Here is a 288,358-nt window from a genome sequence, read left to right as displayed (position 1 = left end):
TCATGCCTGAATATTCAATGACAAAGGATGATATTTATTTTGTTGAATGAAGAGAGTAAGGGTTAAACTAGTTATATATTTATATATGCATATATAATCAAACTTTTTTTTTAAAATATATTTTATTGATTTTTTACTGCGAGGAAGGGAGAGGGATAGAAAGCTAGAAACATCGATGAGAGAGGAACATCGATCAGCTGCCTCCTGCACACCCTCCACTGGGGATATGCCCGCAACCAAGGTACATGCCCTTGACTGGAATCGAACCCGGGACCCTTGAGTCCGCAGGCTGACGCTCTATCCACTGAGCCAAACCGGTCAGGGCAATCAAACTTTTTTAAGAAGCACATATAACTGTTTGTAAATACATATAGTAAATGAAAAGTAGAAGAAATATACCAAAATTTAGCAGCTATTATTGTCTCTGGGTGGTGAGATTTGACTTTTCTTCTTTGTGTTTAATGAAATTTAAAGTCTCTTTTCACCCCCATTTATACTCCCTTTTACCACCTCTACCTACCCTCACCCCCCTTTCCCTCTGGCTATAGCCACACTGTTTTCTGTGCCTATGTGTTATATAAATGTATGTGTGGGTGTTTTTGCTTAATCCCTTCACCTTCTTTCATCCAGATCCCTAAACCCCACACCTCTGAAAGTTGGTCTGTTCCCTGTATCCATTTCTTTGTTTCTATTTTGTTCCTCGGTTTATTTTCTTCATTAGATTCCACATATAAGTGAGATCATATGGTATTTGTCTTTCTCTGACCGGCTTATTTCACTTAGTATAAAAATCTCCAGTTCTGTCCATGCTGTTGCAAAAGGTAAGATTTCTTTTTCTTTCTTTCTTTTCTTTTTTTTTTTTTACAGGCTAAGAAGTTATTGTGTAAATGTACCATGGCTTTCTTATCTACTCATCTACTGATGCGCACTTGGGCAGCTTTCAAATTTTGACTATTGTGAATAACACTGCAATGAACATACGAGTGCACATATTCATTCAAATTAGCATTTCTGGATTCTTAGGTTATATTTCCTGAAGGGAAATCGCTGGGTCAAAAAGCAGTTCCATTTTTAATTTTTTGAGGAAACTCCATACTGGTTTCCACAGTGGTTGCCCCAGTCTGCACTCTTACCAATAGTACACTAGGGTTCCCTTTTCTCCACATCTTTGCCAGCACTTGTTATTTGTTGATTTTTTTTTATGACAGCCATTCTGATAAGTGTAAGGTGATACCTATTGTCATTTGAATTTGCATCTCTTGGATGATTAGTGACTTTATCTCACCCCCAACTATCACTACTGTCTCTTTGAGGACTCTAGTATTTCCATGATTAACATGAAGTCTGACTAACGCTGCTTTCTGTGACTGTAATGCATATTGATATGTGCACAAAAACCTTACATGCTTAGAAATTTAGGTCATTTATGTTCTTTCACTATTAAAATTACACCTTCTGGGGACATCTGCAAAATCTACAAATGTAAAACAAAGAGAACTTTTTCAATGATTGTTTGACAGAACATCAAAATAAACAACTAATTCTACATTAACTGGGTATAGGTTACCCTTAGCATCTTTTAAATCTCAATCTGGTTTTCCCTTGCCCTCTATCCCCTCTCCCTTGCCACTGTAAACCTAAAATGCAATTAGAAAGTTAAAATCACCATGCCCACTCAAAAAATAGTTTCATGATATATTATGTAACATATAACCAAGTTGGTTAAATATACACAATTTACAAATATCCATACCACTTTAAAACCACATTCTTGTAAATAATCGAGAACTGCCCAAGTTTTAAGTCATCCCTAGTATGTCATTCAGTAAAGCAAAGTTTCGCTCATTTAAAGGAGGAATCAGCCAGCATCAGCTAATAGCTCATCTATATTGAGGGTGTTTTCCAGCATCTGACTGCTATCTTCTTGCTACTTACATGTTTCTCATTTTTTTATATTTCTTAACTTTTGAAAAATTTATTTTTCAGTAATGACCATATATTTCAGCAGTTTATATTAGAAATTTCTTTTTAAACTCTCGTTATTTAGATGTGGATGAAGAAAACGGAGAGGGATTCAAATACACCTGCTGCTGGCAGTTCCACATAATCTTACACATATCCAAAACTGTTTTACAGTTCATCAGGGTAAACACCATTGATGGCATATAGAAGCTTACTTAACCTCTTTACTGGACTGCTAGAGGCTCTGTCTTAAATGGTAATGTCTATTTCATTTGTATCCTACTAAACTTCCCCAACTGAAAAATTAATATTCAATTAAAGCCCTTTGCCTTTCAAATCTTATAGTAGTTGTAAAACTCATTCAGGGTTTTATACAGTAGTAAAATCCTCCATACTATCTGCTTTTCTTTTTGTTTCTTCATTGAGAAAGGGTCTCTAGTCACTTTTGAAATTAGAACAAAAATATTGATGCCTTCTTTTATGTATCCTTAGGTTGTATTTTGATATTATAGTCAACTTATAGGTAGCCATTATACCAATGTATAATAAGCATGGATAATTGAAATCAACTCACAGATCATCTCCAGTTTCTTTTTTTTAAAATATATTTTATTGATTTTTTACAGAAAGGGAGGGAGAGAGATAGAGAGCTAGAAACATCGATGAGAGAGAAACGTTGATCAGCTGCCTCCTGCACACCCCCCACTGGGGATGTGCCCACAACCAAGGTACATGCCCTTGACCGGAATTGAACCCGGGACCCCTCATTCCGCTTTATCCACTGAGCCAAACGGGTCAGGGCCGGTTTCTTATTTTAACTTCTTCTTCCATCAAAACTTTTCCCATGGGGACTAATAAGTAGTAAAATTGAATGTATAAACTAATGTTTGTCCAGACTTCAGGGAAGAAAAAAAGGATCAAAAGACAGGAAGATGATTTGTATACTTCAGAAACTATATCATCAAGCCCTATCCAAACTTTACTGTTGTTTACAACATTTTTAAATCTTCTAACTGATTATTAAATACATTGCTTATTATTATAGGTACATTATAATCAGTGTGTAAAAATTGCTTGACCACATATAGCCAATGCTTCTTAGCATAAATGTACCAGCTTCTAAATAGGCTTAGCATTTAGCTGTAGCCTTTACTTAAACAATTAATTTATAATTTTTCTACATGTTCCTGACACACAAAAAGCACTTAATAAATACCTGGTGATTTATTGAGTCATTGTGGTGAATTAGCAATGGAACATGATGTATTTTGCTAATACTTTTTTTATTAACCCTCCTTAATGAAGGATGAAGCCTTCATCACTTTAGCTCTTATTTCCATCATCATTAAACAGATATAACATTTGACTCTTATAAAATGTTATTAAATCCCTTAAATATGTCTATATCCAAATTATAATTTTATTCATAGAAAATAAAGAAGATAGATCTCAGTACCATCAGTGCTAGGGCAACCTAATTATAATAATCAAATAACTGACTAAATGCCAGAGTTTATCAGCTTTAAATTTATAATTGCATTTCTTGTTATATATTTATTATATTCTGGAAATGGCTGACTTTTCACAGTTACATTGTAGATCTTAAATAAATATAATTAACCCAAAGGAGCTGTCAGAATACACCAGGAAACAAAAGATGTTTTCTAATCAATCTTTGGCATTGAAATATATTTATAACATATATTCCAACCTGTGGATGAGCCTGAGGCAATTCTAAGGAGACAGTAAATATCACTTGAATACCCGTATTATTCTAGAGTTTATCTTGATTAGTAATGAAATAGCCATCTGCCAAATGCAGGCAGTAAAGTGGCACTAATCAGGAAAATGGCAGGAAAGTTACGTCTGAACTAATTGTCCTTCTGCTAAAAGACTAAAGCACCATGATACTGCTTAAGCCTTTAAATGACTTTTTTTTGCAATGAAAATGCACAACAAAAAATATTTTAAAAAATAGTTTAATGACATATTTTCTGAGTTGGAAAATATGTTTCGGACTGCATGTAGAGCCAGTACCTACAAGATAGTCTCAAAAATTGGCATATAAATTTAGTAAAAATGTATTGTCAGTTTACATATGCTTTCACTCATATTTACACACTTTCTAGGGTTCTATAGTAAGATGATCTCAAATTGTCTTATTTAGTAAGTGACTTGCAGAGGGCATGTTAGAACATTGGAAAACCCAGGAGTCTTAGACTGATAACTGTTTTTTTTTCATCATTTACATTAACAAAATCTTAAGAACAATAAGATTAAAAGTTTGATTAGATATTAAGAAACACAATTTTTTATGTGGAGATAGCAAAATAAATACAAAGAAATATATAGTTAGTTGCCAATAACAGGCAAATGCATTAACAAAGATGTAATTAAATTTGCTACAAAGGTGTCAGTGCAGGTTTGAAAAATAGCAACAAGTGTTATTTAATTTGTTAACTAGATTTTATCACTCTAGACTTTGTCTCATCTTATACTGTCAATACAAATTCTCTTTTTGCTTACCTACCTCTACAGTTTAGAAAATAACTTGTATTGACAATTTTTTTTTGGCACTTAACACATCTCATCTTTCAACGGAAGGCTTGTTTCTTTCTCAGTGTATATATACAGGTATCTACCAGCTATGTAGTCACACCAGAAATCAGAGTGGATGAAACACTTAGGGCAATTAGCATTTCCATTAGTCTGAGTTGACAGCCACAGTGCTCTAGAAAAAACTCTTAACAAGCTGGCCATTGATAATAGGAATATGTGGGCTTTGTAAAGGAAAGTGTTAATAAGCAAAACCAATGTATGTCTGAACTAACATTTAATAAAAAAGCAAAATTAACATCAAAATAGCTAATTTACTCATGCATCATGAATTCTGAGAAGTCACAATCTTTGAGTGAAAGTTGAATTATTTCCTTCCACAAGGACAAATGTCTTTGAAAAAATTCACAGTGTAAAATGGATAAAATACTTAAATGTTAGTCATGAAACTATAATAATCTTAAAAGAAGACATAGGAAGTAAAATCTCAGAAATCCCTCATGGCAATATGTTTGCCTATATATCTCCTCAAGCAAGGGAAACAAAAGAAAAATAAACAAATGGGACTACATCAAACTAAAAAGTTTCTGCACAGCAAAAGAAACCATCAACAAAATGAAAAGGGAGCCCACTTCATGGGAGAACATATTTGCCAATGATACATCTGATAAGGGGTTAATTTCCAAAATATATAAAGTACTCATAACAACTCAACAAATGGAAGACAAAGAATCCAATTAAAAATGGACAAATGACCTGAATAGGCACTTCTCCAAAGAGGACATATTGATGGCCAATAGACATATGAAAAAAAATGTTCAGTTGCTAATCATCAGGAAAATTAAAATCAGAAAACATATCACTTACAGCCTGTCAGAATGACTATCAGCAATAAATCAACAAACAAGAAGTACTGGCGAGGATGTGGAGAAAAGGGGACCCTTATGAACTGTTTATAAGAACGCACACTGGTGCAAGCATGTGGAAAACAGTAAAATAAAAAATGGATTTGCCTTAAGTTCCAGTGATCCAATTTCTGGGAATATATCGAAGAATCCCAAAACATAAATCAGAAATAACATATGCACCCCTATATTCATAGCAGAATTATTTGCAATAGCTAAGACCTGGAAACATCCCAAATGCCCTTCAGTAGATGAGTGGATATAAAAGTTGCGGTACATTTACACAACAGAATACTATGCAGAATACTATGGTAAGTGAAATAAACCAGTCAGAGAAAGACAAATACCATATGATCTCATTTATATGTGGAATCTAATTAACAAAATAAACTGACAAAATAGAACCAGAATCATAGATTCATGGTACAGACTGACAGGTGTCAGAGAGAAGGTACGGGGAGAAGGTGGACAGAATGAAGGGAGGTGAAGAGAATAGCCAAAATCATATATGCATACCCTATTTACACAGACAATGGTGTGGTGATGTCCAGAGAGAGGGAGAGGCAGGTCTGGGTAGAGGGGGGCAAAAATAGGAAATAGAGGACAATAGTAATTGTGTCAACAATAAAATAAAATAAGCTATTGGATCATATTGAAGTTCCAAATTCTTCTATAACCTACAATTTCATTATTTTGAACAGTAAGGAACAATGGACAGTGTAGCTTGGCAGATACTGAGGGCATCAGCTTCAGGATGAAAACTGAAATATTCTGATTTGGGACTCAGAGCTCCTGCTTCTCCTGGTGGTTGTTAGACTTGGTTCTTGCTCTTCAAAGATGTCCTGGCATCTGGATTCTGTTAATATACTTCAGTCTAATCTGTTTTAAGTAAAAAATAAAGAATAAAATAGCAGAAAACCAATAATACCACTAATATTAAAGGAACTGTGAATCTTACAAGTCACAAAGAGCTGAGACCACCATGGCTGTTTCCTGCAAATGGTTAATCACTATCTGGAGCAGGTGTTCTTACTGCTTGAGAACCAATACATATTCACTGGTGTATCCTTTGGAGTTTAGAGTTTTTAATATGAATGAAAATACAGTAGGACTGATGATTTTTACTGTGTTTCCCCCCTCCATTCTTCATTCCAAAGAGTTTTATATAGGTGACTGATAACTCAAATAAATGTTTGTTCACATTTAAGTTCCGTTTCAATTGGATATACTTAAACCCTTTAGAATTCTTAAAATGTCTCACTGTAGCTGATCACATAGTTTCATATTTTAGAAAAGAATAATTAAGAAGTACTATTAATATAAATACCAAAATCTTAAATACCAATTAGAAGTTTATGTTTTCTATTCTACACATACAAAGAACAGAAATTTTAATACTTTTATAAAATAAATTTTAAGTACATTGTTATAATAAAACAATAATAATAATCGCTTACTTCAGGCTATTGTAGCAAAGTACCATAGAATAGGTGACTTAAACAACAAGCCTTTACTTGTCACAGTTCTGGAGGCTGTAGGTTCAAGATGAAGGTCCTTGCACATCAGTGTCTGCCAACTTTCTGATTCTCAGACAGCTCTGTCTTCTTGATGTCCTCACATGGTGATAGGGAGGAGAGAATTCTCTTGTCTCTCTTATAAGGATACTAGAGGCCTGATGCATGAAAATTCGGGAAAGAGTAGGCCTTCCTTCCCCCAGCTGCTGGCATCGGCTTCCCTCTGGCACCTATGACCGGGACTGGCTTCCCTTGGGCCGCCCGCAGGCACCCAGGACCTTGGCTGGCTTCCCTCCAGCCCCAGCTTCTTCAGGAAGGACATCCAGAATGACGTCTAGAGGGATGTCTGGTCTAATTAGCATATTACCCTTTTATTATTATAGATTAATCCCATTCATGATGTTAGAGCCCTCATGACCTAATCATCCCCAAGGCCCTACCTCCTAATATTATCACATTGGGGGTTAGCATTTAAACATATGAATTTTGAGCAGAGGGATTAGGGGGACACAAACATTCAGTCTAGAACAATAATTAGCACTTATTACTTTATTGCCAAGGTAATATTCTAAATACTTTATAACAAATTTACTCTTGACAACAAGATTGAATTTGCCAATAATGGTATTATTATTGCCATTATTGAAATAGAAAACTGAATCCCAGACATGTTACATGATTGACAAAAGTGGTTCAGCTAGTAAGTGATGGAACTAGGAATCAAGCCCGGATGGATGGCTCTAGAGTTCTAAATATTGGGAGTCGCTGTGCCCACATTACCCTATCTACCATCAAGCTGACCTGTGCTCTTTGGATTAATATGCTTCAGTATCTGGGCATATTTTCATCTTTAAAGTGACAATTTTGGATTCCATGGCATACTCTTTAAGGTCTTTTCCAGCTCCTAAAGTATAAATTCTGTGTAGTTTAAAATTAACCATGTATTAGCCACCAGTTGGAGACTGGTTAAATAAATTTGGGGGGTGGTCATACAGTGAAATTTTATGCTGACATTTAAAATAATGATGTAGAATTTTTTGTTATGGTACTGAAGATTATGATAAATCAGAAAATGAGTTAGTTGTGTAACTATGTATACAGTGATCCCACTTTTTTATGATAGAGAGAAAATGTATATACACCTGTAAATGCATAAAAAAAGTTGAAGAATCAAACACCAATAATCTCTAGGAGGTTAGAATATAGAGGGATTTCTACTTTCTCCCTTATACATTTTATTTGTCAAACATTTTTTACAAGTATTACTTTAAATATCATAAAAATAGAGAAAAAATAGAAAAAATAAATCTACATCTATACATATTATACATACATATACACAACTGGACTACAGATAACAAAACGGTTTTCTGAAATTTCAGGGTTTGGGCAAACTTTCAAATGAGTGGAGATGGCAAATTATTTCCTTATCTAGTAACGAACTATAGAAATGATCCCTGAAAGTATAGTCTTATATTTCCTTATCTAGTTTGTGAAATGATTATGTTGCCTTCAGTTGTTTTGGTGTGGGTTTTTTTGTATACTTTTAAAAGTTTTATGAGTGAAAACAAGATTAGGGTTAGATTTATTTTATTCCACATTTTCATTGATGATTGTCTGAGTACAGAGATTGATTCCCCTTTTGGTTGATCATGACCTTCACTTGGGCATTTTTGCCCAGGTATATATTGACTACAGGTTGTTTGCTTTTGAGAGGTACATCCCAGTTATAAGAATGGGGATTGTTATAAGGTCTGTACAGCTAACTCAAAACTCATGGTTCCAGAAGCTTACAAGCAGCTTTATCTTTCTTTTTTATATAAATTGAATAATTCAGACAATTAATGTATTTTATGTTTACTCCTAAAGAGCAGTCAGTATATACATATCTACTTTAAAGTTTTATTTGGTTTTAAAATATATTTTTAAATGAACTTTGCATTTCTGTTATTTTTACAAGATGCTTTTCAATGTCTAAGATAATGAATATCCCTTTCAGATCTTTCTAAAACACATAAGTGAATTACTGATTAGAATATGGGCAGTCAAATAGAGCATCTACCTAAAAAAAAATAGACTAAAACCCTCATATTTTATATTGATATAATCTAATCTTTTATACATCTATTCAGTTTGCTTGAGACCAAACATGATTGATTTTATCCATTGATTTACATATTTCACAAAAATAGTATATGCCAGGCATGATGATACAGAATTGAATAAAGAATGATTTAGAATTAAACCATTGATGTAATGGGGGAGACACATGCAGTACATATTTTGTCTCTAGTACAATGTAGTAAATAGTACATTAGCAACATTAACTCTTCTGTGGTATGAGTTAAATAAGAGATAATTCAGTTCGTGTGTATGATTTTGTCAGGAATGCTGAAATAGATTCTTTGCAGGTTTTTGCCTTCTAGATAGTATCTAACATAGAAATATCAGTGTTTAAATATACAAAACTATGCAACATAGAAAATGCATTCAATAATAATGTAATAACTACATATGGTGCCAGGTGGGTACTAGAAATATCAGGGAGAACACTTTGTAAAGTAAATGATTATCTAATCACAATGCTGTACACGTGAAATGAACACAAATTTATATTAAGTATAAACTGTAATTAAAAAATTAATTTAAAATAAAACATCCCCAGTGTAACAGGTATGCAGTCTATTTGTGCTTTGTTCCAAATAGCAACAACTCAACTCTCAACCGCAAAAAAGATAAATATGCACTTAATTACATTAGAATAGTATAAAATCATGCATATGAAAATAGATCCTTCTCCCGTGTCTCTTTTTTGCCTCTAATTTTTAAACACTGACTTCATTCATGTTCAGTAAAAGACTGTAATCATTTTTATCCACCTTAAAAACCTTGCATCTAGTTCTCTTGTGTATCAAAAATATTTTCTACTTATATATTATGAACCATAGATATACAGCCAGATGAAGATTCCTAAAGTATTTCCCTACTGACTTTGTACTCACGGAAAAGGCAATCTCTGTAATTTTCTATCACAGTTCCTACACTGAAAAGACCGTACTTTCTCCCATACTAGTGATTGTACTAAAGCATAAGCATTTTCAAAACAAATACACACAAAACAAGGAAGAAGCTGGACAATTAACTGGGGTCACTGACATTAGCCAAATCTTTTATCCCAGACCTCATCAGCATTCCCGGGAACCTGCTGGACAACTCTCCACACGTGCTGCATACACACATGATTTCTGACTGCACGACATCATCTAATTTTAAAGGAGAAAAAGCATCTGATCCGAGAGATTGAAAGCCACGCAAAATATAAAACCAGTATATTAGCAAGTATATAAAGAAGTATATAGACTCGCCTGTGTTTGTCTACTGAAGCATTCAATTTCAATTGCACTTCTTGCTAAGCAGATTCCGGCAGCATGCTTACTGTGAAGCTCAATCAGCCTCATTTAATCCGGCTTAACAGAAACTACTGTATGACATAGTACATGAATACATTCAAAGTGAACGAACAACTAACTAAACCCAACAGGATTCACCATCCCTACCTCAAAACCAGACCAAAAATTACATTAGAAGCAGAACATGCATGCCAAGTGTTAGAAATATTACCTTCTGTCCAAGATATGCTGGGGTATCTTCTTTGCCTAACAGTTTTGATAATACTTTCTCACTGCTACTAAAGAATTAGAGAGGAGAAGACAGAAGAGGAGAGAGTAGAAGAGAGAAAAGGAAAATGAGAGGGAAAGGGGAGAGGAAGGGAGGGGAGAAATATTTTCCCCTCAAAGCAGTGCAGAGAAGGAATGCTCTACCAGTTTAGAATGTAGCCCCAAAATAATCCATGATTCTCTCTCTCTCTCTCTCTCTCTCTCTCTCTCTCTCTCTCTCTCTCTCTCATATATGTGTGCTTATTATTTATTTTTAGTGTGGTGAAAAAATAATTCTCTCTCTCTCTCTCTCTCTCTCTCTCTCTCTCTCTCATATATATGTGCTTATTATTTATTTTTAGTGTGGTGAAAAAATAATTCTCTCTCTCTCTCTCTCTCTCTCTCTCTCTCTCTCTCTCTCTCTCTCTCTCTTTCACCACACTAAAAATAAATAATAAGCACATATATTCCTAATGGTTACCTATTACACTTCTCCTGCTGCACAGCACCCTCAACCAACTCAGAGCAGCAATATATAGGATCAGAAACTAATCTAATTTATATGCCCTTACAATTAGTTTCAATCCCAAGAACTACTTATTAGACTCTCAGAAGTATAAAAGTAAAGGTCCTTTGGAAAAAGTCAGGCTTATGAGTCTCTAGACTAAAAATTGTCTGAAGCATTCTTTCCTCAATCAATTATAGAATATGTCGCTTCAATATAAGAGAAAATTAGCACAACTATAACTTGTTAACTGATTGTCTTATCTATGCTAGAAATAGGCTGTTATTCAAACTTAAAGAGACATATAAATATAATCATTTATTTGGCATCAGCAATAAAGCTGCACAGTTGAATCTAATAATTCAGAAAAGATACATGAAGCTTAGGATATATGGCCCTAATTTTAATTTTAGAATATAATTTTCAGAATTTAGAGACTGATAGGATGAAACACAATATTTGAAGAATCATAATTTTGTCAGTGTTGAATAAATGTTTTCTCTCTCCCAAAATCTTCATTGCACATTGACTCAACATGGAGGTTTTTATTTCTCTTTCTCTTCCAAAGGTAATTATTACCTATACTAAACTTTTAAAATACTAAATTTATAGATCTCTTGTACTTATCCTCGCATTATTTGCCACAGGTAGATAAAAGTACCCACCCAGAATAACAAGAAGATACATTAAAGCATTCCCAGCTACCTTTTCATAGGATGAAAGGATAAATATGTTTTTTCTAATATATTAGGGAATGAAGTTTTGGAAAGAGGCCACATATTATAAAAATAAATATCATTTTCATGTTTACAAAGTATGTATATAATTTAAGTAGAAAACATTGATTCTAACAATGTAGGACTGGTGTCTTTTACACCTTTATTGTTGTGATCCCAAACATTATCGTTTTGCTCAAAGGGATTTGCAGCCAGTTTAGCATTTAGTAGCTCATTGCCTAAAGAGCTCTGTGACTTTACCATGCCCAGAAATGAATTAATTGAGGGTCAATTTAGCAGATATTTCAGTGTAGGCAATTTTCTGTCTGTGATGGACAAGTTAGGGAAAAAATCACTCATGCTGACTAACTTGCTATATAAAGTTCAAGAAACCATCTATGAAGAACCTTCAGTAATGAGTCATTCCAATCAGCTCAGCTTTCAAGGTAGCTGAGATTTATTAACCACTCTCCTTTGGAATAAAACAAGCCTGCCTCTATCTTCATTTTGATTAAAGCTAATATATACTGAAGTAAAAAGAAATTAAAATTAAAATAAGACTTAATTAATAGGTGTCTTTATTTTCATATTTCACACAAGTTAAAGGTGGGCACTTGAGAAGACTGTTGCTTCTTAGAATATCTTCCTGTTTCTCTAATCAGAGAAAAAATGTTTTATTAAAGTATAGTTGGCATACAACATCATATTTATTGCCAGAGAGCAGAGGGAGGGGTGTAGTTGAAAAATATATGTATTTTTTAACCTTTTTTTTGGATAATGTTTTAATTAGTTAGAGACATTATTTGGAATCTAAATAGTACATTATGTTTTTTATTTATTTTAGAGAGAGAGAAGAGAGAGATGGATAGAAAGATAAACATCAATGTTAGAGAGAGACATCTACCATTTGCCTCCCATACACCTCAACCAGGCATCGAATCCACAACCCAGGTATGTGACCTGACCAGAATCAAACCTGAGACCCTTTGATGCACAGAAACATGTTCCAACCAACCAGCCAGGGGAAATAGTATATTATGTTATTATGCATGATGCCCTTGAGGTCTGATTCTTCCCTTGCAAAATTAACCTAGATTGCTGTTATTTTTTAGTTATTTTCTAGGGCTTTATTGCTTTCCTGTCTCTTCCCCATCTCTTGTAAGACTGCCAGCTGTCAATTTTACTGTCAGTGTGCCTGCTTTTTGTAGCTCCTCTTCTTACTTGTAATATGCAAAGGATTTAGAAATCAGATACCCAGCCTCATGAGAAGTGTGGAGAAATAAAGGGGTTCTTCTTTTAATAATGCACATTGGCTTTTAACAATAATTTTTTTCCACTAAGTAAACATTTTTTTTATTTATTGTTGACACTATTACACGTGTCCCCCATTTCACGTCCTTTGTTCACTTCCTCCCAGTCCCCACACCTCCTACCCTGGCCTTCACCCTACTGTTGTTTGTGCCCAGGGATATGTATGTATGTTCTTTGGCTAATCTCTTCACCTTCTTTTATCCAGTCCCCACCATCCTCTCCCCTCTATTCCATGTATCCATGACTCTGGTTCTATTTTGTTTGTCAGTTTATTTTGTTCATTATATTACACATATAAGTGAAATCATGTGGAATTTATCTTTCTCTGGCTTCTTTTGCTTAGCATAATAATCTTCAGGTCTATCCATGCTGTGACCTGACCAGAAATCAAACCTGAGTTCCTTCCTTTTTACAGCTGAATAGTATTCCCTTGTGAAATGTACAACAGTTTTTTTTATCCACTCATCTGATGGGCACTTGGACTGTTTCCATATCTTGGATATTGTAAATAATGCTGATATGAACATATTCCTTATGAAGATTGGATTTTCATATGTTTTATCACCATGTGCTGTTATATCTATAAAATTCTTCATCTTTGATCCCCACACTGGAAATTGAGATCCATGAGTACAGGCTCCTTAGTTGTTTTTTTTTTGTTTGTTTGTGTGTCTTTAATCTATCTTTATTGTTGAAAGATTTACTGATGTGGCCTTTTTCTTTCCACATTGACCCCCTCCACCCCCCATCCACCCCTCCCAAGCTTTCACCACACTAGTGTCTGTGTTCATGGGCTGTGCATATATGCTTATATGTTTCCCAGTTAATCTCTCCCAATGCTCCTCTCCACCCCACTGAGAGTCCTCATTTTGCACCATTCATTCTATTTCTGGATCTATTTTGTTCATCAGTTTATTTTGTTCATTAGATTCCACATATGAGTGAGATCATATGATACTTACCTCTCTCTGACTGGATTATTTCATTTAGCATAATACTCTCCAGGTATATTCATACTGTCTCAAAGGGTGAGAGATCCTTGTTTTTTATAGCTGCATAGTATTCCATGGGATAAATGTATCACAGCTTTTTTATGCACTCATCTATTGATGGGCACTTGGGCTTTTTCCAGAGCTTAGCTATTGCAAATTTCACTGCTGTGAACATAGGGGTGCATGTATTATTTCTGATTGGTGTTTCAGGATTCTTAGGATATATTCCCAGAAGTGGGATAATGGTTAAATGGAAGTTCCATATTTAATTTTTTGAAGAAACTCTACACTGTTCTTCATGGTGGCTGCAACAGTCTGCATTGCCAAGAGCAGTATATTAAGGTTCAATTTTTTCCACATCCTGGCCAGCACTTGTTATTTGTTTATTTGTTAATGATAGCCATTCTGATAGATGTGAGATGAAACCTCATTGTTTTGTTAATGTGCATCTCTCTGATGATTAGTGACTTTGATCATTTTTTCATATATCTCTTGGCCTTCTGTATGTCCCCTTTGGAGAAGTGTCTATTTAGTCCTTGGCTCATTTTTTATTTGGAGTGTTTGTCTTCCTTTTGTTAAGTTGTAAGAGTTCCTTATATATTTTGGAAATTAACCCCTTGTCATATGTATCATTGGCAAATATATACTCTCATAGAATGGGATCCCTTTTCATTTTGTTGGTGGTTTCTTTTGCTGTGCAGAAGATTTTTATTTTGATATAGGCCCATTTATTTTCTCCTTAGTTTGCATTGCCCTAGGACCGTGGTTGGCAGACTGCGGCTCGCAAGCCACATGCCGCTTTTTGGCCCCTTGAGTGTGGGCTCTTCCTAAGCCTTAGGAGTACCCTAATTAAGTTAATAACAATGTGCCTACCTATATAGTTTAAGTTTAAAAAAATTGGCTCTCAAAAGAAATTTAAATCGTTGTACTGTTGATATTTGACTCTGTTGACTAATGAGTTTGCCGACCACTGCCCTAGGTGATGTATCGGCAAACGTATTACTATGAGAAATGTCTGAGATTTTGCTGCCTATGGCTTCTTCTAGGATTATTATAGTTTCACAATTTACATCTAAGTGTTTTATAGATTTTTAAAAAATATATTTTATTGACTTTTTACAGAGAGGAAGGGAGAGGAATAGAGTCAGAAACATCAATGGGAGAGAAAAATCCATCAGCTACCTCCTGCACACCCCCCACTGGGGATGTAGCCACAACCAAAGTACATGCCCTTGACTGGAATTGAACCCAGGACCCTTCAGTCCGCAGGCCGACCCTCTATACACTGAGCCAAACTGGTTACGGCTAGATTTTGAGTTTATTCTTGTGTATGGTGTAAGTTTGTGGTCCAGTTTCATTTTTTACATGTACCAGTCCAATTTTCTGAACACCATTTATAGAAGAGACTATCTGTAATCCATTGTATGCTCTTGCCTTCTTTGCAAATATTAATTGAGCATAATGGCTTGGGTCAATTTCTGGGTTCTCTATTCTATTCTATTGATCTATATGCCTTTTCTTGTGCCAGTACATTTTTCTTGATTACAGTTGCTTTGTAGTGTAACTTGATATCTGGTATTGTGATCCCTCCAACTTTGTTTCTTTTTCTCAATACTGCTATGGCTATTCGGGGTCTTTTTTGGTTTCATATAAATTATTGGAGTATTTGTTCTAGATCTGTGAAATATGCCATCAGTAGTTTAATGGGGATTACATTGAATCTATAGATTGTTTTGGACAGTATGTACCTTTTCATGATGTTGATTCTTCCAATCTATGAATACAGTATATTCTTCCATTTATTTATATCTTTTTCTTATTTCTTTTTTCAACATCCCATAGTTTCCTGAGCACAGGTCTTTTACCACCTAATTTTCTTAATTATCTTAATTTTTTGTTGTAATGGTAAATATGATTTTTTTTTAGTTTCTCTTTCTGAGAACTCATTATCCTATCTAATAAAATAGTAATATGCAAATTAACCATTGCACCCTCACTCCCTCCGTCTGTCACAAAGATGGAGTGACCAGGAGACTTAGGTTGCCCCCTGCGATGGAGAAAGTCAAGCTTCCCGCCTGCCCTGGCTGGCCCTGAGCTCTGCTCAAGGCTACAAAGTTTCAATTATAGAAGATAAATGAATCCCAGATACCTGCTTCTAGCCCGGCCGTCAGCCCCTCACCCAAGCTGGCCAGGCACCCCAGTAGGGCCCCCCACCCTGAAGGGGGTGTAGCCAGCCTGAAAACAACCCTCAGCCCTTCACCCAGGCTGGCCACACTCCCATGGGGTGAGGGTCCCCACTGTGGGGCTTGACCAGCCTGCAAACAGCCATCAGCCCCTCACCCATGCTGGCCAGGCACCCCAGTAGGGACCCCCACCCTGAAGGGGGTGTGGCCAGCCTGAAAACAGCCCTCATCCCCTCACCCAGACTGGCCAGGCACCCTAGCGGGACCCTCACCCTGATCCGGGACACCCTTCAGGGCAAACCAGCCGGACCCCACCCATGCACCAGGCCTCTATCCTATATAATAAAAGGGTGATATGCAAATTGGCCCTAACAGCAGAATGACTGGGAATGACTGATCACTGTGACACCCACTGACCACCAGGGGGCAGACTCTCAATGCAGGAGATGCCCCCTGGTGGTCAGTGTACTCCCACAGGGGGAGCTCTGCTCAGCCACAAGCCAGGCTGATGGCTGCCAGCACAGCGGTGGTGGCGGCAGCCTCTCCCGCCTCCTCAGCACACTAAGGATGTCCAACTGCAGCTTAGACCTGCTCCCCACTGGTAAGTGGGCATCCCCCGAGTGCTCCCAGGCTGCCAGAGGGATGCCTGACTGCCAGCTTAGGCCCGATCCCCTGGGGAGCAGGCCTAAGCCAGCAGGTGGACATCCCCTGAGGGATCCCAGACTGTGAGAGGGCACAGGCCGAGCTGAGGGACCCCCCCTCAGTGCACAAATTTTTGTGCACCAGGCCTCTAGTTGTTGTATAAAAATGACATTGATTTCTGAGTGTTAATTGTGTATCTTGCCACACTGATGAATTCATTTATTAAATCTAATAATATTTTTATGGAGTCTTTAGGGTTTTTTATGTACACTATCATGTCATCTGTGAATAATGACAGTTTTTCTTCCTCCTTTCCAATTTGCATGCCTTTTGCTTTTTTCTTCTTGTCTCTTCACTGTGTCTAAGACATCTAGTACTATGTTGAATGAGCGGTGAAGGTAGACATCCCTGTCTTGTTGCTGTTCTCAAGAGAAATGGTTTTAGTTTTCCCCACTGAGTATGATTTGATTGTCAGTTTGTTATATATGGCCTTTTTTTATGTTGAGGTGTGATCCCTCTATTCCCACTTTACTGAGAGTTTTTCTCAAAAACTGTTTTGGATTTTGTCAAGTGTTTTTTCCTGCATCAATTGATATGATAATGTGATTTTTTTCTTCCAGTTTGTTTATGTGATGTATCACATTTATTGATTTGTGAATACTGTACCAGCTTTGCATCCCCAGAATAAATCCCACTTAGTCATGTTGTACGATCTTTTTAATGTATTGCTGGATCTGATTTGCTAATATTTTGTTGAGGATTTTAGTATCTATGTTCATCGGGGTATTGGCCTGTAGTTCTCTTTCTTTGTGGTGTCTTTATCTGGTTTTGAATTTGGCTAATTCTGGCTTCTTAAAACGAGTTTGGAAGTTTTCCTTTCTCTTGGATTTTTTGGAATAGTTTGAGGAGGATGGGTATTAGTTCTTCTTTGAAAGTTTGGTTAAACTGCCCTGTGTAGCCATCCAGACCAGGACTTAAATTTGATGGAATTTTTTTTTAATATATTTTATTGATTTTTTACAGAGAGGATGGGAGAGAGATAGAGAGATAGAAACATCAATGAGAGAGAAACATCGATCAGCTGCCTCCTGCACATACCCCACCGGGGATATGCCCGCAACCCAGGTACATGCCCTTGACTGGAATCGAACCTGGGACCTTTCAGTCCGCAGGCCGACACTCTATCCACTGAGCCAAACAGGTTTCAGCGGAATTTTTTTAATTACAGCTTCGATTTCATCAGTTGTTATTGGCCTATTCAGTTTTTCTGTTTCTTCCTGATTGAGTTTTGGCAGATTATATTTTTCCAGGAATATATACATTGCATTCAGGTTGTCCTGGTTATTGGAATATAGTTGTTCACATTATTTTTTATGCTTTGTATTTCTCTGAGTTCAGATGTTACTTCGCCTCTTTCATTTCTGATTTTATTTATTTGGGTTCTCTTTTTTTGTTTCTTGATGAGTCTGGCTAAAGCTTCATCAATCTTTTTATCTTTTCACAGAATCAGCTCTTGGTTTCATTGATCTTTTTTATTGTTTTTTTAAACTCTATGCCATTTATTTCTGCTCCTGATCTTTATTATTTCATTGTTTTCTACTTACTCTTGACTTCTTTTGTTCTTTTTCTAAATCGTTAAGTTATAAGGTTATATATTTTATCAGAAGTTTGACTCGATTGTTGAGGTAGGCCTGTAATGCTATGTATTTTCTTCTCAAGACTGCTTTCACTGTGTACCATTTATTTTGGGTTGTTGTATGTAACATTGTCATTGGTTTCCAGGAAACTTTTTTATTTCTTTATTGATCTCTTTGGTAACCCATTCATTCTTTAATAACACAGTATTTAGCCACCATGAGTTATATTGTGGTTTTTTTTTTTGAGTTTTGTTTATATAGTTGATTTCTAAATTCATGCCATTGTGATTTGAGAAGATGCTTGATATGATTACAATCTTCTTGAACTTGTAGAGACTTATTTTGTGTCCAAATATGTGCTCTATCTTTGGAAATGTTCTGGGTGCACTTGAGAAGAATGTATATTATATAGTTTTGAGGTGAAATGTTCTCAAAATGTAAAACAATTCCATGTGATCTAATGTGTCCTTTAGGATTGCTGTTTCCTTATTAATTATTTGAGTAGAAGATCTATCCAGTGATATCAGTAGGGTGTGAAAGTCATCTACTATGATTGTATTTCTCTCTATCGCTCCCTTAAAATCCTCCAGATTTTTTTTATATGTTTGGGCGCTCTTATATTGGGTGCATATATGTTTACAAGAGTTATACCCTCTTGTTATATTGATCCCTTTAGTATTATGAAGTGGCCTTCTTTGTCTCTTGTTAAGGCCTTCCTTTTGAAGTCTATTTTGTCAGATATGAGTATTGCTTCCTCAGCTTCTTATTTTTCATTTTCATTTTTCTGGAAAACGTTTTTTCCATCCCTTCACTTTCATTCTGTGTGAGTCATTTGCTCTGAGGTGGGTATCTTGTAGAGAGCATATATTTGAGACATGTTTTCTTATCCATTCAGCTACCCTATGTCTTTTGATTTGAGCATTTAATCCATTTACATTCAAGTTTATTATTGATAGATACTTATTGTTGCCATTCTTATTGTTTATGTCTGTGTTCTTCTCTTTCTCTCTATTTCTTCTAGTTACAATGGCCCCTTTAAAATTTCTTGCAGTGCTAGTTTTGTAGTAATGAACTCTTTTAGTTTTTGTTTGTTTGTTTGTTTGTTTGCTTGCTTGCTTGTTTTTTGCCTGTAAGGCTGCTTTCTTTCACCTTCGATTTTGAATTATACCCTTGCTGGATAGAGTAGTCTTGGGTTCAGTCCCTTGGTTTTCATTATTTTGTATACTTCATGCCAGTCCCTTCTGGCCTGTAGTGTTTATGTTGAGAAATATGCTGATAGTCTAATGGTATCTCCCTTGTAGGTAACTGTGTCTCTCTCTTGCAGCCTTTATGATTCTTTTTTTTGGGGTCTTTAATGTTTTCCATTTTAATTATGATGTGCTTGGATGTGGGTTTTTTCAGGTCCATCTTGATTGGAGCTCTCTGTGTTTCCTGAATTTGAGTGACTTTTTCCTTCACCAAGTTAGGGAATTTTTCTGCCATTATTTCTTCAAACAGGTTTTCTATTTATTTCTCAGATTATTCTTTTTCTGGGACCCCAATGATGTGAATGTTGTAAAAGTTTCACATTGTCCTAAAGCTCCCTTAGATTCTTCTCTTGCTTTTTAATTTTTTTTTTCATTTGCTGCTCTGACTGGGTGTTGTTTTTCTACCTTGTCTTACAATTCACTCATTCAGTCCTAAGCTTCTTCTAGCCTCCTGTTGATTCCCTCCAGCGTATTTCTTTATTTCAGCTATGTCATTTTTCATTTCCCATTGATTCTTATTTATTGTTCCAACCTCTCCTTTCATGTTGGTATAGTTCTCATTAAGTATCATAATTTTTTACTAAGTTGCTTGTATTTTTCACTGAGTTGTTTGAGCACCATCATTACCATTGCTCTCAATTCTGTATCTGACAAATTGCTTGTCTCCAATTCATTTAGTTCCTTTTTGGGTGATTCTTCCTTTCATTTCATTTAGGGGTTGTTTCTTTATCTTCCCAATTTTCTGTCCCTTTGTATTTGTTTCTATGTATTAGATAAAACTACTATGCCTCCAAGACTTTGTGAGGTAGTCTTATGTAGTAGGTGTTTTGCATGATACAGTTGTGTGATCTCTTATATATCTTTACCTGTATGCTCAAGGAATGCCCCTTATTTGAGTTATTTTGGTTTTCTTGTTGTAACTGGGTCTTGAATGTTGTTGTCCTCTTCATGGATGGAATCTCTTCTCAGGCTGGCTGACTATGTGGCTCAGCTCTGACCATGTCCTGCAAACTGTTGTTGAGGTGCAGTTTCCAGGTGTTTTCTGGCTTTTCTTGATATAAGTCTCCTACTCAGCTTGACTTCAGTTGGTAATTCTGGGTATATGTTCCTCACTTTAGTTTTACTTTCAGCTTAGCCCTGGAAGGAGGTACAAGAAAGTTTACCTATTTGACTGCAATTTTCTCTCCTCTTTAACAATCATTTTTATTGCTCTGATATTTTTTACTTCTTCATTGGATCCAAATGTTATTCTAAAAGTGTGAGGTTGTTGAATTGCTAAGTCTAGTTAAGTAGAATTATTGTAGATAACTCTGGACACACTTGTCTTGGAGTCATCCCCATTTAAATATCTTCAGCTACTTATTAGCCAATTTTCATAAATTTTGTGGGGGTAAAATAACTTCACAGCATGTGTATCATTTTGTTACATTCACTGAGAAAAACACCCAACTCTTGGAAGATTATTATCCATTATGATGATTACCAGACAATGCTTATTGTTCTATGTTGTGTATAGGAAGTTTTGTACTCAGGAATAAATACTTGAAGAAAGTGATATCTATATCCTCTTAAAAATAATGAAGATAAATCACCTGAAAAGTAATAAAGTTACAGGTGATACAATTTTTTAAATGGAGTTTCTTCCAGCACACAGGAATATTAGAGTAATTCATCTTTCTCTGTAGTAACACAACATTAGGATTCAGGAGAACTTGGGTCCTATCCTGGTTCTAACACTAATATGCTGTATGGCCACGGGAAAGTCATTTTACCTGTATGTGCTATGTTCAAGTTTCTTGGTATTGTATGTACCATACAAGATGATTGTGAGGATAATGTGAGATTATCTCTGTAGAATACTTTTCATAAAAAAGGTAAAATACTTTTGAAAATGTGAGGCATTATAACTTTCAAATCAATTGTACAAGAAAAAGAACCCAAATCACATAGAAACATAAACATCAAAACTATAAATTATCCAAGGGACACCTACATTTCATAGCTGGGGAAACTGAGATCTAGAAATTAGAAGTGATTTACAGTAATCTAATACCAAAACAAACAGAAATGAAGCAACCTACTAATTCTGTGATGACTGTTGTGTGTCATTCTTTATTCAATCAGTGGGCACCGGGACACAACTATGGACAGCTAAGCAAGGTGTTCTAAAAACCCAAAATGAAAGGATCAGTGAAATACTGTTATATAGGCTCATTTATGTCAATCATGAGTCACAGTTGTTTCTTACCAAGGAAACCATGCAGAGGACTGACTAGCTAAGATGATTTATCTTTCATCCCTAAGTCACTAAATATGATGGAGCCAAATCATCAGAGAATAAACATTTTCAATGGCCTCTGGTTCAGCAGTGAAAGTACCATTGGAAAACTAATATTTTGGGAGAGGGTTGTGGATCTCACAGCACAGACAATAACCAGGAAATGAACAGAAGGCAAAGGTGGACATGGAGAATGAGTTATTATTGCCAGGATTTCTGAATTTATCTGTCCAAAGTCAGCACTTGAGTACTTGGGCTCTGAGGATAGTGAGGAAAAAGGAAAAGAAAGTAGGTACTATGAAGGAAGTTAGGGGAGAGTAGGTGAGCTATATGTCTGGCAAGTTACATGCACCCTATGATGTATTTTCTATATCTATTTGGGAGATATAGTAATAATAACACTACTAATATGTCAAGCATTGTGGTAAGAATGTCATATATATTTAGTCTTTAAAACTGCTTTAGAGTTGTATTACCAATCTCATTACTTTATATTGCTATATAATTATCTCATATGATATGAATAATCCCATTTTAAAGATGAAGATACAAGGTTAGAGATATTAAACCACCTTAAAAGTAACATGTCATACAGATGGCCAAAAGACATAGGAAAAGATGCTCAATGTCACTAATCATCAGAGAAATGCAAATTAAAACCACAAGGAGGTATCATCTCACACACTCCACAATGTCTATCATCAAATCAACAAACACCAAGTGTTGGGGAGGAAGTGGAGAAAGGGAACCATCGTGCACTGTTAGTGGGAATGCAGATTGGTACAGTCACTTTGAAAAAAAAGTATGGAGTTTCCTCAAAAAAGTATAACTGGAACTGCCTTATGACCCAGAGATTCCACTTCTAAGAGTATATCCAAAGAAATCAAAATACTAATTTGAAAGAATATATGCATACTTAAGTTCATTGAAGTGGTATTTATAATAGCCAAGATTTGGAAGCAGCCCAAGTGCCCATCAGTAGATGAGTGGATAAAAAAGCTGTGATACATTTACATAATGGAATACTACTTAGTCATAAAAAATGAAGAAATCTTGCTTTTGTGAAAGCATGGGGTTGATTTGGAGATTATTATGCTAAGTGAAATAAGCTTGTCAGAGAAAGACAAATACCACATGATTTCACTAATATGTGGAATCTAATGAACAAAATAAACCAACAAACAAAATAGAAATAAAGTCAGGAAAGGGGTGTCAGGTGAAAAAAAGTGAAGGGATTAGTCAAAGAACATATATGCATGACACACAGACAACAGTGTGGTTATAGCCAGAGGGGATGGGGGCTGGATGGAAGTCAGCAATGTGGTGGGAGGAGAGAATGGGGACTTCTATAATAGTGTCAATAATAAAAGGAAAAAACCCTCAAAGGTAGCAACCATATGGTGATTACCAGAGGGAAAATGTGGTGCGGGGAGTTAGTAGAGGGTAAAAGGTGGATAATGGTGATAGAAGGTGACTTAACCTGGGACGGTGAACACACAATACAAGGTACAGATGATGTGTTGTGGAAATGTGCACCTTAAACCTGTACAATTTTCTTATCCAGTGTTATTCCAATAAATTCAATAAAAGGGGAAAAAACTTTTAAAAAAGTAATTTGTCAAATCCCATAGGGCTAGAAAGTAGCCTAACATTATACAATAATACCTCTCAAGCTAATTTTACAATAATATATTATAGAAGACTCTATATGGAGTTAAGCAGGGTCTTTGACAGACTTTTTAATGATATTCATATAAATCATACATTGAATATAGGCTAATGCAATCAGGTGAATTGAATCTGATCAGTAGTAATTCAATATAAGTCAGTAATGTGATATGTTTTTCTAAATGCCAGTCAACTTTTAGACTCTTAATAAAAATGTAATTCCCTGAACAAGGAATATTTAATGAATGATATAATGAATGAAGGGTAAAATAAAAATGAGTCATTCATTTACTATTAGCAAGGTTAATGGTGAGCCTGCTATGAACCAAGCTCAATGTCAAAAGACTCTTGGTTCAAATTCCTGATTCACCACTTAATTGCTAGATGTACTTGAACTAGTTACTTAATTACTTAATAAGCCTTTATAAAAGGCTTTGTACTCCTGTACAAAACTTAATGGCTCATATCTTAATATTAGAGGCAACCTCATGTGTTGTTACCAAAAACAATGCAAATACAAATAGTGAGATCTAAGGGGAGGGAAATGGGAAATATATTTAATACTATTAACAATAAAAAAATATATTTAAAAAAACAGCAAATATTTAGATCTGGAGCAAAACATACACTGGATGCTGTTTGAGATTTTAAGAGGTTCCTTTCTAGGTTACAGCATGTGAATAACAGTTAACCTTTTTACTATGCACTAGCCACTATTCCAAGTGCAATATATGTATTATCTTCTTTAGTCCTCACTACATCCCTCAAAGTTAGCTAATGATATTATCTTTGGTTTATAGTATGAAGAAACTGAGGTTCATAGAAGTAAAATTAGTTATTATTTGTCGAAAGAGCATTGGGTTGAAAAATTAAGATGTCTAGATTGAAGTCTTAACTTTGCTGATCATATGAAAAGTTCAGATGGTACTTTACCCTTTAGCCTTGCATTGTTAAAAAACAGGAAAGTAGCACTCTAAAACCAGGTCAGAACAATGCCTATCACTCGCTCTTCAGCTCTGGTTTCATACGCACTTAACTAAAGAGTAACTTGATCCAGGCTCATGTTCCTATCTGAAGGAAGGAGCTTTAAACTCATTCAAAGATAAGTATTTTGTATATTTTTGTACACTAGTCATTATTGGCTTGTTTCCAAGGCAAATACCTGCCAGAGTAATAAGTTTTATTTATTCGCTATTCTGAAACTCAATTTGTCCTTTCATTCCCTGTACCCTACCCTACCATCAGCCCCTTCCTGGAACATAGCCAGCTGCAACTTAATGGATATACTCACAGAAGACCAGCTTTAAATGTTCTTGGTGAAGTTACCATTGCTGTCTTGATGTCCACAGTACTATAGATAGTGGAACATGTAGCTAATAGATTCCTTCGCTACTTACAACATTTCAATTAAGGATTATGAGTGAGCATATTCTATTTAATAAAAGCATAATATACAAATCAACGGAATGGTGGAAGAACTGGTCTGCAGGGGGCGGGGCTGGTGAGCAGGCAGAGGGAGGGGAAGGCAATGGGGTGGGGTGGGGGTTCAGTGACCAGTGGCATCCCCTGATCGCCTGCCAGGTCACCTCTCGCAGAGGGAGGCCACAAGTGGCGGCAGTGATGGGGCGATTTGGGGCAGGGCCGCCTGGCACTGTCCCCACTCAATTGGCCCACCAGGGTCGCCTTCCACAAAGGGAGGCCAATGGTGACCCCAGAGGGGTGACTCAGGGTAAGGCCAGCTGCTCACTGTCCCCAGATAGACCTGCCGGGGTTGTCTCCAGCAGAGGGAGCCCAGACTGTGGCTTCACAATATTGCCTCCTTCCTACCCTATTATTTTAAAAAAACACAAGTATTTGTTCTACCTTGAATAGGGTAGAAAGTAATAGTGCTGCAATGAACATAGGGGTGCATATATCCTTTCTGATTGGTGTTTCTAGTTTTTTAGGATATATTCCTAGAAGTGGGATTACTGGGTCAAATGAGAGTTCCATTATTAGTTTTTTTTGTTTGTTTGTTTTGTTTTTGGTTGTTTTTTGTTGTTGTTGTTTTCGGAAATGCCATACTGTTCTCCACAGTGGATGCACCAGTCTGCATTCCCACCAGCAGTGCACGAGGGTTCCTTTTTCTCTGCATCCTTGCCAGCACTTGTCATTTGTTGATTTGTTGATGCTAGGCATTCTGGCAGGTGTGAGATGGTACATCATTATCTTTTTGATTTGCATCTCTCAGATGACTAGTGACTTTGAGCATGTTTTCATATGTCTCTTGGCCTTACTTATGTCTTCTTTTAAAAAGTATCTGTTTAGGTCCATTGCCCATTTTTTTTATTGGGTTGTTTATCTTCCTTTTGTTAAGTTGTATGAGTTCCCTCTAAATGTTGGAAATTAAACCTTTATCGGTAATAACATTGGCAAATATGTTCTCCCATGCAGTGGGCTTTCTTGTTGTTTTGTTGATGGTTTCTTGTGCTGTACAAAAACTTTTTTTTTTTTTTAATTTTGATTTAGTCCGATTTGTTTATTTTCTCTCTAGTTTCCATTGCCCCAGGAGCTGTATTGGTGAAGAAATTGCTTCTGCATATGTCTGAGATTTTGCTGCCGGTGGATTCCTCTAGTATTTTTATGGTTTCCCATCTTATGTTTAAGTCCTTTAATCATTTTGAATTTATTTTTGTGTATGGTGTAAGTTGGTGGTCTAGTTCCATTTTTTTGCATGTTTCTGCCCAATTTTCCCAAAACCATTTATTGAAGAGTCTGTCTTGGCTCCTGCATTGGGTGCATATATGTTTATCAGGGTTATATTTTCTTGTTGTATTGATCCCTTTAGTATTATGAAGTGGCCTTCCTTATCTCTTGTTATGGCCTTCACTTTGAGGTCTATTTTTTCCGATATAAGTATTGATACCCCAGATTTTTTTTTTTTCATTTCCGTTTGCCTGAAAGATATTTTTCCATCCCTTCACTTTCAGTCTGTGTGAGTTCCTTGTTCTGAGGTGGGTCTCTTGTAGACAGCATATGTATGGGTCATTTTTTTTCCCCCATTCAACCAGTCAATGTATTTTGATTGGAGCATTTAGTTTGTTTACATTTAAAGTTATTATTGATAGGTACTTGTTTGTAGCCATTTTCATTTTTTGTGCCTCTGTTCCTTCTTCTTTTTTAATTTCTTCTTTTTATACCAGTCCCAATAGCATTTCTTGCATTGCTGGCTTGGTAGTGATAAACCTCCTTAGTTGTTTTTTTTTTTTTTTTTTTTTTTTTTTTTTTTGTCAGTGAAGCTTCTTATTTCCCCTTCAATTTTGATTGATAGCCTTTCTGTATAGAGTATTCATGGATCCAGTCCCTTGTTTTGTATCACTCTGTAAATTTCCTTCCATTCTTTTCTGGCCTGATGTGTTTCTGTTGAGAAATCACTTGATAATCTAATGGGAGATTCCTTGTATGTAACTTTCTGTCTCTGTCTTGCAGCCTTTAAGATTCTCTCTTTGTCCTGAACACTTGCCAACATAATTATGATGTGTCTTGGTGTGGGTCTTTCGGGTTCATCTTGTTTGGGACTCTCTGTGCTTGTATGACTTTTTTCTTCCCCACATCAGGGAAGTTTTCTGACATTATATCTTCAAATAGGTTTTCTAACCCATGTTCCTCTTCTTTTTATTCTAGCACCCCTATTATTCCTATGTTTCTTTGTTTCATGTTGTCCCAAAGCTCTGTCAGGCTCTCCTCCTGTCTTTTAACTTTTGTCTCCAATTGCAGTTCAGTTTCTCTGTCTTCTAATTCGCTAATTCAGTCCTCCACTTCTCCTAGTATATTGTTGAAACTTTCCAGGTGTTCTTTATTATAGCTATTTTACTCTTCATTTCTTCTTGATTCTTGCATACGTTGTTGATTTTTTTCATCCATCCAGTTTATGAACTGTATGACCCTTATTCTGAATTATTTTTCTCACATATTGCATGCCTCCATTTCACTTAGCTGCTTTTCTGGGAATCCTTTTCTTTCCTTTGAGGCTTTGTTTGACTACCCATTTTTGCTCTCGCCAAAGAATCTAGGTGTCGACTTGTGCAGGGTTCACACTTTGGGTGGCAGTGGCTTCTTGGATGGCAGCTGCTCCTTGTGCAGTCACAGCAGCAATTGCTCCTTAGTTGGTGACTGCTCCTCTGGTGGGCACTGTTTGAAGCAGTGGTGGATCCCCTGGTTGGCGGGGGCAGGCTGCTTGCGCAGCTGCTGCTCCTGGGATGGGGCGGACTGCTCGTGGGGTCTGTCACTCCTAGGACAGGGGTGGGTTGCTCATGAGGCTGCTGCTCCTCAGACAGGGGCAGGTTCCTTGCAGGGCTGCTGCCTCTCCTACAGGGATGGGTTGCTCGCATGGCTGCTGCTCCCCGTATGGGGGCAGGCTGCTTGCAGGGCTGCTGCTCCTCGGATGGGGACAAGCTGCTTGCACAGCTCTTGCTCCTCGAATGGGTGCGGGCCACTCACAGAGCTGCTGCTCCTTGGATAAGGGTGAGCTACACGTGAGTTTACTACTCCTCGTATGGTGGGGGCTGCTTGCACAGCTGCTGCTACTTGAATAAGGGTGGGCTGCTCACGTGGTTGCTAAAATACTCAAGGTTGTTGTCTTCTTTATTATGCCTGTTTCCTGGCTTCTCTTTTGCTTGTTAGCAGCTGCAGAGATTATCCAATTTGGGGCTACAGGCTTGGAAACACACCCTAAACAGGAAAATGTAGAGGAGAACATTTCTCTCTATTTCCTTTTATCTCACCATTATGCTTTTCTCCATTCATACACTCACTGACCTTCCTAAGAAATACTCCTTTCCATAGCCGTTGTCAGCCACCATGCCTTTTCTAACAGGAACATTGTATTTTAAGTGAAATTGCTCAATAGTGAATAAAAGGTTCTAACTCCAAAATAAATGCTTAAGCAATAGGAGCAGGTAAAGAGAATATTTTGTATTCTGAAATTTTATTGTATTTATTTATTATTTCTAGTTTTTTTTTAATTTATTGGGTTGACATTGGTCAACATGAACATGTATGTTTCAGGTGTGTGTTCCTATGTTACAATGTTTGTATAGTGTACCATGTGCCCACCACAGAAAAGCACATCTCCTGTCACTATATTTTAGAATCCCCTTCTTCCCCACAAGCCTTTTCCTCTGGCAACCACCACACTGCTGTTTGTGTTCATGAGTTTCAGTTTTACTAGTATATTCCACATATGAGTGGAATCATATGATTCTTAGCTTTTATGACTGACTTATTTCACTTAGCATAATGCTATCAAGGTTCACCCATATTGTTGCAAATGGTGCTATTTCATCCTTTCTTACGGCTGAGTAGTATTCCATTGTGTATATGTACCACATCTTGCTTATCTAGTTCTCTATTATGGGACACTTTGTTTGTTTCCATGTCTTGAACACTGTAAATAATGCTGCAATGAACATTGAGGGTATATATCTTTGCAAATACATGATTTCAAGCTTTTTGGATATGTATGCAGGAGAGGAATTACTGGATCATATCATAGCTCTACTCTTAATTTTTGGAGAAATTACCAGACTGCTTTCCATATTGGTTGCATTCTTAGGGAAAAATTCCCACCAGCAGTGAATGAGTGTTTTCTTTTTTCCACAACCCTTCCAACACTTTTTATGCTTGTCTTATTGATCATAGTCACTCTAACAGGTGTGAGGTGGCATCTCATTGTAGTTTTGATTTGCATTTTCCTAATTATTAGTAATGTTGGACATCTTTTCATATATCTATTGGCTGTTTGTATGTCTTCTTGGGAGAGGTGTACTTTCAGGTCCTCTGCCTACGTTTTGATTAGGTTGTTTGTTTGGTGTTGAGTTTTATGAGTTCTTTATAGATTTTGGAAATTAAACCTTTGTCAGAGCTACTGTTATAAATATCATCTACCATCTGGTTGGCTGTCACTTTGCTTTTTTGGTGGCTTCTTTTACTGTACAGAAGCTTTTTACTTTGATATAGTCCCATTCATTTATTGTTTTCCCTTACTTCCCTTGCCTTTGGGGTCAAGTTCATAAAATGTTCTCTATTACCAAGGTTCATAAGTTTGATACATACATTTTCTTCTATGTAACTTGCTCTTTTCGGTCTTATATTTAGGTCTTGGATACATTTTTAATTACTTTTTGTACATGGGGACAAACTGTAATCCAGTTTCATTTGTTCACAGGTAACTTTCAAGTTTTCCTAGCACCATTTATTGAAGAAACTCTCTTTACTCCATTGTGTGTTTCTGGCTCTTTTGTAGAAAATGATCTGGCCTATATACATATGGTTTTACAGCTGGGCTCTCTATTCTATTCCATTGATCCTTGTATCTGTTTCTCTGCCAATACCAGTACTAGAGGCCCAGTGCACGAATTCGTGCACCAGTGGGGTCCTTGGGCCTGGCCTGTGGGATCGGGCCAAACCCAACTCTCTGACATCTCCTAAGGGGTGCGGGATTGCGAAAGGTGCAGGCCAGGCTGAGGGACCCCACCGGTGCATGATCAGGGCCAGGGAGGGATGTGGGAGGTTGACCAGCCATGGAGGGACCGCAGGAGGGCTCCAGGGCATGTCTGGCCGATCTTGCTCAGTCTTGATAGGCTGGACCCCAGCAGCAAGCTAACCTACTGGTCAGAGCATCTTCCCCCTGGTGGTCAGTGCAAGTCATAGTGAGCAGTTGAGTGGCCTTAGTATATCATTAGCATATTATGCTTTGATTGGTTAAACGGATGACTGGATGACTGGATGACTGGACACTTAGCACATTAGGTTTTTCTTATATAGTATGTTTTCATTATTGTAGCTGTGTAGTATAATTTGAAGTCAGGTAGCATGCTACCTCCAGCTTCATTCTTTTTTCTCAAGATTGCTTTGGCTATTTGGTGTCTTTTGTGGTTCCATACATATCTGATGATTTCTCATTCTATTTCTTTTAAAAAATGACATTGGGATTTTGATGAGGATTACATTAAATCTTTATATTGCTTTATGTAATATGGCCATTTTAATTATGTTGATTATTTCAATCCATTAACTAACTCTGTTATTTTCCCCTATATCCCTGTCCTGTTATTTCTCTCTATTCCTCAACACAATGTCTTACCCCTCAATCAAATGTCCTATAATTTTCTGAACATAACTTAATTTTTTTAAAAAAAATTTTCAACATGATTTTTAAATATTCCACATCTTTTTAGAGTTAGTGAAATACTACCTTGAGTTTATACTATGTTTCCAGTACTATAATTCCTGAATTCACTCTGTCTTTGATATGTTTGGCTCTTCCAGACATACCACTAAGCTTTTCATCATTAAATTATATTTACTAGTATAAATTTTACACTCTAGCCTACTTTCTTTTAAAAAATACTTAATAAACTTTTAAATTTAGATTAAGGAAGAGTTTAAATAATATTAGAGATAGTTACTTATACCTCACACTCATGTCCCCTTATCATTAACATTATTATATTATGTATGTCACAACTAATGAACCAATCCTGACACATTTTTATTGTTTAAAGTCCATGTTTTCTTCACATTTCCTTAGTTTTTACCTAGTACTCTTTTTTATGAGCTTCCTGCAGGCTGTGATTTTTTTCTCAAACCCATTTTGTTTCGTTTGCTTTTGTATTAAATAACTAGTGGTATGTTCATAGAATGTAAATATACAGAGCTGTAAAAATGGACAAACTACAGAAACATTCAACAATGTGAATTTCACAAACTTACTTTTAAACAAAAGAAGCTATCCCAAAGTACTATGTACAACAATTCCATGTAAAGTATAAAGCAAGCAAAACTAAATGCTTTTGTTTAGGAATGTATACTTAGTTATTAAAAGAAAGAAAATAATAATTGGAGGAACAGATAGGCAGAAGATAATGATTGGAATGAAGCATGAGGGGAGATCTTAGGGGTATTCTATTTCTTTTTCAAAATTTATTTTTTATTTTTCTGTTACAGTTTAATTCAATATTATTCTATGAGTTTCAGGTTGTGAGAAAATAATGTTCTTTACAGAGTGGTCCCCTGGAAATATTGTTTTTCATGACAGAGTTTTAAGCAGCACTGTGTGGTTATTTCGCAGAATGTCTTTCAATGTTTTTACTTTTATTGCTAACAATATTACAGATGTTTCCATTTCCTCCCCCCTTTGCCCACCTCCACCAAGATCCCACCCCCCTTCTTTCTGCCCATTACCACATTGTTGTCTGTGTCTATGGTTTATGCAATTTGAGTTAGTCTGAATATTTTCTCATGCTTAGACTAGAATTATGGATTTGGAGGAAGAAGACTAAAATGGTAAAATGCAATCTGTATCACATCATATCAAGTGTATATATTATCAACATGCATTATCACTGAAATAGTGTTTGTTAGGTTTTACCACTGTAAAAGTTACTGTTTTTTCCCTTTTTTATATTACACTTTGTGGAGAAAGTCACTATATGTAATCCACACTTGAGTAGTGAATACTATGCTCTACTTCCTTGAGGGTGGAATATCCACAAAAATTATTTGAAATTCTGAATGGAGTATTTTTCTAGTTTTTTTCATTTATTTACCTATCCAACCATTTATTTAAATTAGTATTCATTCATGGGTATTTATTTTATATTCTGGGTTGTAATCTAATTCCATTTTATTCATTTTGTTGCTCAAATTGTTCTAGCTTTGTCAATTGGAAACTCATTCATTTGGCTGCTATTATTTGACATCTTGTCTCTCTCCCTCTCTCTCTCTGTCTCTATGTTTCTCTCAATATCTCTCAAACTCTTTTTCTACCTATATGTTTGAGTAGTTCTTTATTTTCAAGCACTAAAAGATGTTCCAGGCTCATATTGTATATTCCCTGCTCCAGCTCTCTAATCTGTCATCTTTCCAAGGAGCCTTGAGGTCTTAGATGTGTTCATTGCTACTGTAGTGTTATTATTTCTAGACAACGTCAGGTGACAGAACGTTAGCTTATATACTAAACATGCATATATGCATATCCTATCTAATAAAAGGGTAATATGCAAAGTAACCTTCACTCCATCATAAATATGGTGGGGCCCATAGTCACAAGATGGCAGCACCCAGTCCTCTCGGCCCTCCTGGAGTCTCCCAGTCCTAGGGTGGTGGCCACTGAGAGTGGGTAGAGTGAGCGGCCTGAAGGAATGCTTGCTTCATCACTGTGGTGACAGATGGGCCTCTGGCCAGGCCGGGGCACGGAATACTTGTGTAAAAGGAGAAGGAACCGGTGAGCTGAGCAGAGTCAAGTGACCCCTGACTCCCAGGCAAGGTCAAGTCTGGAGGCCAGAGGGTGGGAGGGATGGAGAATAGTGTGACAGGAAAGGCTGGTGGCTGAGCACAGGGGTGAAAGCTGGCCGAGAAAGAGGAAGGAAGTCCTTTATTGGAGTTCCTGAGAACAGGGAGAGAATTTGTTTGCATTTTCCAGCCGTGGATGGGCCCCTGGGCCACAGAGAGCCTCTGGGAAGTGGGCACAGAGCAGCCAGGCCCTGCAGACAGCTACTTGCACATGAATTCGTGTGCAGGATCTACTAGTCTATAATATTTCTGTATGTATTCATTTGTAAGTACATGAAGCTAAATATGAGTTTATTCTAATGATTTCAACACTGATCCATTATCATATGGATCATTCTAGCCTTTTCCCATTGCTTGATTTTAACCTCCCACTTCAGCAATGAGTAGCTAGGCTTCCACTATCTGGCATCATTTACTTAACCATTCCACTCAAGTATGCGTGTATAGTGATTTTGGACTTAACTTATTCCCTGTGGGAAACAACTACCAACAAAGGTATACTGTTTATGTACAGTCTTTATTGCTGTTAGTCTTAACATTTTTATTCATTTCCAGAGTTACTTAGGTCAGTCTCTTAACCCCACCATTCCCTTAAGTGAGTTTCTTTTATGTTTGTACCCATTTAGAATATTTTTTACAAACAGCATTATATGCTGAGATCCCCCTACCTCCTAACTGATTGGATTTGATTTGAATATATTAAGGTTTACTCTTTGTGCGATAAATGTCTATGGACTTCCACAAATGTATTGTATAATGTATCCACCACTACAGTATCATATAATGCAGTTTCACCACCCTAAAATAATCATTATTTCATCTAGTCTATCCTCCTCAAATGCCTGACAAGTATTTACCTGTTTACTGTTTCTATAGTTTTGCTTTTTCCAGGATGTCATATAAATAGAATTATACCTTATGTAAGTTTTGAGAATAATTCCTTTCACTTAGAAATATGCATCAAAGAATCCACGTTATTAGATGGATTGATAATTCATTAGTTTTTGTCACTGAATAGTGATTCCATTGTGTGAATGTACTACTTTGTTAATCCACTCACTGAATGAAGGACATTTGAGTTGCTTCCAGTTTGGGGAAATTAAGAATAAAGCTTTTATAAACATTTGTGTTAAAGTTTCATGTGAACATGAGTTTTGAAATCATTAGGAAAAATACCAAGGGACAGGATGGCTAAGTTGTCTGGTTAAGACTATGTTTAGCATTGTAAGAAACGTCCAAGATTGCTTCTGAAAGGACTGGGCCATTTTGTATTCTCACCAGCAATAAATAGTGTTCCCATTGCTCCACATTTTCTCCAATAATTTTTATTGTTTGTTATTTTCTAGCTTTGTCTAGATATTATTAGCATTATAACTAAGACTATACTGTATTTCATTGTTTTTTTCTAATTTGCATCTCCCTATTGAGAAATGTTTTTGAGCATATTTTAAATTTTTGACAAGCATATATCTTCTTTGTTAAGGTGTCTTTATATTTCTTTTCCTCATTTTAATCAGATTGTTTGTTTTATTATTGTTCAGTTTTAAGAATCCTTTAAATGTTTTGAATTTGAAAATATTCTCTCTCATTCTCCAGCTTACCATTTCCTTCTATGAACAGTGTTTCACAGAGCAAAATTATTTAATTTGAATAAAGTCCAATTTATCATTTTTAAATTTCTTATATTGTGCTTTAGATGTTGTAACTAAAAACTCCTAACAAAACCAAAGGCCATGTAGATTTTTTCTCTATGTTTTATTCTGTAAGTCATAGTTGTATATTTATATTTATGTCCATGATTCATTTTCAGCTAAATTTTCTGTAAGGTATAAGATCTGTTTCTATGTTCAAATTTTTTCATTGAGGGATCCAATTTTTCTAGTACCATGTGTTGAAAAGATTATCATTTTTTTTTTTATTGAAGAGTATTTGTACCTTTGTTAAAATTCAGTTTATTATATATTTTTGAATATATTTCTAGGCACTTTATTCTATTTCACTTACAAATGTGAAAGGCACAGGCTAGGCTGAGGGACCCCACTGGTGCACTATCAGAGCTGGGGAAGGACATGGGAGGTTGGCCAGCCTGGGAGGAACCTTGAGAGGGCTCCAAGGTGTGTCCAGCCCATCTTGCTCAGTCCCAATCAGCTGGACCTCAACAGCAAGCTAACCTACTGATTGGAGCATCTTCCCCCTGGTGGTCAATGCATGTCATAGCGATTGGCCAACCTGTCGACTTCTCCCTGGTGGTCAGTGCACATCATAACAAGCTGTTGAGTGGCCTTAGAATATCATTAGCATAATATGTGTTGCTTGGTTGAAGGGACAACCAGACAAATGGACACAGCATAGTAGGCTCTTATTATATAGAAATTATTACAAATGTCTCCTTTTTCCCCTATTGACCACCCCACCCCTGTTACTTCCACCTCTCAGAACAAGCCCCCCCCACCACAGTGTCTGTGTCCATTATTATGCTAATATGCATGTATACAAGTCCTTTGGTTGATCTCTTACCTCCCACTTCCCCTGCCTTCTCTCTGAGATTGGACGGTCTGTTCAGAGCTACCTTATCTCTGGATCTAATTTTATTCATCATTTTATGTTGATCATTATATCCCACATATGAGTGAGATCATGTGATATTTATCTTTCTCCCACTGGCTTATTTTGCTTAGTGTAATGCTCTCCAGGTCCATCCATGCCGTTGCAAATGTTAAAAATTCCTTTTTTATAGCAGCATAGTATTCCATTGTGTAGATGCACCACAGGTTTTTTTTGTTTGTTTGTTTTGTTTTGTTTCTTAAATATATTTTATTGATTTTTTTACTGAGAGGAAGGGAGAGGAATAGAGAGTTAAAAACATTGATGAGAGAGAAACGTCGATCAGCTGCCTTCTGCACACCTCCCACTGGGGATGTGCCCACAACCAAGGAACATGCCCTTGACCAGAATCGAACCCGGGGCCCTTCAGTCCGCCGGCCGACGCTCTATCCACTGAGCTGTAACCGGTCAGGGTTGTACCACATTTTTTTTTATTCAACTCATCTGCTGATGGGCACTTAGGCTGTTTCCAAATCTTAACTATTGTAAATTGTGATGCTATGAACATAGGGTGCATATATTCTTTCTGATTGGTGTTTCTAGTTTATTGGGATATACTGTATTACTAGAAGTGGGATTACTGGGTTAAATGGAAGTTACATTTTTAACTTTTGAGGAAACTCCATACTGTTTCCACAGTGGCTTCACCAGTCTGCAATCCCACCAGCAGTGCAGGAGGGTTCCTTGTACTCCATAGCCTCACAAGCACCTGTCGTTTGTTGATTTGTTGATGATAGCCATTCTGACAGGTGTGAGATGGTACCACATTGTAGTTTTGATTTGCATCTCTCATATGTTAAGTGAGTTTGACAATGTTTTCATATGTCTCTCAGTCTTCTTTATGTCCTCTTTGAAAAAGTGTCTATTTAGGTGCTGGAGTCCATTCATTATCTTCACTAGCTGAGCTTAGACAGAGACCCCCCAAAAGCTAGTAGCCCTTGAAAGTCCTAGTAAAGGTCAGAGCTTGAAAGTCCTAGTAAAGGTCAGTGCTTGAAAGTCCTAGCAAAGGTCAGGGCTGTGCACCACCCAGTTAATCTAGGAACCACTCAGTTAATTTAGGTAATAATAGTTGAAGCATCCCCACCTTAGTTCCCTTAATTCCTTAGATACTTATGTAGATCCTTGTTGATTATTGTTAATCAGATACTCCCGGAAATTTATTGATGAGCTAATCAGATACTCTGCCTACACTGGGAAATCTATTGATGAGCTAATCAGATACTTTGTCTATTCCTGGAAATTGTCTGCTGATCTGTGTCATTGAAACCTCCTTACCCTAAGGGCTACTCCAGATCAATAAAAGATTGGAGCGGCCTGATCATCTAGGGAAGTCCTTCGGGACTTGACAGCCTGGTCTCCCAATATTGCAAAATTATCTCGTGTCTTTTTCTCTCATTTGTTGTGCGGCTCCTCTTTCAGATACCGAACCCTACTCCACACAGAAGGTGGAGGGAGTCTTACTCAACATTTAGGTCCTTTGCCCAATTTTTATTCGATTGTTCATCTTCCTTTTGTTAAGTTGTATGAGTTCCCTGTAAATTTTTGAGATTAAACCCTTATCTGAGATAGCATTGGAAAACATGTTCTCCCATTTAGTGGGCTTTCTTGTTGTTTTGTTGATGGTTTCTTTTGCTGTGGAGAAGCTCTTCATTTTGATGTAGTCTCTTTGGTTATTTTCTCCTTAATTTCCACTTCCTAGGAGCTGTATCGATAAAGACATTGCTACAACATATGCCTGATATTTTGCTGCCTATGGAGTCTTGTAGGATTTTTATGGTTTCCTGCCTTACATTTAAGTTCTTTATCAATTTTGCGTTTATTTTTGTGTATGGTGTAAGTTGGTGATCTAGTTTCATTTTTTGCATGTATCTGACCAATTTTCCTAACACCATTTATTGAAGAGACTGTCTTGACTCCATTGTATGCTCTTGCCTCCTTTGCCAAATATTAATTGAGCATAATGACTTGGGTCAATTTTTGGGTTCTCTGTTCTGTTCCATTGGTCTATATGTCTGTTCTTGTGTCAGTACCAGGCAGTTTTGAGAACAAGGGCTTTTTAATATAGCTTGATACCTGGTATTGTGATCCCTCCAACTTTGTTCTTTCTCAGGATTAACATGGCTATTCAATGTCTTATTTTTCCCTAGATGAATTTTTGGAGCGTTTTTTCTAGGTTTGTGAAATATGTCTTTGGTATTTTAATAGGGATGACATTGAACCTATAAATTGCTTAGGGTTGTATGGACATTTTAATGATTTGATTCTACCAATCCATGAACATGGTATGTTCTTCCATTTATTTATGTCTTCCTCTATCTGTTTTTTTTTTTTTTCAATGTCCTGCAGTTTTCTGAATACAGGTCTTTTACCTCCTTAGTTAAGTTTATTCCTAAGTATCTTAATTTTTTGGTACAATGGTAAATGGGATTGTTTATTTGTTTTTATTTCTGTGAATTCATTATTGATGTATAAAAAAGCCATGGATTTCTGAGTGTTAATTTTGTATCCTGCTACATTGCTGAATTCATTTATTAAGTCTAATAGGTTTTTGATAGAGTTTTTGGGGTTTTCTATGTACAATGTCATGTCATCTGCAAATAATGAGTTTTATGTCTTCTTTTCCAATTTGGATGCCTTTTATTTCTTCTACTAGTCTGTTTGCTATGGCTAGCACTTCCAGTACTATTTTGAACAATATTGGTGAAAGCGGTCATCCTTGTCCTGTTCCTGCACTTTGGGGAAATGAATTTAGTATTTGCCCATTGAGTATGATGTTGTCTATAGGTCTGTCATATGAGGCTGTTTTTATGTTGAGGTATGATTCCTCTATTTCCACTTTGCTGAGAGTTTTTATCAAGACAGAGTATTGGGTTTTGTCAAATGTTTCTTTTGCATCAATTGATATGATTATGTGATTTTTTTTTATCTCTCATATTTATGTGATGTATCCGTTTCTTTATTTGTGGATATTGTACCAGCCTTGCATCCCTGGAATGAATCCCACTTGGTCATGGTGTATGATCTTTCTAATGTAATGCTGGATCTGATTTGCTAGAATTTTGTTGAGGATTTTAGTTCATCAAAGATGCTGTTTTATAGTTCTCTTTCTTTGTGGTGTCTTTATCTGGTTTTGGAATTAGGGTAGTGTAGGCTTCATAGAAAGAGCTTGGAAGTGTGTCTTCTTCTTGAATTTTTTGGAATGTTCTGAGGAGAATAGGCTTTAGTTCTTTGCGTGCTTGGTAGAACTCCCCTGTAATGCCATCCAAACCAGGGCTTTTGTTTGCTGAAAGATTTTTGATTACTGCTTCCATTTCTTCAGTAGTTATCAGCCTATTCAGATTTTTTTAATTCTTCCTGATTGAGTTTTGGAATCTTGTATTTTTCTAAGAATATGTCCATTTCTCTGGGTTGTCTGGTTTGTTGGAATAGAGTTGTTTATAGTATTTTTTCATAATCCTTTGTATTTCTGTGGGGTCAGTTGTTACTTCACCGCTTTCATTTCTGATTTTGTTTATTTGGGTCTTCTCTCTTTGTTTCTTGGCGAGCCTGGTGAGAGGTTCATCAATCTTGTATATCCTTTCAAAGAACCTGTTCTTGGTTTTATTGATCTTTTTTTATTGTTTTTTTTTTTTGTCTCTATGTCATTTATTTTTGCTCTGATCTTTATTATTTCCTACCTTCTGCTTACTCTGGGTGTTTATTGTTGCTCTCTTTCTAATGGTTGTGATGTAGGATTAGATAATTTATTATCATTTTTGTTGTTTTTTGAGGTAGGCCTGTAGAACCATGAACTTCCCTCTCAAGATTGCTTTCACTGTGTCCCATAGATTTTGGATTGTTGTGTTTTCATTATATTGGTTACTGGGATGCTTTTTATTTCATCTTTGATCTCTTTGGTAACCAATCATTGTTTAATAGCATGCTATTTGGCTTTCAAGTGTCTTTTTTTTCCCCATTGCTTTTAGTGTAGTTGATTTCTAATTTTATGCCATTGTGATCTGAGAAGATGCTTGATATTCTTTCTATCTTCTTGAATTTGAAAAGACTTTGCCTATGCCCGAATATGTGGTCTATTGAGAAGAATGTATATTTTGTAGCTCTGGCATGAAATGTTTTGAAGATATCAATTAATTCCATCTGTTCTAGTGAGTCATTTTGGATTTTTCCTGATTTTTTGTTTAGAGGATTTATGCAGTGGTGTCAATGGGGTACTAAAGTCCCCTTCTATGATCATATTGTCAATCTCTCCTGTGGTGGTATCTCCCAGAAGTTTTTGTTTGTTTGTTTGTGGTGTGGTGTGTGTGTGTGTGTGTGTGTGTGTGTGTGTGTGTGTGTGTGAGTGTGTGTGTGTGTGTATTTAGGTGCTCCTGCATTGGGTGCATATATGTTTACCAGAGTTATATCCTGTTGTTGAATTGCTCCCTTTTGTACTATGAAGTGACCTTTCTTATTTCTTGTTATGGCCTTCATTTTGAGGTCTATTTTGTCAGATATAAGTATTGCTACCCCAGATATTTTTTTCATTTCCATTCGTCTGAAAAATGTATTCCATCCCTTCACTATCAGTCTGTGTGAGTCCTTTTTTTGAAGTGTTCCTCTTGTAGACAGTAGATATATGGGTCATGTTTTCTTATGCATGCAGCTACCCTATGCCTTTATATTAGAGCTTTTAATCCATTTACTTTTGAGGTTATTATTGATAGGTATTTGTTTGTCGCCATTTTTATTCTTTACTCCTGTGTTCCTTCTTCCCTTCCTATTTCTTCTTTTTACAGCAGTCCATTTAGCATTTCTTGTATTGCAGGTTTGGTGATAATAAACCCCTTAGTCCTTTCTTGTCTATGAATCTCCTGATTACACCTTCAATTCCTGTGTAGTATTCTTTGATTCAGTTCCTTGCTTTGCAACACTTTTTATATTTCATTCCCATTCCCTTCTGGCCTGATGTGTTTCTGTTGAGAAATAAGTTGATAGTCTAATGCAGTGGTTCTCAACCTGTGGGTCGCGACCCCTTTGGCGGTCGAACAACCCTTTCACAGAGGTCGCCTAAGACCATCCTGCATATCAGATATTTACATTATGATTCATAACAGTAGCAACATTACAGTTATGAAGTAGCAACAAAAATAATTTTATGGTTGGGTCACAACATGAGGAACTATATTAAAAGGGCCAGAAGGTTGAGAACCACTGGGACTCTAATGGGAGATCCCTTATAGGTAACTTCCTGTTTCTCTTGGGCAGTCTTTAAAATTCTTACTTTGCCATTGATATTTGCAAATTTAATTATGTGTCTTGGTGTCATTTTTGGGGGTTTTATCTTGTTTTGGACTCTGAGCTTCTTGGACTTGTGTGAGTTTTTTCTTCCCAATAGCAAAGAAGTTTTCTATCATTTTTTCCTCAAATACCTTTTCTATTCCTTGCTCAGTTACTTCTCCTTCTGGCACTCCTATTATGTGGGTGTTGTTTCATTTCATGTTGTCCCAAAGCTCTCTTAGGCTCTCCTGCTTTTTAAGGTTTTTTTTTTGTTTGTTTTTTTGTTTGTTTTTGTTTTTGTTTTTTGTTTTTTTCCATTTGCTGCTCTGCTTGGGTGTTTTTTCTTACCTTGTGTCCTAGCTCTCTGATGCGGTCCTCAGCTTCTATTCTACTGTTGATGCTTTCTATTGTATTCTTTATTGTAGTTATGTCATTCTTCATTTATTCTTGGTTCTTTTTTCATTTCCTCTTGATTTTTTCACAGGTTGTTTAATTTGTATTTCATCCTTTTCAGCATCCTTATGACAATTGCTCTGAATTCTTTCCGTGACAAAATGCTTGCCTCCATGTCTTTTACTTCCTTTTCTGGTGATTCCTCCTTTTCTTTCATATGGGGGCTGTTTCTTTGTCTTCCTATTTTTTTCTCATCTCAGGATTTCTGCTTATATGGCCCACTCTCTACCACATTGACAAAAAGGCAAAAGATACAACTCAAAAAGACATGATACAGATGGAACAAAACACAAATGTATTCATGACATTGATAACTCCAAATAAATTTGAACACCAGAGAAAAGAGAATTAGGGGACAGAAAAGAGCACAAAAATAATATTGAGAGAAGGAAAAAAGGGTAAGGGAGAAAAGAAAAGAAGAAAAAAAGAAGGGGAAAGATATACATATATCAGGAGTAAACTCCATAAAACCAACAAATGAACCAAAAAATGCAAACAACAAACACCCAGAAAAAAGAGGGGGCGGGGGAGAGCTGAATCTGAATAGGCAGAAATTATTTCCAGAAGATAATGTCAAGGAATTGAATGAATGGAGGAATGGCCATGATTCAGTATAAAGGAGGTAGAAAGAGAATGAGTGTATATGAAGAAAAGTAAAAAACAAAACACCCAATAAAAATGAAAAATAATTTAAAAATATACGTACCATTCGACTGATCGACCAGTAGCTATGATGCTCACTGACTAACAGGGGGCAGATGCTCAATGAAGGAGCTCCCCCGGTTGTTAGTGCACTCCCATGGCAGGAGCGCTGCTCAGCTGAACAATGGGTGCCAGGCTCTGGTCTCATGGCTGGCAAGTGAAGCTGCAGTGTCATGAGCCTCTTCCATGAACATTCCCCCTGCTAGCACCTCCCCCATCTGGAGTGGGACAGGGATTGGGCCAGCTTAGAGACTGCAGCAGAGTGGCAATGAGCCTACTGGGTTGTGGTGGTGGCAGGTGCAGCAGTGCCAGGATGAGTGGGAGCAGTGGGATGCCCGGCTCAGGCTTGGGCTCCTCCCCGGCTGCCTGCTGCTTCAGCACTACTACAGAACTGTCAGTTTCAGCCAATCCTTGCAGGCCAGGCCTAGGGTTCCCACAGATGCATAAATCCATGCACTGGGCCTCTAGTATATATATAAAAAATGTTCCCCTTTCTTTAATCTATCTATGTATATATTTATCTATTTTTAGAAAAGGAGAATAGAGAGTAGATAGGCCTGAGTTTGGTGAGTGAAACTAATTAAGCTATTAGTAGAAGAAGAGAACAAGCGAGGAGAGGAGAAACAAAAGCATAAAATAGAAACAAAAACAAGAAAACAAACAAACAATAAGAAAAATAGTTGGTTAGCAATGAAAGAGAAAAGAGAAGGGTGCATGTACTTGGAGCAGGAGAGAGGAAATTAGATATGTGAGTAAGCCAACAGATTACTATAATAGTAATGCATCAATAAAGGAGATAAAGATCAATTTTTTAAAAGGAGTAAAAAGAAAGGAGAGAGAAAAACTAAAGCAGGAACATGAGAAGAGAAACAGAATGAAAAAGGGAGAAGTAGGGAAGAAAAGGTTGGCAAAAAGGAAAAAATAATATAAAGTAAAATAATGATAAAAAAATAAAACTAGAATGTAGAACACTAATCCCCCCCCCAAAAAAATAAAATAAAAGGTTAAAAATAATGATAATAAATAAATAAAAAATAAAACACAAAATAAAGAAAAAAACTTAATTTCTTAAGTAAAAGATAAAAAATAAAGTAGTGAAGTGTCGTTCACTTCAGCTGAATTTTAATGATCCAAGGGGGCTGGTTTATTCCCCTCTCTACTGTTCTGTCTGCCACGTCTTAGTTTCCTTTTAGGTAATAAGCACCATGTTGAAGTTCCCAGTGATCCAATGCTCCTCTGTTTCAGACTCCACAGCCTTGGTTTCAGGCAGGTGGGATCAATCTGCCCGCTTTGTTTTTCTGCCTGCTTTCAGTGTTATTTAGAGAAACATCTATTTCTGACATGGGCTCGATGTGGTGGTGTTTCTGTATTAGTTTCTAGGACCAAATGGCTCCTCAATCCTGAGGGGTCCCTGGAGGTATTCAGAATCCTTGTTTCCCTGCTGAGCTGAAGGCTGGGTTCTCAACTGGGTGAGGCTGCACTGGTAGGAGGAGCCTGGTCTTCAGGAGAAAAATGGCTGTTCAGAGTTGGAGGGACCAGACCGTCCCAGAGCTGGCTTCCTTGTCGCCTCTCCCTTTTTGCTCCCCAGCTTCCACAAAACCACCTTCCCCTGCATCTCAGCCTCTGTGAGTGTTTGTAATTGAAAGATCCTATGTACTGGGTTTAGTGAGTAAAAGAAAGGAAAATATAGACAGAGTAACCACGCTGCTGCACGTTTCTCTCCCCCTGGCACTGCGCAGCCAGTGCAGAACTTCTAGCTGCCTTTCTGGGTGCAGCTTCCCATGGCTGTGGACTTAGATGTAGAGTCCCCCCTGCCAGCAACCCTGTGGACCCCCTTCCACAGTTGAGTGTTACATGTGTCCCCAAGGGACGTGGACTTGGTACAGCACAGTTTCCTTCTGGCCCTTTAGTCCCAGTTGCTCATGTCTTTCTCTCTAACCCAGATCTCCAATCCTTTATCCAGGTGTCCTCTGTCCTTTTAGGCCATGGATTTTCTCTCCAGCTGTGTTTAATTTGCCATTTCCAGGTGGATATTATTTGGTTCAACTGTTTCTTCTATCTGCTCCATGAGAAGGTGCAGGACATGTCCACCTATTTTGCCGCCTTTTTGTCTCCCCCTGGACAAATTTTAGGGGCTTATGACTGGAGAGCTAAGAGTCTCGGTGTTCATGGATTCACAGCCAAGGCAGCTGGTCCCTGGCCGGTTTGGCTGTAGGGTCCCGGGTGGTGTCTGAGGTCTCCCTGGGTGGAGGTGAGGCTGAACTCCCAGTCACAGCCACTCTCCCCTTTAAGATGGCGTGGTATCTGTGGCAGAGCCGGCCACCCTGGGAGAGATTGCAGTGGTAGTAGAGGCTGCCTGGCTAGTAGGGCCTGATCTGCCAGCCCCCAACAGTCCTGCAGATAATAACTGTCTCTCACTCCCACATACACACATGCCCCACATGTCCACTCACTCCCCTTTCGCTCCCTCCCTCACTCACATTCTCTTCTGCACTGCCACCCTGTTGGCCGCCATCTTGGATCTATCAATTCTGATTTGTATTAAAACAGTGCTTTCTAGCCACTAATCCCAAGAATGCACAATGAGAACTCTGTGTATTTATGATCCCCATGAAATTATCTGTTAACTAAAATATAAATAACAGCGAACAGTCCTTAATAGAAGATTGAATCTTACTAAACAGAGGCTATTCTATCACAACAAACATAAATTTGGAATGAGAATAAAATACTACAAAGAGTTGTCAACAGCACAATATGAAGCCTGCTCATCTTCTCACCTCAACATTTGGTTGTTGTTATTGTTGTTAATCTTTACCTGAGGATATTTTTTCCATTGATTTTTAGAGAGAGTGGAAGGGAGGGGGAGAGACGGAGAGAGATAAACATGGATGTGAGAGAAATACATCGATTGGTTTCCTCTCACGCAAGCCCTTACAAGGGCTGGGGATTGAGCCTGTGCCTGAGGTGCATGCCCTTGGCTGGAATAGAACCTGGGACACTTCAGTCCACAGGCCGATGCTCTATCCACTGAGCCAAACTGGTTAGAGCATCACCTCAACTTTTTACATCAATTTCTTATTAGGGTCCATTTAGGACTGGTATGATGGAGATTCCTTTACTAATTGACTATGATAAGCCAAGTCTCTATTCTTTTTCCTTCAGTCAACTCACAAAGTAGAAACAGGCACAGAATGAATGAATCATTCCCTCTTAAATTTTGTTAGTTGGTCCACCCAAATAAGTTTACCTTTCTCCCACTCTTTCTCCCTACTCCATAGCCTCCTGAAAGCACATGAGAATATTTTCATGAATAAAGGAAGTGTGTCCTATCCTTGAGCCTAGATAAAATATGGTCTAGGAAGTGCTTTTGAGATAATCCTAACATCTAAAGATAAAGAGAACTTCTGCAGCCCAGTTAGTGTGGCTCAGTGGTTGAGCGTTGACCCATGCACTAAGAGGTCACTGGTTCAACTCCTGGTCAGGGCACATGCCTGAGTTGGGGGCTGAAATCCTGGGGTGGAGAGGTTAAGAAGGAGGCAGCCGATCCATGTTTCTCATCAATGTTTTTCTTCCATCAATGTTTTCATCTTCTCCTCCCTTCCTCTCTCTCAAGTCAACAAAAGAAGTTTTTTTAAGAGAATTCTGCAAGCTTCAGTGTATGACCAATTATTGCTTCAGGTCTGCATTTGAGTCCTAGCTCTGTCTCTGAATAACAATGACTCTACATAAACCTCTTTCTCTCTTTTGGCCTCAGTCTCTTAATTTGAAAATTAATTGATTGAACTAGATAGTCTCTGAAGTCCCTTGCAGCTCTAAAGATTTATGTGTTATTAAAAAAGCACATGAGTAGTCAGTCACTAAATTATTTCAAATTAGTTGGTAACAATATATTATTTATATTGTGTTAGAAAGCATAGTATATGGTGGCTGTAGAGTAATTAAAACATGAACTTTGAAATCACACTCCTGCATCTGAGCTTGATCCATTATTTATTTATGAGCTATCTAAACTTGAAAAAATTAGTGAAAGTCTCAGAGCCTTGTTGCCTCGTCGATTAAATTAAGACAATCATTTAACCTATCTGACAGGAATGTTATGAAAATTAAAGTGATGTTTGGTGTTTCTCAATGCATGTTAGGTATCATTGCTATGTAAACCAATATGCTTCCAATATTTCATATTCCAGTTCTGTTATTCACTACAACTTTACTTAAACTCTCTGCTTAACTTTCCTCAAAACTGAAGGTGCTAGTAAAAGTAATGTCTACTATGGTAGACATTATTAATGTGTTCCCTAAAATGCTTCTTCTTTTATATGGATGATCATGCCTCCGTACCCTGTTTAACTTAAAAATGATGACATGAGTAGTTCTAACCAATGAAATGGGAGCAGAACTGATTTGTTTCACTTCCAATGCATTTACTTCCCTTTTGCAATTGATTTCTAATTTCAAGGCATCATTATCAGAGAATATGCTGGTATAATTTCAATCTTGAATTTTTGATGCTAGTTTTGTGACTCAACATATGGTCTATCCTTGAGAATATTCCATGTGCACTGCATGAGAATATATAATCTGATGTTCTGGGATGAACGGTTCTGTAATGCCTCTTTCACAGAAATGTGTGTCAAAACAATATATTCATCCTTCTCTCAGGGTCTGCTGGTCAGCCCCGGAACCCATTTATTCCTGGTTGCCCACCTCTAGATGTTTCAATGCATGTGTTTCTTAGGCATGTCTCTGTGTTGAGCAGAGTAATTTTTGTTGGATTATAGTTGGTTAACTTGATGAAATTTTAGGGGGAGAGACCAAGGGGATCTCTCACATTGCCATTCCTTTGATGCCACTTCTGATGCATTTTATTAGCATGACTTAGCTCTTGCTCTCCCTTCCTTTAGTAAACCCTAGAATCTCATACTGAGATGTTGATAGAATAAGATGCTGAAGTCTTATGAATATGGGTCCTTAGGTGAGAACAGCAGGATACCTCCTTATCCTGCTGACTCACACTGGGCATGTAGCATGAGTGAGCTATAGACCTTCCTTGTTATAAACAATTGAGATTTGGCAGTTTGTTTTTTATCCCAATGTTACCTACTTGAATCTGATTGATATGGTGGTTCCCTGAAGATTAAAAAAAATAAAATGTATATAAGTCACTTAGGACAATATCTAACCATAATGAATAATTTAATTACTTATAGCTGCATAGAATCTTGAAAATCTGCTTATGTTTTGCAATTCTTTACTTTATGAAGCATACCCCACCTCCCACTATTGAAGCCAATCAGAGTAACTCAACCAACTTTGAATGGAAGCTAGAAATGCGATGACATTGGTATCATCCAGAAATAATTCTGGTGATGAGTGACCAATTACTGGAGGTAGGGATGGTATATGAGCTAGTTGTAGTCTTCAGTGTCTGTAATCTCATTAGTGCAACCCACGAAAATTTTAAGTTTTGTTGTCTGGTCCCATTAAACTGAAAGTGTACGAACTACCCTTTTGGCTTAATTTTTCTAGAGTAAATTGGTATTTTGCAACCAATAACCCTGATACATATCTTAAGCCTTTACTATAAATTATACATTATTATTATTTCCTATTGTTATTATCCACTAGATGGGCAGACACCTTGTGTTATTTTTGTTTCCACAGAGCCTAGCAAGGTGACAAAAATACATTTGGTGATCAAAGAAAAAAAATGTAAAGGATCAATTTAATAAATCATAGCAAAAATGCTTTTCAGAAATGTAATCAACCTCTCTCTTACTCCCACCTCAATTCTAAAGTTGTCTGCCTTTTATGATAATTTATTCTTCTTTCTACATCGATTTTTCACAATGGAGCATTACTGTCAGGAATGATTTGAAAATGTGCTATTTGTCTACATTTTGTGTGTGATTATTTCTTTTTGCATTATAGCTTAATTTTAGAAAATCCTTTTTCATATTAGGAGAGTAGTAGTGAAATTAAAATACACAGTTATTAGAAAAATCTTTGATTCTGATCACTACAAACCAATTTTTATAATTTTAATCTACTCATTTAGATTTGTTTTTATTTGGTGAAATGGCTTTGCTACATCTCCCATAAAGCCTTTTTATCGATTATCCCATTCTCTAGCAATCATTTCCTGTCAGTTGCTGAAAGCAGAGTCTCTGGCCTTCTATATATATATATATATATAACTTTGCATCATACTCCCTCACCCCATGTATATGCAAATACAGGGTACTTAGCATAATACCTTGTACAAAGTAGACATTTGATATAGGCCTGTTGAATGACCCTTGCCATTTTGACATCACTGCACTTTCATTTATGGAAAATCACTTGGTGCTGTTTTTTCCATTCTCATTTGATAATATTTGTGTTAAAGTAAAAGCATCTATTTAGTATCCTGACCTTAATGAAAAATATGTGTGTGCAACATTGGTTTGGCACACAATTAATAGCCAGACATAAATAAATGTATTTAAGTGCAGATGTTTCATCATGTGCAAAACATAGTAATTAGTATAATTATCTGAATATATGTCCAGCTGTTTCTTCACGTAAAAAAACTGATGAGTTCTCTTTCTACAGCAACATGATACTGTAAACATTTTATGATAAGGACAATAATTGTTTGGCAACAAACGTAATAAGTCTTAAAATATTCATGACCTTTTATGCAGCAATCCTTCTCCTAATAATTTATACTAAGGAAATAATCAAAGATATATGCAAAATGTAATACATAAAAATTTAACCATGATAATATTTATAATTTTGAAAAATTAAAATAAAAATAAAAATGTTCAGCAATGAAAAATTCTCTTTTTGTTTTTTTTTGTTTTTAATTATATTTTGTATTGATTAAGATATTACATATGTGTCCTTATCCCCACATTACTCCCTACCTCCCGCCCCCCGCTCATGCCCTCACCCCCCCGTTGTCCGTGTCCATTGGTTAGGCCTATATGCTTGCATATAAGTCCTTTGGTTGATCTTTCCCACTTATCCCCACCCTCCCCTACCTTCCCTCCAAGGCCCGACAATCCAATCAATGCCTCTCCGTCTCTGGATCAGTCCTTGTTCATCAGTTTATGTTGTTCATTATATTCCACAAATGAGTGAGATCATGTGGTATTTATCCTTCTCTGACTGGCTTATTTTACTTAGCATAATGACCTCCAGTTCCATTCATGCTGTGGCAAATGGTAAGAGTTCCTTTTTCTTCTTCCTCTTCTTAAAGAATACCTTTCAGCATTTCAAATAATACTGGTTTGGTGGTGATGAACTCCTTTAGCCTTTTCTTATCTGTGAAGCTCTTTATCTGACCTTCAATTCTGAATGATAGCTTTGCTGGATAAAGTAATCTTGGTTGTAGGTTCTTGCTATTCATCACTTTGAAGATTTCTTGCCACTCTTTTCTGGCCTGCATGGTTTCTGTTGAGAAATCAGCTGACAGTTGTATGGGTACTCCCTTGTAGGTAACTGACTGTCTTTCTCTTGCTGCTTTTAAGATTCTCTCTTTGTCTTTTGCTCTTGGCATTTTAATTATGATGTGTCTTGGTGTGGTCCTCTTTGGATTCCTTTTGTTTGGGGTTCTCTGTGCTTCCTGGACTTGTAAGTCTATTTCTTTCACCAGGTAGGGGAAGTTTTCTGTCATTATTTCTTCAAATAGGTTTTCAATATCTTACCCTCTCTCTTCTTCTGGAACCCCTATAATTCTGATGTTGGTACACTTGAAATTGTCCCAGAGGCTCCTTACATTATTTTCATATTTTTGGACTCTTTTTTCTTTTTGCTTTTCTGATTGGGTATTTTTTGTTTCTTCATATTTCAAATCTTTGACTTGATTCTTGGGATCCTCTTGTCTGCTGTTGGATCTCTGCGTATTATTCTTTATTTCAGTCAGTGTATGCTTAATTTCTAGTTGGTCTTTTTTCATATCCTCCAGGGTCTAACTAAATTTATCGGCAGTTTCCAGAAAATTCTTGCAAAACCTTATAAACGTGGTTTTGAACTCTATATCCAGTCATTTGCTTTCCTCCATTTCTGTCATTTGTGACCTGTTTCTTTGTCTCCTAATTTTTTATGCTTCCCTGTGTTGGTAGAGTGCTTTTGTGTGCTAGGTGTCCTATAGGGCCCAGTGGCTCAGCCTCCCCAGTTACCTGAGGTGTACATTTTTGTGCACCCCCTTGTGGGCTTTGTGCACAGTCTTGTTGTGGTTATGCCTTGATTGTTGTTGGTATCACTGGGAGGAATTGACCTCCAGGCCAATTGGCTGTGAGAATCAGCTGTGTCTGCAGTGGGAGAACTTCTGTGCTGGAGACACCCCTCCGGGGCAAGACTTGTTTCAATGGGGCTTTGGTGCTCACTGAGTCTGCCCCCTGAGTGTGTCCCTTATGGATCTGAGGAGTTGTAATCTGGATGGCCCCACTCTGACCACTGGGTACACTGGCTCTTGGATCTAAGGAGGTGCTAATTTAGCCTCTGCCTGAGGTTCCCCAGCAGGAGCTATGAAGAGATCTGCAGATTCCCCTTCCTTTTTTGGAGTTTGGAGGTGCCCAGATGAGGCTCAGCTGTGAAGCAATGCAAGCTGCTGTGGGGCCTTGGGCCTTCTCTTGGAAGTTCTGGGTCTGTCTGTCCCAGCTACAATTTGTTAGGTAATTTTCAGGTTGCAAAGGGCCAGGGCATTCATATTCAAAAGCCTCTGCTGCAGCCTGGGTGGGGCGGGGTCTCAAGGAATCAACAGGGCAGAGCAAGCAGCCGTGCCCTAAGGGGCCGTGCATCTCAGTGTCCTGATAATTGCTGCAAGCACCTCTGAGGGAAAGCCGCCCTCAAGTTCCTAGTTCTGCCTGCTGCCAGACAGTCCAGTCTCTGTATGAGTCCTGGGTCCCCAGAGACTTCCCGGAACCGGAGTTCAGAGCAGTCGGGAGCTTGTGACTCCCTCCTGATTCAAAAAGACAGCCGCGTCCTCAGTTGCCAACCCTTTCCATGTGCGCTCAAGCCTCCGTACCTCTGCACTTTACTTCCACAGCTCCTCTGGGTCTCAGTGTGCTTTTCTCTTTCCTTCTAGTTGTAGAATTTCCACTCAGCCAGCCTTCCTGTAATTCTGGATGATGTCCGTTTTATCTTTTCGTTGTATTTTTGAAGTTGTTGTAGGAGGCAGTAATTTCCAGTGTTTATCTATGCCGCCATCTTGGTTTTCATCCAATGAAAAATTCTTTTAAGTAAATTGTAGAAGTCCATATGGAGGTGTGTTATACTGCTATTAAAAACCATTTTGTTGAAGAATAGTTATTGACATGTGAAAATGTAATCCAATGTTAAGTTAAAATACAGGCATCAAAAATGTTTATACAATATGGTACCACTTTGAGGCATATACAGAATTACAGCTTCAAAAGTAAGTAAATATATAGAGAGACATGCAAAAACGTTAATGATTATCTCTAGGTGGTGATATTGAAAATGATGTTTTGTTGTTTTTTTTCTCTTTCGTGTTTTAACAATTTTATGCTTTTGGCATATATTTACTGTTTTTATAAAAAGTTGTAAAAAAGATAAGTTATATTAAGAATATAAAGGAGTTTGCTGTTATAACAATTCCTATTGCTATACATTGTTTATTTAAAAATAAGGCAGCCCTTTTAAAATTGTCTGGTACAATATTACTCCATTTGTTTGAAATTATATAGAATTAGTCTGTAATTTATTTGAGAATGAAGGAAACCATATTCTACTGTTTAAACTGGGATTGAAAGTAATTCCTGTAGGACGGATAAACAATTTAGAAGCAGCACTGTTGATATTCAATCCTGATTAAATCTATTTAGTCTGATTCTTTAAAGCCATAGATTATAAGCTGTTGTAAACATACAAGAAGCTTCTGTGATAAATGCAGGTTGTATGCTGCCTTAGAAATTCTCTGTAAATCAGCCTGTAAATGTATTACATTTTGCAGACTTAATAGTGAGCTGCATGGCTTACTTTTGTACCTCTTAAAGACCTCCTAATAGGTGATAGTGTCATTGACTATATGTAGCCATGGCTGCAAATGTAAGCTTAGAAGCTGATTAAAATCAGAGTCAGAGCCATTACTGAAGACAACATTATAAAGATGCCTGTTTGCCCCAGTGTAAACAGGCTAAATGTACATGTTACATAGACACTTGAGAGAATAACTCTCATGGTGTCTCAGTGTGTATAGTTTAGAATATATAGAAGATGAGGTTTGTGCTCTGAGGATTTTATAATCTTAATTAAATAAAAAGGAAATGTTGGCTTATAACAATTTCTTCAACTATGCATACCAGATTGGTTCAGAAGACAAACGTGAACCAGATATGTGTTCATCTACTATAAATATATAGATATTTTTTTTCTGGCCCAAAAGCACTCATAAATGTTCCATTGGTAAAAATTCAAAACACTTGTAGAGAAGACAATGGTAATGATGCATAAACCATTTGTAGAGAAAAAAGAAGATATATACTATATTTATAATAACAAAGCCTCAAAAGGATGCCTGGGGCTTGGAACAGGCTTAGAATTTTCAACTCAGTATTACCTAAAATATCTCACTCTCATCACTTTTCTGTTTGATGGTTAACTAAATTTACCACTTTTACTCGTCAGACAGTTTTAATTTTTCTGATTCAATTTCATCAGTAGTTATCAGCATATTCAGGTTTTTTTTATTCTTCTTGATTGAGTTTTGGAAGGTTGTATTTTCCTAGGAATATGTCTTTTTTTTTAGGTTGTTCAGTTTGTTGGAGTAGAGTTGTTCATAGTATTTTTTTACAATCTTTTGTATGTCTGTGGGGTTAGTTGTCAAATTACATGATATTGTACATAGAAAACCCTAAAGACTCCGCAAAAATCGATTAGACTTAATAAATGAATTTGGCAATGTAGAAGGATACAAAATTAACACCCAGAAATCTATGGCCTTTTTATACACAAATAATTAACTCTCAGAAAGAGAAATTTAAACAAAAAAACATTTACCATTGCACACAAAAATATTAAGATACCTAGGTATAAACTTAACGAAGGAGGTAAAAGACCTGTACTGGGAAAACTATAGGACAGTGAAAAATGAGGTAGAGGAAGACATAAACAAATGGAAGACCATGCTGTGTTTATGAATTGGTAGAATCAACATCATTAAAATGTCCATACTACCCAAAGCAATCTATAGATTCAATGCGGTCCCCATTAAAATACCACCGGCATACTTCACAGACCAATAACAAACTCTCCAAAACTACATGTGGAATAAAAAAAGGCCCTGAATAGCTGCAGCAAACCCAAGGAAGAAGAATAAAGTTGGAGGGATCAATACCAGATATCAAGTTATATTACAAAGCCGGTGTTCTCAAAACTTCCTGGTACTGTCACAAGAACAGACATATAGATCAATGGAACAGAACAGAGAATGAACAAATTGACCCAAGACATTATGCTCAATTAATATTTGACAAGGGAGGCAAGAGCATACAATGGAATAAAGATAGTCTCTTCAATAAATGGTGTTGGGAAAACTGTGCAGATATGTGCAAAACAATGAAACTAGGCCATCAACTTACACCGTACACAAAAAATAAACTCTAAATGGATAAAGGATTTAAATGTAAGACAGGAATCCATGAAAATCTTAGAAGAATACATAGGCAACAAAATATCAGACATATGTCATAGCAATATCTTTACTGATACCGCTCCTAGGGCAATGGAAACTAAGGAGAAAATAAACAAATGGGACTACATCAAACTTAAAAGCCTCTGCACAGCAAAAGAATCCACCACCAAAAACAACAAGAAAGCCCACTGCATGGGAGAATATATTTGCCAATGTTATATCTGATAAGGGTCTAATCTCCAAAATTTATAGGGAATTCATACAACTTAAAAGAAAGATAAACAATCCAATCAAAAAATGGGCCAGGACCTAAATAGACACTTTTCAAAAGAGGACATACAGTAAGGTAAATGTCACATAATCTCACTCATTTGTGGAGCCTAATGAACATAAACTGATGAACAAAAATAGATCCAGAGGCATAGAAGCATGAAACAGACTGTCAAACCTCAGAGGAATGCAGGAGACGGTGTGAAGTGGGGGGGGGGGGGGGGGGCGTGGTGGTAAGAGATCAACCAAATGCCTTGTGTGCAGGCGTATAAGCATAACCAATGTGCACAGACAGTAGGGGGGATAAGGGCATATGCTGGGGGGTAGGATTGGTCCGGAAGAGGTCAGTGGGGAAAAAGGGAGATGTATGTAATTCTTTAAACAATAAAGAATTTAAATTAAAAATAATCTATATATAGAAAAGCCTAAACAACTGGCCAACCATCTGACAGTTCGTCCATCCAACTGTCTGACCAGTAGGTATGATGCACAATGACCATCAGGGGGCAGATGCTCAACACAGGAGCTGCTGAGCTGCGGTGAATTGGCAGCTGAGGTTCTCGGGTGACGCACCCAGACCAGACAGGAAGGAGTCTGATTCTGCAGTGCACCCTAGAACCGCCCTCTTGCATTCCTGGACCTCTTGGGTCATGTCGGAGAGCTGGTTTCGTCTGATCCCTGTAGGCCAGGCCAAGGGAACCCACTGGCGCACAAATCTGTGCACTGGCCTCTAGTAATATTATAAATATGTTTAACATTTCATTATTTCAATAACTTGATGCTCTAATTTTTTAGAAGTAAACTAATATAAAATGGATCTGATGCCATTTTTATTTTTTGAGCTCAGTTTCAAAATATAGTTGATTTTTATTTCTTTAAGTAAACTTGCTATACCATATTTTGTTAGTTTTAGGTATTAAATATGGTTATTCAACATTCATATACCTTATAATGTGATTGCCACACTAAGTCTAGTAATCATATGTCATTTGAAAAGTTCATAGAATATTATGGACTATATTCACCTTTACATTTTTCCAACATCTTCCCAGCCTCCTTTCTTCTGGCATTCTTCTGTTTGTTCTCTGTTTCTATATTTTTGGGTTTTTTTTTTATGTTTGCTTGTTTTTTTTGTTTTAGTTTCCACATATATGTAAAACCATATGGTACTTGTCTTTCTCTGTCTGACTTATTTAACTTAGCTTAATACCTGCTAGGTCTATTCATATTGTTGCAAATAGAAATGGGAAAAATCAATTTTTTATTGTTGAGTAATATTTCTGAATATATGACTATATATATATATATATATATATATATATATATATATATATATATATATATATATTAGAGGCTCAGTTCAAGAAATTCATGCACTGGTAGGGTGAGTCCCTAGCAGCTGCCGGCTGCCAGCCGGGTACTCCCTCTCTTCCCCTGGCCACCTGCCACTGCCTGCCACTGCTGGCTGGGGCTTCCCTCCCTTCCTCTGGCCACCTGCTGATGCTGGGGCCTCCCTCCCTTCCCCTGGCTGCCTGCCACCACTGCACTGGCCAGGGCCTCCCTTCCTTCCCCCAGCTGGTACACCCCCTGGTCTAACTCCCAGAAGAACTCGGCTCAAGGGGACAATTTGTATACTACACTTTTATTGTATAGGATATTTGATTGATGCCTAGGTTGCTTCCATATCTTGGCTATTGTAAATATGTTGCTATGAAGATAGAGGTGCACTTATTTAGTGTTTTCATTTTCTTTAGATAAATACCAAGAAGTGTGATTTCTGGGTTGTATGGTAGATCTATATTTTGGTTTTTGAGGAATATCCATACTGTTTTCCACAGTAGCTTCACCAATCTGTATTTCCACCAGCAGTGCACATATAGCCATTCTGACTGGTGTGATATGGTATCTTATTGTATTTATTCATATTTCCCCAGTGATTAGTGATGTTGAGCATCTTTTTATGTATTTGTTGGCCATCTGAATGTTTTATTTGGAGAAATGTTTCCCCATGTCCTATGTGCATATGTTTTCATATTGTCTATTTTTCTGTTAATGAGTTCCATTTTTAAATGTATTATTTAGTGTCATACAACAGTTGTCAGTAACTCTATTTTATCAGATTTAAATACAATACTCTTGTCCTGGAGTATATATTTGAAGCAGTGTTCTAAATTTCTGGAAAAGCTAACAATAGTCCCATTTTTGCTCCAGTGTCCTATTCAGAGCAAGGTAAAATATTGAATATAATTGTATCTTCTATCACATGTTGAGTAACTTTTTGATGACTGAGAATAGTTGTTAGTTTCTTGGGACACAGATTTACAAAATTTTTAAATAATTTCTTAAGCTCCTTCATCAATCAAGAACTTTATTGCCCAGTTTGTGTCTTCTAGAAAGACCATTTCCACTTTTCTCCACCTTGCACTCTTCTACTTACCATTCAGGCCTCAATGCAAATCTCACAATATTCACCAATCCAATCATTCAATAAATATTTCCTAGATTTCTATTATGTACCAGGTATTCTATTAGTGCATGGTGATGAAAATTAGAAATAGTCTCTGAAATCATGGAGTTTAAAATTTATCAGAGGAGACAATTAAATTACTACCCATAAATATAAAATTACTGTGATTAGTGCAATTTAAGAAAGTAATATGCTACTCCTATTATAATACTCATAACATTATACTATAAACATTTCTTCATATGGTTATATCTCTTATAAAACTGAAACCTCAGGTTTGAAGATAGAGATGGGTTCAAATTCCGTTTCTGCCATTTGGAAGTTATAACCTTGGGAAAATTACTTAAACTTTCTGAACTGCAGTTTACTCACTTGTAAAATGGGAATGATGGTGCCTTCCTTGGAGTGTAAGAATTAAATCATATTATATAAAACAGCTGGGAGTAAATGATTTTTCTTAATGTCATGTATTTTTTGTAGCTATTTTTTTCCCTTAAACAGTGCTTAGTCCATCATACCTGTCCAATAAATGTTCCTGAATGAGTTTTTAGTACAGAACAGAGCATCCCCACTTTAAGACAAATCATTTATAGAGACTGTGTACTAAAGCATACTGTAAAATTCAGATTTCATATAAAATGTATCTTGATGTTCTAGAGCTTCTGTTTTAACACTAGAAGATATTATTGAATGCATAGTAAATGTGTTATAAGAGGCTGGCCGTTCTTAAGCAGCCCCAAGTGAGAGGAAGAAAATTGTTGGCTACAGTTATTAATCAACAATTATCCAATTTTGTGCCAGGGAACAGAAGTGTAAGACATCATTTATGCAGTTTAAGGAGCTTACAATCTAAGTTGAGAAGACTGACTCATGAAACTATTATAACTATTAAGTGCAAATTTGTGTGGTGCTGGTTCTCAGTGCAGTAGCAGTCTGGGAAAGAGAGAAATCAGTGTGAGTTGCAGAATATCAGGAAAAGCTATTATTAAGTTTTAAAATGACAAGGTGATTTTTTTCAGTCCTAGTAATCCAAATGCAAAAAAAGAGAGATTATTTTTAAGATCTTAATTATACCACTGTGTTTTGCTTTACGATCCCATACTTCAAAACAGAAATTGACTGGTACTTCACACATTTTAACAAAAATATTTCCTTTCATAGTTGACACAAAATGCTTCTTCAAATGAAGTCTGCTATAAAGCATTTCTAACTCATAATCTGAAAACAGTATTATGTGTAATTTTCTATATAATAAAAGACTAATATGCAAATTGTCCCCTCAGGAGTTTGACCTACTAGGAGTTGGACCACTCACTATGATGTGCGCTGACCACCAGGGGGCGACACAGAATGAAGGAAGGCCCCAACTGGCAGCTAGAGGAAGGAAGGCCCAGATCGGCCCTGATTGCTGGCCAAGCCTAGGGACCCTACCTACCCGTGCACGGATTTTGTGCACCAGGCCTCTGGTATAATAATAATATCCCCTACATGTGTTTCACTATTATATTATAGTATGAAATTTAAACTTAGTCACAAATTGTGAAATGTACTTTCTACTATGTAACTCTTTGATAATGAGATAAATGCCAATATTAAGTATTTATATTAAAATAGATTCAGATTAAAAATGTTAAGTTGTACTACAAATTCAGGTTTTATTTAAAGACAAAAATTGACTTTGATTTTAAATCAAACTCTTATTTATGTTTTATTTCTAGCATTTTGTCACTTTTTTTCTTATGAATTTTCAACTTTAATTTTTTACCAGTATATTTTAACAGAAACAGTGAGCATAGGGTGGCCTAAGGATAAATAAGTTTTAGAATATTGGTGCTCCCGCTGTACGGTTGTGTATGTATTCATGTGGACAAAATTGAGATAAGTTTATATTACTGCTGTTTGAATATTTAGAAGAAACTAATATAATATTATCAATAATTTCATCATGAGACTATGAATATACATCATCTTTCTCATACTGTATGCCAATAGTCCTTGTTCTGAGTTTCTCCATAATATAAAAAGAGCAAAACACCCTCAACATACATTATTCTAGAACAGGTAAGAAAAATGCTGACACATTTTAGAAAACAGCCATGGAATAAATAAGTGATTCAATTTAGGAAATATTTATTATTTTTGAGGAATAAAATATGAATTCTTCCTAAAACTTTAAATTGTGCATGGATAGACTTACTTTATGAGACAATAATAGAATACAACTATAAATGTGACTCCAAATCCTTCATCCTATCTAATAAAAGAGAAACATGGTAATTAGCCGTACATCCGCTACCCTTCCCATTGGCTAATCAGGACAATATGCAAATTAATTGCCAGCCAAGATGGCGGCCGGCAGCCAGGCTACTGACACGAACAGGAGGCTTGCTTGCTTCAGTGACGGACGACTCCAACGTTCCCCGCCTGCTGCTGCTGCACTCTGAGATGCTAAGAAACATTGTTACAAATATAGAAGCTAAACAAAACCTCAGAAACCTCTTTTCAGTCAGCCAGGATCTCAGAGCTGGAGTCACAACAAAGTTTCAAATACAGAAAGTAAACAAAGCCAGAAACCTGCTTTCAGCAGCGAGGTCTCACAGCTAAAGCCGGCTCTCAGCTCCAGTGACAGCCATAAATCCAAGAATAAAAAAAAAAAAGGAAAAAAGGAGCGGGGCCTATCAGGGGTTTGGGGAGCTCTCCCCTGTCATGCACAGAGCAGGGCTGACCAGGGGGTTGGGGAGCTCCCCCCTGTCATGCACAGAGCAGGGCCGATCAGGGGTTTGGGGAGCTCTCCCCTGTCACACACAGAGCACGGCTGATCAGGGGGTTCAGTCACCCACCAGCCTGAAAACGGCCCTCAGCCTCTCACCCAGACTGGCCAGGCACTCCAGTGGGGACCCCCACCCTGAAGGGGGTGTGACCAGATGCAAACAGCCATCATCATCTCATCCAGGCTGGCCAGGCACCCAAGCGGGACCCCCACCCTGATCCAGGACACCCTTCAGGGCAAACCAGCCGGCCCCCACCCATGCACCAGGCCTCTATCCTATATAGTAAAAGGGTAATATGACTCCCAGCACCGGGATCAGCAGAGCCGCGAGGCCTCCTGGCCCCTGGAGCAGCATGACAGGGGGTAGTGCCCAAACCCCCTGATCACCCTGCGGCTCTGTTTGTGACGGGGGTGGGGCCACAACCTCCCTATCCGCCCTGCTCTGTTCATGACAGGGGAAGGCGCCCCAACCCCCTGATCGGTCCTGCTCTGTGCCTGATAGAGAGGAGATCCCCAACCCCCGATTGCTCTGCGGTTCTGTGTGTGACAGGGTGCGGCGCCCCAACCCCCTGATCGGCCCTGCTCTGTGTGTGACAGGGTGCGACCCCCCAAACCCCCCATGGGCCCTGCTATGTCTGTGACAGGGTGGAGCCGCAACCTCCCCATCGACCATGCCTTGAGTGTGACAGGGGGCGGCGCCCCAACCCCCCAATTGGCCCTACCCTGGGTGTGACTGAGGGTGGCATCACAACGTCCTGATCGGTCCTGCTCTGTGCATGACAGGGGGGAGCTCCCCAACCCCCTGGTCAGCCCTGCTCTGTGCATGACAGGGGAGAGCTCCCCAAACCCCTGATAGGCCCTGCTCTGTGTGTGACAGGGTACAGAGCCCCAACCCCTCTGATGGGCCCTGCTCTGTGTGTGACAGGGGGCAGTGCCCCAACCCCCTGATCGGCCGGCTCTGTATGTGACGGGGTGGCACCACAACCCCCTAATCCGCCCTGCTCTGTGCATGACAGGGGGTGGCGCCGCAACCTCCCCATCAACCCTGCCTTGAGTGTGACAGGGGGCGGCGCCCCAACCCCCCAATCGTCCCTACCCTGAGCGTGACTGAGGGTGGCATCGCAACCTCCCGATCCGCCCTGCTCTGCACATGATAGGGGGCGGGCGCCCCAACTCCACAGTCGGCCCTGCTCTGAGCCTGACCAGGGGCTGCGGGGCAGGCACCTAGGGATTGGACTTGCCCTCTGCCACCTGGGAGTGGGCCTAAGCCAGCAGGTCGTTATCTCCCGAGGGGTCCCAGACTGTGAGAGGGCACAAGTGGGGCTGAGGGACACCCCCCCACACCAGTGCACAAATTTTTGTGCACCGGTCCTCTAGTTTTATAATAGGAGGGCATGCATAGCTGGCTAATCCAAAGCACTGAGTGATCTAACCATCTTTCCAATTTGGATTAACACTTTTTTTCTTGTGTTCACTTCTTTACTGATAGATGGGTGACTCGAATATTGAATATGAATAAGTGCATATTTGAGAAATAATATCTGATATGTTTTAAGATTAGTCAATATTAACCTTAAATTCAAGGGGACACAGTTGTATAACACCTTTCTATATGAAGAGCAATGTGGTACATGATAACATGAAGATATAGTCTCTTCCTACCAGTTTATAAGCTAGTGAAAAAAAATACATAATAGCAAACTGTCATACTACGAAGAAGATGGTTACAAGTGCTATATTTAAGAATGTAAAAACCTTTTCATATTACTTTATTATATAGGACTCACAATAAAATAAAATATTCAAAGATAGTTCTGTAAAGATGTTTTTAAGGATTTTATTTTTTAAAATATATCTTTATTGATTTCAGAAAGGAAGGGAGAAGGGAGAGAGAGATAGAAATATCAATGATGAGAGAGAATCATTGATCGGCTTCCTCCTGCACATCCCCTACTGGGGATTGAACCCGCAACCTGGGCATGTGCTCTTGGCCGGAATTGAACCTGGGACCCTTCAGTCCACAAGCCAACACTCTATCTACTGAGCCAAAACAACTAGGGCTGGACTTTAAATACTTTAGTCTGAATAATTAGCTATTTGGATCTCTACCTTAATATAAGAATAGAGCTTATAAATCCTAAAGGACTGGATCTTTAACGTGTCTTTTAGAAATTTAGACTGTCTTGAATATCAAAAGTCTCAAGCAATATTTAACAGAAACTAGAAAGTGATTGAGTTCATTGTGTCTATGATCAAAAAGAACTTCTTAAACTACAATATGTTATCAGAAGTACAAAATGCTATGAGAATATAAATAGGAAAGAATCAAAACGTAAGGCAGAGGTTCTGTGATGAAGGGCTTGGGTAAGGCTTCGCAAAGGATATGCTATTTGGTTTGGTGCAGGGTGTCATATAGCTTGACTCTAAGACATGTGGCAGTTTAGAAAAGATAATATAGACAGAGGGAGCTAAAAGGTAAGTAAGGAACAGATTATGGAGGACTTTCAATACTGTTGTAAGGAGTTTGGGGCTTTTTATACTAGGTAATAAAGAACCTTGAATATTAGTATAATAAAAATTAGAGTCATATTTTAGATAGTTTGTTAATGTAGACAATGTGAACATTATATTGAAGTGGAAAGAAGTTAACAGTATGAAAATAGTTGTGGCCATTGTGAGAAATTGTGCCCAGGTGACAAATTGCCAGGACCTAGACTATGATAATATTAGTGCACATTTAAGGAAAGGAAAGGATATAAAAGAAAGATTTCAAAGGCAAGCTCAAGTGAATTTGACAGCTATTTAAATCTGAAGACGTTAGTAATGAGTATATGGTGACTGGATACTAATGAAAATGGCATTGCCCTTAATGAAGTTTGGAGATACAGGAAGAGATAAAATGTGAAGAAAAGATGAATTCCATTTTTTATTTGTTAAGTTTAAAATACCAATAGACATTCAGAAAGCATTTGTAAATATGGATCTATAGATAAAAATAAGAAGTCAAAGGGTGAGAGAAGAAACGCTTATCATTCATTATTACTCACAATAATGGTAGGTAGAGATTTTTATTAAAAACATGATACTAATTTCCCTCAGTGGAAAATTTCTTTAGGATAATTTTAGGAGATTGGAGGAGGATAGGGTTAATTTTATTTAATAACATGATTGCCTCTATGCTGCTGAAGTAAAGTACACTATTTCTAAGATGTCTTCAGGCTTTTATACTTTTCATAAAATGTCTGTCATGTATAAAGAGAAAATATTGGTAACACTAGAGACAATGATCTAATTCTAGATTTAAGCTGTGGTATTCATATTTGAGAAAAATAAATAGTAATACTATATATTTACATAAGAATAATACATTTTTGGCATGTGGATCATAAGAAACAATAACCACAATCTCTAACTTTTATCTATCAATAATATTTGGACAAGGAGATGACTATTTCTTACTAAGGAAAAAGAAACCTGAAGACTTTAAAGTAAGTCAATGGTTCTTAATATTGATTAGATATTATATTAAAAGGTTAAAAACATAACGTGTAATAAAAAGTGTATATGCAGATCTTTCATGGAAGACCTTTTAGGAGAGTTCATTGAACTAGCTTTTAGTTGATCTAACCTGAATCATAAAATTGAATGCTTAACTTTGAACTGCTATTACATGTAAAATTCTCTTTTACTTAAAAGTAATGTTTCCTCCAATTTCTGAGTCAAACTTCTAAGCTGAAATTGCAAAAGTGTCCATTAGTAAAATATAACCCCTGGAGAGAGCTTAAGTTTAAATTGCTGATAGAATTATGCTGGTGATTGTGGGTGTAATGAAATGCTTCTTTGACTTTTGAGGGAGTAGGAGGAGAATTAGTAAAGCAAGGCATTAGTAACTGAGAAAAAACTCAGTGTCTTTTGCATAGGAGGTTAAGTCTAGATCTTTTGCCTCCATGTGCAAGTGAAAACAAGAAAAAATGTCATGTTGCTATGAGAACAGGGAGAAATTACAAACTGAATTTTCTTTTGTAGACCTTTGCTCTGCAATGACCTGTACAGTAAGTTCTGTGATTATAGAAATCTTACTGTAAGCCAAGCTAGAAAAATCATTACAGCAGAGTTGGGGCTATATGATTCTTAGACCCCAGTTCTAGGCATCTTAAGAAAAAAATGTGTCATTCCCCAAATTGAAATATTCTGTTTCAAACTGTGCATAATATACAAAATCCAAAATTACAAAATGACTAAAAGCAATTTCAGATGGCATTGGTCTACATAACATATAATCAAGCAATATGTTCTTTTAGCATAATCTCAAAAACAGTTGCTATTTAAATGTGTACATATGATATATTGGAAAGCTTGCCAGTAGATGGCTTATCATTTCATTACACATACAGTAAAAGTATTTACCACTCTTCTAAAAAGTTAAAATTGGCAAATAAGTTTTGAAGTTAAAAATATATCTTTAAAATTGAGAGCTCTGCTAAGATTGATCATATGATGTATATTTTGTTAATATTTACTGAGTCAGCTAAAAATAAAAACAAAACGAATTGCAATTTTTAGAAGGTAGATTTGCTTCATTTTTAATCAATTTTAATTAAATTTATCTTGATGACATTGGTTGATAAGATTAGATAGGTTTTAAGAGTGATATTTGTATGATACATGACCTGTATATTGCATTGTGTGTCTTCCACCAAAAATCAAATTGTAACTGAAAACACAGGTTCAGTTGCTACCTCAAGAAAATCAAACTCATGAGGCAGGTGCTGGTACAAAAGGAAAGAGGTTTTGTCAGGTGCCCTGACCTGGGAACATGGTAGACTCCCTTCTTAAAGACCATACCTCCTTTCTGCTAAAGCTTTGGTTCTTACAAGGATTGAAGGATTGGGAGGGTCTCTTTTTCTATCAATTATCTTGGTAGATTTTGGCAGCTCTTGGGCCCCTCAATTCATCTTTATAGGTTTTGGCATGCTCATTGTAAGAGCTTCCCTCTGTGCCATCTTGGCCAATGGGCGATACTCCCCAGCACTACCTATCAGTATATAGTATCAGGGTCAGCGGTGGGTGTGTTGCTCCGGGGCCAGCCAGTTAGGAACCATGGAGATGCTGCAGCCCTCAGCATGTCCCCCCATGCTGGACATGGCACCTGCACAGCCACGAAGATGGTTGAATCCCAGAACGCCCACATCCTCTGTGTAGTCCCTGCACACCCCACCCCTCAGAAGTGGCCAGCCAGGCTGTGCTCAAACTTCTGCTGGCTGCCTGCACTCCAACTGACTCTCTATGGTAACAAAATCATCTTCTATCACCATATATTTGTCTCCCTTTGCCTGTATCACCCCCCAATTTCCTTTCCCTCTGGCAGCACCATACTATTTGTTGGTGCCTATGAGTTTTAGTTTCTTTGTCTTGTTTGCTCATTTGTGACTTTCAATTTTATATCCCACATATGAGTGAAATTATATAGTTCTTATCCTTTCTGTCTGCCTTATTTCAGTTGTTTCCATGTCTCAGTAACAGTGAATAGTGCTACAGTAGGGATGCATGTATCGTTGTGAATGAATGTTTTCAAATTTAGGGGGACGATACCAAGAACAGGGATTGTTGGGTCACATGGTAATTCTATTCTTAACGCATCAAGGAACCTCCATACAGTTTTTCATAGTGGCTGTACCAGCTTACATTCCCACCAGCAGTGAATGAGGGGTCCTTTTTCTCCACAACCTCTCAAATATTTGTTATTACTTGTCTTATTGATAATCCTATCTAATAAAAGAGAAACATGGTAATTAGCGTACGACCGCTACCCTTCCCATTGGCTAATAAGGGTGATATGCAAATTAACTGCCAGCCAAGATGGCAGTTGGCAGCCAGGCAGCTGGAAGCGAACATGAGGCTTGCTTGCTTCAGTGACGGAGGACTACAACATTCCCCGCCTGCTGCTGCCAGCCTCTGAGCTGCAACTCTAAGCAACTATGTTACAAATATAGAAGCTAAACAAAATCCCAGAAACCTGCTTTAGTCCACCGGGCTTCAGCCAGCAGGATCACAACATTGTTTCAAATACAGAAGGTAAACAAAGGCCAGAAACCTGCTTTCAGCAGTGGAGGCCTAAGAGCTGGAGCCAGAGCTAAAGCTGGCTCAGAATTAAAAAAAAGAAAAAAAGGAGCGGTTGGGAGCTTCTGTCACCCCCCAGCCTGAAAACAGCCCTCAGCCCCTCACCCAGACTGGCCAGGCACCCCAGTGGGGACCCCCACCCTGATCCAGGACACCCTTCAGGGCAAACCAGCCAGCCCCCACCCATGCACCAGGCCTATACCCTATATAGTAAAAGGGTAATATGCCTCCCAGCACTGGGATCAGCGGAGCCGTGAGGCCTCCCGGCACTGGGATCAGCATGACAGGGGGTAGCGCCCAAACCCCCTGATCGCCCTGCAGCTCTGTGTGTGACAGGGGGCGGGGCCACAACCTCCCTATCCGCCCTGCTCTGTTCATGACAGGGGAAGGCGCCCCAACCCCCTGATCAGCCCTGCTCTGTGCCTGATAGGGGGGAAGCTCCCCAACCCCCTGATCGGCCCAGCTCTGTGTGTGACAGGGTGTGGCACCCCGCCCCCGCGGGCCCTGCTCTGTGTGTGATGGGGTAGAGCCATAACCTCCCCATCGGCCCTGCCCTGAGTGTGACAGGGTGCGGCACCCCAACCCCCTGATCTGCCCTGCTCTGTGTGTGTGACAGGGGGCGGTGCCCCAACCCCCTGATTGGCCCTGCTCTGTGTGTGACAGGGGGTGGCGCCGCATCCTCACCATCGACCCTGCCTTGAGTGTGACAGGGGGCGGTGCCCCAACCCCCCAATTGGCTCTACCCTGAGAGTGACTGAGGGTGGCATCACAACCTCCCAATTCGCCCTGCTCTGTGCATGACAGGGGGCGGCGCCCCAACTCCCCAATCGGCCCTGCTCTGAGCCTGACCAGGGGCTTCACCTAGGGATTGGGCCTGCCCTCTGACACCCGGGAACAGGCTTAAGCCAGCAGGGCGTTATCTCCCAAGGTGTCCCAGACTGTGAGAGGGCACAGGCCGGGCTGAGGGACCCCCCCCCCCGCCCCCGAGTGCACAAATTTTTGTGCACCGGGCCTCTAGTCTATAATAATAAAAGCATAATATGCTAATTAGATGGGACATCCTTCCAGGCGATCTTCTGGACGAAGCCAAGGATGTGGGTGAAGCCTGGGTTCTGGGTGCCCCGAGGGAAGTCGGTGCTGGCAGCCAGGGGAAGGAAGACCTACTCTTGCACGAATTTCATGCATTGGGCCTCTAGGAGCCAGTATAAATGGTGTGAGGTGGTATCTCATTGTAGCTTTGACTTGCATTTCCCTAAAGCTAGTGAATTTGAGTATCTTTTCATATATCATGAGGAAAGAAGATTTGACTTTAAGTGGTGATCACACAATGCACTATACAGATGATGTATCATAGAATTGTACAATGGAAACCTATTTAATATTATTAACTAATGACATTCCAATAAATAAATAAATGTCCAACAGAAAATAAAACAAAAAGTGGAAAATGATTAATGGAATTGGTAACAGCATAAACAAAAACAAATAATAGGCTGGAAAAATATTTTCAGCATATAAGAGTTAATACCCTTAATAAAAAGTTTTTACAAGCAAGTTAAATAAAGACCTACATTTGGTTTTTCAAAAGATGAGCTAAGATCATAAATAAGCATTTCACAAAAGAATAATTTTTAAAGTACAAAAATCTAAGATTGCAAGATAAAATGAAATATCATTTTTTTTCTCTTATAAGTTTGGCAGTTTATATACAAATATTCAGAATCAGTTAGAAAAGGTAAAATAGAAGTCCTGCTATTGGTGATATTGTAATTTTGTAAAATCTTTCTAAAGAGATATTTGGCAATATGTACTCAAAGTCTTAAAAATGTGCATAAACTTTTACCTACCAATTCAAAGAATCCATTTATAAACTTATGAATGCAGAATTGTTATAACACAAAATTGAGAATAACCAACAACATGTCCATCAATGAGGGGTTGACTAAATCATGGGAAGCTATATAATTTAATGAAATCATATTGTAGGAAAAAGTTCACTTTATGTTGAGTGCATAATTGAAAAACAAAATTTCAATATAATTCAAATGTGGTGGTATACGAATACAAATTCACATATACACACATGCACACACAGGTACTTGAAGGATATACACCATCTTTTTTACAGCTGAATAATATTCCATTGTGTAAATGTAGCACAACTTTTTTATCCACTCATCTACTGATGGACACTTGGGCTGCTTCCAAATCTTAGCTATTGTAAATAATGTTGCAATGAACATAGGAGTGCATATATTCTTTTCAATTAGTGTTTCATTTTTCTTTGGATAAATTCCCAGAAGTAGAATTTCTGGGTCAAAAGGCAGTTTCTTTCTTTCTTTTTCTTTTCTTTTTTTTTTTTGAGGTAACTCCATACAGCTTTCCACAGTGGCTGCACCAATCTGAATTTTCACCAACAGTGTATTAGGGTTCCTGTTTCTCCACATCCTTGCCAACACTTGTTTGTTTAATGATAATAACCATTCTGACAAGTATGAGGTGATATATCATTGTTGTTTGCTTTACATACCTCTGAAGATTTGTGATGTTGAGCATATTTTCATATGTCTATTGGCCATATGTATGTCCTATGGACCTAGAGAACATTATGTTGAGTGAAATAAGCTAGTCAAAGAATGACAAGTATATGATTTCACTCATTGTAGAATCTAATGAACAAAATAAACTAACAAGGAAAATAGGGATAGACTCATAGATAGAAAATAGGCTATCAGATGTCTGTGGGGTCAAGTTGGAGAGCGTGGAAGGTTAGAGCAAAAAGAGGGAAAAAAGGAGAAAAAAAACTCATGGACAATGACAATAGAGTGGTTATTGCCAGGGACAGTGGGGATACTGGGAGATGGAGGAGGGTAAAGGAGGGATAAATGGTGATGGATGGAGACTTAATTTGGGGTGGTGAAGACATAATACAGTGTACAGATGATGTGTTGTAGAATTATGTACCTAAAACCTGTATAATTGTGTTAATCAGTGTCACCCCCAATAAATTTAATAAAAAGGAAAAAAAAGAATTCAGCCAAAAAAAGAAAAAAGAAAAGCATACTCTCAAAATTTATCAATGTTTTGCTTTGGGTATTTTAAATTTTTGTTATTTTTCTAAGGTGAACATGTGTTAATCACAAAAAATATATATATTATTTTACAGTTTTGTAATTTTGAATCAAAATATACTTAAATGAAAAATTTATAAGAGCATCTAACATAATCTATATGAAACATTTAGCATATAATAAGTGCTACATAAATGTTGTACTGTTATAATTATTAATATTCATCAGAAATATTTAAAGTTATTTTTTAATACTTGCAACATGTCATTTCCTCAATGATTTAGACATTGGTTGTGCTGAAAGGATTCTGAAAGATACTCTAGCTCAACTCCCTCATTTTATCAGTGAGATCTGAATTCTTCATATAGCTTTCTTAAAGAAATACAGGTAGTTCATGGAAAACTGGAATCTAAATCCAAAACTTCATAACATCCATGTACATGTTACTATATTGAAATGATATTTGTTTCATATCTCACTGGAGGAACTATTAAAAAAAGAAATGACCCTAACAACTTAGCAAGTTTTGTGGGCCTGAAAACCCTTCACATTCTAATGGCATAAAAGATATAAATTTTTTAAATATCTGAAAACATGTCCTTAAATTACATGATTAAATGCTATGGTTTGAGCCCCAGTATGAAGATGAAGGATTTTTGAGAGATAGCATTTTTTTTCATAATTCTAAATAGTGAAAATGAATTAATGAAGTATTCAGCATCAGATAAATATTAATTCATTTATTCAACAAATATTTATTAAGTGACTACTATACACTAAGCAATGTATGAAGTACTGGAAAAATGAATGGTGAATACAATGCATATCATATCTGCACTCATGTAGCTTATCAGTCCAGGATAGAAAGAAAGCCAGGCCAGGAGACAAATATTGTATTTGTTCCCGTTTTGTTATTTTACTTCAAAATAAGATATGTGCAGTGTGCATAGGAATTTGTTCATAGTTTATTGTTTTAAAAAACTATAGTCCGGCCCTCCAATGGTCTGAGGGACAGTGAACTGGCCCCCTGTTTAAAAAGTTTGAGGACCCCTGCTCTAACCACTTAGAAATACCAGCCAGGACAATAACTTTAGTCATTTTTTTAAAATATATTTTATTGATTTTTTACAGAGAGGAAGGGAGAGAGATAGAGAGTTAGAAACATCGATGAGAGAGAAACATCTATCAGCTGCCTCCTGCACATCTCCCACTGGGGATGTGCCCGCAACCCAGGTACATGCCCTTGACCAGAATCGAACTCGGGACCTTTCAGTCCGCAGGCCGACGTTCTATCCACTGAGCCAAACCAGTTTCGGCAACTTTAGTCATTTTTATTTTACATGTACAATTCAGTGACATTAAGTTACATTCACAATGCTGTGCAATCATTACAACTATCCATTACCAGAACATTTACCTCATTCTCCAAAAGAAACTCTGTACTCATTAAACTCCCTGTTACCCCAGTAAGTTTAATTTAAAAATATTAAAAGGTAACCAGAGGATGTAATTTGAAAATGTTATGGAAATAAAATTCAAAATCTATTTAAAAAATAGAAGAAATTTAAGAGCAAAGTGAAAAGATCATGTTATATATGAACATAAATATTACTACTTATTCTTTCAAATATGCATGCCTTTTATGCCTTTTTTTTGCCTTACTACTCCAGCTAGAACATCCAATACTATGTTGAATCTAAGTGGTATGAGCAGGCATCCTTGTCTGGTTCCTGATCTTATGGGAAAGCTTTCAATCTTTCACCATTGAATATAATGTTAGCTATGCATTTTTCATTTATTACCTGTTATCTTGAGGAAATTTCCTACAATTCCTTGGTTATTTAGTATTTCTATCAAGAAATGATGTTGCATTTTGTCCAATAATTATTCTGCATCAATTGAAATGACCTCATGCATTTTTTAAAATTCCTTCATTTTATTATTGTATATTACATTGATTTTCATGTTTAAACAGTTTTGTATTCCATAAATTAATCCCACTTTGTCATGATATGAACTAATTTTAATATGTTGCTGATTTTGGTTGGCTAGTATATTTTTGGTTTCTTGGCATTTTGCATCAATATTCACAAGGAATATTGACATGTAGTTTTATCTTCTTGCAGTGTCTTCATTTTTTGCTGGCAAGCTTCAGAGAATAAGAGAGAAAGTGATCCCTCCTCTTCAAGTTTTCAGAAGAATTTGAGAAGGACTGGTGGTAATTTTCTTTAATATTTGACAGATTTCACCAATTATGCCATTGGGTCCTGTACTTTTCTTGTTAGGAGGTTTTTAAATGACTGATTCATTCCTCCTTACTATTAAATTATATTCAGATTTTTATTTTTTCATGAATCAGTTTCAATTGATTATTTCTAAAACCCACTCATTTCATTTAGATTATCCAAATTGTTAGTGTACAGATGTTCATACAATCTCTTACAATCTTATTTTCTTTCCATAAAATCAGTATTAATGGTGACACTTTTATTTCTTTTAATTTTTGCTAAAGTAGCATTAATATCATTCACATCAGATGTTAATTTTTATACATCTTTGTAGTTCAGCAAATACTCTTGATAAAGAAAAATAATTTAAAAGTGTTACTTAGATAAAAATAATGACATATATTAAAGGGGGAATCAAATATTTTTACATGCTTATTTAATTCAGATATATAGAATTTTGTGAATTTAAAGAGAAGTACTCATAGACAGAGAGCATGCTGACTGCATTTGAGGGGGAGTTATATAGAAGGGTGGAAGGATTGAGAAATAAAGAGAAAATACTCATGAACATGAACAATAGTGTGGTGATGGCCAGGGTGGTGGTGGGACTAGTATTTATACCATAATGCTAACATTAAAAAAATTCCTGACTCGGCTGCCTGTGACATTTGGAAGAGACCACTAGGAACATACAGAGGGGGAGGAAGGGAACCAGGAGGGTGAGGGTAGGGGAGAAAGTAGTGACTGTGCCAGGGGGCCTGTGAGTCGAGGGAGAGGCAGCTGGTGACAACTTCTCTGGGGAATGTGGCAGGGCAGGTGGGGAGCGAGTGGGAACCCAAGGGAGTGGCAGGAGCCTCGCAGCCTCTGGAAGCCCAGCCCATGCACCTGCACCCTGTGCCACCCACAGTCTTGGGGTTCTCAGACCTGGGTGCTGGGATCCACTCTATAAATAGCAGGTCACAGCTCTGTTAGGCACACACACACTCCCTGGGAACGCAGAAAGTCAGGCTCAAAGTGTCTTCTGCTGATGCTCCCGCCCACTCCACCTCCAGTAGTAGGGGAGACAAAATGGCGGTGGAATAGACATACCTGTCTGGCGCCTTCTCACAGAGCAGATCAGAGGTTCTCAACATTGGCTGCACATTAGAATCACCTGGGAATCTTTTTAAAATCCTGATTTCTGGGCCTCATCTTCCGGAAATTCTGTTTTGTTTTGTTTTTGTTTTTATTGTTACTAATGTAGTAGCCCCATCCCATAACAAAGAAATAGAATTTCTGGAGGATGAGGCACAGAAATCCGGATTTTAAAAAGATTCCCAGGTGATTCTAATGTGCAGCCAAGGTTGAGAACCACTGGAGCAGATAGAAGAAACAATAGAATTGAATAACATCTACACAGAATTGGTGAAGTAAAGACAGCTGGAGAGGCAATCCATGGACACAAAGTCTCTATTGGCTTACTCATATATCTAATTTTGGCTCCCCTGCTCCAAGTTCATGCACTATTATATTTTCTCTTTCTTCACTAGCCAATTTTCTTTCTTCTTGTTGTTGCTTGTTTGATAGTTTTTTTTGTGTTTTTAATTTTATTTTATGCTTTTGTTCCTCCTCTCCTCACTTGTTCTCTTCTTCTACTAATAGCTTAATTAGTTTCACTCACCAAACACAGGCCTATTTGCTGCCTACTCTACTCTATGAAAAATAGATGAATATATAGATAGATAGATTAAAGAAAGGGGGAAATTTACATATATACACATTTATGTTTTTGAATGTATATTTTAATTGATATCATTATTTTTAAAATTATTATTTTTTATTAATTGGATACTTTTTTACTTTTCTTCTTATACACTCATTCTCTTTCTATCCCTTCTATACTGAATCATGAACATTCCCTCATTCATTCAATCTCTACCTTACCTTCTGGACATAAGCTCTGCCTCTTCAGATTCAGCTAACCTCCTTTTTTTTCCTTCTCTGGAGGTTTGTTGTTTGCATTTTTTTCATTTAGTTGTTGGTTTTGTGGAGTTTTCTCCCCATATAGGTATATATTTTTTCTTTTCTCTTTCTTTCCCCTTCTTTTTTTCCCTTTATTTTCTTCACTACCTTACATTTTCTCCTTTTCTCAATATAATTTTTGTACTCTTTTCTCTACCATAATTCTCTTTTCTCTGGTGGTCACCTTTATTTGGGGTTATTGGTTTCATGAATACATTCGTGTTTAGTTCCCTCTTTGTCGTGTCTTGTTGAGTTGTATTTTGTGGCTTTTGGTAAACTTGATAGACAGTGGGCCACATAACCAGACATGCTGAGAGCCCCCCCACCCATGAAAAGAAAGGCGGAATCACAGAAAAGCAAGTAAATGAAATGGAGGCAAGCAATATGTCAGAGAAAGAATTCAGAGCAATTGTTATAAGGATGCTCAAAAGGATGGAAGATTAATTCAAAAACATGTGTAAGAATCAAGAGGAAATGAAGAACCAAGAAGGAATGAAGAATGACATAGCTACAATAAAGAACTCAATAGAAAGCATCAAGAGTAGCCTAGAAGAAGCTGAGGACTGCATCAGTGAGCTAGGAGACAAGGTAGGAAAAACAACCCAAGCCGAGCAGCAACTGGAAATAAAAACAACAACTTAAAAACAGGAAAGCCTAAGGGAGCTTTGGGACAACATGAAATGAAACAACATCCACATAATAGGGGTGTCAGAAGGAGAGGAAACAGAGCAAGGACTAGAAAACCTATTTGAAGAAATAATGACAGAAAACGTCAATGATATTGGGAAGAAAAAAATCACAGAAGTTCCACAAGCTCACAGAGTCCCAATCAAGATGAACCCACAAGGCCAAACCAAGGTACATAATAATTAAATTTGCAAATACCAACAAAAAAGTAATAATCTTAAAGTCTCCCAGAGAGAGACAGAAAGTTTCCTATAAGGGATCTCCTATTATACTATCAACTGATTTCTCAACAGAAACACATAAGTCCAGAGGGAATGGAATGAAATCTACAAAGTGTTGCCAAACAAGGGACTGAAGTCAAGAATACTATACACAGCAAGGCTATCATTAAAAATTGAAGGTGTAATCAAGAGCTTCACAGACAAAAAGGGGCTAAGGGAATTTATTACCACCAAACCAGCAATGCAAGAAATGCTAAAGGGACTGCTGTAAAAAGATGGAATAGGAAGGGAAGAAGGAACACAGGCATAAAGAATAAAAATGGTGACAAACAAATACCTATAAATGTAAATGGATTAAATGTTCCAATCACAAGACATAGGTAGCTGAATGGATAAGCAAACATGACCCATATATCTGCTGCCTACAAGAGACCCACCTTAGAGCAAAGGACTCACACAGACTGATAGTGAAGGGATGAAAAAAATTTTTTCAGGTGAATGGAAATAAAAAAAAAAGTTGGGATAGCAATACTTATATCTGACAAATTAGACCGCAAAATGAAAGCCATAACAAAAGATAAGGAAGGCCACTTCATAAAACTAAAGGGAGCAATTCAACAAGAGGGTTTAACACTGATAAACATATATGCAAACAATGTAGGAGCAAAAATATACACAAAAAAAACTTCTGGAAGATATCAAGGGAGAGATAGCCAACAACACAGTCATAGTAGGGGACTGTAATACCACATTGACACCATTGGATAAATCCTCTAAACAAAAAAATAAAAAAAGAAACATCAATCCTAAATGACTCACTAGAACAGATGGACTTAATTGACATCTTCAGAACATTTCACCCCAAAGCCAGATAATATACATTCTTCTCAAGTGCATACAGGACATTTTCAAAGATAGACCACATATTGGGACACAGGCAAAGTCTCTCCAAATTCAAGAAGATTGAAATTAGATGAAGCATATTCTCAGACCACAATGGCATAATATTATAAATAAACTACAATAAAAACAATAAAAAAATTCAAGCACTTGGAAGCTGAGTAGCATGCTATTAAACAATGATTAGGTTACAAAAAATATCAAAGAAGAAATTAAAAACATCCTGGAAATGAATGACAATAAAAACACAAGAATCCAAAATCTATGTGACACCATGAAAGCAGTTCTGGAGGGAAGTTCATAGTTCTACAGGCCTACCTGTAAAAACAACAGAAAATGGTAATAAATCTTCTAACACTACAATGTAAAGAATTAGAAAGATAGCAACAAGAAAATCCCAGAGTGAGCATAAGGAAGGAGATAATAAAGATCAGAGCAAAAATAAATGACATAGAGACCAAAACAACAATACAAAAGATCAATGAAACCAAGAGCTGGTTCTTTGAAATGATAAACAAGATTGATGAACCTCTTTCCAGGCTTGTCAAGAAGCAAAGGAAGAGGACACAAATAAACAAAATGAAAAATGAAAGAGGTGAAGTAACAACCGACCCCACGGAAATACAAAGGATTCTGAAAAAATGCTATGAACAACTCTATTCCAACAAACTGGACATCCTACACAAATTGGACATATTCTTAGAAAAATACAAACTTCCAAAACCCAATCAGGAAGAATCACAAAATTTTAATAGGACGTTAACCACCAAAATAATTGAAGCTGTACTTAAAAACCTTCCAGCAAACAAAAGCCCTGGTCTGGACAGCTTTACAGGGGTGTTCTACCAAGCATTCAAAGAGGAAATAAAACCTATCTTCCTCAGACTGTTCCAAAAAATACAAGAGGAAGACAGAGTTTCAAGTTCTTTCTATAAAGCTAGCATTACCCTAAATCCAAAACCAGATAAAGACACCACAAAGAAAGAGAAATGCAGGCCAATATCCTTGATGAACATACATGCTAAAATGCTCAACAAAATTCAAGCAAATCAGATCCAGCATTACATTAGAAAGATCATACACCATGACCAAGTGGGATTTATCCAGGGATTCAAGGATGGTACAATATTCCCAAATCAATAAATGTGATACGTCACATAAACAAATTGAGAGATTAAAATCACATAATCATCAATAAATGCAGAATAAGCTTTTGACAAAATCCAACATTTTTCTTGATAAAAACTCTCATCAAAGTGGGAATAGAGGAATAATACCTGAACATAATAAAAGCCTTATATGACAAAAATTTAGCCAACATTATACTCAGTGGGAAAAAACTAAAACAATTTCCCCTAAGAAAGGGAACAAGACAGGGATGCCTACTTTCACCAATCCCATTCGATATAGTACTGGAAGTGCTAGCCATAGCAATTAGATAAGAAGAAGAAATAAAATTCATCTAAATTGGAAAAGAAGAAGTAAAACTGTCCTTATTTGCAGATGTCATGGCACTGTACATAAAAAAAACCCAAAGACTCCATCAAAAAACTACTAGACTTAATAAATTAATTGGGAAATGTATCAGGATACAAAATCAACACTCAAAAATCTATGGCTTTTTCACCAACAATGAACTCAAAGAATAAGAAACTAAATAAAATAAAATAAAATAAAATAAAATAAAATAAAATAAAATAAAAATAAAAAAATAAATCCCATTTACCTCTGCCCCCCCCCCCAAATTAAAATACCTAGGAATAAACTTAAATAAAAGGTAAAAGATTTGTCCTTGGAAAACTGCAAAACATTGAAAAAACAGACAGAGGAAGACATAAACAAATGTAAGAACATACCATGTTCATGGATTGGTAAAATCAACATCATTAAAATTTCCATACTATGCAAAGCAATTTATAGATTTAATTCAATCCCCATTAAAATACTAATGGTATGTTTCACACATTTAGAACAAACACTCCAAAAATTCATCTGGAATAAAAAAAGACCCCGAATAGCCACAAAAATCCTGAGAAAGAAGATAAAAGTTGGAGGTATCACAATACCAGATATCAAGCTATATTACAAAACCATGGTTCTCAAAACTACCTATTGCTGGTGAAAGAACAGACATACAGACCACAGGAACAGAACAGAGAACCCAGAAATCGACCAAAGCAACTATGCTCAATTAATATTTGACAAAGGAGGCAAGAGCATACAATGGAATCAAGACAGTCTCTTCAATATATGGTGCTGGGAAAATTGGTCAGATACATGCAAAAAAAAATGAAACTAGATCACCAACTTACACCATACACAAAATCAAACTCAAAATGGCTAAAGGACTTAAATGTAAGATGGGAAGCCATAAAAATCCTACAAGACTCCATAGGGAGCAAAATATCAGACATATGTCATAACAGTATCTTTACTGATACAGCTCCTACGGCAATGGAAATTAAGGAGAAAATAAACAAATGGTACTACATCAAAATAAAAAGCTTCTGCACAGCAAAAGAAATCATGAACAAAACAATAATAAAGATCACTGCATGGGAGAACATATTTGCCAATGTTATTTCAGATAAGGGTTTAATCTCCAAAATTTACAGGGAACTCATACAACTTAAAACAAGGAAGATAAACAATCCAATAAAAAAAAATGGGCAAAGTACCTAAGTAGACACTTCTGGAAAGAGGACAGTCAAAAGGCTGAGAGACATATGAAAACATGCTAAAGTCACTAATCATCTGAGAGATTCAAATCAAAACAACAATGAGGTACCATCTCACACCTCTCAGAATGGCTACCATCAACATATCAACAAAAGTCAAGTGCTGGTGAGGATATGGTGAAAATTGAACCCTCATGCACTGCTGTTGGGAACACAGACTGGTGCAGCCACTATGGAAAATATTATGGAGTTTCCTCAAAAAGTTAAAAATGGAACTCCCATTTGACCCAGTAATCCCACTTCTAGGAATATATCCTAAGAAATCAGAAACACCAATAAGAAAGGATATATGTACCCCTATGTTCATAGCAGCACAATTTACCATAGCTAAGATTTGGAAACAACCTATGTGCCCATCAGCAGATGAGTAGATTAAAAACAGTGATATATCTACACAATGGAATACTATGCGGCTATAAAAAAGGAACTTTTAACATTTGCAACAACATGGATGGACCTGGAGAGCATTATGCTAAGCAGAACAAGTTAGTCAGAGATAGATAAATATCACATGATCTCACTCATATGTGGGATATAATGATCAACACTAAATGATGAACAAAATTGGATCCAGAGACAAGGTATCACTGAGCAGAATGTCCAACTTTGGGGAGAAAGCAGGGAAGGGGGGGTTAGAGATCAACCAAAGGAGTTCTATGCATGCATATTATCATGACCAATGGAAACAGACACTGGGGAGGTGGGGGTTTGCCCTCAAGGGTGGGCGTGGCCAGGGGAGTTAATTGGGGGAAAACAGAAACATGTAATATTTTAAACAATAAAAAAGTTCCTGATATTTGTTATATGTTCTCACCCTACATATTATATCTCGCTTCCCCTTTACCTCCCTCCTTCTCATTGACTTCTCCCTTGCCACTATACTCTCTCCGTGTTAATAAGTATTTCAAGAAAACATACCCTAAGTAATTTTACTTTTTTGAAAATTTTTAATGTAACATGATTTGTTTTCTCAGTTGTTGCAGAAATGTGTCTTACAAAAGGCTTTGAACTTACTTATATGAATCACCATCATCCTAAGCTCTAATTTTTCTTACTATCCAATTCCTAGCCTCTTAGCTAAAGATATATATTTTCTATATTTTGTCATTAGTTTTTTTTACTGATTAAGGTATTACATATGTTTCCTTATCTGCCCATTGCCCCCCACCCCTCCCACTCATCCCCTCACACCCCTGCTGTCTGTGTCCATTGGTTAGGCTTATAGGCATGCATACAAGTCCGTTGGCGGATCTCCTCCTCTTACCCCCGCCCTCCCCTAAGTTCCCTCTAAGGTATGACCATCTGATCAATGCATCTCTGTCTCTGGATCTTTTTTCGTTAATCAGTTTATGGTGTTCATTATATTCCACAAATTAATGAGATCATGTGATATTTATATTTCTCTGACTGGCATATTTCACTTAGCATAATACTTTCCAGTTCCATCCATGCTGTTGCAAATGGTAAGAGTTCCTTCTTCTATACTGCAGCATAATATTCCATTGTGTACATGTAATCCACTCATATGCTGATGGGCACTTAGGCTGTTTCCAAATCTTAGCTGTGGTAAATTGCACTGCTATGAACATAGGGGTGCATCTATCCTTTCTGATTGGTGTTTCTATTTTCGTGGGGTTACTGGGTCAAGTGGGAGTTCCATTTTTAGTTTTTTAAGGAAATTCCATACTGTTCTCCACAGTGGCTGCACCAGTCTGCGTTCCCACCAGCAGTGAAGGAGGGTTCCTTTTTCTCCTCATTCTCACCAGAACTTGTCATTTGTTGATTTGTTGATGATAACCGTTCTGACAGGTGTGAGAAGGTACCTCATTGTCATTTTGATTTGCATCTCTCAGATGATTAGTGACTTTGAGCATGTCGTCATGTCTCTTGGCCTTCCTTATGTCTTCTTTCGAAAACTATCTATGTGGATCCATTGCCTATTATTTGATTTGGTTGTTTATCTTTCTTTTGATAAGTTGTATGAGTTCCATGAAAATGTTGGAGATTAAACCCTTATCGGTGATAACATTGGCAAATATGTTCTCCCATACAGTGGGCTTTCTTGTTGTTTTGTTGATGGTTTCTTTTGATATGCAGAAGCTTTTTATTTTGATGTAGTTCTATTTGTTTATTTTCTCTTTAGTTTCCATTGTCCTAGGAGCTGTATTGGTAAAGAAATTCCTTTGGCACATGTCTGAGATTTTGCTGCCTGTGGATTCCTCTAGTATTTTTATGGTTTCCCATCTTATGTTTAAGACCTTTATCCATTTTGAGTTTATTTTTGTGAATGGTGTAAGTTGGTGTTCTAGTTTCATTTTATTGCCTGTATCTGTCCAATTTTCCCAACACCATTTACTGAAGAAACTCTCTTGACTCCATTGTATGTTCTTGCCTCCTTTGTCAAATATTAATTGAGCATAGTGGTTCGGACCGATTTCTGGGCTCTCCATTCTATTCCATTGATCTATATGTCTGTTCTTGTGCCAGTACCAGGCAGTTTTGAAAACAGTGGATTTGTAATACAGCTTGATATCTGGTATTGAGATTCCCTCCTACTTTGTTCTTCTTTCTCAGGATTGCTGAAGCTATTCGGGGTCTTTTTTAATTCCAGATGAATTTTTGGAAAGTTCATTCTCGGTCTGTGAAACATGCTGTTGGTATTTTAATGGGGAGTGCATTGAATCTATAGATTGCTTTGGGTAGTATGGACATTTTATTGATATTGAGTCTACAAATCCATGAACATGGTATGTTCTTCCATCTGTTTATGTCTTCCTCTATCTCTTTTTTCAGTGTCCTGTAGTTTTCTGAGTACAGGTCTTTTATCTCCTTAGTTAAATTTATTCCTAGGTATCTTAAATTTTTCGGTGAGATGGTAAATGGGATTTTTTTTAAAAATCTCTATTTCTGTAAGTTCAATATTGGTGTATAAAAATTCCATAGATTTCTTGGCATTAATTTTGTATCATTGTACATTGCCAAATTCATTTATTAAGCCTAATAATTTTTTGACGGAGTCTTTAGTGTTTTCTATGTACAGTATCATGTCATCTGGGAATAATGAATTTTTTTCTTCTTCTTTTCCAACTTGTATACCTTTTATTTCTTCTTCTTGTCTAACTGCTATGGCTAGCACTTCCAATACTATGTCAAACAGGAGTGGTGAGAGTGGGCATCCCTGTCTTGTTCCTCTTCTTAGTTGAAATGATTTTAGTTTTTGCCCATTGAGTATGATGTTAGCTGTAGGTTTGTAATATAAGGCTTTTATTATGTTGAGGTATGATCCCTCTATTCCCATTTTGTTGAGGGTTTTTTATCAAGAAAGTGTGTTGGATTTTGTCAATTGCTTTCTCTGCATCAATTTATATGACTCTGTGATTTTTATCTCTCAATTTGTTTTATGTGATGTATCCCGTTTATTGATTTGTGGATATTGTACCTTCCTTGCATCCCCAGGATAAATCTTACTTAGTCATGTTGTATGATATTTCTAATGTACTGCTGTACCTGTTATGCTAGAATTTTGTTGAGAATTTTTGCATCTTTGTTCATGTGGGATATTGGCCTGTAATTCTCTTTCATTCTGTTGTCTTTATCTGGTTTTGGTATTAAGGTAATTCTGGCTTCATAGAATGAGCTTGGAAGTATTCCTTCCTCTTGAATTTTTTGGAATAGTCTGAGGAGGATAGGTTTTAGCTCTTCCTTGAATGTTTGGTAAAACTCCCCTGTGAAGCCATCTGGCCTTGGGCTTTTGTTTGCTGGGAGCTTTTTGATGACTGCTTCAATTTCTTCCATAGTTATTGGACTATTGAGATTTTTAGATTCTTCCTGATTGAGTTTTGGAAAGTTGTATTTTTCTAGGAATAAGTTCATTTCCTCTAGGTTGACTAGATTTTTGGAATAAAATTGTTCATAGTATTTTTTTTTTAACAATCCCTTGTATTTCTTTGGCATCTGTTGTTATTTCACCTCTTTCATTTCTGATTTTGTTTATTTCGGTCCTCTCGCTTTACTTCTTGGCAAGCTTGGTTAGAGGTTCATCAATCTTGTTTATCCTTTCAAAGAACTATCTATTGGTTTCTTTGTTTTTATTGTTTTGTTTTGTTTTATTTTTGTTTGTTTTTTGGTTTTTTTGTTTTTTTGTTTGTTTGTTTTGTCTTTATGTCATTTATTTTTTCTCTGATCTTTATTGTCTCCTTCCTTCTGCTCACTCTGGGCTTTTCTTTTTGCTATCTTTCTAATTATTTATGTTGTAGAATTAGATGACTTATTACCATTTTCTCTTGTTTTTACAGGTAATCCTGTATATCTGTGAACTTCCCTCTCAGGACTTCTTTCACTGTATCCCGTATATTTTGGATTCTCGTGTTTTTGTTGTCATTCATTTCCAGGATGTTTTTAATTTATTCTTTGATATTTTTGGTAACCCAATCATTGTTTAATAGCATGCTCTTCAGCTTCCAAGTGCTTGAATTTTTTATTGTTTTATTGTAGTTTATTTCTAATTTTATGCCATTGTGGTCTGAGAAGATGCTTGGTATTATCTGAATCTTCTTGAACTTGTGAAGACTTTGCTTGTGACCAAATATGTGGTCTATTTTTTTAAAATGCCCCATGTGCACTATAGAAGAATGTATATTCTGTGTCTTTGGGGTGAAATGTTCTGAAGATGTCAATTAAGTCCATCTGATCTAGTGAATTGTTTAGGATTGCTATTTCTTTGCTAATATTTTGTCTAGAGGAGTAATCCATCGATGTCAGTGGTGTATTAAAGTCTCTTACTATGATTGTATTGTTGTCAATCTCTCTCTTTTTATCTTCCAGGAGTTTTTTTTTTTAATGTATTTGAGTGCTCCTGCATTGGGTGCATATATGTTTATCAGGGTTATATCCTCTTGTTGTGTCAGTCCCTTTAGTATTATGAAGTGGCCTTCTTTATCTCTTGTTATGGCCTTCACTTTGAGGTCTATTAGTCAGATATAAGTATTGTACTCCAGGTTGTTTTTTTTTTTCATTTCCATTTGCTTGAAAGATATTTTTCCATCCCTTTACTTTCAGTCTGTGTGAGTCCTTGTTTTGAGGTGGGTCTCTTGTAGGCAGCATATATATGGGTCATGTTTTTTTTTTATCCATTCAGCCATTCAATGTCTTTTGATTGGAGCATTTAGTCCTTTTATGTTTAAAGTTATTATTGAAAGGTACTTGTTTGTAGCATTTCTATTTTTTGTGCCTGTGTTCCTGCTTACCTTTTTATTTCTTCTTTTTACTGCATTCCTTTTAGTATTTCTTGCATTGCTGGCTTGGTAATGATAAACTCCCTTAACCTTTTTTTTTTTTTTTGGTCTGTGGAGCTCTTGATTTGCCCTTCAATTTTGATTGATAGTCTTGCTGGATAAAGTATTCTTGGATTCAGTCTTTTGCTTTGCATCACTTTGTATACCTCCTTCCATTCCCTTCTAGCTTTATGTGTTTCTGTTGAGAAATCATTTGATAATCTGATGGGGGATCCTTTGTAGGTAACTCTGTCTCTCTTTTGCATCATTTAAGATTCTTTCTTTGTCATTATCATTTGCCATTGTAATTATGATGTGTCTTGGTGTGGGTCTTTTGGGATTCATCTTGCTTGGGACTCTGTACTTGTTTAACTTTATTCTTCCCCATATCAGGAAAGTTTTCTGTCATAATTTCTTCAAATAGATTTTCTATTCTTTGCTGCTCTTCTTGTCCTCCTGGTAGCCCTTTTATACATCTGTTGTTTCATTTTGCATTGTCCCAAAGCTCCCTTAGGTTCTCATCCTGCTTTTTAATTTTTTTCTCCAGTTGCTGTTCAGATTGGGCTTGTTTCTGTACTTTATCTTCTAACTCACTAATTTGGTGTTCTGCTTCTTCTAGTCTACTGTTGAAACCTTCCATGGTGTTTTTGATTGTAGCTGTATCACTTTGGGTTTCTACCTGGTTTATGCATAGGTTGCTGATTTTCTTGTCCATCTGGTGTATGAACTGTACGGCCATTACGCTGAGTTCTTTTTCTGTCATGTTGCATGCTTCTATTTCACTTATTTCCTTTCTTGGCGATTTCTCTTTTTCTTTCCACTGGGGATTGTTTTGTTGTCTCCCCATTCTAACTATCACCAGAAGGTTCAAATATCGAGTTGTGGGGGCCTAGTCCATGTGCAGTGAGAGCTTTGCACACCCTGAGTGTCACTGAGTAGCTCTCACATCAAGACTTGTGGTTTCTGTGGGTTGGTGGAAGCCACGCTCACCCAGGATCAGAGTCACAAGTGCTTAGTGTGGCTTCATGTGCACAACTAGAATCAGGGACCCTGAATGCGCCATGCTGAAACAGAGACCTGGATAGCGTGTGCCAAAAATCAGAGTCCCTTAGAGTGTGTCAAGAGTCAAAGACCCCCTGTGTCCACGCCAAAAATCAAGTATCAGAGTCTCTGTTGCTTGGTGTGGTCTCGTGCTGAGAATCACGGTCCCTGTGTGTGCATGAACCAAGAATTGGAGTCACTGACTCTTAGTGTGAATGCACTGGGAATCAGGGATCCCAGGCATGCACAATGAGAAACAGAGTCAAGTCACTGATGCTCAGTGCTGCCTCTTGAGTGGATAATCGGGGTCCCCGGTCTACTTGGGGGACCGGGTTGCACAGTTGCACTGTATTAGCAGGAGGTCCATTCCTGCCCTGCAGAAAACAGCTTTCCGTGTGCACTTGCCCTGAATCAGTCAGGTGGCACTGCCGCTCAGTATAGGTGTGGGATCTGGTCATGTGTGTGTGCACTGTAGGAAACAAACTCCCTATGTCAATGCACCCAGGCTCAAATTCAGCACTGCCTCCCTGTGTGGGCAGAGGGTCTGGTAATGGAAAACAAACTCCCCAAGATCATGCACCTAAGCTCAAATTCAGAGCAGCTTCCCTGCTTGGGGGCAGGGTCTGGTCATGGGAAACAAGCTCCCCAAGTTCGCATTTCCAGGTTCAAATTCAGTGCAGCCTCCCTGTCTGGGCGTGGATTCTGGTGGTGGGAAACAAACTTCCTGTGTCTACACACCCAGGCTCAAATTCAGATAGAGCCGCCACTGCTGTGTGTGGGCAGGAGGCCTGTTTGTATAGAGAGGGTCTGACAGTTCCTGTGCCACTGCCATGGGCCAGCAGGGAGGTGGATTGGCTCTGTGACTCACAGAAATCTGCGGTCGGGTTGCCTGGGGTCTTGGTGTCCATGGGTTTACAGCTGTGGTCACAGGTATTTTACCTGAGTGGCTGTAGGGCCCTGGTTTGCAATTGAGACCAGATTGGGTAGTAATGAGGCTAGGATCCTAGTCTCAAGCAGTTCTGTTCTTCAAGATGGTGTGGTCTCTGTGCTGGTAGTGTCCTCCCTAGAGTGTTTGCAGTGTTTCACTATCTAAGACTGCCTGGTTTGGAAGCCCCTTTGGAGACCTATAAGATCTAGCTGTCCATAGCTCTCACACACACCACAGATGTCCACACACTCCTCTATCGCTCCCTCACTCTCTCACACACTCTCCCTCCCTACCTTCTTGCCAGTTTCCATCTTTCTCTCCTTGAAGCCACACTATTTTGAAGAGGAGAGCAGCACGGCAAGGAGTGTGGCCTTACCACCACCCAGACTGGCCTTGGACACCATCCAGGACCCATGTAGGGAGCTGTATTCCACTGGTACCTTGAAACAAACCTTGCCACACGTCCCTGGACACCCACAATGAGTCCCATGCCACCCCTGCTATAGTTTCTGGGACTGGATAGTGAGTTGCACACCAGCAGGACCTCACAGGCAACTCTCACCACAGGAGTTGTGACCTTGAGCACATTCACAACAGTTTGCATGACAAGGTCAGGGTTTAGGCACACATAGTTAGACAACATGTGAGGAGACTCCATCCATGAATGGGACAATTACATTCAAGACTCAACTACATCAGAAAAACCCAAATAATTCAAGTAGGGGGTTTTCCTAGAACACCCTGCTCAGGAGATCTGAGAGGTTGCACCACAGGGTATCACAAAACACCTACTACATAGGATCCATCCTGAAAAATCTGGGTAGCATAACAGTTTGATCTAAGACATAGAAACAAATACAAAGGGATAGCAAAAATGGGGAGGCAAATAATTAATCCCTAAAGGCAAGAATAGGAGGAATCACCAGAAAAGGAACTAAATGAAATGGAGGCAAGTAATTTGTCACATAAAGAATTCAAAGTAATGGTTATAAGGATGCTGAAACACCTGACTGAGAATTACAAACAACTAAGGGAGAATTATAAGGAGATGAATGAGAAAAACATCAACATGGATAAGAAACAAGAGAGAATGAAAAATGACATAGCTGCAGTAAAGAACACCCTGGAAGGATTCAACACTAGACTAGAAGAAGCTGACTACCGAATCAGGGCTTTAGAAGACAGGGTATAAAAAAAAAAAAAAACCTATCAAAGCAGCGATAGAAAAAAAATAATTTAAAATCAGGAGAATTTAAAGAAGCTTTTGGACAACATGAAACCAAACAACATCTGCATAATATGGATGGCAGAAGGCGAAGGAGCTAGAGAGGAATACAAAACCAGTTTAAAGAAATAATGACAGAAAACTTCCCTGACTTGTGGAAGAAAAAAACCACATAGGAACAGGTTGCATAGAGAGTCCCAAACAAGAATGATCCCCTCAAAAAAACCACACTGAGGTGCATCATAATTAAAATGGCAAACAATAAAGAGAAATAAAGAATCTTAAAGGCTGAAAGAGGAAAACAGAAAGTTACCTACAAGGGATCTCCCATTAGACTATCAGCTGATATCTCAACAGAAGTACAGTAGGCCAGGATGGAGTGCCATGAAGTATACAATGTAATGAAAAGCAAGGGACTGAATCCAAGAATACTCTATCTAGCAAGGTTATCATTCAAAACTGAAGGGGAAATAAGGAGGTTCACAGACAAAAACAAAACAAAACAAAACAAAACAAAAAAAACTAAAGGAGTTTATTACCACCAAATCAGCAATGCAAGAAATACTAAAGGGACTATAGTAAGAAGAAGAAGTAGAAAGAGATGGAGAAACACATGCATAAAAATAAAAGTGACAACAAACAAATACCTATCAATAATAACCTTAAATGTAAATGTTTTCAATGCTCCAATCAAAAGACTTGGGGTAACCAAATGGATAAGAAAACATGACCCATATATATGCTGTTTACAAGAGACCCACCTCAGAACAAAGGACTCACATAGACTGAAAGTGAATGGATGGAAAAAAAAAATCTTCAGGCAAATGGAAATTTAAAAAAGCTGAGGTAGCAATATTTATATATGACAAAATAGATCTCAAAGTGAAGGCCCTAATAAGAGACAATGAATGCCACCTCATAATACTAAAGGGACCGATAAAACAAGAGGATATAACTCTGGTAAACATATATGCACCCAGTACAGGTACATCCAAATATATATATATATATATATATATATATATATATATATATTTCTGGAAGATAACAAGGGAGAGATGGACAGCAATACAGTCCTAGTGGAGGACTTTAATACCCCATTTATATCACTGGATAAATCTCTAGATAAAATATCAATAAGAAAACAGCAATCCTAAATTATTCAATAGATCAGATGGAACTAATTGACATCTTCAGAACATTTCACCCCAATGCTACAGAACATACATTCTTCTGAAGTACACATGGAACATTTTCAAAGATAGAACACATGTTAAGACACAGGCTTGAATTTGTGGAGAATAAGTCTCCACAAATTCAAGAAGATTGAAACCATATCAAGCATCTTCTCAGATCAAAATGGCATCAAATTAGAACTCAACTACAATAAAAACAGTCAAAAATAATCAAACACATGGAGGGGTAATAGCATGCTATTAAAATAATGAATGGGTTACCAAATATCCTGGAAATAAATGACAATGGAAACACAACAATTCAAAATCTATGGGACACAGTGAAATCAATCCTGAGAGAGAAGTTCATAGTACTACAGGCCCACCTCAAAAAAGCAAATAAATAAATAAATTAATTAAACAAAAAAACTTGTAATAAGTTATCTAACACTACAACTTAAATAGAGAGCAACAAGAAAAGCCCAGAGGAAGTAGAAGGAAGGAAATAATACAGATCACAGTGGAAATAAATGACATGGAGACAAAAAAAACCCAAAAAACAAAATAACAAAAGGACAATACAAAAAATCAATAAAACGAAGAAGTGCTTCTTTGAAAGGATAAAAAAGGTTGATGAACCTCTAGCCAGACTCACCAAGAAACAAAGAGAGAAGACTCAAATAAACAAAATCAGAAACAAAAGAAGTAAAATAAGAACTGACCCCACAGAAATACAAAGGATTATTAAAAAAATACTATAAACAACGCTATTCCAACTAACTGGGCAACCTTGACAAAATAGACACATTCTTAGAAAAATAAAACCTTCAAAATTCAATCAGGAAAAATCAGGAAACCTGAGTAGGCCAGTCACTACATATGATATTGAAGCAGTGATAAGGAAAAAAAACCAAAAACTGCCAGCAAACAAAAGTCCTAGTCAAGAGGACTTCGAAGAGGAGTTTTACCAAACATTCAAAGAAGAACACCCATCCTCCTCAGACTTTTCCAAAAAAAAAATTAAGAGGAAGGAACATTTTCAAGCTCTTCCTATAGGGCCAGCATTACCCTAATCAAAAAACCAGACAAAGAAAGATAATTACAGGGCAATATTCCTGATGAACATAGATCCTAAAATCCTCAATAAAATTTTAACAATTCAGGTCCAGCAATATATTAAAAAGATCATACACCATGACCAAGGGAGATTTATTCTGGGGATTCAAGGATGGTAGAATATGTGCAATTCAATAAATGTGATACAGCACATTTACTGATTGTAGGACAAAATCATATGATCACATTAATTGATGCAGAAAAATCATTCAACAAAATCCAATACCCCTTTTTGATAAAAATTTCAGCAAACTGGAAATACAGAGATCATACCTCAATATAATAAAAGCCTTATATGACAAACCTACAGCCAACATCATACTCAGTATGCAACAACTAAAACTATTTCCCCTAAGAATAGGAAGAAGACAGGGATGCCTATTTTCACCACTCATATTTTATATAGTACTGGAAGTGCTAGCCATAGTAATCAGACAAAAGAAATAAAAGGCATCCAAATTGCAAAGGAGGAAGTAAAACTCATTATTTGCAGATGACATGGTATTGTACATGAAAATCCATAAAGGCTCCATAAAAAAACTACTAGATTTAATAAATAAATTCAGCAAGGTAGAAGGATATAAAATTAACACCCAGAAATCTATGGCATTTTTATACACCAATAATGAACTCTCAGAAAGAGAAACTAAAAAACAAAAACAAAAAAACAAAACAAAAACAATCCCACTTATCATTGCAACAACAAAAAAAATTAAGATATTTTGGAATAAACTTAAGTAAGGAGATAAAAGACCTGTACTTGGAAAACTACAGGACATTGAAAAAAGAGATAGAGGAAAACATAAACAAATGGAAGAATTTACTGTGTTCATGAATTGGTAGAATCAACATCATTAAAATGTTCACACTAACCAAAGCAATCTATAGATTCAATGCAATCCCTATTAAAATACCAAGAGGATATTTCACAGACCTAGAACATACTCTCCAAAAATTTACATGGAGTAAAATAAGACCCTGAATAGCTGCACAAATCTTGAGAAAGAAGAATAAAGTTCGAGGGATCACAATATCAGATATCAAGTTATATTACAAATCCACTGTACTCAAAACAACCTGGTACTGGCATAAAAAACAGATATATAGAGATATATAGACCAATGGAACAGAACACAGAACCCAGAAATCAACCCAAGCCTTTATGTTCAATTAATATTTGACAAAGGAGGCAAGAGCATACAATGGAGTAAAGACAGTCCCTTCAATAAATGGTGTTGGAAAATTTGGACAGATATACACACAAAAAAATGAAACTAGACCACCAACTTACACCATACAAAAATAAACTTGAAATGTATAAAATACTTAAATGTAAGATGTGAAACCATAAAAATCTTAGAAGAAAACATAGGCACCAAATCTCACACATCTCTCATAGCAATATATTTACTTATGCATCTCCTAGGAAAGTGATGGCGAACCTTTTGAGCTCGGTGTGTCAGCATTTTGAAAAACCCTAACTTAACTCTGGTGCCATGCCACATATAGAAATTTTTTTGATATATGAAACCATAGTAAAACAAAGACTTATATTTTTGATATTTATTTTATATATTTTTACATGCCATTTAACAAAGAAAAATCAACCAAAAAAATGAGTTCGCGTGTCACCTCTGACATGCGTGTCATAGGTTCGCCATCACTGTCCTAGGACAATGGAACCTAAGGAGAAAAGAAACAAATTGTAGTAGATCAAAATAAAAAGCTTATGCACAGCCAAATAAACCGTCAACAAAACAAGACAGCCCACTGCATGCGAGAACATATTTGCCAATGTTATATCTGATAAGGGTTTAATGTCCAAAATTTATAGGGAACTCATACAACTTAACAAAAGGAAGATAAATAATCCAATCAAAAACTGGGCAAAGGCCCTAAATAGATAGTTCTCCAAAGTGGACATACAGAAGGTCAAAATGCATATGAAAAAATGCTCAAAGTCAATAATTATTGAATGATGCAAATCTAAATGACAATGAAGTACCACCTCACATCTGTCAGAATGGCTATCATCAACAAATCAACAAACAAGTGTTGGCAAGGATGTGGAGAAAAGGGAACCCTAGTACACTGTTGGTGGGAATGCAGATTGGTGCAGCCACTGTGAAAAACAGTATGGAGTTTTCGCAAAAAGTTAAAAATGGAACTGCCATTTGACCCAGTAATCCCACTTCTAGGACTATATCCCAAGAAACTATAAACACCAATCAGAAAGGACATATGCACCCCTATGTTCATAGCAGCACAATTTACAATAGCTAAGATTAGAAAACAGCCTAAGTGCCCATCAGCAGATGAGTAGATTAAAAAAAAAAAATGGTGGTACATCTACACATTGGAATATTATGCAGCTCTAAAAAAGAAAGAACTCTTACCATTTGCAACAGCATGAATGGCCCTGGAGAGTACTATGCTAAGTGAAATAAGCCAGTCAGAGAAAGATAGGTATCACATGATCTCACTCATACGTGGAATATAATGAACAGCATAAACTGATGAACAAAAATACATCCGGAAACATAGAAGCACCGTACAGACTGTCAAAGCTTAGAGAGAAGGTAGGGGAGGTTAGGGTGGGTGGGAAATGATCAACCAATGAACTTATATGCATACTAGTGATCCGGTGCATGGATTCATGCACATTGAAAGGAAATTAATTAAAAGGTGGCCAACAGGGCTGGACTGGACGAGATGGACCAGACACGCCCTTGAGCTAACCTCCAGTGGTCCCTCCCCAGCGTCTGCAGAGTGAGTGGGCTCCCTCCGGCAGGAAGGGTTCCTCAGCCTTGCCTGTGGGGATCAGGCAGAAACCAGTTCTCCAACATCCCCAGAGGGGTCCAGGAGTGCGAGATGGCACTCTGCAAAGTTGCTGCTGTACAGGGTGTGGAACACAAATGCAAGTGTGCAATAAACCAGATTCGGGGCCAACTGTACCACAGCAACAACATAACCCATGGCCGAAGGTAGAATTGCACAGCACCCTGAGGAATCGTTCTCCCTCCTCTCTGGTTTTGGGGTGTGTCACTCGAGAACCGCTGCTGCCAAGTCACCACAGCTCTGCAGCTCCTGTGGTTGGTGTGCGTCATAGCGACCAGTTGGACAGTCAGACACTTAGCATATTAGCCTTTCATATATATAAATATGCATAATCCACAGACACGGGCAATAGCATGGTGAATGCCGGGGGGGGGGCAGGCTGAGAAAGGTCAATGGGGGCACAAAGGGGACATATGTAATACTTTCAACAATAAAGATTTTAAATAAATAAAAATTATAATATTACTGTACTTCAGAATTATAACAGTTGTATTAATATAAGTATACTGATGTTTTGGGATAGGTTTTTTGTAGATATTATTAATGAAGAGTTAAATCAGAATAGAAACATAGTAATATCCAAGTTTTAAATTCTATTGTGTTTAACTGGCTCCTTGAAAAAGCAAATTAAAATGTGTCATGATTAAAAGAATAGGGAACCTCTTCTGGGAAACTTTGTGTTACTGCAGTATACTTTCTAATTTTATGAATAATAATGCAAATGGACTATTGAAATTGTTCACATTGCAGTTTCTGAGATTTTAGAGCAATTGAATGAACCTAACAAGCTGAATCCTGGCCCTCATCAGCAATGATCCTAAATGTACCTTTGTGATAAGCCATGGCAGCTCCAGGTTTACAAGTGGCCCACAGATCCCAAACACCAGATGCAGCCTATTTCCAGCTAACAGGGCTCTTTCCAAAGTCATTTTTAATTGTAAAATCACTTTATTAACTATTGAGGTCATTGGTACATAATTGATATTATCAAAAGCAAAAAGACTTTTAGAAAAGGGCATCAAACTACTTTACAAAAAAATTAGAGAATATATAAAACAATAAAGTCTTAGTAAACTATGAGCTCTTGGGAGGGCAGAAGTCCTTAAGGAATCTGGGAGGCAGCATTGAACAGCAGCAGTCATAAGGGTGAAGAGCCCTGACTTTGAAGTAGGCAGCTTGGTCCCTGTTAATGTGTGACCTCAGACAGGTCACTTAATGTCTTGGAACTTTCATTTCCTCATAGTGTTGCTTTGAGAGTTAAATGAGATAACGTACATAAAGTACTTAACAGCAAGTTTGGCACATTTAAGCATGAGATTCATATAGCTCTTATTGGGAAGCATGTGGCAGTAATCTCTATGTTTCCATATCCCACCAAAGTGCTGAGCATAATGTAGATAGACAATTAAATATGTGTTCAGTTAACACTAATAACATAATTAAATGTGATTGTGCTAAAAATGCACAATGTGTGTGTGTGTGTGTATGTGTGTGTGTAATAGTATATATTCTGTAGATTTTTAAAACATTTTTTATTAGTTTGTTGGGATTTTTTTTAAGTTTTTTATCTGCTTATTAAAATCTACATGTTTACTGATTTTTTCTATGTGTTCTATTAATGAATGAGCTGGCTTTGTCATTTCCTCTTGTGCTCTGTGAAGTTTTGCTTCACACATTTTAAGGCTATGCTATTATACGCATAAGTTTGTTGTTTTACACTATCCTAGTGAATTGAAACTTTATCACCATGAAGTAACCTGCTTCTTCTGCAGTGGTGCATTTTACAATAAAACCTATCTTGTCTGCCATAGCTAAACCATTTTTTCAAATAAATAAATAAATAAATAATAAATAATACTAAAAACATAAAAGTTAAGCCTGGTTGATGTGTCTCAGTGGTTGAATGTTGACCTATGACCCAGGAGGTCATGATTCGATTTCCAGTCAGAGCACATGCCTGGGTTGTGGCTCGATTCCCAGTAGGGGCCATGCAGGAGGCAGCCAATCAATGATTTTCTCTCATAATTGATGTTTCTATCTCTCTCTCCCTCTCCCTTCCTCTCTGAAATCAATAAAAAATATATTTAAGAGAAAAAAACCATGAAATTTAAGAAGATGGCTGCAGAGTAGATGGAAGCTACTCACACCTCCTTCTGGGTCCCAACCAAATTTACTGGTAAATTATAGAGCAATTAACTTGAATGACCAGCTGAACAGAATTATGATATCCAAGGATTTATAAAAAAAAAAAAGATACACAAAGATTGTTTAGGAGGGTAGACACCTGAAGAGGCTTGACCCCTGCACTCAGGTGCTGGAGCTGAGAAACTGGAATGAGCAACGGGTCTCATGCTGGGACTTCCAAACCAGAGCACCAGGGCCAAGAAAAGGAGGCTGCAAAGCATCTGGCAGTGAAAATCAATGGGGGCTCTGTCTGCTGGAAAAAAAGGAGGGTGTCAGCTAAAATCCCAGGTGCTTTCCTAAAGAGGCAACACACAGGAACTCGCTCTTAAGCACTCACCGGGGACTCTGGTAGAGGGAAGGAGACTCAGAGCATATGGGAGTCCTAAAGAGAATACCTAGGTGGCATGACTCCAGAGAGAGATCTGGAGGGTCATTTATCGAGGTCCCAATCCTGAGTCAACATCTCACACTGCACGCAGGTGTCACCTTCCAGGGTCAGGCACTCCTATTCTTATAGTACCAGCTGAGAGAGTGCACTAACCCTGCCCTCCAAATACTGGCAACACTACCCTGCTAAGCCTGAGTCCGGCAGCAACTACTATTGGCTGCACCCAACAGGGACATGAGGTGCATTATTTTTTTCTGGAGAAACTATATGCAGAATTTCACATAGTAATTAAACTGTGTGACTTTGGAACAGGAGCCAATCTTTCTTCTGTCCTGCAGCTTAGGTACCTTTAGTGGGATCCTCTCAGAGCCTCCTGCCAGGGTCTCTGGCTGCACAGCTGCAGAGCTAGGGGGAGGCTTACAACTCACTCCCCTCCAAAGGGCCAGCACAAATCCTATCAGAGGGCTGCCTCTATCTGCTCCTCCTAGTCATGCAGGACCCATCCTGCTGGACTCAGTTCTGCAAGCAGAAGGTGGCTTCTCTTATAGCTGGAACATTTAGAGTGCATCCTCCTCGGACTCCAGTCCAGGGCTTGAGCAAGCATGGCTAAAGAGCTAAGGAGAGGAGTGTAGTCGCCTTATGGGTCTAAGTTGTATAAGCTTCTAGATCACCTGAGCTAGAGGCTCCAGAAATGGTTCCTGTATAGGTTATATGCTCTTTCCTATTGTAGTTGAGTCGTGAATGCTGTTCACCCATTCATGGGTAGAGTTAACTCTCAGCCTGACTGACTATACTAGTAAGGATAGACCTTGTTCACTGTGTATGAGTCACTGTTCAAGGGTCCTTGATCTTCTCCCTTGGCCCAGCTTCTGCCACCCCAATGGAAGGCTTTCTTGATCTGTTTACCCAAGCCCATGGGGACCACTTCTGCCAAACATGATCCTGCAGCGGGGACAGCTGGCTTCACCCAAACTGAACCTGTGGTGTGCATCTCCTTGGGGAGCTATCCTTGGAGATTTTGCAGGGACTAAGTGGTATGACTCTGGAGTAGAGGCCACACTGTCCCCATTGAGTGCTTGGCAGATGGATTCAGAACTCAGGAAAGCCTTCTAATTGTATTGATCTGCCCCTAGCCCAGAGCTTCAGGAAGCTAATCCTGATGCAGAGCTTGGTCCCTCCCCCCGCACCAGAGCCCAATAGACACAATCACAAACAGTGAATCGCGTGGTAGCTCCAAACAGGTAGTCCAAGACCAGTTAGACACAATGTCTCACATTGACCTGCACTAGAGCTCTGGCCAAGGGTGGCACAAACCAACACAAGCAATTGTAGGCTTCAAACCACACCAGAGCTTGACCCAACTGGCTGCACAAAGAGTACAGAGAAACGGGGACCCTGGCATACAGGAGACCATGCTAGAACAACTCTGCCTCAGAAGTCAGCCCTTGAACAGTGACTCATGCATAGTGAACAAGGTCTATATTTATAGTCAATCAGGCTGAGAATTAACTCTATCCATGAATGTGTGAACAGCATTCAAGACCCAACTACAACAGGAGAGGATACTTAGCCCACACATTTCTGGATCACCTAGCTCAGGTGACCTAGAAGGTTACACAACTTAGCCATGCAAGGCACCTACATCAGAAAGCTCTCATAACAAGCTTGGGAGTTATACTAGATCTACCTAATAAACAGAGACAAACACAAAAAGGCAGACAAAATGAGAAAACAAAGAAATATGCTCCTAATGAAAAAACAAACAAAAAAAGTTCCCAGAAGAAGAATTAAATGAAATGGAAACAAAAAAATATATCAGATGCAGGGTTTAAAACAATGGTTATAAAGATGCTCAACAACCTCAGGGGAAGAATGGATAATCTTGGGGAGAACTTTAACTAAGAGATAGTAAGAATTTAAAAGTACATAGATACCATAAAAAAGAACCAGACAGAAATGAATTATATAACATCTGAAATGAAGAATACAGTAGAAGGAATCAACGGCAGGTTAGATGAAACTGAGGATTGAATCAGCAATTTAGAGGACAAGATAACAGTAAGTACCCAAACAGAGTATAAAAAAAGAGAGAGAATTTTAAAAAATGAGTATAGCACGAGGGACCACTGCTACAACAGCAAACATAATAGCATTGGCATCATGGCAGCAGAACAGGTAAAAGACAGTGAGGAAGCAATAGAGAGCCTGTTTTAAAAAAAAATAATGGCTGAAAAGTTCCCTAACCTTGTGATGAGAAGTCACACAAGTTCAAGAAGCACAGAAAGTGTCAATCAAGATGAACCCCAAAGGCCCACACCAACACACATCATAATTAAAATGGCAAAGGTTAAAGACAAAGAGAGAATCATAAAAGGATCAAGGGAGAGTTAATTAGTTACCACCAAGGCTGCTACCTGATCTTTCAACAGAATCTCTTCAGGCCAGAAGGGATTGGCATTAAATATTTAAAGTGATGAAAAGCAAGAACCTACAACCAAGACTACTCTATCCAGCAAGGCTATCATTTAAAATTAAAGGTGAAATATCCCAGACCCCCCCCCCAAAAAAAAAAAAACAACAAAAAAAAAACAAAGCTAAAGAGGTTTATTACCACCTAACTGGTATTGCTAAAAATATTAAAGGGCCTGCTTTAAGAAGAAGAAGAAATATAGAAATACATAGGCATAAAATAAAATAGCAATAAATAAGTACCTATCAATAATAACCTTACATATAAATAGATTAAATGCTCCCATCAATAGACGTAGGGTAGCTTAATGAAAAACAAAACATGAACCATATACATGATGTCTACAAGAGACACACCTCAGAACAGAACATATACACAGATTGAATGTGAAGGGGCGGAAAATAATATTCCATGCAAATGGAAACAAAAATAAAAGCTGAGGTAGCAATACTTATATCTGACAAAATAGACTTCAAAACAAAAGACATATTAAGAGACAATGCAGGGGGGCAGGAGGGAGGGGGGTAAGAGATCAACCGAAGGACTTGTATGCATGCATATAAGCATAATCAATGGACATAAGACACTGGGGGGTAGGGGAGGCTAGGGGACTGTCAAGGGCGGGGGGAAAAAAAGGACACATATGTAATACCCTTTGTAATACTTTAAGCAATAAAAAAAAGAGACAATGCATAATACTAAAGGGAGCCATCAAGAGGATATAACCCTTGTAAACATAAATACAACCAACATAGAAGCAACTGAATATATAAAGAAAATCTTAGTGGAAATTAAGGGAGACATTAACAGCAATATAGTCATAGAAGGGGGTTTTAATACCCCACTGACATCAGTGGATAAATCTTCCAGACAAAAAAATCAACAAGGTAGCAGCAACCTTAAATGACGCACTGGATTTGATGGATTTAATTGATTGTTATGGAACTTTTTATCCCAAAGAAGCAGAATATAAGTTCTTCTCAAGTGCATGTGGGTCATTCTCAAAGATAGGTCACATATTAGGACACAAAATAAGTCTTAATAAATTCATGAAGATTGAAATCAGATCAAGCATCTTCTCTAAGCACAATGGTATGAAACTAGAAATCAACTACAAAAAATTGAAAACATTTAAACACATATAGACTAAACGGCATCCTATTAAACAATGAATGGGTTAACGATGAGATCAAGGAAGAAATCAAGTTACCTGGAAACAAATGAAAATAAACACACACAACACACACACACACACACACACACACACACACACACACACACACACACAAAACAAATATATGAAAGTGCAAAAACAGTTCTTAGAAGGAAGTTAATAGCATAACAGGCCAACCTTAAGAAGCAATAAAATTTCAAATGAACAATTGAAACCTACACTTAAAAGTACTAATTATAAAACAACAAACAAAGCCAAGAGTTAAGTAGGAGGAAATGAATATAAAGATCAGAGCAGAAATAAATGACAGAGACAAAAAAAATGCAAATCATCAATAAAACCAAGAGCTGGTTTTTTGATATGATAAATAAGGTTGAGAAATCTTTAAAAGCAAGATGACCCAATAAATAAAATAAAAAAATGAAATGGAAAAAGTAACAACTGACACCACAGAAATACAAAGAATTGTAAGAAAATGCTATGGACAACTATATGCCAACAAACTGGACAAACTGGGCGAAACAGATACATTCCTAGAAACATACAATCTTCTAAAACTGAATTAAGAAAAATAAGAAAACATGAATAGACCAACTACAACTAAAAAAATTGAAGCAATAATAATAAATAAAAACCTTTGAGCAAATAAAATTCATGGACCAGATGGCTTCACAGGTGCATTTTACCAAATATTCAAAAAGAAGTAACACTTATCCTCCTCAAAGTATTCCAAAAAAATTCAAGAGAATGGAAGTCTTCCAAGCTTTTTTTATGAGCTTACGGACTTATCCTTATTCCAACACCAGGAAAAGACTCTATAAAGGAAGAAAATTATATACCAATATCTCTGATGAACATAGGTGCTAAAATTCTCAACAAAATATTGAAAACCAGATCCAAAAATAAAAAAAGATGATACTCAATGATAATCTGAAATTTATTTCTAGGATACAAGATTGGAACAATATCTGCAAATCAATTAATGTGATAAACTACATAACATATGAAGGATAAAGATCACATGATTATATCAACAGATGCAGAAAAAGCATTCAACAAAATAGAGCATCCATTTATAATAAAAATTTTTAGCAAAGTGGGAATGGAGGGATCATACCATGAAATAATCTACACTAATAAAAGAGAAACATGGTAATTGGTGTACAACCACTACCCTTCCCATTGGCTAATCAGCGAGATATGCAAATTAACTGGCAGCCAAGATGGCCACCAGCAGCCAGGCAGCTGATGCGAACAGGGAGGCTTGCTTGCTTCAGTGACTGAGGACTCCAACGTTCCCCGCCTGACTTGCTGGCCTCTCAGCTGCATCTCTAAGTAACTATGTTGCAAATATAGAAGCTAAAAAACCCCCAGAAACCTGCTTTACTCAGCAGGGCTTCAGCCAGCCGGGCCGCAACATTGTATCAAATACAGACGGTAAACAAAGGCCAGAAACCTGTTTTCAGCAGCCGAGGCCTCAGAGCTAAAGCTGTCCCAGAATAAAAAAAAAAAAAAAAAGAAAAAGAAAAAAAGGAGCAGTTGGGAGCTTCAGTCCTTCAGTCCCAGCCTGAAAACAGCCATCATCCCCTCACCCAGGCTGTCCAGGCACCCCAGTGGGGACCCCCACCCTGATCCAGGACACCCTTCAGGGCAAACCATTCAGCCCCACCCATGCACCAGGCCTCTATCCTATATAGTAAAAGGGTAATATGCCTCCTAGAATCGGGATCAGCAGAGCCACGAGGCCTCCCAGCACCGGGATCAGCATGACAGGGGTCAGCGCCCAAACCCCCTGATCGCCCTGCAGCTCTGCGTGTGACAGGGGGAGGGTCCCCAACCCCCCCGCCCCCCACGGGCCCTGCTCTGTGTGTGACGGGGTAGAGCCATAACCTCCTCATTGGCCCTGCCCTGAGTATGAGAGTGGCGGTGCCCCAACCCCCTGATCGGCCCTGCTCTGTGGGTGATAGAGGGTGGCACCCCAACCCCCTGATCTGCCCTGCCCTGAGTGTGACAGGGGGCAGCGCCCCAACTCCCATATCAGCCCTACTCTGTGAGTGACAGGGGGGAGCTCCTCAACCCCCTGATTGACCCTGCTCTGTGCATGACAGGGTATGGAGCCCCAACCCCCCTGATGGGCCCTGCTCTGTGCTTTATGGGGCAGCGCCCCAACCCCCTGATTGGCCCTGCTCTGTGTGTGACAGGCTACGGAGCCCCAACCCCCCTGATGGGCCCTGCTCTGTGCGTGACAGGGGGTGGCACCGCAACCTCCCCATCGACCCTGCCTTGAGTGTGACAGGGGGCGGTGCCCCAACCCCCCAATCGGCCCTACCCTGAGCGTGACTGAGGGTGGCATCACAACCTCCCAGTCTGCCCTGCTCTGTGCATGAAAAGGGAAGGCGCCCCAACTCCCCATTCGGCCCTGCTCTGAGCCCGACCAGGGGCTGCAGCTAGGGATTGGGCCTGCCCTCTGCCACCCAGGAGCAGGCCTAAGCCAGCAGGTGGTTATCTCCCGAGGGGTCCCAGACTGCGAGAGGGCACAGGCCGGGCTGAGGGACCCCCCCTTCCCCCGAGTGCACAAATTTTTGTGCACCGGGCCTCTAGTTAAAGTCATATATGACAAACTTACAGCCAATATCATATTCAATGGGCAGAAACGAAAATCATTTCTCTTAAGATCCGGAACAAGAGAGGGCTATCTTCTTTCACCACTTGTATTCAACATTGTACTAGAAGTCCTAGCTACAGCAATCAGAAAAGAAGACAAAATTAAAGGCATCCAAATTGGAAAGGAGGAAGTAAAACTGTCATTATTTGCAGATGACATGATATCATACACAGAAAACCATAAAGACTCCAATAAAAACTATTAGATTTAATCAATGAATTTGGCAAAGTAGTAGGATAAAAAATTAATATCCAGAAATTGGTGGCATTTTTATACAATAATGATCTCTCAGAAATACTAAAAAGCAATCCCATTTACCATGGCAACAACAACAACAAAAATAAGATACCAAGGACTAAATGTAACCAGGGGCATAAAAGACCTGTATTCAGCCCTAACTGGTTTAGCTCAGTGAATATCATCAGCCCGTGGACTGAGGGGTCCTGGTTTTGATTCCAGTCAAAGACACATGTCTGGGTTGTGTGCTCAATCCCCAGTAGGGGGCGTGTAGGAAGCACCAATCAATGATTCTCATCATCGATGTTTCTCTCTCTTTCTCCCTTCCTCTCTGAAATCAATATATATACATACATATATATACAGGCATATATATATATATATATATATATATATATATATATATATATACAGGCATATATATATATATATATATATATATATGCCTGTATATATATATATATATATGCCTGTATTCTGAAAACTAGTACATTGAAAGAGGAAATAGAGGAAGACAAGCAAGTGCAAGCATATACTGTACCATGTTCATGGATTGGAAGAATTAACATCATTAAAATTCTTTGCCTTTTGTTGTCCATTTCTTTTGCTGTGCAGAAGCTCTTCAGTTTGATATAATCCCTTTTATTTATTTTTCATTTATTTATTTCATTTATTTTTGCCTTTACCTCCCTTGCCTTTGGGATCAAGTCCATATAATGTTCTCTACCACCCAGGTCCATAAGTTTGGTACCTATGTTTTTTCAATGTGACTTATAGTTTTGGGTCTTATGTTTAAGTCTTCAATCTATTTTGAATTAATTTTTTGTACATGGGGACAAACTGCAATCCAGTGTCATTCATTTTCATGTGGCTTTCCAGTTTTCTCAGCATCATTTATTGAAGAGACTACCTTTACTCCAATGTGCATTTCTGGTTCCTTTGTCAAAAATTATCTATCCATTTGACCCTGTGATCCCACTTCTAGGAATATATCCCAAGAAACCAGAAACACCAATCAGAAAGGATATATGCACCCCTATGTTCATAGCAGCACAATTCACCATAGCTAAGATCTGGAAACAGCCTAAGTGCCCATCAGTAGATGAATGGATCAGAAAACTGTGGTACATCTACACGATGGAATACTATGCTGCTCTAAAAAGGAAGGAACTCTTACCATTTGCAACGTCATGGATGGAACTGGAGAGCATTATGCTAAGTGAAATAAGCCAGTCAATGAAGGAAAAATACCACATGATCTCACTCATTCATGGATAATAGAGACCATTATAAACTTTTGAACAATAATAGATACAGAGGCAGAGCTGCCTCAAACAGATTGTCAAACTGCAGCAGGAAGGCCGGGGAGGGTTGCGGGGCAGCAGGTAGGGGGGTAAGAGATCAACTAAAGGACTTGTATGCATGCATATAAGCATAACCAGTGGATATAAGACATTGGGGGATAGGGGAGGCTAGGGGACTGTCTAGGGCGGGGGGATAAAATGGACACATATGTAATACCCTTTGTAATACTTTAAGCAATAATAATAAAAAAAATAAAAAAAATAAAAAAAATGATAAATTTTTATCATTAAAAAAAAAATTATCTATCCATATATGTGTGGTTTTATAGCTGGGCTCTCTGTTCTGTTCCATGGATCTGTGTATCTGTTTCTCTGCCAATACCATGTTGTTTTGATTATTGTATCTCTGTAGTATATTTTGAAGTCAGATAGCATGTTACCTCCAGTGTTGTCCTTTTCTTTTCTTTATTTATTTTTTTCAGGATTGCTTTGGCTATTCTGGGTCTTTTGTGGTTCCATACAAATCTGATGATTTCTCATTCTATTTCTTTAAAAAATGACATTGGGATTTTGATGAGGATTGCATTAAATCTGTATATTGCTCTGGGTAAAATGGCCATTTTAACTATGTTGATTCTTCCAATCCATGAACATAGGGTATTTTTCTATTTTGTTGTGTCTTTCGCAATCTCTTTTAATAATGTTTTGTAATTTTTAGCATATAGGTCTTTCACATTCTTTGTTAAGTTTATTCCTAGGTATTTTATTCTTTGGGTTGAAATTTCAAAAGGAATTATTTTCTCCATTTCTTTTTCTGAAGTTTTGTTGTTGGTATACAGGAAGGCAATGTTTTTTGCACATTGATTTGGTATCTTGCAACTTGACTGTATTGTTTCCAGTAGTTTTTGGTAGAGTATTTAGGGTTTTCTATATACAACATCATATCATCCACAAAAAATGACAGTGTGACTTCTTCCTTCCCTTTTTGGATACCTTTTATTTTTCCCTCTTGCCTTATTGCTCTGGCTAGTAATGCTAGTACTATGTTCAATAAGAGTGGTGAGGGTGGACATCCTTGTCTTGTTCCTGATCTTAGGGGAAAAGCTTTCAGTTTTTCACCACTGAGAGTATGACATTGGCTGAGGGTTTATCATATATGGCTTTTATTACATTGAGGTACTTTCCTTCTATTCCTATGTTATTGTTTTAATAATAAATGTATGTTATATCTTATCAAATGTTTTTTCTGCATCTATTGACAAGATCATATGATTTTTGGCAGCGAACCAGATGGGAGATGATATTTGCAAACAGTAGCTCTGGCAAAGGTTTAATTTCCAAAATATATTAAGAACTCATAAAACTCAACACCAACAAATAAACAATGCAATTAAAAAAGTTGGCAGAAGACCTGAAAATACACCTCTTCCAAGAAGACATGCAAACAGCCAATAGATATATGAAAAGATGTTCAACTTCACTGGCAATCAGGGAAATGCAAATTAAAACTACAATGAGATACTACCTTACACCAGTTAGGGTGGCCATTATCAACAAGACAAATAACAAGTGTTGGAGAGGTTGTGGGAAAAAGGGAACCCTCATTCACTGATGGTGGGAATGTAGACTGATACAACCACTATACAGAGCAGTCTGGTGACTCCTCAAAAAATTAAAAATAGAGCTACCATATGACCCAACAACCCCACCCTTGAGTATATACCCAAAACCTCCAAATCATTTATATGCAAAGATATATGCACCCCTATGTTAATAGCAACATTATTCACAGTGGCCAAGAGTTGTAAATAGCCAACGTGCCCTATGATAGAGGACTGGATAAAGAAGATATGGTATATATACACAATGGAGTTCTTACATGGCCATAATAAAGGATGAAATAGTGTCATTTACAAAAACATGGATGGACCTTGAGAACATTATGTGAAATGAAATAAGTCAAACAGAAAAAGCTAAGAGTTATATGATTTTACTCATATGTGGAATGTAAAACTGAAACTTATAAACAGTGGGGTGGGGGGAGAAAGGGGTCCCAATATGAGGTGACGGGAGAAGATTTGACTTTGGGTGGTGGACACATGGTCCTATATACAGATTTTATAAATTAGTAACCCATACATGAAACCTATATGTTCATATTGACTAATGTCACCCCAATAAAATTAAAAAAAAAATGCTTTGCCCTACTACCCAAAGCTATCTACAGATTCAACACATTTCCAATTAAAATACCAAAGGCATATTTCAAAACTCTAGAACAAATATTTCAAAAATTTATATGGAACCAAAAATGACCCAGAATAGCCACAGCATTCTTGAGGAAGAACAAAGTTGAAGGGATCACAATACTGGATATAAAACTATACTACATAGCGATTGAAATAAAAAGAACCTGGTATTGGCACAAGTACAGACATATAGACTAATTGAACAGAACTGAGACCCCAGATATTGATTTATGCCAATCTGGTCAAATAATATTTGACAAAGGAGGAAAAAGCATACAAGGGAGAAAACATAGTCTCTTCAATAAACGTGTTGGGAAACTTGGTCAAGTACATACAAAAATGCAAAATGAAACTAGACCACCAACTTACACCATAAATAGGAATAAACTCAAAATTGATAAAAGATTTAAATGTAAGTTGTGAAACCATAAAATCCTAGAAGAAAACATAGGCAGTGATATCTCAGACATCTCATGTAGCAGTATTTTTACAGGTACAACTCTGAGTAAATAATAAACAAATGGTACTATATCAAACTTACAAACTTCTGCACTGTAAAAGAAAGCATCATTAAAATTAAAATGAAAGCCACTGTATGGAAGCACATATTTGCCCATGACACATCTGATAAAGGGTTAATTTCCAAAATATACAAAGAACTCATACATCTCAACACCAGCAAGAGAGAGAATCCAATTAAAAAAAGTACAAAGGCCTGAATAGACACTTCTCCAAAGAAGACATACAGATGGCCAGCAGACATATGAAAACATACTCAACATCACTAATCATCATAGAGTTACAAATTAAAACTACAATGAAGTATCTCCTCATAATTGCCAGAATGGCTACCATCAATATATCAACAAACAAGTGCTGGCAAGGATGTGGAGAAAAGGCAACCCTAGTACACTGCTGGTGGGCATGCATACTGGTGCAGCCTCTATGGAAAACAGTATGGAGTTTCCTCAAAAAAATTATATCTGGAACTATCGTTTGACACAGTGATCTTACTTCTGGGAATATATCCCAATTATCCTGAAACACCAATCAGAAAGAATATATGCAACCCAATGTTCATAGCATCATTATTTGTAATAGTGAAGATCTGGAAACAGCACAATTGCCAATCAGTAAATGAGTGGTTAAAACATTTATGGTACATTTACACAATGGAATACTATGGCAGCTATGAAAAAGAAGGGTATGTTACCCTTTGAGACAGACTGGAGGGACATAGAGAGTATTATGCTAAGAGAAATAAGCCAGACAGAGAAAGACACGTATCACATGACCTTACTTATATGTTGAATCTAATGAACAAAATAAACTAAAAACAATAGATTCAGAGAAATGGAATCATGCAACAGACTGAGGATTCTCCAAGGGAATGGGGAGGGAGGAAAGAGATCAATTAAATAACTTATATGCTTGGACACAGACAATAGTGGGGTAAAGGCCTGGGTTGAGGCAGGGGTTGGCTGAAGAGAGGCAAAGGAGGGGATTAATGGTAGATATCTGTAATAATTGTCAACAATAAATAAAATTAAAAGTGTGTGCATCTGGACAAAAAAAAAGATAAAAGTTTGTATGGAACCACAAAAATAAACTCGAATAGTTAACAGCAATATTGAGAAAGAAGAACAAAGTTGGAAGAATCACACTACCTGATATCAAACTATACTTAAAGGCCATAGTAATCAAAACAGCATGGTACTGGCATTAAAACAGACATATCGATCAATGGAAGAGTAGAGAGAGCCCAGAAATAAACCTATGTCTTTATGGTTAATTAATATGTGACAAAGTAGGCAAGAAAATAAAATAGGGTAAAGATAGTTTATTCAATAAAATGGTGCTTGGAAATTGGGTATATATGTGCAAACAACATTAGACTACTTTCTTACATCATACACAAGAATGAACTCACTGTAGATTACAGAGTTAATTGTTAGACTCAAAACCACAAAAATGTTAGTTGAAAACAGGTAGTAAACTACTGGACACTTCTTGTAGCAATATTTTTTGCTGATATATATCTTTGGGCAAAGGAAACAAAAGAAAAATAAACTAATAAAACACTTTTGCACAGCAAAGAAACCACATCAAAATGAAAAGAAATACCACTAAATGAGAGAACATATTCACCAATGATACATCTAATAAGGGGTTAATTTCCAAAATTTATACAATGCAATACTAGGAAAAACAAAACAATCAATTAAAAATGTGCAATGGGCCTGAACACAAACTTCTTCAAAGATGACATACATATGGTCAATAGATATAGGAAAGATGCTTGATGTCACTAATAGGGAAATGCTAATTAAAATCACAATGAGATATCACCTCACACTTGTCAGAATGGCTATTATCACTAAATGAACAAAGAACAAGGGTTGGTGCAGATGTGGAGAACATGGAACCCTCTGTCACTGTACGTGGGAATGCAGACTTGTGCAGCTGTATGAAGTTACCTCAAAAAATTAAAATGGCTCCATTGTATGACCCAGTGATATCACTTTTGGGAATATATCCAAAGAAATTTGAAATACTAATTGGAAAGAATATATGCATCCCTATGTTCATTGCAGTGTAATTTACAATAGCCAAGATTTGGAAGCTGCCCAGGCATCTATCGGTAGATGAGTGGATAAAAAAGAGGTGCATAATGGAATACTACTTGGCTGTGGAAAAGAAGGAAATCTTACTTTTTGCATTGGACCTGGAGATTAATATGCTAAGTGAAATAAGCCAGACAGAGAAACATAATGACCATATGATGTCACTTATATTTGGAATCTAACGAAGAAAATACACTAACAAACAAAATAGAAACAGACCCTTAGACACAGAACAGACTGATGCTGTTAGATGAAAAGGGTGTTGGGAAGCTGAGTGTAAAAGGTGAAGGGATTCAGCACACACACACACAAAGAAAACCCACAAAAAACCAAAAATAATCTCATAGAGATAACAGTATGATGATTACCAGAGGGAAAGGAAGATCAGGGGAGATAGAAGAGTGTAAAATGGGTATAAACAGTGACTAAAGGAGATTTTACTTAGTGGACAAATACAATATACAGATGATGTATTATATAATTGTACACCAGAAATATCTATACTAATAAAATTGTAATATGCTAATTAGACCAGGAGACCTTCTTGACAAAGCCATGGTGGCGGGGTAGAGGCAGAGGTGGTTAGGGGACATCAGGTTGGCAGGGGAGGGCAGTTGGGATCGAGCAGGCCGGCGGAGGGGGGGCAGTTGGGGGCAAGCAGTCTGGCTGGGGGGTCAGTTGGGGGAATTCAGGTTGGCAGGGGATGCAGGTGTGGGTGAGCAGGCCGGCAGGCAGGTGAGCAGTTAGGAGTTAGCAGTCCTGGATTGAGAGAGATGTCCGACTGCTGGTTTACAAATATATATATTTGTATCAACCAACATCACCCCAATACATTCAATGAAAATAAGAAGGAAAAAATAAATAAAATTATCCTATATAGTAAAAGACTAATATGCTAAGTGTCCGACCTTTCAACTGTTCGACCAGTTACTGTGATGCACACTGACCACCAAAAGGCAGACACTGCTACTGGTAGGTTAGCTTTCTGCTGGGGTCTGGCCAATTGGGACTGGGCAAGGGGGGGGGGGGCAGAAACACCTTGGAGCCAATCTCCTGCAGCCCCTTCCAGGCCTCTAAAATATTGCTTCTAATTAATTTTCTTTCAATGTGCATGAATCCGGGCACCAGGCCTCTGGTAAATAAATAAATAAATAAATAAATAAATAAATAAATAAATAAAGTTATTGTTCTTTTTAAAAATTAAAATTTTCACAGTTTACATTTTTCTGTTTTCTAACTTACAACTTTTCCTTAGCCTTAGAATTTATATGGCCCTCTTTTACATCATATATTTAGATTTTTCCCGACAAATTTACAATCTTTACATTTGAAATGGAGTATAAATTCACTACATTTAATGTAATCATTGATATATTTGAATATATATATATATATATATATATATATATATATATATATAGTGCTTTGTGTTTTGCCTGACAATTTTTTTTCATCCTTATATACTTTTTATCATTGATTTTGTTTTTATCTTTTAAGTTATTTGCTGACATTTGTTTGGAAACTATAGATTCTATTTCTCATCTTTTAGTGTTTACTCCATGAACTGTAACACTTACACTTAAAAAAATAAAAGTCTAAAGTAAGCAAAAATATTTATTCTCCTCCCAAGCAATCTAAAAAAACTTTGCAGTGCTTTAATTTTAGTTATTCCCTTTCAACTTATGTTATTGATTTCACATATTTTAATTTGAAACCTTCTTAAAAATTGAATTGCACAAGACATTATTACTGTTTTGTGCTGTAAATATTCATTTAAAATTATGCATATGTTTAGTGCTTTCTTTTCTCTTTATTTCTTCTATTTATGATTATTTATCATTCTGCCTTAAAATCATTCCTTAAATATTTCTTTGTGAGGGTTGGTGTGTGATAACTCAGTTTACTTTTGTCTGATAATATTTTCATTTTACACTCTCCTTGAAAGATATATTTTACTGGATATAGAGTTCTAAATTGGCAGTGTTTTTATTTTTAATTTTCAGAACAATGTCCATATTATCCCATTGTCTTGATTTCCATTGTTGTTATTGAAAAGCCATAATCAGTTAATCTGCCACTCCTTTTTTTTTAAAAAAAATATATTTTATTGATTTTTTTTACAGAGAGGAAGAGAGAGAGATAGAGAGCCAGAAACATCGATGAGAGAGAAACATCGATCAGCTGCCTCCTGCACACCTCCTACTGGGGATGTGCCCGCAACCAAGGTACATGCCCTTGACCAGAATCAAACCTGGGACCCCTCAGTCCACAGGCTGACGCTCTATCCACTGAGCCAAACCGGTCAGGGCTGCCACTCCTTTGATGATAGTCTCTTTTTTCTTAGACTGTCACTAACATGTTCTCTTTGGTATTTGGCTGTTTATTATGACATCTACGTGTGGGTTTCTTTCTCTTTTTTTCGTAGCAGAAATATTTACTTTATTTTGCTTCTTTTTTATTTTATATTTATTTGAGTTTTACTGTGTAGTGAATAAATAATTATACCATTTATGAAGTGGTGTTGTTTTTCTTCATTTATCTTTTTTATAGGTTTCATTAAGCCTCTTGAATCTTTGGTTTATTTTGCCATTGCTGGGAAACTCATAACCGATACCTATTTCAAATTGCTTCTACCTTTTCTTTATCTTACCTCCTTCTGGGACTCTAATTAACCATGTTAGACCTTCTTATTGTTTTTTGTTGTTTTATGGTTTGTTTGTTTTTTGCCTTATACCTTTCTTTCATATTTTCAATATTTTTTATCTCTTTATGTGTGCATCATAGCTCATTTCTTCATTCTTATGTTACAGTACAAATTCTTTCTTTAGTTATGTCTAATATCCCACAAATGCCCTATATTTTATTTGTTTTTACATTTTTGCTATTGTACTTTTTACAATAAATTCAATCAAATCTGCTTTGTCAAATCTGCTTTGCCACATTTTATAGTGTCTTGTTCCCTCCAAAATTGTTAATAATTCTCTTTTAATATTTTGAGCCTAGTAAATAGTTATTATAATTGTATTTCTGATAACTTTAATAACTTAAGCTTTCTTGTGGATTTATTATTTTTTCCATTGGTTTTCACTGTCAGTACCTGGGTTATTATCATTTTGTGTTGTTCACCTAGAACAGTGGTCAGCAAACTCGTTAGTCAACAGAGCCAAATATCAACAGTACAATGATTAAAATTTCTTTTGAGAGCCAAATTTTTTAAACTTAAACTATATAGGTAGGTACATTGTTATTAACTTAATTAGGGTACTCCTAAGCTGGCCTTTGCTAAAAACGTCCTCAATGTGATTGAGGTACGTTCCCTGAGGTCGATCCCTTCCAGCTCTCCCATCCACACTTGTCTTGTCTTGTATACTTGTTTTGTCTATCTCCTTTCCGAAAACCGACTTTTGCGCATGGGCCATGAAGTTTCAATCGCACTGTAAGTGTGTGCCCGCACGTGGTATTTTGTGGAAGAGCCACACTCAAGGGGCCAAAGAGCCGCATGTGGCTCCCAAGCCGCGGTTTGCCGACCACTGACCTAGAATAAAGGTAACTTCACCAAGCGAGAATTGGCATATGCTTCTGGATGTTTAGAGACACTATATGTCTGTTAACTTGTTAAACTAAATTTATAGCTTAAGGTTATCTGGGTGATTCAGGTAATGTGTATTTGCATAACAAAAATAATATCCTTGTGGTTTACTATTACCCTGAGATTCTATACTTAGAGGACCCAGTTTACAAAGTTCAAATTTTCCTGGACTGCCAAATACTCTCAAGGTCAAATGACCTGTGTTTTTACCTCTCTAGATGATCACTTTTCCTTTAAATTTTGTCTGACAGTTCCTATCTTATCATTTCTTTGTTTCCTCTAAAGAGATTCCAAATACCAATATTTTATACAGTATTTTAATTCATATTCTTAGTAAATGTTGTTGAGAATAACCTAACCTCTCATTATGGCAATGGACATCATTTCCTTGCATTTTTGCAAACTCATTTATGCATTTAAAAGGATGCGATTATTTTCCCAGCACTTCTAGTTGCACCATAGTGAGAGAGTTTTCATTATTGTGACAATAATATTGGAACTAGGAGTCTCCCAAGTTTATATTAATAAATATACACAGTTAAGATGTTCCAAAAAGCTGGGCCAAATTATATATGAGCCTCAAGGCCACTCTTGCTCCTTCAGCCCAGTGTTCAGGTTAAAGAGAAGTTTGAAGTACCTGTTCTGTGTCTTCCCTTTCCCTGAGTCTTCTTTCTGCAACAAAATTTTCTAAATTGCCCACATCAACTTTTCCTTTTGCTTTATCCTGGTCCAATGTTTCTCAGTCCTATCTTACCACATCAACCACTTGACAAGAAAAGGGATATTGTATTAGTCTACTACTATTTATATTTCTTTGACCTGATTTGATAAAAGCCCCATCTCATGGAATTATGTACATGCCTAATTGTATGGCTTTAAGGACTCCATTTTGTTTTAGTCATTATTATTTCTCTTACTGGGGAGTATAAGCCAGGGAGTGAGTGAATGATTGTAGTGGTGGAGGTGGAGACATTTAAGCATTTAATTACTTTAAGGTGAGTGTAACCAAATTAATTTTGTCTTGTAGCTTGGAAAATTTACATTAATAAGCTTAACTACAGTGAAAATGGTAGCCCATTTCAAGGCCCTTGGGACATTTGTAGTATTTCACCAATGGCATGCCTGTTAGAATTTTGTAGTACCTTCCCAATTTGTTCTTCCCTATGTAGCACCTCCTGGATCCTCCTCCTCCTCCTCTTCCTCCTCCTCCTCCTCTCCTCCTCCTCCTCCTCCTCCTCCTCCTCCTCCTCCTCCTCCTTCTTCTTCTTCTTCTTCCTCTTCTTCTGAGCATATTATTACTTATGATAAATTTTTCTTATTTTTAGAAATTCCTTCTCTATAGGTTTAAGGTGCCTATAATATTCTTGCCTTTCTTATTTTGTGAAGGTATGATATTCATTTTTATACAGTTGTGGCTTGTAAGGTAGTGTCAATAACTAACATATGATTTAATTTAAAAGAACATGCTTTCATTTAAAGAACATAGGCTTTAAAAATACTTTCCATACATTAACACTAGTCATTCATTAAATTTATATATTACTTAAAAATGAGTTACTTACAAAGAAGTACGCCTAATCCTTTTTGCACATGATCTAATAGTTTCTCCACACCTATAAGAAATTTCAGGTGTTGTGGTAGCATGTTCACTTCATCCTTCTAAAACAAGTAACATTCCACAAATGAGTGAGATCACGTGATATTTATCAGTCTCTAACTGGCTCATTTGTGAAAATGTAATGAACAACATAAACTGATGAACAAAAATAGAGCCAGAGTCATAGAAGCATTGAACACACCATGCAACCTAAGAGGTAAGGCATGGAGGAGGGGGTAAGAGATCAACCAAAGGACTTGCATGCTTGTATATGAGCATAACCAATGGGCACAGACAGTAGGGTGGTGAGGGCATGTGCTGGGGGTGGGAGCAGCTGGGGAGAGGTCAATGGGGGGAAAAGGAGACTTATGTAATACTTTAAACAATTAAGAATTTAAAAATAAATAAATAAATAAATAAATAAATAAATAAATAAATAAATAAATAAATAAATAAAACAAGTAACATACTCTATTCCTATTCTAGCTCCTCCAATGTCAGGTAACTTTTCTTAAGGTCTTTACCTATTATTTATTAAAAGTTTATTTTTCTTCAATGTTAATATTTGTCATAGAGATTGAAAGTGCAACATTTTAGAGAGATACTTAAGAGTGCAATCATGTAGGAACTGGATTATTCATGCCTTAAATTGAAATATAGTCAAAATGTGTCTTTGTTTTCGCCCTTTCTCTGTAACGCCCAATCCTCTTTATCTTCTATCCTTATCATGGTCTCAGTGCCTACGCGTTCTCTACCTCTACTAAAGGGACTGATTTGCTGTTGATAAAGTACACTTTAGCATTAAAATTTTCTAGAGCATTGGATAGCAATATTAGAAATTGTTGATGAACAAAAACAGAACTAGAGACACAGAAGCATTGATCAGACTGTCAAACCTCAGAGGGAAGGTGGGGGAGGATGGGGGTAAGGAGGAGAGATCAACAAAAGGACTTGTATGCATGCATATAAGCCTAACCAATGGACACAGACACCAGGGGGTGAGGGCATGAGTGAGGAGGTTGGGAGGTAATGGGGAGATAAGGACCCATATGTAATACCTTAATCAATAAAGAAAAAAAATATTTATTTTTTATTTTTAAATTTATCTTTATTGTTAAAAGTATCACAGATGTCCCATTTTTCCCTCATTGATCCCCTTCATCCTGCACCCATCCCCCCTTCCAGCCCAGGTCTTCACCACACCATTGTCTGTGTCCATGGGTTATGCATATATGCATATAAGTTCTTTGATTAATCTCTCCTCACCCACCCCCAGCTTCCTCTGAGATTCATCAGTCTGTTCCATTTCTCTGGATCTATTTTGCACATCAGTATATTTTATTCATTAGATTCCACATATGAGTGAGATCATATGATAATTGTCTTTCTCTGACTGGCTTATTTGGCTTAGCATAATATTCTCCAGGTCCCTCCATGCTGTCTCAAAGGGTAAGATATTATTCTCTTTTACAGCTGCATAGTATTCCATGTTGCAAATATACGATGGTTATTTATTTATTTATTTATTTACTTATTTATGTATTTATTTATTATTGTTTAAGCCATTACATATGTGTCCTTATCTCCCCATTACCCCCCAACTCCCTCACTCATGCCCTCACTCCCCTGTTGTCTGTGTCCATTGGTTAGGCTCATATGCATGAGTACAAGTCCTTTGATTGATCTCTTCCCCTCTCCCCCATCCTCCTCTACTTTCCCTCTAAGGTTGGACTGTCTGAAAGATGCTTCTCTGTATCTGGATCTGTTTTTGTTCATCAGTTTATGTTTCTCATTATATTCCATAAATGAGTGAAATCATGTGATATTTATCTTTCTCTGGCTGGCTTATTTTGCTTATCATAATGCTCTCCAGTTCCATCCATGCTGTTGCAAATGGTAAGAATTCCTTCTTCTGTACCACAACATAGTATTCCATTGTGTAGATGTACCACAGCTTTTTAATACACTCATCTGCTGATGGGCACTTAGGCTGTTTCCAAATCTTAGCTATGGTAAATTGTGCTGCTATGAATATAGGGGTGCATATATCCTCTCTGATTGGTGTTTCTAGTTTCTTGGGATATATTCCTAGAAGTGGGATCACTGGGTCAAATGGGAGTTCCATTTTTAGTTTTTTGAGGAAACTCAATACTGTTCTCCACAGTGGCTGCCCCAGTCTGCATTCCCACCAGCAGTGCACGAGGGTTCTGCTGCAGCTATTTGGGGTATTTTTTTTTATTACATATGAATTTTTGAAGAGTTCGTTCTAGGTCTGTGAAATGTGCCATTGGTATTTTAATGGGGAGTGCATTGAATGTATAGATTGCTTTGGGTAGTATGGACATTTTAATGATGTTGATTCTTCCATCCATGAACATAGTATGTTCTTCCATTGGTTTATGTCTTCATCTATTTCTTTTTTTCAGAGTCCTGTAATTTTCTGAGTACATGTCTTTTACCTCCTTAGTTAAGTTCATTCCTAGGTATCTTAATTTTTTTTGGTGCGATGGTAAATGGGATTGTTTTTTAGTCTCTATTTCTGTAAGTTTACTTTTGGTGTATAAAAATGCCATGTATTTCTTGGTGTTAATTTTGTATCCTGCTACATTGGCGAATTCATTTAATAAGTCTAAAATTTTTTGATGGAATCTTTTGGGTTTCTATGTACAGCATCATGTCATCTGCGAATAAGGACAGTTTTACTTCTTCTTTTCCAATTTGTATGCCTTTTATTTCTTTTTCTTGTCTGATCACAATGGCTAGTACTGCTAGTACTATGTAGAACAAGAGTGGTGAGAGTGGGCATCCCTGTTCTGTTCGTGTTCTTTGGGGAAATGGTTTTAGATTTTTCCCAATGAGTATGATATTGGCTGTGGGTTTGTAATATAAGGCTTTTATTATGTTGAGGTATGATCCTTCTATTCCCACTTTGCTGAGAGTTTTTATCAAGAAAGGACGTTGGACTTTGTCTAATGCTTTTTCTGCATCAACTTATATGACGATGTGATTTTTATCACTCAATTTGTTTATGTGATGTATACCATTTCTTGATTTGTGGATATTCTGCCATCCTTGCATCCCTGGGATAAATCCTACTTGGTCATTGTGCATGATCTTTCTGATGTAATGCTGGATCCAATTTGCTAGAATTTTGTTGAGGATTTTGGCATCTATGTTCATGAGAGATATTGGCCTACAATTCTCTTTCATTGCGTTGTATATATCTGGTTTATGTATTAAGGTAATGCTGGCTTCATGAATGAGCTTGGAAGTGTTCCTTCCTCTTGAATTTTTTGGAATAGTCTGAAGAAGATAGGTTTTATTTCTTCCTTGAATGTTTGTTAAAACTCCCCAGTGAAGCCTTCTTGCCCCGAGCTTTTGTTTGCTGGAAGCTTTTTGATGACTGCTTCAATTTCTTCCATAGTTATAGGCCCATTGAGATTTTTAAATTCTTCCTGATTGAGTTTTGGAAGGTTGTATTTTTCTAGGAACATGTTCATTTCTTCCATGTTGTCTAGTTTGTTGGAATAGAGTTGTTCATATTACTTTTAACAATCCTTTGTATTTCTGTGGGGTCTGTTGTTATTTTGCCTTTTTCATTTCTGATTTTGTTTATTTGGGTCATCTCTCTTTGCTTCTTGGTGAGCCTGGCTGGAGTTTCATCAATATTGTTTATCCTGTCAAATATAAAACTCTTGGTTTCATTGATCTTTTGTATTTTTTTTTTTGGTCTCTATGTCATTTATTTCAGCTCTGATCTTTAGTATCTCCTTCCTTCTGCTCACTCTGGGTTTTTATTTTTGCTCTCTTTCTAATTCCTTGAGCTGTAGGGTTAGATGATTCACTACCATTTTTTCTTGTTTTTTGATGTAGACCTGTAGAGCTATAATCTTCCCTCTGAGGACTGCCTTCATTGTGTCCAATATATTTTGGATTGCTGTGTTTTCATTGTCATTCATTTCCAGGATGTTTTTCATTTGTTCTTTGATCTCTTTGGTAACCCAATCGTTGTTAAATAGCATGCTATTCAGCTTTCAAGTGTTTGAATTTTTGGATTGTTTTTATTGTAGTTTATTTTTAATATTATGCTATTGTGGTCTGAGAAGATGCTTGGTATGGTTTGAATCTTCTTGAATTTGGAGAGATTTTGCCTGTGACCCAATATGTTGTCTATCTTTGAAAATGTCCCATGTGCACTTGCGAAGAACATATATTCCATAGCTTTCGGGTGAAATGTTCTGAAGATGTCAATTAAGTCCATCTAATCTAGTGAGTCATTTAGGATTGCTGTTTCTTTGCTAATTTCTTGTCTAGAGGATTTATCCAGTGATGTCAGTGGTGTATTAAAGTCCCCTGCTATGATTGTATTGTTGTCGATCTCTGCCTTGAAGTCTTCCTGGAGTATTTTTATGTTTTTGTGTGCTCCTGCATTGGGTGCATATATGTTTATCAGGGTTATATCTTCTCATTGCATTGATTCCCTTAGTATTATGAAGTGACCTTCCTTATCTCTTGTTATGGCTTTCACTTTGAGGCTTATTTTTTCAGACATATGTATTGCTACCCCAGATTTTTTTTTTTCATTTCCAATTTCCTGAAAGATATTTTTCCATCCCTTCACTTTTAGTCTGTGTGAGTCACTTTTTCTGAGGTGGGTCTTTTGTAGACAGTATATATATGTGTCATGTTTTTTTTATCCATTCAGCCACTCAATGTCTTTTGATTGGAACATTTATTCCATCTATGTTAAAGTTATTATTGATAGGTAATTGTTTGTAGCCATTTTAATTTTTTCGTGCCTGTTTCTTCTTCCCTTTTTATTTCTTTATATTTTTATAATAGTCCCTTTAGCATTTCTTGCACTGCTGGATTGGTAGTGATAATCTCCCTTAGCCTTTTTTTTTCTGTCTGTGAAGCTCCTTATTTCCCCTTCAATTTTGAATGATAGCCTTGCTGGATAGAGTATTTGTGGATTCAGTCCCTTGCTTTGCATCACTTGTAAATTTACTTCCATTCTTTTCTGGCCTGATGTGTTTCTGTTGATAAATCAATTGATAATCTAATGGGAGATCCCTGTGCATAACTTTCTGTCTCTCTCTTGCAGCCTTTAAGATTCTATGTCTTGAACATTTGCCATCATAATTATGATGTGTCTTGGTGTGAATCTTTCAGATTCATCTTATTTGGGACTCTGTGCTTATGTGACTTTTTTCTTCTCCACATCAGGGAAGTTTTCTGACATAATTTCTTCAAATATGTTTTCTAACCCTTGTTCCTCTTCCTGTCATTCTGGCACCCCTATTATTCGTATATAGCTTTGTTTCATGTTGTTCCAAAGTTCCCTTAGGCTCTCCTCCTGTCTTATAATTCTTTTTCTCCAATTATAGTTCAGATTGTGGGTGTTTTGCTTCCCTGTCTTCTAATTCACTAATTCGGTCTGCTGCTTCTCCTAGCCTTGTTGAAACTTTCCATGGTGTTTTTTATTGCAGCTATATCACTATTTCTTCTTGATTCTTACATAAGTTGTTGATTTTTTTCATCCATCTGGTTATGAACTGTATGACCCTTATTCTGAATTCTTTTTCTGACATATTGTATGCCTCCATTTCACTTAGCTGTTTTTCTGAGGATTCCTCCTTTTCTTTCCTTTGGGGGTTTCTTTTGTTCTCACCAAAGGACCTAGGTTTTGAGTCGTGCAGGGGTTGCTCCTTGGGTGGCAATGTCTCCTTGGTCGGCGGCTTCTCCTTGGGCGGTTGCAGCAGGAGCTGCTTTTCTGCTGGCAGTGGCTCCTCTGGTGGGTGCTATTTGCAGCAGTGGTGGCTCCTCTTCTTGTTGGGGGGAGGCTGCTCACAAGCTGCTGCTCCTCAGATGGGGGCGGGCTGCTAATGCGGCTTCTTTTCCACAGATGGGGGTAGGCTGCTCACAGGGCTGCTGCTCCTCAGATGGGGGCGGGCTGCTTGTATGGCTCCTTCTCCACAGATGGAGTGGGCTGCTCAGGGGTTGCTGTTCCTTGGACAGGGGCAGGCTGCTTGTGCGGCTGCTGCTCCTAGGACGGGGGTGGACTACTCATGAGCTGCTCCTCATATGGGTGTCGGCTGTTTGCAGGGACTGCTACTCTTTGAACGGGGGTGGGTTGCTTGTGAGGATGCTGTTCCTTGGACAGGGGAAGGTTGCTCACAAGGCTGCTTCTCCTTATATGGGCGCAGACTGCTCACACAGCTGCTGCTCCTCAGATGTGGGCAGGCTGCTTGAGCAACTGCTGTTCCTCGAATGGGGGCACACTGCTCGTGGAGCTGCTGCTCCTCACACGGGTGTGGGCTGCCCACATGACTTCTGATCCTTGGACTGGGGTGAGCTGCTTGTGCAGCTGTTGCTCCTCTGATGGTCAGGCTGCTCACATGGCTGCTGATTCTTGGAAGGGAGCAGATTGCTTGCAAGGTTGCTGCTCCTTGGATGGGAGTGAGCTGCGTGTGAGGCTGCTGCTCCTCAGATGGGGATAGACTGCTCATGTGGCTGATTCTCCTCAGACTGGTGTGGGCTGCATGTGGCTGCCCTCCTCAGAGGTGGGTGGGCTGCTTGTATGGCTGCTGCTCCTAGGATGGGCATAGGCTGCATGCACAGCTGCTGCTCCTCAGATTGGGGGTGGGCTGCTCGTGCGGCTGCTGCTCCTAGGATAGGGGGCAGGCCACATGCACAGCTGCTGCTCCTTGGATGGGGGCAGGCCTGGTGAGGCTGCCACTCCTCAGCCTGGGGTGGGCTGCTCTCAGGGTTGCTTCTCCTCAGACAGGAGGCGGCTGCTCACGTGTCTGCTGCTCACATGATCAAAGTGCTCTGGGCTAAAGCATTGGGCCAATCAGAGGGGAATGCCCTCTGGAACTCACAGGAGCCTGTGCCCAAGGTGGCTGGCGTCTCAGTGACCATGGGACCACAGCCGAGGTAGCAGGTTCCTGGCAGGGGTGGCTGTAGAGTCCCAGGTGTTATCTGAGGGCACCCTGGGTGGAGGTGAGGCTGGGCTCCCAGTCACAGTAGCTTTCCCATTCAAAAAGATGAGGCCTCGCCCTAACTGGTTTGGCTCAGTGGATAGAGTGTCGGCTTGTGGACTGAAGGGTCCCAGGTTCGATTTCGGTCATTGGCATGTACCTTGGTTGTGGGTACATCCCCAGTAGGGGGTGTGCAGGAGGCAGCTGATTGATGTTTCTCTCTCATCAATGTTTCTAACTCTCTATCCTTCTCCCTTCCTATCTGTAAAAAAAAATCAATAAAATATATTTTTTAAAAAAAGATGAGGTCTCTGAGGAATAGCCAGCTGCTCTGGGAGTGTTTGCAATGGTAGCAGATGCTGCCTAGTTAGGAGAGCCCAGGCAGCCTTCCCCTAAAAGTCCTGCAGGATCTAACTGTGCCTCACTCACATACACACACACACACCCCACATTACCACACACTCCTCTTTTGCTCCCTCATTCACTCATGCTCTCTCCCTCACTGCTGCCTTTTTTCTGCCTCTGTAGTTGGGTCTGGAGTGTTAGTCACCCGTTTGTGAATGGAGTCTTCTCTCCAGGTGTCTGGTTATGTGGCTTGCTCTCTACCACATTGGCCAAATAGGATAAAATTCAGCTTGACAAGACATGACATAAAGAGAACAAAACACAAATGTAATCATAACACTGATAACCCCAATAGAAGTGACCACCAGAGAAAATAGAATTAGGGGAGAGAAAAGATAATACAAATAATATCAAAGAGTGAAAAAATGGTATGAAAGAAAATAAACAGAGGAAAAAGAAAGAAGGAAATATATGTATATATATATATATTATATATTAGAGGCTTGGTGCACAAAAATTTGTGCACTCGGGGGGAAGGGAGAAGGGGGGGTCCCTCAGCCCGGCCTGTGCCCTCTCACAGTCTGGGACCCCTCAGGAGATAACGACCTGCTGGCTTAAGCCTGCTCCCAGGTGGCAGAGGGCAGGCCCAATCCCTAGGTGCAGCCCCTGGTTGGGCTCAGAGCAGGGCTGATTGGGGAGTTGGGGCACCACCCCGGTCACGCACAGAGCAGGGACAATCAGGGGGTTGGGGCAATGCCCCCTGTCACTCACAGAGCAGGGCCCATCAGGGGGGTTGGGGCTCCGTACCCTGTCACGCACAGAGCAGGGTCGATCAGGAGGTTGGGGAGCTCCCCCCTGTCATGCACAGAGCAGGGCCAATAGGGGAGTTGGGGCACCACCCCCGTCACACAGAGCAGGGCGGATCAGGGGGTTGGGGCGCCGCACCCTGTCACACTCACGGCAGGGCCGATGGGGAGGTTATGGCTCTACCCCGTCACACACAGAGCAGGGCTCGTGGGGGGAATTTGGGGCGCCGCACCCTGTCACACCCAGAGCAGGGCCGATCAGGGGGTTGGGGTGCCGCAGCCTGTCACACACAGAGCTGCAGGGCAATCAGGGGGTTGGGGAGCTCCCCTCTATCAGGCACAGAGCAGGGCTGTCAGGGGGTTGAGGCGCCTTCCCCTGTCATGAACAGAGCAGAGCGGATATGGAGGTTGTGGCCCCGCCCCCTGTCACACACAGAGCCGCTGGGCAATCAGGGGGTTTGGGCGCTGCCCTCTGTCACGCTGATCCCGGTGCTGGGGAGCATATTACCCTTTTACTATATAGGATAGAGGCCTGGTGCATGGGTGGGGGCTGGCTGGTTTGCCCTGAAGGGTGTCCTGGATCAGGGTGGGGGTCCCCACTGGGGTGCCTGGCCATCCTGGATGAGGGGATGATGGCTGTTTGCAGCTGGTCACACACCCTTCAGGGTGTGGGTCCCCACTGGGGTGCCTGGCCAGTCTGGGTGAGGGGCTGAGGGCTGTTTTCAGGCTGGCGGGTGACTGAAGCTCCCAACCGCTCCTTTTTTTCTTTTTTTTTTTATTCTGGGCCAGCTTTAGCTCTGAGGCTCCAGCTCTTAGGCCTCCGCTGCTGAAAGCAGGTTTCTGGCCTTTTTTTACCTTCTGTATTTGAAACAATGTTGAGATCCTGCTGGCTGAAGCCCAGCGACTAAAGCAGGTTTCTGAGGTTTTGTTTAGCTTCTATATTTGTAACATAGTTGCTTAGAGTTGCAGCTCAGAGGCCGGCAGAGGCAGGTGGGGAACGTTAGAGTCCTCTGTCACTGAAGCAAGCAAGCCTCATGTTTGCTTCCAGCTGCCTGGCTGCAGTCCGTCATCTTGGCTGGCAGTTAATTTGCATATTGCCCTGATTAGCCAATGGGAAGGGTAGCGGTTGTACACTAATTACCATGTTTCTCTTTTATTAGATAGGAGATATATATATATATATATATATATATATATATATATAGAGAGAGAGAGAGAGAGAGAGAGAGAGAGAGAGAGAGAGAGAGAGAGAGAAACCAGAGAACAAACAGGTAAACCAAACTATATAAACACCAAATTCCCAGTAAAGAGGGTGGGGGCAGAATTTTATATACAGAAAGTAAGGTTAAGAATTGGATGAATGTGGGGAGGACCTCAGTTTAGTATAGAGGAAGTAGAAAGAGGATGAGTGGATAAGAAGAAAGAGAAAGAGAAGAAAATAATAATAGTAACATTTTTAAAAATATGGATTAAAAAATAGGATAAAACAAATAAAATAATTTAGAATTATGGGAAAATAATGTGAAAAATAGAAAATAAAGAAACAAATGAAAAAAGGAAAATAAAGGGAAAAAAAGAGATAATAAAATAATAATAAAATAAAATAAAAAATAAAAATGAAAAAGTGAAGTGTCATTCCTTTGGCTGGTTTAAGATCCCACTTTTCTGTACTGCTTGTGGCTTCTCAGTTTCCTGTTGCTGGGACTGAAGGCCTCTCTTTAGACCAGTCCTTATGAACTCTCAGGGACTATTCGGATTTGTTTTTCCTATGTATCACTCAGGGTGCATTCCGGGTGTGGCTGTATTTGTTGCCTGGAGACTGCAGGGAGGGGCTATCTCTTCAGGAGAAAATGGCTACCCAGGTTCAGTGCATCAGGTATGACTCAGCTCCAGATTTGCGGCCACCTCTCCTGGGTCCTCTCCTCACTCCAGCCTCTCCCCAGACTCCATAAGTCCGCACTTCCTCCTGCACCCCAGCCATGGGTGAATGTCTGTATCCAAAACGTCCTATGAACTAGCTTCAGTGAAGAAAAGCAAAGACCACAAAGATGAGAAAGAGCTTCACCTCTGCAAGCCCCTCTCTTCCCGGCTTTGCGTGGTCTAGGCAGCCATCCTTAATGCCCCCTCTGAACTCAGTCTGTGGTGACTGTGGACCCAGGTCTAGAATCCCCTGCCACTAACAGTCCCATGGACCTCCTTTCCACAGTCAGACATTGTTCCTGACCCAAGGGACAAGCCTCAGTGGCATGCGGTCCCCACCCCATCCCCCCCCCCCCACCCTCTGGGCTTGGAGGTTCTGCACCTCTCCCTAGCCCAGATCACTGAATTTTATCATTCTCCAGGTGTCCTCTGCCCTTCCTGGCTGTGAATTGTCTCACTAGCTGTGTCTATGTCGCCAATTAGGGGTGGATGTTATTCTATTTAGTTGTTCTTTCTGTCTGCTCTGGGACAAGGCTCGGGACATGTTCGTCTATTCTGCCACCATTTTGTCTATATCTCTTTCTTTTTTTTTTCTGCTTTCTTTGGGACAGAATAAACAAAGCTGAAGCAGGGTGTCAGTCCCAGCCCTAGACCCAGTTAACAAATGTGCAACAATGAATTCTGAGTAAAGAACCTTGATCTACCTGAGGCACAAGGGACCTAGGGCTCTCTTACCAACCTTTCAGTGACCTCAAATAATTATAGATACTTCAGAAACTCTGAGATTCTAAAGTCTATAATGGTTTGACTCAATGTTCTTAGCTTTGGTCCATGCAAGCCCCTATATCAAGATAGATGGTTAGTGATCCTCATTGCCTTAACTATTGCTCACAGTGGAAATAAGTAATATATTATTCAAGCCAACTATGGACTCCTAACTACTAAAAAAAAGCTACTTCTTCCTGAGCCCTAAACTTAACTTTTCCTAGTTAAGCATATAGTAAATAATCTTAATGTATTAATTATTTTCTTTCATAGATGTAGAAACCCCCAAATTTTTAAGCTAGCCCTTAATTCATGTTAATTCATTCAAACAAATGTTTATTGAGTGTTTACTATGTGTTCCACATTCTTGGAATATAGCTATAAATAATACAGACAAGATAGGTTTTCTCTTGAAACTAACAGGATAAGGGGAAAGAAAAAGATAATAAGGAATTCCACAGGGTAATGTATAGAGTTTCAGAAGGGAGTGTAACATTTTTAGTAAGATGGACATGGCATAATGAGCATATTATAACTTCTTGTAGTCATGAATTTACTACCTTCAAGACTTTTTGATGCTCAAGATATAAAGTAGCTCATTTCTGGAAGGAAATAAGGAGTATGCATCAGCCAGTTCCACTGTGCAGGACCCCTTGAATAGAAGGTAAGAATATGAAAACATCTGTCCTTGGGCACTGAGGTGAAACTAAGGAAGAATTATCCATAGAGGGCTTGTTATATTAGGTTCATGACTTCTCTATTGTGATAATTATGAAAATGTTTAATACACACAAACATAAAGAGAGAATGATGAAGACCCCATACATCCATAACTCATATTCAACAATCATCATTTTGCCATGTTGTTTTATCTAAACCTTTTCTTTTGCTGAAATATTTAAAAGCAAACCCAAATATCACTTCTTTCCACATCTATATATTTTGGTATACATCTCTGTAAGAATGGATTTTTTTTTACATAATCACTGTTAACACTCCTAACAAAAATAAAATGTTGGGTTTTTTTTGCTGTGTGTGTGTGTGTGTGTGTGTGTGTGTGTGTGTGTGTGTGTGTGTGTGATCTATATTGCAGTCCATAACCAAATTCCCCCTGGTATGACCTGTTTTTAAAGAACATGGATATCACATAAGCATAGAAGGAAATATAGAAAAGGGCTTTTAAATATTGGGCTTTAAAGTTAGGCACAATTACATTTGAATCCTGCCTCTTTTTCTCAAGTTTTGTGAGGTTATCCTCTTGTGACTAGGTTATTCCTCTGAAAATGGGGATAATGATCTCTCAAAGCACTGTTGTGAAGCTTAAATGAGAGAATATGCATAAATAATTTATTTGGTATATGGTATGAGGTTATGTATATATAATAAAGCCCAGAGACCAGAATGGCAGAATGACCAGAATGATCAGAATGACCGGTGGCTATGACATGAACCACGGCAGCCAACCAGCCTGATGGGGTGCAGGGCCAGCCGCCAACAGCCTGAAGACCCTTCCCCCAGCTGGCATGGCCCCTCCCCATGGCTGGCCCCAACCCTGATCAGTCCCCAACACCCAGATCGGTTGACTATATAAAACTCAAGCTAATTAAGGTCATTTAAATAAAATGTTTGCAATTTTTTCATTGCTATCAGTAAAATATTTATTCATAATTTATATTCTCATCTTAAAACAGAGTTAAATCCCTCCTCTCTAGGAAACTAAATGAAACAACATATGGGAATTGTACAGTGTTCAATATTGTGGGAACTTCATAAATGTGAAATAGATATGAGACTTAAAATGTGTGATTTATAAGTTTTATTCGATTACCACACTAAATTATTCATGTATGCTGAGTCTTCATCATAGTTTATTGTTCATGATGTACACGGATTAAAAATTTTACCAGAGTGTTGCTTAGGAACATTTTTACTTAGAAAGAGGAGATGTGACTATATGACTACTTTTGATCCTTGGCAGACCTGTAATTCTAATATTAGAATACCAAAGATGATGTGTGTCCAGGTAAAGATCATCCTTAAGATTTGAGGGTATTGGCCATTATCTCTAGGTGAGTTTGTTCAGAATAAAGAAGGCACTAATGAAAAATAGGTCTAACCCTTGTGTCTCTAAAACAGAGTTTGCCTGACTTGTGGCAATCTTAACACCCATTTTGAACAAGCATTACTTTTAGGTCCATAATATTTTACACATTATTTTAGCATCCACCTCTGTTTCTGCAGTTTGTTTTAGACTTTCAGTGACAACCCTGGCATATTTCATACAGCCTTTGTTAGACTCAGCTTAAATTTAAAACTCTCTTCTGCTAATTTACCCAACTCAAATGGACTTCCTTAGAAGATATAACTGCTATCCCTGGCTTCAAATTATTTAAGGATGCTTTTGATTATTTTTTATAATGTTAAAGGTAAAATAAAAAAATTAGGATAAATTAAAATATTATCATTACTTAATAACTTAACTATTGGACAGTAATATGCCAAAAGAGTAAATTCAATTCAATTTACTTGCTTAGAAAGTTATTCTATTTAAAATTATAAAAGTGAATTTGTAAGGCAAAAATACAATGAAATGTTTTCGCTCCTTCCAAACATTAATTCACTTTTCAGTTTACAGCCTAATGTTATTTTCCCTAATTTCTAGTGGTTATTTTCTTTAACTGAGTTCTTGGTTTCTGTAACCCAGTCTGACACCTCTGAATCGAGAATGTTACCTGCTGTGACTTCTGTTACATCTCTAACCTTTCATGATTTCACTGACTACCTATAATTTGGGCCTTGCTATTTGATTCTGATTATTGGACATTCCATGTGTACCTACTTTGTTCTATTCTCAAGGCCTCAGATCACTAGTTCTACCTTGACTTATGCCCAGCCCTTGGATGGATCTATTAATTTGCTTTGCCAAACCTTACCTCTTTCAACTTTCATCTGTGACCTAGGACTGAAAATGACATGATTGTTAATAGTCACTTTCACATGACCATCACCTCTATTTTATCAATAGTATATAATTTGTAAATCACTGACCTCTTCTCCCTGGGTAATTCACCTTTCTTCCATTTACTTGATTTCCTTACAAATAAAAGTGATGGTAAAATAGTGTAAAAATTGTGTAAAAATGAGATAGTTTTTTTTTTCCTTATTCAATTTATCTCTAAAATTGCAATTTTAGTTTTTTTTTAATATTTTTAGTGGTAAGTGGTTTATCAAAAGAATATCAAATGATTAAGGATTTTAACATTTTCCTTTATTGATTAAGGTATTACATATGTGTCCTTATCAACCCATTGCCCTCCCCTCCCCCCGCTCATGCCCTCACCACCCTGGTGTCTGTGTTCATTGGTTATACTTATAGGCATGCACTCAATTCCTTTGATCTCTCCCCCTTACCCCCACCCTCCCCTGCCTTCCCTCTGAAGTTTGACGGCCTGATCAATTCTTCTCTGTCTCTAGATCTGTTTTTGTTCATCAGTTTATGTTGTTCATTATATTCCACAAATGAGTGAGATCATGTGATATGTATCTTTCTCTGAATGACTTATTTCACTTAGCATAAAGATCTCCAGGTCAATCCATGCTGTTGCAAAAGTTAGGAGTTACCTCCTTATAATAGCAGCATAGTATTCATTGTGTAGATGTACCACCGTTTTAATCCACTCATCTGCTGATGGGCACTGAATCTGTTTCCAAATCATTGCTATTGTAAATTGTGCTGCTATGAACATAGGGATGCATATATACCCTTTCTGATTGGTGTTTCTAGTTTCTTGGGATATATTTATTCCTAGAAGTGGGATCACTGGGTCAAATGGGAGTTCCATTTTTAGTTTTTTGGGGAAACTCCATACTGTTCTCCACAGTGGCTGCCCCGGTCTGCATTCCCACCAGCAGTGCACAAGGGTTCCTTTTTCTCCACATCCTGGCCAGTGCTTGGCATTTGTTGATTTGTTGATGATAGCCATTCTGAAAGGTGTGAGATGGTACCTCATTGCTGTTTTGATTTGCATCTCTTGGATGATTAGTTACTTTGAGCATGTTTTCATTTGTCTGTTGGCCTTCCATATGTCCTCTTTCAAAAAGTCTCTATTTAGGTCTGTTGCCCATTTATTGATTGGGTTGTTTATCTTCCTTTTGTTAAGTTGTGTGAATTCCCTGTATCCACTCATCTACTGATAGACACTTGGGCTGTTTCCAAATCTTGATGATGCTATGAACATAGGGGTGTATATATACTCTCTTATTAGATTTTGGGATTCTTGTGAAATATTACCAGAAGCAGATCATGGGTTAAAAGGAAGTTTTTATTTTTAATTTTTTGAGGAAACTCCACACTGTTTTCCACAGTGGCTGCACCAGTCTGCATTCTCACCAGCAGTGTATTAGGGTTCCCTTTTCTTTCTTTTTCTTTTTTTTAGAACAGTAAATGTTTTTATTTACTGTCTTTCTTTTTTCCCTTTATTGATTAAGGTATTACAAATATGTCCTTATCCCCCTATTGTCCCTCCATCCCCCCACTCATGCCCTCATCCCCCGGTGTCTGTATCCATTGGTTATGCCCTTTTCTCCACATCCTTGCCAGCACTTGTTGTTTGTTGATTTATAGATAGTAGTCATTCTGACAGGTGTGAGGTGATACCTCATTATGTTTTTAATTTGCATCTTTCTGATGATTAGTGATCTTGAGCATTTTTTCATATGTCTATTGGCCATCTGTATGTCCTCTTTGGAGAAGTGTTTATTTAGGTCCTTTGTCCATTTTTTAATTTGGTTGTTTGTTTTCTTGGTGTTGGGTTGTATAAATTATTTACATATTTTGGAAAGTACCCATTTACCATAAGTATCATTGGCAAATATGTTCTTCCATGCATTGGGTTCCCTTTCATTTTATTGATGGTTCCTTTTGCTGTGTAGAAGTTTTCTAGTTTGATGCAGTTCCATTTATTTATTTTTCCTATTTCCTTGCCATAGGAGATCTATTGGCAAAAATATTGCTATGAGAGATGTCTGAGATTTCACTGTTTATATTTTCTTCTAGGATTTTTTTTTATCATTTTGTGACCTACATTTAAATTTTTATTCGTCTTGAATTTATTCTTGTGTATAGTGAAAGTTGGTGGTCTAGTTTCATTTCTTTTCCTTGTACCTGTCCAATGATCCCAACACCATTTTTTTAAAGAATCTATCTTTATTCCATTGTATGCTCTGGCCTCCTTTGTGAAACATTAATTGACCATAAAGTTGTGGGTTTATTTGTCAGCTCTCTGTTTTTTCCACTGATCTATATGCCTGTTCTTATGCTAGCACCAGGCTGTCTTGATTACAATGGCTTTGTAGTTTAGTTTGATATTAGGTTAAAATTTGCTATTGCACAACTACTAAATTAGAAAACTGAGGCTCTAGTCTCTCTCTTTATCCTGGCTTCAATATCTTGGCTAAAAGTAAAACAAACAAACAAACAAAAAAAAACATTTGAAGCTATACAGGAATATAGATGTTGACATTTCAGAAATACAACTTTACTCTGCAAAGGGCATCACTCATATTCATAGCATCAGATTACCTTGATTCACCCCAGACTCCTGTCTCTACCTCACCCATCTCTAGCTGATTATTTTGCATTTTCTGTTTAAGTTTGTAACTGCTATACTAAGCTGTGAATATTTTGAGAACAAAAATCATGTTTTAGTAAATTCTATGTGGCTGATGCATAATAGGAACAAATAAATGTTTTCAGAATATAATTATCTCTGTTATTACCCTTTATACTCATAGCTTAATACATTGGAATCATACAAAAGAATGAGTTTATGCTTACTTTTATTACATAGGAATTTACATTATCATACATCAGGATTCCCTGGAGAGTTTGCTAAAACAGTGGATGCTAGGTCTTACTCTCAGTTTCTGAATCTGTGGGTTGGGCTCTCAAATTTGCATTTCTAACAAGTCCCCAGGTGTTGATCTTGGAAAAACACTCATTTTAAAGTAGAAACAAACAGAATATTAGTGATACATCATACCAAAAAAACAAACAAAAAATAAACAATATACTCAGAAATGCTTTATTTCAGAAATGTTAGGTGAACCAGTTTCATTAATACATTTTCTTTAAAATGAGGTATCTTAATAAATAAAATAAAAAAGAAGAAATTTAGTATTCTGCAGAAGTTATTTACAGAATCATTAGAGCAAAAGAGGACATACTAATGATTCTAAGGAATTTTCCACCAAAGTTTTGTGCCAGAGTGTATTTTTCCTTTTGATTTTACTCTTACCTCGCCCACAGTAAGGAGAGGGAAGTTAATCCAAATGGCATCTCTTTAACCAAAATACTAAGAACAAGACTGTTATGGATAATTCAAATCTATGAAGAACCTATAAACTTAAAATTTATTCATTTTAAAATTATTGTCATTATGCTTTGAATCAAGAGGATTTAAATGGAAAACTGCTAATTTTAATATCCTCAACAATTTTTCATGCACAACTTTGATTGGAAATATCAGTAAGCTGCAAAATGCTTGAAAGTTGGACAGCAACCAGTAAGAGAACAGCCTCAGTAATCTACAAGCAAAGCATTGAGACTCTGATTAATGAAAATCAGCTCTTCCAGATAAATCAATGTAATTTTAAATAACTTTGTTAATTCTCTTTTTGGCCTTGGTTTTGATTTCTGCATAACTACACAATAAGTCACATATGTCTGCACCTGTAGTCTTCCAAATATTTGAGAACAGTTATATTTTCTCCTGGACTTCCCCTCTTTAAAATAAGCATCCTCAGTTCCTTGAGCCTTTCATTATATCATATATTTTTAGATGCCACTTCATTCCTGTTTTCTTTTTAAAATAAGGGACTATCAGATGAACCTAGTAGATATGGTCTGATCAGTGTAGAAGACAGTAGGGTTCTTAACTTTCTTTTTTTAGATGTTAAAATTTCTTAATGTAGTTTAAGCCTCAATTGTCTTGTTTAACAGCTATGGTATACCAACTCATATTAAAGTTATAATTTTTAATATAAAAATTCCCAACCTTAAATATTTATTTCCTATCCTTTGATTCCACAACTGATTTTTGTAAACCTAAAAGTAAGACTTATTGTTTAGCTCTGCTGTGTTTGTATATTGACTCTTTTGAGATCTTTGAAATCTTGGCTAATATCCATGTTTTTGTTATTTCTCCCAGATTGTTTTCACCTATAAATTCAATAAGCACAGATAAATTCTGAACAGGATAAGTATGGATACCTAACACATGGTACTAAAAGCATATATGATTTCTGAATGCTTGTTACTCTAGCCTACACTACACAACTTATGCTTTTCTACATCCATTTATTGAATAAAGCTTCACTGAGTGCTTATTACATGACAAGTACAGTTATAAGTCCTGGGGTTATAACAGTAAATAAGAGACATAAAGACCTTACTACATGGGGAAAAGCAAAATAAACAAGTATGCAAATTGTGTGATTTCTCATAGTGATATGAGAATAGTAAATCACAGAAAAAAAGTAGAAGAGATGGAGTGATTTGGGAATTCTTTTTTTAAATAAATTGATCCATGAAGATACATCTGAGAGGCTAAATATAACAGACAACTAAAATTGAAGAAATATGCTAGGTAAAGATATGGAGAAGAGTTTCCCAAGAAGGCATAGCTAGTGTCTGAAGAGGGAATAGGTTTTACAGGAAGGGGTAAAGGCAAGCTTATGGCCAATGTAGCACAGTGAAACAAAGCAAAAACAAGTGGTGGGAAGTAAGTCATAACAAAGATTCAGGGCTTGATTGATAATGTAATGGGAAACATTTGGAAGGCTTTAAAGTGGAGGAGTGATATGATTCAACTTTATAAAGACTATTTTGTATGCTCTTAAGAGAATGTATTAAAAGACAATAGTATACAATAGGAAAACATAAAAGAAGCTTTTGTATTTGTTCAAGCTAGAGTAGATAGTGACTAATTAGTATAGTAGTGACGGAGGAAGTAAGCAGTGTTCAGATTTGGGACATATTTTGAAGGAGTAGTTTATAGGACTTACTGATGGCTTGGATATGGAGTGTGAGGGGGAAAAGAAGAATGAGCAACTACATGAATTTAATTATCTTTTTGTACTGTGGTTTTATATATATCTTTTCTTGTCAGTTGGACTACACATTTTTCATGGGTAAGGACCATGCCCTTCTTTTGGTCTCAAATCAACCAAGTTCAAGATATGCAGTGGTTCATAATGAATGTGTTAATCCATCATAGGTAAGTCATTTCTGAATCTACACTTTCACCTTTATCATTCTGTCTTTAAAATGTCTAAGTTTTAATCATTTATCTTCATTTCTGCTCTTAACATCTTGATATAAACCCAAGTTTTCTAGAAGCTGGATTATCACAACTGCCTGGACTATCTAACTCTAGTTGATCTGATTCAATTGAAAATTGATGACTGAATTATCACTTTGCAATTGAATCAGATTGGGGATCAACTAGAGTTTGCATTCAGACATTCCATCAACAAGTGCTTACAAATTGTTCTCCTTTGTGTCAGAAGTCTTCTAGATGGCAAAAATATAATAATAAGCAAAACAGACCCAAAATCCTATCTTCATTGAGCTTATATTTGCAATGACTAAATATAGAGTATATTTAGGCAATAAGTGTTATGAATACAAATAAAATGAAAGGAGTTATAGAGAGGTATAAAGAATGTTGAAAAGATCATAATTTGAAATAGGGTTATAGTGCAATCTCTTTAAAATTATAAAGAAGTTACTTTTAAAGAAGTTATGTAACTTCTTTAAAATTGTTACATTTAAACAAATTAAATGCTAATTTTAAAGAGGTTGCATTTGAGTAGAGACTTGAATCAAGTGAGAGAGTTGGTCATTCAAAGACAGAGGAAGCAACGGTGCAAGGGCACCGATGTGGACATGAGCTTAATTTGTCTGAAAAATGGAGAGAAGGCCAGTGTGATTAGAAAGTGATTGAATGACAGGAGGTGAAGCCAGAAAAGTGGCAAAGGCCAGATCATTCAGGATCTTTGGGTTATGGTAAGAAGCTTGCATTTTATAATATATATGAATGGAAGACGTTGAGTATTCTGGAGTTAGGCATGATCTAATTTTTTTTTTAATTACCCTAACTGCTCTCATCATCAGACAGTAGTAGAGGGTTGAGGAACCTTTATTTCAGGACCATTAGTGGCTTTTAATAAAATCAAAGTTCTTGCCTACTTGAAAAGCTTTTATTATCAGTCTGTCCTATTCACTAGTCCTAATCATATACCCTCTATTTGTCACATCATATATATCTATACTTTTTTACTTTTACCTCTTTCTTCTTCTTTATGACAGTGCTTTTTATCCTCTCCTATCCACCATCCAAGACCATTTCAAGCTTTAACTGCAGCATAGAATGCTTCCCCAACTATCATCACTTCACTGATGTCTCCAGTCATTAAATGATGTAGCTTGTCTGTCACTCATGACTGAGCACATTATCATGTCCTCTACTTTATTGTTGTGAATTTTTAAATCTGTGCTAATCTTACTTTCTGAATAATGTTGCAAATTCTAAAATAGCAGAGGACCAATACATTCTATATCTCTCATTACATCCAACAAATTTTGGGAGTGTATCAAATGAATGTTAAAGGATGTAACATATGGCTTGAGATTTTTTTTCTTTTTTGTAATGGTGCAATGGTGATGACACAAGTAACTTCTGGGAGAACAGAGATTGAGTTTAGGTGAACAGAATCCATAATTTTAATTTCTTGCTTCAGTAGTCATAGTCAATAGGTCACATAAAACAGTGTGCTATCACTTATTGACAAATTCAAAGGCTCGATGAACACTTCCTTGACTTTAGGAATACTGACTATATAACTGTCAATTGAACATTGACCACAACAGACTATAATTTCTATATGTGCTCATTTGATTTTGGCAGCTTTCAATAATTCTGCTGAAAGTGTATCTCAAGTTGTAAGACCAGACAGCACCTGCTCAAATGGCTAGCATATAACTACAGGGATGCTGGGCGTTCACAGCTATTCAGGAGGGAGAGGTACAGAGAGGCCTAGCCTTGCACTCAGCTCAGAGGTGCAGGGAAGAGGCAGCTCCACTGCAAGCAGCCATCTCCACTCCCCCTCCCTACTCCTGGGTCTGGGCTGGGGCCAGGGACTGTCCGGAGCTGATCTCGGGCTCCCATTGGCCGCTGTCTTTTGTGACGTCACGATCATGATGAGAATTGATGATCGGACACGCTGATTTCATTGTGTGAAGAGGCAGTGGAGACCCAGGAAAAATCTCGCTGAATCCGCCGGCCCCAACAGTGGCTTGATCTGGGATCCTTGATCCCTCCCGTGACTGCATCACGCCCGAGGTAAGCACCCAGATTGGGTGGGTGTGAAGGGTGAAGGAGGGCAAACAAGGCACCTAGTTAATGCTCTGCCCAGTGGGGGGACTGTAGGTTCAGAGGCCTAATGAGGCTGACAACAAACTGGTGCGGGTTTGGGGGAGCTAACTTCCTCTATTTCCTGAGCGAAGGCTGAAGGCAGCTTGAGGTTCCAAATGAGCTGAGAATAGCGATACAGTGGGCACTGCCAGAAAGCAAAGGATTTGCTCAGAGATAAGGCGACTTTGGGGATGAGCTTCTGGCCCCGGAATAGGAAGAAGTGGCGCCTCTGCCTCGGAAGAAAGGAGTGGTGGTGGTGGGGGGGGGATGAATTCTATCACTTCTAGATTTCACTGGACAGTAGATTTCTCATAACCCCACTCAAACGCACCGAGGGTGCTGCGCCTGCGCTCTAACAACTTAGAGGGGGCAGTTCTTGGCGAGGAGAATAGGCTTGGAGTATGCGCAAGCGCTTTTTCCATTTCGCTGGAAGGGGTGGGGTTTAGCTCTGCCTGGGCAGAATAAGGGGAGGGTTAGGGGTTGGCCCTGTGATGTTACAAGTGCCAGTTGAAGAGAAATCTGCCAGTTACTTTTGAAACTGGCTTACTGAGTATACCCAGACCCAAAATGGGCCTGATGAATTTAAGAAGGCAAATTCTTAATCTGCAGATATCAGGTTTGGAATAATGCAAGGAATTCAGAGAGGTATTTGTGGAATAGAAACTACTGAGATGAGAAACAATTTGGAGAAAAAGAAACACTAATTATTCAAGTTAATCAAACTTTTATTCTTCAAGGAATTCTGATTTGGAGTGCCACTCAGTGACTGTGAAATTTAAACTCTTTGGAGAGAATCAGGGTGAGGTCCATTTTGGAGACTCAAAATTCTAAGACATTTTTCTTTCTTGTCTTTTGTTTTTCTTTGTGGAACTATCTCTTATAAAGCCTTGGTCTCTGTTTCAGGTTTGGTGCTAAGTCCTTCTTTCTTCTTCCTCTGTGTCTCTGCTAGAACCACCAATGGCAAATCCTATTTTGAGAGACCACATCCAACTCCCCTTCATTGGGAGAGGCTACATTACTCAGAAACTGTGAGAAACAACCTGCCTGCCTGTCCTTGGTGGATAAATTGTACAGTAGTGTTAATTTTGCCCTACTCTTTGATCATGAAGTCTTGAGTATTTCACAGCAAAATTTGGATTTTTCTTTATTTCTCATAGTTAAGGGGTTATCAAGTCCTGGTGAATTTTCCTTTGAAAGACTTCTGCTACCATTTTTCTCTTATCAACACCCACCCAGTCACATCAAGAGCTTCCTAGTTATCCTTCCCTTGTGCCCAAAATTCCTGTCAGACTAAGTGTCCGTGAACATTTCTTTCATCAAGTCATTTTTCTTCACCAAAATAACATTGGTTCTCTATAATCTATTTTTCCAAGCCCAATTCCACTTGGATTGAAAATGGCTTTATAATCTGGTTTCATTGTACCAGAGGTACCTTATTTTACTTTATTCTTCACTGCATGACTGTTCTTAATGTCCCCTAAACAGTCTACTTCCAGAATTTTGCTCCTAACACCACTACCACTCTCTTCACCTAGGATGCCCTCTCTTCTGCTTATTCACATTTACCCACTTTGGAAGTTTATCTCAAGTTACACTTCTCCAAAAGTACCTTCCAAGTCAAACTCAACCCTTATTAAGCTCAACTTTTCTTGAACTTTTACATCATTTCTTACATTTGTAACTCTCTGTTTGCTTTATTTTCTTCTAATGTACTTGTGTGTATGTGTATGTGTGTTAGACTAGACTCCTCAACTGCATTTTAAAGGCCTTATTAAGGGTTGAGACTATGCTATCTACTTCTTTATCTTCTGCCCACAGCACCTGGATCTAGATGAGTATTTGAAATATCTGCAGCCATATGTGGTCTTTGTTCCCCATTGCTTGGGAATTGAGAAACAAAGTATATATATATATATATATATTCTCAAAAATGTATGCACACTTTAATATCTGATAGCTTTATAATAGTGGGTCGCCTCCAAATATGTTCTGTCCATATAAACAAAACCAAAGGATCATTATCCCAGAAGTGGTTCTCTCTATTTTTTCAGTTATAAAAATACTAAGACTTTTTTATTTTTTCTAGATTTCTTTTATATGACATTGCATTATGTATCTTATATTAAAATCTAGTAATTATTCACTCTTTTTATTGCAATATATTTTACCACTGCTGCTTTATACTATCACTTATAGTTCTCATTTGTATGTCTCTTGAACCAGAGCTATTCATTGCAATGGTTGCTATTATATAATATATCAGTTATCAATTTTTCTACCCCTTGGGTTTCAAACTGCATTGTTTGTTCCACAGAGCTGTTTTATTTGAAAGAATGCATGACCATTGTTTAAAATAGAGATTTTAAAATATATTTTACTTTGAATGCTTCTTCACTTGGAGGCATCATCCCAATATTACATCAAGGTTTGTGGTCCAGGAAGGAACATGGATGAAAAGGAGTCCAGAAGGGTGTTAGAACATGTAAATTTGAAAATCATTGTTATAGTTTATTGTAAGTGAACTATGAATGTTATTTACTATAAGTGAAAAATTCTGTCTCTCTTATTTTTTTCTCTTATTACCTACATTATATGAATCCCACCAAAGTGTTTTAGGTTGTAGCCAGCTTGCATAGTAATTAATAAGAATTACCTTGACATTTACATGTAGACCAATAGATAACACTGTTCATAGGTAGGACACTCCAGATAGAATATAAGGCTTAGAAATGTGCTCCTTACTCTAGAGAGCTTAAAGTAATATATGAAAAAATATAAGAATGTAGTGTTTGTATTTTTAGGGTTTATTTTACAATTCCTTTCTGAATGAGAGAATGACATTGGGATTGCTCATTTAAGTTGTAAGTTGAGTTGATAGAGATTTTCTAATGATAAGACAATTTCCCCATTTTACATAGGAAACTGAAGACCAGAACAGTGAAGTGCCTTACCAGCATTAATGAGTGCTAATGTGTATTAAGAATTTAGTGCCAGGAATTGTGCTGACAACTTTATATATGTTGTCACATTTAAACTTCACAATATTCATAAGAGATAGTTTCTGGTATGGTTTTCCATTTTACAAATGAGGTGGGAAAAAAGCTCAAAGTAGTTGACTTTCCTGGAACCACATAGTTATAAAATGTCACAGGATGCAAACATAAGTAGGTCTATTTGACTTTTAATCACCAAGCTATACTTGGCCAAGTTAATATATAATGATTTTTTTGGGCAGAGCTTTGGTGAAGATCTAAATCTCTGGAGACCCAGCCTAATGAGTGTGTGTGTGTGTGTGTGTGTGTGTGTGTGTGTGTGTGTGTGTTTTATACCATAATGTTTTCCATGAAACCAATACTATTTCTAAAAAATCAGTCATTTCTGACCTTTACCAAATGGTGTATACATACATTCATTTTTAGGTATTTTATTAAAATACTCCCTGTTAGTCTTGGTTGAAAAAAGATGGCATGAAATTGTATATAAAATGTGTTGTTAAAAATATTTAACTATGCTTTTAAAATTATATTGTACTTCCAGAAGGAATTATATATTCATATAGTGTTAATCTACAACAGGATAAAAAATAGTTGAATTGTTCATTTTCATTTTGCAGTGGAACCATTTATCTAAATATGAATTTGAATGTGTCTTAATATACTTCCATTGAGTACATTATATCTAGGCATACTGGTTTGGAAGTAAACAGTAAAAATTTTGGAGAGATGTATTCTACGTAAAAACGGAGCTGGTGAGGTTAAGTAAATTCAGAAGTTTTCACTGACACCCCGAGATCTTTCCAGTCTACATAAAATCTTAAGGCAACAAATTGAAACCTATCTTTGAAAACAGAGTCATTCTTATGCTAGCTAGTAGCAAAATTGTCTGGGTTAACCAGAGATCTAGATACATGGCAAATGAATAAATGAGATTATACTGTGTCAATTAAATGCTATATACTTTACATCTGTAAAGAAATTCAGAAGAGAAGCTGTCCTACTTTCTTGGTCTTCTGTTTTAGAACTATGTCAATTGGGTTGATCCTTAGAATCTTTTTTTTAAATTTATTTTTATTATTGACAGTATTACAGATGTCCCATTTCCCCCCACTGACCCCTTCTAGCCTGCACCCTCCCACTGCCCAGCCTTCATCATACTATTGTCTGTATCCATGGGTTATGCATATATGCATATAAGTTCTTTGGTTAATATCATCCCCCCCTCCCTTTCCTCTGGTATATGTGAATCTTTTGCATGCTTCAGTGTCTCTGGTTCTATTTTATTCATCAGTTTATTTTGTTCTTTAGATTCCACATATGAGTGAGATCATGTGATACTTGATCTTTCCCTGACTGGCTTATTTTGCTTAGCATAATATTCTCCAGCCAGCCTTAGAATCTTTAAGCATGTTATTTGTCAGAGTGGCAAAATTTTTGGAAAACATTTTCTTAGCCTCACTTCCTTTGGAGTTGGGGACAATTTTTTTAAAGTTCTTATAACATCCATGCAAACATGTTACTTATATGCCCCTGTAGACACTTTTCTCATGTAGATAAGCATTTGCACATGGTGCTTGCCCAAGTTCATACAAGTAGTAAGTGGCAGGGAAGGACTTTAAAACAGAGGTTGCACTCAACTATTAGGTTAAAGGTTGGAGAGCTAGAATGAGGCTTCTCTTCTTTATAATTTTTAAAAAGTGTGTATGTTCATGTGTGTGTGTTTCTCCCTAACTTCTTTCTTTCTGAGTCTCTAAAACCAATGACATTTTTTCTCTCTCAGTGGAGATAACAAATTTTAATAGAAAGACTGTCGTTTAAGAGAAAAGGATCATTGTGTTGACCTCCACTGGCTTCATTGGCAGAAAGCATATAGACAGACTCATACACTATTCATTCCTACTGTCAAGTACCAAGCAATGGTGAAAGCATTTCTGGATTGTGTTTTGTGAACAAACAGATTATAAGTTTTCTACTCCACTAATATATTGTTTTAACATATTTCTTTATATATATTATACTTTCTTGCTTGGTTAGCTTAGTCTACCTTCGATGTGCTATGAGGATGCAATAGCTATGAGGTTTAGGAAAGTAGTTATGAGACCCATTCTACAAAGAGCTTTGCCCTTTCATAGACCAGATATGTGTTGTGTTGAAGTCTCCTCAGACTTGACTCATCCCCACTATTCTTAGACAGCATGAAGTTATTTTTGAATATGTATGTAAATTAATGAATTAATAGTCAGGCATTTTGTTTAGAACCTATACTAGTAGGTTTACTTTTAGCATCAATTAATGCATAAAATATGCTAAAGATCAGTTTCAGTTCTTTTTTATTTTTCCAGATAGTAGTACTTAATGTAGAGAGAAACTTTTTCTTAATCTCAGCATTATGATGTCAAACAAATTTATTTTTCTGGTAGTGTTTGGTACATCTTTATTTATTAAATACTTGCTACACAAAGTGTATTCCTTGGATTAGCAACATGATTACCTGGGGGACTTCTAGAATTGCAAAATCTCTGGCCCTTCCCAAGAGCTACTGAATCAGAATCTGAATTTTAATAAGATCCCCAGGTGATTCATACACACATTAAAATCTGAGGGGAGCTGATGTAAAGTGAAATATGTCTTCTTGTACAACTTTGAATTCTAAGAGTTAGTAGTCATAGAAAAAACTCTGAATTTCCTTTTGTCCATTTTCACAAGTATAAAGAAATATGATAGTGATGGCTTTACCATTGAAATGATATTTATTTAAATTATTTGACTTGTCAAAAGAGTGTTACAGAAGAGTATACACTGAGTGGCCAGATTATTATAACAACCTGACGTTTGTAGGCAAATTAGCCGTACACTGCATCATATGGGATATGGAAGCCAAAGGCCTGTTTGAACACCTTTGCTGTCTGCAGTTACCAAGATAAAACGTCTCCAATTCACACAGGAACACAAGGATTGGACAGTCGAACATTGGAAAATAGTCATGTGGTCCGATGAATCAAGCTTCCAGTTGCATCATGCAGATGGCAGAGTGAGAATTTGGCGCAAACAGCATGAAAGCATGCACCCCACATGCATGAGTACAACTCTTCAAGCTGATGGGGGCAGTGTTATGGTTTTGGGCATGTTTTCCTGGCATGATTTGGGCCCTTTAATTCATGTGGAACAACGTCTGAATAGCACAACATACCTAAGTATCGTTGCTGATCAAGTTCATCCTATTATGTTGATGGCGTATCCCAATGGAGATGGCTTCTTCCAACAAGACAATGTGCCATGCCATGGTGCTCGTATTGTACAGGAGTGGTTTCAAGAACATGAGGGAGACTTTACCTTGCTTAGGTGGCCCCCACAATCACCAGATCTCAATCCAATTGAGCATTTGTGGGACGAAGTTAAAAGAGCCATCAGGCAGCTGGTTCCACAACCATCAAATCTCACAGAACTGGACAGTGCTATTCATCAGGCATGGTGTCAGATTCCTTGCATCCTTTCAACATCTCGTGGAGTCAATGCCAGGAAGAATCACCGCAGTATTGAAGGCAAAAGGTGGCCCAACGAAGTACTGATGGGGTGGTTATAATAATCTGGCCACTCAGTGTATACATGTATATATTGAGATCATTGTCACTAATAGCTTCAAGAGGAGCTCTATTAATTTTATATTTGTTGCTGTAACAAATTATCACAAGCATAGTGAGTTATAGAACTCATGTATTATCTCACAGTTCTGGTGGTTAAAGGCCTGAATTAGGTCTCACTGGCTTAAAATCAAGGTGTCAGCAAGGCTTTCCTTTGTGGAGGCAGCTCTAGGGAAAAATCTGTTTCCTTACTTTTTCCAGTTTTTAGAGACTACCCAAATTCCTTGGTTTATGGCTGCCTTTTATCTTCAAAGCTAGCAATGGCTGATAAAATCTTTTATTATTATAATTATTATAATTATTATTATTATTATTAAGCTTATTGGTGTGACATTGGTTAATAAAATTTCTCACATCACATCATTCTGACACTTAATATTCTACCTCTAGTATCTACATTTAAGGATCCTTGTGATAATATTGGGCCCACTCAAATAATCTAAGATAATCTCCTTATTTCAAGGTCAGCTAATTAGCAACCTTAATTCCTCCTGTATCCTTAATTAACTTTTGCCATGGAAATTAACATATTCACAGGTTTCAGGAATTAGGATATAGATATCATGGGATAAAAAGTAGGTTCAGGGCTGGGGTGGGGGAAGGGAAGTACAGGAATTGATGGCCTTTTTGGATAAAGCCAGTCTACAATATTTTATAGAAATAAACAATTAGTCAATGTTATGAGATGAATTGTGTCTCCTAAATTAATTTGTTGAAGTCCAAACCCCCAGTATCTCAGAAGCTGACCCTTTTTTTGAAATAGGACCATCGTAGATGTAATTATTTAAATTAAGATAGATCATGCTGGAGTATAGTAGGCTGTTAATTCAATATGTCTGGTGTCTCTATTAAAGGAGGAAATTTGAATTCAGTCACACATACAGGGAAAATGTTATGTGACCATGAAGACAATCATTTACAAGATAAGAGTCCTAGAACAAATATTTCTCTCACAGCCCTCAGAAGGAACCAACCCTACCAACACCTTGATTCCAGACTTCTATCCTTCAGAACTGTTAGACAATAAATTTCTGTTTAAGGTACTCAGTTTGTGGTACTTTGTCACAGCAGTCCTAGCAAACTAAGATAGTCCGGATTGTCCTTTAGTTAATATCTAAGTATCATCATTCTCAAAAGTACTTATTTAGTAAATCTGTATTGTATAATATGCTAGGTGTTGGACAAAGTGAATTATACATTACAGAGCTTATAATATATACAGTAGACATTTTTCATAAAACAAGCTCTGAATCATGTTTCTTCAAATCTCTGGCCCTCAGTTTATTCAACTGTGAAATGAGTGCACAATCTTTATAATATCTAAGGATATTTCTACTTTAAAAATTCAATGATTCCATTTATTAATTAAATTTAAGAAGTTATTAAATCCATTTTGTGATAAAAGCAAATGTCATTAATAAAAGAGGGACTGGGTGAAAAAGGTGAAGAGATTGAGAAGTACAAATTAGTAGTTACAAAATAGTCAATGTAATGTAGAGTACATATGGGGAATACAGTCAATAATATTGTAATAACTATGCATGCTGTCAGGTGGATACTGGAAATAGTGTGTGTGTGTGGGGGGGAGTTACTTTGCAAAATACATGATTTTCTAACCATTATGATGTACACCTGAAACTAATACAAAATAATATTTAATGTAAACTGTAATTGAAAGATAAAAAAAGTATTAAGTGCAGGTAAAGCCCTCAAAATCGTATTAAGCTTTTTTTTTTTTTTCAGGAAGCAGTATCATAACTACCATCCCTACTACTCATTGCCCATTTTCTAGCTTTCAATTTTAAAGACAAGTAATAAAGACACTATTGAGAAAAATCTTTCTTCTATTGACTCTCTTGTTTAAGACTTATGTCCGTAACATAGTACATTAATGATACTATGAATGTAACATATGCTTAAGAAATAAATTTAAGTGAATAAATAATCAAAATATCTGTGGTGATACATCTGCATATTGTTTTTTTTAAAATTGTGACTTGGAAAGTGAAGGTTTATTTAGCAAAATGTGTTTCTCTTTCTCATTACTGTAAAGTGTATTGGAGCAACATGTGTTCTCAATATTCACAAGTAAATCTGTAGTTTCTAGTAAACTTGATAATATTTTTACAAATGGTTATCAGGTTACCTAATTTACATTGTAGCAGTAAAATAATAATTGCTGAATGTGGTCATGATTAAACCCTGTGCTCAAATCTGGTTTGATTAACATCAAGAAATATAGTTGTAATGAAGTACCCAAAAGCACGTTAGTTGAGTAACAACCTCTCCCTTTGTGTCTCATATCCACATGAGAAATATGACTAGGCAGGAGAAATGCAGTAAATACAAAAACATTAGGGGTCAATAGTAATCCCATTCTTCAAAGATATATATGTTTATGATTTGACAATAAACATATATATGTTTTCTATCTTAATATCACAGGCTTCACATAGGGCAGTGTCTCTCAGTCTAAGGTCTGCAGGCCCCTAGAGGTCCAAGAACATGTTTTCAGAGGTCTGCATATTTACATTTTTTTAAAATTTGAGATTTTTATTTCACTGATAAATAAAAACCCACAATATTCATGCATTCATTCACACACAGAGCCTTTCCACCAGGTATAAAGACAACACATCTTTCTTTTTTAAAAAAATGCATTAAAGTATAATTGGTTAAAAGACATATGATGAAATTAATTGAGTACACTAAGGCTGAGTTCCTCAAAAGAGACCCAAAGATATGTCTTTGGCAGTATAGGAAGGATATTGTTTTGGGTTTTTGTTTTCTTCTTTCCAAAGAAGAAAGAAGGGTTTTTACCTGTTGCTATCAGATTTGGGTTGTGCTTCATGAGATTTTTGAGTCATTAAGCACTTTCTTAGTATATTGAAAGTACTTGAGGGCATAACTTTAAAATTCCATTATTTCATGTGTGTACATTGTTTCAACATGTGTGTATATTGTTTCAACACTATATATGTATGTGCATTTATATATAGTTACCTACCTACCACTAAATGGTGTGCTTTGGGGAATCTTTCTCTAATCCCCAAAGAACTAGAGTACACATTTCCCCCCCTAAGTTTTTCAGACTTTTGAAGTTAAATCAGGAATAAAAGGTATAAAAGAATAAAATAGTCTATCTCTTTGCTCCCAGGTAAAACGACCCTTAAGTCTAACATGGACTACGCATTCTGATTCACAAAAAGCTAAAAGAGTATCTAGCCTAAGTGAATAAATATAGCTTTAGCCAGACCAGTGTGGCTCAGTGGTTGAGTGTCAACCTATGAACCAGGAGGTCACAGTTATATCCCTGGTCAGGAAACATGCTTGGATTGTAGAGGCTCAATCCTCGGTATGGGTCATGTCGGAGGTAGCCGATTAATGATTCTCTCTCATCATTGATGTTTGTCTCTCTCTGCCTCTCCCTTCCTCTCTGAAATCAATAAAAATAGATTTAAAAGGAAATATGGCTTTATCATTTTTAGAAAAAAATAAAAATTAAACTTATTGGGGTTAGATTAGTTAATAAAATTATATGTTTCAAGTGTACAAGCCCATAATACATCATCTGTATGTGCTCACCACCCAAAGATTTGTTTCCTTTTGTCACTATATATTTTATCTCCTTTACCCTCTTTAACTTCCTCTCACTACAGTAAATTAAAATGCAACCAACATTTTAAAGGTATTAACCAAAAATGTGAATTGCTAGATGTTTGTGGTAAAAGCTTATGGCAATGGAAACACTTTAACTAACTTGTAAAAGATAGAAGTGATTTACTTGCACAATTTGCTTGCGGTCAGAAATATAAAAAGATACACAAATTAGGCAACCAGTACGTATGGATCAAGGTACTATTTAGTTCATCAGAAGATGCTATATGTCACTGATCATTAGCATTAGTTGTCACATATTCTGTATGAGTGTGCATGTGGGATTGTATGAAAGAGAGCTGAGGCAACAGGAAATCAATCATCCATTTGAGACTCTGTTTATGCTTCTGTTGTTCAACTAATTATGTTTGAAAGTGTGGGTTTTTTTTAAAAAATATACTTTATTGATTTTTTACAGAGAGGAAGGGAGATAGAGAGTTAGAAACATCGATGAGAGAGAAACATCGATCAGCCGCCTCCTGCACATCCCCCACCGGGGAAGTGCCCGCAACCCAGGTACATGCCCTTGACCGGAATCGAACCCGGGACCCTTCAGTCCGCAGGCGGACGCTCTATCCGCTGAGCCAAACCGGCTTTGGCGGAAACTGTGGGTTTTTAAAAAAATTATCTTATAACCTGAGTTTTGATATATGAGTGTAAGATAAGGTATTTATAGTTTAAAGGTATTTTATTATTTTAACATATTACCACCTTGTGATAAAATTAATAAATTATAATTGATGAAACAATCTGAGATCTAGCATATTAACCTGATAATGCTTTTTCTTTTAGCAAACCTTAATTCTCTTTGAATTTAGACATTAAACATATAGTACAGAAATTATGCCTGTAGATGTATATATTTTTATATATATGGAAAATGTATACATAAAATTGTCTTATAATTTTTGCTCATCTCACTATATATATATACATATTATATATATATATATATATATAGAGAGAGAGAGAGAGAGAGAGAGAGAGAGAGAGAGAGCTTTTATGTTGCTGAAAACTATTACTAATTACACCGAATTTTAAGTATTTTTTAAATGAGGTCAGTGTACAATTTCTTTGTGCTCTGAGAAACTCTTATGATAGATGGTTAAAATTCCCTGTTTCATATTTCCACCTAAGTGACAAAAGCGTATTATATATCTAAAATGGAAGATAAGAGATGTGGGCAATGAATTTCAGTAATTATAGCCCAATAAATAAACAATGAATACCCTTTCATAGTATTAGAATATACTCTATGTCTGTTGCTCGAACTTCATGTTTAAAAGATGTCGAACATATATTTTTTGCAATATCAGCAAATTCTGGCAAGGTAATTATAAAAGAAGGTAAATAGAACTGTGTGTTTTTTTTTAAGAATAATGAAATATAAATGACAGATTAAAGTGACAGCTTCTGGGAACATATTTACTATAGCAATTCTTTTATATTGTTGACAGTATTACAGATATCTCCCCCCCCCTTTGCTCCCCTCCACTCAATCCCTACCCCACCCCAGGCCTTCATCACACTATCACCTGTGTCCATGGGCTATGCATATATGCATAAATGTTCTTTGGTTAATCTCTTTCCCTCGCCCCCAGCTCTACCTCTCTGAGATCTGTTAGTCTGTTCCATGCATCCATGTCTCTGGACCTATTTTGTTCATTTGATTCCACATATAAATGAGATCATGTGATACTTGTCTTTCCCTAACTGGCTTATTTCACTTAGCATAATACTATCTATTCCGTTGCAAAGGGTAAGAATTCTTCCCTTTTACAACCACATGTTATTCCGTTGGGTAAATGTACCATGACATTTTTATCCATTAAATCTGTTGATGGGCACTTGGGCTGTTTCCAGATTTTAGCTATTGTAAATAACACTGCTATGAACATAGGGGTGCACATATTCTTTCTGATTGGTGTTTGGGAATTCTTAGGTAATATTCCCAGAAGTGGGATTGCTGGGTCAAACGGCAGTTCTTTTACACATCTTAATATTTTATTAAGTTCAATTCCCAAAACCACCCTGACTTCTCCTCCTGTATGTTATTTTTGAAAGAACAAGGTTCAAGCAATTTGTTTGTTTTTGATGTACAGTTATTCTGATGTTTTATTTGCTCTTAGCATAGGATTTATAGTTATTTGTCTTTCTGAATTTGTTCATTTGTTTTTCAAGTAAAAACTTTGTTCTTAGCTTGAGAACAATCTGATCTCTTGTGTTTCATGTTTCACCTAATTCACAAATAAAGGTGGTGCTCTGAAAAATAAAAGTATAACACCAAAACTTTTTTTTTCATTAAGCTCAAAGTTGTTGCTTCATAAATTTGGCTGGGAGCTTCTCAGTTGTAATCTGAAACCTTGCCAGCCCCTATCCCCACACTAAGGAAGTCAGGGAAAGACCAAAAAAAAAAAAAAAAAAAGAGAGAGAGAGAGAGAGAGAGGCAGACCTTTTCAGATTGGAAGGGGGTAGGTTTAACAAACAAGAAACTTTACTTAGTATGGTTATCTTGGGTGTCTGTAAGATTATTAGATTTGATGACTGATATTTCTGCACCTGCCTGTCAGAATCTTAGAAGTTTATATAGAGGCCTTAACAGGGTTCAATCATTGTACCCAGTCCAGATAGCCTCAATATAACATTTATGTTTCAAAAATGTATCCCGGGAGCAGCTTTAGTGAGCTTGAAGGCAAGCAAAATGTACATTCAAAATAGAGAAAGGTGTGAGGATACCTTAATTACCAAGTCCAGGTCCAGAGTCAAGTGTAAGTCATGTGTTCTGATGATCTCCCCCAAAATTTGATGCCTTTTGGAATGTGTCCTGAGTGTTCATCATAGGGATTTATTAACATGTAGGTGGCTCATTTGGTGGATATCTGGCTGCATTAAATGCAGATGCCATATCAATAATACAGGCACATACAAGAGAAAACACTTTGTTTTCCCATGCAGAGCCCTATTATTTGAACCATTGATTTGCTAAGTTCCTTAGGGTGGGATTCAGATCACTCAAGGTGTTCACTTGTGTTTTTATGTGATTTAATAAAGATGACACATTAACTGATTTATCAGGTATGAGCACAAAACTTTCAATAATGTCCAAGACCATTTTTTATAGGACTTTTTAAAATTAGAAACTTTCCATGGGTGTCAGTGATTTATGAACCAGGACATAGAAAATAGTAAGGATTACTCCAAACTCTTGCAGGAGGACCAAAATATCCTGACCCTACAGGGTTTATTCATGGTCATCCATCCCTGGGTTTGCCTTTGTACAAGCCATAGGGTTAATCTCTTTAGAACAGCCTATTGTCAGTGCAAAGGGTTCAAGACCAGGGCTCATGATCAATTACTAACCAAACAGTTCTGATTTCAGCACATTGGCTGCTATGGTTCATTCTGTTCTGAGACTTGACACCTGGAGAAGTGCTGTGTGCACTGCTAGTTCCTATTGCTCTATGGGGGTATATTGGTTTTTGTCCCCTTTCTACAGGCTTTCTTCCCCTTCTTTTGTCCTGCTACAGTATTCATACATTTTGGAATCTCAGACACATCTAACTTAAAGCATAACATTGTTTGGAACATGCTTAGAGCTTCAATCTGCTTCACAAGTATTTTTGCCTTCTCAAAGGTGGCTTGTCGCTCTGATCCCCAGTCCATATGTCCCTCACCCGTTTTTAACCAAGTGTCATAAAGGACAGAGACACTGTACCAGGATGGGAATAAGAGTCTTTCACAACTGCAAAGTCACTACAAAAGGCTTGCATCTCTTTCACAGCCTTAGGGGTTGGGTAAGTTTGAATTTATCCAACACAGCTTCTGGGACAAAACACATCTTATCTGACTAGTGGAGTCCCAAAACCTTAAAGTGATACTTGGGCCTTGAATTTTCTGTGGGTTCGTCACCCATCTTTTACCTCACAGATCTTCCAGCAAAACCTTTAGTGTCCTGCAGCAGAAGCAAGCCTTAGCGTGTTAACATTATAACATCAATGTAATGGTACAATTTTACTATACAGTGTAGAAGAAACAGGGGCAAGTTTCAGAGACTCTTCAGGGACTGAAGAAAAAAAAAGGCTCTTTAAAAATATGAACGGCTGCAGGCAACACAAACGGATATATAAGAGAGCTATACCCCATGACATATTTTCGGGCTGTGCAGTTAGCCTTGGGAAACACTTGAAAGATTCATTATTGTTCCTTCCAGATGAAAGCAAATGGATCTGTTATAAGAAACACGTACTTGTCAGAGTCTTTCCATCAATCTCTTGGAAACTGAAGCACCTTTGTAAGAACACTTTTGCAAAAGCATTAGGTAAACCAATTAGTGTCTGCAAATGACAAGACTTAAAAATGGTATTGGTTAAATATCTGATGAAAGTTCACATACACAAACAAAAATGATGCAATTGACAAGTAAGTCTAGTTATGTTTCAATATATATGTAAAAATTATGACTGATAACTTTATACCAGGACATACCTGTTTTTAAAGAATTTCATATAAATATACCCAATAGGAAATTTAACATTACTTATATATGAGACTAGAAGCCCAATGCACAAAATTCATGCAAGAGTAAGCCTTCCTTCCCCTGGCTGCTGGCACTGGCTTCCCTCTAGCACCTGGGACCTGGGCTTCCCTTACAGCCCCGGCTTCATCCTGAAAGTCTTCAGAAGGACTTCTGGTCTAATTAGCATATTATGCTTTTATTATTATAGATTGATTTCCATAAAATTTAACTTATTCAAAGTTACATAGTTGTAAAATGAACTTAGCTCTTTAAATAGAGAAGACTCAGTTTTCTTAAGTAGTCAAAGACTTAATGGAAACAAAACACGTACTCTGTTTTTAAGCAGCTTTTATTTAAGGTAAAGAAAAACCTTTGTTTATAATTTCTTATTAAAAGAAGACCAATAATCTAAGAAATCCTTGTCTTTTTAAAAGAGAGAAAACCAAATTCTTATTTTGTACTAGTGTAACTTGATATTAAAAGTCTCATTTTTTCCTTTTAAACTAAATACATTTCAATCTTAGCTTGACCACACATAAAATTACTTTTGAAGAATCCTTTTCTATAAGTCTTTTGCAACTTGTTCTATTTTTCTATTTTTAGAAAATAGAAATATTGCATTGAGACTATTTAGAGTAGGGAGATGACTGAATCCAGTTAAGGCCACCCAAGGCAAGTACGTGTTTCTTATTGTTCTATTTGTTCTATTTTTCTCCTTTCTTATTCTGGAACAATAATTTTATTTTAGAATAAAATTACTTTATCTTTTTCCCTTCAATTGAAATGCATCTCTATTCCTCATACCTTCTACCAGAAACACATATCCTACTTTTTATATACAGTCATTTTCTTTTATCATTATTTCTAATAGTTTTGTAAAAACAAAAGCAAACAAAACACAAAAAAAACTTTAGCTCTTTTATATAGAAGTGTTGGCCACTGCAATTTGTATTTTTTAAAAGCCTTTTATTCTTCAGTCTCTGTGGACAATGTTTTGGTTATCTGCTGGGATGTTTACATTTTAAAAACATGATAAGACTTTCAACGTCAAAGAACAGAAAAATAATGTAAGGTATTGTCCTAGGCATTTTGGGAATAATTGTTATTTTAAAATTTCCTTTGTATTAGGAATCTGATAGCATGGGGCAGTATATCTCTTTACTCAATCAATCATCATAACATCCTCCTCTTCATTTAACCACTTTTCCAGAGTTTTTACTTTTTAGATACCATCTCTTAGTTCTAATCCGGCTTTCTCAAAAACTTTCTGGATCTTAATCTATAGCATTTTTTGTTCTCCTGTTTTTACAAAACATCACTCTAAGCCTTAGAGTCTAAGGTCTCAAACTTATTACCTCACTCTTCCACTTTAGCTGCCAGTCTTGAAGCTAGCATAGTAGTGAATAACCACATGTCCTCTAATCTCAGATCTTTTTTCAACTTTCTAACTTGAATTTTAGCCTCTACTTGGGCACCAGTGACCAGCTGAAATGTCCACAGTAGAGGCTAACCCACTGTGGCAATCATTTGTTTTCCTTCTTTGCCACAGTGTTTGTTCCTCAAACAAATGCCTTCAAGCAACTGGTGTTTTTGTGGTGCCCCAACAGTGGCATAGCGGTCCACAAGCACCTGTTATGTGGGCCATCCCTCCTCACATAGATGTCAATGGCCAATGTGGGATTTGTCCCAGAGGTGCTTCTTTCCCAAAGCCCATTTCTTCTTTCTCTTGGTTGGCTCACCAATTGTTGCTACGCAGACCATGTCTGGAGTTCCTCAGGTATAATGAGAAACTGCCTCCTGTGTGCAGATGGCAGGGAAAGACAGAAGAAAAGCTGATCACTCCAGATTTGGAGATGGCAGTCTTCATAAACAAGGGGATTTACTTTCTAAGCTTGCCTTGGGTGGTCTTAACTGGATTCAGTCATCTCCCTACTCTAAATAGTCTCAATGCAATATTTCTATTTCAAAGTTGTATCCTTGAAGCAGTTTCTAATATTGAGGAATGTAAACAAAATGTACATTCCAATGACAGAAGGGAGGATGAGGAGCTTCCAATTACCAGGGTCTAGCTCCTGGGTTAGGTGGTGGTCATATCTTCTGATGACTTCCCCTAATAGGGTCAGTTCATTATTCTATGCTGAATTAAACTTTGGATAATAAAACACAGTTAAATGACTTAGTTTTTAGTAAGAGAATCCTCCTGAGGGGACAATTTGTATACTGTGCTTTTATTATTTAAGATGATGTGGAGGTGGCTTGGCGTACATTATTCCTTGTAAGATTTATCAGTTGGTTATAAAAATATTAACTATTAACCAAAATAGCTTTCACATAGAACATTACAGTTTACCAAGAATACAATTCATTGTGTGAAGAAGAGCAGAGGTTTTATAGCCCATCTTCTAGATGAAACTGAGTACCAAGATATCAATTATTTCTCTTAAGGTCATAAGACTAACAAGTAGTGAAACAATAGGAGCGGAGGTGTTCTGACTTTTAATGTAGTGCTCCCACTCCATCATTCCAAAAAGCTACCTGAATTTCTGTTTACAGCCATGATGAAGTAACTAATAGAATTTATCCTGTCATCTTAAATATCTACAAACAAAGAAAATTAATAAAAATATATATGAAATAATGGATTTCAGCTATTTTTCAAAAGGCAGCACGGGACCATAAATCCTGACAGAAGTGAAACAAACAAGATGAGTCCTGTGATTGTTCCACTGACAACCTGGAGAAAGTTTCCAGACCATAACCAAGGGAAAAGGGAACTCATCCTGAAAGACTCTGAGTTGAAAAGCCAGAGTTTAGATTTCAGGGAGGACTGGATGGCTAGAATTTGAGGGACCGTGTATCGAAGAAGAAAAAGCTCATGGCAGAAAACTACACATTGAGAGAATTCTGGGAATTTGTAGAGGGATCCCTCAAGTTTTTGGCTGAATAATGATTAGTGCTAATGTGTGAGTAAACTATTGAGGACAGGTAAAGATCCACTAGAAATAATCAGGCAAATATTTCTCAGAGGTCACATAGGACCAGGAATAGATATATTTCATATTCCTAATAACCAAATTGGAAAACCTTATATTTCATAGAATATCTAAGAAGCTCCTCAGAAGGGTATTGCCTCAGTAATGTGGCAAATTAACCCTAAACTAAAGTCAATTCTGGTTTACAAAGCAAACCTCCAAAGAATCTAACTATTCCAAATAACTTTAAATATATCTCAGAACAAAGCCCACAAGTAGTTAAAGAATAAAAAAATCATCCAGTATGCAGCAATAAAGTTTATATTATCTGTAATTAAATGAAAAAAAATCATCAAGCATGCAAATAGTAAAATATAGTCCACAGTATGGTGAAAAGCAATTATAAAAACCGAATGAATAATAATAGGCTAGTACAGAATTAGTAGAGAATAATGTTGAATTAGCTATTATAACTATATTCTTTATGTTCAAGAAAGTAGAAGAAAGCAACAACATGATGAGGTACAAAATGGAAGATTTATTGAAAGATCTAAATTGAAATTCCAGAAAAAAAGTACAGTATATGAAATGACAAATACAGTGGGTGGTTTTGACAGCAGATTACCCACAGCAGAAGAAAACGTTTGTGAACTTGAATACATACAAGCAGAAATTGTCCAAAATGAAAAAATATGGGGAAAAACTAAAGAGCAAGAGTGAGTTCTGGGACCTTCTTCAACATAACGTACATGTTTTTGAGTCCTAGAAGGTTAGAAGTGTAATAATATAGTTAAAAATTTTTTCCAAATTTGATGAAAATTATAAACCCACATATTTAAGAAGCTCAACAAATTTCAAGAAAAAAAAAAGCAGAATAAATGTTTCCATGACGTTTCATAATCTCATTGCTGAAATCCAGGAAAAAACAAAATCTTAAAAGCAGCCAAAGTGAGGTGGAGGAATCTTATGTACAGGGAAATAAACATTAGAATGATAGGAGGCATCTCAATGAAAACAATGCAACCTAGAAGACAATGGAGCACTATTTTTAACATACTGGAAAAAATACTGTTAAACTCGAAAACTATGCCAAAAAGGCAAAACAAAATAAAGGCTTTCTTACTCACACAAAAGAAAAAAAATACATTGCCAGCAGATATACATTACCAAAAATGTTCAAGAATGTCTGTCAAGCAGAAGAAAAATGATACAAAATTGAAATTTTCATGTACACAATGGAATTAAGAGCATTGGAAATAATAAATATGTAGATAAATATGAATGATATTTTAATTTAAAAAATTTACTCTAAAATTCAAGTGTCATTTTAGAGTAAAAATTTATTGAGTGTTTTATAACATGTAAAAACAAAATTAATAATAACAATAGCACAAAGGCTAGTAGAAGAGAAATAAAAGTATACTATTTTAAGATTCTTCTGTTACTGTAAGGTAGTATATAAAATGTCATGGTAAATTGTCTTGACAATAAATTAAAAATGTATACTATGCCTGGTCAGCATGGCTTAGTGGTTGAGCATTGACCTGTGAACCAGGAGGTCAGGGTTCCATTCCCAGTCAGGGTACATGCCCAAGTTGCAGGCTCAATACCCAGTGGGGGCCTGCAGGAGGCAGCCAATCAATGATTCTCTCTCATTATTGATGTTTCTATCTTTCACCCTCTCTTCCTCCTTTCTCTCTGAAATCAACAAAAATATATTTTAAAAAATGTATACCATGGTCACTAAAACAACCACTAAAATGCAATGACTAAATAGTAATGAGCTAACCAGTAAAATCAAATAAAGTTATAAAATATTTAATTAATCCCAAATAGTAAAAAAGGAAAAGAGGAAACAAAGACCTAATAAGACAAGTAGAAAACAACAAAATTGTAGGTTTAAACCCAACCATATTAATTGCAAAATAGTGTAAATATACTCATTAAAAGGTAGATATTGTCATATTGGACTTTTCTATATAATATCTACAAGTAACCCATTTTAAATATAAAGAAATAGATAAGTTAAACAAATGAAAAATAATATATCATGAAACAATAATCAAAAAAGCTGACCAGCCCAGCCAGGGTGGCTCAGATCTTGAGCTTCAACCTATGAACCAGGAGGTCAGGGTTCTATTCCTGGTCCGGGCACATGACTCGGTTTTGGGCTTGACCTCCAGTAGGGGATCTGCAGGAGGCAGCCAATCAATGATTCTCTCTCAACATTGATGTTTCTAGCTCTCTCTTTCTCCCTTCCTCTCAGAAATCAATAAAAATACGTTTTTTAAAAGCTGACCACTCTAATATCTGATAAAGATTTCCGAGAAAAACATATTATCAGAAATAAAGAAGTTCATTCATATTAATAAAGGGATCAGTTCATTAGGAGAACATAAAAATCCTAAATATTTAGGAACCTATAACAGAGCTCTAAAATATTTAAAGCAAAAAACTGATAAAACAGAAATCAGAAACAGACTAATTATAAAATTATATTCAGAGATTTTAACATCTTCTCTCAGTAATTACTAGAACAAGTAGAGAGAAAATCAATAACTGTTTAAGACTTGAACAATACTCTCAACATACTCAACCTAATTGACTAGTACACTCCACTCAAAAGGAGTAAGGTGCACATTATTCATGTACATATAATTGATCAACATGAGCTATGTTTGGGGTCATAAAACAAACTATTGAAAGTTTAAAAATTGAAATCACATCAGGGATGTCCCCTGACATAACAGGGATTAAACTAAAAATCAATAAAATAAAGATACCTGGGATATCTCAGGATAATTAGAAACTAAATAACATACTTGTAAGTAACCAATTGGTCAGAGGAGAGCCCCAAGGGAAATTAAGAAGCACTTTGTACTCCGTGAAAATGAATTTGCAACAAATCAAAATATGTGGAATGCAGTTAAATCAGTGCATACAAGTTAATTTAGAGCATTAAAGACATCTTAGAAAAAGAGAAAGTTTGAAAATTTATTATTTGAGCTTCACCAAAATGAACTATTACTGGAAGAGTAAATTAAAACCAAAAAAATAAAAATAACAATAAAACTCATGTAGACGCAGACAACACTTTGGTGATTACCAGAGGGAAAGGGAGGTGGGGAGAGATAGAAGAGGGTAAAGGGAGATAAAATGATGATGGGAGGAAACCTGACTTTATATTGTGAGTGAACACAAAATACAATATGCAGACAATGTATTGTATAATTGTACACCTAAAACCTATATAATTTTATTAACCAATGTCACCCCAATAAACTTAATGTAAAATTAAAACAAAAACAAGCAAAATGAGAAAATAAGAACAGAAGTAAATGAAACAGAATACAGAAATAATAAATAAATGCAATGAAACCAAAAGCTAGATTTTTAAGAAAAGACTTTACAACAGAAAAGAGAGGTGACACAAATTACCATTATCAGTAATGAGGGAGAAAGCATCGCCACAGACTAAACAGACATTAAAAATATATTTATAGTCTATTAAATTTATACCTACAAATTAAACAAACTAAAAGAAATGGACATATTATTTGAAAGACAGAATTACCAATGCTTCTTTGAGAATAAATAACAAGAACTGAGCGCTTTATATCTGTTAATGAAATTGAATTTGCAATTAAAACCCTTCCTTTGAAAAAATCTCCAAGCCCAAATTACTAAACTATTGAATTCTATAAAACAAGGAAGAAATAATATAAAATATATGCTAACTTTTTCAGGAAATAGAAGTGGAGGTAAAACTTTGCAACTCTATATCCCAGACATTGTTCTCGAAGATGGAAAATTAAAAAGGTGAAATTTTGTTCACTGTCCCCCAGAAGCTTATAGTGTAGTGAGATGAAATTAAGGAATTTCTTGTCTCTGTGTCTATCGTGGGGACATAAAATTTGATAGAATGGCTACAATGAACTAGAAGTACAATACATAAATTAAGCAACCATTTCAAAAACGCAAAGAAATGTAGTCCAAAAGCTAATGAATTAAAACATTCTAAAACTATTCAAATAATCCAAATGAATATGGAAAAGGAAAAACAGAACAAAAGCTTAGAAAGACAAACAGAAAACAACTAATAAAATGGTATGCCTAAATCCAGGATTACTAGTAATTACATTAAAAGAAAGTGGTCTAGATACATAAATTGAAAGAGGTATTGTAATATTAAAATTTTAAAACCCAACTATATTCTGTATATAAGGAACTCATTATATATATATATCTATATATATATATATAGATATAGATATAGATATAGATATAGATATAGATATACATATACATATACATATACATATACATATACATATACATATATTATGCAAATTGTCCCCACAAGAGTTCGACCGGGAGACCAGGAGTTCGATCGCTCGCTATGATGTGCGCTGACCACCAAGGGGTGGAGCAGAACGAAGAGAGGCCCAGGCCAGCAGCTGGAAGGAAGGTGCCAGCTGGCATCTGGAAGGCCCCCATCTGCCCTGATCGCTGGCCAGGCTTAGGGATCCTACCTGTGTATGAATTTCATACACTGGATGTGTATTTTTATATATAAACACATAATTTTAAAGCAAAAATGTTAGAAAATTATATACTATGACCGAGTATTCAAAATGGAAGTATATATATTAGTTTCAGACAAATTAGAATATAGAACAAAGGATCGTACAAGGAATAGAGAGGGTTATACCATAATGAATAAAGGGTCAGAGCACCAAAAGGATGTAACAATCTAATTGTGTATGTTCCTCTAACAACAGATCTTTAAAATACACAAGGCAAAACTGATAAAATTAAAAATAGAAACATTTATGTCCTTTATCCATTTTGAGTTTATTTTTGTGTATGGTGTAAGTTGGTGGTCTAGTATCATTTTTTTGCATGTATCTGTTCAATTTTCCCAACACCATTTATTGAAAAGACTGTCTTGTTTCCATTATATGCTCTTGCCTCCTTTGTCAAATATTAATGGAGCATAATGGCTAGTGTTGATTTCTGGGTTCTCTGTTCTGTTCCACTGGTCTATATGTGTTCTTGTGCCACAGTGGCTTTGTAGTATAGTTTGATATCTGGTATTGTGAACCCTCCAACATTGTTCTTCTTCCTCAAGATTGCTGCAGCTATTCAGGATCTTTTTTTATTCCAGATGAATTTTTGGAGAGTTTGTTCTAGGTCTTTGAAGTATGGCATTGGTATTTTAATTGGTATTTTAATGGGGATTGCATTGAATCTGTAAAATTTTTTGGGTAGTATGGACATTTTAATGATGTTGATTCTACCAACCAATGAACAGGGTATATTCTTCCATTTGTTTATGTCTTCCTCTATCTCTTTTCTCAGCGTCCTGAAATTTTCTGAGTACAGGTCCTTTATCTCCTCGGTTAAATTTATTCCTAGGTATCTTAATTTTTTGTTGCAATGATAAGTGGGACTGTTTTTGTTTTGTTTTTTTAGTTTCTCTTTTTATGAGTTCATTATTGGTGTATAGAAAAACCATAGACTGCTGGGTGTTAATTTTGTATCCTGCTACATTGCCGAATTCATTTATTAAGGCCTGTAGTTTTTTGATGGAGTCTTTGGGGTTTTTCTATTTATTAAATGTAAGATGGGAAACCATAAAAATCTTAGAAGAAGCCATAGGCAGCAAACTAGCAGACATTTTTTGTAGCAATATCTTTACTGATATTGGACAATGGAAACTAAGGAGAGAATAAACAAATGGGACTACATCAAAATAAAAAGCTTCTGCACAGCAAAAGAAACCATCAACAAAACAATAAGAAAGCCCACCACATGAGAAAAAAATATTTGCCAATGTTATCTCTGATAAGGGCTTAAGCTCCAAAATTTATAGGGAACTCATACAACTTAACAAAAGGAAGATAAACAATCCAATAAAAAAATGGGCAAAGGATCTAAATAGACATTTTTTGAAAGAGGACATACAAAAGGCCAAGAGACATATGAAAACATGCTCAAAGTCATTAATCATCCAAGAGATGCAAATCAAAACAACAATGAGGTACCATCTCACACCTGTCAGAATGACTATCATCAACAAATCAACAAACGACAAGTGCTGGAGAGGATGCAGAGAAAAGGGAACACTCGTGCACTGCTGGTGGGAATGCAGACTGGTGCAGCCACTATGGAAGACAGTATGGAGTTTCCTCAAAAACCTAAAAATTGAACTTCCACTTGACCCAGTGATCCCCCTTCTAGGAATATATCCCAAGAAACCAGGAACACCAATCAGAAAGGATATATATACCATTATGTTCATAGCAGCACAATTTACAATAGCTAAGATTTGGAAAAAGCCAAAGTACCCATCAGCAGATGAGTGGCTTAGAAAACTGTGGTACATCTACACAATGGAATACTAAGCTGCTATAAAAAAGGAGGAATTCTTACCATTTTCAACAGCATGGATGGAATTGGAGAGCATTATGCTAAGCGAAATAATCCAGTCAGTGAAAGATAAATACCACATGATCTCACTCATTTGTGCGATATAACGATTATAAACTGATGAAAAAAAATAGATACAGAGGCAAAGAAGCATTGAACAGACTGTCCAACTACAGTGGTAGGCAAGGGAGGGTGGTAAGAGATCAACCAAAGGACTTGTATGCATGCACATAAGCATAACCAGTAGACACAAGACACTAGGGGGTGAGGGCATGTGCGGGGGGGTAGGGTGGGTAAGGGAGGCCAAGAGGAGGTCAATGGGGCAAAAAGGGACATACGTACTACAATTTGTAATACTTTAGAACATTTTTTAAAAATGACATTTTTAAAAAAAGAGAAAGAGAGAGAGAGAGCTAGAAACAAACTCAAAATAAATTAAAGTCTTAAATGTTAGACTCAAAACCATAAAAATCCTAAAGAAAAGCATAGGCAGTAAAGTCTTGGATATTTCTTGTAGCAATATTTTTTCTGATATATTACCTCTGGCAAGGGAATAAAAAGAAAAAATAAACAAATGAGACTATATCAAATAAAAACTTTTGCACAGGAAAGTAAACTATCAACAAAATTAAAAGACAACCCACTGAATGGAAGAGGATACTTGTCAATATTATATATATTCTCCAAAATATATAAGGAATTTATGAAACTTAACAATGAAAAAAGGAACACTATTAATTTAAAAATGGGCAAAGGACCTGAATAGTAACTTACACAAAGAGGACATAGAGTTGGCCAATAGACATTTGAAGAGATGCTCGACATCACTAATCATCAGAGAAATGCAAATAAAACCACAATTGGAACACTGGCCCAGTGGCTCAGTTGGTTGTTGTGTTGTCCGATACACCAAAAGGTTGCAGTTTTGATTCCTGGTTATGGCACATACCTAGGTTGTGGGTTGGTATATATGGGATGCAACCCATTGACATTTCTCTTTTATACTGGTATGGATGTTTCTCTCCCTTCCACTCTCTCTAAAATCAATAAACATATCCTCTGGTGAGGATTAAAAAAAACACAATGAAATATCACCTCACATCTTTTACAATGGCTTTCATCAATAAATCAACAAACGAGTGCTGGTGAGGATGTGGAGAAAAGGGAACCCTCGTGAACTGTTGGTGGGAATGCAGACTGGTGCAGCCACTGTGAAAAGCAGTATGGAGTACCTTAAATATTTAAAAATAGAACTGTCCTATGGCCCAGTGTTTCAATTTCTGGGAATTTATCCAAAGAACCTGAAACACTACTTTGAAGGAAGACATGCACGCCTATGTTCATGGCAATGTTATTTACAATAGCCAAGATTTGAAAGCAGCTCAAGTGCCCATTAGTAGATGAGTGGATAAAAAGCTGTGGTACATTTATACATTGCAATTCTACTAAAACCATAAAAAAAATCTTACCTTTTGTAACAGCATGGATGGACCCAGAAATTATGCTAAGTGAAATAAGCCAGTCAGAGAAAGACAAGTACCATATGATTTAATTCATATGTGGATAATGAACAAAATAAACTAACAAACAAAATAGAAACTGACTTATAGACAGAGAACAGATTGACAGCTGTCAGAGGGGAAGAAACTTGCAGAACTGGGTGGAAAAGGTGAAGGGATTAAGGAAAATTTTATAAAAATCATAAACACAGGCAATAATATGGTTATTACCAGAGGGAAAAAGGGGTCGGGGAGAGGAGGTTGAAGAGGATATAAGGAGGATAAATGGTGTTAGAAGGAGACTTGACTTGGGGTGCTGAACACAAAATATAATATACAGATGATGTATTATAGAATTGTACACCTGAAACTTACATAGTTTTCTTAACAAATGTCACCCCAACAAATTCAATAAAAAAGGAAAAATTAAATAGAAATAGACATGTATATAAGTATACTTTGGGACTTCATTATTTTTCTTTCAGTAATTATTAAAATAAGTAATCAGCCCTAGCCAGTTTTGCTCAGTGGATAGAGCATCGGCCTGTGGACTAAAGGATCCCGGGTTTGATTCCAGTCAAGGATATGTACCTTGGATTCAGGCTCCTCCTCCGCCAGGGCCCTGGTCAGGGCTCATGCAGGAGGCAACCAATCCATGTTTCTCTCATATTGATGTTTCTGCCTTTCCCTCTTTCTTCCACTCTCCCTATAAATCAATGGAAAAATATCCTGGGATGAGGATTAACAATAACAACAACAACAACAACAACCAAAAAGCAATCATAAAATCATTAACGATATAAAAGATCTGCCCTAGCTGGTTTTGCTCAGTGGATAGTGTCAGCCTACTGAAGGGTCCAGGGATCAATTCCTATCAAGGGCACATACCAGTTGCAGCATGCAGGAGGCAGCCAATCGATGTGTCTCTCTCACATCACTATTTCTCTCTGTATCTCCCTCTCCTTTCCACTCTCTCTAAAAATCAATAAAAATTATCCTCGAGTGAGGATTAACAATATAACAATAGCAAAAAAAAGATATAGAAGGTCTGAACAATATTATCAACCAACATGAATTAATGGACATTTTTAGTACAGTAGAAGACGCGTTCCTTTCAAATATGTATAGAACAGTTTTTAAAAGAAACCATAACATAAACTTTGGTCCATAACATAAACTTTGCAAATTTTAAAACAATTGGAGTTATATAAAGTATGTTCTCTAACTGTAGCCAAATGAAATCGATAACAAAGATATCTTGGAAATTCTTAAATATTTTAATTAAACTATAAACAAAGGAGAATAGAAAATATTTTAATTGGAATTACAATTTAGATGCATCTTATCTCATCATAGTTTTGATGTGTATTTCCCTGCTAACTAATAGTGTTAAGCATCTTTTCATATATCTCTAGGGCATTTGTATGTTTTCTTCAGAAAAGTATGTTCAAGCCCTTTTACCATTTTTTTTAATTAAGCAACTAGATGTTTTTGTTTTTGTTTTTCTCTATTGAGTTGTAGGAGTTCCTTATATATTTGATATACTTTAAAAACTAATCCCTTATCAGACATATGGCTTGAAATATTTTCTCCCATTTCATAAATTACCTTTTAATTTTGTTGATTGTTTCTTTTGCTGTGCAGAAGATTTTTAGATTTATGTAGTCTCACTTACCTAGTTTTGCTTTTGTTGCCTATACTTTTGATGTGATGTTCAAGAATCATTGGCAAGACAAATGTCCAGAAGTTTTGTTTCTTTTTTCCTATGCTTCCTTCTAGAAGTTTTTAGCTTCAGGTCTTATGTTTAAGTCTTTAATTTACTTTAAGTTGATTTTTTTATGAATAGTGTTCACACCTGTCTGGATAGTTATTATTAAAAAGCCAAAATATAACAGGTTTTGTCAAGGTTGTGGATAAATTGGAACCCCTGTACATTGTCGGTGGGGAAGCAAAAATGTTCAGGAACTATGGAAAGCTGTATGGAGATAGTTGATAAATTAAAAATAGAACTACTGTATGATCTAGCAATACCACTATTGGATATTATATTAAAAGTATTGAAATCAGGATCATACAGAAGTATCTGCACTATCATGTTTATTGCAGCACTATATACAATAAGCACAATATGGAAACAAAATGTCCATTTACAGACGAACAAAGAAAATGTATATACATACAGTGGAATATTATTTGGCCTTCAAAAGGGAAATTATGCCATTTGAAACAACAGACATCAATTTGTAGGATACTATTCTGAGTGAAGTAAGCAAGTCAGTGGACACATAGTGCACGATTCAACTTGTATGAGGGCTGCAAAATAGTTAAACTCACAGAAACAGAGAAAGCCATAGTGGTTACCAGGAGATAGAGAGTGAGGAAAATGGGGAGTTGTTATTCAATAGATATACAGTTTCAGTTATGCTGAATGAATAAGTACTAGAGATCTTCTGTACAACATAGTAGCTACAAGTTAACACTATTGTTTTGCACACTTCAAAATTTGTTAACAGGTTAGATCTCCTGTTAAGTGTTCTTACCACAGAACAAATAGATAATCCATGGGATACAAAGAAACTCTGGGTGGTGTTAGATATGTTGATTACTTTGATTATGATGATTGTATCATTGGTTTTTGCATACCTCATCAAATTGTGGCCTTTAAATATGTACAGCTCTTTGTATATCAATTTTGCTTTGATAAGTCTGTTAAAAATTGCAGCCTACCAAAATTCGCCAAAGCCATCCTTAGCCGTAAACTTTTATTATTAATTGATGAAATTTAAAAACAGAAGACCAAAGATCAACAATCTAAGCTTTCATCTTAAAAAAAAAAAAACAAAAAACTAGAAAACTAATAGAAAATTTAAGCCAAATTAGCAACATGAAGAGAATAGTAAAGATAAGGACAAAATTCAACGAAAATGAAGACAGATAAACAACTGACCAAATTCAATGAAACCAAAAGCTACCCATTTCAGAAGGTCAATAAAAGTCACCCTAGCAGGTTTAGCTCGATGGATAGAGCCTTAGCCTATGAACCAAAGGGTCCTGTGTTCGATTCTGGTCAAGAGCACATGCCTGGGTTGCAGGCTTGATTTCCAGTTCGGGGGCATGCAGGAGACAGTCAATCAATGATTCTCTCTCGTCATTGATGTTTCTATCTCTCTCTCTCCCTCTCCTTTCTTCTCTGAAATCAATAAAAATGTTTAAAAAAATAAAGTGATAAGTCCTTGGCCAAACTGACCAAGACAAATAATAGGGAAGAAACAAACTGCCAACCTCAATAAGAAAAAGGTGCATCTCAACTGACCCTATAGCCAAAAGAATAATAATAAAATAGTATAAAAAACTTTACACTTTAAATACAGAGACTTAGATAAAATTGACTAATTCTTTGAAAAACACAAATTACCAAAGCTTACTCAAGAAGAAACAGATATAACCAGAATAACACAAATATATAATTTTTAGTTTAAAACTTTCCAACAAAGAAAGTTCCAGGCTCAGATGGCTTCATTGGTACAGAAAATTTTTGTGACCATGAATTAAACATTAGATATGGCACTAAAACCACAATTCATTTGCCATTTGAACCAGCCATCCCACTCTCGCAATATATCTTAAGGAACCCAAAATACCAATCAGAAAGAATATATGCACCCCTCTGTTCGTAGCAATGTTATTTACAATAGCTAAGATCTGGAAACAGCCCAAGTGCCCATTAGTGAGTGAGTGGATTACAAAGCTGTGGTACATTTACACAATAGATAGAATATTATCTAACTGTAAAAAGAAGAATTTCTCACCCTTTGTGACAGCATGGTTGAACCTGGAAAGTATTATGCTGAGTGAAACAAGCCAGTCAGTGAAAGACATATCACATGATCTTACTTATATGTGGAATCAAATGAGCATAATATACTGATGAACAAAATAGAACCAGAGGTATGGATGAATAGAATAGGCTGAAAAATCTTGGCAGGGAGACAGGAGGAGGTTAACCAAAGAACCTATATACATACTAGAGGCCTGGTGTACAAAAGTCATGCACGGGAGGTTCTCCTTAGCCCAGCCTGAACCCTCTCCAATCAGGGACCCCTCGGGGGATGTCCGACTGCTGGTTTAGACCTGATCCTGGGGATCGGACCTAAACTGGCAGTCGGACATCCCTCTCACAATCCTGGACTGCTGGCTCCTAACCGCTCACCTGTCTGCCTGCCTGATCGCCCATAACTGCCCCCCCCCTGCCAGCCTGCTCACCCCTAACCACCTCTGCCTGCCAGCCTGATCATCCCTCACTGCCCCCCTGCTAGACTGATCACCCCTAACTGCCTCTGCCTGCCAGCCTGATTGCCCCCAACTGCCTCCCCCCCTGCCGCTGGCCTGGTTGTCCCTCACTGCCCCCCCTGCCAGCCTGGTCGCCCCATGCAGCCTGCTACTCATTCATTTGTAGCCCCTCACTAAACCCCTGCCGGCCTGGTCGCCCCACGACCTTTTGGTTGTGATACTTTGGTTGTGAAATTTAAAAAAGAAAAAGAATACACTTGATTTATCAATATCATAGCAGCACAATTTATAATAACTAAGATTTGGAAACAGCCTAAGTGCCCATCAGCAGATGAGTGGATTACAAAGCTGTGGTACATCTACACAATGGAATATCATGCTGCTGCAAAAGGAAAGAACTCTTGCCCAGCTGAATGTGGCTCAGCAGTTGAGCATCGACCCAGGAAGCAAGAGGGCACCAGTTCAATTTCCGGTCATTGCATATGCCCAGGTTGTGGGCTCGATCTCCAGTGGGGGGCATGCAGGGAACAGCCAATCAATGATTCTCTCTCATCATCGATGTTTCTATCTCTCTCTCCGTCTCCCTTCCTCTCTGAAATCAATAAAAATATATTTGGGGGAAAAAGAAAGAAACCTTACCATTTGCAACAGCATGGATGGACCTAGAGAGCATTATGCTGAGTGAAATAAGTCAGAGAAAGATGAGTATCACATGATCTCACTCATTTGTGGAATATAATGAACAACATAAACTGATGAACAAAAATAGATCCAGAAACATAGAAGTATTGAACAGTCCATCAAACCTCATATGGAAGGCAAAAGAGGGTGGGAAGGGGGGGTAAGAGATCAACCAAAGGACTTGTATGCATGCATATAAGCATAACCAATGGACACAGACAATGGGGGGATGGATGAGGGCCTGTGCTGGGAGGTGGGAGTGGGCTGGGAGAGACCAATTAGGGAAAAAAGAGACATATGTAATACTTTCAACAATAAAGAATTAAAAAAGAAAAAAACTTGTTTGGGAAATACACTGTTAATAATATAAGACGACAAACCAAAAGCAGGGAGAAAATATTTGCAAGTCATATTTCTGATGACGTGTACACAGAATATGTAATAAACCCTAGCAACTCAATAATACCTAAGCAAACAATCAAGTTCAAAAATTTGCAAAATATTTGGACACTTCTACAAAGAAGACATATAGATTGCAAATAAGCTTATTAATAGATTCTCAACATCATTAGTCACTAGGAAAATGCAAATTAAAACCATAATAATAATATACAATTATACATATATTAGAATGGCTAATTTCAAACAAATATGATAAATGCTGGTGAGGAGATTAAAAAAACACAGATACTTCATAGAATATTATGGAGAAAAATATTGTGTACTTTTGAACACAAGCTACTTTTTAAAACAGTTTAACAGTTTCTTATAAAGTCAAGTATATACTTACCATATGTCTTAGCAATTACAATCCAGAGTATTTGCTCAAGAGAAATTAAACCTTATTTGCAGAGCTAAACCTCCATATAAATGTTTTTAACAGCTTTATTAATAATAGCCAAGTACTTGAAAAAGACCAAATGTCCATTGATGGATTAATGGATAAATCATGGTACGGTACATCCATACAATGGAATACTACTCTGAAATTTTAAAAAAAGTACTGATACATACAACACAGGTAAATATCAAATGCATTGTGGTCAATGAAAGAAGCTAGTTTCAGTAGAATACATATGTGTAACTCCATTATTATGGCATTATATAAAATTAAAATTATAGAAACAGATTAGTGGTTGCCAGGGCCTGGGTGGCTGGAGGGATTGATTATAAAGAAGCAGCATTAAGGAATTATTTTGGAGTGATAGAATTGTTTTGTGTTTTTATGGTGGAAGTGGTTTCATGACTACTGTATATATTTGTCTTAACTCATAAAACTATACACCAAAAGAGTGATATTTACTGTATGTAAATTTAAAGATGAATAATAATGGATTAAAAGGACAATGTAAATAGAGACATATTGGCCAAGATAAAGATAATCAAGGTGTTATATTAACCTAGGCTTAACTCTTTAAAAACAGTAACAAAAACACAATGGCTTATACACACTTCAAATTTTTATTGTTGGAAAGAATGTGTAATATTTGAATTGAATTTTATGAAATCCCCATTTTAATATCAAATTTTCCAAGAATGAGTACTTATGAGTAAAATATTTTGGTACTTTCCAATTAGTTAACCAGTTAAGACATTATTATCGCTTCTCGGCCTTTTGGCTAAGATCAAGTGAAGACATTATTAGGGCATTATTAGAGCAGATTTTAAGTATGACAATAATGTTATATAGGAATTTATCTGATATATACCCATGTGAAAATATATCCTTAGCTACCAGGAACTTCGAAGGAGGTAGTCCTTCCTAGAAACTATTTTTTAAGTACTTCTGAAGCAATAAATCTAAAATATGTTACTCATTGTTCTCCTTGTTTGAATACAATATACTGAGCATAATTTAATGTTTTCTCAATGGCTAAAGGTCCTCATTAAAACATCAAATTTTAAAGCTTAGAGCAATCTAACAAATCCCATCCTGAATATTATAAACAAAAGGGCCTAGTCATACTTAAAAATGTAAATATACATTACAACTGTAACATACTTTACAATTTAAGAAAAATCAGTTTGCATATTCCAAATGATTGGACCAATCCAGACTGGAAAGTAAAATAAGTCATATAATCTAATATTTTATAGACTAGAAAATGGATGCTCATAGAAATTAAGTTATTTACCCAATATACCATAGTGGAGCTGAGAGTAGGTCACAGGTTGTCTTATTCTTGTGGGATGGCATGTGCTGAGTGGGTGGTGCAGTGCAAAGAGTAAATCTTGGGGTAAAGCTAAATGACTTATTTCATCATTTAATCCCTTAATTCAGTTACCTTCCCTACCCCAAACCAGTGGACCTCCATTTTTATGAAACCAGTGGATTATTATTTTATCTACCACATATATGACCCCAACTTTTAAATGGAAGGTTTTTACAACTCTTTTATTTTTTGTGAAAATGATTAAAAGTTTTGGTAGTATAGTCATTCAATATTGTTCCACTTAATAGACCAAGATAACTAGGGTGGATGGAGGTAATGATAAATTATCTTGCTTATAAGGGTTTGTCTACTTGCTGTAATTTGAAAGAAAAAATAGTAGATCTTTTGAGTGAAGTGGACTTCCTGATGTTGCTACTGAATTTAAGGGAAAACTAAAAAGTTTACACTATTGTTAGAATTGTTGACTCCAGAAATCTGTTTAGTACTGGTTACCTATATTTGGCTGTTAGTGACAAAGGACCTGCTGTGCTTTTAAAGATTCATATCACATTTGGGTAAATGTAGCAGTTTTAGCCAGCCAATAGAAAAGCATTCCTATATTATTAGTTCAGGTATCATCACACCTGGAGATCCCCCATATCTTGCACTCTAGGCTTTTTATGGTATTAGAGCCCTGCAGAAAATGATCAGACCCTTTGCCTTGATTATGAATCAGTAAATTGTAGTTTATTCCCCTCCTCAGAACTCATTCCAAAGTTCTTTGCATCTAAATCCACACCAGATGAATCTTTTCGCTTATTTGACTTCCATCTTTTGTCTCAACAAAAAACAACATGCTCTGAAAGCTGGCAGTCATAATAGTAGATATTGCTTTGATGGATGCTGTCCTCTGGACCCAACATCTTTGAAAATTGGACAGATTTCAGATAAAAGGTTTATACTTTTACATGGGTAACCCTTCAGAAAATTAGTGGAGTTATTTGTTTCTGAGTGTTCCAGGAAGAAACTCTACTCTCATCTTTCTGGGGCCCTCTCTAATATCTGACTTTCTTTCATCAGGTCTCTAGACATTAGATAGGAAGATGTTTGTATGGGCAAGAAAGAAAGTTGGGTATATAAATGCAAAGGATTGCTATATGACTCTCTTTAATTTATTTATGAGATGGCTTTGTAATTTAAAATATTCAGACAAAGGGAAGTTAATTTTTATGTCAGTGTACTTGGCTTTTTTCCATACCTATTATACTAGAATGATTTCTATTTTGTTTGGCTTATAGGGTTGTTATTTTTATTGTTGCTGTTTTTTGTAATTTTGAGAGACACTTTCCTTGGGAAGGGTTTTTTTTTTTTCTGACTGTCAACTTTTAGCAATAATTTCAGTGTGACAGCTTTTAACAAGAACCTAAAATGCCTTAATCTAATTATTAATATTTTATACAAAATGCACTACAAGAATTTATCATTTTTAGAAAGAGTTTGACCTGCCTTTTACTTCTGATATTACCAAAGTTGTTTTCTCTTAATATTAAGTGTGTTACATATTGATGAGAAGAATAAAGTGTTTTATAAATTTCTCTTATCTAATTATGATGGTATTAATTTAATTAAAAGGTGTATAGTTTTTATATGGGTTTTTTTAGTAAAATGTACATGATTTTGATTCTTAGTTTGTATACTATATAGTTATTAAAAATAATTGTTTTAGTATCGCCTAAAGCAATTTTCACAGTCAGTAAAACTTCTTGTTTATTTTTAAGCTTTAAAAAGGGGGTTTGTTTTAATATATAAAAAGAACCCTTTTACCCAGAAAGAAAGAAAAAGAAGACACTTTTTTGTTCCAGAGCACAGCTTCTGGCTATACGACATATACCAGATGCCTTGCTTGACAAAGAACAGTGAGTGTCCCTGTTGATAATTGACCACGTATGGCTACCACCATCTCTGGCTTTATTAGCCATAAATATTTATTTCAGTGAAAGACACTATCCAGATAAGGCTTTCATTTTATTGTCTTTAATGTTGGTGTTTTTTTCTAAGCAAATTCAATGTATTTCCATTATGTATAATTTTTCAGTGAGAACCTGTCTCCCTTTGGCACACAGATTTTTGCCCACTAATGGGGATTAATTGACTTTAAAATATCTTGCAGCTTCAAAGCACTGAAATTGTTTTTTAAAAACTTGCAAATTCTACACATACACAGTTTTTATTCCAATTTTCAGAGTATCTTCTTTTATTTTTAGATGAATCTACGTTCTGTATTTACTGTAGAACAACAAAGGATTTTACAGCGTTATTATGAAAATGGAATGACAAATCAAAGTAAAAATTGCTTTCAGCTAATATTACAGTGTGCACAGGAGACTAAGCTGGACTTCAGTGTAGTCAGGGTAAGTATTGAGGTCTCACATTCTTGAATTTATAGCTTTTTATTACAAGTTATAATTGCTTAATATAAGAAAAACTATCAGGGTATGAAGTCACTAACTTTATAAAGAGCTTCATTTCCCTGGTATATTAATTTTAAAATAGACCAAGCTAATTATTTAGTATGTATTTGTTTCTATGAATACCTTGAAGAAACTAAAAATAATTTGCATTAAACATATCTTTAAATATCCCAGTTCTTCGAACTAACGAATACCTCTAAAATTAGTTGTTGACTTTATGCTGCCTTTAACCTATAACTAATATAGATATATAACCCTACAAAATCCTATCAGTAAAACAGCTATTTACTGAGGGACTATTATGTATCTAGCATATTTTCTTTTATCTAAAAACAAGAAAAAAGGAATATTTTTAGGCATTTATAACTTGAGTATTTTTGTCTTTTTAGGAAAATCTAGACTTTCTTATGGATATTTCCTCTGTCTTTTAATTAAAACGTATGCATTTTAATCGGTTAGCAAGTAAAGGACAAGAAATCACATGGGAGGAAATGTTTCTTTATCACAATCATATTCATCTGTAAAAATCAGAGCTGTTGCCGAAACCGGTTTGGCTCAGTGGATAGAGCGTCAGCCTGTGGACTGAAAGGTCCCAGGTTCGATTCCGGTCATGGGCATGTACCTGGGTTGCGGGCACGTCCCCTGTAGAAGATGTGCAGGAGGCAGCTGATCGATGTTTCTCTCTCATCGATGTTTCTAACTCTCTATCTCTCTCCCTTCCTCTCTGTAAAAAATCAATAAAATATATTTTTTTAAAAAAAATCAGAGCTGTCAAACATTTGAGAAGGCAATGAGAAGGTGATAGAGAGGAGGCAAGAGATAAATCTATCAGAACTAGTCACAGATTTTACTGAGTGCATAGATCCTTTTATGTTTGTCTGGACATGCTACAAATCCTGCTGGTGTGAAACCTTAGGGATTTAAATATTAGCAGCTTTCCCATCCTTGTCATCATCAGGTTAATTTGGGAAAGAGAAAGAATGTCTTTTTTCAATTATTTTTCTCTCAGAGGAACTTTCAAAGACCATAAATATAAAAAATATCCTGATAAGCAAACTTATTTGGGAAATAAATTTCTTAAAAACTAAATGATGTGTTCATCTTCAAATAGGAAATTGTGCCACCAATTCTAGGGGTGTGGGGATATTCAGGATATCTATTACTTACTGGCTGAGATCAACCATCATAAACTAGAATTTTTTTCCTATTGATAGCTTAAAATTCCCTATTTGAAATGCCTTTAGTGAACTTGAGAGAAAAAATGTTTATTTGCTTTAGAAAAATAATATAAAGTGCATAATATTTCAAATTGATGAGATTTCACTTTATAAGTACAAACTCATTCCCCCCACACCCATGGTAACTTCTTTCTTCCTTCCCTTTTTTCCCCATTTTATTTTACCATTGCTTTAAAGTGAAATGCCTTCTTAGGCAGCTTCTTTGTGGACTGTGACCTCTCATATTTCCAATTTGTTATTGAATCTTTCCTAATAACTTACTGATTGTACTTGAATATTGAGAGTGTTGAAACACACAGATTTATATTTATGCTTCAAATGATGTGAAATCTAAAACAAACAATATAAATAAAAAGAAATAAGTTCATAGAATGTAGGCTTACAAGTAAAATGTTATATAAATCATAAGGAATTGTGTCAAACAGGTTCATTCTCTCTGTTGTAGGAGAGCGTACAGAAATTTGGTCTTCCAAATGTAAATTCCAACACAATTTTGGTGGCTTTTCTAGTCAGATAAAAAAGGAGTTCTTTATCGACTCATCATCCACAGCCTCCCCGGCCCCCAGTATTTTGCTTGGTCTGTATGTTCTTTTGAAGCATAACTTACTTTTCTTGTTTATAATATAGTGTTTGTTGTGGTTTTCTTCATTTTACTAAACATGATCTTAATGTAAATAGAGTTTAAAAGGTTAAAATATCCATGCAAAAATAAATATGATGGGATAATGGTATAGGCAAACAAAGAGGAAGGTCTAAAAAAACGGAAAATAAGTTGGGAATTTCTAAGAGAAAACTGAAAAGAATCTTATGGACACTGAGGATTGATAACCCTGGTATCTTTCTACTTTTTATCTTGTATCACTTTCCTAGTCCAAATCCCAAATTAACATATCTATTTGACCTATTTTTTCTCTCACACCAATAAAGCCTTTGGAAAGAAAAATAATGTATATTCTATAAGCACTGGTAAATTTTGGATTCTGTAAGTGAATGACTTTTAGGAAAAAGTTTTTCAGTTATTTGGAACCTTCAGACAATGAATTTTCTTTATTTTTAACATTTTAAGTGGACAACATTTTTAATACATACTTTATCACTTTACCTCAGTAGAGAATATTGAAAATAATTAAATCCTTACTTTTTGACTCAGAGTTTTATTATGGAAATCAATTATTGAACTGTGCTCACATAATAATGCTCACAATATGCTAAGGTGTATGTGGTGACTTTCTCCTTTACTAAAAAACACCAGTCTAATGATTTCTCACATCAGTTCTTGTGTGTGTGTATGTGTGTGTGTTTCCTTCTCCTTTTTAGTGAGCAATATGCATTTAGTAAACATTCTTAGTTTTGGTGCTAACAAAGTGTCCCAAAAAGCAAACTCAATCCCAAGTCCGACATATTTGTGATTTCTAACTTATTATAGATTAGAATACCAAGTTTGGTAAATCCTATATAATAAAATATGCAAATTGTCCCCTCGACCGGGAGTTCAATTGGGAGTTCAACCAGGGAGTGGGGCCGGCCGACTAACTGCCTATGGCCCCTCACCCTGGCCATCCTGCCCCAATTGGGGGCTGGCCAACAGGATCCCATCTGTGCACGAATTCATGCACCAGGCCTCTAGTTATATATAAAACAAAATAAGATGGGTTTTAAGGTCAGGGGTTGTTTCAGTAAAATACATGGATCTTGTTACATCTATGTTATCTGCCTTCTGAGTTTAGATAGCTGAGTGTCCTATGCACATGATATTCTACTGAATTTTATTTTGTGATGGGTAGATAATATAAATACCTAGGGATTTATGTAAAAAATATTTGCACTATCTAAGTCAGTCATAAATTAACAATGCACTGGGATCACTCTTAAACTTCTGTGTTAGGGTAGGTATTCTGATATTGTGATGAGAACATGGTAGGCTATTTATTTGTTTTCTCAGAAATATTGCAGAGCTGCCCTTCCAATGTAGTAGCTCTTGAGTTCACATTTTACCAGTTCACTATGCTTTTGTGTTTATAATTTTAAAATGTAATGCTTATATATTTTTATAAAAATTATGTCTCATAATTATTTTGCATATTTTTTCATACTTGAAAAGCCATATCACAATTATTTATTTGGAATATTTGTAAAATTTACCTTTTGAACCATACATCAAAATTATTAGTATCCAAAAACATTTCTTTTTAGATATTTCTCTTGAGTATACACTTTAAAACTTTCTAGATTTTCTCCCCTGTCTCCTTCATTTGTCCCTCTGCTTATAATTCTCACTTCTGCATTTAGTAAAACTAAATCAGAGTTGACCTTTAAAATTTTCACAGCCTCATGTAAAGTAAAATGGAGCCATCTCAGTTCCTGGAACATTTTATTTATTAGAGAAATATTAATTACAAAAGTATAAAATGGCCACCAGAGATGACCATTTCAGGAATTTCTCACCATAGTGGAAGAAGAATGTTTTGAGAACAGAAAATTGATTTTAAATTCTGGTGGCAGGTCACTTAGCATTTCTAAACCTCAGTTTCTTCACTTACATAATTTTAAAATAACACCTAGCAAAGGAGATAATATCTATAAAAACATATGATGGGTACTTAATACATGATAGCTTTTATTTATAGTATTGGAGCAACATTAATATAGCTTATAGTATAAAAAGCATAGCGAATTGGATAATTTTTGTGGTCTTCTAAAACTTTTGGTCACACAAAAGGTAACTGAATATTAAATTTACCCTACACCATATCCGTGTGAAGCTAGTTCATTTAATGTTTTAACTTATTTATTTTTTAAGAATTCTTAATAGATAAATGTGTTTTGGTAGCTTATAATCTGGTGTACATTTTGAAATAATTATAGAGTTTATTGATCACATTATGGAATGAAATATTTCTTATTGCACATTTTAAGAAGAATCATGATTCAACGTAATAATACTAAGATTATTATAATACATTATTTATATAAAAGTACATTTTTGTAATCAATTCCTGAATGCCAATCACCAGTGTTATTTTATTAATAATATACATTTCTGTTTATAAAAGCAATACATATTTACAGCATAACATTTGGTAAGGAGAGAAAAGTGTAAAGAAAATAACTACCATAAATTAATGACAAACAGAAAAATATTTGCAACTTATGACAAAGTGTTGCTACCTTTAGTATAAAATTGCTCCTATAAATCAATTTAAAAAACAAATACCCAATATAAAAATAAGTAAAGGTAATGGATAAGCTATTCTATCAAAGCAATAGAATAACCATAGAAATTTAAATCAAAACAGCAATTATATACCTCTTATTAACTCCTGGAGTACAAAGAACCACAAAAAGAAAATGCGAAGTCTTGGTAAGGTTGTGGAGAAAGCAGAACTCTTATAAATACATGGCAGGGTAATTTGAAAATATCAAAAAGCACAACAATTTCTTTCTAGAATAACATTCTAACAGACCAATAGCACAAGGATTACAATGATGTGTGTTGTAGTATGTTTTATAATAGTGAATATTTATAAAAATAACCTAAATATCTAGCAATATTAAATTAACCAAGTTATAAAATATTAATAGAAGAAAAAATTTTTAACCTGAAAATTGCAAGTATATATTTGTTTAACACTATCACAAGCATTTTCCAATAACATTAACTACCTTAACTATGCTTCCAATTTTTCATTATTATAAAGAAACATATGATGAACGTCATTAGATACAAACTTATATACATCTATGATTATTTTTAGGATAAATTCACAAAAGTGGATTTACTAGGTCAAAGGATATAAACATTTTTAAAGTTCTTTCTATGGATAAATTAATTGGTTGGGTTTTGAGGACAGGAGCAACAATACAATTCCATTATCAAAGTTCCTTGGTATTTATTAAATACGAGTCCCTGATCATTCTGACCTTATACTTTAGTTATTTTTAATTTTATTATATCTCTTTTTTTCCTTTAATTTGTATAGGCCTTGGTTCTCTGATAAATGGAAATGCAATTTATCATACAGAAATCGTTTTACCTTGTCTTTTTTGTTAAGAAATTTTCTATAACATATTTTTTTTTGTTCTTCCAGACGTGGGTCGGCAATAAGAGAAGAAAAATGAGCAGTAAAAATTCTGAATCAGGAGCAGCAACGACAGGAACTATTCCTGGTACCTCTTTGGCAGCTCCAGACATTACAGTAAGAAATGTGGTTAATATTTCTCAACCCTCAAGCCAACAGTCTTCTTGGTCATCTGCCAATAATGATGTCATTGTGACTGGAATATATAGTCCAGCCAGTTCATTAAGTAAGCAAGGGACAACCAAATATACAAATACACAAATTACGGAAGCACATAAAATCCCCATTCAGAAAACGGCCAGTGAAAATGGTACCGAGTTTCAGCTGCACATTCCTGTTCAAAGACAAGTAGCACACTGTAAAAATGCCTCTCTGCTCTTGGGTGAAAAAACGATTATTTTGTCAAGACAAACAAGTGTTCTAAATGCTGGAAACTCAGTGTACACAAAGAAAAACTACGGAAGCTCTTCAATGCAAGCCTCTGATATTATGGTACCTCAAAAGCCATCTGTGTGCCACCGACCTTGCAAAATTGAACCAGTTGGAATTCAAAGGCCATATAAGCCTGAACACACACGTCTAACATCACATAACTTATGTGGGCAAAAGCCACCTATTAGAGATCCTTACTGTAGAACACAAAACTTAGAAATCCGTGAAGTATTTTCATTGGCAGTTAGTGATTACCCCCAGAGAATTCTGGGAGGAAATCCTCCACAGAAGCCTAGTTCAGCAGAAGGAACTTGTTTGTCCATTGCAATGGAGACTGGAGATGCTGATGATGAGTATGCCAGAGAGGAGGAGTTAGCATTGATGGGAGCACAGATACCAAGCTACTCAAGATTTTATGAAAGTTGCAGTTCCCTTCGAGCTGAGAACCAAAGTACAGCTTTGCCAGGACCAGGAAGAAATATGCCAAATTCACAGATGGTGAATATTAGAGACTTGTCAAACAATGTACTATATCAAAACAGAGACTACCATTTGACACCACGGACCTCATTACATACAGCATCTACAACAATTTACAGTAATACAAATCCACCACGGAATAATTTTTCTTCACATTTTGCATCATCAAACCAATTGAGGTTATCACAAAACCAAAACAATTACCAGGTAATGTGTAAGTTTGTTATATAAAGGTTTTAAAAACCATTGTTTGGTATAAAAAGCTGTGTTGGTATCCAGTTAGACTTGAGACCTGGATCCCCTAATTCAAATTTTGAAGTCATTTGAGATTTTTTTTTGCTTCACAATGGTGGTTTGGGGTCAACTCTTTGAAGAATCTTGCACTTTTTTGGTCATGTTTAATTATGTTGAATTTTTCTTCATGGAATATAATAATTTTTATAACACGCAGCTTTCTCCTGACATTTAAAATTATTTGACCAGCAAATAGTAATCTTATGGGAAGCAATGCATTTGCCATCACTAAGATAGAACTAAATTGGCTACATTCATCCCCTTGAACATAGATTATTCCTATAATGGTTTTACTTGTAGTGTGAGATGTCACTAGATGAGTGGTGCTTCCCCTGGGTACATTGTCAGGGAAGTCAATCATTTCTCTAGGTGATGATGGCTGGGAAGTCAGAGCCTGCTGTAACTAAGCCAACTCCTTTTTATAAAAGGAAGTGCTTTATTCAAACATTAAGTGGAACATTAATCACATAGTCTTTTAAAAAAATGTGTATAAGGCATGTTCAGAATAAAAATTAAAGCAAATTTTACCTGTAAAAAAATAAATTACATTTCTTTACTTTTCCGTATATTTAATTATCTACATATGCTTCAAATATTCTCAAGACTGAGGTATAAGCCTTTCTTAGAAACTTAAAGTCATAGATCTCTCTTAAAAATCTGTTTCAGAGAATTTGAATTGCAGAGCATGAATATTTGCCCCTTTTCCTTGATATTAGCTAGACTCTACTTTGTTCAAACACAATATTTAAGATTTCTCTGAATTTAAGATGCTTCCTGGCTATTCTCAATTAATCTAAAAAATAAACTTAACTCCCTTCATTTTCTGATACTCTACTTCAAAATGAAAAGCAATAACAGAATATGAGAACTAACCTAGCCCTAACAGAAGAGGATTCTATCATCATCATTAGTAATCATTTTTTTATTGAGAGTCTACCAATTTTTCTGTGTTTGCTCTTTCCTAAAGCATGCTTAAACTAACATTGAATCATACCATGAAGTTCTTCCCCAACACAACCTTTCATTCCCTACTTTTTTTTTACCCCTTCAGTTTGGTTTTTAATAACAATCTATCTATATAAAAGCCTAAGTGACCATCACAACCAAATGGAAGACTAACAGGCTGTGTGGGGCGACCCAGCTGGCAGGGGGGGCAGTGAGGGGCAACCAAACGACCGAGCAGCAGGCTGCGTGGGCAACCAGGCTGGCAGGGTGGTTAGTGAGCGACACCAAACGACCAAGAAGCAGGCTGTGTGAGGCGACCAGACGAGCGCGGGGGGGGGGGGCAGTTGGGGGCAACCAGGCTGGTGGGGGGCAGTTGGGGGTGATCAGGCCAGCCAAGGGCAGTTAGGGGCAATCAGGCAGGCAGGCAGGTGAGTGGTTAGCAGCCAGTGGTCCAGGATTGTGAGAGGGTGCAGGCTGGGCTGATGGGACTCTCCCCACCATGCACAAATTTCGTGCACCAGGCCTCTAGTCCTATATAATAAAGACAGAATATGCAAATTGACCATCACTCAGCCACAAAGGGGGTGGTGCCCACAGCGGAGGCTGGGGGTTTCCATAACACAAGATGGCTACACCCACAGTGGAGGCCAAGTTCCCATAATGAGCTTTAACAAGCAATCAGCAAGAACCTGAGGCTGTGCCCCCCATGCCCCCCTGTGGGGCTTGACAGGGGACTTCAGGCCACTCCTCCTGCCCTGGTGCCAGGCCAGGGGACCTCAGGCCATGCCCCCCACTTGGTAGGGCTTTATGGGGGACCTCAGGACGCGCCCCCCACCCAAGCACTGAGCCAGGGTACCTGAGGCCGCACCCCCAGCCCAGCCGGGCTTGACAGGGGACCTCAAGGTGGGCCCCCCACCCAGTAGTGCTTGATGGGGGACCTCAGGCCATGCCCCCTGCCCCAGCACTGGGCCAGGGGACATGAGACTGTACCCCCAGACCAGCAGGGCTTGACAGGGGACCTCAAAGTGTACCCCCCACCTGGTAGGGCTTGACGGGGGACCTCAGGCCATGCCCCCCACCCCGGCACCAGGGCCAAGGGACATGAGGCCACACACACCCCCCGGTGAGGTTTAACAGGGGACCTCAGGCCATGCCCCCCACCCCGGCACCAGTCCAAGGGACCTGAGGCTGCAACCCCATCCTGGTGGCAAGCCAGGGGACCTGAGGCCGTGCACCCCCCCTGGTGGGGCTTGACAGGGGATCTCAGGCCACTCCCCCCACCCTGTTGCCAGGGCTTGATGGGGGACCTCAGGCTATGCACCCCACCTGGCAGGGATTGACAGGGGACCTCAGGATGTGCCCTCCTCCCTGGCACCAGGCCAGGGGACCTGAGGCCGCACCCCCTGCCTGGCAGGGCTTGACAGGGGACCTCAAGGTGTGCCCCCACCTGGCAGGGCTTGATAAGAGAGAGACTGGCCAATTCTGGATCTAACCCAATGGGGGTGGGGCTGTCTGGGTCCGGGTCTCATGCGATTTCGAGGTGCATATGAATGGTCACAGACTTGACTCTGGGTTCTGTGGTGTGCCCCAGACTCTGACAGGAGGAAGGTTTTCATATACATTTTACTAATTTTCTCTCATATCTGATACTTCTACTATAGAGAAAGGGCAAATAGCAATATTAAAATATTTCCTCTAATTAATTCCCTTTTAATGTGCATGAATTTTGTGCACCAGGCCACTAGTATTAACAATACATTTAGCATTTTTGAAAGTTTTACACAGGCATTGGCATTTACTTTATATACCTGACCTCACTTAATTTCCATGGCCATCTAGACATACAGATACTTAATCCACATTCCAATAACTTGCCCAGGATCACACAGTCAGCACATGTGAGAATTACAATACAACTCAAATATATCATGTTTTTTCCCCTGCTTTACCGTACACCCTAACAATGTTAGATGCATTAGAGTATTTGGATGTCTGAGAGTAAAATTTTAATTTTTAATTTTTCATAAGCTTACTGTTCCCATAAGGGCAATTTATCCTATAGTTATACCTTTTTATAGTCTCTATTTTTTTCCTGAAAAAACTTTCAAAGGGATTTAATTTATATAAATAATTTTAAATGGAATAAAACTTAGCTAATTTTTAAAGAGTAATCTTTTTAAAGAAAAGCAGTCTGACATAATTTCAAGCATGGGCTTAGAGCCTGATATACCTTGGTTCAATCTGGGCTCTGCCACTTTCTACTTGTGTGATTTTGGGCAAGTGACATAACCTTCCTTGTGACAGTTTTCTCATTTGTATAATATAGTTAGTAACATCTACTTCTCAGGAATGCTGTATCAAGAAATGGCACAATGCCCTAGCCGGTTTGGCTTGGTGGATAGAGCGTCGGCCTGCAGACTGAAGGGTCCCAGGTTCGATTCCGGTCAAGGGCACATGCCCGGGTTGTGGGCTCGATCCCCAGTTGGGGGCATCCAGGAGGCAGCCAATCAATGATTCTCTCTCATCATTGATGTTTCTATATCTCTCTCCCTCTTCCTTCCTCTCTGAAATCAATAAAAATATATTCAAAAAGAAAAAAGAAATGGCAGAAGCTGTGCAAGGCTCCTTGCATGCTCTATGGTATAAATTTTCTGATACTTACAACCTCACAGTTAGAAAGTCAATTAAATTGCTAATTTAGGTCTTTATATTCTATTTCAAATAAAATATTGCAATATCATATTGTAGTTGGGGAAATAATAGCTGTAGTGCTGGCTGTAGTGAAGACTGGAGATCAGCTATCAACTTCACCATCATCTATTGATTAAAATCTCATGTATTTCTCTTTATATTATACCAGACCTCCTCCAACTTGACTTGAGACAGTATGGGAGAGATTGTTTGCCTAGAACCCTTGGGGCATCATTTGCCCCTCCCCACTTTCTTTTAATTAGTTGATAGTTGGGGAAAACAAGACAGCCTGGGGAAGTGTAGTAAATCAGGTTTAGCATCTTAGTCTAATTGGGTTGCTATGGTATAGCAAAAATACCATAGACTGGTAGCTTAAACAACAAACATTTATTTCTCCCAGTTTTGGAGGCCAGGTAGCTCAAGATCAAGGTGCTGGAAGATTCTGTCTGGTAAGATCCTGCTTCCTAATGCATAGAAGACCGTCTTCTCACTGTGTCTTCATAAGGTGGAATAAGGAAGTATCTTTTGTAACAGCACTAATCCCATTCTTGAGGGCTCCATTCTTATGAGCTAACCATCTCCTAAAAGCTCAACCTCAAAATACCATCACATTAGGCTTCTTTTTTTTTTTTTCCATCACATTAGGTTTCAACAAGTGAGTTCAGCTGGGACACAAGCATTCAATCCATGTTAGTTATCCTCCAAGATTTTAATGAAATTCATTACCAAGCTGTATTACTGTAACATCATGACTTAGAAAAATAGAATGTATGGCCATCTTGACAGCTTTCTAGCTATGAAACTATAAGCAACAATTCTGATCCTGGGAATATGTAACAGAGATATTTGCCTCTTCTTTTTGTTGCACCTGGTATCTTCAACCTAGTCCTGAAGGATAGTCTAATTCCAAGCTATCTTAGAGAATGAGTACAAATTGAAGGAATCCTAAAGGATGCTGAAAAGGTTTAAATCAGCTCTGTTTTGCAGCCCCTTGGGAATCATAATAAGGTTAAAGTTGTAGTAAAGAAATTGTCAGGAGGTGTTTATACAGTGGAGCCTTGACTTATGAGTGTCCCGACTAATGAGTTTTTCGAGATACGAGCCGTCTCTCTGCCGATTTTTTGTTTTGAGTTGCGAGCTAAAATTTGGGTTACGAGCCAGCTTCAGATACCCCACCGCTAGTTGGCGCAGCGAACGTCACAGTGAATGCCACAACATTAGCCCAGCATCACGTGTCTCACACATTCATTGTTGATTTGACATACGAGTAATCTGAGTTACGAGCTCGGTCATGGAACGAATTAAACTCGTAAGTCAAGGCCCCACTGTACTAGAATATCATAGCCCAGTTACATTTCAAAAACTCGCAAGGCTGCCAAAACCGGTTTGGCTCGGTGGATAGAGCATCGGCCTGCGGACTGGAGGGTCCCAGGTTTGATTCCGGTCAAGGGCATGTACCTGGGTTGCGGGCACATCCCCAGTGGGAGATGTGCAGGAGGCAGCTGATCGATGTTTCTCTCTCATCGATGTTTCTAACTCTCTATCTCTCTCCCTTCCTCTCTGTAAAAAATCAATAAAATATATTAAAAACAACAACAACAACAAAAAAAAAAACTCGCAAGGCTAACCTCACTCCTTAGAGGACATATTGCAGCCCTATTGGTCTCCAAAGTGCCATTCACTTTTCATGCCATTGCTGTTAGTCCACTATGTATCATTAGTTTTTAATTATTAAAGATTAATAATTAACAAGAATCTATGTAAAGATTTAGGAACATTTTGGAAGATAAGTGCTACAATAATTTTTGTTGCAATTATCATTATGGCTTAATAATTAACTGCATTCCCATCCTTCATGAACTTCATAAAGATTTAGGAGTTAATAAAAGTAGAACACTTTGAGCTTCTTTTAAAATATACTTTATAAGTTCAATGTATTTATCCCTATTAGTGAAAGTGCTTTGGTAGTGCCTTCCAACTTTCATCAGTATTTCTGGGGTTTGGTGCATTTAAAAAAAAATAAACATATAAGTTTAATAGTTGTGAAAACTTTAAACATCATGGAATTCTGAACCAGTACAAATGATATTTTGCTCTGAGGAAAGTGAAGGTCAGTAACTGTTAAAATAATTATCAGGCAAATATGCAACTTCAAAAAAGTAACAGTCATCTGTATTGAATGGCTTTAGTTAGCAGGTATAATTTTACAGAACTTTATTGCGTTAAAATTCACATAGTTTGAATTTACATATTAGAAGTGTATACCAGTGTACTGATTAATAATGCAGATTTTGTAATCAAAGAAAACACAATAATTTCAAGAGAAACATCAAAAGTGCTTTATTCAAAGTAATGTCCATCACTAGCTACACATTTCCCCCATCTTTCAGGTAATTTGTGAATAATGTCCCAATAGAACTTTTCTTGTTTTGAGGCAATCCATTCAGAGAACCAATTTTCCACTTCTTCGTACATTTTGAAGTGCTGCTCAGAAAGTGCGTGTGACATCGATCAGAACAAGTGGTAATCTGAAGAAGCAAAGTCTGGTGAATACGGCGGGTGGGTTAATACTTCCCAGGCAAGATCTTTTAACGTGTCTTTAACTGGTTTTGAAGTATGTGATAGTGGGTTATCATGAAGCAAAATTACTTTGTCGTGTCTTCTGACCCATTCTGGTCGTTTTATGATCATAGTGTGGTTCAAATTGATTATTTGTTGTTGGTAGCAATCAGTATTAATGGTTTCACCTGGTTTTAGAAGCTCATAATGCACCACACCTTCCTGATCCCACCAAACGCAGAGCATTGTCTTCTTTCCTAAGCGATTTGGCCTTGCAGTCGGTGTTAATGGTTGACCTGGATCAACCCATGATTTTGTGCATTTGGGATTCTCAAAATAAATCCACTTTTCATTGCCAGTCCCAATTCGATGCAAACAAGACTTTCTTTCGTGCTGTTGAAGCAACATTTTACTGAGGGCTTTTCTGTTTTCCAGTTGTCTTTCGTTCAGTTGATGAGACACCCATTTTTCTTCCTTTAAAATCTTTCCCATTGAATGTTTGCTGAGCAATGTTTAATGTTTCTGCAAGTTGTTTTTGAGTTTGACAGGCACCTTCATCCAATAATGCTTGTAATTGTTGGTCTTCAAACTTTTTTGGTTGACCTGGACGTTCTTTGTCTTTCACATTGAAATCATTTTTTTTTAAATTCTTTGTAATTACTGCAGGATACTGAGTCAATTCTTTTTTAAAAAATATATTTTATTGATTTTTTACAGAGAGGAAGGGAGAGAGATAGAGAGTTAGAAACATCGATGAGAGAGAAACATCGATCAGCTGCCTCCTGCACACCTCCCACTGGGGATGTGCCTGCAACCGAGGTACATGCCCTTGACCGGAATCGAACCTGGGACCCTTCAGTCCGCAGGCCGACGCTCTATCCACTGAGCCAAACCGGTTTTGGCTGAAATCATCATTTTTTAAGCATTTAAACCAGTGTTCACAAGTACCTTGAGATGGAACATGTTCACCATAAGCTTCCCAAAGTATATGATAACTTTCAGCAGCACTTTACTTCAAAATAATGAATTAAAACTTCCCTCAAATGCTCTTTTTTTGGCACTAAATTCAACATTTTTAAGTGTACAAATATCTATGATGTTAACACCTTCAAAAAAATTGACATGAAGTTTTGAAGCTTGCTGTGAATACGCCTGGCCAGGTAGCTCAGTTTGTTAGAATGTCCTGATATTCCAAGATTGCAGGTTCGATACCCAGTCAGGGCACATACAAGAATCAACTAATGAATGCATTAATAAGTGGGACAACAAATCGATGCTTCTCTCTTCTCTCTCTCTCAAATCAATAAATAAAAAAGAAGTGTATAATTAAGTTTTTTAAAATATATTCAGGGAGATGTTCAAGTAGCACCCTAATCTAATTTTAGAACATTTAATCACCTCACAAATGAACGATGTACCCATTAGCACACCAAATCCCCCATCCCAGCAGTAGACAATCACTAATATTTTTTCTATCTCTGTGGAATTAGCTATTTTAGATATGATTACAAATGGAATTGTACAACTTGTGGTCTTTTGTAACTGGTTTCTTTCAATTACCATAATGTTTCCAAGGTTTGTGCAGGTTGTAGTATCAATACTTCATTTTATTGTTCTACAATATTACTCCTTATGTATTTTGCCATTCATTAGTTACTGGACATCGGATTTTTTCTACATTTGTCTATTGTGAATAATGCCATAAACATTCACATACAAATTTTTGTAGGGGCCTATGTTTTCACATCTCCGGGGTATATATCTAAGAATGGGTTTCTAGTTCATATTGCAAATCTATGCTTAACATTTTGAGAAACTGACAAAACTTTTTCTAAAGTGCCTGTACCACTTTACACTCCCATATCAATGTGTAAGGGATCTAGTCTCTCCACATCCAAACCAATATTTATATCAGTCATTTTGATTATGGTGGCTCTCATGGGTGTTAAATATCTCATAGAGGTTTTGATTTGCATTGCTCTGATAGCTAATAATGTTAACTTCTTTTCATGTGCTTAATAGCCATGTGAATATTTTATTTGGAGAAATTTTTATTCGGATAATTGGCACATTTTTAATTGTTTTTCTTTTTGAGTTGTAAGTGTTCAGTTTATTATATATTCTCTATATTAGTCCTTGTTATATTTATGATTTGCAAATATTGTCTCCCACTCCATATGTTGTCTTTTCACTTTCTTGAGGGTAATGTTTATACATGAATGTTTTTAATTTTGATGAAGTTCAATATACCTATTGTCACTTATGCTTTCAGTGTTGTATCAAAGAAAATATCTAAGGCAAAGTAGTGAAGACTGACATGTTTTCTTCTAGGAATCTTATATTTGTGTATCTTATATGTAGGCCTTTCATCTGTTTTGATATAGTTTTTGCATATGGAATGAGGGAGGAGTTAACTTTGATTTTTTTGCATATGTATATCCAGTTGTCACAGCACTATTTGTTAAAAACACTATACATTCCCCAATGAATGCTCTTGCTATTCTTCTCAAAATCAATTGATCATATGTAAGAGTTTATTTCTGGGTATATAATCTGTCCATTTGCGTATCTATTTATATATGTGTATTTTTACACTAATACAACATTGTTTTGATTACTGTAACTTTGTTATAAGTTTTGAAATTGGGAAGTGAGTCCTGCAACTGAATTATTTTCAAATTCATTTTGTCTCTTCTGGGTACCTTGCATTTACATATGGCTTTTAGGATCACCTTGTCAATTTCTGCAAAAAAAAGCCACCTGGAGTATATATAGAGATTATGTTCCATTGTATAGAAATTTGGGAATATTGCCATATTAATTATATTGAGTCTTCTGATCCATGTATACCTTTCCACTTATTACATCTTTTTTTAATTTTTAAACAATTTGTTCTAGTTTTCAGTAGATAATGCTTGCATTCATTCTGTTAAATTTATTCTGAAGTATATAACTCTTTTTGATGCTATTTTAAATGAAATTTCTATCCTAATATAATTGTTGGATTGCTCATTGATTTTTGTATATCAAACTTGTATTCTGAAAACTAGTATATTACTTATAGTAGACAACAGTGAATTCCATCGACAAGCACAGATAGCTTTTACTTGTGTAAAATTTTACTTCTTTTTCTTGACTAATTGCTAGTAACTCTAGTACAGTGTTGAATAGAAGTGGTACAAGATATTTTTCTCTTCCTGATGGTCTTAGGTCGGTGGTTCTCAACCTGTAGGTCGCGATCCCTTTGGGGTCGAACGACCCTTTCACAGGGGTCGCCTAAATACATCCTGCATAACAGATATTTACATTACGATTCATAACAGTAGCACAATTACAGTTATGAAGTAGCAACGAAAATAACTTTATGGTTGGGGGTCACCACATCATGAGGAACTGTATTAAAGGGTCGCAGCATTAGGAAGGTTGAGAACCACTGGTCTTGGGTGGAAAACGTTAAATATGATGTCACCTGTTGGATTTTGTAGATGATCTTTGTCAGGATGAGGAGGTTCTCTTTTATTCCTGGTATGTTTAGTGATTTTATCATGAAAGGATATTTATTTTTGTCAAATACTATTTCTGTATCTAATGAGAAATTCTGTGCATTTCTTTATATTTTATCAATATGGAGTATTGCATCTTTTTCTTTTTCTTTTTTAGTTATTATTTTTGTATATTTTTTCAGATTACTTAAGATCTAATTGACATACAGCACTGTATAACTTAAGTTGTACAGCCATAATTATTTCAGTTACTTATATTGTGAAGTTACCACAATAAGTGTAGTTAATATCCAGTGTTCTAGTTAATAACAGTGTTTTTCTTCTTGTGGTGAGAACTCTTGGAGCTTCTCTCTTAACAACTTTCAAATATACCATACAACAATGTTAACTATAGTTATATTGTACATTACATTCCTAGTACTTATCCTATATAATAAAAAGGTAATATGCAAATTGACCCTCACTCTGTCACATTGTTACAAGATGGCTGCATCCACAGCCGAGGCAGGGTTCCCATAACACAAGATGGCTGCGCTCGCATCGAAGGTGGGGTTCCTGTAACGAGCTGTAATGAGTGATCAGCAGGGACATGAGGCTATGTGGCACCAGGCTGGGGCGGGGGACCTCAGGCCATGCCCCTGTGCCCTGGCACTGGGCCAGGGGACCTGAGGTTTCTCTGGGGGCCTTGAGGCTGCACCCCCCACCAAGCGGGGCTTGATGGGAGTGGGGCCAGCCAATTCTGAATCTCACCCAATGGGGCTGGGGCTGGCCATGTCTGGGTCTCGTGCAATTTCAAGGTGCACACGGGTGGGCGGGGACTTGACTCTGGGTCCCACGGCATGCCCCAGACTCTGACAGGAGGAAGATTTTCATATACATTTTACTAATTTTCTTTCATCTCTGACACTTCTATTTTAAAGAAAGGGCAAATAGCAATACTAAAATAGTTCCTCTAATTATTTCCCTTTTAATGTGCACGAATGTCATGTACCAGGCTACTAGTTTATCTTATAACTGAAAGTGTGTACCTTTTTAACACCTTCATCCAATCCCTCCAAATGCTGGTACCCACAAGTCTGATCTCTTTTTCTATAAGATTTTTTTTTATATTTCATATATAAATGAGATAATACTATATCTGTCTTTCTCTGTCTGACATATTTCAATTAGCATAGTGCCCCTAAGGTCCATTCATGTTGTCACCTATACCAGGTTTTCTTCTTTTTCAGAGATGAATATTTATCCTACACATACAGGGTGTCCCAAAATAATGTATACACAATTTGAATGATTATAAACTCAGTGTATTAACACACAGTTAATTTTTAAAATTTAAAAGAATCTACAGAAATGAGTATTTTCTTTTTTTGTCAATGCCTGCTTTTAAACTGATGACTTTTCTGGTCCAGGCACTTCTGATAATGTGAAGCAATGGAATCCCACACATCAAGAATCATTTCATTCAGCATTTGTACACCCTCAATTCATCAACTGTTGCCAGTTTTGTACAGTAAACCTTATCTTTTATGTATCCTTATTTTAAAAAGTCTAGTGGCACTATATTTTCTCTGTTCAAAGCTTAGTCTGGCTTCACCCATTATTTTAAATCAGCTAAACCTGAAAAGGAGTGAAAATTAAGTGAGTTATCAGCTTTAAAATATGTATACACTTTGGGAACACCCTATATATAGTAAAAACTACATATATACAAATACATATATGTAGTTTTTCTAATACACATATAACTATAGCAGCATTATTTACAACAGCCAATATATGGAAACAGCTTAAGTGAATGGACATAAGCCATTTCCATATCTTGGCTATTATAAATAATACTGCTATGATTATGGGGATGGAGATATCTCTTTGACTAAGTGTTTTCATTGACTTTGGATATATTCCCAGAAGTGGAATTGCTGGATCATGTGATAGCTTTATTTTTAATATTTTGTGGAACCACCATACTGTTTTCCATGGTGGCTGCATCAATTTATAATCTCACCAACAATGCACAAGTGTTGCCTTTTATCTACATTCTTGTCGTCATTTTTTATCTCTATTTTATGATAGCTATCATAACAGACTTAAGGTGATATCCCACTATGGGTTTTTTTTAAATAAATCTTTATTGCTGAAACTATTACATATTTCTACTTTTTTTCCCCATTAATATAGTGCCACTAGACTTTTTAAAATAAGGATAGAGGCCTTCAGCACTCTGTTGTCTGTGTCCATGGTTTATGCATACATACATACAAGGTCTTTGGTTGATTACCTTCCACCCACCCACTGTGGTTTTGATTTGCATTTTCCTTTTTCGATTAGTGATGTTGAGCACATTTTCATGCACCTATTAGTCCTTTATATATTTTGGATATTAATCCATAATTAGACACATGGCTTTCAAATATTTTCCCATTCCTTAAGTTGTCTTTACATTTTGTTGATCTTTTTTATTTCTGTGCAAAGTTTTTTAGTTTGATGTAGTCCCACATATATTACTATTTATTTATTTTTCTTGCTTGTGCTTTAATAGTCACATGCCAAAAAAATCATTGCTAAGACCCATGTCAAGGAGATTTTTCCTATGATTTATTTGAGAAGTTTTATGATTTCCAGTCTTACATTTAAGTGTGCAATCTATTTTGAGTTAATTTTTGTGAATGGTGTAAGATAGAAGTCCAGTTTCATTTTTTTTTGTATGCAAATATCCAATTTTCCCAGCACCATTTATTGAAGAGAAAATATTTTCTCCAGTGAGTTTTCTTGGCTTCCTCATCAAATATTGGTTTATAGTAAATGCACTGATATATTGAGATCTTGATTTTGTTCTGTTGGCTTATGCATCTTTTTCTAATCTTTATTGTTGAAAGTATTACATATGTTCCATATTTTTCCCCATTGACCCCTTCTAGAATGCCCCACCCTCTGCCCCAGGTCTTTACCACACTATTGTCTGTGTCCATGGGTTATGCATATATGAATAAGAATTCTTTTTTTATGCCAGTACCTTACTGTTTGATTACTATAGCTTTTTCGTATAGCTTGAAATTAGGAATTGTGATGCCCATGCTTTGGTCCTTCTCAGGATTACTTTGGCTATTTAGAGTCTTTTATGGTTCCATACAAATTTTAGGATTATTTTCTACGTCACTAAAAAATGCAACAAGAAACTTGATAAGGATTGCATTGAATCTATAGATGGTCTGGGTTGTATGGACATTTTAACAATATTAGTTTTTCCCATCCATGAACACAGGATGCTGTTCCATTTACTTGTGTCTTTTTCAAATTATTTTATCAATGCCTTATAATTTTCAGAGTAGAGATTTTTTACTTCCTAGATGAATTTATTCCTGATTATTTTGTTGTTTTTAATGCTATTTTAAATTGGATTATTTTCTTTACTGGCTTTTCAAATAATTTATTGTTAATGTAAAGAAATGTTAATGGATGGCAGAGTAGGTAAACACTGGAACTCGCCACCTTTCAAAACCACATCAAAATTACAGCCACATGCCCTAACCGGTTTGGCTCAGTGGATAGAACGTCAGCCTGCGGACTGAAGGGTCCCAGGTTCTATTCCAGTCAGGGGCATGTACCTTGGTTGCGGTCACATCCCCAGTAGGGGGCGTGTGGGATGCAGCTAATCGATGTTTCTCTCTTATCGATGTTTCTAACTCTCTATCCCTTTCCCTTCCTCTCTGTAAAAAAATCAATAAAATATATTTTAAAAAATTACAGCCACAATACAGAACAATCATCAGTCAGAACCACCTGAAATCTGGCTGGATGGAAGTACTACAACTAGACAATTAAAGAAGAAAGCACATCAATATTGGTAGGAGTAGTGGAGGCACAGAACAGGTTGGTCTGACATACTCATGTGGGAATATTGTGGCTGTGGAGGCCTCTCATGAGGAATAAGGGGTCCCAATCCCACACCATTCTCCCAGTCCTGAGATCCAAAGCTAGAAAGAAAAGCCCACATAACTTTGGGCTGTAAAAACCAGTGGGAATTGTGGCTGAGTGACACAGGGGCTACTGGAGACCCAGGCAGTTCCTCTTAGAGAGCCAGCATGCAGACTTACTCAGACTCACTGGATCCCTTTAGGCTCCAATGCTGGGATGGCAGCTTGAAAGGAACCTGGGACATTTGGGGAAGAATTGGGTTGTCTGAGATCAGGTCAAGAACATGAATTTCTCCCAGACAGGGGTGTTCACATGGATCATTGTTCTGGTGCTGGAACCTCCCACACTGCAGAGCTGACTGGCAGCCATATCTGAGTTTCCATCAGCTTGACTCACACTGTTGGCTCTGCCCTGGTGATTCCTTGAGAACCCGCCCTATTCAATTTGCAGCCCCACCCAAGCTCTTTGCAGTGGTTTTGACATATGAATGGCCTGTCCTAGTTCAGGCTTAAAACTTTCTAAAAATCTCTTAAACAAGTATCACCTGGCATCAGAGTGCCCTATACTTATAAATAAGAGGTCCAAGACAGCTTGACTTCACCTAGGCACTTCCAAGCCCAATGTAAATAGCAGCCATTTGCAGATTGCTCTGTAACTCCTGCCAGGTGGCCCCAGGCAGTGGTTGACTTTGTACTTCCCAGGAGGCCTCAGAGCCAGTGTACCTGGTGGACATATTCAGATTATACCAGATTACACCTCTACACATCCAAAGTGACACACTCAAGGGGTAGACTCAGTAAGCACCAAAGACTCATTGAAGTGAGTCCTCCTCTATAGGGGTGTCTCCTGCACAGCATCTCTTCCATTATTCTTACAGCTGGTCCTTACATCCAATTGGACTGGGATTCAATTCCTCCCAGTGTGGCCCACAGCAATCAAGGCTCAACTACAATAAGACAGTCCACACAGTCCACACAGGAGCACATCTGGAGTGCCCAGCTCAGGTGACTGGGGAGGTTGGGCCTTACAGGAAACCTACTACAGAAGGCATCTCTACCAATTCCAGGAGACATAGCAGCTCTATCTAATATATAGAAAGAAACACAGGGAAGCAGCCAAAATACAGAGACAAAAAAAATGTCACAAATGAAAGAACAGAAGAAATCTCCAATAAAAGAAATAAATGGAATAGAAGCAAGCAAGCTACTAGATACCGAGTTCAAAACAATGGTTATAAGGTTGCTCAAGAATCTTAATGAGAGTTTTAAGGGACTTAGTGAGGCTTTCAAGGATCTTAGTGAGAATTTCAAGAACTTTTTGAGAACATCAAAGACATGAAAAAGGACCAGTCAGAAATTAAGCATACACTAGCTAAAATAAAAAATAATTTACAGGGATTCAACAGTAGAGTATAGGATTCTGAAAATCAAATCAACAATTTGGAATATGAGGGAGCAAAAATCATCTAGTCAGTAGAGCAATAAGAAAAAAGAACCCCAAAAGATGAAGATAGTGTAAGGAGCCTCTGGGACTATTTCCAACATACCAACATTCACATTATGGGTGTGCCAGAAGGAGAAGAAGGAAAGAAAGTTGTTGAATACCTATTTGAAGAAATAACATAAGAAAACTTCCCTTACTTGGTGAAAGAAATAGACTTACAAGTCCAGGAAGTGCAAATAATCCCAAACAAGAGGAACGCAAAAGAGGCCCACACCAAGACACGTTGTACTTAAAATGCCAAAGGTTAAAGAAAAAGGGAGAATCTTAAAAGCAGCAAGAGAAAAGCAGTTAGTTACCTAGAAGGGAGCACCCATATGGCTGTCAGCTTATTTCTCAACAGAAACTTTGCAGGCCAGAAGGGACTGGCAAGACATATTCAAAGTGATGAATAGCAAGAACCAACAACCAAGAATATTCTACCCAGCAAAGCTATCATTTAGAATTGAAGGTCAGATAAGGAGCTTCACAGACAAGAAAAAGCTAAACTAGTTCATCACCACTAAACCAGTATTACATGAAAGGTTTAAAGGTATTCTTGGAGAAGAAGAAGAAGAAGAAGAAGAAGAAGAAGAAGAAGAAGAAGAAGAAGAAGAAGAAGAAGAAGAAGAAGAAGAAGAAGGAGAAGAAGAAGAAGAAGAAAGTGGCAAAAAACACTCATCTATCAACAATTTAGTCTAAAAATCAAAATAACCCAAACAAGGAATTAAATGAACAAAATAAACTGATAAATAAAATAGACCCAGAAGCATGGAAACATGGAACAGACTGACAAATCTCAGAGGGAAGTAGGAGGGTGTAGTGGGAAGAGATTAACCAAAGATCTTCTATGCATATATGGATTACCTATAGACACAGGGTGGGGAAGCCCTGGATTGTGGTCAGGAACCAGGCGAAGGGAGGCAATGGGGGTGGGGGGGACAAGGGAACATTTGTCACAGTCCCAACAATAACATTAAAAGAAAAAGAAATGTTACTGATTTTTGAAGTAGATTTTGTATCCTGCAACTTTACTGAATTTGTTTATTAGATCTAACAGTTTGTGTGTCTGTGTATGTGTCTGGAGCCTTTATGGTTTTCTATATAGAGAGTCATAAAACACTACTATTTATTTCTTTCCAATTGTGATGCCTTTTATAACTTTTTCTTGTCTGATTGCCCTGGCTGGGAGTTCCAGTAACAGGTTGAATAAGAGTGGTGAAAGTGAGCATCATGGTCTTCTTCCTCTTAGAGAAAGGCATTTAATCATTTCACCATTGAGTGTGATGTTAACTGTGGACTTGTCGTATGTGACATTTTTTGTTGAGGTATGTTACTTATATATCCAATTTTAATAGCTTTTTTCATGAACAGATGTTGAATCTTGTCAAATTATTTGTCTGTATCTGTTGAGATGATGAGATTATTTTTTTCTCTTTTCCTAATAATGTGATGAATCACATTTATTTATTTATTCCTTTATTGATTAAGGTTTACACATGTGTCCTTATCCCCCTATAGTCCCCCCATCCCCCCACTCATGCCCTCACACTCCTGTGTCTGTAACCATTGGTTATGCTTATATGCATGCATACAAGTCCTTTGGTTGATCTCTCCCCCTTAGAAGTCAAGGATGCTTCAATATTTAAAAATAAATCAATGTTCATCCTTGCCTTCCAGGGATAAATCCCACTTGGTAATGATAAATTATCCTTTTTAAAGTGCTGCTGAATTCAGTTTGCTAGCATTTTCATGAAAATTTGTGCATTTCAATTCATCAGGTAGTATTCTTTTCTGGCTTTATTATTTATTTCTATTTGCATTCCATTTTTCTCAGAAAAGTTACTCGATATGATTTCAATCTTTTAGAATTTGCTAAAACTTGTTTATGTTGTAACATAGTTTATCCTAGAAGATGTGAATTCTGCACTTGAGAATGTGAATTCTGCTGTTGTTATATAGAATGTTTTGTATATGTCTGTTAGATCATTTACTGTTGCTCAAATCCACTGTTTTCTCATTGAATCTCTATCTGGTTGATCTATCCAGTGTTGAGAGTGTGATATTCAAGTCCACAACTATTATTGTGTTACTGTTCATTTCTCCTTTTAGTGCTGTTACCTTTTGTTTTATTTCTTTAGATGATCCAATATTGGGCACATACATCTTTATAATTATTACATCTTAGTGTTAAATTAAACCCTTTAATTTTATATAATATTTTTTTGTTTCTTACTATTTATAGGTTAATATCTATTTGTCTGATGTAAGTATAGCTACTCTGGCTTTTTAAGGTCACAATTTTCTTGAACTGTCTTTTTCCATTCTTCAAACTCAGTCTATATGTATCTTTAAGCTAAAGTTACTCTTTTGTAAGCAACATATTGTTGGATATTGTGGTGTTTGTTTGTTTTTAATCTATTTAACCAGTATATGTCTCTTTATTAGATAATTTAATCCATTTACATTTAAAGTAATTATTGATGAGTAATAAATTTCTATTGCCATTTTGTTCATTGTTTTCTGGTTGTTTTATATATCCATTGTTCCTTTTTTTTTCTATCCAGCTGTCTTTTTCTGTTTACATGTCTTTTGATAAGCAGTATGTTGTGACTTCTTCATCCTGTTATTATTTTGTAATTCCTAAAAGATTTTCCTTTGTAGTTACCATGAGGCTTACATAAAATATGTAAAACTTATATTTTAAAGTGATAAAAACATAACTTCAACAAAATTGTTATATTTTAGATTTTATTTCTTTTCATATCACGTTAGGTTATTGCTGTTACAATTTACATGTTGATAATATTGTGTAACAAAACAAATTAGTATATTTGTCATTTTTAGTATGTTCATTTTTAAAGTTTATTTCTATTTTATTAATTTATCTTTATTGTTGCAAGTATTACAAATGTTACCTTTGTTTATGTATTTTTCCCCATCACCCCATCCACCCTGTACCGGCCCCTCCCAGGCCTTCACCATTCTATTATCTGTATGCATGGATTATGCATATATGTACCCCAGTTAATCATTACCCTCCCAATCCCACCCCCACATTTCCTATGAGATTTTTAAGGCTGTTCCATAATTCTAAATCTCTGGATCTATTTTATCCATCAGTTTATTTTGTTCATTAGATTCCACAAATGAGTGAGCTCCTATGATACTTATCTTTCTCTGACTGGCTTATTTCGCTTAGCATAATACTCTCCAAATACATCCATAGTGTTGTAAAAAGTAAGAATTCTTTCTGTTTTACAGCTGTGTAGTATTCCATTAGTGTAGATGTGCCACAGCTTTTTTATCCATTCATCTCCTGATGGGAACTTTGGTTGTTTCCAAATCTTAGCTATTGTCAATTGTGATGCTATGAACATAAGGGTGCATATATTCTTTCTGACTGATGTTTCAGGATTCTTACGATATATTCCTAGAAGTGAGATCATTGGGTAAAATGGGAGTTCCATTTTTAAATTTTTTAGGAAACTCCATACTGTTTTCCACCAGTCTGCATTCCTACCAGCAGTGTACTAAGGTTCCCTTTTCTCCACATCTTTGCCAACACTTGTCATATATTGATTTGTTGATGGTAGCCATTCTGACAGGTTTGAGGTGATACCTAATTGTCTCTTTTCAAATTAAAGCTTTATTGTTGAAAGTATTACATATTTCCCCTTAGTCCCCATATTGACCCCTTCTAGCCTGCCCCTATTCCCCACCCCAGGCCTTCACCACCCTATTGTCTGTGTCCACGGGTTATTCAGATATGCATACAAGTTCTTTGTGAGATCTCTTCCCACCCACCCACCAACAACTTCCTTCTGAGATTTTATAGTGCTGCATAGTATTGCATGATGTAAATGTACCACAACTTTTTATCCACTTACTTACTGATGGTCACATGGTCTGTTTCCAGATCTTAACTATTGTAAATTTTGTCGCTATGAACATAGGGGTGCATACATCCTTTCTGATTGGTGTTTCAGGTTTCTTAAGATATATCCCTAGAATGGGATCACTGTGAAAAATGGCAGTGCCATATTTATTTTTTGAGGAAAATTCTTACTGTTTTCCATAATGGCTTCATGAGTCTGCATTCCCACCAACAGTGTACTAGGGTTCCCATTTCTACACATTCATGCCAGCACTTGTCATTTGTTGATTTGTTAATGGTAGCCATCCTGACAGGTATGAGATGATACCTCATTGTCGTTTTAATTTGCATCTCTCAGATGATCAGTGACTTTGAGCATTTTTTCATATGTCTATTGGTCATCTGTATGTTTGCTTTGGAGAAGTGTCTATTTAGGTCCTTTGCCCATTTTTTAATTGGATTGTTTGTCTTTCTTTTGTTAAGTTGTATGAGTTGCTTATATGTTTTGGATATTAACTGTATATCAGATGTATCATAGCCAAATATTTTATCTCATATAGTGAGTTCCCTTTTTGTTTTCTTGATGGTTTCTTTTGCAATGCAGAAGCTTTTTATTTTTATGTAGTTCCATTGGTTTATTTTCTCTCTAGTTTCCTTTGCCCTAGGGGATGTATTCGTAAATACATTGCTACGAGAGAAGTCTAAGATTTTGCTGCCTATGGTTTCTTCTATGATTTTTATGGTTTCACAACTTACATTAATTCTTTTATCCATTTTGAATTTATACATGTGTAAGGTGTAAGTTGCTTTAGCTATTCGGGGTCCTTTTTGGTTCCATATAAATTATTGGAGTATTTTTTCTAAATCAGTGAAATATGCTCTTGGTATTTTAATAGGGATTGCATTGAATCTTTGGGTTGTATGGACATTTTAATGATGTTAATTCTACTAATCCATGAACACAGTATATTCTTCCACTTGTTTATATCTTCTTTTATCTCTTTTTTTCAATGTCCTGTAGTTTCCTGGGTCTTTTACCTCCATGGTTAAGTTTATTCCTAAGTATCTTATTTTTTTTTTGTTGCAATGGTAAATGGGATTGTTTAGTTTCTCTTTCTGACAATACATTATTGGTGTATAAAATGCATTCAATTTCTGGGTGTTAATTTTGTATCTTGCTACATTGTCAAATTCCTTTATTAAATCTAGTAGCTTTTGTTGGAGTCATTAGGGTTTTCTATGTACAATATCATGTCATTTGCAAATAATGAGAGTTTTAATTCCTCCTTTCCAATTTGGATACCTTTTATTTCTTCTTGCCTGATCTTCTTGCCTAGTCTTATGGCTGGGACTTCCAGTAAAAAATATGGAGCCAATATGCTAAGTGTCCGTCCGGATAATGACATCATGAAGCAATGCCAGGCTTCCTCTCCCTAGTGATGACTAGCCTCTTTGCAGTTTCTTCAGCCCAGGAACATGACTTGCTTTATAGTCAGGTGGAAACATTTCACACTTTAACCAAATGTCTGTGAAACATTTTCCCATGCCTCATCTCATTTGATCCTCACAGAGTCCTGGAGGAGGTAGATAGGAGACTCAGTAGAATCCTATTTGCTTTTCATTAGCTAGAAAACAGAGATTTAGAAAGTTTAAAAACTTGACCAGACTGAAGAGAAGTAAGAAATGGTGGACCTTGAAAATGGACTTCAGGTTTTCTCATTGTGCAGAATATAGTCAAACACTTTAGTCAAATATATAGTCAAATATGTTATCCTTTGTTCTCCCTGAGTGATCTACAATAATAATCTTCTTCATGTTGATATTTACTGCTGTGTTGCTGACAATTACTTGAAAGAGAAGTTGGTGCTTCAGTGGTCTGGAAAAAGTTTAGCTAAATCAGAAAGGAGGTCTAATTAAACAAGTTTATTCTATATCTATAAAAGGCTAAGTTGACTTGCGTATGCACGATACGTATAAAGCTCTCGCTGGCGCCAATCACACGCATGTGTTTCGATCTGTCATTGTTGATCGTGAATTTGGTTGACACTTCTATTATAGAGAAAGGGCGAATAGCGATATTAAAATATTTCTTACAATTAATTTCCTTTCAATGTGCACGAATTTGTGCACTAGGCCACCAGTGTTTAATAATAGTGGTGAAAGTATACATTTCTGTCTTGGTCCTGTGTTTAGGGGAAATGGTTTTTATTTTTGCCCCTTGTGTATGATGTTGGCTGTAGGTTTGTCATATATAAAATTTATTATGTTGAGATATAATCCCTCTATTTCCACTTTGCTGAGAATTTTTATAAAAAATGGGTGTTGGATTTTGTTGAATGCTTTTTCTGTATCTACTGATATGATAGTGTGATTGTTTCCTTTCAATTGGTTTATGTGATGTATCACATTTATTGATTTGCAAATGTTATGCCAGCCTTGCATTCCTGGAATAAATCCTACTTGGTCATGTTGTATGATCTTATATATAATGCTAGATCTGATTTCTTAATACTTAGTTGAGGATTTTAGCCTCTATGTTCATCAGGTATATTGGCCTGAAATTCTCTATCTTTGTGGTGGATTTATATGATTTTGGAATTAGGATAATGCTGGCCTCAAGAAAAGAGCTTGGAAGTATTCCTTCCTCTTGGATATTTTGAAATATTTTGAGGAGGATAGGTGATAGTTGTTCTTTGAAGGTTTGGTAAAATTCCCATGTGAAGTCGTCTGGATCAGGGCTTTAATTTGCTGGGAGGTTTTTGATTATTGCTTCTATTTCATCAGGAATTACCAACCTATTCAGATTTTCTGATTCTTCCTGATTCAATATTGGAAGATTGCATTTTTTTAGGAATTTTCCATTTCATCAACATTGTCCAGCTTGTTGGCATATAGTTGTTCATAGTATTTTCTCCAATCCTTTTGATTTTTGTGGTGTCAGTTGATACTGCTCTGCTTTTGTTTCTGATTTTAATTATTTATGTCCTCTCTCTTTGTTTCTTGATGAGTCTGGGTAAAGATTCATCAATCTTGTTTATCTTTTCCAAGAACCAGCTCTTAGTTTCATTTATTTGTGTGTGTGTGTGTGTGTGTGTGTGTGTGTGTGTGTGTTGTTTGCTTGTTTTTGCCTCTATGTCATTTATTTCTCCTCTGATCTTTATTATTTTCTTCCTTCTAGTTACTCTGGGCTCTCTTTATTGTTCTCTTTCTAATTCTTTAAGTTGTAAGAGTAAATAACTTATTATTATTTTTTCTTGTTTTTTTCCCTTTATTGATTAAGGTATTACAAATGTGTCCTTATCCCCCCAATGTCCCCTTATCCCCCAAATCCTGCCCTCACCCTCACCCCCTGTTGTCCACATCCATCGTTTATGTTTATATGAATGCATACAAGTCCTTTGGTTTATCTCTCCCCCTCGCCCCCACCCTCCCTTATCTTCACTCTGAGTTTTGAGCATCTGATCGATGCTTCTCTGTCTCTACATCTGTTGTTGTTCATCGGTTTATGTTGTTCATTATAATCCACAAATGAGTGAGAGCATGTGATATTTATCTTTCTCTGACTGACTTATTTCACTTAGCATAATGCTCTTCAGCTCCATCCATGCTATTGCAAATGGTAGGAGTTCCTTCTTTTTTACAGCAGCATAGTATTCCATTTGGTAGATGTGCCAAAGTTTTTTTAATCCATTCATCTGCTGATGAGCACTTAGGCTGATTCCAAGTCTTAGCTATTGTATATTATGCTGCTACGAACATAGGGATTTATATACCCTTTCTGATTGGTGTTTCTAGTTTCTTGGGATATATTTATTCCTAGAAGTGGGATCACTGGGTCAAATGGAAGTTTCATTTTTAGTTTTTTGAGGAAACTCCATACTGTTCTCCACAGTGGCTGCACCAGTTTGCATTCCCACCAGCAGTGAACGAGTGTTCCTTTTTCTCCGCATCCTCGCCAGCATGTGTCATTTGTTGATTTGTTGGTGATAGCCATTCTGACAGGTGTGAGATGGTAATTCATTGTCATTTTGATTTGCATCTCCCGGATGATTAGTGACTTTGAGCATGTTCTCATATGTCTCTAAGCCTTATGTATGTCCTCTTTCAAAAAGTGTCTATTTAGGTCCATTGCCCATTTTTTTATTGGGTTGTTTATCTTCCTTTTGTTAAGTTGTATGAGTTCCCTATAAATGTTGGAGATTAAACTTTTATCAGAGATAATGGAGTCAAGACAGTCTCTTCAATAAATGGTGCTGGGAAATTTGGTCAGACACATGCAAAAAATGAAACTAGACCAGCAACTTACACCATACACAAAAATAAACTCAAAATGGATAAAGGACTTAAATGTAAGACGGGAAACCATAAAAATATTAGAGGAATCCATGGGTAGCAAAATCTCAGGTATATGCAGAAGGAATTTCTTCACTGACACAGCTCCTAGGGCAATGGAAACTAAAGGGAACATAAACAAATGAGAATATATCAAAATAAAAAGCTTCTGCACAGCAAAAGAAACCATAAACAAAACAATAAGAAAACCCACTGCATGGGAGACCATATTTGCCAATGATAGCTCTAGTTTTTCTTGTTTTTTTGAGGTAAGCCTGTAGTTCTATGAACTTCCCTCTCAGGACTGCTTTCACTGCGTCCCATAGGTTTTAAGTTGTTTTGTGTTCATTTTCATTTGTTTGCAGGAAGTTCTTTATTTCTTTCTTGATCTTCTTGGTAGTACATTCATTACTTAGTAATGATATTAGTCTCCATGTGTTTAAATGTTTTTTCATCTTTTTATTGTAATTTATTTCTAATTTTATGCCATTGTGATCTTAGAAGATGCTTGATGTGATTTCAACATTCTTGAACTTGTAGAGATTTACTTTGAGTCCTAACATGTGGTCTATCTTTGAGAATGAGCCATGTCCACTTGAGAAGAATGTTTATTCTGCACCTTTGGGATGAAATGTTCTATAAATGTAAATTAAGTCCGCCTGATCCAGTGTGTCATTTAGAGTCTCTGTTTCTTTGTTAATTTTTTTGTTTGAAGATCCAACCAGTGAAGTCAGCAGAGTATTAAAGTCATCCATAATGACTGTACTGCTGTTGATCTTTCTCTTACAGTTCTCTAGAGGTTTTCTTTATATATTTTGGAGATCCTATATTGGGTCCATATATGTTTATCAGGGTTATGTCTTTTTGTGAGGTTGATTCCTTTAATATTATGTAGGGACCTTTACTGTCTCCTATCATGGCCTTCATTTTGAAGTATATTTTCTCAGATATGTGTGTGTTGCTACCCCAGGTTTTTCTTTTCCTTTTTGTTTGCATGGAAAAGTTTTCTAATCGTTTACTCTCAACCTGTGTGAATCTTTTGTTCTGAGGTTTGTCTCTTGTAAACTGCATATAATTGGGTTATGTTTTTGTATCCATTCAGCTACACTATATTTTTTTATTGGAGCATTTAATCCATTTGCATTTAAGGTTATTATTTTTTAAAATATATTTTATTAATTTTTTTTACAGAGAGAAAGGGAGAGGGATAGAGAGTTAGAAACACTGATGAGAGAGAAACATCAATTCAGTTGCCTCCTGCACACTCCCCAATGAGGATGTGCCCACAACCAAGGCACATGCCCTTGACCGGAATTGAACCTGGGACCCTTCAGTCCTCAGCCCGATGCTCCATTCAGTAAGCCAAACCAGCCAGGGCTTAAGGTTATTAGTAATAGGTACTTATTTATTGCCATTTTAATTCTTTATGCTTATGTTTCTCTCTCTATCCATTTCTTCCCATTACAGTAGTCCCTTTAACATTTCTTGCAGTGCTGGTTTGGTGGTGATAAACACCTTTAGACTTTTTTTTGCCTGATAAGCTCTTTATTTCAACATCATTTTGAATGATAGCCTTGCTGGATATAGTAATATTGGTTTCAGATCCTGGTTTTCATTACCTTGAATTCTTCATGCCATTTCCTTCTGGCCTGTAGAGTTTCTGATGAGAAATCAGCCAAAAGCCTTATGGGAGGTCCTTTGTAAGTAACAAAGTGTTTTTTTCTTTTTGCCTTCAAGATTCTCTCTTTGTCTTAAAATTTTGGCATTTTAATTATTATGTGTTTGGGCATGGGCCTGTTTGGTTTTTTCTTGCTTGGGACTCTCTGTGCCTCCTGAACTTGTGTGACTTTTTTCTTCACCTGGTTGGGGAAGTTTTCTGCCATTATTTCTTTTCTTTTTTCTTTCTATCTTTATTGATTAAGCTAGTACATATGTGTCCTTAACCCTCCATTACCCCCCTGTCCCAAGTAGATCCTGGAAAAGTAGCTGAGGTGTTTATCTAAGGTGTCCCTGAGATAAACTTTAACCATGCAGGTGTGAGACATCCAAGTAGTTGCTAGCAAAGAGGCTACTCTATGAAAGCAAGGCTAAAGAGAAGGCTTAGGACCAAAAAGAGACCAGAAGCTTTAATTTAAATTTTAAGTGTATGCAAAATAATTCAATTAACTGCGGGAGGAATTACACCACATGAAACATATGCAGTTGCAAATCACACAGCACTGTATTACTCACACAATTCCTGGTGTTGCGGGTACAGGCTTATTGGGGATCCCAGTGGTGCTATCCTCTGGTGTTTGGCAGCTGGGCTGGTCTGGTCTGGATACGGGGGGCCAGCGTTCCTCACCTGAGAGCTCAGTTGCATCTCAATCAGGAGTTACTAGCCATTCTTCTGCTGTCTGGCAGAGGGAGGAGCGTGGAGTGGCGTCGCTTGCCAGACTAACAAGAGGATGTGCCTTTGTGGCTGTCTCAACAGGCAAGCACTGGGATGGTCAGGACCCCCATTTTTAAAGCCTGTACCCCATTTGCAGCAGTCCAGTTGGCTATCAATGAATTATGTCAATGCGCACATGTTTATCTCAAACAGGGCCAGGGACTACATGTGGTTATCTAGGGAGAGTACATCACTCACTCAAATGGTTATCCTGACAAGTCACTCTGAGTTATTTACTGAAGTTCAAATCCTTATCTATGAGGGACACACGCTTCAGGGCAGTGGGGAATGTGTTCTTAATATCACACTTTAAGTTTCAAGGAAAGTTAATTTAAACATTATAAAACCTTCTTAATGTTTTTCAGGCATTTTAAAAGCATTTTTAAACATTTCTATATTTTACTACAATACCCCCCCCCCCAACACACACACACACACACACACTCATGCTCCTACCATTATTTCTTTAAACAGGTTCTCTATCCTTTGTTCTCTTTCTTTGCCTTCTGGCACACCTATTAGGTGAATATTGTTATGTTATATGTTGTCCCACAGCTCCCGTAAACTGTCTTCCTATTTTTAATTGTTTTTTTTTTTCTTTTTGGTTCGCTGACTCCATGATTTTTCTACCCTGCCTTCTAAATCACTGATTGGATCCTTGGTTCTCCCTAATCTGCTGTGTGTTTCTTCCACTATGTACTTTATTAGTATTGTGTCATACTGCATAGTTAGTATGTCTTTTCTCATGCTGTTGGGCATCTTTGCCATCATTTCTCTGAACTCTATGTCTGAATGAAACAACAGAGACTAAAATAATAAATAAATAAATAAATAAAATACATAACAATAAATTAAAAATGGTCAAGCCTACTTTTGAAACTTTATTGAATTCTTCAATTTATTGTATTTTTCAACCCTAGGATTTCTGGGGGCTTTGATAGTTGCTATTTCCTTGTCAATCTTCCCTTTGTTCATGCATTGTTTTCTTAATTTTGTTTAGTTTTCTGTCTGTGTTTTCTTAATATTCACAAAACTTCCTTTAGATTATTATTCTGAATTTTTTTTGTCAGTTCATAGATATCCATTTTTAGGAAAAATTATTGGAGCTTTATTTGTTTCTTTTCGTGATGTCATATTTACCTGATTCATCATTATTCTTGATTCCTTATGTTGGTATATGCACTTATGAATAATGGGCTCCTCTCACAGACTTTATAGGTTCACTTTGGCAGACAGTTCTTCACCAGTTAACCCAGTTTGTGTTTCTGGTTGTGTCTTCTGATGATATCTTCGTGCAGGTGGAACCTGCTTTTGTGTTCTATTTAGGAGCAAGTCTACCTACCCTTCCAGCTACGAGGATGGAGATGGAGGAACTTTTGGATAAGACTGCTGGCTTGGTTTCTAACCCAAGTGAGACCTTAATCTGGATTCTGGGGGTGCCTAGATTCTCTGATCAAACTTACTAAATGACTGGGACTCTCAATTTCTCAAACAGGTTCTGTGGTCAGATGGGGCTGGGAACCAACCTCAGGATTATCTATGAATTAGTCATTCTGCTTTGTTATGGCCCTGGAAGCCTCCATACCTGGTACTGGCTTTGTTCTGGGGATGATCTGATCTACTCATCCGCCTATAGGCTTGAGCACCACTCACTCAGCTTCCCGGATAGTCACCGCCTTTCTGGTCAGGTGGAACTAGAAATCACTTTCTACATTGAGTGTAGCTGTGACTGAGCACCTAGTCTGTCATGGGAAAACCCAGCTCTAGGGTAAGAAAATTCTTCTTTTGTGGATCTGAGTCAAACAGATCTTCACCATGTTGAGTTCCCTGGTCTGAGTGTATCCAAATTGGTTCTAGAGATGAGCAAAGCTGCTGGATGAGATTATTATTGAGACACTGAATGTATGAACTCAATCTGCCAAGATCCATGTGCTAGGTGATGAAAACCACTACTCCTGTCTCCATCACAGTCAGATTCCCAGTGGCCAGACCCACAGATTCCCCTGAAGTCCCTATGATGAAAGATCAAAGTAGGGGCTCCCACACAGCATCCCACAGTGTTGAGGGAGGCTGATTTACCCCCTCCAATTTGTCTTTTTTTATTGGAGAAAACAGGGTCAGTAGAGATTTTTTTCTATGGTGCTGTTCTATCCTGGAGAAGAAGCAGTGTGGTCAATGTGTAGCTACAGTTATTACCTTTCTAATGCAGTCTGTTTTGGTCTCTGAGGTACAGAGGGTACTTTATTTTTTAAATTGTTTATTGTTTAAAGTATTACTAAGTCTCCTTTTACCCCCCATTGACCTCTCCCCAGCCGCCCCCACACCCTAGCAAATGCCCTCACCTACAGGGGGTACTTTAGCCTCACCTTTGCGTTCAAGTATTCTCCCAGTAGCGTCGTGTTCTTGAATAGATGTTAGTTGTTCTTCACATGACTTTCTCCTTTTACCTCTTCTCTCTTTTGTAAGGATACTAGCCATTGGATTTGAGTCCCATCTGAATAATCTGGGATGATGTCACCATTCAATACACTACAGTATATCTACTTAAAGTTTTCTAAATTTTGTTGCTCTTTAAAAAAAGAAACATTTGTTTTCATTGATTTCATTGATTTTTCTATTGAGTTTCTTCCATTCTCTATAGTCTCTCCTTACACATTTATGCCTTTAATTTGATCTTCCTTTGCCATTTTTTAAACCAGATTGCCTGTTTGTTGTTGTTGAATTACAAGGGTTCTTTATAAATTATGGATATTAGCCCCTTATCAGATATACAATTTACAAATATATTCTGCCATTCCATGGGTTGCTTTTTTGTTCCATTGATTGTGTTTTTTGATGCACAAAAGTTTTAAACTTTGATGTATTTTATCAATTTTCCCTTTGTTGTCTATGCTTTTGGTGTTTTATTTTATTTTCCTTTTTATGGAATTTATTGGGGTGACACTGGTTAACAAATTATATAGGTTTTAGGTATACACTTCTACAGCACATCATCTGTACACTGTATTGTGTGTTCACCACCCCAAATCAACTCTCAGTCTATCACCATTTATCCACCCTTTACTCTCCTCCCACCCACCCCCATCCTCCTCCCTCAGCAGTCGCCAAACTGTAGTCCCTGTCCATGAGATATTTTCTTTTTTTTTTCTTTTTTGCTCAATCCCTCCACCCCTGACCCAGCCAACCCCCAGAAAACTAGTCAGCCTGAACTCTATCTATGAGTCTTTGTGTCTGTATTTTGTTCATAAGTTTATTTTGTTCATTAGATTCCACATATGAGTGAAATAATAACGTACTTGTCTTACTCTGACTGGCTTATTTCACTTAGCACAATGCTCTCAAGGTCCATCCATATTGTTGCAAATGGTAAGAATTTCTTCTTTTTATGGCCAAGTAGTATTCCATGGTGTCATATTTTAGAAATTATTGACTAGTTGAATGAAACTATTTTTCTGTCTTTTTCTAATAATTTTATAGTTTTAACCTTTATGTTTAGGCTTTTGTTTCATCTGAGCTAATTTTATATATGGTATAAGGTAGAGGTCTTTAGATCTAAAGTGGGTCTGTTATGAATACACTATAGTTAAATCCTGTTTTTTAATTCATTATTTTAATCTGTCTTTAATTTGGGAATTCAATCCAATTACACTTAAAATAATAACTGATAACAAAGGACTTACTATTGCTATTACATTTGTTATTGTATGCCTTATGTTTTTGTACCCAATTTTCTCTATTACTACCTTATTTTCTGTTTGATTTCATTTAAATGCCTCTTTTGGTACAACAAGGAGACATGTGCAAAGAGAAGACATGGAACCATGATTTATGTTAAGAATACAAGCCCAGCCCAGAAAGGACTGTAGCTTGATATGAGCAATAAATATTTTGCTATTTAAGGAGCTGAACTCTGAATACACATGTAATAAGACATTTCATTTCAATTGTATATTTAGGACTTAAACCTAACACTAAACAATTTATTTTCTAAAGTTGGTAAATAGTTTGTATATATCCTCAAATGTCATTTTTACATGAGTAGAATTAAGATAATATTTTAAAATGCTAGAAAGTATAATTTTAGGAGATAAAGATTTGTATTTATATACTCCCTAGGACCTTTGGATTAGAAGATAATCATTTCACATATTAATTTATATTGTTTTACTTATATCTTTGTACTTTTTAAAAACAGCTAGCATTTTTAGAAGTAGCATCTTGAAATCAGGTTTGTTATGTTATGTCTGAGTACTTTTTATCTAAGATGTTTTTTGAAACATCTTAGAATTCCAGGTTTTCTGATCTGAATCTTTTGTGGTTTGATAAAGTATAACTACTAAAATCATGTAGGAAAAGAATCTCAATTAGCATTTTGGTTGTTAACTATAAGAACTTTTATGGCTAGTAAAATTTTCTAAACACTAGTTTGATATTGCTTACTAGAAGAAAACTTCATGTGCTTAGAAAAAGTGTTAGATGCTTGGCCAAAAGTTGTAGAGTGAAATTACCATTTGTAAGGCTTATTTACTTCTAAAAGCTTTTCCAGAGTTGGTAGAGAGAAGAGGGGTGGTGGATATTTTAAAATAAGGCACTATATCTTTTCTCCTTTGCTCCTAAACACATTGTTTTCAACCCCTCCTCCCACTACCTACTCCATGTAAAAGTGCCTTGTATATTTCCACTCTTGGCCTTTTGTTAAATTTCAACAAGTGAAGCTAGTGAATAATGAAGGCTCAAGTGAATTCAACCAATCAATCAGCCTATATAGTTATTGATTGCCTACCACATGCCCAGCCATGCCCTTTGTGCACTATACCTCATAATTGAAAACATCTAGGAAACACTGCTTATTAAAACAGAATGATCGATAGGTTTTAATGCTCAACTGATAACAAAACAACTGACGGAAAGCTAAAACATTGATTTATGAATCTCTTACTGCTGAATTTTGCTGAAAGACATAGTTATTGTCTGATTGTTTCAGTATATCAAATTTCATTTAATGACATAATAATATATTTTGTTTTCCTGACTCACATAAAATTTATTTCAGGTAAGAACTTTACTAACCCATAAACTGGTCTTAATTGTTTTAAATAGAATATCCAACATATTTGTAGAATTGTCTTTATAACAAAAATTTTTGAAATCAAACAAATACATTTTTGTGTATATTTACTCTAACTATATAAAAATAGTTAGACTAAATTGTTTTAAACATGATATCTTGCCCTTAATAAGCTTGTATAAAAATAAACATAGTAAAATCCCTTTAAAGTTTTTATATCATTTATCAAAGTAACTATATAGATGCCTTCCTATGAATATGTAACCATATACAGTAATGTGTATATATAATATATAATTAATATTATAATCTATGGCATCTATGGTATCTATTGTAAGTATAATTTTTCATGAGAAAGATAAACATATAATAATTGGATTCACAAACCTTAACTATCCACATAATGTGATTCCAGTTTATATTCAAATAAGTGTATCTACTCTTAGCCAAGAGTAGCAGATCTCCATTAGGTACTTCCTTGCATTTACATTCAGTTTTATGATGTCCATAAAAAGACTACTCCAGTAATCACCAGACTGTCTAGTTTTCTTCTATCTCATATTTTTCCTTAGAAATATGTTTTATATTTCTCTTCTCATTTTCTACCTCCCCTAATTTAGTTCCAAACTTGGATTACCTACCTCTTGACTAAAATATTATTAAAGTTTCTATACTTATTCAATTCAATATACACATTTAGTCAAATTAATCATCCAAGTGTATAAAAATATAATTCTGATCATACAACCCATTTGATTAAAAACCTTCAATGGCTCCCTGTATTCTACAGAATCTATATATATAAAAGCCCAGCGACCAAACAGCGAAATGACCAGAACAACCAGTCGACCAGTCGCTATGAAGTGCACTGACCACCAGGGAGCAGACGTTCAATGCAGGAGCTGATCTCTGGTGGTCAGTGTGCTCCCACAGTGGGAACATTGCTTGGCTGACTAGAATGAGCGGCTGCTCCCACAGTTGGAGCAGCCACTAGCAAGCCCAGGATGAGGCCCAGTCTCTGCACCTATAAATACTTGAGATAATCCAGACTGTGGCCTGACCCCATCAGCTGATGCAGGCCTTTTAAGGTGTGTTCTAGAAAGAGCACGGAGAGCTGGCATAGGCAGATGGCAAGAAAGGACTTGACTGTGGGCCCCCCGGGGAGGCTGTCCTGATAGCTGAGGTTCCTGGTGTATGGCTGCCCTGAACATCCCTGATGTGTCACCAACCTGTCACACATCAAGGACATTCACTGAGTGGCTTTGGGGTGCAAAGCTCTCTGCCAGGTTCCTCCAGGACACAGAACATGCCTTTACCCAAGACATTACCCCAAAATATCAGCTCAGCCTAATTTCCTCATTCAGCAGCCACTCAGAAGGTGAGTCCACAGCCACTCAGCTGACCGGGATGAGCCACGCCTCAGACCAATGCACTAATCCTTGCACCGAGCCTTTAGTTATATATAAATGTACTTGGTATTCATGGCCTTAACAAAGTGACCCCCAACTCCCTTTCTAGTTCTAGTTGAACTGACAATTCCCAAAGATACCTTATCCTTTTACTCCGCTGGACTCATACTACTCTTTTTCCCCAGAGTGCTTTTTTATTTCTGCCTATCAAAATTCTTCTCATCGTTTAAAATTTGGCTGAGATATCAATACTCAAGTTGATGCAATTTTTCCATATCTTGATTTTCTATAACACTTAATTTATTGTACCTTCCTTAAGACACTTATCATAGCTTTCTTTGTACTAAAGTCACTCAGGTACTTGTCTTATTTTTCTCTCTCAGATCATAGGTCTTGCCCTCCAAGGAATTATGTTTTACCTACCTTAGTTTTGTTTCATGTACAGCACCTAATACAGAAGAGATGCCTGATAAATATTTGAACAGAATTCAAATAAGTTACCGTTGGAAGTTATCTATACTTATTGCAATAAAGTTCAATTTGTCAAAAAGTTTTTGAAGTCTTTCACAATTGTTTTAAGGGCCTGTGGGATTATTTAAAAAGCTTTCAGTGGTGACAAATCCTCATCATTTGAGGGAAAATTTGATTTTGGAAAGTAAAATTTATTCTTAGTCAGGTTTAGTGAATAATATAAATTTTCAATCTGGGCTGTTATATTTTCAATTATTGAAAAAGAAATCTGAAGTAATGAGACAGAATCTCTGGATGAGTCAAGAACAAAAAACTCCAAAAGGAAAGTTCCCTAAATGCTTTCCTAAGTTTTCTACTTTGAAGCATACAGTACTCATTTGGATGTGTGAGTTATATTTGTCAAATGCGTCTTGAGTCTTTGTAGATTAATTTTGCAGTTTTCTAAACTAGAATATTAAAAATGTATTTGGAATTTAAATATTACTTAAACAAGAAGTATATTTCCTTGCTAATTTGTAATACTGTATTTTATAGTTTCTGGTGAAGGAGAAACTTTGCCATCACTATCGCACCAAACAAAATTTCCCAAGTTGATGGGAAACATTTATACAGTACTTTGAATCAAAAAAGCTTACAAGTTCAATTACTATGCCTGGGTGTTCTGAGTTTTACCAGAAACATACAGAACTAACGAACAGATTCAATGCCAACAATAGAGGGCTATAAAACAAAAAAGTGAAAGTCATCTCTTCACAAATCTCATGGAATTTATAGCATTGGTATATTAATGTGCTTATAGAAGTTTTCAATTTTATTCATTGCATACAATTGGCTTAAGCAAGAAACCACTTTTTATATTATTAAAATGTATAGTGTCCATCTTTAAAGAAATTACATTATCCATTTTTATTATATGTATTATTTTATATGTGAGTTTTCAGTAGTTACTGGGTCTCTTGTAATTCATTCATTTTAAAATGTTTTCTCTAACAACTTTATATAGTCAGTTTAAACATTATCCTAATAGATGGGAGTATGTGAAGAGATGGTCCAAAATGGTTGGATATCTCTATTATTTCAAGAATATATTATATGATTATTTTAGCAGCATTACCTCATTCATTGAGGTTAGCAATCAATTTATTTTATAAACATTACATCATATACTAATTATTGATGGAAGACAAGAAACTATATATTTTGAAGAATATTTCCATAGAAATTTTGTCATTACTCTCAGTTCACTATTTTAAAAATAAAATATTCAAACTTCATGACTTTCAGGGATCCTAGTTAATTGACATTTTACTATAGTGGTATTTTAACTTGAGCAACTATATTTTTAAATTTTTCTTAAAAGTATTACTTGGAATTTATATCAGTTTAGCCTATCCTTAGTATATTGGTGTATTTTGAACTCAAAGTAAAATGGCAAGTATAGTGGCCAAGTATGGTAATAATTTAAATAATTGATAATATTACTTTACTATTACATTGACTGATCATCACTTCTTATTAGTAGGAATAATAGTAATTCATAAGCTATGACTGAATATAATTCATCAAACACAACAAATGCTTGATTGAATACCATTTTACCACAACTTAGCAAGATTGATTTGCCTTATCAGTTTGCCTTATTGATTTGCCTCTCAGGAGGTACATGTTTGAGAAGGAAGGAGAGGGCAAGTGAGAATTTGAAGTACTCCAAATCTTTGTGTGTCCCAGGAAAAAAGTATGGCAAAGTACAGTCTGACCACTGTCTGTCATGGAATTACCTTGATTTCTATAACAATCCCCCAAATCCAACTGGAATGGCATCTACTTGTGTGGCAATGCTGACGTAGTAAGCTGCTGCTAGCTATTTATTTGCCTTATAGTTTCTGCTTAAAAATAAACTTAAATTTATGTAGGATGAATAAATCTTGAAACCTAATATACAACATGATGACTACAGTTAATAATTTAATTATTGTAACTAATCCCACAGAACACTGCAGTTTTATTATAAAAATGTTATTGTCCATATATTTCTAAACCGTACTTCCAGGCCTCAAAACTGTCCCATAATGTTTCTTGAATTTTCAGGGGTATTTTGGACTACTTCTAAAATTTCCCCACCAAAGAAGGCCCTTTCAATCTGGTGCATTCAGTAAGGAAACAGGATTGTCTAGTTGGAGAATATGCTCTGAATAAAAATCTATCTTGAAGTCTTATATGAATTTTTTTGTGTTGATCAGCTTTCTAAGTTGGAGTAATGCATACCTTACTGAGATTCCATTTGTTGTTTCCACAGATTTCAGGAAACCTAACTGTGCCTTGGATTACAGGGTGTTCTAGAAAAAGAGCAGTAAGTAATCTTTCATTTAAAGGAATAAATGTGTTTTCCCCTGTGTTGTTAGTGGGAATGTCATTGAGAAAATTATAATAATATTTGTAAAGTTGGAAAAACTGAACCTCAATAAGACTGTGTTATATCAAAGGATATATTTTGTGATTATATTATTTATATATACTACAAAAGTAACAAATAAAATGCAGTAGTCAGCACACTGGATAATCTTTGAGGAGGTTTTTGCAGTTTTAAAAAGCATTCAGAGATATTTAATAAAACATCATACTTTTCTACATCTATTGAACCCAGTTAATATGATCATATAATTGAATTATGATTGATATAAACATCTCAATCAACATTAAATAATCTATATTAGTAGTAGTAGTGCACTTTGGTATTTACCAGTGATGAATAACTAATACTTTAACAATCTTGCTTTTATGCTATAACTTTTGTGATGATTATAATATGAATATAAGAGAACTACATTGAAATTGTGTTTTCTCAACAAATCCTGCTCAGTTGGTCTGTAGAGGACCATAAATCTGCATTTAACAAGTACATCAGAAAATTTTGGTATAACTGTCCCATACATGGGAAATTATTAAAAGATTTTAATACACAAGAGACATAAATAGACTTTTAGAAATCAAATTGAAAAATCAAGAGGACCTGAAGAGACACTTCTCCAAAGAGGACATTCAGAAGGCCAATAAACATATTGAAAGATCTCAACAACACTAATTATCATATAAATGCAAATTAAAATCACAATGTCACCTCATACCAGTTAGAATGGTTGCCTTCAATCAATCAACAAGCAATTAAGTGTTGATCTAGATGTGGAGAAAAGGGAATCCTTGTGCACTGTTGGTGGGAACACAGATTGATTTAGTCACTATGGAAAACAATATGTTGTTACCTGAAAAAAATCAAAATGGAACTGCCTTATGACCTAGCAATTCCGTTTCTGGATATTTATCCAAAGAAACCCAAAACACCAATTCAAAAGAATATATGCACACCTATATTCATTGCAGCGTTATTTACAATAGCCAAGATATGGAAGTAACTAAGTGAATAGATAAGAAAGTATTGGTACAAATATACATGGGGTATTACTTGGCTATTAAATAGAATGAAATAGTACCACTTGTGACAGCTTGGATGGACCTAGAGTAGTGGTCGGCAAACTGCAGCTCGCGAGCCACATGCAGCTCTTTGGCCCCTTGAGCGTGGCTCTTCCTAAGCCTAAGGAGTACCGTAATTAAGTTAATAACAATGTACCTACCTATATGGTTTAAGTTTAAAAAATTTGGCTCTCAAAAGAAATTTCAATCGTTGTACTGTTGATATTTGGCTCTGTTAACTAATGAGTTTGCTGACCACTGACCTAGAGAATATTATGCTATGTGAAATAAGTCAGTCAGAGAAAGATAAGTGCCATATGATTTCATTTACATGTGGAATCTAAAAGAACAAAATAGAAACAGACTCATAAATAAAGAAAACAGACTGATGTTATCAGAATGGAGGGTCTTTGGAGAACTTTATGAAAGGGGTGAAGAGTTTAAGAAATACAAAATAGTCCCAGGGATGTAAATATAGCATAGGGAATATAATTAATATTGTAAGAACTATGTATGGTGTCAGTAGGTACTATACTTATTGGAGGTGATCACTTCTTAAGGTATTTAAATGTCTAATCACTATACTGTCCACCTGAAACTAATGTAATATTGTATGTCAACTGTAATTAAAAAAATGGATTTTAAAAAGGATTTTAATAGTTCTCATTTTGAAGGGATTGTTTCTGAGTACATATATATATATAGTTCAGTTCTGCATTTAACTGAAAATACATAATTAAAACATGAAATTTTGCTCTCCAATATCACTTTTGTCACCTAATTTTATTTTAAAAAGAGGAGCAAAGAACTCATTTCCTGGAAATGTACTTGAGGCTGGTAAAGAGGCCAAAAGGTTTCTGTTGTGTTGCAGTAGTGAAGTTTACACAATTACCTGGTCACTTGAATCAACCCTAAGGTTTCACCTTGATTTTCAATGTTACTGGAACATTACTCTTCACAAAATCAACAATATATTTAATATGTCTCCCTCACTTGAGCCAAGGGTTAGGCTGTGGTATGTCTTGTAAAATGAAAGTGGCTTTAAAGTCTAATAGGAAGAAAAAACTGATTTAATCTTCAGACTTCCTCAGGGAAGAACTTAACATTTCTTCTTATTCTAAACGGGTATTCAGTTATAATGCTACTTGATTTTTATTACTTTATTTTATTATTTAAAGCTTTTAGGAGCTTTAAAAAGAACCATTCTTCCTCCATAAGTTTCTACTTCATAGGCATTGTCATAAGTCACCTTCAGCATTGCTAAGTATGACACCCCAGCATGTTTCTAACAAATCGAATCAGGCTTTATTTAGTTCAGTTTAAGAGATGAATCAGCTTTGGATGTCCTCTAAATGAATTACAAATTAATTGGCTGAGTGTGTTTCAGTTTTCTGTTCATTATTTCTTCCTTTCTGACAGTAATTTAGGCTAGCTTGCACTGAAGAATTTGGTGCAATAGCAATGAAAAAATATAGGAATATTTATGCTTACTGTTATGATGGACTATTTGAATCTACTTACAACCTTATTACCATTTATTTTGCTCTCAGTTTTATATTGAGAAGTTTATCTCCACAAGTATTGAACAATCAATAGAGGATGGGTACCTAATGAGATTTTTATGTTGTAAATAACTTGAGGGTTATTCCATTTGATTAAAAATTTGGATGGCATGTTTTGATTTATTTATTGGGAACATGTCATTTGTACTAGTACTTTAAATAAATGTTACTTATTAGAGTTTTTCAAGAAGTGGAAGAACAGATTTAACAATGAGGAAATTAACATAAAATGTACTATATTTCTTATGAAGAGACACATTAATTATGTACTCTAACTTCACTATTACAGTAGAAAACTAGGAATTCACATATCGGTTTTCCTCCTGATAGCTAAAATTCCTTTTCAAAAGGATGTAGCTTCAAAACAAATTTGCTCCTATTATGAAGTAATACATGAGTTTTAGCTGTAATAACTTTTTATTTACGTTTTATATATTATATAAATCATTTTCCATTGTTACCCAAATCCAATTTAAGAGAGTGTTTCACTTTAAATTTCTGCTGGGAAGGAAATGTTGAAAGCAGTGTATGTATAGGAAGGATTTGAAGTCTAGCTTCCATGTGTGACCAGACCATATTTTCGTATGCAAAGGCAGTCTTGTACCTCATGCCATGATTTGTAACATTTGCTGTCAGCTCACTCACTCTCACAGGCGTTCTCTTGCTCTCTAGCTCTCTCACACCCATTCTCATCACAAACACACATATACATATATAGGGCTTTACAGGATATATTTTAATTAAAATTCATTTTTAGTTTTTTGTTTTTTTTCACCACCTCTTGAGATAATTGGAGACATCATAGGGATAAAGCTACTAGAATAAAATCAGAATATTCTTATCTCTATCTCTGCCATGGACTCGCTGTGCCCTGTTTAATGTGTCCTTTGGCCCTTCTTTTTCTGACTCCTTATCAGCAAATTGGAGATCAATATTCTATCTTGCTTCTAATTTACTTCCTAAGGATGCCTCCAGGATTTATTGAATTAAAACAATATATAAAGTCCATAGTTTATTGGTTTAAAAACCCTAAGAACAAAAAGGATAGGCTAATTATGAAACTCCCTAAAGTCATAAATATGATTGCTTTCTTAGGGCTACATTATATTCTTACATTTTTATATGCCTTTTTAATTAATTATAAAATTTTTAGGAGAGCTATGTGTATGGAAATTTAGATTAAATTATCAAAAGGCAGCACAGTGATGTAATCCTGACCCTGGGTTTTTTTTCCCCCCCTTTTTTAAAATCCTCGCTTCAAGATATAGTTATATTGATTTGAGAGAGAGAGGAAGGGAAATGGAGAGAGGAAAATCCAGGTGAGAGAGATACATCGAACGTGCACCAACTGGGGATCAAACCTGCAACCTAGTTATGTACCTTGACTGGGAATCAAACCACAACCCTTTGGTGCATAGGCAGACGCTCCAACCAACTGAGCAACCTGGCCAGTGCCTGACCCTATTATTTCTAAACTAGAGGCCAGGTGCACAAAAATTTGTGCACTCAGGGGGGAGGAGGGGCCCTCAGCCCTGCTTGTGCCCTCTCGCAGTCTGGGACCCCTCAGGAGATAACGACCTGCTGGCTTAGGCCTGCTCCTGGGTGGCAGAGGGCAGGCCCAATCCCTAGGTGCAGCTCCTGGTTGGGCTCAGAGCAGGGCTGATTGGGGAGTTGGGGCGCAGCCCCCTGTCATACACAGAGCAGGGCGGATCGGGAGGTTGCGATGCCACCTGCAGTCACGTTCAGGGTAGGGCCAAGTGGGGGGGGTTGGGGCACCGCTCCTTGTCACACTCAAGGCAGGGTTGAAGGGGAGGTTGCAGCGCCACCCCCTGTCACGCACAGAGCAGGGCCCATCAGGGGGGTTGGGGCTCTGTACCCTGTCATGCACAGAACAGGGTCAATCAGGGGGTTGGGGAGCTCCCCCCTGTCATGCACAGAGCAGGGCCCATCAGGGGGTTGGGGAGCTCCCCCCTATCAGGCACAGAGCAGGGCTGATCAGGGGGTTGGGGCGCCTTCCCTGTCACGAAAAAAGCAGGGCGGATAGGGAGGTTGTGGCCCTGCCCTCTGTCACACACAGAGCCGCAGGGCGATCAGGGGGTTTGGGCGCTGCCCCCTGTCACCCTGATCCTGGTGCTGGGAGGCATATTACCCTTTTACTCCGTAGGATAGAGGCCGGGTGCATGGGTGGGGCTGGCTGCTTTGCCCTGAAGGGTGTCCTGGATCAGGGTGGGGTCCCCACTCTAGCCTGGATGGGGGGCTGATGGCTGTTTGCAGCTGGTCACACACCCTTCAGGGTGGGGGTCCCCACTGGGGTGCCTGGCCAGTCTGGGTGAGGGGCTGAGGGCTGTTTTCAGGCTGGCTGATGACTGAAGCTCCCAACTGCTCCTTTTTTTCTTTTTTTTAAATTCTGGGCCAGCTTTAGCTCTGGCTCCAGCTCTGAGGCCTCTGCTGCTGAGAGCAGGTATCTGGTTTGTTTGGGTTCTATAATCAAAACACTGTATCAACTCTAGCTCTGAGATCCCGGCTGGCTGAAAGCAGGTTTCTGGGGTTTTGTTTAGCTTCAATATTTGTAAAAATGTTTCAAACTGCAAGCTCAGAGGCCGGCAAGGCAGGTGGGGAACATTGGAGTCCTCCGTCACTGAAGCAAGCAAGCCTCATGTTCGCTTCAAGCTGCCTGGCTGCCAGCCGCCATATTGGCTGGCAGTTAATTTGCATATCACCCTGATTAGCCAATGGGAAGGGTAGCGGATGTACGACTAATTACCATGTTTCTCTTTTATTAGATAGGATATATGTAGTGTGAATGTAAATGTATATATCATAGAAAAAAGGTTGAAAGAATATCCATTAGAATGTTAACAAATGTTTTTTCCAGGATTGTGTGTAATTGAAATTCTCTTCTTTTTAAAACGTATCTTTTTTTTTCACAATGACATGAATTATTTGTGTGATTATAACCCTTTACAACAAACATCACTTAATTGCTACCAGCTGAAATTTTTATTCTAGTACACTTTCATGTTATAAATATCATGAAAATGTCCATTTCAAAATGGGGAAACACAGAGAAATAATTGCATAATTATTTTAACAAATGTATATATTGAAAGTAACCTAGCACATCTCACCATGATGATCCTGTTTATAACAGTCTTTGCTTTGATTATTCTAATTTTTTAAATTTGTTCTACAGCTACAAGACCGCACTCAGTTCAGTGACAGAGACTTAGCCACTCTTAAGAAATACTGGGACAATGGCATGACCAGCCTTGGATCTATCTGTAGAGAGAAAATTGAAGCAGTTGCAACTGAATTAAATGTTGACTGTGAAATTGTTCGGGTAAGACATTTTCAGTAATTTTCATGGTGTTGTTGATGAGCATCTTAAATGAAAGCTTTAATAAATATATGAGGCCGAAACCGGTTTGGCTCAGTGGATAGAGCGTCAGCCTGCAGACTGAGAGGTCCCGGGTTCGATTCCGGTCAAGGGCATGTACCTGGGTTGTGGGCACATCCCCGGTGGGGGATGTGCAAGAGGCAGCTGATCGATGTTTCTCTCTCATCGATGTTTCTAACTCTCTCTATCTCTCTCCCTTCCTCTCTGTGAAAAATCAATAAAATATATTTAAAAAATAAATAAATAAATAAATAAATATATGAGGTTATGTAAATAATAGCATCAATAAATTTTAAAAAATAACATATAATAGGAGGAAATATGTTCAAATCATATGTCTGATAAGAAACGTATATCCACACTATATAAAGAACTTTTACATCTCAATAATAAAAGGCAAATGATGCAATTTTAAAATGAGCAAAGAATTTGAATAAACATTTATCCAAAGAAGATTTACAAATGGTGAATAAACACACAAAAAGATGTTCAACATTACTTGTAATTATGAAAATTAAAACCACAATCTGATACCACTTAGTATCTACTATGATAGCTGGAGTAAAAAAGACAGATAACCACTGTTACATAGGAGGTAGAGATATTGGAACCATTATACATTTCTGGTGAAAATGTAAAATGTTTTAGTCACTTTTTAAAACCATTCTCTAAAATTTTAACAAATTAATTATATAACCGAGAAATTACACTCTTATGCATATAACCCAAAGAAATGAATCACGTGTCAACTTAAAAACTTACATATGGATTTTCTTAACAGTGTTATTCATAATAACAAAGAATAGAAAAAAAATGTTCATCGAGTTAATGGGTTAACAAAATGTGACATATGCCTATAATGGACTATTATAGAGCTGTATGAAGGAATTAAATACTGAAATATGCTACAAAATAGATAAATCTTGACAACATTATGCTAAGTGAAAGAAGCTAGTCACAAAGGACCACATATTATCCTATATAGTAAAGAGCTAATATGCAAATGGTTGTCACACCATCACACCTTAACAGCTCAGACACTCAACACTGAGGAGAGAGGAATGGGGACCAGCCAGGCACAAATGAGCTCATGATAGAGGAATGGGGACCAACCAGGCTGCGGCCTGGGAGAGGGTCAAGCCGCCTGCTCTGTGGTCCTGGGTGCCAGTGGCTATGTCTGTGCCTGTGGCTTGGGAGAGAGACAAGCCACCCATCCCATGGCCCCAGGCACCAGCTGCTGCACGTGTGCCTGTGGCCCAGGAGAGGAACAATCCACACGCCCCACGGTCCTCATGGTCCTGGGCGCCAGCGACTGCATCTGCACCTGTGGCTTGGGAGGACAAGCCACCCATCCCATAGTCCTGGGAGCCAGCTGCTGCGCTTGCACCTGTGGCCCGGGAGAGGGACAATGCACACACCCCACAGTCCTTGTGGTCCCGGGTGCCAGCAGCTGCATCTGTACCTGCGGCCCAGGAGAGGGACAAGCCGCCTGCCCCACAGTCCTGGGCACCAGCTGCTGTGGCCCAGGTGAAGCCACCTACCCATGATCACCTGCGGCTGCGGCTGGCCCAGGTGAAGCCAGCCTGGGTAGTGGGTGCCTGTGGCCAGCCAGAGGGAGGGAAGCAGGGTCCTGGGTGCCTGTGACTGGCCGGAGGAGGGAATCCTGGATTCTGGGTTTGTGGCGAGGCAGAGGTGGTTAGGGGCAATCAGGCCAGCAAGGGAGCAGTAAGCGGCGATCAGGCAGGCAGGTAGGCAGGCAAGTGGTTAGGAGCCAGTGGTCCCAGTTTGTGAGAGGCAATTGGATATCCCCTAAGGGGTCCTGGATTGGAGAAGGTACAGGCCGGGCTGTGGGACCCCCCTACCACCATGCATGTATTTCATGCACCAGGCCTCTAGTATAATTATATTTATATGAAATGTCCAGAATTGGAACATCTACAGAGACAACTTAGTGGTTGCCAGCAGCTGGGTGTATGGAAGAATGGGGAGTGACTGCTAAAGGGCAAAGGTTTTCCTTTTTTCATGATAAAAATATTTTGGAATTAAACAGTGGTGATTGTTGCACAACTCTTTGAATATATTAAAAACATTTTATTGTATACATTAAATGAGTCAATCATATGGTATTTTAAATATATCTCATGTACATTGTGTAAAAATTGCATGAGGTGATCTGAAATATACACTGAATGGCCAGATTATTATGACCAGATAGATTATTATGACCACCCCATCAGTACTTCGTTGGGCCACCTTTTGGTTCAATACTGCGGCAATTCTTCCTGGCATTGACTCCACGAGATGATGAAAATTGATGATGTGAGAAATCGGATGCCATGCCTGATGAATAGCACTGTCCAGTTCTGTGAGATTTGATGGTTGTGGAACCAGCTGCCTGATGGCTCTTTTAACTTTGTCCCACAAATGCTCAATTGCTTTGCATGACTTTGTATATTTCATCCCATTCCCTTCTGGCCTGATGTGTTTCTGTTTAAAAACCAGTTGATAGTCTGATGGGAGATCCTTTGTAGGTAACTTTTTGTCTTTCTCTGGCAGGCTTTAAGATTCTTACTTTTTCATTGGTTTTTGCCAATTTAATTATAATGTGTCTTGGTGTCAGTCTTTTGACATTCATCTTGTTTAGTACTCTATCCGCTTCTTGAATTTGTGTGAGTTTTTTCTTCCCAATGTCAGGGAAGTTTTCTGTCAATATAGCTTCAAACTGGTGTTATGGTCCTTTCTCAGTTTCCTCTCCTTCTGGTACCCCTATCATGCAGATGTTGTTTCATTCCGTGTTGTCCCGAAGTTCCCTTAGACTCTCCTCCTGTTTTTTTTTTGTTTGTTTGTTTGTTTTTTCTAGTCACTGCTCTGTTTGGGTATTTTTTCCTACCTTGTCTTCTAGCTCTCTGATGCGGTCCTCTACTTCTTCTAGTCTATTGTTGATGCTTTCTATTGAATTCTTTATTACACCAATGTCATTTTTCATTTCTTCTTGGTTCTTCTTCATTTCCTCTTGGTTCTTACACATATTGTTAAATTTGTCTTACAACCTTTTCAGTGTCCTTATGACCATTGTTCTGAATTCTTTCTCTGAAATATTGCTTAACTCAATTTCATTTACTTCCTTTTCTGGCGATTCCTCCTTTTTTTGATGCAGGCTGTTACTTTGTTTCCCCACGATTGCTCCTTTCAGGGTGTCTGGTTATGTAGCTCTCTCTCTCCTGCATGTTGACTTTCTCTAGGCGATATCTGACCTTTCCATCCATGGATTGTCTCACCAGCTGTGTTTAATTCGCCAATTCCTGGTGAGTGTTTTTCGATTCAGCTGTTCCTTTTATCTGCTCTGTGAGAAGGCCCTGGCAGGGCCTGTTCGCATATTCAGCACTGCTTTGTCTCCCACTGGACAGACTTTTTAGTTGCCCGTAGTCAGGGAGACTGGAGTCTTGGTGATCGTGGGTTTGCAGCTGAGGCATCTGGTCCCTGGACATTGTGGTTGTAGGTCCCCGGGAGGTATCTGAGGTCTCCCCTGTTGAAGGTAAGGCTGGGCTTCCGATCACAGCTGGTCTCCCCTTCAAGATGGCACAGTCCTTACAGCAGAGTCAGCTGCTCCGGGAGAGTTTTCAGTAGTAGTAGAGGCTGCCTGGCTAGGGGATCCTGGCCCGCCATCCCCCTACAGTCTTATGGAATATGGCTGTCCCCCTCTCACAAATACAGACACTCCCTGCACATCCACGCACTCTGCTTTTGTTCTCTCACTCACACATTATCTTGAACCTACCATCCTGTCAGCAGTCATCTTGGATCCACGTTTTCTATTTTCAAGGTGCTCAAACTCTAGCTAGAGGGATAACATAAGAATACAAATGACTGAAGAGAAAATGGAATAGAACTTTGGTATGAGGAGTCAAAGTAAAAGCCAAACACAAAGACAAAAAAGTGAATAACACGTGTTTTTGTTGTAATTGTCACTTATTTTTATTTTTTAACTCAAAGTTATGCATGCACATAACTTAAGGAGTCAAATTCTATAGAACTTGCTACAACAAAACAAAACAAAACAAAAAACACAACATTTCTCACTCCTTCCCTCCTACCATTTTCCAATAGCCAGAGTCAACCACTTCCCGCTCTTTTAGGTGATTTTTTTGGTATATACTTCCATCTATAAATAATGTGCTGTGTTAATTAGTAGTAGGCTTGTTTGTGAGTAACAAAGGGACTCAGAATAACAGTTGCTTATACAAGATATTTCAATTCCATGTACAAATTCAGGGATATTCAATTTAGAACTGACATAGCAGTTCTGCCCTGTGAAATCCTCAAAGACTTTGGTACCTTTTATCTTCCAATATGCCATCTCTATAATATATTCCTTGTCCTCAAGGTCCAAAATTATGGCATGTATGGTCCAGGCAGCATGACAAAATTGGAGAGAAAGAAGGGGCAACAAATGTACCAGAAAGGGGATTCCCAGAAATTGTCACAAGACGCATTCACTTACCTACCTTTGGCTAATGACTTGGTCATACCTAATTGCAAGGGAAGCTACAAATGCAGTTATATTGAGGGAAGCCAATATAAGTTCTTTTATTCTGGAAGAACGAGAAGGCAGATATTGGAGAAAAACCAGCAGTCTCTCTCATATCTGTTTTTATCACTACTTTTTTTTTTTTAGTGCTAAGCATTGTTGATTGATTTCCTACTATGAAATGTGAGGTTTTTAAAAATATATTTCAAAATATCTTATTAATTACGAAGTGTTTCACCTACACGTATACTTCTTATCTTCCCAGTATAATTATTTTATAATTTTGATTAGTTTGATAGTCAATGTTTATGTAAATGTTTTTCATATTTGAATTATGTAGTATAATGTTATTTGTCCTTTTCTGCATAACATTGTATTGTTTCCTCGGAGCTCATTATTTACTTAGTTTTTCTAAGTTTACTTGCTTGATTTTCTATGTACTTACTATTAATTTATCCTCAAACCCTTCCACAGTTGTATATATATCCTCTCAATACATTTATACACATGTGGCAGTGTAACAATTTTATCATCTTGAAGAATCTTCTCCTGGAATAGTATAGTCTCCTCCAATCTGGATTGGTTACTCTGCACCTGGAGCATAACAGTTACCTTGAGATTTCCATTTTTAATATTTTAGTCCAATTGTTTTACTTTCAGTAAAATGTCCCCATTTTTTTCCTTTATATTGAATTTATTGGGGCAACACTATTTAATATAATTCTACAGATTTCAGGTGTACAGTTCTACAGCACACCATCTGTACACTGTTTTATGTGTTCACCATCCCCAATAATGTCTCCATAACCAGTTATCCACCCCCAATACCTTCCCCACTCCCACCCTACTACCCCTCTTGGCAATCACCACACTGTTGTTTGTGTCCATGAGTTTTATTTTGTTTTTATTTTATGTTTTTATGCTCAATACCTCCACATCCCGGCTTAGTTCATTTTGTTTATTAGATTACATACATCTTCTTTGAATAATTCTCAAGGTATGCTGTGCTGTTGCAAAAGGTATACTCAGGTGTTCTTTTAATTCTGAAGTATATTTCCTGGCTTCTTTTTATTTTATTTTTTGTTACTCTTAAATCTTTATTGTTGAAACTATTACATATGTCTCCTTTTTCTCCCATTTACCTCACCCAGCCGGCCTCCACCTCCCAGTCCAGGTCTTCATCCCCCTATTGCCTGTGTGCATAGGTTATGCTTCTATGCATGCAAGTTTATTGGTTGATCTCTATCCCCCACCAACCCGCCCCTGCCTTCTCTCTGAGGTTTGACAGTTTGTTCAAAGCTTCTACGTCTTTGGATCTATTTCTCTTCATAAGTTTACCAGTATGTTGTTCATTACATTCCACAAATGACCAAGATCATGTGATACTTATCTTTCTCTGACTGGCTTATTTTGCTTAGCATAATACTCTCCAGGTCCATTCATGCTGTTGCAAATGGTAAGAGTTCTTTCCTTTTTACAGCTATGTAGTATTCCATTGTGTAGTTGTACCACAATTTTTTAATCCACTCATCAGCTGATGGGCACTTAGGCTGTTTCCAAATCTTAGCTAATGTAAATTGCCCTGCTATGAAGATAGGGGTGCATATATTCTTCCTGATTGGTGTTTCTTTGGATATGGTCCTAGAAGGGGGATTACTGGGTCAAATGGGAGTTCCATTTTTAAATTTTTGAGGAAACTACATACTGTATTCCAGAGAGGCTGTACCCATCTGCATTCCCACCAGCAGTGTACAAGGGTTCCCTTTCCTCCACATCGTCACCAGCACTTGTCCTTTGTTGATTTGTTGACCATAACCATTCTGACAAGTGTGAGATGGTACCTTATTAACATTTTGATTTGCATTCCTCAGATGATTAATCACTTTGACCATTTTTTATATGCCTCTTGGCCTTCTGTATGTCCTCTTTTGAGAAGTGTATATTTAGTTCCTTTGCCCATTTTTTAATTGGATTGTTTATCTTCCTTTTGTTAAGTTGTATGTGTTTCCTATAAATTTTAGAGATTAAACCCTTATCAGATGTATCATTGTCAAATATATTCTCCAATGCAGTGGGCTCTCTTCTTATATTGCTGATGGTTACTTTTGCTGTGCAGAAGCTTTTTATTTTGATATAGTCCTGTTTGTTTATTTTCAACTTAGTTTCCATAGTCCTAGGAGATGTATTGGTAAACATATTGCTATGATAGATGTCTGATATTTAGCTGCCTATGGATCATTCTAAGTTTTTATGTTTTCCCATCTTACATTTATGTCTTTTATCCATTTTGAGTTTATTTTTGTATAAGGTGTAAGTTGGTGGTCTAGTTTCAATTTTAGGGGCATATATTTGTCCAATTTTCCCAACACGATTTATTGAAGAGAGTGTCTTGACCCCATTGTATGCTCTTGCCTCCTTTGTCAAATATTAATTGAACATAATGGCTTGGGTCAATTTTTGAGTTCCTTGTTCTGTTCCTTTGGCCTATATGTCATATCCTGTGTCAGTACCAGGATGTTTTGTTTACAGTAGCTTTGTAGTATAACTTGCTATCTGGTATTGTGATCCCTACAATTTTGTTCTTCTTTCTCAGGTTTGGTGTGCCTACCTGGGTCTTTTTTTAATTACATATAAATTTTTGGAGAGTTTGTTCTAGGTCTTTGAAATATGCAGTTGGTATTTTAATGGCGATTACATTGAATCTATAGATTGCTTTGGTTAGTGTGGACATTTTAATGATGTTGATTCTAACAGTTCATGAACACAGAATTTTCTTCCACTTGTTTATATCTTCCTCTATCTCTTTTTTCAATGTCCCATGGTTTTCCAAGTACAGGTCTTTTTCCTCCTTGGTTTTTTAATCCTAGATATCTTATGTTGTTGTAGTTGTTGCATTGGTAAATGGGATTGTAATGGAATTCTTTCTGTTAGTTCATTATTGGTGTATAAAATAATGTCATAGATTTCTAGGTGTTAATTTTGTATCCTGCTAGATTTCCAAATTCATTTGTTAAATCTTTTAGTTTTTTTATGGAGTCTAGGGTTTTCTAAGTACAATAACATGTCATCTGTGAGTAATGACAATTTTACTTCTTCTTTTCCAATTTGAATGCCTTTTATTTCTTCTTTTCTGATCGCTATGCCTAGCACTTCCAATACTATGTTGAACAGGAGTGGTGAAAGTGGGCATCCCTGTCTTGTTCCTATTCTTAGGGGAAATAGTTTTAGTTTTCACCCATCCAGTATGATGTCGGCTGTAATTTTGTCATATAAAGCTTTTATTGTGTTGAGGTATGATCCTTCTATTCCCACTTTGCTGTGAGTTTTTATCAAAAAAGGGTGTTGGATTTTGTTGAATGCTTTTTCTGCATCAATTGATATAATCATTTGCTTTTTGTCTTGCAGTCTGTTAATGTGCTATATTACATTTGTTGATTTGCAGATATTGTACCAGCCTTGCATCCTGGGAATAAATACCACTTGGTCATGACCTTTCTAATGCATTGCTGTATGTGATTTGCTAATATTTTGTTGAGGATTTTAGCATCTATGTTCATCAGCAATATTATCCTGAAATTGTCTTTCTTTGTAGTGTCTTTACCTGGTTTTGGGATTAGGGTAATGCTGGCCTCATAGAAAGAAAGAGCTTAGAAGTATCTCTTCCTCTTGAAATTTTTGTAATAGTTTAAGGAGGATAGGTGTTAGTTCTTCTTTGAATGTTTAGTAAAACTCCCCTGTGAAGCCATCAGGACCAGGGCTTTTGTTTGCTGAAAGTTTTTTGTTGTTGTTGCTGTTTTGTGTTTTGTATATATATATATATATATATATATATATATATATATATATATATATATATACTGCTTCAATTTCATCAGTAGTTATTGGCCTGTTCATATCATCTGGTTCTTCCTGATTGAGTTTTGGGAGCTTGTATTTTTCTAGGAATATGTCCATTTCATCCCGGTAGTTGTGTTTTTTGGAGTAGAGTTGTTCATAGTATTTTTTGAAGATCCTTTGTATTTCTGTGGGTCTTTTGTTTCTGATTTTGTCTATTTGGGTCCTCTCTCTTTGTTTCTTGGTGAGCCTGGCTAAAGATTCATCAATCTTGTTTATCCTTTCAAAGAACCAGCTCTTGGTGTTATTGATCTTTTGTATTGCTTTAGGTCTCTATGTCATTTCTTTCCACTCTGGTCATTATTTAATCCCTTCTACTTACCCTGGGCTTTTCTTGTTGTTCTCTTTCTATTTCTTTAAGTTGTAGGGTTAGATAACACACATATATATTTTTAATACCTTTAACCATTGTTCTCCCAGCCCTCAAACCCCCTCCTCTCTGACAGATGTCAATCTGTTCTATGCATCTATGTTTCTGTTTCTATTATTTGTTAAGTTATTCTGTTCATGAGATTCCACATATTAATAAAATCATATGGTACTTCTCTTTCTTTCACTGGCTTATTTCACTTAGCATAATAATCTATATGTCCATTCAGGCTTTGGAAAAAGGTAAGCTTTCCTTCTTTTTTATGACCGAGTAGTATCTCATTGTGTAAATGTACCTGGGCTTTTTTTATCCACTCATTTACTGATGGGCAATAAGGCTGTTTCCAGATCTTAGCTATTGTTAATAACACTGCAATGAACATATAGATTCATATATTCTTTCAAATTAGTGTTCCAGGTTTCTTCAAATATATTCCCAAAAGTGCAAACTCGGAGTCATAAGAAAGTTCCATTTTGAATTTTTTCCCCAGAAAATTTCATACTGTTTTACACAGTGGCTGCACCAATCTGCATTCCCACCAACAGTGTGTGAGGGCTCTTTTTTCTCCACAGTCACACCAGCATTTATTGTTTGCTGATGTATTGATGATAGCCATTCTGGCAGGCATGAATTGATATCTCATTGTGGTTTTAATTTATATGTTCCTGATCATTAGTGACGACCATTTTTTCATTTATCTATTGGCCATCTATGTGTCCTCTTTGGAGAAGTATTTATTCATGTCTTTTGCCCCCATTTTTTTAATTGGGTTGTTTATCTTTTCGGTGTTAAGTGATATAAGTTCTTTTTCTACTTTGGAAACTAACTCCCTATTATTGTGTTATTGGTGAATATGTTCTCCCGTACAGTGAGCTCCCTTTTTATTTTGTTGATAGTTTCTTTTACTGTGCAAGAGCTTTTTTAGTTTGATGTAGTCCCATTTGTTTTTGTTTTCTTTTTTCCCTTGTTCATTAAGACATATCAGTAAAAATATTGCTAGGAGTGATGTCAGATTTTACTGCCAAGGTTTTCTTCTAAGGTTTTTATGATTTCACAACTTACATTTAAGTATTTTACCCATTTTGAGTTTATTCTTGTATATGGTGTAAATTGGTGGTCTAGTTTCATTTTTTGCATGTACCTTTCCAATATTCCCAACACCATTTATTAAATAGACTGTGATTACTCCATTGTGTATTCTTGCCTCCTTCATCAAATAGTGATTGACCATAAAGGTATGGGTTGATTTCTGGCTTTCTGTTCTGTTCCATTAATCTATAGTCTGTTCTTATGCAATTTCCATGCTGTTTTGATTACAATGTCCTTGTAATATAGTTTGATATCACATAGTGTGATACCTCCTACTTTGTTTTTCTTTCTCAAGATTGTTGAAGGGGTCTTTTGTAGTTCCACAGAAATGTTTGGAATATTTGTTCTAGTTCTATGAAATATGCCACTGGTATCTTGATAGGAATTGTGTTGAATCTATAGTTTTCTTTGGGTAGTATGGAGATTTTTGTTTTTTAATGCTCACCCAAGGATATGTTGATTGGAGAGAGAGAGAGAGAGAGAGAGAGAGAGAGAGAGAGAGAGAGAGAGAGAGAAGAGGGGAAGAGAAACATCTAATGGTTGCCTCCCATACATGTCCAGGGAGCAAAAGCCTGGGTATGTTCCCTGACTGGGAATTGAACCTATAATCTTCTAGTGTGTGGGACCACTCTCAAATTAACTGATCTACCCAGCCAGGGTAGATAGTATAGAGATTTTAATATTATTAATTCTTCCAATTTATAAACATGGTATGTACTTCCACTTATTTGTATCTTCCTCAATTTTTTCTATATTTTTTGAGTACAGGTATTTTAGTCCTGCTATACAACAAAATTTCACATAACCATATTGTTAACACCGCATATTACTTCACGTTCACCATTCTATAATTGTACATTTCTCCTTAGAAGGGTGTAAGAGAAGTTGAAGATAAATAAAACATGGTTTCTGCTTTTAGTTATCTTTTTTCTTTTTAAACATTTATGACAAAAAGTAAGAAACACTCCAAGGAAACTAGTATATTCTTCCTTCTGCTCACACCCTCATTTTCACAAGGATCAGTAACTAAGATTAATATAAAAAAAAAAGAAGCCTCTGCCTTTAGAATTTGATAAGTCTCAGTATTCAAAGATAGGAAATAGAAAAAGTACATTATAATTTAATGGAGTTGTAGTAAGAAATTGCAGTTTTTAATTTGTCTGATTTCTAGCCCTCTCAGGAAGGCCATGTAATGGGAACTTGAAATGGAACCATACTCTTTAAAGTAGCATTTGCCCTATGGGAGAGATTAGTAAGGACAGGAAAAATAATATCCATAAATTGTTTTTCTCTTTTACTGAGTAATTTTCACTTGGTGATTTTGACAAAAGAAAGCATGTGTTGCAGATTTCACATTTAGCTACCTACATCCAAGGTATTAAATTTCCTGCATTTGAAGTGGAAATACCCCCCCAACAAATATTTAAAAAAATATATTTTCTTTGAATAACTGAATAGTTCTTCTGTTTTGACCTGCAATCTTTTTGAAAAATCTTACAAAGTATAAAGTAAACTTTACTCATGTTTTTTTTTTTTAATTTACATTAGAGGATATGTAAGGTGGTTTTGTAGTTATAGGATCTTATTGTATAGAAGAAATCCTACTTGATATATAAAGAAAGCTTATACCATAATCTAATTTAGAGCTGAAATTATAAAATGTTTTTGAGTGGCTTTCTACACTAAAAGAGAAAATGCAGGTTTTAAGAATTCTTCTTGCATGAAAAAAGAATCCTTGCACTTTATAAATTGGCATGACAAAGCTATCATAGTTAGAAACTCTTGTCATGTCAGATGAGGTTTTTGAAAATTACATGAGAAACTTCAGAATAAAATTGGTTTGAGACTGCTGCTTCCAAAAAGATGAAGTACACATACTTTTCTGTATAAAGAAAACTACATACATTTCCCACTAAAGAAAACTAAAACCCTGGACATTATCTATTAAAAAAATAAGAAGACTGTTGAGATTGGAACTAAGAAATCACATAAATCTCACCTGTGAGGGAACACAGGACCCAAGGAATGACACAGTGTTGAATTCCTTGAGTTTTCTTTTCCCCACATACCTCATATTGGATATTAGAAAAGTTGGCAACCCAGGAACATAAATGTGTGCAAACAAATAAACCAAAAGATCCAAGGAAAGTCAGTTTTCTGTTGCCACAGAACCAGGAAAAGGGCAGCTAGGCTACAAAGAAAATCTTTAGACAATAACCTCTCTACTGTAGCCAAACAGCACAGAAACAAAACTTCAGCCACACCACACCCCTACCTGAAAAGGTCAAGTAGAGGGCCTATTCTTGTTCCCTTACCAAGCTACCACTAGATGCTCCAAACACAAAAAGAGTGGTGTCAAAGAAAAAGTGCAGAGCGGTGCATTTAAAATCTCTCCTTCCCCAGCCATGTCAATAGATTACTTTCAACTCCATCCCCACCTAGAGGTAATGAGGATCTCCCATTTCACTTTTTATTGAGATAATGTTAGAGGATGTCTATGGAAATATTGGTAGCCTAAATCCTTCCAACAGTACAAAGAATATCTTCCTTTGTCTGGTGTCAATGTAAGCCAAGTATAGAGTCTGGACTTCCACAACCTTGTGAAAGTCTGTCATAAAATAGCTACATGATGCTTAGATCGATATCTATATAATTAAATCCTAGAGCAACCTCTAAAAATGTTATGCAAAGAGACACAGAAAAAAACTCTATAGATAAACCAAAATGTAATACTAGGATTTATTATGTACAATACCACGCCATCTGCGAATAATGACAATTTTACTTTTTTTTTTCCAATTTGGATGCCTTTTATTTCTTCTTCTTGTCTGATCACCATGATTAACACTTCCAGTACTATGTCAAACAGGAGTGGTGAGAGTGAGCATCCCTGTGCTGTTCTGTTCTTAGAAAAAATGGTTTTAGTTTTTGCCCATTGAGTATGATGTTGTCTATAGTTTTGTCATATATGGCTTTTATTATGTTGAGGTATGATCCTTATATTCCCATCTTTTTTTTTAAGGTTATTTTTTATTTATTTATTTTTTATTTTTGCTTCTTTTTTTATTAATAATTTTTATTTCTTGAAGTATTATAAAGAGTATTACATATGTCTCCTTTCCACCCCCCCTTGACATTCCCCCGGCCTCCCCTACCCCCTAGCATCTTGTGTCCATTGGCTATTCTTATATGCATGCATATAAGTCCTTGGGTTGATCTCTTAACCACCCCCCCAAACCCTCCCCAGGCTTCCCACTGTAGTTTGACAGTCTGTTCAATGTTTCTCTGCTTCTGTATCTACCCCTGTTCATCAGTCTATACTGGTCCCCATTATTTGTTTCAACCTCACCAGGGCCGTCCCAACCTCACTGGGGCCGTCTTGACCTCACCGGTGCCATACCTCACCGGTGCCATCCGACCTCACCGGGGTCATCCCGATCTCACCGGTGCCTTCTCTACCTCACCGGGGCCGTTTCGGCCTCACTGGGGCCGTCTCAACCTCACCGGGGCCATCCTGACCTCACCGGGGCTGTTTCAACCTCATCGGGGCCATCCCGACCTCACCGGGGCAACACGAAGTTGGGCACTCTGTTCCCTGCTGGGCGGCTCCCCACCAGACAAAATCTCCAGGCTTTCCTAGTGGCTGAACATCCGGCACGCCTGCTCGGACTTCGCCCTCCACCAAATGTACAGACTGCCCGTCTGCCGTCCCCCAGCGTCCCAAGCGAGACTGGAACCGGTGGACGTGCTTGTGCGCGTGCTGGTACAGCAGTTCCACATCGTCGGCCCAGCCAGGCCCGGCCCTGGCCTCCCATGAACCCAACTCCACCCCCTGAGCACGTCCCTCCGGTATGCGAGGAGCCGAAATCTGCAGCCTGCTGGGTTGGGCTCTGTACTTGGTGCCTCTGCACATCCTACTCAGTCTCAATGCTCTTCTTTCTTTCCTTCCAGTTGTAGAGCTTCCACTGGGCCAGCTTTCCCATGGTTCTGTATGATAGCTGTTTGTCCTATAGTTGGTAGTTTCGATGTTGTTGTGGGAGGCAGCATGCACAGGTCTGTACCTTACGCTGCCATCTTGGTTCTCCTCTGTCTGTTCTTGAGTGTGTCTTCCATGGGTGCGAAGAGTTGAAGTCTGCAGTTTGTTGGGTTAGGTTGCAAAAGTGCAGGTGGGTCTTTTTGTGCCACTGGCACAACTTGGATGGGGATGTAAATTGAGTAGGGTGGGGACTCAGGGAGTCACCGGGGCAGAGCAAATAGCAATGGCGGCTCCTCGCCTCTCTGGGGCTCTGGGACTTCGCATCCCATAGTGCCGGTGAGCAGCTGCACGACAGAGCTCCCTTGCTTTCCAACCGCTGCAAGGCTGTGTCTCCTCTTCCTGTAGTGTCTGGGGCCTCATGATCTCGCCTGAACCAGCTCAGTGGATTCAAGAGTTTGTAAAAGCACAGATGTTTCCTCTTGTGCCTCTGGCACAGCTTGGATGGGAATGTAAATTGAGTAGGGCAGGGTCTCAGGGAGTCACCAGGGCAGAGCAAATAGCAATGGCGGCATCTCTGTGGCTCCTCGCCTCTCCAGGACTATGGGACTTCGCGTCCCCCAGTGCCAGCGAGGAGCTGCGCACCAGAGCCTCCCTTGCTTACCAACACCTGCAAGGCCATGCCGCCTCTCCCCATGGGGTCTGGGGCCTCAGAGACCCGCCCCACGCAAGCCCAGAGGATTCGAGAGTTTGTAACCCCTTCCAATTGAAAAGAAACCGTGCATCCAGTTGCAGCCCACCTGGCACGCGACACTGTACCTCTGTTTTTGGCACCTCTGTAGCTCCTACTCAGTCTCACTGCGCTTCTTTCTTTCCTTCCAGTTGTAGAGCTTCCACTGGGCCAACTTTTCCATGGTTCTGAATGGTGGTTGTTTGTCTTATAGTTGGTGGTTTCAATGATGTTGTGGGAGGCAGCATTCACAGGTCTACACCCTACACCGCCATCTTGGTTCTTCTTCTTCTATTCCCATCTTACTGAGAGGTTTTATCAATAAAGGGTGCTGGATTTTTTCAAATGTTTTTTCTGTATCACTTGATATGATTATATGGTTTTTATCTCTCAATTTGTTTATGAGATGTATCACATTATTTGATTTGTGGATAGTATACTATCCTTGCATCCCTGGAATAAATCCCACTTGGTCATAGTGTATGATCTTTCTAATGTAATGCTGGATCCAAATTGCTAGAATTTTGTTGAGAATTTTGGCATCTATGTTCATCAGGAATATTGGCCTATAATTTTCTTTCTTTTTTTAATTAATAAATCTTTATTGTTCAGATTATTACAAATGTTCCTCTTTTTTCCCCCCTATAGCTCCCCTCCACCTGGTTCCCACCCCACCCAATGCCCTCACCCACTGCCACTGTCCTCATCCATAGGTGTAATATTTTTATCCAGTCTCTTCCTGCACCCCTCACACCTCCTTCCCCCAAAGAATTGTCAGTCCACTCCCTTTCTATGCCCCTGCTTCTATTATACTCACCAGTTTATTCTGACTTAATTTTTAGGTTCACTTGTTGATCGATATTTATTTGTTGTTCATAATTTTTATCTTTACTTTTTTCTTCTTCTTCCTCTTCTTTTTTTTATTTTTTTATTTTTATTTTTTTAATTGCTTAAAGTATTACAAAGGGTATTACATATGTGTCTTTTTTTTTCCCCGCCCTTGAATATCCCCTGGCCTCCCCCACCCCCCAGCGTCCCATGTCCATTGGTTATGCATATATGCATGCATACAAGTCCTTCGGTTGATCTCTTATACCCCTCCCTCCTGCCCCCCAACTTTCCCCGGCCTTCCCGCTGCAGTTTGACAATCTGTTTGAGGCAGCTCTGCCTCTGTATCTATTACTGTTCAAGAGTTTATAATGGTCTCTATTATCCATGAATGAGTGAGATCATGTGGTATTTTTCCTTCATTGACTGGCTTATTTCACTTAGCATAATGCTCTCCAGTTCCATCCATGCCGTTGCAAATGGTAGGAGTTCCTTCTTTTTTACAGCAGCATAGTATTCCATCCTGTAGATGTACCACAGTTTTCTAATCCATTCATCTACTGATGGGCACTTAGGCTGTTTCCAGATCTTCGCTATGGTGAATTGTGCTGCTATGAACATAGGGGTGCATATATCCTTTCTGATTGGTGTTTCTGTTTTCCTGGGATATATTCCTAGAAGTGGGATCACAGGGTCAAATGGTAGTTCCATTTGTAGTTTTTTGAGGAAACTCCATACTGTCTTCCATAGTGGCTGCACCAGTCTGCATTCCCACCAGCAGTGCACAAGTGTTCCTTTTTCTCCACATCCTCTCCAGCACTTGTCGTTTGTTGATTTGTTGATGATAGCCAGTCTGACAGGTGTGAGATGATACCTCATTGTTGTTTTGATTTGCATCTCTCGGATGATTAGTGACTTTGAGCATGTTTTCATATGTCTCTTGGCTTTCTGAATGTCCTCTTTTGAAAGGTGTCTATTTAGGTCCTTTGCCCATTTTTTGATTGGATTGTTTATCTTCCTTTTGTTAAGTTGTATGAGTTCCCTATAAATTTTGGAGATTAGGCCCTTATCAGATATGACATTGGCAAATATGTTTTCCCACACAGTGGGTTTTCTCGTTGTTTTGTTGATGGTTTCTTTTGCTGTGCAGAAGCTTTTTATTTTGATGTAGTCCCATTTGTTCATATTTTCTTTAGTTTCCAGTGCCCTAGGAGCTATATCAGTGAAGAAATTGCTTTGGCATATGTCTGAGATTTTGTTGCCTTTGGATTCTTCTAGAATTTTTATGGTTTCCTGTCATACATTGAAGTCCTTTATCCATTTTGAGTTTATTTTTGTGTATGGTGTAAGTTGGTGGTCTAGTTTCATTTTCTTGCATGTATCTGTCCAATTTTCCCAACACCATTTATTGAAGAGACTATCCTGGCTCCATTGTATGTTCTTGCCTCCTTTGTCAAATATTAACTGAGCATATTGGTTCCGGTCAATTTCTGGGCTCTCTATTCTATTCCATTGATCTATATGTCTGTTCTTGTGCCAGTACCAGGCAGTTTTGAGAACAGTGGCTTTGTAATACAGCTTGATATCTGGTATTGAGATCCCACCTACTTTGTTCTTTCTCAGGATTGCTGCAGCTATTCGGGGTCTTTTTTTATTCCAGATGAATTTTTGGAGAGTTCGTTCTAGATCTGTGAAGTATGCCGTTGGTATTTTAATGGGAAGTGCGTTGAATTTACAGATTGCTTTGGGTAGTATGGACATTTTAATGATGTTGATCCTACCAATCCATGAACACGGAATGTTCTTCCATTTGTTTATGTCTTCCTCTATCTCTTTTTTCAACTTCCTGTAGTTTTCTGAGTAGAGGTCTTTTACCTCTTTAGTTAAGTTTATTCCTAGGTAGCTTAATTTCTTTGGTGCTATGGTAAATGGGATTGTTTTTGTAATCTCTCTTTCAGAAAGTTCACTATTGGTGTATAGAAATGCCTCAGATTTCTTGGGGTTAATTTTGTATCCTGCTACATTGCCAAATTCATGTATTAAGTCTAGTAGTTTTTTGATGGAGTCCCTATGGTTTTGTATGTATAATATCATGTCGTCTGCAAATAAGGACAGTTTTACTTCCTATTTTCCAATTTGGATGCCTTTTATTTCTTCCTCTTGCCTAATTGCAATGGCTAACACTTCCAGTACTATGCTGAACAGGAGTGGTGAGAGTGGGCATCCCTGTCTTGTTCCTGTTCTTAGGGGAAATGGTGTTAGTTTTTGTCCATTGAGTATGATGTTGGCTGTGGGCCTGTCATATATGGCTTTTATTATGTTGAGGTATGATCCTTCTACTCCCACCTTGCTGAGAGTTTTTATCAAAAATGGGTGTTGGATTTTGTCAAATGTTTTTTCTGCATCAATTGATATGACCATGTGGTTTTTTTTCTTTCAATTTGTTTACGTGATATATCACGTTCATTGATTTGCGGATATTGTACCATCCTTGCATCCCTGGGATGAATCCTACTTGGTCATGGTGTATGATCTTTCTGATGTACTGTTGGAACCGATTTGCTAAGATGTTGTTGAGGATTTTGGCATCTATGTTCATGAGCGATATTGGCCTGTAATTCTCTTTCATTGTGTTGTCTTTACCGGGTTTTGGTATTAGGGTGATGCTGGCTTCATAGAATGAGCTTGGAAGTGTTCCTTCCTCCTGAATTTTTTGTAGTAGTCTGAGGAGGATAGGTTTTAGTTCTTCCTTGAATGTTTGGTAAAATTCCCCTGTGAAGCCGTCTGGTCCTGGGCTTTTGTTTGATGGAAGCTTTTTGATGACTGCTTCAATTTCTTCCATAGTTATTGGCCTATTGAGATTTTTAGATTCTTCCTGATTGAGTTTTGGAATGTTGTATTTTTCTAGGAATTTGTCCATTTCTTCCAGGTTGTCTAGTTTGTTGGAGTAGAGCTGTCCATAGTATTTTTTAACAATCATTTGTATTTCTGTGGGGTCTGTTGTTATTTCGCCCCTATCGTTTCTGATTTTGTTTATTTGGGTCCTCTCTCTTTGCTTCTTGGTGAGTCTGGCTAGAGGTTTGTCAATCTTGTTTATCCTTTCGAAGAACCAGCTCTTGGTTTCATTGATTTTCTGTATTATTTTTTTGGCCTCTATGTCATTTATTTCTGTTTTAATCTTTATTATCTCCTTCCTTCTGCTCACTCTGGGGTTTCTTTGTTGCTCTCTTTCTAATTCTTTGAGTTGTAGAGTTAGATGATTTACTACCGTTTTTTCTTGTTTATTGAGATAGGCCTGTAGAGCTATAAACTTCCCTGTCAGGACTGCTTTCATTGTGTCCCATAGGTTTTGGATTGTTGTGTTTTCATTGTCATTAGTTTCCAGGATGTTTTGTATTTCTTCTTTGATTTCATTGGTAACCCAATCAATATTTAATAACATGTTTTTCAGCCTCCAAGTGTTTGAGTATTTTGGGTTGTTTTTATTGTAGTTTATTTCTAATATTATGCCATCATGGTCTGAGAAGATGTTTGGTATGATTTCAATCTTCTTGAATTTGGGGAGACTTTGTTTGTGACCCAATATGTGGTCTATTTTTGAATCTGTCCTATGAGCACTTGAGAAGAATGTATATTCCGTGGCTGTGGGGTGAAGTGTTCTGAAGATGTCAATTAAGTCCATCTGATCTAGTGAGTCATTTAGGATTGCTGTTTCTTTGCTGATTGTTTGTCTAGAGGATTTATCCAGTGATGACAGTGGTGTATTAAAGTCCCCTACTATGATTGTATTGTTGTCGAACTCTCCTTTGATATCTTCCAGGAGTTTTTTATGTATTTGGGTGCTCCTGCGTTGGGTGCATATATGTTTATCAGGGTTATACCTTCTTGTTGTATTGATCCCTGTAGTATTATGAAGTGGCCTTCCTTATCTCTTGTTATGGCCTTCACTTTGAAGTCTATTTTGTCCGATATAAGTATTGCTACCCCAGCTTTCTTTTCTTTTCCATTAGCCTGAAAGATATTTTTCCATCCCTTCACTTTCAGTCTGTGTGAGTCCTTTCTAATGAGGTGGGTCTTTTGTAGACAACAAATGTATGGGTCATGATTTTTTATCCATTCAGCCACTCGATATCTTTTGGTTGGAGCATTTAGCCGGTTTACATTTAAAGTTATTATTGAAAGGTACTTGTTTGTAGCCGTTTCTTTTGTTGTGTGTGGCTGTTTTCTTTCTGGGATTTTTATTTCTTCTTTTGACACCAGTCCCTTTAGCATTTCTTGCATTGCTGGCTTGGTGGTGATAAACTCCCTGAGCCTTTTTTTGTCTGTGAAGCTTCTTATTTCCCCTTCAATTTTGAATGATAGCCTTGCTGGATAGAGTATTCTTGGATTCAGTCCTTTGCTTTGCATCACTTTGTAAATTTCCGTCCATTCTTTTCTGGCCTGATGTGTTTCTGTTGAGAAATCATTTGATAATCTAATGGGAGATCCCTTGTATGTAACTTTCCGTCTCTCTCTTGCAGCCTGTAAGATTCTCTCTTTGTCCTGAATATTTGCCATGGTAATTATGATGTGTCTTGGTATGGGTCTTTTCGGGTTCACCTTGCTTGGGACTCTCTGGGCTTGTGTGACTTTTTTCTTCCCCACCTCAGGGAAGTTTTCTGATATTATTTCTTCCAATAGGTTTTCTAATCCTTGTTCCTCTTTCTGTTTTTCTGGCACCCCTATTATTTGTATGTTGTTTCGTTTCATGTTGTCCCAAAACTCCCTTAGGCTCTCCTCCTGTCTTTTAATTTTTTTCTCCAAGTGAAGTACTGTTTGGGTGTGTTTTGCTTCCCTGTCTTCTAATTCACTAATTCGGTCTTCCGCTTCTCCTAGTCTACTGTTGATACTTTCAATGGTGTTCTTTATTGCAGCTATATCACACTTCATTTCTTCTTGGGTCCTACCTTAAGTTGTTGATTTTTTCATCTGTTTCTTCTTGCTTCTTGGATAAGTTGTCGATTTTTTCCTCCATCCGGTGTATGCACTCTAGGACCCTTATTCTGAATTCTTTTTCTGTCATGTTGTATGCCTCTGTATCACTTAGCTGCTTTTCTGGTGAGTCCTCCTTTTCTTTCCTTTGGGGATTTCTTTGTCTACCCATGTTTGATCTCACTGACGTATATAGATATTGAGTCGTTCAGTGGCTGCTCCCTAGGTGGCAGTGGCTCCTCGGGCTGTGGTTGCTCCTTGGGCGGTTGTGGTAGCAGTTGCTCCTCTGTTGGTAGCGGGTCTTCTGATGGGTGCTGTTCACAGCTGTTGTGGCTCTTCTGGCTGGTGGAGGGAGGCTTCACACACAGCAGCTGTTCCTCAGACAGAGCGTGTGGAGATCAGGAGGCCGCTGTTGCTTGGATCTTTCTGTGGGGATAAGCAGGGTTCCTCTTAGTTCACGTAGTCGCGCTGCTTGAGAGCCGTTGTTGCCAGGTTAGTAGCTGGTCTCTGGATGCCGGTGACAGTCACCCAAGATGGCATAGTCTCCGCGGCTGTGCCGGCGCACCTGGAGAGGTTTCAGCCTCAGCCTCTAACCGTTCCCTTTATCTAGGATTTCTCTGTCTTTCCTGGCTGCAAACTGTCTCTCAGCTGAATCTCCTCTGCTTATTCGGGCTGTATGCTACCCGTTTCAGCTGCCCGCCCTTATCTGCTCCGGGACAAGGCACCGACACGTCTGTCTAAACCTCCGCCATTTTCTTCCTCCTTCTTCCTCTTCTTAAAGAATATGCTTCAGCATGTCATATAATCCTGGTTTGGTGGTGATGAAATCCTTTAGCTTTTTCTTGTCTGTGAAGCTCTTTATCTGACCTTCCATTCTACATGATAGCTTTGCTGGGTAGAGTAATCTTGGTTGTAAGTTCTTGGCATGCATCACTTTGAATATTTCTTGCCACTCTCTTCTGACCTGCATGGTTTCTGTTGAGAAATCAGCTGACAGTCATATGGGTATTCCCTTGTAGGTAACTAAATGTTTTTCTCTTGCTGCTTTTAAGATTCTCTCTTTGTCTTTATCCCTTGGCATTTTAATTATGATGTGTCTTGGTGTGGTCCTCTTTGGATTCCTCTTATTTGGGGTTCTCTGCGCTTTCTGGACTTGTAAGTCTATTTCTTTCATCAAGTAGGGGAAGTTTTCTGTCATGATTTCTTCTAATAGGCTTTCAGTATCTTGCTCTCTCTCTTCTTCTGGCACCCCGATAATTTGGATGTTGGTAAGTTTGAAGTTGTCCCAGAGGCTCCTTACACTATCTTCATATTTTTGCATTCTTTTTCTTTTTGCTTTTCCAGATGGGTGTTTTTTGCTTCTTTGTATTTCAAATCTTTGACTTGATTCTTGGGATCCTCAAGTCTGCTGTTGGATCTCTGTATATTATTTTTAATTTAAGTCAGTGTATGTTTAATTTCTGACTCGTCCTTTTCCATTTTTTTGGCATTCTCATTAAGATCCTTGAAGATCTCACTAAGTTTCTCAGAGGTTCATAGAAGGTTCTTGAGTAGCCTTATAATTGTGGTTTTGAACTCTATGTCCTCCATTAGTTTGCTTTCCTCCATTTCTTTCATTTTTGATATGTTTCTTTGTCTCTGCATTTTTGGCTGACTGTGATTATCCACTGTGTCTACAATGGAAGAACTGCTGTGCTGGAGACACCCTTATGGGGTAGGACTTGCTTCAATGGGGCTTTGGTGCTCACCGAGTCTGCTTCTTGAGTGTGTCCCTTATGGATGTGGGAAGTTGAAATCTGGTATCTGGCCAGGTGTACCCTGGCTCCTGGATCTCCAAGTCAACCACTGTGTGAGTCCACCCAGCAGGAGCTACAGCGATACCAGCAGATTTCTCCTCTTTGTTTGGGGTTTGGAAGTTTTGGAGCTCTCTAACCCAGCTGCAGTTTGTTAGGTTATGCTGCAAAAGCGCAGGTGCTTCCTTCATGCCACTGTGCACAGCTTGGACAGGGATGTAAATTGAGTGGGGCAGGATCTCAGAGAGTCACCAGGGCGGAGCAAACAACAATGGCTCTCGTCAGCCTCTCCATGACTCCACGTCTCTGCGTCCCCCAGTCCCTCTGCATCCCCGAGTCCCGTGCCCCCACAGCAACAATGATCCCTGCGAGCAGCTCTGCGAGAAAGCCACCCTAACTTTCCGACCCACTGCAAGACAGTTCAGTTTCTCCCCATAGAATTCTGGGACCCCAGAGTCTCGCCACAAATGAGTTCAGTGCATTAGGAAGCTTGTATCTTTCTTTGTATTGTCTTTATCTGGTTTTGGGATTAGGGTAATGCTGACTTCGTAGAAAGAGCTTGGAAGTGTGCCTTCCTCTTGAATTTTTTGGAATAGTCTGAGGAGAATAAGTTTTAGTTCTTCTTTGAATATTTGATAAAACTCCCCTGTGAAGCCAACTGGTACAGGGCTTTTGTTTGTTGGAAGTTTTTTGATGACTGCTTCAATTTCCTCCATAATTATTAGTCTATTTGGATTTTTTTTATTCTTCCTGATTGATTTTTGGAAGGTTGTAGATTTTTAGGAATATGTCCACTTCTTTTAGGTTGACCAGTTTGTTGGAATAGAGTTGATCGCAGTATTCTTGTTTTTTTATAATTCTTTGTATTTCTGTTGGGTCTGTTGTTATTTTGCCTTTCATTTCTAATTTTGTTTATATTGGGCCTCTCTCTTTGCTTCTTTGTGAGCCTGGCTAGAGGTTTATCAATATTTCTAATCCTTTCAAGGAACCAGCTTTTGGTTTCATCAATCTTTTGTATTTTTTTTTTTGGCTCTATGTCATTTATTTCTGCTCAGGTCTTTATTATTTCCTTCCTTCTGCTCACTCTCGACTTTTTTGTTGCTCTCTTTCTAATTTTTCAAGTTACAGAATTAGATGATTTATTACCAGTTTTTCTTGTTTATTTGAAGTACTCCTGTAATGCTATGAACTTCCCTCTCAGCAGTGCTTTCACTGTGTTCCATCAAAAACTACTAGAATTAATAAATAAATTCAGCAGTGTAGCAGGGTACAAAATTAACACCCAGAAATCTGTGTCTTTTTTATACAGCAATAATGAACTCACAGAAAGAGAAACTAAAATAAATACCATTTATCATTGCAACAACAACAACAACAAAAATGAAGATGCCTAGGAATAAATTGAACCAAGGAAGTAAAGGATCTATACTCAGAAAATTATAGTACACTGAAAAAAAAGAGATAGAGGAAGACATAAACAAATGGAAGAACATACCATGTTCATGTTCATAGAATCAATATCAGTAAAATGTCCATACAACCCAAAGCAATCTATAGATTCAATTCAATTCCCATTAAAATACCAAAGGCATATTTCAAAGATCTAGAACAAACTCTCCAATAATTCCTCTGGAATAAAAAAAAATACCCCGAATAGCCACAGCAATACTGAGAGAGAAGACCAAAACTGGAGGGATCACAATACCAGATATTAAGCTATATTACCAAACCACGGTCTCCAAACTGCCTGGTACTGGCACAGAACAGACTTATAGACCAATGGAACAGAACAGAGAAGCCAGAAATTGACCCAAGCCATTATGCTCAATTAATATTTGACAAAGAAGGCAAAAGCATACAATGGGGTCAAGACAGTATCTTCAGTAAATGATGCTGGGAATTTGGTCAGATACATGCAAAAAAAAAAAATTTAAACTAAATCACCAACTTAAACCATACAAAAAACAAAGTCAAAATGGCTAAAAGACATGCTAGTAAATGTAAGATGGGAAACCACAAAAATCCTACAAGACTCCATAGACAGCAAAATATTTACATATGTCATAGCAATATCTTTACTGATACAACTCTTTAGGCAATGGAGACTAAGGAGAAAGTAAACAAATGGGACTACATCAAAATCAAAAGCTTCTGCACAGCAAAACAAACCATCAATAAAACAACAAGAAAGCCCACTGCATGGGAGATCATATTCGCCAATGCTTTATCAGATAAGGATTTAATTTCCAAAATTTACAGAGAACTCATACAACTTAACAAAAGGAAGATAAAAAACCCAATCAAAAAATTGGCAAAGGACCTATATAGACATTTTTCGAAAGAGGGCATACAGAAGGCCGATAGACATATGAAAATATGCTCAGTCACTAATCATCTGAGAGATGCAAATCAAAACAACAATGAGATACCATCCACACTGTCAGAATGGCTATCATCAACAAATCAACATATGACAAGTGCTGGCAAGGTTGTGGAGAAAAAGGAACCCTCTTGCATTGCTGGTGGGAATGCAGACTGGGGCAGCCACTGTGGAAGACAGTATGGAGTTTCCTCAAAAAATTAAAAATGGAATTTCCATTTGACCCAGTAATCCCACTTCTAGGACTGTATCCCAAGAAATCAGAAACACCAGTAAAGACATATGCACCCCTATGTTCATAGCAGCACAATTCACCATAGCTAAGATTTGGAAACAGCTTAAGTGCCCACCAGTAGATGAGTGAGTTAAAAAACAGTGGTACATCTACACAATGGAATACTATGCTGCAGTAAAAACGAAGGAATTCTTACCATTTGCAGCAGCATGGATGGAACTGAAGAGCATTATGTTAAGCAAAATAAGCCAGTAGGAGAAAGATAAATATCACATGATCTCATTCATTTATGGAATATAATGAACAACATAAACTGATGAACAGAAACAGAGCCAGAGACAGAGCAGCATCGATCAGACCGTCAAACCTCAAAGGGAAGGTAGGAAAGGGTGGAGGTAAGGGGCAGAAATTAACCAAAGTATTTGTATGCATTCATATAAGCTTAACCAATGGACACAGACAATAGGGGATGAGGCTATGAGTGGGGGGGGGAATGAGGTGGGGAGCAATGTGGCGATAAGGACACATATGTAATACCTTAAATCAATAAAAAAAAAATTAAAAAAAAACAACTGTGGTACATCTATACAATGGAATACTATACTGCTATAAAAAGGAAGGGACTTTTACCATTTGCAACAGCATGGATGGAACTGGAGAGCATTATGCTAAGCAAAATAAGCCAGTCAGAGAAAGATAAACATCACATGATATCACTCATATGTGGGATATAATGATCAACATAAACTGTTGAGCAAAAATAAATCCAGAGACAAATTACAGGGGAAGTAGGGGTGTTTAGAACTCAACCAAAGGACTTGTGCATGCATATTAGCATAACCAATGGACACAGACACTGGGGCACTGGGGGCTTGCCCTTGGGCGTGGGAATGGCTGGGGGCGTTAATCAGGGAAAAAGGAGACATATGTAAAACTTAAGACTATAAAAATGTAACATGCAAAATTCTATGTAATAAAACCCTAATATGCAAATAGACTGAATTGTGGAATGCCTGGTGGAACCACAAGTCACTATGATGTTCACTGACCACCAGGGGGCAGATGCTCAATGCAGGAGCTGCCCCCTGGTGGTCAATGCGCCCCCACCCGGGGAGCACTGCTCAGCCAGAAGCCAGGCTCACAGCTGGTGAGCGCAGTTGCTATGGGGGGAGCCTCTCCCAACTCCTCGGCAATACTATTGAGCAGGGGCAGTGGGCGCATCAGGCCAGGATGAGCGCCAGCAGCTTGGCGCCCGGCCCCAATTCGGGCTTCTCCCTGGCCACCTGATGCTTGGCACACTGCTACATCCCCAGAGGGGCCTGGACTGAGAGATGGATGTCCAACTGCCAGCTTAGGCCCGATTCACCTGAGCATGTGCAGCAGCTGCTGAAGCTCAAGCAGCAAGCTGTGCAGCAGCAGAAGGCCATCCAGCCACAAGCTGGCAGGCAGACATCCTCCGAGGGGCTCCAGACTGCGAGAGGGAGGAGGCCAGGCTGAGGGACCCTCCCTCCAGTGCATAAATTTTGTGCACTGAGCCTCTAGTAAATATATAAATTAAAAATTAACAGTCACATGCTATATGGCTCCATTTATATAACATTCTCAAAAATATAGATTATTATTTGTCAGGTGTTGGAAATGGTAGGAGGGAAGGGAAGAACAATGGTGTGATAAGGGAACATGGAATTGTATACACATATTTTTTAATATGTTTCCTGTTTTTGTTTTTATGCTATAATTATGTAAAATGCTAATTGGAGGCAACTGAATGAAGACCTATCTCTTCAACTTCCTGTGGCTTTAAACTTATTTTATTTTTTAAAATATATTTTATTGATTGTTTACAGAGAAGAAGGGTGAGGGATAGAGAGTTAGAAACATCAATGAGAGAGAAACATCAATCAGCGGCCTCCTGACACCCCCTATTGGGGATGTGCCTGCATCCGAGGTACATGCCCTTGACCAGAATCGAACCTGGGACTTTTAGTCCGCAGGCCGACGCTCCCATTGAGCCAAACCAGTTAGGGAAAACTTATTTTAATGTAAACATTTTTTAAATGGTTCTAAATCCAATAAAATGAAAATTTAGAATACATGAAATACCCAGGTAACCATCATGGAGCCAAAGTTAATAGAAACCACATTTTCACCTATAAAGAGCAAGATTCAAAATGGGAGATGAATTATGATTTCAGCTATATGTGTGGTCCCTTTAGAGAAGGAACCAATTAAAGTTCCTTTTGAAAGATTTGGTGGATTATTTTCTACAGAAATAAATATATAAATCAAAATGCATTCTTCAACATGTTTCTTGAAAGTCTGAATATTTAAATAAATGCTATCTTTCTGCTAATAAGATATGTAAAAATTGAAACCAATTATTTTATTTTAACTTATTGAGCAATAATAAAATTTCATTATTCTAGGTACCTATTTAATCCTTTTAATCATGCTTTATGCAGCATCCATTCATTATTTTAATGATTAGACTGCTAAGTTTCCATGTTTACAAAGCTTCCTCTTGTATTTCTCTTATAAAGACTTGGATTGGGAATCGAAGAAGAAAGTATCGTTTAATGGGGATTGAAGTTCCACCTCCAAGGGGAGGCCCTGCTGATTTTTCTGAGCATCCAGAGTCTGGTTCTTTGTCTGCAATCACAACAAGAGAGGAAGCTGGTCCTGAAGTAGAAGAAGATAATGACAGAAATGATGAAGCATCCATCTGTTTGTCTGAAGGAAGCTCTCAAGGTATTTTATATGCTGCACATCCTAATTATAGCTTTTGTAAATTTGATGCATTATTAGTTTATTTTCAGCTTACTGGACTTTAAATCTAAACTCAAAATGTTTGGTCAAACATATTAAAAGAAATGGATTTATTTTCTTCTATGCTTCAATAATACATATATATTTAAAGTATATCCTTTTATATACATATACATGGTAAAATGAGTACTAAAATAAGCTAATTCACCTATCCTCAAATAGTTACCTTTTTGTTGTGTATGATAAGAACACTGAAATTTAATCGATTAGCAAATTTCTAGTAATCAGTATAGTATTGCTAATTATAATTGTGTGGTACTTTAAATCTCTAAACTTATTCATCCTATGTAATTGAAACTTTATACCCTTTAATAATTATCTCCCCATTTCCCCCACCTCCCCACCCTGGTAACTATCATCCTACTCTTTGCTTGTATGTATCTGACTTCTTAAAATCCCACATATAAGTGAGATCATGCAGTACTATTTTTTCTGTGTCTATTTCAATTAGCATAATGTCCCCAGTTTCATCTGTGTCTTTGCAAATGGCAGGATCTCTTTTTTACAGTTGAATAATATTCTATTATCCTATTTAATAATAGACAAACAAGGTAATTGACCATACCTTTGCTACACTTCCCATTGGTTAATCAGTGAGATATGCAAATTAACCACCAACAAATATGGCGGCTAATTTGCATATGTAGGTGGGAAGCAGCAGAGTGAAGACTGAAGGCGCAGCGATCATAGCGGGTCTGGCTGGAGCTGCGATCATAGCAGCTCCGGCTCAAGCAGCAAAGGCTTTGAAGGCGGCTCCGGCCAGAGCAATGAAGGCTTTGAAGGTGGCTCCGGCTGCAGCAATGATCAAAGCTGCTCCCACTGGAGCAGTGATCAAAGCGGCTCTGGCCAGAGCAGCAAAGGCTTTGAAGGTGGCTCTGGCCGGAGCGAAGGCCTGGGTCCCCAGTACTGAAGGAAAACCAGTGCAGGCAGCCAGGGGAAGGGAAGGCCTATTGCATGAATCTTTTCATGCAACAGGACTCTAGTCTATAATAATAAAAGCTCAATATACTAATTAGACTGGATGTCCTTCCAGATGAATCCAGGGCTGTGAGGGAAGCCCAGGTCCGAGGTGCCTGCCGGTGGCCAAAGAGAACACTGGGTCCCAGGTGCCAGAGGGAAGCTGGTGTTGGCAGCCAGGGGAAAGCCCAATGCATGAAATTCATGCAAGGGGCTCAGCCCTTGCAGCCCTAGCTTCATCTGGAAAGACATCCAGTCTAATTGGCATATTATGCTTTTATTATTATAGATTATATATAAAGTTATGCATAAATGTATAAAAATATATAAATTTATTTACCTATTCATCTGTCAACAGACACTTAGGTTATTTTCACATCTTAGCCAATGTAAATATTGCTGCAATGAACATGGAAGTGAAAATAACTTTTTGAGGTACTGATCTAATATCTTTGGTTACATAATCAGAAGAGGGATTGCTAATGTTTTGAGGAATCTCCATACTATTTTTCATAATGGTTGTACAAATTTACATTTCCACCAACAGTGTACAAGGGTTCCTTTTCTCAATATCGCACCAACATTTGTAGTCCTTTTTTTAAAAAAAAAAATTCTTTATTATTTAAAATATTACATAAGTCTCCCTTTTCTCCCATTGACCTCTCCCTGATCGCCCCCACCCCCAGTTCACCCCCTAATCTGTGTCCATTGGTTATGCTTATATGCATGCATACAAGTCCTTTGTTGATCTCTTACCCCCCTCAGACCCCCCTCCTTTCTTCATAGGATGGACAGTCTGTTTGATGCTTCTTTGCCTCTGGTTCTACTTTTGTTCATCAGTTTATGTTGCTCATTAGACTCCACAAATGAGTGAGATCATATGATATTTATCTTTCTCCTACTGGCTTATTTCGCTTAGCATAATGCTCTCCAGTTTCATCCATGCTGTTGCAAATGGTAAGAGTTCCTTCCTTTTTACAGCAGCATAGTATTCCATTGTGTAGATGTACCACCGTTTTTAATCCACTCATCTGCTGATGGGCACTTAGGCAGTTTCCTAATCTTAGCTATTGTAAATTGTGCTGCTATGAACATAGGGATGCATATATCCTTTCTGATTGGTGTTTCTGGTTTCTTGGAATATATTCCTAGAAGTGGGATTACTGGGTCAAATGGGAGTTCCATTTTTAATTTTGTAAGTAAATGCCATACTGTTTTCCACAGTGCCTGCAGGAGTCTGCATACCAACCAGCAGTGCACGAGAGTTCCTTTTTCTCCACATCCTCTCCAGCACTTGTCATTTGTTGACAGGTGTGAAATGGTACCTCATTGTTGTTTTGATTTGAATCTCTCAGATGATTAGTGACTTTGAGCATGTTTTCATATGTCTCTGGGCCTTCTGTATGCCCTGTTCGAAAAGTGTCTATTTAGGTCCTTTGCCCATTTTTTTTTTCCTTTATTTTTTTTTGTGTGGGGGGAGGGCTTGCCCTTTACCCATTTTTTGATTGGATTGTTTGTCTTCCTTTTGTTAAGTTGTATGAGTTCCCTATAAATTTTGAAGATTAAACACTTATCAAAGATAGCATTGGCAAATATGTTCTCCCATGCAGTGGGCTTTCCTGTCGTTTTGTTGATGGTTTCTTTTGCTGTGTGGAAGCTTTTTATTTTAATGTAGTCCCATTTGTTTATTTTCTCCTTAGCTTCCATTGCCCTAGGAGTTTTGTCAGTAAAGATATTGCTCCAACACATGACTGCTATTTTGTTGCCTATGGCTTCTTCTAAGATTTTTATGGTTTCTCATCTTATGTTTAAGTTCTTTATCAATTTTGAGATTATTTTTGTGTATGGCATAAGTTGGTGGTCCAGTTTCATTTTTTCCATGTATCTGTCCAATTTTTCCAACACCATTTATTGAAGAGACTGTCTTGATTCCATTGTATGCTCTTGCCTCCTTTGTTCTTCTTTCTCAAGATTGCTGCAGCTATTCAGGGTCATTTTTTATTCCATATGAATTTTTGGATAGTTTGTTCTAGGTCTTTGAAGTATGCTATTGGTATTTTAATGGGGATTGTATTGAATCTATAGATTGCTTTGGATAATATGGACATTATAATGATGTTGATTCTACCATTCCATGAACATGGTATATTCTTCCATTTGTTTATGTTTTCCCCTATCTCTTTTTTCAGTGTCCTGTAATTTTCTGAGTACAGGTCCTTTACCTCCTTGGTTAAATTTATTCCTAGGTATCTTAATTTTTTTGGTGTAGTGATAAATGGGATTTTTTTTTTAGTTTCTCTTTCTGACATTTCATTATTTGTGTATAAAAAAGCCATAGATGCCGAAACCGGTTTGGCTCAGTGGATAGAGCATCGGCCTGCGGACTGAAAGGTCCCAGGTTCGATTCCGGTCAAGGGCATGTACCTGGGTTGCGGGCACATCCCCAGTAGGAGATGTGCAGGAGGCAGCTGATCGATGTTTCTAGCTCTCTATCTCTGTCCCTTCCTCTCTGTAAAAAATCAATAAAATATATTTTAGAAAAAAAAAGCCATAGATTTCTGGGTGTTAATTTTGTATCCTGCTACATTGCCAAATTTATTTATTAAGTCTAGTAGATTTTTGATAGTCTTTGGGGTTTTCTATGTACAGTATCATGTCACCTGTGAATAATGACAGTTTTGATTCTTCTTTTCCAATTTGGATGCTTTTTATTTCTTCTTCTTGTCTGATCACTATGGCTAGCACTTCCAGTACTATGTTGACCAGGAATGGTTAAAGTAGGCATCCCTGTCTTTTTCCTGTTTTTAGGGGAAATGGTTTTAGTTTTGCCCATTGAGTATGATGTTGGCTGTAGATTTGTCATATAAGGCTTTTATTATGTTGAGATATGGTCCCTCTATTCCCACTTTGCTAATAGTTTTTATCAGGAAAGGGTGTTGGGTTTGTCAGATGCCTTTTCTGCATAGATTGATAAGATTATGTGATTTTTGTCTCTCAATTTGTTTATGTGATGTATCACGTTTATTGATTTGCAGATATTGTACCATCCTTGCATCCCTGGAATAAATCCAACTTGGTCATGGTGTATGATCTTTCTATGTAATGCTGGATCGATTTGCTTGCATTTTGTTGAGGATTTTAGCATCTATGTTCATCGGGGATATTGGCCTGTAATTATCTTTCTTTGTGGTGTCTTTATCTGGTTTTGGGATTAGGGTAATGCTGGTTTCATAGAAAGAGCTTGGAAATATGCCTTCCTTTTTAATTTCTTAGAATAGCCTTAGAAGGATAGGTTTTAATTCTTCTTTGAATGTTTGGTAAAATTTCCCTGTGAAGCCATCTGGCCCCAGGCTTTTGCTTGCTGGAAGTTTTTTGATGACTGCTTCAATTTCCTCCTTAGTTATTGGCCTATTCAGATCTTTTGATTCTCAATTGAGTTTTGCAGGGTTGTAGTTTTCTAGGACTATGTCTATTTCCTCCAGGTTGCTTAGTTTGTTGGAATAGAGTTGTTCATAGTATTTTTTTACAACTCTTCGTATTTCTGTGTGGTCTGTGTTATTTACCTCTTTCATTTCTGATTTTGTTTATTTGGGTCCTCTCTCTTTGCTTCTTGATGAGCCTGGCTAGAGGTTCATACTTCTTGTTTATCATTTCAGTTAACCTGCTCTTGGTTTCATTGATCTTTATATTGTTTTTTTTGGTCATTTATTTCTGCTCTGATCTTTATTATCTCCTTCCTTCTATTCACCCTGGGCTTTCCTGGTTTCTCTCTAATTCTTTAAGTTCTAGAGTTAGATAATTTATTACCATTTTTCTTGGTTTTTGTTTTGTTTTGTTTTGTTTTTTGACGTAGGCCTGTAGAGCTATGAATTTACCTCTCAGGACTGCTTTCACTGTGTCCCATAGACTTTGGATTGTTTTACTTTAATTTTTATATTGTCAGATATACCAATACCTTCTTTTATGGTTTCTGACTTTGGTGTCATAATTAAAAATTCTTTCTTTGTACTACAATTGTGTAAATATACCTCTATATTTACTTATATCTTTATGATTTCATTTTTACAACTTGATACTTATTACATTTGAATTTATTTTGCTTTAAAACGTGTGAGGAAAATACCCAATTTTATTTTTCCAAATGATTAACAAATTCTTCCTATACTAATTATTAAACAATTAATCATTTCCTAGTGAGTTTAAGTAAAGCATATATATTTATAAAAGACAGTATGATAGTAGTCAGGCTAGTATATATCCTATATAATAAATCCTATATAATAAAAGGGTAATATGCAAATTGACCCTAATGGCAGAATGACCAGGAATGACCGGTAGCTATAATGTGCACTGACCACCAGAGGGCAGAAGCTCAATGCAGAAGCTGCCCCCTGGTGGTCTGTGTGCTTCCACAGGGGGAATGCCGCTCAGCCAGAAACCAGCTCATGGCTGGCCAGCACAGTGGCAGTGGTCTGAGCCTCTCCTGCCTCCATGGCAGCACTAAGGATGTCCAACTAATGGCTTAGGCCTGCTCCTCCGAGGGCTCCAGGCTGTCAGAGGGATGTCTGACTGCCATCTTAGGCCCATTCCTCTGGGGAGCGGGCCTAGGCCATTAGTCAGACATCTCCCAAGGGCTCCTGGGATGCCAGAGGGATGTCTGACTGCCAGCTTAGGTCCACTCCCCAGGGAGTGGGCCTACGCAGGAAGGTGGACATCCCCCAAGGGGTCCTGGACTGCAAGAGGGCACAGGCCAGGATGAGGGAACCCCTGAGTGCACAAATTTTCATGCACTGGGATTCTGGTATACATATAAATGTACATGCACATTCATATATGTGTACATACATATCATGTGGGTCAAATTCTGAATTTCTTATGTTACATTGATCTGATTATTTATAACTGTGGCTTTATAAAATCTGTAAATATTTTGTAGGGCTCTCATTATTCTTAGCTCTTGTAACAAAAACACACTGATTCTTCTAGATGAACTTTAAAATTTCTTTCCACAAGTCCCCTCCCCATAATTCATTTAATATTTTTATTGGCACTGCATTAAATGGATAGCATGATGTGTGAAGATAAATTCAGAATTCGGTTTTGCATGTGTTGCATTTTAGATGATGGCAGGACATCCATGTGGAGCTGTACAGCATACCCTTCAATAATTTGGGTATGGAACTCAGAAGAGGAATTGAAACATGAGAAGATATCTGGGAGTAACCCACCGTGAGGCCAAAATAATATCTAACCATAGATATAGAAAATATAGTTAAGTAAGAAAATGGAAAACAAGAGAGTAAGATAGACAAGGACTGTGTGTTAAGAACAATCTATATTTGGGAACTGGAGTATAAAAGGGTGCCATTGAAAGAACATTCAGGCACAAAAGGATCAAGATATTATATTATTTATAAAACCAAAGAAAGAGAGAGATTTCATGAGGAAGAGGGGTTATTCTCTCAACTATCTCATATAGGTTGAATAGAAATTCCTCTCATATGAGGTATCTAAAATGGTCCAAGGTACACAAGTGGACAATAGAATCGTGGCACCTGGGAATTGGGTAGAGAGGTATGGGAAGTTGCTGTTCAAGGGGTATAAAGTTACAGTTATACAAGAGGAGTAAGTTCCAGAGATCTGCTGAACAACATAGTGCCTATAGTTAGCGATAAAGAATTGTATACTTAAAAACTTAAGAGGATAATTCATGTTGTGTTCTGAACACCAAAAAAGGAACAAGGACTTTTTTGAAGCTGATGAATATGTTTATTTCCTAGACTGTAGTGATAGTAACAGGAATATGTATATGTATGTATATATATATACTGTATACATTAATTATGTGCAATTTTGTATACCAATTATACCTCAATAAAGCGGGGAAAATAAAATTTACAAAAAATGAATGAGAAGCCATTGGATTCGGTGTTTAAGGAATTCTTTGAAAAAGCAATTGCATGGATGAGATAGACAACAAGATTGCAGTAGGTTGAGTAATGAAAGGGATATAAAAGCTGTTAATATTGAGAGGGCCATGTATTTTCTTTCTTACCAACATTTGTTATAGATATTGATGAAGATCATAACAGAGAATTTAGAGTATGGAAAAACTGTGAATCAGAAAAAAAAGAGAAGCCATTATTATTTTCAAGCCCCTTATTTCTAATCTAGGTGTCCATTAAACCATTTTTGCCTAATAGTTGTATTTACTATGCCTGGGAGTACTTGAGTATTTTCACTGATTCACAAACAGATGTTTAGAGAATGACTGTGTGTTTCTATGGGTGGATGGGAAAGCTGTGAGGAAATAAATATGATAAAATGAAATTACATAAACCCCTAAGGAGAGTTTAATTTCCCATCTCCCACTTCCTGCCATCCAAGAAGGAATTTTAAAAAAATAAGGAAATAATGGGAAAAAAAGTGAGCAAATTTTAATGTTGCTAATATACCACTGCTTCTACACTGGCAACCTTTGTCATTTAATAGTGTGTTCTCTAGAGAGCTGGCAGAGTAATCAAGATCTAATGTGAAAAAGGAGAGAGAATTGAATGCATGAATCAAAAAATACTTTATGGGAAGTGAGATTGCCTAGAATTTCTCTTGGTGGTTTATTTTTTTACAGCTGCATGGTAAGCTTTTCATTTTGATCAGAAATTGCACCATAAAATCATAAAAGAATGTTCAAGTACTGAAAAGAGTCCTTTTTAAATACTGTCCTATTTGCTTCCTCATTTTGCTGATGCAGAATAGTAATCTGAGTGACTTAATTGGGTGATCTTTTTATGATAATTAAGTGAATTGATTCATCTGGCCTAGACTAATATCATACCTTTAAAATACACTAAACACATTATTTTCCAGTTATGAAAATGTAGTTAAATTTTTGTTTACTTTGAGATTTTCATTAACTGCATGACATTATAGTTATAGAGAGACAGAATAAAGAGTACCTGACCATACGATTTAAAAAATGTAACAACTTGAAATTCAGGGTCCTTTATAATATGGCCATTGATAGTCTTCCAAATGTCCAAGAAGAAAAGAAAAGTGTTTTTAAATCAGGTCTTACATTTTACCTGTTAAAATCAATTAAAAATCACACTAAAAGCCCTGGCCAGGTGGCCCAGTTGGTTGGAGTGTCATTCCTCGTTGGGTCACATTCCTAGGTTTCAGGTTTGATACCTGATTGGGGTGCTTACAGGAGGCAATTTATAGATGTTTCTCTTCTCTCTCTCTCTCTCTCTCTCTCTCTCTCTCTCTCTCTCTCTCTCTCTCCCTCTTTCAAAATATCAATAAACATATCCTCAGGTGAGGATGAAAAAAAGTTTCTAGAAAAAATTTCTACAAGCAAAAACAAAGATTATTTTCAAAATACAGTAAAAGGCAGGTTTAGCCAAAGTCACCAAAAGATGCTGTTGATCTTTCAGCAGTTTCAATTTCATTATTTTGCTTCTGATAGAATAGGTACTTCCCTGATAAAGAACTTCTGACTTACCTCTAACTTTCACCTTTTACCTCTCCTTCACTTATTCCATTTTCTTTTCCTGTATGTAGGAAAGAGAAGTTGTGGTTGATATTGATTAAAAACAAACAACAACAACAACAATAAAAATCCTAGCTACCTGGCTTTATCCCTCACCTAACTGCAAATGTTACAGAAGTAATAGATGACTCAGTTTCTTAATTTCAAGTTCTGTGTCCATCAAATATATTCATGGTTGAGCAATTTTCAAGATTTCTACTACTTTGAGAAGCAAATTGTTTAAAGTATGGGAAAATGAATATCTATAATGTTAAATTTCATAACGAAACCTTTTTTTAGCTTTATCTATTATGTGGGTGTGCACATGAAAAATAAATCTACATATAGTTACTATGGACACCACGTAGAATGCTCTCTAGTGAAAACTGATTAATAATTCCACTTTACTTGTTTAGTTTCCAATTGGCAAGGCTGATTTTGGGGGGCAATAACCAGAAACATTGGCAATGTTTAACTTTCAAGCTTTCGCTAACGTAGAAGCTATCTGTAAGTTAAAGAAAACATGCCTTATACAGCTGTATCACTTCACAACTTTTTATTTTAGGGATCCTCAAAACAGTTTTTGTTTACATCTTATAATTAACCATGAGCATGTTTCTGGTAAAGCAGAACTGTGTACAAAATTATGAGCAAGTGATTCCAGTAATGACGTTGTTGATGAACAAAATAACCCCTATTCTGAGGGTTCAGTACTAATACCAGCTATGAAACTAAACTTGATGACAATTTTCCTTCCCTTCATTTCATTTAGTTGCCGATTATGTAGGAATTGAAAAGTCTGTGATTTGAAATCTCTAAATAACAAATAGACAGTAGCTTCTTCTGTCTAGGAACCATTATTTTATTTTTAAAAAATAGCCCAGCAGGTGTGGCTTAGTGGTTGAGCATCGGCCCATGAACCAGGATTCTGGTCAGCAGGTTGAGGGCTCAATCCCCAGTAGAGGGCATACAGGAGGCAGCCAACTGATGTTTCTCTTTCACTGATGTTTCTATTTCTCTCTCCCACCCCAAACCTCTCTTTAAACTCAATAAAAATATATTTAAAAAATAAATTGAACTTTGCATTAAAACTCCAGTAAAATTTCCCTGGATGCTTAAACACTAATTATCTATGTATTCATACGTGAGTTCCTAGATCAACCATATTTTCCTCCTAATCATCCCCATGTTCATACAGAGCACACCTATATGTCTTTCCATGGAAAGGAATGGATTTGGAAAAACCTCAAGGGCTGATAAATATTATTGTTCTGCTTTATATGGCGAAATAAAATGTCAGTCACAAAGGGGCTAAAGACTTCCACTAGTATTTATGCAAATAATCTCCATAATATGGCTGTGCAGGAAGAACAGAGAGAAACATTGCTTCCCTGTTTTCCTAAGAAGTAGAGTTAGGGGTAATCTAAAACAGGCGGTTATATTGTAGATATCCTATGCTATGAACGAACCACTTCCTCTACCTCAACACAGAGAACCTTTTATAGACTGGTTTCTCTGGATTAATTTTTCTTTTATTTCTCATTTTTTTAAAAATACTGAATTTTGATCATAAAAATAATATATTTTCATTATAGGAAACATTGGAAAATACAATAAGAATTTTGGAAATAACCCTACGCCTCAGTGATAACCATTTTAAAAATGGAGGTGTGGGAAGTTTTTGACAGTGTTTTCTCTACATATGTACAATAGTGTGTGTGTGTGTGTGTGTGTGTGTGTGTGTGCGCGCGCGCATTCACAAACACCTGCTTTTTAAAAAAAATTGGAAACATGCTATATTTATAGCTTTATATCATATCATGTATTTGAAAATTATCACTTTTCTCTTATTGCAATGAGTAATGCATGTTCATTTAAAAATGTTTAATTATGAAAGAGAAAATGGAAAAAAATAAGTAAAATTAGACAAAAGGAAGAAAAATAAAAATTGCCTGTAATTTTATCCAGAAATAATAATGGCAATGTTTTTATGTAAATAGTGTTAGTTTTCTTTCTCCAGGAATATGTGCACATTTTTTAGTGTACCTACATAGTAGATTTTGTCACTTTTATTTATTCACTTTCCAATATATCATGAATATTTTATTAATTATCAACTATTTTTCTACTTCATTTTCAGTAGCTTCATTGCTTTTATTGTAGGGTTAGGCCCAACATGACTTCTCCAATTCTCATGGTTAAGCATGTAGGTTGCTTCCATTTTTTTCAGTTATAAATAACACAATGGTGACCATCTTTGTATTTTTACCTATCCACATTTAAGAAGTAGAGTGGCTCAACAAAGCATGTATGAAGTGAATTTGCCATATGTGTCTTTTAAAATAGATTATTTAATTGATCTTGACTAAAGCATTCTCAATAAAGTTTTGAGGAATGTAAAATGAAATCATGGCCTTTTTGTCTATGGAAGAGTCCAATGAAGTTGTTCCTAATGAGACAAGGGCTGATAAGGAGGAGGACCACCATGCAGTATCCGAAGATAATGTGGTATGTACATTTTGAAATTATTTTCTCATTACATGATGGATTTCAAGGATATGCTCCTAGTTGGTGATGATATTAGTATTTTCAAATTAAGGTATAACTCCACTTTAGAAACTAAAACAGAACCGTTACCAGGGAATTCTATATCGTTGACAGTTTAATAAATGAAATTTAAAGCACTGTCAATTTAACCCGAGATTTTTCAATTTAAGAGATTGCAAATATAAAAATCTAATGCTTACTACACATAGGATATTTTATACATAACAAGTTATTTTCTTCAACACATTTAGCATAAAGCAGATTTCTTCTCATTTCGTAGATGGCAGAATTAAAATAGAGTTTAGCCTGAGATTATGAAGGAAGCCTTTGTTGATTCTGGCACTTGTATCCAAGGATTCCTTACTCCAAGGTCTCTGTTCAGACCATATCTATCTTATATAGTGTGCTTGGAATCTTTTCTTCTTTCTACTTAATTGGACTCTTAGTTAGCTTAAAAATTGCATCAATGGAGGAAAAACAGTATTAAGCAATTGAATAGCAGGCAGAGACAAGCTATGTGTGGATTAAACTGGGTTTTGTACAAATATAAGCATTATTGGTATATAGAGCTGTCCTCTAAGGAGCTCTATTAGCAATATCTGTTTATATTCTGAGTCTTTCAAGTAATACAGATATCAAGATGGTATTAAAGTCAGACATAAAGGCAAATGTCATTGTGCTTTGCTTTTGCTTTTGAATAAGTGTTTTGTGCCTAACTGCAACTTTTTAAAAATGGCCCCTATGGGGCATGCTCAGAGCAGAGGGCCTGAGGAAATGGTTCTTTAGTTCACAACAGAGTCAACAGGAATTTGGGGTCATTGTGACAAGGAGAACAAAACCTGTGGCCTTACTATGAATAAGCACCCTACATGCGAAAAAAATATGGTCCCTATAATGGGTTTTCTGTTACAAAATGACTGTAACTTCAAGATTTACCCTGGCTTTAATTGCAAACATTGTTTATCAAACACTGTAATCTTGCCACACCTCCTTAATAAAAGTTAAGCACATAAAATACAGTTTTGTTCTTTTTTATTAAACATCAACAATATGTGTGTTTTCTACATGCACAATATTGTTTAGGATTGCATTTTGTTGATTTTAGTACTGACTTAAGTTGATGTTCCACCCTTCTAACACTACATTCAATGGGAGCATAGGAAAACAAGTTTTTATTTTGAGACAGAATCATGTTTTTATTATATAGGTAGTTATAACTGTTTCCCACGATTATTAATTGTGCTAGTATTCTTAAATCACACCAAGTAATAATCTTCTCTGCTCCAGATTTGAGCTACATTATACAAGTTACATATTGAACCTCTTTTCCCCTAAAGACATACTCATTTTATCCTGAATTTCTCTGAACTGGATCTCCCCTGCAGCAGACATTTGAAGATAATGAATGAAGAAATGGCATGGGGTGACCCACAGTCACTTAGGCACTTAAGTTTTCAAGAGCAATTGATTTTCAGAGACGAAAGTCCAGACTTTCAAAGGTTGATATGCTCTGCCTGTAGCTTTGGAGTGTCCCCAATTATTCATGCATACCAAGTCACAAAGACATATAAGATCTATTTATATGCACAAATCTATACAGTGGCCTTTGGTGCCTTCCTCCCTAGATTACTTAGCTACTTTATTCCAGAACCAATCAAAATATATTGAGAATCTTAAAAATAACATAAAAAAATGATCAAATCAGAGGTCTGCTGAGAGCTGACAGAATTAACTCCTGAGTTTATAGTGATTATAATCAAAAACAAAACATTAGATTCATCTCCAGGCAGCGTTAGAAAGCAATTTAATTGCAGCTGTCCTCCTGACTCAGAAGCCTACAGGTCACAACCCCTGTTATGGTATTGTACTCTCATAGAAAATATGTCAAATATGATCATTCCAAGATTGTTTGTGACTTTTAATCTATATATGTATATATATATATATATATATATATATATATATATATATATATATATATATATATATATATATATTTTGCTGGGTAGGAACTTGTTTTCAAATTCTGCCTACAATATGTTGCTATTAATGTGCTCCTTCTAAAAAGACTGCCCAGTGACTAATTCTAGCTTAACTTTTTTCTATTAAAAAATTCTTTTGGGTTGGCTGGGCTTAAACATTTAAAATTGTTTTTCCTTAACTCTGTTTTTCATATGCAAAAGTAAAAATTAGAGCTGGTTTTATGTTTTGGTTTTGCTTTTGGAAAAATGTTCCAGGATTAGAGAACTTGCTTTGCCCCAGGGTTGAAGCTTATTGATCATTCTTTTCATTAGTGCTAAGTTGTTTTATTTATTCTTTTGACAGATATTTAATGAGTGCCTTCTGTGTACAAGATACTGTACAAACTATTCTGTACCTTAACTCTAAAACTAAGGGCAGTTTAGCATCTCTCTCACTCTTCCTTCTTACTGTCCAGTGAAGGAAACACATAACCATGCTATTTTGATCATTACATCATACATGTCTGCTTTCAATTGTCTAGCTAATGGAGTGAAGTAAATAAGTGAATTGTTTAAAAAATGTATTTGACTTTGCAATTCATGTCTTATGTTGAAATTTTACATTAGAAATTGCAGAGATGTGTGAGGACTTAAAAAATATTTAAACCAATTAAGTATGGTTACCTTTAGATACACTACCCTTATAGGAAAACACTTCCCTGTCACTGGAGGGCACTATTTAAGCAGAATTTGAATGCCTGTTTTTTAAGGGATATTGTGAAAGGGTTTTTTGTTTGTTTGTTTTGTTTTGTTTTTCTATTTTAAGTAGTATAGCAGTAATTTCTTTTTAAATTAAATTAAATTTATGTATTGTTGACACTATTATAAATTTCCCCCTTATCCTCCCTTCAGTCATTTTCTATTTACTAAGCAGTAATCAATTGAAGATCGAGGGAAGGTGCTTAGACTCAACACTGGGTGTTAACACTAGACGACCTGTGTTTATTCTGGATATCCTAGACTAGATAATCTCTTAGCTAAAGCTGAACATTGAATGTATACACTCTATACATTGTTGAGTGTAGTGATGATGATAAAATCTATATTTATGAAAACTTCTCTGTGTTACAGAAAATAGAAATTATTGACGATGAAGAAAGTGACATGATAAGTAATTCTGAAGTAGAACAAGTGAATTCTTTCTTGGATTATAAGGTAAAAGTAATTTCAAATTGTGAATTCATTAAGAGAAGGTATTAGATGAGGCAGACTTCTACAGTACTTATGTATTGGTCTATTTCACTTCCACTTGATAAGTTAAACATGCTGGGCTCCACACTGACTCTCTCAGATAACTTCGATATCAGTCAGGCTGCAGGTCATTTTAATTAATACTGGCTGGCTCAGTGGCTATAGTTATAAGCACAAGGTTTTCTCAATAGGAGTAGGTATTGATGAGGTACAAGGTGATGCTGTGCATAGTGATGATTAATGTGAAATTTATGGCAATGCTTTTTTAAAACTTAATGTTCATTTTTAAGTGGTAATAAAAGGGATTTTTTCCAGATTTTTTCTTTGCTAATTTCATCTTAAATTATAACTTCTGAAGACCATTTTTAAAACATACAATAATATATCTCTTTTAGGAGAAGTTTAAAAACAATCCCTAATGCAAATACCAAATGAATATAAATAGAAATTACCCTTTCTGAATATCACTTGTTACTAAATTGAAAGACTTATTTTGACATCACATACAGAATTGTTTTTATTCAATTTTGAATTAAGCTATCAGTCCATATGTTAATACATTTTCTGCATATATGTATAATTGTTTTCCCTTTGTTAATCAGTATCACATCTTACAAGTTAACTTTGGGGTCTTCTGAAATTTTGGTCACACAATAATTTTTCCATACACAAAATTATTTTATTGAAATATCATAAGAGTTCAAAACAGAGACTAGTACTTAGATATTAACAGAAAATAACATAACTCTAATCAGAAAAAGACAACAGCTGTCATTTTCTCAAATTTTTTTCACTTTTACTATAATTCAAAGTTATGTCATTCAACAGATTTTGTTTTCCAAATGTGCATAACCTGTCAGATTTTAAAATATTAAATAGTGTAAACACAGAAGGAAATTATCTTTTGAAATTTGTTTTCTAAGTGGTCAAAAAGCACAATACAATCCTGTATTTAAACTGTATTTCCAACTAACAAAATTATAAAGTTTTCAGTTCTGAAGTACTAGAGAGCATTCTAATCTCTCCTACATGATCATATATTTCTAAATACCTGGAACAGGATTAAAATGGCTATGCAAGCCACTGCTTGGCACGGGTTATGGAAACTACAGAAAGATGTCTGGTTCGCACAGCTGTTAAGTGTGCTCCTCTTAACACTTTCAAGCAGTTCAGATAGGGTTGTGTCCAGAACTCTGAGGATTCTTTCTAGGAGCTTTCCCCTCTGGTGTTCCTTCCAAGAGACTTGAGAAATTTTGGAGCTAAAGGCCAGGGCAAGGCAGTGTGTCCAGTCCAGAAATCTTATTTAACATTTTCATTGAACTCTAAAAGACATTTAATGATCCAGGGTTTTCCATTGTGGTAAATGCTGTGGGAACAAGGGGCCATTCACTACCCTATTAAGGATAACTTTTATAACACATCACGATCCTACATAAATTTCTTTAACTCTCAACATCAGCCCCTGTATAGAAATATATATTTTTATAATCAATATTAAAAACATTTCAGTTCACTTCATCTGTGAATTTGTTACCTTAAAGTAAGGGTAAGTGAAACCTCATGTAACAGTTCTCATCGCTGATTTCAGGATGTTGATTTAAAACAGCCTCATCAGTTTGGGAATTTAATCTTTCTTCAGAGCATATTTGCATTTTATTTGCATACACATTAGTACTTCTTGTTTTGGAATCAAAATCACTTTGTAAGTTTCTTAAGTATAATTCCTTTTAAAAGCTTCTTGAAAGAAGAGATGTATTTATCTATGTGTTATCTGGTCTAGTGTTTAGCACATAGGTGTCCAATAACTAGTTCCTGAGTGAGTGAATACATTAAAGTATCGTTGGAAATATTTTTAATACTATTATGCAAGTACTCGTTTCTATGAAATCAATTAAGACAAGAAGCTGGATCATAATAACTTTTTCCTACACTAAATTAAACAGTCTCCCATTATTCTTGGGATTCATTGCAGCAGAATGAATGAATATTTCTGATGTGCATTTGATAATTGTTACTGTGTAACTATTAATGCTCAGTTTGGGTGTACTGGAGTTTCTGATTGAAATATATTCCTAAAAATCCATATTGCTAGGAGTTCTAACTAACCCAAATGCTTATGAGACAAATTAGTGATCCCTGAGGCATGAGTACTATATCATAAAATAACACCTTGAATGTTCCCTACAATCATCTTGGAGAAGATTTTAATGATACAAATGAGCTAGATATTGTTTTCTGAAAGTCAGTGGCTGATGTTACCTTACTAGTTCTTCTCACAAACACTCCATTTACTTAGGAAAATCTCTAAAGTACACATCATTACTGCTTCTAGTCTTGGAAGTTTTTAATAGACTTGCAAAATGCAGCTCTAAGAAAAAATGTCTGCAATATTATCTTAAAGTTGTTTATGTTTATCAAACATTGCATAAATACTGAGGAAGAGCAATGTTCACATTAGAAATTAGAGATCTGCATATCAATAGATGTTTCATGACTTTTGCAAATGTGAATTACTGTTTTTAATTTTTTAATGGACTATAAATGCCGCTTAAAAGGACTGTATATTCATTGGAGACACTAAGATAATGATGATCGATATCTCCTGTATTCAAAAAGACTTCCTGGTCAGCACTTTACTCATACTATAGTTCTGACAATGAATACTAAAAACCCCAAAATTTAGAATTAATCAAATGTATTATGACAGGAGCATGTTGAACTTTATTTTAATGCTTGTAAATTTGATTGCTGTAGAGTGCCTTTGGATAAGGAATTTAACTTGAATCACCATTTGCAGATGATTAACTTGATATTAAATGGTCTGAAAAGGAAGCAGTTTTACTAAGTAAAATAAGTTCTAAACTGAGCTGATGAAATTGATGTAATAAACATGTTCATATATTGAATGTGATTAATACAACTGTGTCCGTTCATCTGAAACAATAAGAATGCCCAGCCCGGATAGTGTGGCTCAGTGATTGAGCACTGACCTATGAACCAGGAGGTAACAGTTCAATTCCCGGTCAGGGCACATGTCCGGGTTGTGGGCTTGATCCCCAGTAGGGGGCGTGCAGGAGACAGCCAATCAATGATTCTCTCTCATCATTGATGTTTCTATCTCTCTCTCCCTCTTCCTTCCTCTCTGAAATCAATAAAAAAAAAATATATTAAAAAATAAAAATGCCCATAGAATTAACTTATTTTAATGTATTTTATGAAAATTTTGAAAAAATGCTGTTAAAGGTCTTGCTGTGTACTTTGAAACATATTCTCCAGCTGCAAAGAATACTTATAGATCATTTCCATGTGTTTTGGCAAAGAGGCTGGCTAAAAATTTATTTTTTTATTTTTAATCATTTTTTTAATTTCCATAAAATAAAATTCACTTCCTTATACAGTTATATAAGTTTTGACAAATGGGCACAGTCATGTAACCATGAGTACAATCTGTTTATTCATCTACTGATGATCACTTGTGTTGTTTCTAGTATTTGGCTATTGTGAATAAAGCTGCTATGAATATATATATATATGTTCTTTGTGGACATGTGTTTTTATTTCATTTGGGTAAGTGTAGGATTGTTGAGTGAGATGATAGGAAAGAGTAGATTTAATTTTATAAGAAACTGCCAAAACATTTTTCAAAGTGGATGTATCCTTTTACCCTCATACTAGCAATATATGAGACCTCTAATTGTTCCACATTGCTATCAGCATACACTATTGTCAGTCTCTTTAACTTTACCCTTTGTAGTATGTTAGTAGTACAATCTAATATCAGATTTAATTTTCATTTCTTTAATGACAAATGATATTAAGTACTTTAATGTGTTTATTGGTCATTCACATATCTTCTTTGGTAAAGTATGTGTTCAAAGACTTTGCCTGCTCTTTATTTGTTTCTGGTCTTATAATTGTGTTGCAAAAGTTCTTTATGTGTTCTGAATGCAGGTCTTTAACAGATATTTGATTTACAAATATGTAGCTTGTATTTTTATATTATTAACATTATCTTTTGAAGGTCAAACTCTTTTTAAAACTTTGATGAAGTCTTTCTTTTAGGTTTCATGCTTCTTGTATCCCCTTGAGGAATCTTTGTCTAACACAAGGTCACAAAGATTTTATTCTTTTTTTAAAATCTAGTTTTAGAGTTTTTGGGTTTACTTTTCAGTATATAATTCATTTCTTATTAAATTTTGTTTATGATGTGAGGTCAGGGTTGATATCTTTTTTAAAATATACATTTACAATTGTTCAACCACTGTTCTTAGAAATAGTACCCTTTCTTTGTCCATTGAGTTACTTCAGCACATTTTTTGAAAATCAACCAAATATATCTACCTTTTTCAGCATATGTATTTCCGGACACTCTGTTCTGTTTCACTGACCTTTATGTCTACCCTTTTGCCATTACCACATATTCTTGATTTCTTGATTACTGTAGCTTTAATATTAAATATATTCAGAGCATTTAATGCCCATTTTCTTGTTTGAAATTTATCCTCAAACTTAAAATATCCAAATAGTATTAATATTATATTTATTTTACTGATGAAAAAACAAAGTCACAGAGAATAGCCTTCCCAAGTTTACACAATTATCAATAAACTTGGCACTAAAATCTCCCCAAATCCTAGTCTATTGCTTTTGTCCTACACAACTAGCAAAAACAGTGAAGAGATAATTGGTCTCAAATTAGTAGGATACAGTGCTATATTTGGAGATATTTTCTGAGTAACAGACTCTTACATAAAGACAGGGGACTCAGCAAACTACTTAAGAAAGTTTTCGTAATAATTAAAGTCTCTCCTTGGTAAAAAAACAATATATATATATTAACCTTTCTAGTTCTCAGTATTTGGTTTTGTGAATGGTACATTCTGTGTTACTGGATCTGCAATTGCTTTTTACTTGGGGTTAATTGGACTCTCTATTCTTAATCCTAATCCAAATGCTAATTAGGTTTAATATAGGAGGAGTCTTTCTAATAAGGGAACTGTTTCTTGATTTTCCTCTTACTGGATTGATTTCATTGGATTTTTGACTTTCCAAATTGTTTTCTGTTAGTGGTTTGCTTAAAAAACAGCCCTTGAATAAAAGGACAATTTCCTTCTGTGCTTTATATTCCTTTATGCTAAAATTTTATCTTCTACATTGTCTCTCTAATTTGATTGTTTTTAATAATTTTGTTGTGCATCAGCTATGTACAGTCCCAACTTGCATAGGGTAATTATATCATTTGATGTTTTCTCCTTTAGAATGAAGAAGTCAGATTCATTGAAAATGAGCTAGAGATTCAAAAGCAAAAATACTTTAAACTTCAGACATTTGTTAGAAGCCTGATACTAGCTATGAAAGCTGAGGATAAGAAACAACAGCAGGTAGGTGCCAGAAGAGAATAGTAAGCTGTAAATGGCATGTAACACTTGGGTTTTTCATATATTTTATACTACATTCCTGTTTTCCATCAAGGAAGAATTTGTTAATTATGACATTTTTCAGTACAGATTCCTTCAGATTACTTATTCAGATTTTTCTGTGCTGCATTAGTGGAAAAGCAATATACTAATTAACATATTTTATTACAAGTTAAATTGGAAATTTAAAAAATAATAATATATTTTTAAAAATCTCAAAATGTTTGTAATGGTAGCTACCTTAATTGGAGAGGCACATACTTGGAGACCTTTGGTGAACGGAAGTCATGAAACATTTACTTCTCTTCTGAATTTCAGTTGCCTTCTAGCCTACACTAGAGTTCACAAATGTTTGAGTACCTTATATTTCATAATACATTGCTCACAATTAAAAAATATTAAATTACTTTGTGAAATTCTTTATGACCACAGTGCATCATTTACTTATTCCAATTCAACTAAAGTGTTTGAGTCCCTTACCCAAAAGATGAAATTAATGTCTTTTTTGTTGCTGTGGATTTTCATTTACAAATTCTTCTCAAAAGACATTTCAGTCTCATTTTATGTGAAATTTTATAACTATTAAGCTTGTTAACAAAAATCATAGAATTATAATGTTCCATTTAATACTAAATGTGATACTGGGGGTGTGAGTGCTTCCTATTTGGTCAACACATGAATGTGCTATGAGAGTGGCTCACATGCAGAAGGTGCATTTACATGTCTGCTAATTGTAAGAAGTTTCCACAGATGAGCTTCTACCCCCACACATTTTATGCCTATTTTTCTTCCATTGCCTATATACTTCTGATGCTAAGAGTCTTGGGACATGTTTGTATTATTTTCCCACCTCAAGTCCTGTGTCATGATGCCAGGTCTTTAGAAGAAGAGGAGATCTAGACACACTGAGAGGAAAGATCATGTGAGGATGCAGCAAGAAGGTGGACATATATAAGCCAGAGAGACAAGCTTCAGAAGAAACCAATCCTGACTTCACCTTGATCTTGGGTTTCTAGCCTCCAGAAGAAACATTTTATGTTCATTAAGGAAGAAAATACAGGATTACAAGATGGTGGCAGATTAAATTGGAGCTACACTGACACTCTCCCAGGACCAAACTAGAGTTACAATGAAAATATAGATAAAACATCCTGATTAATCATCTGAACACTAGCTGGAGAGAACCCTGATAACCAAGGATGGAAAATGAAGACCACATAGAGACTAGTAAAAAGTACAAAAGCATGAGATGGCTTTTCAGTCCCCCACAGACAGCAGTTGAAGATCCGGAGGGATATCTTAGCTGTGGGAGGATCCCGCTGAGAATTCTGGGGTCTAAACCCAACACTGGGTACCCAGCCAAGAGCACCAGAACTGAGAAAGATGACCATATGACATCTAGCTGTGAAAAGCAGTGAGGTTTCTATCTGCCAGGGAGAGATGGCTGGAAATGCAAGCACCCTTCTAAAGAGCCAATGCAAAAAAATTTGTGTGCAGCCACTCACCTTGGGTTCCTGCCGAAGGAGGGCAGAGTGGACTAAAGTTGTGTGAGGAGAATCCAGGATTAGGGCTTCTGGAGATAGAACTTGGAGGGCAGTCGCCTGGTTACCTGTGCTGAGTCATTCCCCCATACAGTAGAGGACATCTTTCTCAGGCAGACCTTTACTATTCAGGCAGCTTTTTTCTCGGGGGGAGGGCAGAGGAAGCAGTTGCCCCTCTCTGTTGGAAAACCTCTCTCCCCACCCTGTGGAGTTTACACCTTGCTGTGGGCTACAGCCTGAGTCTCATTAAGAGACCAAGAATAACAATCAGCCTGCAGGAAAAGGTGGATCTCTGGGTGCTTTGAGTGTGCCTGATCTGCTTCTGGACCCAGGGCTAGGAAAAGCAGACCTTGGTGTGCATCTTGGTCTTGTCTGAACACACCCAAACCCAGCACTGGGAGCCAAAAGCTGTGGATTACTGATAGCTCCAAACAGGGTACTCTGACCCAGTCACAAACAGTTTCTGACATTATCCGGCAATAGAGACCCTACAAAAAGACCAGGAGTTGTAGCAGGTCTACCTAATACCTAGAAACAAACCCAAAGAGTCAGCCAACATGGGGAGATTAAAAAAAAGCCCAAAATGAAAGAAGAAAAGTATTCTCCAGAAGATATAATGAAATGGAGATGAGAAATTTATCAGATATTGAGTTCAGAATGATGATTACAAGGATGTTCAACAACATGAGAAAAGGTATAGAAACTATGAAAAACTACCAGTGAGTAATGAAGAATGACATAGCAGTAATAAAGAATACATTGGAAGGAATAAACAGGAGATTGCAGGAAACAGAGGATCATATGAGCAAATTAGAAGACAGGGTAGAATAAAAATCACTCAATCAGAGAACCAAAAAGAAAACACAAAGAACTTGTATGCATATAAGCATAACCAATGGACATAGACAATGAGAGGGGTGAAGACTGGGGCTGGGGTATGGGAGCAGGCTTAGAGAGGACAATGGGGGGGAAGGGGGACATATGTAATACTTTCAATAGTAAAGAATAAATAAATAAATAGCAATAGTGATAAAAATAAATAAAAAGCAATGGTGAAATAGAAAAACTAAAAAAGAGGAAAGTTTAAGGGAGCTGTGGGACACCATGAAATGCATTACAGGAGTCCCAGAATGTGAAGAAACAGAACAAGGTATAGAGAACCTGTTTGAAGAAATAACAGCACAAAACTTCCCTAATATGATGGAGAAAGTCAAACAAATTCAGGGAGCACAGAGAGTCCCAAGGAAGAAGACCCCAAAGAGACCCATGCCCAGACACATCATAATTAAATGCTAAAAATTAAAGAAAAGGGGTGAATCTTAAAGGCAGTAAGAGAAAAGCAATTTGTTACCTACAAAGAGCTCCCATAAGGCTTTCCACTGATTTCTCATCAGAAATTCTACAGGCCAGAAGGGAATGGCATATAGTATACAAGGTAAGAAAAAGCAAGGATCTGAAAACAAGACAACTATACCCAACCAGCAAGGCTATCATTCAAAATAGATGGTGAAATAAAGAGCTTCTCCCCGCCCCCCCAAAAAAGGCTAAAGGAATTTAACACCAAACCAGCATTACAAGAAACATTAAAAAGGCTGCTGTAATAATAAGAACTGTGTATATCTAGAGAGAAGCATGGCTTAATTAAAATGGCAATTAATAAGGAACTATCAATAATAACCTTAAATGTAAATGGATTAAAGGCTCCAATCAAAATACTCAAGGGCATAGAAAAGGAGTGGACTGACAATTCTCAGGGGGGAAAGGGATGTGGGGGGGTGCAGGAAGAGACTGGACAAAAATCATACACGTATGGATGAGGACAGTGGGGGGGGGGTAAGGGCAGAGGGTGGGGTGAGAACTGGGTGGAGGGGAGCTATGGGGGGAAGAGGAACAACTGTAATAATCTGAACAATAAAGATTTATTAAAAAATACATAGGGAAGCTGAAAGAATAAGAGCACATAACCCAAATATATCCTGTCTACAAGAGACCCACCTCAGATCAAAAGACTCACATAGGGTGAGAGTGAAGTGATGGGAAAAGAAATTTCCAGGCAAATCAAAATGAAAAAAAAAAAAAGCGGGGGTACAATTACTCACATCAGAAAAAAATAGACTTCAAAATGAAGGCCATAACAAGAGACAGTAAAGATCATTACATAATACTAAAGGGATTGATCAGACAAGAGGATACAACTCTGGTAAACATATATGCACCCAATATAAGAACACTTAATATATTTATTAAAAAAACTTCTGGAGCTCTTTAAGGAAAAGATTGACAAAACATTTAGAGTAGGGGACTTTAAAACCACACTGAGTTCACTGGATAGATCTTCCAGAAAAGAGTCAACAAGGGGGAAACTGTAACTCTAAATGACACACTAGGTCTGATGGATTTAATTGACATTTACAGAGCATTTCAACCCATAGCTGCAAGATATACATTCTTCTCAGTGCACATGGGACATTCTCAAAGATAGACTACATGCTAGGACACAAAAAAAACCCTCTACAATTTCAAGAAGAATGAAATCATATCAAGCATCTTCTCAGATCACAATGGCATGAAATTAGAAATCAACTACAGTAAAAACACTCAAAATATGCAAACATATGGAGGCTAAATAGAATGTTATGAAACAACTAGAGGCCCAGTGCACAAAAATTTGTGCACCCGGTGGAGGGGTCCCTCAGCCTGGCCTGTGCCCTCTCACAGTCTGGGACCCCTCAGGGGATGACCACCTGCTGGCTTAGGCCTGCTCCCCGGGGGATTGGGCCTAAGATGGCAATCAGACATGCCTCTGGCAGCCTGGCAGCCCTTGGGGGATGTCCACTTGCCAGCGGGGAACAGAAATAAGCTGCAGTCAGACATCCTTACCACTGCTGAGGAGGCAGGAGAGGCTCCCACCACCACCACTGTACTGGCAGCCATCAGCCTGGCTTGTGGCTGAGCAGAGCTCCCCCATGTGGGAGTTCACTGACCACCAGGGGGCAGCTCCTGCATTGAGCATCTGCCCCATGGTGGTCAGTGTGTGTCATAGTGATCAGTCATTCCCAGTCTTCCTTCTGTTAGGGTCAGTTTGCATATTACCCTTTTACTATATAGGATAGAGGCCTGGTGCATAGGTGGGGGCCGGCTGGTTTGCCTTGAAGGGTGTGCCAGATCAGGGTGGGGGTCCTGCTTGGGTGCCTGGCCAGCCTGGGTGAGGGGCTGATGGCTATTTGCAGCTGGCCACACCCCCTTTAGGGTGGGGGTCCCCACTGGGGTGCCTGGCCAGTCTGGGTGAGGGGCTGAGTGCCATTTTCAGGCTGGCTGGGACTGAAGCTCCCAGCCTCTCCTTTTTTTCTTTTTTTTTTTTTTCTGGGATTTATTTACCTTCTAAAATTGAAACATTGTTGCCATCACTGGCGCTCCCAGCTCTGAGGCTGCGGACGGCTGAATGCATATAGCTTCTATAACTGAAACATTGTTGCTTGTGGGCTCAGAGCTGGGTCGCGGCAGGGGGGGGAACCTTGGCTTCCTCCATCACTGGAGCAAGCAAGCCTCATGTTCGCTTCAGCTTCGTGGCTGCCGGCCTCCATCTTTGTTGGCAATTAATTTCCATATTGCCTTGATTAGCCAATGGGAAGCGTAGTGGAGGTATGGTTAATTACCCTTTTTGTCTTTTATTAGATAGGATGAATGGGTTACAAAAAAGACCAAGGAAGAAATACATAAACTTTATGGAAATAAATGAAACTGAACACACAACAACCCAAAATCTATGTGAAAGAGCAAAAGCAGTCCTAACTGGGAAGTTAATAGGACTACAGGCATACCTCAAAAAAAAAAGAACAATTTCTAATAAACTTTCAAACCCTACAATTTAAAGAATTAGATACAGAACAATAAAGAAAGCCCAGAGTAATTACAAGGAAGGAAATAGTAAAGATCACAGTGGAAATATATGACATAGAGACTAAAAAAAAAAAAAACACCAGATCAATGAAACCAAGAGCTGATTCTTCGAAAAGATAAATAAAACTGATTAACCTTTAGCCAGACTCATTAAGAAACAAAGAGGTGAAGTAACAACTGACACTGCAGAAATCCATAGGACTATAAGAAAGTATTAAAAACAGCTTTATGCAGCTACTAGACTTAATACATGAATTTGGCAATGTAGCAGGATACAAAATTAACCCCAAGAAATCTGAAGCATTTCTATACACCAATAGTGAACTTTCAGAAAGAGAGATTATAAAAACAATCCCGTTTACCATAGCACCAAAAACATTAAGCTACCTAGGAATAAACTTAACTAAAGAGGTAAAAGACCTCTACTCAGAAAACTACAGGACATTGAAAAAAGATATAGAGGAAGACATAAACAGATGGAAGAACATACCGTGTTCATGGATTGGTAGAATCAACATCATTAAAATGTCCATACTACCCAAAGCAATCTATAAATTCAACGCACTTCCCATTAAAATACCAACGGCATACTTCAGAGATCTAGAACAAACTCTCCAAAAATTCATCTGGAATAAAAAAAGACCCCAAATAGCTGCAGCAATCCTGAAAAAGAACAAAGTAGGTGAGATCTCAATACCAGATATCAAGTTGTATTACAAAGCCACTGTTCTCAAAACTGCCTGGTACTGGCACAAGAATAGGCATCTAGATCAATGGAATAGAATAGAGAGCCCAGAAATCGGCCCGAACCAATATGCTCAATTAATATTTGACAAAGGAGGCAAGAACATACAATGGAGCCAAGATAGTCTCTTCAATAAATGGTGTTGGGAAAATTGGACAGATATATGCAAGAAAATGAAACTAGACCACCAACTTACACCATACACAAAAATAAACTCAAAATGGATAAAGGACTTCAATGTACGACAGGAATCCATAAAAATTCTAGAAGAATCCAAAGGCAACAAAATCTCAGACATATGCCAAAGCAATTTCTTCACTGATACAGCTCCTAGGGCACTTGAAACTAAAGAAAATATGAACAACTGGGACTACATCAAAATAAAAAGCTTCTGCACAGCAAAAGAAACCATCAACAAAACAACGAGAAAACCCATTGTGTGGGAAAACATATTTGCCAATGTCACATCTGATAAGGGCCTAATCTCCAAAATTTATAGGGAACTCATACAACTTAACAAAAGGAAGTTAAACAATCCAATCAAAAAATGGGCAAAGGACCTAAATAGACACCTTTCAAAAGAGGACATTCAGAAAGCCAAGAGACATATGAAAACATGCTCAAAGTCACTAATCATCCCAGAGATGCAAATCAAAACAACAATGAGGTACCATCTCACACCTGTCAGACTGGCTATCATCAACAAATCAACAAACGACAAGTGCTGGAGAGGATGTGGAGAAAAAGGAACACTTGTGCACTGCTGGTGGGAATGCAGACTGGTGCAGCCACTATGGAAGACAGTATGGAGTTTCCTCAAAAAACTGAAAATGACCCTGTGATCCCACTTCTAGGAATATATCCCAAGAAACCAGAAACACCAATCAGAAAGGATATATGCACCCCTATGTTCATAGCAGCACAATTCACCATAGCGAAGATCTGGAAACAGCCTAAGTGCCCATCAGTAGATAAATGGATTAGAAAACTGTGGTACATCTACAGGATGGAATACTATGCTGCTGTAAAAAAGAAGGAACTCTTACCATTTGCAACGTCATGGATGGAACTGGAGAGCATTATGCTAAGTGAAATAAGCCAGTCAATGAAGGAAAAATACCACATGATCTCACTCATTCATGGATAATAGAGACCATTATAAACTTTTGAACAATAATAGATACAGAGGCAGAGCTGCCTCAAACAGATAGTCAAACTGCAGCGGGAAGGCCGGGTAGGGTTGGGGGGCAGCAGGTAGGGGGGTAAGAGATCAACCAAAGGACTTGTATGCATGCATATAAGCATAACCAATGGACATAAGACACTGGGGGATAGGGGAGGCTAGGGGACTCTCTAGGGCGTGGGGATAAAATGGACACATATGTAATACCCTTTGTAATACTTTAAGCAATAAATTAAAAAAAAACTGCTTTATGCTAATAAACTGGAAAACCTGGAAGAAATTGAGAAATTCCTATAAAAATACAATTTTCTAAAACTGAATTAGGAAAAATCTGAAAACCTAAATAAGCTGATACCTACTTATGAAATTCAAGCTATAATAGAAATACTCCCAGAAAACAAAATCTCTGGTCCTGATGCTTTCACAGGGGAGTTTAGCAAACATTCAAAGAAGAACTAACACCTATCCTCCTTAAACTATACCAAATATTCCAAGAGGAAGGACCACTTTCAACCTCTTTTTATGAGGCCAGCATTATCTTAGTTCCTAAACCAGATAATGATGTTAAAAAGAAAGAGAACTACAGGCCAATATCCCTGATGAACATAGATGCTAAAATCCTCAACAATATATTAACAAATCAGATCCAGCAATATATTGCAAAAATTATACGCTATGGCCAGATGGCATTTATTCTGGGGATGCAAGGCTGGTACAGTATTTGCAAATCAATAAATGTGATACATCAGATAAACAAATTGAAAGACAAAAGTCACATGATCATATCAATAGAAGCATGAAAAACATTTCACAAAATCCAGCACCCATTTTTGATAAAAACTCAGCAAAGTGGAAACAGAGGGATCATACCTCAACATAATGAGGCCATATATGACAAACCAACTGCCAACATAATACTCAATGGGCAAAAACTAAAACCATTTCCCCAAAGAACAGGAAGAAGACAGGGATGTCTGCTTTTACCATTCTTACTCAACATATTACTGGAAGTGCTAGCCACAGTAATTGGACAAGTAGAAAACATAAAAGGCATCCAAATTGAAACGGAGGAAGGAAAACTCTCGTTATTTGCAGATGGCATGATATTGTGCTTAGAAACCCTAAAGACACCACCAAAAAACTATTAGAGTTAATACAGAAATTTGGCAATGTAGCAGGATACAAAATTAACACCCAGAAATCAAATGGCATTTTTATATGCCAATAATGAATTCTCTGAAAGAAAAGCTATAAAAACAATCCTATTTACCCTTGCAACAACAATAACAACAAAAAAATAAGAAACTTATCAATAAATTTAACTAAGGTCTTAAAAGACCTCTATTTGGAAAACTACAGGATGTTGAAAAAAGAGATAGAGAAAGATATAAACAAGTGGAAGCAGTGTTCATGAGTTGGTAGAAATGACATCATTAGAATGTCCATACTACCCAAAGCAATGTATTGATTCAATGCAATCTTTATTAAAATATCAATGTCATATTTCAGAGATCTAGAACAAATACTCCAAAAATGTATACGGAACCAACAAAGGCCCCAAATAGCTGCAGCTATCTTAAGAAAAACAAATTTTGAGGAATCATAATACCAGATATCAAGTTATACTACAAAGGCACTGTATATAAAACAGTCTGGTATTGGCACAAGAACAGGCACTTAGATCAATGTATCAGAACAGAGAACCCCAAAATTGACCCAAGCCATTATTCTCAATTAATATTTAACAAAGGACGCAAGAGAATATAATGAAGCAGAGACAATCTCTTCAATAAATGGTTTTGGGAAAATTGGATAGGTACATGCAAAAAAATGAAACTTGACCACCAACTTACACTATACACCAAAGTAAACTCAAAATGCATATAATACTTAAGTGTAAGTCGTGAAACTATAAAAATCCCAGAAGAAGCCATAGGCAGCAAAACCTCAGATATCTCTCATAACGATATGTTTGCTGATACATCTCCTAGGACAGGGAAAACAAATGAATAAATAAAAAATGGGACTACATCAAAATAAAACCTTCTACAGGGCAAAAGAAACCATCAACAAAGTGAAAAGGGAGCCCACTGTATGGGAGAACATATTTGCCAATGATATATCTGATAAGGGATTAATATCACAAATATATAAAGAACTCCTAAAACTTAACAAAAGGAAGACAAACAATCCAATTAAAAAATGGACAAATGACTTCCCTAGCTGGTTTGCTCAGTGGATAGAGCATCGGCCTGCGGACTGAAGGGATTTGGGTTTGTTTCAGATCAAGGGCATGTACCTCAGTTGCAGGCTCTAACCCTGTCCCCTGGTCAGGGCCCATATGGGAGGCAACCAATTGATGTGTCCCTTTTGCATCGTTGTTTCTCTCTTTCTGTCTCTCCCCCTCCCTTCAACTCTCTCTAAAAATCAATGGAAACATACCCTCGGGGGAGGATTAACAAAAAACAAAAATGGGCATAGAACTTAAGTAGACACTTCTTTAAAGTGAACATACAAATGGCCAAGAAACATATGAAAAAATACTCAAAGTCACTGGTCATCAGAGAGAGGCAAATTAAAATGACAATGAGATATCACCTAACACCTGTCAGAATGGCTATCATCAACAAATCAACAAATGACAAATGATGGCCAGGATGTCGAGAAAAAGGAAATGTAATACACTGCTTGTGGAAATGCACATTGTTGCAGACACTATAGAAAACAGTATGGAGCTGCCTCAAAAAATTAAATATGGAACTCCCATTTGACCCAGTCATCCCACTTCTAGGAATACATCCTGAGAAATCTGAAACTCCAATAAGAAAGGATGTATACACCCCTACTTTCATAGCAGCACAATTTATAATAGCTAAGATCTGGAAACAGCCCAAGTGTCCATGAGTAGATGTGTGGATAAAAAAGCAGTAGTACATTTACACAATGGAATACTACACAGCTGTGAAAAAGAAAGAACTTACCATTTGCAACACCATGTAGGGTCCTGGAGAGTATTATGCTAAATTAAATAAGGCAATCAGAGAAATACAAGTATCACATGATTTCACTCATATGTGGAATCTAATGAGCAAAATAAACTGATGAACAAAGTAGATCCAGAGACATAGAAGCATGAAACAGACTGATGAATCTCAGAGTGGGTGGGTGGAAAAAGATTAACCAAAGAACTAATATTCATATATGTAAAACCCTTGGACACAGACAATAGTTTGGTGAAGGCCTGGGTGGGGGGAGGATGGGTACAGGCTCAAAGAGGGTGAAGAGGGGAAAATGGGTCATTTGTAATACTTTTGTCAATAAAGATACATTTTTAAAAGGAAGAAAAGAGGAAAAAATACTAAGTGATACCAAATTTATCTCTGAGTTGTATACTCCCATGTTGATTCCTTATCAGAAAGGTAACCGTTGATTAAGAAACAATCTCAGAGGTTTTTATTCAGTAAGGAATCTCAAAAGTACAAAAATGTATTCCTTATACACTGACAAGATTGCATGTAATCCAATCCCAGAAATTTCCAGGGGAAGAGATTAGAGTCTTTGCATCTCACAATTCTCCCTTAAAAAAATCTTTATATGTTTCACTAAAGTACAGAAACCACAAAATTTAAACTAAAAAATTTACTAATGAGGTTCAAACCAGCATGTATATTATGTGTTCATTTTCATGAAATTTGCTTCCCCCGTGCCACACACATAGAAATTCTAAGATAGTAATCTTCAGTTGCTCCCTTAGCCAATTTTATTTAAGCCTATTGCTTTATTGTATGAGTTATGCATGTTCCATGGAATACTGAACATTTGTTTGTTTTTTAGCAACTTAAACTAAAGATTTTATAGAATAAGGTGCTAATATTGAACGTGGTCCTATGGGAACTTTAATTTTAAATAACTGTAAAAAAATTAGTCTAACCATAGGAATAACTTGAAGTGTGGTCCTGGTCTCCAAAGTCATAGTATGGTTTTGAATTCAGAGTTATACAGCCAACTAAATAGCAGTTTCTAGATCTCTTGTTATCTAGGAATAGCATACAGATTGCATTTTCTTTGTTAATTCTAACCTTATCCTCAGCTTGCTTCTTTCCCTAAAACAACCAACAAATAAGAAAAGTAACTTCTTTACATTTTACATTTCTCTTTCTCTTATACTTTCTTCTGATAAAGACTAGTGAACTAAGATATGGAAAAAAATGTTGGCTGAGAAACAGAAAATGCTATACAAAAATTTTACTGAAAGTCATAGTTTATATAATAAGCACCCAAATAGAGACTACTAATTTTCATAGTTGATATCAGGTATAATGGATCTTAAAATATAGTTTCAAATTACAGGAGACACTAATTGTACCCATAAAAGTTATTCGGGTGATATCTTAAATTACTGATTTAAAACTTTGAAATTCTTAGAGGTTTATTTCTAGAAGGAATTTGTTTTATTGATTTATCATTTAAAAAATCCTAAGTGTTTTTCCATTAATCTTGATTTGGGTAAGTTAATCTTGAGTGGTACAGAGAATTTTGCCCTAATGAAGCAGTCCAGGCTTATATGATATTGTCTGACTGAAATATTATACTACTCAAAAGCTTTTTTAAAATAAATGGCCATTTTATGATAAAAAATAATATTGTCAGCCCTGTACAGTCTTTCTTCCCCTGATAATTCACTATGTAAACCTAGCCAGGTCAATTGCATTTCTTGAACTTCAATTTCTCTACTTTGCAAGTAATATCAGAATGATTAGTATCATGGAACTTGGCATTAACACCCTAGGTCCTAGAATAAGTGTTATAGAGATTGATGATATATTTGGGAAATGTTTTAATCTTTTGGGAAGAGTGGTCCTAGGTCAAACTCTGAAGACAGATTGATGAAGAACCCACAGTAAAAAAAACCAAAACAAAACAAAAAAAACCAAGTTAATTGTGTTAGTATCTAAGAAAAAAGCATTTCTAGCAATTGGTATATCCCAAAGATTTGTTCAGTGTGCTTGTGTTGCAACCTAGTAAGATACTGAAAAACATTTCTTGAAGTGGTTTAGTGGTTTTTATGCAGTAGTAGTGCTGTATATTGCCTCATAATTAAAGTTTTTCTATTTCATACTACACTCATTTTGTCAGTCAACTATGTGAAGTACAACGACAAAGAAATAAATAATAGTGCTTATTTGATTTTAAGGTCTTCCCACTAGAATTTGGAATGTCAAGTCTGCTCAGACACTTGACTTTTCAATACTCTAAGCACATGTTCAGTGAATGTTAATTGTAACACTTTGCCTTCTCTTATATAGCACCTATACAATTACAGATTGAACTAAATACAATGATATATTTCTTATAAACTATTATCAGCCAGTGTCAGCAAAGACTTTGTTTTACTTGGACTGGGTTAGTGGTAAACAACTGTTATAGAAGAAAATGGCATGGTGTCCTGTTACTGCAACCTAACATCTTAAAAATCATGTAGTACTTTTAGGTGACTGCTTTGTAAATACTCTCAATTTCAGCAGGAAATTCAAGAACTCTGTTTTTAAATTTTAGACAGAGAGGAAGAAAGGGGGGAGTAAGGGAGAGAGAGAGGGAGGGAGAGATTTGTTGTTCCACTTATTTATGCATTCATTGTTTGATTTTTGTATGTACTCTGACTAGGATAGAACCCACAAACATGGCATATCAGGATGATACTCAAACCAACTGAGCTAACTGGCCAGGGCCAAGAAATATTTAATAATATAAAATATAACGTTTTTCAGACAGGAGTTAGTTTTTCTTTATTCTGCCTGACAAAAAGGAGAAAGTTTCTAATCTTGCCTCTCTGCTACAAGATAAAAAGCATAGGATTTTTAGATCTCATTTCCTTTAATAAGGAGAGTAGGAGAATACTATCTTATTTCAACAGTGGATTTCATATGTTCTCCAACATGCCCCATCTTTCTGTTCCTTAATTAGGTCGTGGCAAGCTTGCATTTGTTTTGGTTCCCTTGGGCCTTCTTTACCACTACATTCAAAGCCCACATTTCAAGTAATGCTGACTTAAAATTTCTCAGATATGCTACATTATTTTTAGTATTGGGAGCAGCAAATCAGTCATTTTCTTCATAAATTCTTACGGTCAATTGGGCATCAGCACTGTCAGCTATATAAATCTTAATTGATCATTTATTCCTCTAATATATGGATGCATGTTCTGCAACCCTAATAGAAAAAATTACCCCATGGCAAAGCTTAGTTCATGGCTCTTGATTTATCCTAATTACTCCCAGTAAAGAAATGACCATCCCTCTAGATGCATCATTACACAGCTAGATTCACTGGTTCAGCTGTGCTGCAGTGGGTGTTTGGTCATCTGTGGATAGATGGGCATAGCCTAAGAAAAGAAAAGAAAAAATACTTAATATTTTAAAGTTGTTAAAGTTTAGTCTAAAGTAAAAAAGCTGAACTTCTTTCTCAATGGTTAAGTTTTGTCCCACTGAAGTACAAAAGACGTTTTTGTGAAATGTGTTTTTCTCTAAAAGACAGCATAACTAGGCAGAGGTATTTTAATAAGGAATGTAATTTTAAAGCCCTTTAACAGTGATCAGTGAACACTCAAAACTAGTATGAAAATTACTTATCTGAAACACTTCAAAGCACTTGATACAGAATAGTTGTTCATCTCTCTCCTGATTTCCCTTTTGTCCGAGGTTCTACTTTACATAATCCACACTATCAAGTACTAGTGTGTTAAGAATTTATCTTTTAGGTAAGATATCATACAAAGTCCTGAAAGAGAAATGCTCCTTTCTTTAAATCCATAAGAATAAATCAACATGAGAGAACTGCAACTATTAACATAAAATTGGGGGGAAATCTGTCCACATACTAATTCAAAATAATTGATTTTTCCAACTCAGGCACTGCTGTCAGATTTACCTCCTGAATTAGAAGAGATGGATTTCAATCATACCTCGCTGGAGCCTGATGATACCTCATTCAGTGTATCTTCTTTATCAGAGAAAAATGCCTCAGACTGTTTGTGATTTGAGGGGTGTGGTATATGATACAGCCTTTACGCTGCCTAACAGGCATGCATTCTGATAACTGCATTCTGTTGCCCTGAAATTCTTCAATTGGAAAAACATATTGTTGAAACCAATATATTCTGTTAAGAATGGACAAGATATAATGGCTACAGTACAAAAAATTGTTTGTGAAATTTAAAAGCATATTTTGAGAGTTTTTCCCAAATAGATAGAAATGTGGGAAAATATTTAATTTTGAACAGCTTAGCTATGAAATGCATAATGTATAATTTTTGAAATTTTTTGTTTGATTTTATAGAAAAATTTGTTTCAATAATAGCTTTGGCCAGAGACACAAAAATAAAAGTATTTCAACATTGCTTTATCAAATTACTGAAGCTTGATTATTGTCTTTGTAGCCATTACATCTTCCTTCTTTCTCTCTCCTTTTCCTAATATACACTTTTACTCAGGAAAGTGGATTGAAAATTGAAATGAAACTTTGAAAGGGAATTAACCTGTACGAGTCTTGGGATTTATTTTGCAAGCTCTGTGAGAATTTGACTTAAGTTAATGATTGAAAATTGAAGTGATTACTAGTATATAATTGTAAATTGTTGGTATTCTTCCATTATCTAACCCAAATATTTCAGGGGGAGGGGGGAAGCACTATAGAAAAGTAATTCACCAACATGAAGTTAAATAAATTAAGTGTACAGAAACAAAATGTTGTAAAAGATTAGTCAATAGAAATTCTTCATTGCTGAAAATGAAAAATATTGATATGATTCACATTTTACTAGTAAAATTGAGTAATAGATGAAATGTTGCACAAATATTACAAGTTTATCATCATCTTCATAATATTTTTGATTTCTTAAATATTTTATGATACACAAAGTCAAGGTTGGCCACTAAGATTATTATTATTTTAATATATGTTTTTTATTGATTTCAGAGAGGGAGAGAGAGAATTATGGATTGGCTGCCTCATATGTGCCCCCTACTGGGGATCAAGCCTGCAACCTGGAAATGTGCCCTGACCAGGAATTGAAACGTGACCTCCTGGTTCATAGGTCTACGCTTAACCACTGAGCCATGCCGGCTGGGCAAGATTGTGTTTAATTAAGTCATTCAGCTTTGCCATAAAATTTACCTAATTTCCATGTGAAGCTTGTACAGAGCCATCAGCCAAGGATAATATTAAAAAAAAAGAGTTATACTACTTTGGTGTAAATCCAGTCTTCTGGATTTCCTGGACACTCTTCTATGAGCACGTTACCCCTTTGTTCTATTAGCAGGTACCAGATGGCAACACACTGTAGACAATTTTCAGACCTTTCATTCTGGGTACCAGATGGCATCACCAGAGCCTATAAAAGGGAAAATGCCAGTTTCTCCCTGAGCATACAGTATCATATATCTGTAGATTGACTGTGTGGAATCATGTGCATGGTTAAATTACTATCTACACATAAAAAATGTTAAAGAAGTAGTTTACATGACTCTTGGCCATCAAATTTCCACATCAGATAGTTTTATAATTTGTAAGAAAAACCAATTTTGATGTTGGAATTCACAGATACCAATTTATGAATACAGAAAGGCAGTCATGAATGTATTTGACCTTGAAATGTCTCCTCACCACAGACACAAATAAGTAAAGTTTATTGATAATACGTCCTTTTGTCACCTATTGATTTAATGTTACTGCCATCTTATTATTGTTCTTTTGTTAGCAGAAATAGATCAGTGGTTAGGTATGCTCCTGTTTAGCTGACGGCCATATGGTTCATTGCAAACAATGTTTAGTACTCCTTGATGACAAATCAAATTTTATTCAGAAAAAAAGAGTGCTGAGTAACAATTGAACTTCAGATATTATGATTGCATTTATCTGTCTCACCAATTCCTCCATGAGATAGAGTTCCTACTATATACAGCAAATATATAAATCATTTCTTAATGTAGCATGAACAAATTCCAGACCTTTAAGCCTCCCCTAAGATCTCCTTCCTAGTCACTGAGTTTAATTTTAAACTCTACTTTTTTTCTGCTTCAATTTAAGTCCCTTCTTATTTGGTTCTTGTTACAAAGTAAGGAAAGATGATTCTTTCCTACATCTTTCAACTAAATGGATTCTATTTGTCATATCTCAGCATTTAGCCACTAAAATATTAGTTGACCTCCTGCTTTAAGGACATTGGATTTCAATTCCTCAACAAGCCATAAACTTCAAAACAAATGATTTCTTATCACCTTTTCAGGTATATTAATACAGTTTATTTAATTAGAAGGTTGGATAGATTTGATTCTGCTGGTTGTGATTCCTAGAGAATCCTAGTCCACAATTTTGAGAGAAAGCATAGATGATTCCCTTGTCCCTATTTAAAGTTCCATTAAAATAGAAACTGCATTTAGAGATCCTTTTGCTTTGGCATGTATGCTTCAGCACCAGATTTATTTATTTTACCATCGCTGGACTTAAAACATTTCTAAAATGAAATATGGTTATTCTAAAGCGAGACCAAAGCAAATAGCTGTATCCAGAAAGAAAAATAATAATAGGCAAGGTGATGCCAAGGTGTCAAGCACTGAAAAATCTATTATGAAGAAAATTTGTTTCTTACAGATTGGAATTGCTTTTGAGACATTTTAGTGGAGGAAAAACATCAGTTCATGATTTCTTTTGTGAACATCTTCATGACTCAGAGGAGGAAAAAAACCCACTAGTGTTTCTTTTTATAGAGCTGTGACTCAATAGTGAAACAGACCACACTATCTGAACCATCTCTCACAAAAACAAATGTTAATGTGAAAAGCCTTTTTTTTCCCCCTTTTACCTAACTTTGATATTTGCTTTCAGCTTAAGATAGCCAACCAGTTTCTAAGCAGGAAATATGCATCTAAGAGCACTTACCTTCCAAAATATGTATTAAAATATAAAATAAACAAAAAATGAATATACCTTTCTCATCTCAGCCAAGCTCAAATTATTCACAAGAAAAACAGAACTGCAGTTACTCTGGTGAATAGGAACATTAACACATGCAAAGAAAACTTAAAAGAAAATTGGCCTTTTTATGGAACCCGGGAATGTTTTGTTGTAAGATCAGTTATAACAACAGGACTTTGTTGTTGTTGTTGTTAATCCTCACTCGAGGATATTTTTGGGGAGAATAGAAGAGGGGGGGAAAGACAGAAAGAAACATTGATGTGAGAGAAACACAACGATTGGTTGCCTCCTGCAGGAGCCCCAACCATGGCCCAGACCAGAGAGGAGCCTGCAACCAATGTATGTGCCCTTGACCTGAATCGAACCCGGGGCCCTTTGGTCCACAAGCCGATGCTCTATCCACTGAGCAAAACCAGCTAGGGCAACAGCGAAACTTTCATGCTACCATTGCAATCATGTGATAGAAATATTTGTGATTGTTGGAGAAGAATAGTCTGCAACCAAATCACATTCTGTGCTCTGTATACTACCAACACTTCAAAAGACGTCCAAGAAGTCTTTTTTCCTAAGACAGCACCATCTATTTCAAGGCACTTTCATAGTCAACAATCTGTAAGTTTGTAGGATAAAACGTAAGATGTCTATTTAAAAGAATTCTAGACTCTAAAATAGACTTTGTTGCCTTTTTTGAGGGAAAGGAGCATTTAGCCCATTTCCAAGGAATAGTTTCCTCATCTTAGTCTGATAGTTTATGATCATTTTTAAGAGACATTAACTGCTGTCCTTCCTACATGTTGCAGTAATGGTATACCAGGAATAATGTTTATTTTAAAATATATATTAGATTATCATTTATATCCTAAAAATGCCAAATTCTGATACATTTGCCTTTTAAATGAGTTCTAAGAACCATAGTGTCTAAACAATGAATAAATAGGCTTATCTTTGAAGTTGGTGTTATCCTTGGCGGATAGTACTGTATCATGCTCTTCACAAGCTATGCTCTGTTGATGATATAATGGAGGAGCCTATTAACTTTTGAGTCTACAGTCAAAATACCATTGCCCAAAACAAATCTTTATTAATAACAGATTTGCTAAGGGGTAAAAGAGAATAAAATGATATTTTCATGGAATATAATTATGATTGTTCCATTAAAGTATATACTGAGTATATTGTTCCACATTGAAATTTTATGTTGCATTAACTTGTTAAGTAATTAATTTTAGAAATCATGCATCCCATTTTACTGGTACTACCTCTGAAACATACTAACACCTTAAAACCGTATCAGACTCTAATGTGAACTTTTGTAGGACTTTTTTTACTTTTATAGAGGCAATAAATGATTTCCAACTAACAGCCATCTATTTCTTTATTGTAATGTCTATTTTCCAAAGTTCTTGTGTTATGAGCACTGTATCCCTTTTAAAGATAATTTTTTCCTCACAGAAATAAGGTTCTGTAACAAGACAAAGAATGCTGAGAATAATAAAGTATCAGGGGGTTCAAAAAGGGAGGATATGGAGTACTCAACTGGAAATTTGGTTGATTTCCAAGCTGACATGTACATAATCCTTTATTGGCTTTACTTACCAATGAATTACTCCAACACCAATGGAATAGAGTAAACATTCTGTAACAAATTTGTTCATGGTATTATACTTAAATGGTTAAATCAGCAAGTAAATTGCAACAGTATAAGCAAAAAATTATATTTTACAACAGATTTTTTAAATGGTATAGGATCTATCTTTTAGCTGACACCAGTTGAACAGGCTTTTAATTTGGATAAAATACACCCATGCTTTTTTTCTCAAAGTTTTATACCAATTAAAAGTCTTCATATTACTTAACTAATGGAGGAAGTTATGGGGTATCAAATAGCACATCAGAAGTTTTCCTTCCCAGTTGATAAATTTTCAAGAATGTTGCATGAAGAGATACATATAAACATACACATACAATGATCCAAGTTTTTTTCAGATCTGTAAAAACATCGACAAAGTGGTGAAATCATTTGTTTTAAAAAATGAGTGGAAATCTTTATGAATCTATTTAAAAGACAAGTCAATGGATGAGTATGATAAGATTAAATGAAGTTTTCACATCCGTTAAGACTATTTTTTATATTTCCTGTTTACATTTCATCATATTATAAAAGTAATAAATGTTCATTTTAGACATTTAAGAAAATGTAGATCATATAAAGAAAAACAAGCCCTAGCTGGTTGGCTCAGTGGATAAGCATCAGCCTGAGGACTGAAGAGTCCCGGGTTCGATTCTGGTCAAGGGCATATGCCTGGTTGTGGCTCAATCCCCAGTAGAGGGTGTGCAGGAGGCAGCCAATCAATGATTATCATCATTGATATTTCTATCTCTCTCCCTCTCCCTTCCTCTCTAAATCAACAAAAATAATTTTTAAAAAAGAAAAACAAAACCACTTGTAATCCCATCACCCAATAATAATCATTAACATCTTAGTATATTACATTCTAGTCATTTCATGTGCATATTACATATATTCAGCAAAACCAGAATTATACTGAATATGCAGTTATATGTCCAGCTTTTTCTCTTAATGATGTATCAGAGCATTTTCTCGTGTAAGGATTTGTCATCAAAATATTTTACTCTCAATTGCATTTGGACCCAAAGGTGTGTGTGTTGGTGGTTTTTTATTTTGTAATTTACAAGAAAAAAAGCAAACTTTCTAATGATGAAAATAAATTTGTTCTAGAAGATTAACAAATAACTGCCTGCATTACATAAAAACTAAATTTCTTACCTTATATTTAAAACAAATGATGTTATTTATTTACCATCACAAAAATAAAGTTCCTCTACTTTGGCTGCAAGTTACAAGATAGCTTTCTTTAATATTTTTGTCCAAGTACCATTTTTATTACCTGTATGAGTAAACTATTATAAAAGTTAAAATTAAAACAAAAATCATTTTTAGGTATGAAAGTTCTCATATTAGGTACACCAATACGTACTTGCAATAGTAACTGTTTTGAAGTCAGAACACATTTTCTAATTTTTCCTGAAGAATATGATTATTTCTTTTCATTATAGTGCTCTGTTTCAATCAGTTTGGAAGTTTGGTAAATTTTTGCCAATTCTGGATTTTGCTGTGAAATGACAACATTTTACCATGTAATATAATATATACTAAGATTAATATATTCAAGTAACTCCTTTGTGATCTAAGCCACATGAATTGCTAATCTTTCTCAAAACTCTGGTCACTCTATAATTAAAAATTATATCTTCAGGGAGACTTATTAATGTTTTTCTCAAGCTGTTAGGAGACCATTCAATACACTGTTTCAATAACGTTGGAACTGGTATCAATAATGCTTGTTAGCTTAAATTGAATACAGCACAGTTCTGAAACTGGTCACAGGTTGAATTTCCATTCAGATTTTTAGTTTAGACAAGGGGGGGGGGAATCCTCTGCTACAGAACCTCCATATACCTGTATTTCTTACCTTGTCTTATAGTCTGTCGCAAGTCACATAGGACCATGGGGAATATGTGGGTGGATAGTCAACCTTATGGTTGGTTATATGGTTTAAAATAATGGATTCTGGGAAGGTTCTCCTGTTCATTCACACCCATTTTCCATGCATCTGTTATAAGTGTATTAGTAGTAATTAATTGTAAATAATTTTGTATAAAATGCAATCATCCCTGACAAAGATAAGGGGGACCATAAAGTTTTCATACCATAGTGGCATTTGCTTAATCAGATGCATTATTTGCAACATTGGGTGAAGAGCAGATCATGAAGAGAAAGGTAGTTAAGAAGGTAGGCCATTAAAACTGGAAAAGAATAAATATAAGTCTTGAGGGAAGCATAACAATGAAGAGCACTACAGTGACTGGTGGGCAGGAGAAAGAGAATTCTAGACTCTAAATTCTAGAAGGTTAAATGTATGTATAATAGTATAATACAAGGATTAGGGTAGAATGCTATAGCAGTTAAGTCTTGGTTTCAAATCTCAGTTTTAACACTGACTATATGATCTTGGACAAGTTATTTGAATTCTGTGTTTAAGTTTCTTTGAAAACTGTGATAATGACATCACTTATCTCAAAGTTGTAAGAAGTATGACAATCTATCATAAAATGCTTAGCACAGTGTCTAGCACACAGTAAAGTACTCAGTAAATGTTAGCCAATGCTATTATTATTACTTACAGAAAAAGAGATTGAAGAGATTCAAAGACAATTTCAACCTACCAATTTTGTTCTGTGCAAAAATGGCTCAATGCAAACATTTTCAAAACACAACTTGAAACAATTTCACATACATTTTGTATCTTACTAGCAGGGTTGTCACATTCAAAGGGCAGCACAATTTTATCAGTAGTGTCCTCAATTATCTTCTAACTGCCTTAGAAACTTAATAGTCATTCTTCTTGGTCAAAGAGCTGCTATGAGATATGGGTGAATCAGACTCATTATCTTGCACTGAAAAAAATATCTATACTGTATAAGGTATTTCACCTACTTTTATTGATGTGTTATCTGTATGTATACAGTTTTATACTATTGTTATGAACAAAATTCATTGTGGAAAAAGATATTTCTTTAAACATTTATTTTACTTTTTATATATCAAATGCTGGTCTCCAATTTAATATGTGTGCACATGCAGGTGAATTTGTGACACGGATCTTTGAAATTATCTGCAGGAATTTTGTATTAGCTGCTTTGTTTTGGCTTGCCATTAGTTTCTAATCAAGTGAATCAAGGAATAAATTACTGATACATACACCAACTTCAATGAACCTGAAAGATATTATAATAAGTAAAAAAAAAAATTAAAAAAAAAACAAAGTCAGGCACAGAAGTCTACACACTGTATATTTCTATTTATATGAAATTTTGGGAAAGGCAAAGCTTTAGGAACAGAGATCAGATCAGTGGTTGCCAAGGATTGGGATAGGGACAGGGGATAGACTGCAGGCTGGCACAAGGAAACTTTTTAGAGCAATAGGTAAAAGAAGTGAATTCTAGCCATTTATTAGTGATTTTGGAATACATAAATTAAACTATTTTGTTCAAACATGTGTGTGTTATTTATCATTTGAAACTGCATTATGGCCTTTCTAAATGCACATTTTATATTTACATGTGGTTTTCCTTCCAGTCTATTCACTGGTACATGGTTTGCTTTCTAAAGATTATTTTTTCTAATCATACTGTTGTGGAATTGGCACAAGAGAAGGAACAGTTGAGCACTTGGAGGTATCAGGAAAGAAGCCTTTAATCAAAGCAGCACTGCTGGTTCAGGGGATTCAAAGATCCAAAGCCTGAACAGCTAATACAATGAGATCACCCCTTATATATTCCTAAATTTCTTTGTTTCCTAACTACTGGGCTTCTGTGGTGGACTTTCACAGCCCCTCCTGAGTCAGTTAGAATAGGGAAGTTAGACTGTATCTAAATGCCTGGCCTGGGTGACACCAGTGACCTCCCCTCTATCTAAGTTGTTACATTCTTGGTTTATGGCCCTTTAGAAATTGGGATTAATTAGGAAAATAGGTCTTGAAAGACCAGATTATTAAGAAAGGGGCAGTGACTTAATTATAGACTATCAAGAATGTGCAATAGGATACTGATTAACTAGGTACAGAGTCAGGCTGCTAGTCCCCCTACATCCTTTCACATTCCCCCTTCTTGATCCAAAAGCTAGCCTTAGCTTGGGGGATTATAGAAGACTCAGAGATTGGGGATAGGAATGACGACCACTCTAGCTGCTTCCAGCTGAAGGAGGGCATTGAGATAAAGGGGGTTCAGCATGCTGAGTCTTCATCATCTTCATTATCTTCCCCAAGAGGGTCATAGTAGTGCGGGGTCCTGGCTTATAGTACCATTTGAAACTTAAACGCTCCTTATAATGGAAGGGCAGTATGGAATCAGACCATGCATGCAGGGAAGTGGGGGCTGCCATGTAGCTTGTTGATGAGAGGGGGAGACAGAGCCAGCAGTCCTTATTCAGCCCAGAGTTGGTCAGGTTGAGGAGTTAAATTGAGGGTTTGAGAGAGATAGTGAGGACTTAGAAAATCCTTGAGAGGCAGAGTGTAGACTTGAGAGTAGTCAAGAATAAGAGAGTTTAGTAACAGTAAGAGAACCAGCCTCATTTTGTCTGGGGACGGCAATAAATTCCTTTGCTGTGTAGGAGGTAGTAATTTAAAGTGTTTATGTGTCCCAGCAAGGGCAGAAAAGTTCTCCTCCTGGGACTAGTCTAGGGTCCTGGCGAAATTCACAAAAAGACAAAATAAGAATTATCCTATCTAATAATAGAGAAACATGGTAATTAACTGTAACTTCGCTACCCTTCCCATTGGCTAATCAGGGCGATATGCAAATTAACTGCCAACCAAGATGGCAGCCGGAAGCCAAACAGCTGAAGCGAACAGGAGGCTTGGTTGCCTCGGTGATGGAGGAAGCCAACCTTCCCCGCCTGCCGCCGCCTGGCTCTGAGCTCCTGGAGCAACAGCTCCAAAAGATACAATGTTTCAATTATAGAAGCTAAAATATGGCGGTTAATTTGCATACGCAGGCTCCAAGTGGTGGAGCGAAGCCAAACAGCCCCGAAGCCGCAGAGCTGCGAGGCCTCAGGGCCCTGGGATCAGCGGAGCAGAGAGGCATCCCGGCCCCAGGATCAGCGGAGCGGAGAGGCCTCCCGGCCCTGGGATCAGCGGAGCCGCGAGTCCTCCCAGCCCCGGGATCAGTGAAGCCTGATGGAAGCCCTGTGTGTTTATGCACCCTGGGGGTGCAGAGGTCCCGTCCTAGACAGAGGCTGATGGCACAACTTCTGACTCCGAGAAGCAGCCTGGGGGCTAGAAGGTGGCTCCTCTGACCTCAGTGCTGGAGTCCCGCCGCTCCACCAGGAGAGGAGCAGAGAAAGGCCGGAGCCTCCCTCAAGGTGACCCGAAACCCCCACCCACACCAGGCAGGCTGCTGGGACTGTGCGTGGAGGACTCACCTCCAAGCCCAGCCGGTGGCCCTGCTGCAGCCATGGCACTCCTGGGTGCAGGCCCCAGAGGGATGCGGGGTGGTGGCAGGGGCGCTGTGAGTCCTGGGCCCCTTGCCTGCCTTCCACGGCCTCCTCCTCCTTAGCGCCCAGAGCAGCGGACCCACTGAGGGCGCTCCCTGCTGGCGGAGGGGGTGAATGGAGAGGCAGGGACTCCTGGGTGAAGGGTCACCCTGAGGAGGAGTCCAGACACCTCCACGCCCTGCTCCTGTTCAGCAACATCCCCGAGATCCCACATCTGCACCGTGGGCTGTTGCAGCGTGATGGCGCCAGTGGTGGAGAAAGTGCTGCGCTCGCAGGAGCTGCTGCAGCCCGGGACCTCCTCAAAGACTTCGAGATGTTCGGCTCCCTCTTCAAGCCCTACATCTGGTATTTCATGGAGGAGGAGGGCTGCGTGGAGTACATGGGCAGCCTGCTGCGCGACAACCTCTTCCTGGCCTAGGTGACGTGGGCCGAGAAGCACCAGCAGTGCCAGTGGCTGAAGCTGAGCGACATGCTGACCAAGCCCCACCAGCGGCTCACCAAGTACCCGCTGCTGCTCAAGTCGGTGCTGAGGAAGACAGACCAGCCACGTGCCAAGGAGGCCGTCATCACCATGATCAGCTCCGTGGAGCGCTTCATCCACCACGTGAACGCATGCATACGGCAGCAGCTGGTGGCCATGGTGAGCCGCATGGATGCCTACGAGGTGGTGGAGGGTAGCAACGATGAGGTGGACAAGCTCCTGAAAGAATTTCTGCACCTGGACCTGACCGAGCCCATCCCTGGTGCCTCCTCAGAGGAGACGTGTCAGCTGCTGTTGGAGGGCAGCCTGAGGATGAAGGAGGGAAAGCACAGAAAGATGGATGTGTACTGCTCCCTCTTCACGGACCTACTCTTAGTGACCAAGGCAGTGAAGAAGGGTGAGGGGACCAAGGTCATCAGGCCACCACTGCTGGTGGACAAGATCGTGTTCCCGGAGCTGCAGGCCCTGGCTCCTTCCTCCTCATCTACCTGAATGAGTTCCACAGCGCCGTGGGGGCCTACACGTTCCAGGCCAGTGGGCAGGCTCTGTGCCGGGGCTGGGTGAACTCCATTTACAATGCCCAGAGCCAGTTGCAGCAGCTGCGTGGGCAGGAGCAGGGGGCGGCCAGCAGCACCTGCAG

General features: G+C 37.1%; 1 protein-coding gene, 1 non-coding gene and 2 pseudogenes across 2 annotated transcripts; 3 read left to right on the top strand and 1 right to left on the bottom strand.

Annotated features, from left to right (window-relative positions):
• Positions 1-8,333: 8,333 nt before the first annotated feature.
• LOC118654942 lies at positions 8,334-8,410 on the bottom strand (annotated as a pseudogene).
• Positions 8,411-132,439: 124,029 nt separating this feature from the next.
• HDX (highly divergent homeobox) lies at positions 132,440-277,461 on the top strand. The gene is made up of 10 exons (XM_036305208.1): positions 132,440-132,533; positions 167,707-167,853; positions 173,240-174,349; positions 209,413-209,466; positions 215,340-215,486; positions 242,875-243,082; positions 254,077-254,153; positions 257,285-257,368; positions 262,663-262,785; positions 277,099-277,461. The coding sequence occupies exons 2-10, from the start codon at positions 167,707-167,709 to the stop codon at positions 277,222-277,224; spliced, it is 2,076 nt and encodes a 691-aa protein (XP_036161101.1). The 5' UTR covers positions 132,440-132,533; the 3' UTR covers positions 277,225-277,461.
• Positions 254,936-255,065, top strand: LOC118654908. The gene has a single exon (XR_004967151.1). It is a non-coding gene; the product is annotated as a small nucleolar RNA SNORA11 (small nucleolar RNA).
• Positions 277,462-283,691: 6,230 nt separating the features above from the next.
• Positions 283,692-288,358, top strand: part of LOC118653537 — a 5,288-nt pseudogene continuing 621 nt past the window's right edge.

This window comes from Myotis myotis, unplaced genomic scaffold (assembly GCF_014108235.1).
Source record: "Myotis myotis isolate mMyoMyo1 unplaced genomic scaffold, mMyoMyo1.p scaffold_m19_p_4, whole genome shotgun sequence".
Taxonomy (NCBI): Eukaryota; Metazoa; Chordata; class Mammalia; order Chiroptera; family Vespertilionidae; genus Myotis; species Myotis myotis.
Note: the sequence above shows the minus strand (reverse complement) of the source record. Positions and strands in the feature narration are given on the sequence as shown.

What these genes read in the sequence shown, in the direction of transcription:
- HDX (XM_036305208.1), top strand. Translation starts at nt 167,707, where the DNA reads ATGAATCTACGTTCTGTATTTACTGTAGAACAACAAAGGATTTTACAG. An exon ending in TTGACTGTGAAATTGTTCGG is followed by an intron (nt 215,487 to 242,874) that starts GTAAGACATTTT and finishes TCTCTTATAAAG; the next exon opens with ACTTGGATTGGGAATCGAAG. An exon ending in CAGTATCCGAAGATAATGTG is followed by an intron (nt 254,154 to 257,284) that starts GTATGTACATTT and finishes TCTGTGTTACAG; the next exon opens with AAAATAGAAATTATTGACGA.